General features: G+C 39.4%; 4 protein-coding genes and 2 long non-coding RNA genes across 14 annotated transcripts; 1 reads left to right on the plus strand and 5 right to left on the minus strand.

The window, feature by feature from the left end:
• The first annotated feature begins 4,904 nt into the window (after window positions 1-4,904).
• On the plus strand, window positions 4,905-71,981 carry TSHR (thyroid stimulating hormone receptor). Of its 3 annotated transcripts, XM_032691418.1 has the most exons (11): window positions 4,905-4,929; window positions 5,510-5,634; window positions 27,210-27,281; window positions 32,144-32,218; window positions 41,324-41,398; window positions 42,532-42,606; window positions 45,375-45,452; window positions 46,421-46,489; window positions 56,503-56,580; window positions 68,875-69,063; window positions 69,890-71,981. In XM_032691418.1, exons 2-11 carry the CDS (start codon window positions 5,606-5,608, stop codon window positions 71,313-71,315), a joined length of 2,166 nt encoding a protein of 721 aa, XP_032547309.1. In that variant the 5' UTR covers window positions 4,905-4,929; window positions 5,510-5,605; the 3' UTR covers window positions 71,316-71,981. The 3 variants fall into 3 exon arrangements, with proteins under 3 accessions (XP_032547309.1, XP_032547308.1, XP_032547310.1); XM_032691417.1 differs by lacking the exons at window positions 4,905-4,929; window positions 5,510-5,634 and adding an exon at window positions 5,246-5,443; XM_032691419.1 differs by lacking the exon at window positions 4,905-4,929 and having other exon boundaries at window positions 5,463-5,634.
• LOC116788518 lies at window positions 35,761-47,663 on the minus strand. 2 transcript variants are annotated; one of them, XR_004357661.1, is made up of 3 exons: window positions 46,876-47,663; window positions 36,457-43,303; window positions 35,761-36,372 (listed from the first exon to the last, which is right to left on the minus strand). It is a non-coding gene; the product is annotated as an uncharacterized LOC116788518 (long non-coding RNA). The 2 variants fall into 2 exon arrangements; XR_004357660.1 differs by having other exon boundaries at window positions 35,761-43,303.
• Window positions 58,385-80,267, minus strand: LOC116788519. Of its 2 annotated transcripts, XR_004357663.1 has the most exons (4): window positions 80,209-80,264; window positions 78,418-78,666; window positions 60,215-60,286; window positions 58,385-58,670 (listed from the first exon to the last, which is right to left on the minus strand). It is a non-coding gene; the product is annotated as an uncharacterized LOC116788519 (long non-coding RNA). The 2 variants fall into 2 exon arrangements; XR_004357662.1 differs by having other exon boundaries at window positions 78,418-80,267.
• Window positions 80,268-83,154: 2,887 nt separating this feature from the next.
• On the minus strand, window positions 83,155-109,830 carry GTF2A1 (general transcription factor IIA subunit 1). Its single transcript, XM_032691420.1, has 9 exons — window positions 109,571-109,830; window positions 102,370-102,471; window positions 100,462-100,669; window positions 98,389-98,453; window positions 96,195-96,270; window positions 95,071-95,204; window positions 93,857-94,177; window positions 91,726-91,815; window positions 83,155-87,677 (listed from the first exon to the last, which is right to left on the minus strand). Exons 1-9 carry the CDS (start codon window positions 109,598-109,600, stop codon window positions 87,570-87,572), a joined length of 1,134 nt encoding a protein of 377 aa, XP_032547311.1. The 5' UTR covers window positions 109,601-109,830; the 3' UTR covers window positions 83,155-87,569.
• Window positions 109,831-122,948: 13,118 nt separating this feature from the next.
• Window positions 122,949-195,772, minus strand: STON2 (stonin 2). Of its 4 annotated transcripts, none has more exons than XM_032691415.1 (7): window positions 195,754-195,772; window positions 179,688-179,896; window positions 179,002-179,256; window positions 173,239-173,436; window positions 134,633-136,468; window positions 128,677-128,879; window positions 122,949-127,398 (listed from the first exon to the last, which is right to left on the minus strand). In XM_032691415.1, exons 2-7 carry the CDS (start codon window positions 179,773-179,775, stop codon window positions 127,315-127,317), a joined length of 2,664 nt encoding a protein of 887 aa, XP_032547306.1. In that variant the 5' UTR covers window positions 179,776-179,896; window positions 195,754-195,772; the 3' UTR covers window positions 122,949-127,314. The 4 variants fall into 4 exon arrangements, 3 of the variants coding, with proteins under 3 accessions (XP_032547306.1, XP_032547304.1, XP_032547305.1); XM_032691413.1 differs by lacking the exon at window positions 195,754-195,772 and adding an exon at window positions 195,573-195,614; XM_032691414.1 differs by lacking the exon at window positions 195,754-195,772 and adding an exon at window positions 194,966-194,999.
• A 7,799-nt stretch (window positions 195,773-203,571) lies between these two features.
• Window positions 203,572-239,451, minus strand: SEL1L (SEL1L adaptor subunit of ERAD E3 ubiquitin ligase). Of its 2 annotated transcripts, none has more exons than XM_032690664.1 (21): window positions 239,213-239,451; window positions 232,454-232,491; window positions 231,884-232,106; window positions 228,905-229,072; window positions 228,181-228,286; window positions 226,344-226,506; window positions 224,284-224,337; window positions 224,144-224,203; window positions 223,457-223,538; window positions 222,984-223,138; window positions 222,176-222,232; window positions 221,105-221,173; window positions 218,729-218,806; window positions 217,552-217,614; window positions 216,690-216,777; window positions 216,314-216,462; window positions 215,594-215,759; window positions 214,015-214,086; window positions 212,257-212,429; window positions 208,756-208,884; window positions 203,572-207,562 (listed from the first exon to the last, which is right to left on the minus strand). In XM_032690664.1, the coding sequence occupies exons 1-21, from the start codon at window positions 239,286-239,288 to the stop codon at window positions 207,359-207,361; spliced, it is 2,373 nt and encodes a 790-aa protein (XP_032546555.1). In that variant the 5' UTR covers window positions 239,289-239,451; the 3' UTR covers window positions 203,572-207,358. The 2 variants fall into 2 exon arrangements, with proteins under 2 accessions (XP_032546555.1, XP_032546554.1); XM_032690663.1 differs by having other exon boundaries at window positions 214,015-214,089.
• Window positions 239,452-288,358: the final 48,907 nt, after the last annotated feature.

Here is a 288,358-nt window from a genome sequence, read left to right on the forward strand (position 1 = left end):
GGATGAACAGTACCACAATTATTTTTTGATTGTTTACTTTTGTCGTAAGGATGTTAAATATAAGTGCATAAAATTGCTACAGAACATCTCTTCAGTTTGGAATGAGTATGCCTGAGAAATTATTTAACTGTGCATAACAAACTACTATACTAGACAGATTTATAAAGAAGTTTTTTAATTTTACAAGAACAGAAAACTCTCTTTTTATTATATGAATTCAAAAACATGTAAATGCCAGTGTTCTGTTATCTGAAGTGCTGTGTTGAGACAGTAACTTGACAGTGCTTGCATTTAGAGAGACCAGCATGGTTTTACTACTTAAGATTAGTACTGCTTGATTAATGCTGTTGTGCCCCTTGACTAATACAAGTCTAGATCTTGACTAAGACCTTTTCTTTAAAAAAAAAAAGGAAAGATCATTATGAGCCATTACGTTACTGCATATATTTAAATAAATGTGTAGTGAGTCTGAGAACACAAGCGTTAAAGGTGGAAAATCCGAAAGTACTATAACTTTTTCTAAAACAATTTCATTGTTCTAGGCTTAAATTTAAATGTTTTAATTCTTTTATTTGTTACTAGTGGTATCTTTTCATGCTACGCTACTTTTTATCCATGACAAGTCATTATTCATGTAGCTTTCAGGAGATTGTTTAGCTATTTCTTTCACAAGACTTACAGATTCATCATTTAGTGGGCTCAGAAAATGAGTTCTTTTATGAACAGGTATCATAGACGCACAAAAGGAGAAGCACTGTGTGATAGATGAATTGTCACCTAAGTCAGTGAGCTTGAAATCCAGTTTTGATTTATGATTGTTGTAGTAAACAGTCAAACTCTTCTATTAAACGTGCTGTTCTCCATATCAAAGCAGGTATGTGCCATGACCCAAGTCAAAAAAAGTGCAAGATTAGTCTGAAGTCTGAATTATAAGGGCAAATAAATTTTTGATGGAAGTAATTTCTGAGCATGGATGCCTAGGCAGAGCAGAATGAAGTCAAAGATGACTAGAAACCTGACTTTAGATGAAGAAGCACAGGCAATATAAGCCTGAAGGAAAAAAAAATAGAGATATAAGTCCGTAGGCTCTGGTGCGTTTGCACCCACAGATGCTGAGGTAGCTACTAATATGCTGAGGGCCACTAAGATAATTAAAAGCTTTATCTCCCATGAGAAAAAGCTGAGACAGCTGGGGCCATCTAGCCTGGAGAAGAGAAGGCTTGAAGGATCTCATCAATGTCTATAAATACCTGAAGGGAGGGTTTAAATAAAATGATATCCAGTGACAAAGCAAGTGGCAGCAAGCACAAATTGAACAGTAATTTCCATCTGAATGTCAGGAAACACTTTTCAATTGTGAGGGTGACCAAACAATGGCACAGGTTGCACAAAGAGGTTGTGAAATCTACATCCTTGGAAATAGTGAAAAGTTGTCTGGACACTGTTCTGGGCCACCAGCTCCAGATGACCCTGCTAGAGCAGGGGCTTGGGCCAGCTGACCTTCAGGGGCCCTTCCAAGCTCAGTGATTCTGTGACTCTGTGACTTTGTGATTCTGCAGACAAATATACCTTCCTGAAAACAACTGTCATAGTTCTTACCTTAACTAATTGCTTAAGAGAGTTTCATCTTGCTCTTCTCTCTGGGCACTCTTACAATTGACAACCTCAGGCTTTATAAGGCTTTACACAGCAGTACCTCCTATTTAGCCTTCAGCCAACTGAGTATTCCAATTTTTGCAGTTTTTCATGGCTTTTTCATGAAATAAAGGAAAAGGAAAAGCACAAGAATTCCTCAATATCCCACAACCATAAAACTCCGTAACTACCTGTTTTTCACATTGAAGACAATTTTTTTATATTCTTGAAGACATGAATCTTCAAGAACCTAGAATAAAATTCTTTCCTATAGCTATTCAAACACTTGATCTGATGAATGATGCTGTGTCAAAGCAGTGTGTCTAATGTATTTTTTTCTGACAGGTCAGAAATTATTTGAGATACTGAAATAGAAAGAGGTAGGCGTGGGCATATCTTGCAAGTGTCTAGAATGGCAAAACATGTTGATTAATCAGAAAAAAAAAAACCACCAAGTCTTTTATTCTATTCTTTACTGATTTATTTTCCCACTTTGAACATTTTTTCATGCAGATATTATAAGATGTAGCTGTTGATATCTGGTAATCTATGTGGAACACCAATTAGAGTTAATTGCTTCTTTGTTAGAACCTGTTGTGTTTTATCTGATTTGTGTATAAACCATATAAACAGTGCAAAGATAACCAAGATACCTTATCAAATCTGGCAGATGATAATAAAGTTACTTTTTCAGAAAGCACCAGAAAAACAATGGAATTCTGAACCTTGCAGTGCTTAAGATGATAGGTATTAAATGAGCAACCATGGCTGTCACTAGAGGGAGTGTCTGTAACAGTGGAAAAAGATGCTTGTCGATTTTCACCGTGTTTAAATTACTAGTAACCTGCAGGGGTCTTTGAAAAAGCACCAGGAAAAATAAATCTGCAATGTACTGCTTATGTAAGAGTCATGGTTTTTTTCCTACTTGTTTATTAGAATCAGAGCATAAGGCATTTTAATGGATTAAAACTGCTTAATTTCTCTAGCTTCAGGGCATACAGGATTTTGAATGTCTGTTCTTAGGTTTATGTTTATAATTGTGGATGTACACGTCGGTGATACTTTTAATACATTAACTGGTTTTAGTATGTGAAAAAGCAACATTCATTAATTATCTCCAGGGGGTGATACATAAAAAAGTTACACTGAAGCTGAAATAAAAGTGGGGGAGAGAGGGATTTGAAGAGAGTACACACAAGACATCACAACAAATCACCCCAGCGGTACTGTCATTAGAGAGGGGATACACATCCCTACTCTCTTCCTGCAAACTAGGTCGTGTCATGAAAAGTAAAGACTCCTTTGTTGTGTTCCTAGTCATACTAGGTCATCAAGATTGATTGTGAGAAGAGAGAGATTAAACTGGAAGAGAGGGGAAAAAAAGAAGGCAAGTTCTGCAGATCCTGGCAAAAGCCTCCTTGCAGCATGGGTGGGCATTGAGGTATTGTTTCCAGATCTGGGAAGGATCAGTGGGACTGAATGGAGCACACAGTAAGGAACCCTGAGTTTGCACCACAACCCCGTTCTTGTGACTTGCCCTCAGATATCAGTAAGAATGTGTATCTTGTCTATGGTCCCCAAAACAAGAAGACAGACCATACTTCATAAATGCCAGGTAATATTAACCTGGGTGTGTTGGACAACAATGAGGGGGTAGGCTACTGAGTAGGTTGTTTTGTGGCTTTTGGCAACTGTGGTAATGTTGCACTTGCTGTCTCCAAGTTACTGTGCCAAACAGGATATGGTGTGTCTCGTTTCCACAAGAGGGCAGGATGGGATGGGACAGGACAGGATGGAATTGCAGCCCAGAAGTAGGTGTGCTTCCACGCTCAGAACCTGTACTGCTTTGTGGCTTTCTTCTTCATGAAATTTACCATTAGCCCTTGGCTGGGAAAGAATATGATCCCACTGCTGAAACACTGAACACATTGCAGCTTCCAGCAGCTTGGTCTATCTTACACTGTACCAGAGTCTCCCTTAGCACTGACCAAAGTAGGGAACAGTTACAGAGCTCCATATCTGACTTGGCAAGACAGAGTCACATCTTTTCTCTCATCTATGCCTCAGTGGAGTGTGTAGCTCTCTTGTTCATTTGCCTTGAAATTCAGTCATCTGCCTATGGCTTCACTGTTATTTAGTCGAGTTGATAGGGACACCAAAAAATGGTGGTGGGTGGTGGCTCTTAGGGCTGCAGGTGAGTTACAGATATGGGCAGTGTGCCAGAAGGACATGACTGAGCAGGGCATGAGACAGCCAGCATTCCCAAAGGAATTCCATGCAATGCAGATTGAAGTTGTCTGCACTCTGTTGTGTGTGCTTCAGCTTGTCCCCTCACTGGATACCCGATCCGAAACAGGATAAATATATCTGATGGATTCCTCACTTACATAAGATCTAAGTGCTAATATATGCCCATATGATCAGGATTTATATTGTATTTCTTTGTGGGCATAATATCGGTTTCTCACCCTAAAAAGGTGTGTTGAGGGAATTAATTACATCTAGGAAACACATACTGATGAACTGAAATTAAAGACTTACATCAAAATAATATCTGATCTGTTGTACTCAAAATGTTTGAGTAGCTAATCTAGCTGGAGGAGAAGTATTTATCCAAGAAGATTGTGGTCTAATTTTTTACTATGCATAGGTTACATTTTCAAGTTTCCTTCTCCCAAGGCTACAAACATTTATGCTGACATTTTTCTTGTTGTGCACCTACTTCAGGTGACAATAATTCCACCTTGCTTCTCTCAGGGTTAGATTTATTTGTTTTTCTTTTTTTCCTTTGGTGAATGTATTTTATCTTTTCTGATCATGTGGAAAATGCTAGTCTCTCCTTTTCATTTTGATCTGTCGTGTGAATTTCAAAATCTCTTCCGAATTTTCAGTGCTTTTTTTACTGCTTTACGTTTACTGCGTGTCTAACTTGCAGACAGTGAATTTTTGCTCGGTGTAAAGACTTGTCGTAACTTCACTGCTTTCACAGGTGACTTAGCATGGCTCTTACTCAGCCCCTTCCCTCCTCCCTTCTGCAAAGATGCCGGGAGAGACGTTCGGGGCCAGGCGTCGCTCCGCTACCTTTGAGAACGGCTCTGCGGCTTGTCTCCCTGCCGGCGCGGAGCCGGGGCCCGTGTGGCCTCAGCAGGGCTGTGTTGGGCAGGGCAGGGCGCCCGCTCGCCCCCCGCAGTCCCGGCCGCTCGCATCAGGTGGCCCCGGCGCTTCGGGGCTGCGCTGGACTCGCCGGCGGCGGGCGGAGCGCGGGGAGCGGCGGGTCCGGGCGGCGCGGCCCCCGTGAGAGCCGGGGCACGGGCGCTGCCGGGGGACGGGCCTCGCGGGAGGGGTACAGAGGAGCGCGGGGGTCAGGCCGGTGTGGGGCAGCAGCGACAGGGACGGATGGCCGGCGGAATGGGCTCAGGGCCGGGGAGGGGAAAGGGAGCGTGCCCCATGGCGAGGGCGCGAAGAGTTCCCTGAAACCTCTCCTGACCCGCTTAGGGAGGAGGCGGCGTTGTCCTGCGAAGGTGCCGCCTTTCACCAGCAGCTTTTCGCGGCGGGGCAGCGTTGTCTGCCCCTGCAGCTCTGGGGTCTCCTCGTCTCCTCGGAGAAGCGAGGGGCAGAGCGGGAGCGGGCGGCGGAAGATGCTGTGCCTCCCGATAGCCTTCCAGTTGCTGCTGGTGCTGGTGCTGTGCAGCCAGGGCACAGAGAGGTGCCCTTCAGCCTTCTGCGAGTGCTCTGACTGGGAGGACTATAAAATCACTTGCAGGGACATCCACTTTATTCCCAGCCTTCCGGAGGACACCCAGACCCTGTGAGTACCTTGGGATGGTTTAAGGGAGGCACTACCCAGTTTTGAGTATTCTTACTTTGCCGGCAGGAGAAGCTCTGAGCTAATGCCCTGCGAGATGAGGAAGCTGTGAGCGGGGAAGTGCCGCAATTTACTTGAGCACTACAGCATAGCGGGAGCGGCAGTATGCGGACTCTTGTGTGTGACAGGAGGAGGTAGGAAACTCAACCTTATAGAGCTGTGAAGAGATGACTGTCCACTGGGTCTTAAGAGTTCTGTGTAAAATGTGGGAAAATTAGTAACTGGGCTTTTTATAGGCAAACTGAGTGGAAGGCTGGATTCTGTGTGGGAAGTGCCTAGAGGGTGAGGTGAAGGAGGGGTAGATCAAGCACAGTTTTGTAATTAAAAAAAATAATAGGAATTGGATATACCACCTCACAAAGAGTTCCACAAATTCTTCTATGCATTTTCAGCTTCTTTGTCAAAGCCAGAAAAAAAAAAAGAATCCATGGGAATTGAGAATCCTAATACACCGTCTGGGAGATGAAGTACTTCTGATAAACAAAAGTGTGGAGTGAGGGATAAAGCAGCAAATTTGGAGCTTGCCAAAGTCATAAAATAACTCAGGTACCTAAGCCTAAGTGGTACTATAACAGGCACAGTAAAAAATTTTGTCTGGGTTCCTGCTGCCAGTCCAGATGGGCAGCTTGTGTCTTATCTGTCAGATAAATACTGTAGGGAAACTGAAATGGCACCAGTCAGCTAAAACTAAGATGAATCGCTCCTGGATTTTACTTTGCCTCATGAAGTACAAACTGTTTCTAGTCTCCAAGGGAAGGTTCAGCTGTATATATAGATTACTTTCTGATAAAGTAAACAAACTCAAACTCAGTTGATTTAGTTGCAAGATGAAACAATAACAGGTTGATTGGTTTATGTTTTGATAATGATTCTCAGGACTTTATTTGAAAATGTGAACCATTAAGTAATTTGAACTTCTCAAGATTCTTTAACACCTGAAAGTAAAGGTTTAGCAAATTAATCACTAACCTGAAAAGACAGAAAAAATTATTGATGTTATTTCCATTATTTTTATATGCCTTTAATTTTTTGGATGATTAGACTGCAATATTTCAGTTAATAGGGTTTTAAACTATACAGGTTTTCATTTGGTTATTATACTTTTATATACGCACCTTATTTAAGTTGAAATTGCTGTGACATTACCATATGTACCAAGTAGTATGTTCTTTGAAATCTACCATGACAAGTTAGAAAATAAAGCAGTTTCAGTTCATAGGAGAAATATGCCTTTGTACGGGCATTTAAAATAGTTAATAGAAACAATGAGATCACATAATGAAAATGGATACTTTCCTTGAAAAAATGCTGGTATGATGGCTGAGAAGTACCTCTCTACATACAGCTTCACAAATAAGCACTTCAGCCACTGGAGTTCTAGTGTTTTAAACACTTGTAGTAATGAGGGCTTTAAGATCATAAACCACTGTTTTTAAAAGATTAAAAACAATCAATGACGATCTTATTTCCATGGGAAAATAATTAAGAAAAACAACTGAGAAATATTTTTCTGTTTATATTGGGTGGAATTTAATCATCTGTACCAACTACAGTGACCATTGGAAACTTCTCAACACAGGTACTCCCTCCCATAGACAAGAAAATATTCCAGGTAATGACAATTGTGATTTTATAGCGTATGGTTGAAAAGGTAGAACATGCGCTGTATAGTCTTTTATTTGAAAATACGTGGGAAAATTATTTGGGGAAATAAGGAAAACAGAGCTCTTTGCACAGACAAACACCCCCCCCCCCCCCCAGTGAACAACCAACCAACCAACCAACCACAACCCAAACAAACAGCAACAAAAACAAACCAAACAAAAAAAAAATATCCCACAACATTTTTTTACTTCAGTTTGCAGTTTTCTCTCTGGATAAAGTGTGTATATTTTCCTTCTGTATTATTACTTGAGTTGCTGAAGTCCGAGAGACTATATCTGATTCTGTAGTCCCTCAGCAAATGACCTAATCTTTCTTTCGCTCCATATGTTAAATGGGAGTCATAACAGTTACTTATATGTGTCTGTTATTGAGAGTGCTTTCGGGTGCTTCAGACGGGATTACTTGCACGTTGCAGATAACACACAGAGTTTTCCAAAGAGATTGTAAAGATATGCCCCTGATTCTGTCATGCTTTGCATCCTTCTGCCTTACAAGTGGCAACAGTTCTGAATTAAAGACAAAAGAGTCAGAAGTAAGTTTCTGCTAACCTTAGAATGAATGAACGCTTCTTTGAGGTGAAGTATGTAGCTGTACATGTCTGCACATTGTATGTTGAAACTCTACAATTTTCCCCAAATCCAGCAACTTTGTTACATTAGGCAAAGTAATTCTGCTTGGTGGTGGTAATGTGTGAATCTCAAGATTGCCAATTTTAAAACTTTCTTATGTGGCTATTCAGTTTTGTAGGGTTGTAGAACTAAGAGGCTGGTGAGACTAAGAACACTTTGCCAGCTTTTGGAGATGATGAGCTCTTTTCAGTCCACAGGATCTTGAAACTCCAATTAAAATTTCATTCTGATGAACAGTCGGGACTGTTCTCATTTCTTTACCCTACTTTAAGAGAATGGGCTAAGCCTTTATTTTAACAAGCCATGCTTATAAGAAATTTCAATAAATGTTTATTTACAACTCTTTTCGTGGAAAAGTGACATGAACTTAAGCCAGGAAAGTGTGCTTGTTTTAAACTGTTTATGATGTGTTTATCCAAATGTAGTTAATGCAGGTGATTATCCAGAGTGCCTGAATGCACAGATATTGATCTTGGAGATGTCCTTTTTTCAATACAAGTTTGGGGTTTTTTTACTTCCTTTCCTGGGGAATAAACAAAATAAGTAGAAAGAAAAAAGTTTTGTGTATCATAGGTAATTCTTATCTTATTGCCTGAAGTTAAGGGTTATATGATCCCTATATAATATATTGATACCATACTATGGCAGGAAAGCAGTTCTAAGTGGTATTGAAATATATTACTAAAAAAATATGAAATTATATATCAATAATTTTGTTGCATCTATGGTATATTTTATACCTCTCTCTGCGCAGCTGACACCTTGACTTCATCTGTTGCTATTTTACCCCTGCAAGGTCCTCCTTTGCTTCTACCTTTGCCTATCCTTGACTCCAGCACTCCTTCATGCTGTGGCAGGGGCACTACTTGCAATGGTACTGAGATCTCTGTCCCAACCCCTTGGCTGACAGTGCTTTTCTTTGTCACCAGCAAAGTGCTGGAGCAGGGCAGCAATTGGTGCTCTAACCTCTTCTATGTTTGGTGGAATATACCAGGAGAGATCCTGGTCTTTCAGTTCAAGCAGATCCACTAGGAAGGGAGGGTTAATGACTGTGAAAAATTACTTACACTTACAGATCGCCAAAACCTCACTGAACATCTGTCCAAAGCTACAATCATCATAATGCTTGAATTATTGTAATACCCTTTTTGGCATCATTATGATGACATATTCAGATGGTATCACTATCCCAAATTCATCTCAGTGGAGTTCCCAATGCTTTTCATTTTATGAGCCTATTATTAGTCGGTTTTAATTACTTTTCTTTTGGCAATAAAACTAATGAAGTTTTGCTTCTTGTTCATTTGTGCACTACATCTCCTGCATTCACTTACTAAAATAACTTCTACTCTTTTCCCTTTCCCTTTCCCTCTCCCTTTACTTTTCAGAAGGGATGCTAGTAAGGTTTCTATCCTGTACCCAGGTGCTCTTTTCACATCAACTTAATCAAATTTGATTGAAATTGAAAAAGAGGGAATTTGGAGGGGACAGTGGAACTGGCATATAAATAGATACAAAACCAGTACAGTCTTTAAGAATATGCTCTTTACATTAGGTATTAATTTACAGTTCTGTATCTGCTCCAGGATATTTGCCATAGGTAGGATACTGATTTTTGAGCTCAGCCTTCAGGCTGACAAATGAGATGTTTACTATGCTGGTAGGGGTGAGCACGTGGTGGATACTCTCATAACAAGATGTAGTGAAACAGCTGGCCTGTTTAGTTCCACCTATTGTTGTCAGCTTTTGATAAAGGACATATGGAAACTTTGTAATATCTTTTACATATTTGCAATGTGATATTTAGAAGTAGCAATTATATGTCAAATATTCATAAATACTTACTGATTTTTTTTTTTTAACTGCAGAGCAAAATACTTAGGGACTTTACTGTTTTATCTGTAATAACTGGTATCCACATTTTTTGTATGCATGATGAGGAATTTAAAGCATTTTAATTCACAGAAGCGATAAGTAGAACTGAAGGAGAGATAGTGTCTCTAATTTATATTCAAAATAATTGTGCTAATTTAAAATATTTCCCCCCCAAACCTAGGTCCTAGGAATTTTCTGAAATTCAGAGGTATTCTGACTTCAGGTAGTTCTAATGATTATCTTTTTTTAGACTTCATTGCTTCAGAATTAAGTGTAGAGCCTCATAAATACATCTTCATAAACAACCTTGCAACATAAGCACATAAGTATTATCCCTATTTTAATGACAAAGTACTGAGAGTCTAAAAGAACAGGAAAAATACTGACATGGTTAGAAAACTGAAGGAAGCTAATAGAGCATCCTTCAGAAAATGGAAGTCATGCCCAGAAATGGAAATTTTTGGAAACTTGAAGTAATGCAGTAAAAAAATATTTTGAAGAGAAACTTGTAATATCATGAAAAGTCAGTGTAATCTTTAAAACACATCAAATGGTAAGCCTGAAAAACTTTGACCAAATTAAAGCATCAGTATGAAGTTTATTTGAAACAAACTGAAAAACTGAATAGGTTCAAGTAGCCTGAGCCAGATAATACTTGTGTAAGAGTTCCAAAGGCAAAAAATTGCTGCATTGCCTACTGTAGTATGTAACTTACCATTTAAATCAGCCATGGTGACAAAAGAATGGAAGGTCACAGGTATAGTATAATTCTTTTTTAAAAGTGCTTTAGAAAATACCTTGGGAACTAAATGCTTGTAGGTCTCTCTTCTTTGGAAGACTCTGAAAAATAGGAAGGAATCCATCTGGTTGGATGAGGTGTACTGTTTGCTGCGTCAGTGATGGTCAAATGATTGGGTGGCTGGGCCCAGAGAGTGATGGTGAATGAAGGTAAATCCAGCTGGCAGCTGGTCACAAGTAACGTTCCCCAGGTCTCAGTGTTGGGGCCCATCCTGTTTAATGTCTTTACTGATGATCTGGATGAGGGGATTGAATGCACTCTCAGCAAGTTCACAGATGACAGCAAGCTGGATGGGAGTGTTGATCTGCTAAAGGGTATGTAGGCTCTGCAGAAGGATCTCAACAGAGCTGATGACAAGCCCATGCAGAGCTACAGGCCAGAAGAAGAGTGACTGGAAAGCTGCCTGGATGAAAAGGATCATATATTCTATATATTCTGGAAGTAATATAAAATGGCTACATTTTATGAAATAATGTTTTAGTTGCAACTAGTTCATTTTCCAAACAATATTCAGTTGTTTTCATTTATAGAAGTATTTAACTGTTTCTAAAGAAAAAATCAGGTTTGAGCTTTCTTAAAAGTATTAATTTTTTTTTTGTTTTCCAAACACCATTATACTTACCAAATCCAAGAAATCATTTTATCAATTGTCTTTCAGGTAGTGATTTAAATAATTCTATGTGTATGCTGCAACATAAAATGTTTCCTAAATACTGCATTTTACAAAAACCTATGCTTTCTTGCCAAATCCAATATATCTTATTATATTTACCTACACATTTCACTTGGAAAAACATAATATTACTTCTATAATCCTACTGTTGACATACAAAAGTCCTACATGTTGACATACAGTAGGTCCAATACACTAAGTCTAAAAAATTAGTATATATTATCCTCTCAGTTAAAGTGAAATGTTAAAGTGAAAGAATTTGTTCATAATCACAATGGTAAGTTGAAAAAACTGTTCTAAGGGTTCTTGAAGTTACTTACAAACTGTGCACTGCTTTACTGTACACACACCCCAAATCAAAGAAGTGAGCAGATAAGGAACAGGAATGAGGGGTAGTAGGGGACCAGAGAAACTACTGAAAATCAAAAGAATATTTTTTGAACGTTGAATAGAGTATTTTTTTCATTTCTTATCAGTCATTGTATCAGTAACATTGTATCAGTAGCATTTGGAACATTGAAATTTCCTGTGTCATGAGGCAGATACCCATCAAATGCTGGGAACTGTACAAGTACAAACAAAAAAGCCATTCCCATTCCTAGTAGAATGAGCATTTCTTCAGCATGCTTTAACTACACATATAGCTTGCTCAACAGAAGAGCAGAAGTACTGCAAATAGTTTTTTTGTAGATGCTATGTAGAGGTTAATCTCAATAAGAATATCCACATTTTTACAAGAGACACTGGTGATATGGCAGTAGAAACTCATTTTCATTTTTTCCTTGTCTGTGAAGATGATGAGTTTTGATCAACTTGATAACAAAAAAATGTTTTACACAAGGGTTAAACTCTGTTTTTGGAGATTATTTCAACAGTAGTTTAACAGACTGATTCTGTAAGTGTTACACTCCACTGAATCTTGAATTGCTACAGCAGTCAGTTTTCATTACATTGTTTTCTTTAGACATTGAATTTCCAACCTGTTACACTTCAGAAGCACACAACAGCCTTCTCTTGAATTGAGAAACAGAGCATATTGATATACTTGTAAAACAAAAGAAAAAGCTTAAATTTTACAAAAAAACCCTCTGTAACTACTAAGCAATAGTTTACAGAGTGTATTGCAAAAAGCTAATAATACTATGTTTTCTGTTAGTATCAGTTAAGAGGGCAACCTTACACGAATATGACTCATACAGACTGTTTATATATTTGCAAAATCAATTGATATTTTCCATGTCTTGAGTTTACAGAACGTCAAAACAGTCTAAGAAAAGGGGATTATATTTTGAAAACTGGACCATCTCAGGAGGTGTTTTTAAAAAGTCTAAATTATCTGCCTTCATCACAAACTGTGATTGAACCTTCCCACATGCAGTTTAGATGCTGATCTGCTAAAACAGGAATGAGAAAAATGAGGTACAGTCTCAGTTTTTAAAAAACTCAATTTCAAACATGTGCTTTTGTGTTCTGCTGGACTCAGCTCTTACATATCTTTATGTTCACAGGATACACATTAAAGAGTCTCAAAAAACCTAACAATTTATGTTGTGAAGCTACTAATAGCCTAGCAGCTTGTTAACCACCCTTAGGTGTCTTCTAAGTGGTAGCCAAAATTTAGAGAGTAGAAAATGTAGTTTGCTTTACTCACTTCATTGAGAAGTGACCCATTCCCAAAAAGGCCATTTTATGTCAACAGTTTCTATTCTGTTCAAAATTGTTCAATCCAGCCAGTGCCCTGATACCTTACCCAATTCACTGTGAAACAATGATACTCAGAATTTTGCAAAATACGATGCTATAGACTCAAGTAGAAGCAATCATAGCACCTATAGTAGATTTGTTGCAATTTAAACTTCAACATAGACAATGAGCTGCTGACACTTGCCAAAGTAAGACTAGTTCTCTTTTGATCTCAAATCTGTGAGTGTGATCTGCCTGGATGTAAAGAAACCGGCATTTTAAATGGCAGTCTTTATGAAGGCAGATTGAGTCACATAACACAAAAAGTTTGACCTATTTTTTTCTCACAAATGAGGAGATACTTAAGTATAGAGGTTGAAGAGCCAGTAAAGGTAATTGAAATGAAACCTAATACTGTAACAGCATAGAATCATAGAATAGTTTGGGTTGGAAGGAACCTTTAAAGGTCATCTAGTCCAACCACCTCTGCAATGAGCAGGGACATCTTTAACTAGATCGGGTTGGTCAGCATAGCATGCAGTCTGACCTTGAATGTTTCCAGGAATAGGATACTTACTACCTCTATGGACAACCTGTGCCCATGTTTCACCATGCTCATTGTGAAAATGTTTTCCTTATATCAAGTGTGAATCTACCATGTTTTAGTTTAAAATCCTAGCTCCTTACCCTATTGCAACAGGCCCTGCTAAAGTGTTTGCCCCCATCTTTTTTATAAATCCTCTTTAAGTACTGAAAGGCTGCAATAAGGTCCACCTGGAGCCTTCTCTTCTGCAGGCTGAACAAGTCCAGCTTTCTCAACCTTTTCCCATAGAGAAGTGCTCCAGCCCTCTGATCATCTATGTGCCCCTCCTTCACGGTCCAACTTTTCATCCCTGAGCACTTCTCAGCACGGCTGCTCCTGATCTATTCCTCCTACAGCCTGGATTAATACTGGGAGTTGCCCTGACCCAGGTGCAGCACCTTGCACTTGGTCTTGTCAAACCTCATGAGATTCCCATGGGCCCACTTTCTGAGCTCGTCCAGGTCTCTCTGTATGGCATCCTGTCCTTCAGGTGTGTCAAGCTTGGTGTCATCTGCAAACTTGCTGAAGGTGCACTTGATCCAACTGTTCATCTCATTGATGAACATACTAATCAGTACCTGACATAATACGGACCCCTGAGGGACACCACTAGTCACTGATGTCCATCGGGACTCTGAGTCATTGACCACTAGTCTCTGGATGCAACCATCCAACCAAATCCTTATCCACCCATGGAATCGATCTCTGTCCAATTTAAAGAGAAGGATGCTGTGAGGGACCGTGTCCGAGGCTTTACAGAAGCCCAGATAAATGACATCTGTAACCCTTCCCTTGTGCACTGACGTAGTCACTCCACCACTGGATTGGTCAGGCAAGACCTTGGTGAGGCCATGCTGGCTGTCTCAGATCACCTCCCTGTCCTCCATGTACCTTAGCAGAGCTTCTGGGAGGATCTCCCCAGGTACAGAGGTGAGGCTGACAGGTCAGTAATTCCCAGGGTCCTCCTTTATACCCTTTTAAACAATACATACAATATTTCCCTTTTTCCAGTTACCTGGGACTTCACTTAATTGCCATATTCAAACATTACAGCTTCATATATTTCCTTCTATTGTGATCACAGACATACCTATTTCATGACTTTTGAACTAAGATTTTGACCTAAAACTGATATTGTTACAATTTTAACCTGAACTTTAAACTTTTATGATGGCCAACAATAAAATACAATAGAGAAGACCCATGTTTCTGAAATATTGAGCTAAGAGTCTATAAATGGCTGCAAAGACAGTTCAAAGGGGACCATGAAATTTTAGAAAAGAGCAGTCTGAAGAGGTTCACTTCCTACACAGAGAGCAAGAACAGGCTGTAATTGCTTGCTACTATTGTGTCTAATCAGAGGACCACTAAGTGCCTGTAATTGCTGCCAGCTGCTCAGCAGAGGTCAAAAAATAAAACCGAATGTTAGTAACTATTAAGATAGAAATATAGATGAAAATAAAGAAATTTATCTTTCCACTGATTGTGTACATAGTACATGCAAAAGGACATTCAGAGGTACACAATTAATTACATACAAAAACCAACTACATAGCAGCCACTAGCATGTGTTTCCCCACATCCTCCATTTTACCTCACTGGAAGACGTGCATGATGCTTGTGTTCTTCAGACATAATCTCCCTTGAACACAATGGTCCTTCAAAGATGATAGAGTGGCCTCAAAATGGCATCAAACTAGCTCCCCATTGCCCTCAGGTGCAGCCTATCAGGTCCCATGAATTGCTGTACACCCAGTGCACTTCACTGCTTCTTTAGCCTGTCTTCTGCTTCAGGTAATGCTCCATTTCCTCAGGCTGTGCTGCCAGTGAGGGACTTGGGAGGCCTGGGAGCAGATTAAAAAAAAAGGTGCAAAAGTGTGCTGGTTTTGACTGAGATAATTTTCTTCATAGTACCTAGTATGGCGGTATGTTTTGGATTTGTGCTGGAAACAACAGTTGGTAATTCAGGGGGAGATGTATTAGTTATTACTGGGCAGTGCTTAGAGAGCAAAGGCATTTTCTGCTTCTCACACCACCCCACCAGGCTGAGAGTGCATGAGGAGCTGGGAAGGGACACAGCCAGCACAGCTGACCCCAGTTGTCCAGAGGGATATCCCATACCATATGATGTCATGCTCAGCATATTAAACTGGGGGGAGGAGGAAGGGGGTACTTTCAGAATGAAAGCATTTGTCTTCCCAAGTCACAGTTGATGGAGCTCTGCTTTCCTGGGCATGGCTGAACACGTACCTGCTAATGGAAAGCATTGAATTAATTCCTGGTTTTGCTCTGCTAATATGTGGCTTTTGCTTTACCTATTAAACCATCTTTATTTCAACCCACAAGTTTTTTCACTTTTACTCCTGTTTCTCTCCCCCATCCCACTGTGGACGGAGTGAGTGAGCAGCTTGTGTGAGTCTTAGTTGCCAGCTGGGGTTAAACTACACCAAGAAGGCATTGAGGCCTTTTCTGTGTCCTTTGTCAGTAAGTCCCTTGTGCCCTTGAGCAGCGAGCCCCCAATTTCCCTGTTTTCTTTTTGCTGACCATGCACATTTACAGAAGTCCCTCTTGTTACCCTACACATACATTGCTAGTTTCAGCTCCAGCAGAGCTTTTGCTCTCCTAATGTGATCCATTCATATAAGATTATTTATACCTGTGCCCTGGGTAACTTTTTTTGGTCAATGTTCAGGACATGATCTTGGGTAATTTGGAGCTTGCTTTGTGAGCCAGTAAGATAATTTTTGAGTTTCTGTGCTCCAGGACACTCCCAAAATTTAGTACACACACTTGTCTCTCAGTAACTAACAAAGTAAGGTGCTTTGAAGTCAGATGAATTAGTCAGAAAGGAAATGCCCACCAAAACAGTTTAAAAGACTCCATGGTAAAACAGTGCAGTTTTCTCCTTACCCATTAAATTAGAGAGCTTCCACAAATAGTAGTATAAACTAGGAATTTATGAAATATCATTTTCCTGCAGAATCTCTCTGAGAGGTAAAATTCCTCTCCCTATAAGGGAGAGTCCACAGGGACTGATGCAAGTTGGGAAAAGGGGAAATCTCTGTCACAAGAGAGTGAGCAAAGGTTAAAAGCCTATATATTAACATAGCTATGAGAAAAATAATTTTGTTCCTTTTGGTGGGTAAATTCAGTTACAAAGGAAAAAATTAGCTGACTTTTTCAGACGCTATCTCCACTACAATATTCTGTCATGCCTGACCATGACCCACACGCATTCAGCTGAGCCTGAGACAGTCCTGATGTCAATTTTGAAATTTGTGTAGCCCAGAATAAAAGGTTTCCTTATGATATAATTCTGAAAATGTGTATCTATCCTGGTTGCAAAATCCCAACTCTGAGCAACAGCATTATCTTTTTTTCTGGCTGTCAGGAAGAAAAATTGTTACCATAGATCCACAAGAGAAGAATCTTCACCCTTTTCACCAAAATGATATCTTCTTTTTCTCCTTAACATTTCTTTCTTGCCATTTGCATATTATTACTTTTTTTTCCAATTTTTTTGTTAATTTTCTTGATTTTTGAATGAGTCAGGCATATGGATTAAACAGCTGTTGCAGTACAGAAGCCACTCTCCCAGACTGTGGAAATGTTTCAGTAGGTCCTATTTACACTACAGACCACTTTGAACAATATCCCTTTAAAAAAAAATTTTATGTTTAATTGAGAATAAGGAAGGAATTTGATTGGAACCTGACTAGCTGAGCAGGGATTATAGAACAGTATGCTTTAGTTAACAATTTTCTTTAAATTTCAAATGTAAATTAAGAAATTTCCTGCTATTCCTCTTGAACAAAAAAAGCAACAACTTGTTTTGTGAGACAAAGAAAGTCTGAGATCATATGTGACAAAGAAATAGGCTTTAAAAACCTCAGATTCCTTTATGAACAGTTAGAGATACTATAAAATGCAGAAAGACCTCTAAGACCTAATTTTTTGTACATTAAAAGTACATAAAGAAGGAACACAGGAAGTTACTTCAAACCTGCTTGAATTTCTACTGAAAACACACAGAAACAGTAAGTCTGGTTTCACATTCACTTTGCTTAAATAACTTTCATTGATGAATTACAGCAGAGCTTTGCCTTAGGGAAAAGAAAACAACCCTATTCCAGAAATGTGTGTATATTATATATGTAAATATACAGCTTTCTACTGCCTTACAGATGCTCATGTTTGTCTATATATGCAGTCCTAGATTACGTTTGGAGGCAAGAACTATCTGTGTCCTGTCCTCACACAGTGCCTACAGTTACAAGGTTTTGGTTCACAAATGATAGAAATAGAGACAATGAATGAAATAATGAATGTAATTGGCTTGATTTTTTCCTATTTGAGGAATGTAATGAATGATCTAGAGTTGACTTGTGGTTATGACAAAGCAAGTTAAATATAGGCAAGTATGAGAAGTGCATCTGATATGCAAACGGACATCCAACATGTAACTTCTTTTAAAAGGTTCCAGACCAATGCCAAAAATCCAGTGGTAGCCTAAGGTAACAAAGTTCACTCGTTCTAAGTTATTAAGGCAGTAGTGCTAAGAGCTGACTGTGAAGAATTTCAAAAGGCTCTTACAGGACTGAGTGGGTGGCAAATGAAATGGTAAACGAAATTTGGTGTTAATAGAGGAAATGATACCCAGTGGGAAAACCATACAAAGATACATATATTAAAAATTACAAGTTCTGAGCTCATAATTTCATCAGGAGGAGATCTTGGCATTGTGTTAGATCTTGGCATTAGTTCTGTAAAACATGGATTCAGTGCTCAGAAAGAGTAAAAAAGAACCTACAAAAAAACCCCAAACCCTACCAAACCAAGACCAAACCAAAAAAAAAAGCCAACTAACTAACCAAAAGCCAAAAAAAAACCCAAATCAACCAAACAACCAAAAAAACCAAAAAAAACCCAAACCCAACCCCAAAAAAACCCCTCAAAACAACTTAATCAAATATTAGAAAATACTGGAAAAGGAACAGATAACATACTTTTGCCACTGTACAAATAAGAGTTTACCTGTACCTTGAATACCTTGTAGAGCACTGATATTATCACTTGGAGTAGGATATTTATTTAGAAATTGAAGAAATACAGAGAAAGCAGGAAGGATAACCAAAAGTGTGGAATGGTTTCCACAGAAGATACTGGGTAGCCTGTGACCCTTCACTCAGGCTGAAGAATTGCTGAATGGAGGCATAATAGAGGTCTACACATCCGGAAGGGTGGGGAGAAAATGGGATTGACTTTTTACTCCTGCTTCAAGAACAAAATGTCATATATATGAAGCTAGAGGTAGACAAGTTTGGAAGGTTAACAAAAAAACCAAAAAAACCCATCAAACCAAACCAACCAACCAACTAACCCAAAAACCAAACAGAAAACCCCAAACAACTCACCAGAACTGAAAGGGAAGTGTTTCTTCATGCAACAGGAAGCAGGTCTTTGGAATTCCTTGTAAAAAGACATGCAAGAAGCTGATAAAATCTCAAGGCAAAATTGGGTGTGCAACTGAAAGAGAGATCCACTGAGAATTAGAAATAGGCAAAAAATACATTAATGAACAGACTCAGAAAATTCCTTCAACAGAAAAAGGTGTGAAGCTGGGAAAATATTAAGGGAGTATTACATGTGCCTGGCCTATATTTACCCTTTCAGTCTATCTGTAGGTAAAAATTTGACCTGTCTTTGTTAATGCTAAAAAAAAAAAAAGAAGAAGAAGAAGACTTGACAAATTGGGTCCTTCATGTCAATCAACACAGCTATTTGCATGTTTTCAATGTCACTGCTGTACCCTAATGTAATAATTGTTTCTTATTTAGATGAAAAGTCACTTCACTTCTACACCTCAATTAAATCTGTTGAACTGAGTGGTGGAATTTTTGCTAATTCCATTCTACAACAGCTAGAAATGGTTTGGGTCTTTTTAGGAAAAAAAAAAAATCTCTTCCTGACCTCCCCACATACGTCATTTTATATCTAGGAACACCAAATCTACTTCTAGTACCTAATCAGCACTGATATTGGTGCAGTTTGAAACAGCACTTCTCAGGAAAATTGTGGATTAATTGGAAACAATCCAAAGAAAAGCATCAGGAAGAGAGTGAAGCAGAAAAGACTACTTGAGAAGACACCATTGCTGAAAGCTTTCATAAACAAGACAGTTCTAAGAAACAACAAGAAAATAGTTGTTTCTGCATAGGAACAAGAACATCTAGCTCCTTAACACCCTTACTGTGAAAGGTTAGGAGAATATTAGTGGGAAGTATAATATTTGCTTCTCCTTTTCTTATACTCTTCTCTCAGCATCTGCCAATGGACTCTACCAGAAACAAGATAGTGGACTAGGTGCACCTTTGGTCTCATCAAGTACAGCCATTCCTCTACTCTTAAAAGGATTTCCTTTTGAGGTATTTTTTGATAATATTTGTCCCTGGCTCCAAGATGTCATAGGCTACTTCTAAAATAATTCCATTACAAGAAGAAGGTAGACCAAGAAATGAGAAAATCTGTGGAGGAAAAAAAAAGGAAAATTGCTGTACCGTGATCAACTCTTACATGCCTTTCATTGACAATGTCATTATACCAATCTTCTGTTTTTGCCGTAAAGGCAATAATTACCTTTGAGAGCTGAAAAAAGTACTCCAAAGATAAGCAGATTTGAAAGTTTCAGCAAACTTTGTCCTTCATTGATTATTAGAACTTTTTGCTAAAAGGTTCTGCTTTAAAAGAAACATTCTGATGTTAAGTCCAGAGTTGGTTCTTAAATATTAACATCATCTTATTTTTATCAAGTTGATAAGAAAAATCTTTCAGCTGAGGAATTATTTGCACTCCAACAGTCTGAGAGAGAAGAAAGGTAAGGGGTATAAATTGCCTTTGATCCCTACATGAACAAGAAATATTGCAAGATTCAACAAAAGAAGGAAAGCAGACTTTCTGATGAGGAGACTGACAAAGGTGCTGAATTACATCCCAGAGAATAAATTCTGTGAAAATTGTAAATAATGAAGAGGACAAGTCACTGATAAACAAAGCCAGAACATTTAGTAAACCAAGTAAAGCACACAATGTGCATTGAAATAAACAGGCAGGGAAAACAGTGTTTGTAAGAAGAGTAGACTACAATTTTTTTCCTCCAGGTTAGGCAGACACTATTCTTAAAACCAAAGACTTTGAAAATGACGTATTGGTTATGCTCAGTGGATAACTACCTGGAGCTCTATGCCAAAAAATGTTTAATAGAGAATATGGGTGGTTTAATTCTACTGCTCCCAGTTTAAGAAGTAGAAATGCTGGAGTTAGTTCAGAAAGGAATTACAGGTTTAAAGAAAGTATTGAAAAAGATACCTTACAGGATGCAGTTCTGTGCAATGTGCTCTTGGACACCCCTGCTTGAGCAGGGGGGTTGAACCAGATGACCTGCTATGGTCCTTTCCAACCTTACCCATTCTGTGATTCTGTGATCATAGCTGTTCAACTTATCAAAACAAAAAAGGAGCAATTTGATCATGTTAACTGTGAGAATGTGAGCCTCTTTCATTTAACAGGTAAAGACTGCACAAAATCTAGTGGCATAAAGATACAGTTGAACAGATTTCATCTTGGGAGAGAAAGGATTTATCCAAGCCATTTACTCGAGGATAATTCTGGCACTTTTCTTTAATGCAGTTCAGAGGATCAAAATCTGAAGCCTGAATTTCTTGGAGTCAATGCAGAGAACGACAATTCACTCCAGAGTGCCGATTCAAAGCGCATAAAATCAACGCCTAAATACACTTCCCAACTTTGTACTGCACACCAGCAGCGACAAACACAGACAAAAAGCAAGAATGATTGAGCACTTGAACAAATGATTAATTGTTGTATGGGATTCTTTTTAATATTATTTTTAAACCAACAATATATGACCTTCCTACCCCCAAAAAAATCAAAAAGGAGAAGCAGTACTGTACCTATTGGGAAATGTTATGCTTTTTATTATCCAGAATGTCAGACTAGATGTTCCCATGAGCCTTCTTAGCCTTAAAATCTATGCCTCTACAACTTATTAAGAAGGTAAAACAAAGGAAATTCCTAAATGAGCACCTAGCATTTTTTATAACATATTTGTCATGTGGCTGTTTACAGATAGTTTTACTTAAACAGTTGTCAGAAAGCAAGCATGCTCTTTTTGCTACAATTAAATGGCAGTAGATCAGAAGCCATTCCCCACCCAAATATTTTTTTACAATGTAATTAAGTTTACATGTTACTGAAACCTTATGAGGCCAGTTTCTAAAAGACGTGGGCAAAAAGTTGCATTATCATTCTTTATGAAACTAAACAAGTAAACAGTAGGTTTTAGTCTCCCTACAGTGAATCTGCGTAATTCCTGCTCTCTCTAAGGGCAATTAGGCTCACTCAAAGGGAACAGAAATATTTTTGTCTTTTCAGCTAACTCGATAATAGCTGGTGAGAGTCTATTGAGGAAAAATAGCAGGATATAAAAATGGCATATATTGATGGCAGCTGACTCATCAAGATCACAACATATCTATGTGCAGCTTAGTACGACACCCATACTAAAAGAAAATACGAAGAGCCTGAACAGGGAGCCAACACTGTTCAGTGTCATAGTTCTAAGTAAATATCCATTAATTAATTCCCTATATGCTGAAAATTCAGAGTTCACTACCTCCTTTTTTTTTTTGTCCTTGCTTGAACCTGCTGTCAATTCAGAAACCAGCTTTTTTTACTATGTCTAACAGCCAATTTGTCTCAAATCTCTCCTGAGGTCCTTTCTGATTTGTTTTGAAAATATGGGTTCAAAAATCAATCATCACTTGTTTCTGATTCCTTCAAAGAACTTGTGTATATGTGAGGCTAGCTGTGTCTTATTGAGAACCATAGCATTATGGAATCATAGAATCATTTAGATTGGAAAAGACCTTTAAGTTTGAGTAAAACTCTAAACCTAGTACTGCCAAGTCTACTAAACTATGTCCCTTAATCACCATGTCTACAGTTCTTTTACTTATCTCCAGGGTATTATGTTCAATGAGGAGACCTTTTAAGATATAATGCCTACAGTGGAGACACACTATCAGTTTCAGGCACTGTAAATGATAAAATTATAGAATCATAGTATCATTTAGGATTACAAATATATTTACGATTATCAAGTCCAACTGTAAACCTAACACTGCCAAGTCCACCACTAAGCCACGTCCTTAAATGCTACATCTACACATCTGTTAAATCCCTCCAGAGCTGATGACTCAACCACTTCCCTGAGCAGTCTCTTCCAAAGCCTGACCACTTATCTTTCCCTGAAGACATTTTTCATAATATCCAGTCTAAATCTGTCCTGGTGCTACTTGCACCTATCATTAGACTACTTACTTGTCCTATCACTTGTTACCTGGGAAAACCTTTCAGCAAGCTCCTTTCGGGTAGTTGTAGAGAGCAATAAGGTCTCCCCTGAGCCTCCTTGTCTTGAGGATAACAACCCCAGCTCCCTCAGCTGCTCCTCATAAGTCTTGTGCTCCAGACCCTTCACCAGGTTTGTTGCCCCAGTCTGGACATGCTCCAGCACCTCAAATGTGTTTCTTGTAGCGAGGGACCCAGAGCTTGACACAGGATTTGAGGTGCAGCCTCACCAGTGCTGAGTACAGAGGGGGGATCCTTCCCTAGTCCTGCTGGCCACACTATTTCTGATACGAGCCAGGCTGTCACCTTGGCTATCTGGGCACACTGCTGGCTCATGTTCAGCTGCTGTTGACCAGCAGCCCCAGGTCCTTTTCCACTGGGCCACTTTCCAGAAACTCTGCCCCAAGCCTGTAGCACTGCCTGGGGTTGTTGTGCCCCATGTGCAGGACTCAACACTTCATCTTGTTGAACCTTGGACAACTGGCCTTGGTCTATCAATCCAACCTGTCCAGATCCCTCTACAGAGCCTTCTGACTCTCCAGCAGATCAACACTCCCACTCAACTTAGTGTCATCTGCAAGCTGATTGATGGTGCATGCCATCCCCTGGTCTACATCATCACCAAAGATGCTAAAGAGGACAAGCCCCAATACTGACCATTGGGGAACCCCACTAGTGACCAGCTACCAAGTGGATATAACTCCATTCACCACCACTCCCTGGGCCCAGCCATCCAGTCAGGTTTTAACCCAGTGAAGAACATACCTGTTAAAGCCATGGCCTGCCAGCTTTTCCAGGATAATGCTGTAAGAGACAGTGTGGAAGGCTTTACTGAAGTCCAGATAGACTATATCCACAGCCTTTCCCTCATCCACTGGGCAGACCACAACACTAGCAGCCTACTGTTTTGCTGGTAAATGGAAAGTAACATTCAGTATGGTCATTGCTTCCTGTAAAGTCTTTTTTTTTTTTTTTTTAACTCAAATCCAGTCAGAAGCAGTGAGTGATCACAAACTGAGCAAGGTTAAGCTCCAAAATTCTTGTTTGGTATTTTCTGTTTGCTATAAATTAGCAAACTTCTGTTTTGCTATAAATTAGCCCTGACAATCTGACAGTGTCCATATGTACCTCCGTTTGTAGGAAGAGGATACATAAGCACTAAGAACTTACTTTCAATACAGAATTGTACCAAACACTGACCCACACACTTTCATTTTGTACAGATCTAGCATTTCTTTAATTTCTTAGAGCTGGACCAGTTTTGATGTATATTTTATGTTATTCTGTTGGACTGCTGGTTAATTGTAGGAAAGAAGCCATTTAGTATTCTAGCATATTCAGAAGTGATTCCTTACTTTCAGAGTTACTTTGCTATGTAAGTCTTTCATTCCTACCACATTGGTAGTACTAGCATTGGACACTAGGTGGTAATCATCTTCTGGTAAGCTCAGGATGCATTTCACTATGTAAAATGCCTTTTTATAGCTATTTTTGCATCACTGAAAGATGACAACACATTTATTTGGGAATAATTTTAAAAAAATATTTTAGTTTGTTTAGTAGTGTTGGATATATTTGAATGTAAAACCACAGAAACTAATGTGTCCATATCTGTTTGCCTAGCCATTAGCTTAGCTGTCATGGTTATTTCTCCTCTGTAAAATCTGGAAGGTCATTGTCTGCTATAATTTTCTCCGAAAAAATGAAATTAGCATGTAGAATTTCTTTTATGGTCTGCATAATCACTGACACTTTGAATTCAGCGATCTGTTAAGACAGTACGTAGTGGGGGAATGACAACTCTAATAAACACCAATATGTCAATATGTGCTACATGCTACTGTTTAGTGGTTGTTTATGTAGTAGGTGTGTTACATGAACTTGGAGCCTTTTGGGTTTGCTGACAATCTCTGATACTGCTTCCCCCCACAACTAAGTTTTTGTCATATAACCGGCTATTTCTTCTCTTCTCCTGCCTCTACTTTATTGTCTCTCTTTATTCTTTTTAAGTGTGTTCATAAACACATCCTGTAACCCATATTTTTTTTGTTATATTTGCAGAATGCAGAAAATATCTTTAAACCATAACAGATAGATAGGAAGAAATACGATACTCCCACTTTCAGTTCATATATTAAATTTACCAGCCATTCAATCAAAATATAACCTTGAAGGGTATGTTTCTTTATCATTTCATAATACAAATAATTTTATATAATTGATTAATAAATATTATCCAGAATTTTCAGGCTTTCCTGATAGGAAGTATAAATTTCAAGTATAAAAGGTTAATGTGAGCTCATTTAATGCAGTTCATGAATGATGGACCTGACTCCATTCATTCATGGAGTGGTATGAATGTCTGACATAAGAGCAGGAGGTCAAGAAGAGACTTAGGAGGGTGTTTAAATTCTTGCTTTTCTAGAAAATTGAATTATTTGTAAGTGATAGGTTAAGTACTAGCATCTGTAATAGTTGCGAATGGGGATTAATTATGTGTGAGTCAGCATTTTGTAGGTGAACAGAGGACCAGAAAGGATAAGAGAGGTTAACAGTGAGCTTGGATAGTCAGAAATGACTTAAACTATACTTTTCTTGGGTTTTTAGTTCGAACAGTCTCAGGTGGAAGCCTTAGAACTGCCTTCTCCTCCTAATGCACCCGGGATACCATTAGACTTATTTGCAGCAAGGGTATGTTGCTGACACCAGGACCCCAGGTTCTTTTCATCAAAGCTGCTTTCCAGACAGTTGGCCTCCAGCATGTGCTGGGCCCTGGGGTTGATCCTCTCCAGGTGGAGGACTTTACACTTTCTACTTGCTGAACTGTGTAAGGTTCCGATTGGCCCGTTTCTCCAACCTGTCAAGGTCTTCATTGTCGCTGTTCTACTTTAAGACTTGTTAAAATATGTCTAAAACCAGAACTTCCACAGTCATCACTGTCAGCTTCCTCAAAGGCCTGGAAATACAGACAGATTTTGAAACAGAACAGTAAGATCAGCAGGCTGGACAAAGCAGCTGTTTTCTACAATTTTTTTGTCTAGGATTGTGATAATAGAAGGAAGCAATAGTATGAAATGGAGGATGGAGAAGGATGGGAGAGCACTGGTGTGAGTGTCACAGTGCTATGAGTGCAGGGGAATAAGCAACTGACAATTGACATTCCCCTGATCAGGGGCTTGGTTTGAGCCAGGTGTATTGAGGTCAGAAGAAACATCAACATACTGTTAGAAAAGTAGAAGTCTACATTCTCCTTACTCATTCTTGTAATGAGTATATGAAGTAGGGGAGGTATACTTGGGAAGTAGAGACTTCCCTTGGGATTATAGGAAGGTACATTCTCTTAATTTATATTTTTATTCAAGATGAAAGTTTTAAGAATTTCTACAGATAATTTTATTTCTTGTATGCAAATTCCAGAAGCTTGATAAATCTTAAGATGATAATATTTTTGTCTCTTTAAATCAAATATAATTATAGTAATCAGATACTTCACATTATGAAACAGGAAACAGAATTAGGGAATAATTCTGATTTGTTTATTTCCTTTCTCTTGACCTGCTGTTAAACAGCCACTATGGGAAAAGTTTATCATTTGTTCTTGATTGTTCTTCAGACTATTCATTGACTAGAAATTATGTAAGTGTATTCCCAAACTGTACTGGAAAACCAAAGATTACCTAATCCAATCATGACAGGTAGTAACTGTAAATTCAGTAGATATCATAGGCTGATTTTCTAAAGCATTTTGTCCTTGTTTTTTTAGAGTAGTCAGTCTGCTGGAGATTCATTCTGTTAAGAACTTGGCTGTTGATAAATATCTCCCTTAAATATTGCCTGCTTTTCTGAAATCCCCTGCAGATGGGTAAGGTACATGCCACTCCCACACCAGCAGTTTAGGGAGGAAAAATGTTGCATTTATGACAAAGAAAATGGAGAATTCTGTGGAGGTAGTATGCAATTGCTCCAATTCAGTTTTGGGTGATATACCTGAATTTTTTGCTCAGAATGAGGGGTGGGATATCTTTGTGGAGCCTGAAATGATCAAAAAAAATGTTTCTTGTCTCATTGCCTTCAATGTGCAAATATATTTGCTGGTCATACTCTGGAGTTTTGGGAGGTCCATTTGAGTGGATCACCACTGACTGCTGAGCTCCTAGCAGAGAGAATGCAGAAGGTTGTAATTCAGATTGAGGGAGTGCACCAAACAAAGCAAGCCACATAATGGAATAGGAATAGAAATGAGGCAAAAAAGGCAACACTGGGAAAAGGAAAGATAAGAATAAAAGTATTGTAGCAGAGCTGAAGTTGTGTAGGACTTTTTAATGTTAAATTGTACTTCCCAAAGGATATTAACTGACAAACTTTTATTCCTCTAGGAGGTTTATGGAGACTCACCTAAGAACAATTCCAAGTGACGCTTTTTCCAATCTCCCCAACATCTCTAGGATGTAAGTTCTCTTTCTGATATTTTTTTAGCTATTTTATTAAAAATCAATCTCCTCCAAAATTCTGTCTTACAAAAACTTGTGAAATGAAAATATTCTTACACCTTTGTTACCTCACCACTTACATTTTAGAACTGCGGGTAATAATCCTTTTAATAACCTGAACCAGCTATAGGAAAGCATTCTAGGCATTTATGGATAAGACCACCACTTTATTGAAGACAATGTGATAAATAAGGCTATAAAACTTTTTTCAGTCTGCAAATTATGGGGATTTTTTTTACTCATAAAAAATTAACATATTCAGTTCCTGGTCCTGGCTAAAAATTTGTTTCCAGCTGCCAGCATGATTTGTAACTCATCTCATTGGAGACCATGAGCATTTCTAGACTAGAGGTGAACTTTCATCAAAATATTAGTATTTGTGTGATGTGAGAGGGATCTCCATTGTGTCACTGCCTTTGTGTGCAAACATATGCAATGGATACAGTCCACAAAAGCAGAACCAGCAGCCTCTACCTATTTACCTCACATCAACATCTGTCTCATTGAAGGTGGCTATGTTAAAGAAACTTCCCTGTCCTACCATCCAAGAGCCACTCTGGTAGTCACTCGCACACTACCTGGAGCTAGGCTTGAGATCCCTTGGAGCTACACACCCTGCACTCACACAGTCAGGCTGGGTTTCCTTACCGACAGGACCCCAGATTTCCCATAACAGTGTCAGATGTCCAAATCTTTCAAATAGTTTAATCTTGGTCAATAACTTAACAACAAAATAACAGCTTGTATTGGGTGGCTCCAAGGAGGGACCCCAAACAAAGAAATCCCTGAGCTTTTATGCCCTCACTGTCTGGGGTCCTCGGGTCTTGCTGTGTCTCTGCTGTGCCTCTGCTGTGCCAGGTTCCCTGGCTGGCACCAGAAGTCCCCATGCTCTTTGTTGTGCAAAGGGTTGGCACTCCATGGCCCCTTGCCTCAGGATCCCACCACTCAGAGCTCAATCTGCAGCTGGCACTGCAGCTGCACACTGAGCTACCTGCACTGAACGTTTTCCTCAATAGCCACCCTTGCACTGCACTGTTCATTGGTGTCAGCAGTCTTGAGAAAAGGTTGTCCCACATTTGTTTGTTCTTGGTGGCTGGCCCATAATCTGTGACCCTGTCCATGACTATTTGATGCAGGGAATTTCTCTGCCATTTCCCAGTTCACTCCCTAGAATCAGAACCATGTGATTTAGAAGGGACTTCAGGAGGCCTCTAGTCCATGCTCAAAATTGGGCCAACTTTGAGATCCAACCAGAACGCTCAGGTTTTTATCAGTCTGCTGCTCAGCTTTATCTGTGGCCAATGTTAAGTAAATAAACCATCTCACTGAGCAAGAGGCCCACTTTTTTCTTGTTCAGCCTTTTATTACTAATGTAGCAATAGGAATTCTTCTTCTTGCCCTTGATGTTCCTTGCAAGTCTCAAATCTATATGAGCTTTGATTGAATAGCTACCATTTAAGAATTCATGAAAAAAGACTTTGGGGGAATGTGGTCTGCCTCATTATATTTTATAGTTTCATTCAGATGTTTTGAAGTAATGACTTTCTAAAATCCTTATAAGTAATTGTTCTTGAATATCTACAGCCTCATTTACCATCTCACTTTAATCAGATGGTAAATGGTGTATTGTTTTGTTGGGGGTTTTTGGGGTGGGGGAAGGAGGAAGGGAATATCTCTCATATATCATATATAAACATGATAAACTTTGTTTAGAACAGATTTTGATTCAATGTAAAAGGATGTCAACTCTTCTTCATCTTTCAGTGACACCTAACACATTGCCTAGAGGCTTTTCAGATTTTAAATCTTTAAAATTGTAATATTTATGAACTTATAAAAGAACAGGTGTTCGTCTGAAAAATTTAGGGAACCTTTCTCTAAAGATGCCTCCAAAACCTCCAAACCCAGCAGTTTACATCTGAATAGTGTCAATGCCTGGACACTTCTTATGGCATTACTACTACCACAAAACATTATCTCTCACCTTCTTGATATAAACTTCAGGTTAAGGAACCAGTGCCTATATTTTAACTACAGCTCTTATGTATATGTCTTGGCCTCTAAGGTACCATTTCTCATTTGCTTCTCCTAGCCCATAATTTCCATCAGCAATGAAAATTACCAGACCATTCCTGGTTTTGTAAATACATCTAGAAAATGTTCTGAAGTTTCAATAGGGTGATATAGATTGTGTTTACTGTTCCAATCACAGCACTTCATTTTACTATATGGTTTCTACTATATGATTTCCACAAATAAACACTTTTTTCCTCTGTACTGAATAGAAAATATAGTTGTCCTCTTTATGAACCTTGCTCAAACAGAAATTTTAGAGCTACAGTTTCTCATAAATGAATACATATATATGTACTCTTGATAACCAGAAGTAGAGACTGTTTCCCTGTGCTTCTTTTCCACAGGAATGAAAGAAAAAGCAGTTTAATTACATGCTCAACTGCAAAGCTAACTCCTGTCAAAAAGGCATCACTGAATACAAAATGGTTTCATAGGATATTCAAATGCAAGAGACATTTCTGGTTTACATCCTTAAAGATGCAAATACATTAAATCTTGGTAGAAGGGCTTCACCCAGTGTTTCGTACTGACTTAAGGACACACTGAACTCAGTATTTTTAAAGGCAGGGGTAAGGAACATTTTTCCTGGGCTTAGGGTGGTGCTTTGGGGTCACATTCATAAGTACGTCACAGACACCTGACCTGTAGCTCCCCAAAGTGTTTTTTCCACAGCCTCTCCACACAAAGTTGCATCCCACAGTGCTCTCTGCCAGCAGCTCCATGCAAAGCACATTTTCCCCCATGCACAATTTTCCTGCAACACAGGGGATGCTAAGGCTGGAAAAAAGCAAAAAAGGTGGAGAGAGGGAGAAGGAAGAAAATAAGGGCTGGGAGGGGGCCTTGTGGCTGCTTAATCTGACAAATCCTGTGCTCTCAGGCTCTTTCTGAATGGGCAATGATGATTAAAGTGTTGTCTGGAAATAGACGTCCTCTGAAACCGTGCATTTGGTGTTTAAGCTATCAATGCAGTCATGATGGGTGTTGAAGGCATTTTGAAATCCTGCAATTTAAACACAGCTGGTAGGCAGAGGAAGTGCTGAATAGGAACATGCATTCAAAATGGGAATTTAAACATGCTTTCCCTGTTATTCTGATGCAACTCCTTCCAGTTCTGATTACTATGATTTTTATTGCTTACATTTAATATGTGATATTATGTGTTCAACAGGCAGAGCCCACAGATATTTGGAGGCACTCTGAACACTTAGAAGTAAATGTTTATGTGCCATTAACACAAGTTTCTGTTTGACATCCCCATCTCAGAGGAGATTTTGAGTGTGTTTGCGTGGGGTTTGGGTATCTATCTACATGACCCTAAAGCAAATAAAACTACTCATTTCCCTGCCATCAGTGATGCTGTAGTTTAATTAATTTACTTAAATATATATGTTTATGAAGCAGAAGAGCAGAGGTCAACACATGAAGAAAACAAGCTATTTCCTTCCCACTGCATCCTACAGTCGAAAAATACAAAACTATACTTCAATCAGGCCCAAGTCAGGCAGTATATAGTAAAAATGTGACATGAATCATAGTGGGAAGGCACATGATGGCTGTAGGGGTGAGGGAGGGGAGAGGGAATCCTCTTCTCTGCCTCTTATCATCCGTGAGAGAAAAGCACCTGCCTGCCTGACGTGAGGTGACTCATTTTGACTACAGAGCACAAAAAAAGTACTCTCCTACTTTCTAGCCCTGACATGAGGCTGCAATCTCTGTTCATTATCTGGTTTTAATTTCATTTTCTGTCAAACTGACTTACATATCTCTGTTTGTTACATATAACAACTTTATGTTGTATAATATGTCATTAACATAACCTATCTTTTGGTATGTTAAAATGTAGGGTCTGTTGGAATCGAATAATTAATTTTCTTTCAAGACTGAACCCCCAATTTCCCAGGCAACAGACGTTCTTACTTACAGGAGAACAAAATTAAAACATCTCACATAAACATCTAACTCTGCAACACTCAATCACAGAGGTACAGACTGGAATACTTTTTTATTGTATTCCTCTTTTATTATTTTCCCACCTTTTGGAAGAGGCAAATAGCTTTGGAAAAACAATATTACTCTAGAAAGCGAATCTGATAGTTATGCAAATAAATGTGTGCAAATAAATATTTCTTAAGCTTGCTGTCTGGCTTGCTTTCTGAGCCACATTACTCTTTATATCCTCTATGACACTCACTATACGGCTAGAGTTTCTCTCTAAATTCATGCTTTAGCACATTTTTTTACTCAGCAATCAAAGCGCCAGTTGCCCTGATGACCTGTCTCTCTCTACAGAAATTGCAACAGTTGTTGCAGTGGTGGCCCAAGGATCATTTCTTCTTCTTTCCTTCCTTTTTTTAGTTCTTTGATATGGAAAAATATGCCAATTTACCTGAGGCCTAGATTCCCCCTGGAGATATCCAAGGTGATCTTAAGTGAGGAAAAAGGAAAGAAATATGATGCCGAACTGTGAAATACTAGTGTCTGCTTTTGCTGCTACTTTGCACTGTTGTGTGTTATTTTGGTTTCACTGTATTCTGCAGTATAATGTGCATCTACAGCATCAGTCAAAATAAAAATCCTTAAAAGGATTTTAAAAGTGTGTCCCTCAGATACTGTCCAGGTGTCTGGCAGTGTAATGATAGGTGAATGAGAAAAATAATGAGGGAAAAATGAAGTGGTATGATGGGTGCTAGCAGTGGCTTCCCAATGTCTGAGACCTGTTTATTTTTCTGTTTGTTGGTGTTTAGCTACATCTCTATAGATGAAACACTTCAGAGTCTGGAGGCCCATTCCTTCAACAGTTTAAGTAAAGTCACTCACATGTAAGTACTGTAATTAAATAAGTGAATACAGCAATGAGATAAATTTGAGATGCATGGAAATAACATACATGATGATGTTTGAGTTGTCATTCCTGTCTCCTTTATAACTAAATATTCCTTTTCTCATTTCCTTTCTCCATAACGTGGAATGAGTAAGTCTTTTTTGAACTAATTTTGTTATGCTTTCTTTCCGTACATCTTTTTTGTTTCCTTGCTCTTCTGTATCCTCCCATAGAAATGTAGGTAAATATAATGAAAAATATGTGGGGCTACATCCCGAGATGGATGGTAAGTTGAAATAAAATGGCAGTTAAGAATCACTTCTTTCAAATTGCTGCAGGTAAGTGTAAAACGGTAATATAAGCACCAGAAATAAAATCAGAAGGGCCAAAGCACAGAGCAAAATGGCACTAGCTGGAGACATGAAGAATAATAAGTAATCATTCTGAAAATGCACTAGTACAATGAAGAGGGTTTATATGGTTATTATATAGAACGGGAATAATATGGAAAAAGGCTTCTGGGAAGTGTTTTTATACCTCTTTGTTCTGATGGTCCTCACCAAATGCTGCACTAGGATAGTTACAGAAATGGTAGGAGACCTGCATCCTGAGAGTTCCTGTCATTCATCAGGACCCTGTTAAAATGAGAACGTAATGTACTGAATAGAGAGCTTCATAGGATCCATCCTGTATCTGGTGCTCTTCCATGTTTCCATTATTGATCCAGAGGAGAGAATGGAAAGTATGCCACTGTTGTAAAGCTCATCAGGATGAGCTACAGTTTGTCAGATGAGCTACTTCAGAGAAGATTTTTGTTTGCAGATGTTCCATGGGAGAGCACTGTTGGTCATCATGGATCCTGAAAACATTGTCAGAGAGGAAAGGCTTCTGTGTCCAGAAAGAAAGCATGCCAGAGGCAGATATATCCTTTAAGGTTGTTGCAAGGGGTGAAACCTACCACCCATTTTCCACACTGATGTTTGACAAAGTAATAATAAAGTTAAATTAGATTATATGAAATTAATGTTAGACTGTAGGAAGTGTTTTAGTATGGCTGGCATAAGTAAACACTAGAATTGTTTTCCCTATCACTGCAGGCCTTCAAGGCTGTGTGATCAGAAACTTCATAAATCTATTTAATCTTCACTCAGAGAAAGAAATTGAATTAAATGATCAACTTAACACTGCTCTGTTTTCTATGATTTTTTTTCCTTTTACTTCACACAGTGTGAGAAAGAAAGACTAATAAAGTTACAGGAGAAAATATCATTACTGTTACTGAAAATAGAGAGAAACTAATGCTGGAAAGTGTAAGTGACTCCTCTAAGAGAACCTGACAGACATAGCTAGAAGCACAGTGCAGGATTCTGAGATCTAGTTCAGTCCAATAACATGCTCCATTAGTATTCCTGAAAGAGTTTCACTGGAAGACTTTGGTGTAATATCACTACTTTTCTTTGGTTATAATACCATTCCTTCTTCTGTAGCTCTTTTTCCCAGATCTGTTGTGTTCGTGTTCTCTTTCACAGTTGTTGTGTCTTTAGAATTTCTTGTTTAATACAAATGAACATTTAATGAAACATTTACTGGCAGCACATTTTATCAGCGATGAATAAAGCATTTGCCACTATGTGCTACAAATTCCTCATCTGGTACTTCTTTTGTAGTTCACTTTATTAGAAGTTAAAGATGAAATGCTCTTGGGCCATCGCATTTAATTGTAGGATTCTTCCATGCAATATGCAGTGTAGTTGCTTGTTGTTTTTATCTTATATGGATGCAAAGGCTTCTTGAGGACAGATTAGGGAAAAAGGAGACAGCTGGCTAGATAGCTGTTTTCCATTGTTTCTGTATTAGAGTCCAAGTGGAGACCGAATTCATAACACAAAATTAATTTCCTTCAAAGAGTAATATAAAGTAAGCCTTTGAGTATAAAGAACTCTTCCACAAAATGCACACTTTTTAATGTGTCACCAGTTTGACAGAGTGGTGGATGGAGCTCTGGTGTTGCCAGTGCCTCCCAAGGCACTCATTCTTGTGATATACTCTGTAACACTGCCTAATTTGCACTAATTTCTGCTATCTAAAGGGTGATGAGGAATACGAGTAGAAGCCTTTTCTCTCATCCTCTTCCAATCTCTAACCGCCTCCAAAGCACGTTTAGATGCCTGCCTGGGAGGACAGCCAGTGCCCCTTGCCATAAGCAGGCCTCTGCCATGGCTCCCATGAAGGGAGGGCACACCAGAAGGTTCCAAAATCACTGCATTACCACACCCTTCCAGACCCCAGGCCTGGATGTGCTGTCCATGACCGGGAAGCTGCAGGCCTGGGCAGGAGTCAGCAGAGTTCACAGGCACCTACACTCACATCACCTATAGCACAGGCTGTGGGAAGGACACGGTGAGAATGCTTCCTGATCTGCTATAACAAGGGGTATAGTAATGTGGACCCCTCATATATCTCACAAGGCACTACCGAAAAAGCAACTGTACACAGACATACAAGATATAAGTTTTATTTTTTATTCTGCACAAGAGTCAAAAATACTACCCAGAACTACATCAGAATTCACAAAAGTCATAGGCAAACCCCCAGGATTTGCAGGTAGCCCACGAAGAAGGGCTCTACCACTCAAAAGTGCTTACCAGGTTTTTAAAATATGTTTTGGAAAACATTTATCATTTATTCAGGGAATATCCAGGCATCTGGTAACTTAGATGGTTGCATATAAGATGCGATAGAAAACAATTTATAAATATGATCATTTTTATGAATTGCTTCCATAACTCCTGATTTGTTAACACTTATCACTGTTGGATTTACTTTCCAAACAACAGAACTATATGGGGCTAAATTTATATGTTGTGCTATGCATTTGATTAATGTTCTCCATTTACATAGTATTTTCAAAGTATTATTGCTGAAATAATACTGGGTTATCAAGGTATTTTAAAGGAGATTGAGGTTATCCTAACAGTTTTGAAAAGTCATTTCACAGAGTTCTATTTTTACAGCTTGTTTTTCATTGAACTTTCCTAAAGTGCAATTTTATGTAAATAAAAATAATCTTTTAACCCTAATTTAAACTTATACACAGGTTTCATTTTAAAAACATTTGTTTTTAAATATAAGAACTTCTTAGGAGAAAATTTAGTGTTTGTGGAAGGGAGGAACTAATTGCTTTGGCTTGAGTCAAGTGTTATGTGAATAGGCAACCTGTGTTCGTCATGATCCCTGTCTGCCAAGTTTAGTAGTGTGCTTCTGTCTTGATCTTCAGCAATTCATTTTCTTGGTCCTTATTTGGTTCATGTGCCTCTGTCCTGATTTTCTTTTCCTTCCAGAGTTCAGCTCTCTTTAAGTATAGGTCATATTTTTATGAATCTATGCCTTTCAAGTACTGAGCAACTTCTGCAAACTAAGGATACTGATCACATGCTGTATTTTAATGATCCAGATCTTATTTCAGTTGTAAGTAGTGGCAAAAGTCCCACACTATGAAGATGTAAATAAGGGACAAGATTTCGATGTTTTGGTTTTTTCCCCAGTTGTGTTAAATTGGTCTCACAATGGTTTCTTGTTTCTTAAGTATGTCTGTAAGTCAGACTTAACCTGCTTACAAATTCAGAACTGTCCCACACAATTACATAAGTATTTATTTTTTCTAGATGTAATTGTGAAAGTGTCTGATTAGGAGTCAATATTTCTATGTGGCTGTTTTACTAGTAGAGCTGCAGCTTGGTAGCATCACACTAAATAAAAACGTTTTGTAATTAGGTCTTTATTTCTCAGGGAAACATTCCTGTGAAAGGAACCCCAGAAAAATTCACTCTTTCTTTTCCTGTCTTCTCTGTATCTCTGCTCACTCTTCTCTGATCTCTCCTTACTCTCTTCTCCTCACTTGGAAAGTATTCTCCTCTTATACAACCACATAAAAAGCTCTCTCAGCATTTGGGAAGAGGCACAAAGGTTATGGTTCAAGTGGTTTGCCCTCACGTATATGACGTCATTTGGAGAGCTGGTGGGGGACGACTCTCTAGCTCTGCAGTGAGCTGCACTGAGATGGAGCCAAGGGCCAGGGCAGCCCCACCATCCTCCGGGCCAGGGTTGCACTTCCCTTGGACTGCTTGTGATGCCAGGCCGTGGGATACAGCTCTGCAGAAAGAAAGAGTGATAATAAATATATAACAAGCAACTGGTGAGGAAAACTGAAGAGATTTGTGGGGGACTGCTGTATACCTGCAGTGAATTTCAGGGCACAGAGATAAGTGTTGTGCAGAAAAATCTTGTTAAAATCCACAGTCTGGAGGCTGGGAATAGACTGTTGGAATAGCCTATGCCCGTTTTCTGGTGCCAGTGGTGCAAAGGCTGGACAGGTGCATGCAGATGAAATAACATAAATAGTTTGTCTGTAGGGGGAGAATAAAACATGGAAGTAGATGTAGAAGTGAGAGAAGCCAAGGAAGCTATAGGCAAAATAAATCTAAGATGGTAGAGAAGGGCCCCAAGTTATTACAAGAGAGAAAAAACCCAGCTTATTTAAAACACTTCCGAATTTCTGACCTGGATATCCTTAGTCTTTCCAGGTATCTCAGCATAACATGATTATATTGCTACTCTATGGCCAGATTTTACCATCCAAGGAGTCTTTCTGCTGTGCCTTTTGCAAACGGTCTTGTCTATCTTGCATTGGCCTCTTTAGCGACCAGCGCGTTTGTAGCAAACGTGGGTAGAGCCCTTCCCAAATCTTTGTTCGCAAAGCCCAGCCATGATGGCCAGATTTGTAATTTCTGAATACTGGGCTTAAACAAACTCAAGGATGAGTCAATATCGCAAGGCAGATATGAAAAACAGATCTGGTAAATGAAATTTGGAATCCACTTAAATATATAAATATTTGTGCTTTTTTAAATAGAGAATGTTAAGTAGCATATTAATCTTTCTAGAAGTTACCTGGCAAACATATGTCTCAATTAATTAATTAGACTAATATTTGAATAGTTATTATTAGTTTCATTTTTAGATTCTTCTGGATTTAGAACTAAACAGTTATATCTCTGTAACTGAACATCAGTTCATAATTATTTGTAAGTCTTGACATATGTCTTTATATCATTAAGTGACTTTCTCTGCATATCTGTTCTTGACATGATAAAGTTTTTTGTGTATTTTCTTTAAAAAGCAAAACTGAGTTGCTGTTCATGGACAGTCACATGGTGATTTGATTGTGAACTTAGTACATTTTTAATTCCTAGTCTGAATGCCAGAACATCAACTGTAAAACATCAATTGTCTTTAAAGGACAAATAGGCCAGTTTTAAATGGTTTATGCACTTCTAAAAATAGAGTAGAAGTTGAATAGTTTGTAAAGTAACTTTGAACAATTTTGTAAATATTCTACAATAATTCTGTTATCTTGTGGGTAGGTAGCAGCCTCTTTCTTTCTTATGAGCATCTCTAAATAATTTTGGTTAGGACTGCAAAGTGCAATGTTTGTTCAGGGCACCTTTTGCCTTCTTGCATCAATGGTGAACAAAGATGCCTACTAACTGTCTCAGATTTTTTTTATATCTATCTTAAAAGCACTTAATTCCCAGAAGGACTCAGAATTGTTACATTGCTGTATGCTATGATTAAGGTGTGTTTGTAGAGTGTGTCAAAGTTGCATTTCAAAAGTCATTTAAAATCAGTTCTCATAGACATTTAGATATCTGGGAACTAACTTACTAGACATTTTTAAGTATACTCTTTGGCTTTATCTGCATTTTAGGCAGCTAAGTCTACTAACAGTTTTCCTAGAGCTGCTTTTCAAAGAACCTTAACTTTTTAATTTAGTGAGTTTCATTCTTTTCAACTCACTAATCCATAAAAGCTAAATGATAAAGTGCAAACCCTGCTTAATGAATTTACTGATAATCAGCTTGCTCTTCTTAGCTTTATGGATCCTTTGGGATTAATCTTTACACCACAGGAGTCTTTTGCTTACAGTTTGAAAATTAGTATCATATAACATTTATGCACCTTTGAGTATATTACTCATGATGGATTACTGTAAAAGAAATTGTGAAATTCAGTTTGTGTATCAGTATGCTGTTAACTGATGAGCTCAGAACTATTAAAATATCTTTCCTCCTTATCAGCTTAACTTCATAGGCTCCTTTATCAGTGGAGCACTAGATATCCTTTAAATCTGTGATTTTACAGGGGAATTCCTTCCAGTACTCTAAGAGTAACAATATTTAAATGTTTAATACAAGGGCAGAAGTACAGTTCATTAATGGAACTGAAGATCTTTCTCTTTTTCATGCAGATGAGATGAGAGGCCACATATTCAGGCCAGTTAAATGCAGGAGGCACATTTGACTGGACTAGAAGTAGGGATAATTGGATTTTCCTCCTCATTTTTTTCTTTAAGCATAACATTCACTTTTGTCAAATCACCTTTTACCTTTTTATACTTCTCTTATCCTCTATCTCATTTATTTTGACTGGAGACTTCTACGCAACTGTCTATCTGCTCCACAATGGGCCCTTTTCTTCCTTTTGGGCTTTATGAAGTGTAGGATGAAATGCAAGTATAAAAACAGTATATATTAAAGCATACTTCTTTTCTAATCCTAGCATTACCAATTCAAGTAAATTGAACAGCAGGGACATAAACCTTTCCCCAGTGTTCAGTTGAATCATATTGATTCCTTTGCTCACGTGGTTTAAGCTTTTCTCTCATTGTTGTGCTGTCTCATCTGGCAGTTTAAAATATTTTATTCCCAGATTAATTAGGTTTTCATTTGCCTTTTTTAAACAGCACATGTCCTCTCATGGCCCAGTTATTTAATAAACCAAAATTGTATCTCATTACATTATTTTGCTCTTTCAATTTTAGTACCACCTGCAGATTTCAAATTCTTACTTCCAGTACTCTCATCCGAATAATTTATGCAGAATACTATGAATAGCAACAAACCAAAACCTCATGACTCTGTGATACTCCAATGCATTATCCATTTCCAGACTGAAGGCTGATCTAAAGACTGTCTTTCCCTGGAAAATGTTTGGTCCACAACAGAGCAGTATCAGGCCAGGAAGCTCATGAGTCCAACATTTTGAAGGCAGTCAGTGATGGAAAAACCACGTCAGTTAAAGTTTATTGAGCAAGTTCCACTGCTGGTAGTGTGATAGCTACATAACTAATAAAATAATTTGAAAGAGACAAGAAACTGACACTGAGAGGGTTTATTTTAAATACAGAAACACATCTACAGTTCAAGGTAGCTAACAGACATGAAGAATATTTGAATGCAGCACTATAGTAGCAGTACTATAGCTATTAATGATATCAATTTAACATGCAAGTAAAAGGTAAATCCTCATTTCCCTGCAGTGTTGTAGTAAACAGAATACAAACTGAAGACTTGAAGGTGGAGCAGGACTGTTTTGTCAGTACAACAGTATACAGAGAGGCTGAAGTCTTCGTACCAGCATCTACATAGTGTTTTATCTACTGTCTTCTGTCTCTTTTCCCACTTTTATTTCTTAGACAACTTGTCTGAGTTGATTTTATCCTGTAAAAATAATTCCAGTGGTAGAGTTAGCCTTAAACTTCTTATATTGTGTAGACTACTTGGCACTGTTAGGCCATGGCAAAATAAATACTACTAGTTTCTGCCCACTGAGTTTCTGTCCAGTGGTAGCACTTCTTGGACTGACTTAAGACCAGAACATCATCCACATAAACTGCACCACTATGCCATCTTTACCTGTCATCTTCATCAAATTTCTCTATATATGTAGGCAGAAGTGCTTTCTTCAGCCTATTGCTCCACTGCTAGCATCAGGAAGAAGACTGGCACCATTCTTTCTATATGGTTTCTATATTAAGAAAGGCTGAGTGTTGTTCCAGCAGTGTTATGAGACCAGTGTCCAGAGCTGGCTTAAGGTAAAGAAATAATAAAAAAAAAATGTGCATAAATGTCCATAATCTTCTGGAGACAGTAAAGAGGCCAGGAAATTAAAAGTCTGCATGTGATGGGGGAGGGTATGTGTGACTTTTTTAATAAAAGATGAAAATCCAGTAGCTCTACTGAGTCTAGACAGGGAATTTTGGCACAGTCTGATTGGTGCAGGCAGACTGCTAACTGTCATTGCAGATAGAAAAGAAAGAAATCTGCTACAAAATAGAGGAATTAGAATGATTGAGGGAAATTACATTAAGGGAAGAGACAAACATTTCAGGGAAATGGGGAAGAGTCATGACTCCAGGCAATGATCATGATGGCTGGAGGGGCAGCAGCCCCATCAAAACACCTGCAGAAAGCACCCATCATGGCCATAGCTGTGACTAGTGTCAGGCTGGTTTTTCAACATGTGCAGACTAAAAAGCTACTTGTACACCAAGCTGTTGCCTGGGTAGAAGTATTTAAAGACATAACCATGGGCAGAACATGTAAGGAATGAAGCCCATGTTATGTTTTGTGTCATTATATAGCAGAGGTACACTATCCTCTAAACTGCTGGACATGGCTATACAGCGAATAGTGTGTGCATTTCAAGTCTCAGAACAAAGTTAATTTAAGTGACCTGAGCCATCTTTTGATGAGTTCTGAAAAAGAAACAGGAAATACAATACAAAATACTGTTAGACACATGGAGAAAGTAACCAGAAAAGTAGAACATAAAATTATAAGCTATACAGGTCATTGTAATTTGATAGGATTATTATACATAAATACTGAAAATTTTACTTAATTTTTCTTTTTATTCAACTTTGCAGTCACAAAACACTCACCGTGTTCAAAGTAATAGCCATTAACACAGGGTACTTGTTTTGATTTTAGGACCATGCAGACAAAGGATCCATAATCAAATCTCAGGTGCTTCTTACCCCCTTGCTTCAAGTAGCCAGTCTCCAGGATGGCATCTATCCAGATGATAATGCATCACTGTAAGATTGCTCAGAATACATAATGGTCTTGGGCTAGCATTGGCTAGTACAAAAATAAAATCTTGTTGCAGGAGTTAAGTCCCTGAAAATTCATTTTAACATTTCTGATTTCTGTTGGGATAAGTAATTAAATATTAATTATTAATGTTCCTCTTCTTTTTACAGTGAAATTCGAAATCTTAGAAACTTGGATTACATAGATCCAGACGCGTTTAAGAACCTCCCAGTTCTGAAATACCTGTAAGTATTTAGCAACTGTAACAAGTTGGCACTTAAATTTCACAGATGACTCCTTACATTATAGCAGTTTTATTTCTTTAAGTTTCATTTTGGAACTGATCGCCATGTTTTTCCCTGTTGCTTTATTTTAATGACAGAAAGCCAGATAGGGTATGGATTGGAATTTTTACTACTTTTGTAAGAAAGGAAAACATTCACAAATTCATCAGTAATTTTTCCATTTGTTTTATTGATTAAATATCTAGAACACACTAATGTTCCTTGGTAAAATTCCACAGCAACTTTCTTCTTATGATAAGTGCTGTCATACTCTATTTTTGTAGGGAATAGTGGGAAGAAGGGACACAACAGATATATACTTATCTTTTTGCTAGATATTTACACAGGATTTTAAAGCAAACCTGTCAGTCAAATGTGAAAAGCCCACCTATATACACTTGATTTCATACAACATCTATGGCAGAAAGAAACTGTGAAAAATTCCAATGAATTTCTAAAAAAACTTCTCTGATTTTGAGTAATGTTTGGAAGACACTAGGAAGGATTCCCTCGGGGGGGGGGGGGCTGGGGCAAGGAGGAAAGGTTTTTTCAGGTTTCTCCTATAGATATTAAAGTAATAAAAAAAGAAAGTAGTCAAGAAATTTCATTTCAGGAAAATAATTTTAAAGATAGAGAACTATACTTTCTTAAGTTATTTCCACTATACAGGAGTTGAGAAAGAAGGAGCATTAAGCATATCCACATTTTAAGATGGTTTCCCTTTTTAGAGCTATATGATCAGCTCTTAACCACAATGAAAGATAGAGGATTTGGGGCTCCAGACTATTAGCAGAAGCAGCCTTAAACTCTCAAGCGAAACCTCACAAGCTACTTTCCTCTGCAGATCTGCTTAGCTGTCTTATTAGTCCATATTCCCATTTTTTAGATGCTATAATTTATCATAAATCTGTTATTTTGAATTTTTTCAATTGTTCTTGCATTCTTTTATTTTGGACAGTTGATTATAAATGAATCGATTGACAATAGAGAGGATGAAATAACCATCCCACATTGTCAAACACTTTAAATACATTTTTTATTGTTGTTCAGAGATCCAGTACACATAATTTTTTTCTGTTTCTCCTTTCTTTTAGTGGTATTTTCAATACTGGACTCAAAGTATTTCCAGACCTCAAAAAAATCTACTCATTTGATGTGAATTTTTTACTGTAAGTATCCGTCCTCACAGCTGGTTAGAATAACTGCCATCCTCAGATCCCAAGAAACCTACAATGAAGGATTTTGATTTTAAGAAAAATATCAAGTCTGATAAAGAAGTTTTCCTGATGAAGAAGCTTTATTTAAATGATCATTAGTACCAAATGCGGGAAATGCCAGGTCACCTAGCACAATACATTTGATCTGGATTAGAGACATGGACACACAAGAGCATTCATGATACACAACTTCTACAGGCCTTTTGCTTTTATTTTGGTTTTGGTTTTGTAATGGCTGTGCAATTCCTGAATTAATGTGAAGTCAGAACAATGTGACACACAGGACCTGAGCTAGCATACATCCTGTTAACATGAAGTTGTCATGCTATTGACATTTATGCTGGCATGGTGAAGCAAATTGCGGAACAATTTCTTTAAGAAAGAGAATGGGAATACCAATGGGGAAGAGGAGGTCTCCCACTGTTATACTTAAAGGTGTTTCAGAAACACAGAGTTCTGCTTTGAACTCTGAAAAAAAAAAAGCAGGTGTTTCTTGGTATTCAAAAAGCAAAGACAACATCCATCTTTGTGCACTAACCTGCAATTTAAGTTCAAATTCTGGGTCGTAATCAAGACAAGGAAGAAGAGCAGCTCAGATGAAGACCTGCAGGCTGACACAAGATAAAAGTGTCTTAGTCACTTCTCGGTCCTAGAGAAGAGTTAGAAATCTTGTATTGTAGCAGTTTTCAGATGGAAGAGGATTGAATGCTGTCTGTGCTAGGCAAAAGGCTATTAAAAATAAGCAGTATTATGCGAGAAGGTGACTTGCAAAGACATAATTGATGATCTATCCCAGGCATTGTCTCAGTGCTCCTAAGGGGTGTTCTTGGTCAAGAATGGTCAGTTCCTACTGTGTTCACGGTCTGTCATTGGCAAGACGAAGCTGAGAGCAATGTAGAAATGCTGCTTGTTCTGCTAAAAAGTCTAGACCTCTAGTAAGCCATGAGATCTTCTCTCCCAAGGATCTTCCAAAACTAGAGGTAGGCCTTGTTCTAACTCACACTCCATAACCTGCAGCTGTTATGCTCACCTTGGCTGTAGGCCCCCAATCTTCAGAACTCTGAGATACACCTACATCTTAAGAACTATTAGGGAGTTTCTCAAAAGGGCTTTAGCTTAGATTAAGCTCTACTAGATTGTAAATTAGATACTACACTTACTAAGTAGAGAGAATCAAGAATTTAATAGGCTAGATGAAACAGAAGCAATTTATACAACCATTTGTGTTCTTACTTCCAACTAACTTAGTGCCTTTCTAAGTGGCAGAAAGCAAAACATTATTTTACTTCTACCTTGAATTTTTTTTGATAGAGATCACTAATAAAAGATAAATATAGGTCCTATATGCTACAGACTTTTTAAAGAGTAAACCTGTACTTTTTCAAGGGAGATATTTCTATGTTGTATATTTCTAAACATTGCAATTCAAAGAAAGGTAGCCTTTTTGTTTCTTTAATCAAGAAAAAAATGCTCTTGAAAAATAATAGGTCTCTAAATGATGAATAAGGTGTAATGCGGGAAAAAGCATTCATTATATTACTGTTTGTCTTTGAGGTCAAGCAACTTACAAGTAAATATTTATTTAGAAAAGTGAACCAATCTGAAAAACATCAAACCAATATATCTTCTGGTGAAAACCACCTATCAGTGAAAATTACTTGGAATTAAAATGGCTGTAGTACTTCTCAGTGTTAGCATATATGTATGCAGATATGTAGCACAGAAAAAAAATAAAATTGTTCCTGGCACATGGGCAATTGTTAGGACTTCTCAGCCTACAGACCTTAGGGATTCGCCTTATTAGACCACATCTAATCCACAAGCTGAAGAAAAATTTGCAAAATATTTTGGTTTCCAGACTATAATATGATTCAGGAAAAATCAGAAGAAGGACAATAAGACACTTTGCTCTGCCCTTTGTTTCTACCAGCTTTTTCCTCTCTCCTTTTTCCAGTTTAGTCGTAGTAGATCTCTTCAGTTCTTCTTTCTATCTTTTGTTATCAACAGAGTTTTGGTCTGAAAATACATAGTATTTGTTAAGACCGCAGAGTATGAGTAAAAAAGTATTTAAGAAATGACAGATAATGAAATAGTCATTTGGACAAGAGAAGAATCATTAGATTAGATCCCACAGTAAGTTATTTCACTTGTGCTAGATGCAGTTCTGTAAAGTGCAATGCCTCTGTCCTGAATAATGTATTATCTGATGTCTCATCTGACCTTAGAGAGCAGGATTTCAGCTCTAAAGCCTTTTGGGTTGTTCAATTCACCCTACAGCATTATTCAGTCTGCTAATTCTCTGGCTTATGAGACCAGGGACCTGTCTGTGACATTAGCCACTATAATCACACAGGCTGGTACACCTCAACAGGACAACAAAACCCATCTACCTCACAAACTTTCTTCCTGGATGCTGGAACATGCTCAGTTCTTCATTCCACATGTATATTCTGGCCTTAGATATAACTAAACAGGTTATTATTTTAAAATGTTTATTTAAATAAATTTAAATTTATAATATATAATAAACATTATTTTTATTAATTTTAATATTATTAATTATAATAATATATATATAATAAATTTATTTATTTAAATAAATGAAGTTTTATTTTAAACTTTCATTTATTTTCAAGGCAGAGAAAAATTAATAACAAAGATGTTTTGGAGAAGCTCTGTTGGGCAGATGTTTCATTGTGATATTTTGTCTCCTTTTTCAGTGAAATTGCAGATAATCCTTATATGACTTCAGTGCCTGCAAATGCTTTCCATGGGCTTTGTAACGAATCTCTAACCCTGTAAGTTCTTCCAGTTTAAGTCACAAAGCAATGACCTCTCTGACAATGCATATGGTAAAATGTTTAAAAGAAATTATCCCTGTCCTATTCTTTGGTAGTTTGTAACAGAGAAACACCATAGACAGGCAGCATCCATAATTTAGTTTGCATAAAGCCTGTACTTTGACAGCTATTTGAACCAGTCCTGCTGCTTTTATTAAACTGTCTTGATTAAAGTGGTTTTGGTTTTGTATGACCCTAATGCCAGTGAATGATTATATTGGAGAAAATCAAATGAAAAAGTTTGCAAAGTTTTCCCCCTGTAAAGCTACAGCATGGTTAGAACTGTGTCTAACTCTTTTTGCAACCTAAATAACTCATACCATGAAAACTAATGGATGGCAAACATTAGAAGAGTCATATTTGAAAGAAAATTGTTAAATAAAGTTCAATTATGCAAGTCATAGTCACAAGAAAGGGAGTGAAAATTACTGTAATGAGTTATGACCTGAACTGGGGGGGGAAGAGCACTAGAATGCAAATTAATGACTTCTAAAGAAATTCTAAAAAAACCCCATTTTGCTCTAAGGGAGAAAAAGAATGAACTCTAAAAATTCAGGCACGCCTGATAGTAAAATCTGTTTTGCTAGTTGTTAGTTCCTTTAGCCTTCCTTAATCAATCGTACAAGGATTTTGTTTCCTTGCTTTTAGTTTGATGGTGGGAAAGTTATAGCACAGTCTCATTCTATCATTGCTGTAAAAAGAGGTAAAACATGGCACACCTGCCACATGGTATCCTTGAATCAGGTATATTCAAGAATGCTTCTGGGCATTTGGGTTGACCTTGCACTATAACTACTTCTTCAAGAGATTAAAATTAACCCATCCATAAATGAGCTGTTGCCAAAAAAAATGATACATAAGATGTTAGGTATTCAGATATTGAAGCAACACAAAACAGACTAATTTAGTATTTTTTTTCCTTGCAGCAAACTCTACAATAACGGTTTTACCAGTATTCAAGGCCACGCTTTTAATGGGACAAATCTGGATGCTATGTAAGTAGCAGATCATTCTCTTCTTTCAGAAGAAAAAAAACAACCTTTGATGCTCATTCAAGGTTCTGAAACACATATCTTACTCTAATTACTTTTAAGGAGTAAAAAGAGGATGTTAATTTCAGACAGCAACAAAAATATTGTCGCTTAATGTCTTTTCCAGTGTGTTTTCATTTGGTATGTATATTTATAGCTCAGAAATAAAATCATGGTAGGTAATTCAGTGTAAGTTTTGTGCTGGCTTGAAGCTACAATAAAATTTTGTTTGATCAGTAACTGTTCTAAGACAATTTGGAAGATAATTATGCTGTTGTTCTTACATGACTGTTTATTTTGGTCATTACATCACTGATAATTTTAGCAGCTCTTTCACAGAAATCTCTTACCTGCATAGTAAGCTGCTGGGAGCAATTCAGAGGAACCAGTCACTTGTATCAGAAATGAGAGACACACATCTCAAAAGCGTGAATCAACCATTCCATATTTCCCTTCACCTTCTTATTGTACTTTCTGGAAAATTAATACTTAGTGAGTGAATATCCTTTTTACACCATACCCCAAATCATCTGCTTCAATCATTAACACAGAATAAATCTCAGTTCCAGAGGCTCCATTCATTTTGGCAGAGCTTACTCTGGTCCTATAGGGGCTTTCCTGAAGAGTCTGGCTGTCAATCTCATGAGTAAAGAGATTTCTTCATCATGAGCTCTTAAATTAACCAGAGAGACATGGCGATAGATATGCTTATTTTCAGTACTTTATTTCAAATTGGGCTTAAATTCTGTAAGAATATCAATAGAGTATCCTTCATGTGGTCTTAATTTTTTCAAACTTCCTTTTTTACCTTAACAGCTATCTAGGCTTAAAGTTTGAACGGTTTGAGTTAAACTAAAGATCTGAAACAGACCTTATTTTACTCACATTAGTTCAGTTACTTTGAACTTTCACATGAGAAAGGGAGTTTCCCATGACAACACACTGTTTGTACTAGTGCCTGCAGAAATCGCAAGATATAAAATATGGCAAAATGAATCCAGTGTCTTGACTGAATCCCTCTAAGCTGAACATAGCAATACTTAAAACCTTTCTAAGCCAATATATGAACTGCGTTGGCTCTTCCATTTCTTACATTTTGATGAAACACAGGTTGAAAACTATTTTGGAGCAATTTTTCTTTATGCTTCTCTGATAGTGTGCAAGTGCCACTGTTTCTGGCCTCTTTGGAATTCTCATTATTATTAAAGAATCAAGTGAAAATGTAGTTTTAGAAGATCTGGAGTTCTAAACATCTGTTATTGGACTGAGAACTAGAGAAGCAGACAACACGTACTATTTTTGTAGATACTACTTGCTTGCTTTCTTGTAGAAAAAAGTTTGTAATTAGTATTCTTTAAGGATATTTAAGTATTCTTTAAGGCTTTGAGAGTAGGGGGCAGAGAGATCTGGATAGACTCGAGAGCTGGGCAACCACCAACTACAATTAGTTTAACAAGAGCAGTTGCTCGATTCTCCATCTGGCACAGTGTAATCCTGGTTATACATACGAAGTGTGGAACAAGAGGCTGGAGAGCAGCCTTGCAGAGGGAGATTGGGAGTTGCAAGATGAACATGAGTCAGCAGTGCCCTGGCAGCCAGGAGGGCCAACCATGTCCTGGGGGGCGTCAGGCAAAGCATTGCCAGCTGGTCGAGAGAGGGGATTGTCCTGCTCTGCTCTGCACTGGTGCAGCCTCACCTCTAGTGTTGCGTGCAGTTTTGGGCACCACAATATGAGTGGGACAACAAATCATTAGTGTGTGTTCACAGGAGAACAGTCAGGATGGTGAAAGGCCTTAAGGGCAAGAACTTGAGGTCTTTGCTTGTTCAGCCTGGTGGGGAGAAGCCAACAACTTCCTCGAGAGAGGCAGTGGAGGGGCAGTGGAGGGGGAGGTGCTGATCTTTCTCTGGTGACCAGCAATAGGACCCAGGAAAATAGAATGAACCTGCATCAGGAGAAGTTCAGATCTGACATAAGGAGAAGGTTCTTCACTGAGAGGGTGGTCAGATCACTCTCATGGGGAGTGGTCACAGCACCAAGACTGTCAAAGAGCATCTGGATGATGGTCATAGTCATATGATTTTGGTTTTGGTCATTCTGCAAGGAACAGGGAGTTGGACTCCATGATACTTATGGGGGCCTTCTAACTGGTTATATGGATATGTTCTACGATTCTATGATCCTAAGTGAATCTTTCCAGAGACTGGCTATGATGCCCTAGTTAATCAAATTTAAAAAAAGAAAAAAAAAAAAAAGGAAAACTACCAACAAAACAACAAAATAACTAGAACTAGACTTACGTTCATAGCTTTATCTACCAGCAGTAAAAATGGTTTATTACAATAAACACTTTTCTAATTAAATCATTTGACATTTACTTGGAGCAAAGCACTACTCCAGATTTGCAAGGCAAGCTAGGGAGCTGAACATCAGTGGTAAAGATTTTATCTGTTTGATAAACTACACTGAAATTTCTAAATTAATTTTCTGAATTAGTTTGGTTACCATACAACAAGGTAAGGTATAATTTTGCTAAGTGCAAGCTTGGAGATTTGTTGTTTCTAGCAGCAGCATAAAGCTAATGCAAAAGGCAAATATTTCATTTTCTCTATTCTGATATTTCTAATTTGAACTTCTCTTTACCTACCATTGTACAGTTAAGGAAGTACCTGTTTTTCTCTGTGTCTGATTCAAGGGCCTTTGAACTCAACAGAAATAGGAACAAAAAGAAACTAACAGAAAAAGGGTGACGGAAATTTGAATGGGTTTGGAATGATGATCTCAAGGAGAAAAATAAGTAAAAAAGGAAAACAATAAAAAATAATAATAAATTTTTAACAAATTATTCAAAGACTCCATGTTCCATCCATAAATCAGAAGACATTTTGGGAATCTCTGAGGCTATCTTCTCCTATGCACTGTGCCTTTCTACCACTCTTGCAATATTAAAATGTCTATGAAATTCAAGGTCCAAAAAATCAATGCAGATATAGGCGTGAAAGCATGCATAAATGGTTTCCATTATCATCCTGAGCAATGGCACTACCTGATTATCTCATCCAACAAGGATGTGTGTTTGATAACAAACCACAGTACTAGTGTACAAGATTTATAGAGGCGGAGAAGTAAGAAACCAGGAATGAAGGGCAGAGAGACACTTTTACTGAAAAGCATTCATCTGAAACTTGAATCCATCATTCTAACCCATCATTAAGGTCCATAAACTGCATCACTCCTGCAGACTTCTGCAAGTGGTGCTGCTCCACCAGTGTTTATTTCTGTAAGGAAACTGGTGAGGAAAAAAGAGATTTGAAAACATATTTCCAGTGAATGGCAAAATATATTTGTGATGAGCTTTTACAGAGCTGTCTAAATTACTGAAATGGAAAGTGTGCAATCTCAAAATCTAATTATAAAAATAAACTCTAAAAGAATATATTTACTTCAGTATACACTTTCAGGGTTCACTTGGCTCAGCTCAGAGTCAAGATAAACAATTGTGTGGAAAAATTATATGATGAATCTTTAGCACTGCTTACTTACCAGTGCATTTCTTTTGCCTGTTCTCCCTTTCTTTAACCTTAATTTCATAATCCAACTGGATGCATAGATACATTAACGTGTTACATGTCCAGAGCCCATTTAATGCTGTAGTGGTGATACTTAAATATATGGCCAACACATTTATCTTCTCCTTGTTTCTTAAGCTCTGCTGCCTTATTTTAAAACTAGAAGCTGAAAGCAGGCAAGCAGACAATAATAATTCCATCAGCCAGTGAGGTGTTCCAAGTAGGAACTTTGGTAAATTTACTTCTTTTTTAACTAAGTGACCCTTTGGAAGAAAATTTTGCAAAATCTCCCCTTTTCCCTAATCTATCTGTTCATTCTTATTCCGTCATACCCCGTGAAGATAAAATTGGTTGTGCGACTGCAGTAAAACCTTATTGGTGAAATAATCCAGCTTTAAAAAAAAAAAAAACCACTAAGGAAGGTGTGTCCAGCTGCAACACAGGGCATGACATGAATGACCTTGGACTATGAAACAAGAGAAACAGAATCTTTCACACTTAAAGAAAGGTACGTGGCACTCACTATATGCTCTATAGTTGAATGGTCAGAATTTTTCATTCATATCTTTTAACCCCAGAATAAAGTACACTTTTGGTAAAAATAAAATACTTTGTAAAATTATCTTCAGATTTTTCAGTATTTTTCACTTTTTCATCTCAGTTGAAGCTTTTGAATATTTTGAATATTCAGGATCTTGTTTTTATTTTGGCACCTCTTGCTTTTCACGTTTGCTCTGCATATCCAAAATAGTATCCTTAAAGATCTCCCAGAATGCTCTCAATGATGTAATTTTTGTACTTTTGCTTTTTTTAAAGGAAGTTTTCTCATATATATTTATTTCTAGCTTTTGGAGACTATAGCTGCCTCTTCAGCTTTTTTGGTCATAGGGAGTTGCTGACTATCAATACCTGGTGGTTGCTCTTCTAAAAGAGACTTGAGGCACTAACATTTTGAAACAGTGTGCATGCCACTCAAGTTGAAATCAAAGGCTGCTTTTCCTCACGTGGACTCTCTAACCTGTTGCTTTATGAAGCATGCACAGGTAATGTCTGAATACTCAGTATCTCTGTCATGCCCTGACATGACATTGTCTGGTTTTACAAAACACTTGAAATGTCCTGTTAGTGTTTCATGCCCTCAGAATGTCCTGCTCAGCACACTGCAGTCATGTTGTTTTCTGGTGGGAGAAAACAGTTCTGTATTAGTCACTGGTATGGTTACCTTACTGATCTGACTGGATTTAAAAAAGGGGGAAAAAGCCTTCATTTACTTACAGCACCATGAAACCATCAGCATTTCCTACTCCAGATTCAGCAGGCACTACTACAGATTTCTGGCATACTTTGCTCTGTGGTATTCATGTCTATCTGACTGCCATCTACGAACGCTCCAAAATGACTATTATTCTAGTGTCCCCACTGAGGCTAGATATTACACATCAACTATGTGATTTCTAAGACTTCAAACATTTGTTTAGACATGTGGATACCACTGTTGTGGTTTTCTCTTCTGCACTGTATTTAAGTGACATTCTATATCATTTAGCTATCACTAATGGCAGGATTAAAGGCAGTCTCAGAAGGAACTATACTGGCTCTACATAAGCTTTCTTTCTCAAACTAATATCTACCAAAGTCTTATTCTTTCCATTTAAAAGCGGTACCTATCAAAATAAAAGAGCTTAAACAACTGAAATCAATTAGCATCAGGAAATTGTACATTCTGATGGGCCTGACTCATCGATGTGAAAACTGGCAGCTAACATTGCAGCCCCTCCTTAGTAACACATGGTTATGAACTTCCCAAAGTCTCTAGTTGTTTCTATTTGTAAGTTTGAAGGTTTATTACTTACTATGGTGCTCAAATATCAGGGGAAAATATTTCAAAATTGGACAAGCAATTATCTGGTTGTATAATAGTGTCTAGTTACTAGAGCAGATAGGTTTTGTTAGGTCAAGCAGGTTTTTGTGTCTTTCAAAACTACAACCTAGATGTTGAAATCTTGGATTAATTCTTAACTCTTGCTCTGGTTTTAATTTTTGTATTTGTTTTACAGATAAAATCATTAGGAAATTTGTACACTGAAGGAAATGTTCACAACAATAGTGTGCCATTTACAGAATACGAAAGTCAGTTTCAGAAAACACAAACACCAAGTGATACTAGAGTGCCATACATTTCTAAAGAATAAAAGCTTCTTTCAAACAATAGCAGAAGGTGACATAAGCTATTTTCCTTTGTAAGAAACAAGGCTTAAGTCATGGGCAATGTCCAGTGAATAACATGCCAGAAGCATTATTCTGGTTTGGCTCCCTCAGACTTTCTATTGTGTAATGCAGATGAAGTGCATTTACTTCTCATTTCTCACTATGGTGATCAATATAAGCTTATATTCAGTGAATGTTATGAAAAATTTGCCAATTACTTCAACCAGGACAGATTAGAATCTTTACTTGATTTTTTCCACACCTTGGCTTGCCAGCTGGTCAAGGCAGGAGACTGTCCTGCTCTGCTGTGGCCTCATCCTGAGTACCGTGTGCAATTTTGGGCAACAAAACAGAAGAAAGATATAAAGCTATTAGAGAGCCACAGAGGGCTATAAAGATAGTGAGGTTATCTAGAGGGGAAGCCTCTAGAGGAGCACCTGAGGTCACTTGGTCTGTTCAGCCTGGAGAAGACTGAGGAGGGACCTCATTGCAGTTACAACTTCCTCGTGGGGGGAGGAGGAGGGGTAGGCACTGATCTCTTCTCTGTGGTGACCAGTGACAGGACCCAAGGGAATGGCCTGAAGTTGTGTCAGGAGAGGTTTAGGTTGGATATTAGAAAGAGATTCTTCATCCAGAAGGTGGTTGGGCACTGGAACAGGCTCCCCAGGGAAGCGGTCATGGCACCAAACCTGACATAGTTCAAGAAGTGTTTGGAGAATACTCTGAGGCACATGGTGTGACTCTTGGGGCTGTCCTGTGCATGGCCAGGAGTTGGACTTTGATGATCCTTGTGGGTCCCTTCCAACTCAGAATATTCTGTGATTCTGTGAACTTTACGGACAACCTCTGAAATTTGTTGTGACCATCTTTCTATTGCACTTTTTGCCTTCTTAGTTACATCACAAGCTCATTTGTAAATGCTTATAATAGAATACCAAACATCCCTCCCTGCTTGAGGCATTACTACCTGCAGAGATAGAATCTAATTCTTTCTCCTTTTATTTTACTTAATTTCTTTAATAGGTTTGGTCATCTTATCATTTCTGCGCCAACTGCACTCTGAAATTTTATGAAATTACTCCATCCTGTGAAAAATTACCTCCATAATGTAGCCCATCTGCAATTCTTGCAAAGTTTCTGTCCTTTAGTCAGACTGAGGACCACATTGTTTTCTCTTGAACAATGTTTTATGGTCATCATCTGCAGTCATCTTTTTATTCATTCTTGCCTTACAAAGCCTCCGCCAGCCCTGTGTCCTTGCTGGTAAAATGTCAAGTAATCCTGAAGCTTGTGGTTATTGGGTCTGGGTCATCCATTGCTGCCATACTTTTGTCTCTATGAGTTTCTCCTCCTGCTTCTCCTGGACCTGAGCTACCTGTAATATTGCAGTCTGTGGGCCTTGCTGCTCTCTCAAACTTCAGCCACATGCTTTCATCTGCAGTTTGCTACTGGGGCAATTACACTTTACCCTTTCTCCTATGCAGAAAATTGATAAAATTTATAAATGGAATAGTCAAAAGTGCTACAAGTTTCTCCTGCCTAAGCACCTTAGTCCTTCAGAGCCTTTACAGGATTGATTATTTTGCCATTACTTCATCAAGGGAAACAGACATGTTCCTCTAAAGCCTTCCTTGACAACTTTCTGTGTTCTCCTCCTTAATGGGTTGAGTGCATTTCTGCCCCAAAGGGTGGTCCTGCAACTGTACCACCCCTTTTGCTGCCTTTTTTCAACTTTCTCTCAGAGGTCCTTTCTCATCATAGTACAGAAACAAAACACTTGGACTGTTTTGTCTTCTTGCTTCTTGTCTTCATTCCCATCAGCCAAAGGAGCTAGATGCTCCTCCATCCTCCTCCAGGGACTACTGTATATGGCAAATCATTCTTAATCTCATCACAAGATTTCAAATTCCATCTAAATTAAGTTAAAAGGCATGACTAGGTTTGATGTCTGCAAGTTGTTTCTCTTGTAAACATTGTGACAGAAGTTGATTGAATTAAGTAAAAACATCACCCAGAGTTCAATTGCTGTCTTAGGGAAAGAATTATCACAGTAGTATCCATGTGTACATGTATAAACAGACACATATGTATGTATTATGTATACATTGCAACCCAATCTTCGGTCTCTTTTCTTTGCTCAGCTAATTCAGCATATTCCTGTCTATGTGTTTAGGAGATCTAGCTGCACGTAACTGCAATCCTTCTCACTCCTAGATAACCAGGAGGAATCACCTCATCAAGGAAATTAACATTCCTATTGTGTTTTGTGAAGTACATTTTAGCTGGACAGTTTTTCCAAACCCACATTTTTAATGTGTCAAATATACCCAACTAATACATATTTGTATATTTATCCTCATTTCAGCGGGAATAGAATTAATTTTCTTCCTAGCAGCTGGTACAATGCTGTGTTTTGGACATAGTAGGGGATTGTTCTCATGTTGATAACACGCTGGTGGTTTCAGTTGTTGCTGTGCAGTGTTCACCCTAAGTCAAGGACTTTTCAGTTTCCTGGTCTCCGCCAGTGCAGGTGCACAAGAAGCTGTGAGGGAGCACATCCAGGAGGGCTGATCTGAACTGGGCAAAGGGATATTCCACACAACAGAACATCATGCCCAGCATATCAACTGGGAGCACTTGGCTGGGAGGGCCCAAGCGCTGCTGGGGGCCTGACTGGGCATCAGTCAGCGGGTGGCGAGCAATGGTATTGTGAAACACTTGAGGCTTTCAGGGTTTTATTTCTGTCTCTCTTTTTGCTGTCTCCCTTTCCAGTACAATTTTTTTCCCAATTATGAAATTGATCTTGTCTCAACACAGGGGTTTTTCCTTCTTTCCAACTCTACTCCCCATCCAGTGGGAGGTGGGGGGGTGTGCGAGCAGCTGAGTGGTTCTTAGTTGTCAGCTGGGGTTAAAACACAACACTGTGCTTCTGCTGCTCCTTGCAGCAGGGGTTTTCGTACACCTACAATTGTGGAACTAGTGAAGCCAATTATTTCTCCCAAGTCTTTTCACAAAAACTATAAATTCTCCTAGGCTGTTGGGAACAAAAGTCTCAGACAGAAATCCATAGCCTCTCGGAAGCAATTTGGAACTTTACTGAATTATCTGCAATAATAATCCATGTATCTATAAGTTTTTCAAATGACAGTTTCAGACCATGGTAAACAAGAATCCAGCTTAAAAAAAAATAAAATCAAGATTCATTTTAGATCAGTCACTTTTAAATCTAAAACCCCATAAATTAATTTAACATTGACTGTGCCATTTGGGTTTTGTTAATTTTTTGAGTGTTCAGTAGCCTTGCATTACCTGTCTTTAATCATGCACCTTTAATTCAAGTCTAAATTCCCTACTCCTGAATCCATACTTTCCTATACATCAGTTTACAGAGTGATGGAAATTAATGTTGGCCTTTGCTTACCCCAATCATGTAATGATAGGAGAAATTTGCAGCTTTACATATGTCAGGAAAGTGGGGAGTGGATACTCAGGAAATTGTTTGTGGTTTTCTCAAGACTCTAGAATTATTTTTTTACTTTGAAGTTCCTCTCCTTACTCCCACTGTTGCTCTTCTTATAACACAACTTCAGTCTTAACTTTTGACCTGTTAAGAAAACCTACACTTCACTATGGGGATTTTAAAGCATTTAAAACTTTTATCAAACTCAAAACACAGAGGAAATTATTTTTCTGTTTGTTCATGATTTGCTAGCTTGGTTGGTTAAAGCATGATACTAATAATGCCAAGGTTGTGGGTTCAATCTCTGTATGGGCCTTTCACTTAAGAGCTGGACTCGATGATGCTTGTGGGTCTCTTTCAACTCAGAATATTTTGCTATTCTGTAACAATGTAATTCCCCATACCTCATTCTGATAAAAGAAATCAAAACTATTTCACCTCAGCATCACACATATGTACCTGAAGATACAGTGTGCATTCATGTGTCCTTATTATATGTATGACAATGACAAAAAATATATTAAATAAATTAGGAACTTTATTAATTTCAAAATGGAAAACCTGTTTTTGTTTCTTGGGTACATAGAAAATGAACTAACTGATTATGCTTAAATATGCTAGTGGGGTAGGATGACCCTTATATATACTGGTTTTGTAAATCTGTTCAGTTAAGTGAACTGGAGATCTCCTGTAACCTATGGATAACTATTTCCACATCACTGTGTTTTGTTTGTTTCTGCAGCTATCTGCACAAGAACAAATACCTGGAAGTTATCAATGATGATGCATTTCTGGGAGTGCACAGTGGACCAACTCTACTGTAAGTAGAAGAAAATGAAGTAGAGAAATCTTTACAAATAGTACTATTTTAGGTTGCACTTTCTTTCCAGCCATAAGGAGCAGAGCAGCAGGGATGGGAATAGCATGTTTACAAAAATAATACCAGCAACAGAAGCTGTGCTTTAGGAAACTGATTTATAAAATGCTTGTATCTTACAGTACATACACTGTTCCTACTAATTTTTCTTTTGAAAGATTCTGTACTACAATCTGTTTTACAACTGTACAATTGTAATATAAAATAAGGACCCTAGTAGCACACATGTAAAGGAAACTGAAAGAGATGAAAAAATAATTTTAGACAGAAAAATACTTACTTTTGGTGCTGTCTTTTCTTCTTTCTCATGTAATTTGCTTCCAGTCTGATTTTATAGTTCTCTAAAGAACTTTTCACTAAAATTAGGAATCATAATTCAGAATGAAAATAAAAGCTTTAAAGAAGTTAAGAACTTCTTGAAGAATCATGTTCCCTGGCTCAAATCATGTAGCATGTAATGTAGAGCATACGACTGATCACAAGGAGAACTGAAATACTGAAAGAGGGATTTCCTCCTCCACTGCAAAACCAGATGGTGCTGGCAGTGCTCAGTCCATATAAGAATAACTTTTACTTTCTGCTCTTCAGGAAAATAGCATATTCATGGCAGAATAACAGTGCATTGTTCACAGAAGGATCCTAGCAGCTAGCTATAATAAAAGGTGCAGAAGATATTATTTTTCTCCCAGAATATTTCCAACTCTAGAAAATCAGGCTGGCTACCAGCAACATAGGAAACTACAGCAGAAGTTGTACTGATCATAATCAATTTATGCTAAGAAGAATTGTGTCTATGCTGTGCAAAATTGCAACAGATCTTTGATGGCAAGGTCATCATCACACCTCTGGTTCTCTCTGTTCCCCATATCTCAAGTTAGATGCATTCCAAGGTCTGTGTGTGAATGGTAGCCTGTCTTCTGCTTCAGTCACCTAAATTACATTGTCTTCTGGGTCAAGAGGAAGATCTGGCTGCAAGCCCACCTTTTAGGACCACATCCTTCCTCAACGCCTTTACCACAAGGTCCACTGAAGTTATTAGCAGAGTCCTTGGAAACAGGACATGAGACCAGTTCTGGGAAATACCAGGTTTTCCTTTCACTGGTGTGAGGGGAGAGAGAGTCATATGTCTGAAGCAGATACCTTAAATAATTGGACATTAGAGGGGCAGTCCATAATAATCATAGAATCATAAAATCTTCAAGGTTAAATGAGACCTTTAAGATCATCTAGTCCAACCATCAACGCAGCACTACCACTGTAACCCCCAAACCACTAGGGAAGGGGGTCCAGAGGGAGGGAGGGAACTAGTCCAGACCTCTTCATTTGGAGCTGCAAAATCCTTGGGATGCAGATGTGTTATGAGAAGAATAGGTAAAGGCATGTGTCATGAGTGGTCAGATCCAGAGACAGCAGAGAGATGGTAGTATTTTCTGGCCATGTCTTAAAAGTCAGACATTTTGTATAAGAAAAGCACAGTCAAAGCCCTAGTTCAACATCAGGAGAAGAACTGGCCATCTAGGCAGAGCAAAAGAGTGTGTTCAGGAAGCAGAAGGCAACAAATCAAGAGGGAAAGCTGAGAAAGCTCACAAAGGGGCTGTTCAACTGCCTGTCTGTGGTGGCTGTTGCTCCTCTTCCTCCCTGCTAGTTGCATCACCTTCATTTCCACTGCTTCTGCTTTCAGAAGGGGTCAGGCTACCTACCCCTGAACTAGAATGGCCAAGGTCAGAGAACTGTGATAGAAGCTGGGTTGGTGACATGGTAGCCTTTTCTTTATTAGTATTTGGATAATAAGGCATTTTTCTGAATATTGCAGATGGCACCTTTCTCATTTTGTTCCTGGCCAGAAAAACATTTTTCAGTTGACAGAACTTTACCTGGATTTCCATTACGATATTACATGGTCACAATAAATACAGTCTCCAAGCAAGGTGCACTCTTCTGTTATATTTGGGGTGTCGTACAGCTCCCAAACATAGCACTGCACATCTTCCCTCTGAGGCTACAGGTGGCACAGTGGGTTGAAAAGCTGCTTCCTAGGGATGGGAGAAGACAAAATACTGAGGATCTTAAGTCAAAGGGAGCTGAGAGCTTGACTCCAACTTTGGTTACTGTGGGTATTTAAAGTACCAGTGTTGTTACTGTTATGCTAGACACATGAACAAGTTAAAATGCTGCTAAGAGTTGTGGGTTAATCATATGCAATAATAACACTGCCAGGTAAGCTCCCTGTATTATCAACACAATTCGCACTCACAAATCAAAAACATAGCCTCATACTAGCTGCTGTGAAGAAATTTAACTCTATGCCAGCCAAACCCAAAACTGAGTGGAAATCTAATATTTATTGTTGTGTCACATCAATGGTCACTAACATCTCCCACAGGAAACAGAAATGTTCTTGGAATTAGTGCCTTAGTATACACCCTGCACTATATCATCATGATCAATATTAATGAGTCATTTACAGAGAGACTAGAGATTTGTTAACTTGCATAACAAGTCTGACCAATACAGCCTGTCCATATTCCTTGGGCAGCGTAAACAGCTTGGCTTATTATAAGAAATAATTTGTTAAGTCATTTTTGCTTCAGGCACTTAGCTGTTGTTAGCTGGCCATCGGATATTCCTCAAAAAGAAAGTTCTACTTTCAAAACTGTTTTGCCTTGAAAATTAACTCTATGGAAAATTATTACGAGAATATTACTTTTTTATTGGAGCAATGAATGGCACTGCTTATAGTGGGATCAGTCTGCAGAAAAAAAACTAAAAAAAAAAAGAAAAAAAGGAACATTTACGGATCTCAAAAGAGAAACTCTGTCTTGCCTCCCCTAGCAAGCTGGAAGAACTAATTGTCTGGAATTCCCTTTATGCACTCTTGAATTGAGATAAGAATTTATGGTTGATGGAACATCTGCCCCACAGATGGTGCTTTTTTCTGATCAGAATTTCAGCAGCAACAGCAACCTAAAGGCTGAAATACAGACCATGGATCCACCCTAATGGGGTAATATTCCATTTGACCTTAAAGAAAACCAATGAGAAAGATTTAACTACAAAGAATTGTGCCTGTTTATATCTTTGTTGTGTTAGTTTGGCCATGCTTTCAGACCCCCTAATTAGATGTTTTATTTAAGTAGATATTGAAAAGTTAGGTAATTTTTTTTTTCAAATTTTCAGTTTTTCCCTGCAAAGGAAGCAGGGAGTCAGTAATTCTGGTTCCTTTGTCACTGATGTATACCCAGATGTATACAGCATCTGCATAGATGTATACACAGATTGCTCCCTTTAGAAAACTATTTTAACAGGATAATAACAGTACATTGCTCTTCATCTGAAAATGAAATCTTGGCAAGGATGCAGCAATTCAGCAGACCTGATTTACTAAATGCCCAGAGCAAAAGTTCAACAGAGTACAACAAAAATACAATCAGGCTCATTAGTCAATTAGCTTTTACAAAACACACGGTCCAAACTCAAAACATTACAGTCACACAAGATATATATGATTAGTTAATTCTCTACAGAATGCAGAATTGCTCTTTAAAGCATCATTTCCCAATCTAAGAATGGGTCCTACCTCAGGAGATTCTGTTGTTCCTGCCACTGGGCACAAGCAAGTCTTCAAGCAACAGGAGCACTCTGCATTCTGCTAATTAAACAGTGCAAATTTGTAGATTTAAAAAAATCTTTCAGTAGAGAATAAAATAATATCTATAGTCTAAGCCCATCTATTATATATTTATTATATATTTTATGCTTTTTTAACTATTGCAATACTCAGAAATTGGTATGATTAGGTAAAAATTCTCAATTGTACTATGATGCAATCAGTCTCTTTTTCTTAATTATCTGTCTTTTAAATAATCAATACTACTTGATTTCATACTACAACTGCACGCTTACAGCAATGAAAAGGATTGTTGGCAAAAGCTATTATCTGTTATATCTCCTCTGACTTCATAAAGTCAACAAAGAATTAGACCAAAAAATAATAACTTGGGAAAAAAGAAATAAAATTTGAGCAACTAAATATCTGTTTAACACTTCTATAATATACAGCTGGTTCAGAAAACAACATCTCTGAAATCATAAGCTGTATTTTATTCCCATGTTTATCTGACGCTCTCTAAAGTCTCTTTAACATTTAATCTAATGTGTAAATTTCATATAAGATAAGGAACAGCCTAGAAGTGTTACATGAGATTTATAAGAAAACATGTGAGGACAAAACAAACCAGCTATCAAGCCAACATTAAAAGTGGTTGAGAGCACTTTGGTTACTGTTACGCCTCACAGTGTAGAGCTCTACGCTGCTGCAGACAGACCACTTCCAGCACCTGAGTGAGCTCTAGACCATGGCTATTTAAAAGCTAAAGTCTGGTCTGGATCTAGGCTAGAAGTGAATGTTGCTTGCCTCCACCATAATCCTGAACATTTGACATCTTCCACAAGGAGTGTGGTTGTCCAGTTTCCGTATCAGCCTTGTGGGCATTTGTCAAAGGCCCTGTAGAAGTCCCAGGAGACTGAGCAGATCTTAGGCACAACACTCAGAGCAGTTTGCAAGGCAGGACTTATTTTTACAAAAGTCCTTTACATGCTGACTTTTCCCAGGTATGTGATATTAGCTGGTGGGTCATTTGCTGCCTTTCTGCAGGGGAGCTAAGTTGGAGGTTGCACAAGAGAACGGGCAAGAGGTCTGATGGACTTGTCAAGAGGATTTGTCTCAAACTGAAGTGACTATAAAAGAGGCTAGGCAGGAAATTGTGATAATGAATGATAATGAGTTACAAGGACTGGATGGTTTTCACCAGAAAAGTTCTGAAGCAGTTGAAGGAGGAAGTAGTTGAATTACAGGATCACAGAATTGTTAGGGTTGGAAGGGATGTCTGGAGATCATCAAGTCCAACCTCTTCACAATATAACTCTTCTGTGCAATGTAAGCATTGCTGTGTTTAAACAACATCTTAGTTATCAATATTATTAGGTATTAATGAGACTGACCTAACTGCAACCAGTTCCCATTTTCCTGAGCAGACCAAAATCTGGACTGATCATCTTTGACTGACTGGGACTGACCATACTTGACTGATCAGGACTTGGTAATCAGTGAAAGGATGAGAGGAAATGGCCTCAAGTTGCTCCAGGGGAGGTTTAGATTGGATATTAGGAAAAAAAAATTCACAGAAAGAGTTGGAAGTGTTCAAAAAACATGTGCATGTGGCAGCTGATGGCATGGTTTAATGGTGAACATGGTAGTGGTGCTAGATTGATGGTTGGACTTGATCATCTTAAAGGTCTTTTAGAACCTTAATGATTCTATGATTCTATACAATGGCACACTACAAAGAAATCTTCTAGGAAAATGTGTCTTCTATATCAATGCAGACACAGATACTATAGCACTGGCAAACTCCAGCTACTTGGATTCACATAGCTCTGAAGATGGTTAATTTATAAACCTTATCAATCCCATGCTTTCCAGTTTGAAGACATCTGCTGTGCTGCTTGAAGTAGATTGTGAATCTCAATAGAAAATCATCAAGACTAGATTTGTAAGGTAAAAAAATCCCTGACAATCCCACACTTTCCTCTTGGCCGGTTGACACACACTTCATCACTAACTGAGTGTGGGCCTAGGTAGAGTAACATTATAAGAAGTTATCTTCCACTGGTAGACAAATTATCACCAGACTCCCAGGAGGCTTTTCGATTTGCTATAGCAGTGGTACAGAGAGGTCACAAGACTTTTTGGTGGCAGCCACCATATCAGCAGTTTAGAGATTCCTAAACTAGGAATTCTGGAAACTTCCAAACTTCTGAGCCATTGTGCTTAATATAGTCCATGGATGGGACCAACTATCTATTGTTAGCCCTGCAGTAGGATTAATCCTAAATCAACAAGAACTTCAGCACAGCTGTGCCTGTAACTTTTACCCAAGCTCCCCAGTATAAAACAGAGTGCTTGACAACACCACCTGCAATACCTAACTGCTTAAATACAAACCCTATGCACATAAACAAAAGACTTCAAAGGGCTCAGTAAGATAGAACAGAAATTACATAATCTTATTACTAATTCTTCCAAACCCTTTCTTCTCACTGAACAGATCTTTCTTGACAACACACTGAGTTGCCACAGGCTTTGTATGTTCACCTCTGCTCCCTGGGAAATTGCTTCCATCTCAGCCCTGGGCTGGCTGCTCCCTTCTGCTCGCAGCTCTCTAGAAGCTGCAGTTCCCTTCCCTGCGCATTCAGGGCCCCGGAGAAGCTCCTCTCAGCAGCTGTTTCCAAGGCAAGAGCCCTTGTCCCCTAGGGTGTTCCTCCTGACCCAGCCATTTCTGATGGGAACATTACACAACAAAACAAAAATGTATATATATTGTTCTTCTCATTACTTTGGTTTTTTGACCTGCACAATGAACCATGGCAATGACTTTCACAATAGAATGATGCAGTTTTGTGAAAAGATTACACCTTTTCTTTTTTTAAGTCTCATATTCTTAGGTCTCCCAAAGCTCATCTCACAAGAGTGAATAATCATTACCAATATGCATGGCACTGTAGTCCACTACTGCTTCCAGTCATAGCTCTTTCCAAGAGAAAAGTCCTTATCTGCTCCTTATTACTTCATATATAAACAATTTGCTACTTTTATCATCCTAGCTGTAGCTTTTCATGCTCTAATTGTAAGTGCATATAGTATTTTTAGAACTGCATATAATATTTGTTACAGTCATATTAGATTTTCAAAGTGAAATTTTTCTGTTCTATTTTCTAGTTCTCTCCCAAAACTTCTTAGCATTCCATTTATCTTTAATGTTACTAAAAGCACTGACCTGACATTTGCAGAGGACTCAAAGATCTTTCCAGAGTGCTAGCCAAATTTAACCTCATTGTCATCCTTGTACAGTTAAAATTTCTTGATCCTAAATGCACTTTACATTCATCAATATTGAATCATATAAATTATTTTACTGCTCAGTCACACAGTATTGCAGGAGCCTTCTATCTCTTTAGACAATCACCTTTAGCTTTCACTACCCTGTATGACTTTGTGTCAGAAACAAGCTTTGTTGCAGCTATTCTCATTTTCTTTCCAGACAGTTCATGAGTATTTCAGTATTACCAGTGCTAGCCTAGACTCTGTAGACCCTGCTGCAATGACTTGTACATTCAGATACCAATTAATTTTCCATTCTTCCTCTAGTATGAAAAATTGTCACCTGTTCTCAGACTTTTCCCCCACTCTTTTATCTTTTAATTAATTCAGGAGAGCCATTCCCTTTGACACATAACAGATTAGTTACCTCAACAGCCCCTGATATCTGATTTTGTAAAGGCTTTTCAGAAATCTCAATTCATTGCACAAATGGAATCACCTTTCTCCATAGCTTGTGCCAGTACATCTTCAAAGAACTCCCAAGAGTTTGTGAGGTATCACTTTGTTTCCAAAGAGTCTCAACATCTCCCATCACACAGCATTTAACCATGTTACCTGCTTGCAGATAGCTGCCACCACCATGATGGACACCTGTGAGAGTTGCTGAAAGGCCAGTCTTGTCTTGGTAAGATCTATTCCAAGATCTAGTTTACCAAGATATTTTGCTCTAGAAGGAGAGTTCTATAAAATGTTTCAAAAGAGAAAAAGGATCTTAGCTCAGAAGTTAGCAGGAGTCATCGTGGGAGCTTTAAATTACATTTGAAAGGCAACAGGGACATAGCCAAGCTCAACAGAGATAAGGCATGGGGAGAGTTATAGCAACCACCCAAGGAGCAAAGGGAGACTTAAGAGGGAATACAAGCATCCAAAGATATAACCTTAAGACAGGACTACGGGGCATCCCTTTGCACCCCTCCTGGGATATTGACACAATCAAATACTTCTATAAAGTGCCTGTGTATCAACACACGCAGTGGAACAAACAGGAGGAACCAGAGGTCTGTGTACTGTCACAGGGCTTTGATCTCCTGATTACAGAGACATGGTGGGACAGCTCGCATGACTGGAATGCTGTCATGAAGGTTACATGCTATTTAGGAGAGGCAGATCAGGAAGGCGTGGTGGTGGAGTTGCCCTCTATGTGAGGCAACACTTGGAACATATCAAGCTCTGTCTTGGACACACAATGGGGAAGTTGAGAGCTTATAGGTTAGGATAAAAGGATGACATAATAAGGCTAACACTGTTGTGGGTGTTTGCTACAGGCCACCTGATCAGGAGGTGAAAGTGGATGAGGCCTTCTACAGGCAGCAGAAGAAGCAGCCTCAGGGTCACAGGCGCTGGTTCTTGTGGGGAACTTTAACTACCCTGACATCTGCTGGAGAAGTAATACAGCAAAGCACAAATAGTCCAGGAGGTTCCTGGAAAGTGTTGATGAGAACTTCCTGTCAGGTAGTGGAGGATCTCACAAGAAATGATGTGCTGCTCAACCTTATACTAAAAAACAGGGAAGGCCTTATTGGAGATGTAAAGGTTGGGTGCTGGCTTGGCTGCAGTGACCATGAGATTGTGGAATTCAGTATCAGGTGAGGAGGGAACATGGCAGCAAGTAAGATTACAACTGTGGACTTCACGAGAGCCCTGGGAAGAAGAATCCCATGGAAGCAGGTTCTGCGGGGAATAGGGGTCCAAGAGAGTTGGTTAATATTCAAGGGTCACCTTCTCTAGGCTCAAGAATGATGTATCACAATCAGCAAGAAACTGGGCAAAGTGGGCAAGATACCTCTGTGGGTGAACTCCTGCCATTACTCAAGCACAAGCTGGATCACACCACTTGGATGAACATAGAGAGGTTATCAGAGTAAGTAGAAATGAGACAAGGAAGGCCAAGGCCCATCTGGAATTAAATCTGGCCTGGGATGTCAAGGACAAGAAGGGCTTCTTCAAATACATCAATAACAAAAGGAAAACTAAGGGTAGCATGGGCCTGTTACTAAATAGGGAGGAGGCCCCTGGTAGCAGAGGACATAGAGAAGGCAGAATTAATGAATGCCTTCTTTGCATCAGTCTTCACTGACAAGACCAACCCTCAGGAATCTTTGACCCGGGAGACCAGGATAAAGCAATGTTGGATCAGAAAACACACAGACTTGACATCCACAACTCCATGGGCCCTTACAGGATGCATCCATGAGTTCGGAGAGAGCTGGAAGACAGCATAGCAAGGCAGCTCATGATCATCCTTGAAAGGTCATGGAGATCAGGAGAGGTGCCTGAGGACTGGAAGAAAGCAAACATCAGCCCTGTCTTCAGAAAGGGAAAGAATGAGGGCCCAAGGAACTACCAGCCAGTCAGCCTCACCTCAATACCTAGAAAGGTGCTGGAGTGCCTCATTCTGCAGGCCATCTCTATCCACATGGATGACAAGAAGATGATCAGACTAGTCAGGAGAGATTCACTAAAGGTAAATCATGCTTTACCAACCTGATTGCCTTCTACAATGAAACAACTAATCTGGCTGAATGAGGGGAAAGCAGTGGATATTGTCTACTTCAATTTCAGCAAGGCTTTTGACACTGTCTCTCACAATACTCTCATACACAAACTCAGGAAGTGTGGACTGGGTGAGTGGACAGGGAGGTGGATTCAGATCTGGCTGAACAGCAAAGTTTGGAGGGTTATAGTCAGTGGCAGAGGGTCCAGTTGGAGGCCCGTCACTAGTGATGTCCCCCAAGGTTCAATACTGGGCACAGTATTGTTTAACCTATTCATCACTAACTTGGATAGAGGAGAAGACACCTCCTCGGCAAGTTTGCTGACAACACCAAGCTGGGAGGAGTGGCTGACACCCCAGAGGGCTGTGCAGCCCTTCAGAAGGACCTTGACAGGTTGGAGAGATGGGCAGAGAAGAACTGCCTGAAATTCAAAGGCAAATGCAGGGTCCTCATCTGGGGAAGAATAACCCCAGGCACCAGCACAGCTGCTGGAAAGCAACTCTGTGGAGAAGGACCTGGAGGTGCTGGTGGACAATAAGTTGTCCATGAGCCAGCAGTGTGCCTTTGTGGTCAAGAAGGCCAATGGTATCCTAGGGTGCACTAGGAATAGCACTGGCAGCAGGTCATGGGAGGTGATCCTGCCCCTCTACTCAGCCTTAGCGAGACTGTATCTGGAGTGCAGTGTCCAGTTCTGTGCTCCTTACTACAAAGGAGATATGGTGCTCCTGGAACAGGTCCGGTGAAGGGCTACAAAGACGATTAAGGGACTGGAGCATCTCTCATACACAGAAAGGCTGAGGGAGCTGGGCCTGTTCAGCCTTGAGAAGAGGCAACTACGAGGGGAGCTCATCAATGTCTTTAAGCACCTGAAGGGAAGGCATCAAGAGGATGGAGCAAGGCTTTTCTTGGTAGTGCCAAGCAATAGGACAAGAGGCAATGGGCAGAAACCAATGGACAGGAAGTTCCACCTGAAAACAAGGAAGAACTTCTTTACTGTGCAGGTGACTGGACCAAATTGCCCACAGAGGTTGTGGAGTCTCCCACTGAAGATGCAATCTTGTGCAATGTGCTTCAGGATGACGCTGCTTGAGCGGGGAGGTTGGACCAGATGACCCACTGTGGTCTCTTCCAACCTTGCCCATTCGGTAATTCTGTGGAAATGAGGACATTACTGAAAAACAAAAAGGAAAAGACCACTAAGTTGAGTAAGAGACTGGAGCATCTGTCATAGCAGGATAGGCTGAGAGAGCTGGAAATGCTTTGTCTGGAGAGGAGTCAAGGAAACCTTATCAATGTGTATAAATACTTGAAGGGTGGATGAGGTACTGGGAAGACAGAGTCAGGGTCTCAGTGGTGTTCAGTGACGGGACAAGACGCAATAAGTGCAAACTGAAATAGAAAAAAGTCCATTTCAACATAAAAAATAATTTCTTTACTGTGAGAGTGGTCAAATGATGTAACACACTGCTAGAGAGGCTGCGGAGTCTCCAGTCCTGGAGACAGTCCTCTGAGCTCAACTTGACCCTGTTTTGAGCAAGGAGGTCAAACTGGATGATCTGGAAACTCAATTACTCAGTGATTCTTTAGAAGCTAAAATGATAGAAGGAAGTATTCAGAGTCTTCTAAGAGCCACTTCAGGAACTTGTTAGAAACATATCAAAAAGGACTCCAGAAAAACAAAAAAGAATTTTATGCAGTTGAAACCAACTAGTTGTGACATAGTCAAATACGTATGATAGCAAAGAAGCTTTTAGAAGTAAAAAAGCCCTCCTACAAAAAGCAGAAGCAATTTCTAACTCAATTTAAAAACAAATACAAGCAAATCAAAAGGAGGGAAAAAACCCAAAACAAACCCAAGTGTTTTAGGCATTTAGAAGTTGTTTAAAGCATAAAATTAGCACTAGTTTTCTTTTAGGTGCAAGAAACTAGTCAGTGGGCAAGACTTCTAGAGGGATAAGAACAGTACCCTTAAAAATCAATGCATAGAAAAAAGCTGAATTATTTATTACTTATTATTAGGGTGTTCATGATAAAAGTGCTCAATGTTTCTACACTAGAACCCTTTTTACAGGTTTATTTCTTCACAGAGTGTAACTCGTGAGAACATCTTGACCTCAAGAGTCAGTAGAAGAGGTTTTGGGACAAAAAAAAAAAAAACTGAGCAGAAAACACTATCAGGACTAGATAACATTCACTTGGCTGTTCTAAAGGAAAGCCACCTCCCCTATCAATTGTCTGCTGAGGTGGTACTGAGTCCACCTCAGCAGGCAAGTAGAAAGCAACAAACATAATACTCAATTTTCTGAGATATTCAGGATGGAGTAAGAAGATTTTAATTTCCGTATATAAAGAATATTCTTTTACTAACTGCAATACTTTCTATTGAAGTGTGCTAATAGATTAAAATGAGTCTAAAGAAGTCTAAGGGCATATAGCTCTTCCAGTGGAAGATGTGACTTCTTTAAAGAATTTTTAAAGCTTTGTGTTTGCATATGCATCTGTATCTGGTTGGCTTTGAATGTATAATTTTAAAAGTCATGATATTTCTTTATAATTCATATTCTGCTCTATGAAACATTAAAGACAAGAGCTTTAAAAGATAAAAAAATCACAGAGAAATCATAACTTACTTGAATTTGAATGGCATCTGAACTTAGCAAGGCAATATGCAACCTCCACCTACTCTGGATTTGATTTTTTCTGTAGAGTTCTGTGAAACTCCTGAAGTACTGTAAGAATCTGAAAAAATTCTGATCCATTCAGTGAATATTCTGACATTTGTCTTTTTCTTCCTTTACCTAGGGATGTCTCCAGAACAGCTATCTCTAACCTTCCAGCCAAAGGAATGGAAAGCCTAAAAGAACTAATGGCCAAAAATACATGGACTTTAAAGAAATTACCAGCTGTAAAGATATTTCTTCAGATAATGCGAGCTGACCTATCATACCCAAGTCACTGTTGTGCTTTCAAGAGCTGGAAAAAAAAAAGCGGGTGAGTTTCACTGTCATTCTTTTTTAAGTTTGAAAGTGAAGACAACATTTTATTATTAATATAAAATTACATCTATTGCCACTTCTGTTACAATTTTTTCAAGGTATAGATGATGCTCTTTGAAACAGAGATTACAATTGCAAACTGGCAGAAAAAGGAATGTTTTGTAGGACCTTTTCCAGAAGTTCCTCCTCTTGTTGAGTTCAGAATTAAAGGGAAAGAAAAAAGAAAAGGATACAGTGCTGTAGCAAGACCTGGAGAAAAGTGTGGGAGGGATTATAGCCTCAAGTCTCATACGTTTTTAAACTGAAAAGCTTTTGACTACTGAAAAATTTTTCACTAGAAATACAGCTGCATCACACAATGAAGTACAGTGATCCAAATCACCGCACTGCTAGTTAGCTGTAAACAACCTACAGAACAGATATTAAACTGATGGAAGTTCTGAGAGAAACTGATTTGTGAGCAACAGTGAAAAAAGAAATGCTGTGTGTATTATCTAAGAAGTTATAAACAGTAGATGAATGTCTTGTTACCTACTAAGAATGTAGATCCCAAAAAGAAAGAGGAATTATGGATACTAAACAAGTCAAATTACTACCAGAGACAGCTGGTAGCAACACAGAAAGTAAAAATATAGTTGAAAAGAAAAAAGCCCAGAAGTGCTCAAGCTTATTGTACACTATATGTTCTGTTAACAGAAATATATCCAATCACATGTTTATAGGTATGTTTTCATTTGTGATGATTTGAAGTGTTCCCTTTGATTACTGTGCTCCACTCCGACTATAAATGCCAGAAATTATTTTCCCTGCTACTCTTTCAGGATCCTAGAGTACCTGACTTGCAACCAGAGCGGCAGCCACAGCTTTCATAAGAGATCAGTCAAAGCTCTCAGAGGTCCATTTTACAGAGATTACGCAGAAGAATACACAGATCACACCGATCCTGTGTATGACACCGATCCTGTGTATGACACAAACACCAAGTTCACGAATTTTCACGAAAATCCCCATTATTACATTTTCTTGGAAGAACATGGAGACGGAAATCTTGGCTTTGGCAAAGAGCTCAAAAACCCTCAAATGGAAGATATGCAGACCTTTGACAGTCATTATGACTATCCTGTCTGTGGAGGCAATGAAGATGTAATATGCACACCAGAGCCTGATGAGTTTAATCCCTGTGAGGATATAATGGGATATCAATTTCTGAGGATTGTGGTGTGGTTTGTGAACCTGCTTGCCATCCTAGGTAACATTTTTGTCCTTTTCATCCTTCTCACCAGCCATTATAAACTGACTGTACCACGCTTTTTGATGTGTAACTTGGCCTTTGCTGACTTTTGCATGGGGTTATATCTCCTCCTGATCGCCTCAGTAGATCTCTACACCAGGTCAGAGTACTATAACCATGCCATAGAGTGGCAGACTGGGCCCGGTTGCAACACAGCTGGCTTTTTCACAGTCTTTGCTAGTGAACTTTCTGTGTACACACTGACTGTGATCACCCTGGAGCGCTGGTACGCCATCACATTCGCCATGCGCCCAGATCGGAAGATTCGCCTCCGGCACGCCTTGGTTATCATGCTGGGAGGGTGGCTCTCATGCATTCTGCTTGCCTTATTACCACTGTTTGGGGTCAGCAGCTACAGCAAAGTCAGCATCTGCTTGCCTATGGACACTGAAACACCTGTGGCTGAAGCCTATGTTGTCTTTGTTCTAATATGTAACATTATTGCTTTTGTCATCATTTGTGCCTGCTACATAAAAATCTATGTAACTGTGCGAAACCCTCAGTACAAGTCAGGGGACAAAGACACCAAAATTGCCAAGCGGATGGCCGTGTTGATTTTCACGGACTTTCTGTGCATGGCTCCCATCTCTTTCCATGCTTTATCTGCCATTATGAACAAACCATTGATAACTGTCACCAATTCCAAGATTTTGCTCGTCCTTTTCTACCCCCTCAATTCTTGTGCCAACCCCTTTCTTTATGCAATTTTCACCAAAGCTTTTCGTAGAGATGTGTTTATCCTGCTAAGCAAGTTTGGTATATGTGAGCAGCAGGCTCAAATCTACAGAGGTCAGACTATCTCAGCCAAAAACAGTAGTGGGTCATACGGGCAGAGGATCAGCCGAGGGATAGGTCAGATTCTCACAAGCATTCAAGACCCAGTCAATGATTACCTTCCTGCTGTAACAGCGCAGAACCAAATTCTCACGGAAGAATGCAAACAAACTGAGCTATAATATCTTAAAGTATCACAGCCAAAATCTGGTCAAGAGGTGATTGTGCATACAGTGAATCAAGTGAGAAGATAACATTCTCCATATCCTTTTTCCATAGGACATCCCTTGCTATGTCTGAAAGTACCTTCAGAGTGGTCTTCTTCTGGACAAACCACTCATTTGAACCTCTTGTCTCACACTTTTATCAGTGCAGGTCAAAAGCTGCTGTTCTGATGATAATTCTCGAAGTAGATGTGAATACTTTTTCTAACTAGGAAAATTTATATATAAAAACTAAACAAATATAAAGTATACCCTAATCTAAAAAAAATTAAGGTAGCAGGAAACTAACAATACGACTTGGGGGTACTTACATGACTAAAAAAAGAACAAAATTTTATAATTAAAATGAGATTAAAAAAAAAAGTTGAAGTTCTCAAATGCCTATGTATCAAAAGGTTCAGTTTGTTTTCTAATAGCAAATTCCTAAAACTTTCACTAGGCCTAAAATGGAACGGATTTCTTCTGCTTCTGTCATCCTGACCTAAAACAAATCTAGCCTTTTGCTTGCCATTCTTGGTTTAGCTGGGTGAGGTGGAAAAAGAAGCTTCTTCATATGGCTATATAGTGGTGTATTTGTTTTGAAGATTCCGCTACCTAGTCAAGTTAATAATGTTTGTATTTTTATTTTTTTACCATACTCCAGTGCTGTTTAATCTGAGCATGTTTATTGCTCTGAACACCCTGTAACTCCAGCTTTCTCACCACTACTGCTATCCCTGCTTACTTCGCTCTTACAGGGCTAGAATGACTTTCCCTTTAGCACTTAGATCACAGGAGTGGATCACCCCTTTGGGTTACTTCACTCCATACAGTTGCTGAATTGAAGGCTGACCTCCAGCTCCTTCAACATGTTTTAAGAACATCTATCTTGTAGTGAGATCTGTTATCTGACTTTTGTACTGTCTGCAGTACAACTACACAAATCACATGGTTTGCTTCTGGTTGGCCACAGCCTGTCTGTAGCTTAGGCACATACTTTCCACACTGTACTTAAGGAAATCCAAGCTCAGATACAAGGAACAACTCATTTGCTCTGGTCTTTTTCTCCAGTGAAGCACTAAAGCATCCTTCTGCCATACCTGCTGCTAAATGGGGCCAGACCAAGATAAAGCTTGGCTGTGCTCAGTTCATTCATACACCACAAACAAATGAACTTGGGCCTGCCTCTCTATACCTGCAGACATCAGGACTCAGGGTAGGAGCTGCTCCGCCCAGCTGGCTTGTTAACAATTGTGTGTCCTGAGTGCCAGCAGGATCAGATCTGTTCACAGCCAACTGCACAGACTAGCTCTGTAGACTGCTACCAAGATTACCATTGGTCATTTCACTCAGCTATCTGAAAGCCTTGCCATAAGAATGGAGAACACTGCAGGAATATTTGCCTTCAGGTAGGTATTGTAAAATTCATTTTTTAACATCTATACTGGTTTCAATGGAATTATAGTCTTTGAGGAACTATAATTAAAGTGAATAGACAATTGTCATATCTTTTATAATGTAAGCTAGTAGTATCCAAAAAACCATAATGGTCTAGCCCTTCAAACTGCTAGCTCCTACAGCTGGAAACTGAATGATTGCAAATGCCATGCACATGCTCCAATTCAAACTCAGTTTGATTCCTTATTTCTGGTTATAAACGAAAGCTGCCTCAGTGAGCAGAAACAAGTGCCTAGATTCACCAATTCCATGAGATGGTCTTAAAGAAAATAATTAATCCATCACTGTTAATGCCATAAAAAATATCTACAATATTGCATTATAGATGAATTTAGCTGCTGGTTCTGGGGAGGAGCACACTTCCATTTTTTTTGTTCATTTTCAGCAAACTTTGAAATCAATAATGATTTATGACCTCCCTTTCTGTAATCTGGACTCACGCAGTATCAAAAAAGAAACATAGCTTCTTAAGTGTGAAGATCAGCAAAGATCCCTATTTTTGAAACAGTTGCATCTGTGATGCTCTGGCTGTGCTGGAGAGTCCCACAGCAGTACTATGTTGAAGTGCAACCCCACCCCCAGGTTCTGCCACCCTCCAATACTGGAATAACCATTAAAGGGAGAAAAAGTTTCCTGAGTGCCTTTAGTATCTCAGCAGCAGCTAAGACAATCAAGTTCTAATGGACGTTTATGCTACAGACTTCACAGATACCAGTGTACCAGCAGAAAAGAACATCCAAGCTTGAATCATATTCTTTTTCAGAGAGAGAGGAAAGACTAAATCAACACTTACATTAAAAATGCTTTTAAAAGTAACAAGGATCATTTATTTCAAACCTCTTTTTACAATAAACCAGAATATTTGTTCCATGGACTGACGCAGGTTGCTTTTGAATTAATACAGCTTTTTGCTGTTACTAATGGAGGACAGATATATTTACACATTATTGAGCTTTTCTATCTCTCATGATTGCATAGATATTATTGCCTATTAAAAGAATTATGCAATGTTGCCTTTATCAATGAAGTTTGATATTTCCAGTTTGTCTTGCTTATTATTCTTCCTTGTGTTTAATTTGGTGAAAAATATTTTAAAAGCTATTGGAAAGGTCCAGGCAATAGACTTTAAATAATTCATTTGTCAGACTTTTTCTTGTAAATGTTTGCATCCTACAGATATTCTCTTCCATTTCTGCCCTCATCAATCCCTTCAGCCAATTTTGGTTTTGCGCACACCTCTATGTAATACTTGCTATTTTAAATCTGTCTGAGTAAGATGTATTATTTCTGGCATTCGGTAAGTATTTTCTCTAGAATACTTTAGAAATAATGCAGAGCATTGGAATAAAATGTTTTGTTCAAAAGAGACTCAGCAAGTTTTTTCCGAAGGTTTTATAATATTTTTTCTATGGAAGAAGTTAATACTATTTCTTTTGCACTCAACTTTGTCATTCTCCTTGGTTGACCTACAGCTAAAAAGATTGACTGCACAACACACTGTCCGACATAGGTTTGGGTTTTTTCCCCTCCATCTTTAGCTGTGAGAGGGATGTCCTAAGTGGTCATGTCAGACAGTTCAGCAGGGATAGAAAGGAACGGTAGTAGTACTGCTGAGCTCTGTGATTCCAAAACCATAATTAATTACATCCAGGACAGTCAGAATAATCACCTAACAGCCATGAGGTCCTCTTCAAAAAACTAAATCTGGAATCTAATCTTTTCATTCTCCTTTAAACTTAATGTCTATGGTCTGCCACAGGGACTAAGGATTGAATACTTCATGAGAAAACACTTACATACAATAAAGATTGTGTGGTGGACTCTACTGCAGGAATTCTCAGAATAACTAACCGAATCTGGCCATATGCAACATGAAATAAGATCTCTCCCTCCCACTAGGTCTTCCCTCAGAGCAAATATCCCTAGCCTCATATTTGTCAAAATTTATGCTGCCAAATTTTATGTTCCATAATTCTTATCAGTAGAGAGAAAAAAAAAAAAGATTACTATCTTTGCTATATGGATCCTTGCATTAGCTGAAAAAAAACAACACCAAAACTCCCAAACATGTGAGGGACAACTTCCACTGCTGAAAACTGTCAATGTGATCAAATATTGGCTATCTTCACGTACCCTCCCTGTCCCACAAAAAGACACCTGACTTTCACTATCTGTGCACCTTGCCAATTACACCTGTGTCTCAGTCTGAGGAGACTGGGATATTTGCTAAAGAGGATGAGTTATAAGGTAGATCGAACTCCTCTCTCTCAGCAATTGTAAATTCAAAATTAAGGGGCTTTAATCGAGGAAGTGTGGAAAAAACCAGAATAAATAACAACCCTTTATTAAAAGATATATGTATGTTGGCAAAAAACAATAACAGAACACAAAAAACTAGACAATAGTCCTAGAAAAAATGAAAAAAGGTCTGAATGAATACTTCTCTGTCCTTTAGTGCAGTCCTAACCATGGCCAGCAGGGGGCGCTGTTGGGCTCTGGCGGTCACCGCACGGGGAGAGGGGTCGGGGGGGAGGAGGCAGTCCCGGACCGCGGGAGAAACCGAGAAGGAAATGGGGAACCCTTCCCTCAGTGGGAGGAAAAAGGGAAGGCAAGCAGTCCACTCCCACGGGACTCACCGCTGTCCCAGGTGACGGCATCTCAAAACTCCTCCCTTCTCTCCCGCGGGCACACAACTCTCCGATGAAACACAGCAGATCCGGGGAGCGGGACAGCCAGGTAAGTCGAAGCCAGCAGTCCGAGCTGACCAGGATGAGAAACCAAAAATCAGATCCCCAGTCCCTCTCCCCAAATGCCTGCACACAGACACCTGTCTCCCTCCGAGCCAACTCCACCATCTCCTTCTCCCCTCTCCGAGCAGAGCCAGCCACCCCCCAGCCTCTGATGGGCCACAAGGAATGTAGCTCGGCTGGCTACATCCTTTGTAAAGGTAATGACCTCCCTTCCCCACGCTCACTCTGTTTCTCCTTGGAGTGGAGCAGGGGAAGAAAAATTCTCCTGAATTTCTAACCTACAACAACCTGTAATTGTGCTTCCTGCTACATGAAGCTTTAGGGTGCAAGGAAAGCTTTTTCTCAGTTGCAGATGCCAAGCTAGGGCAATTTAGCTTATAGGCTACAATAAAATCCAATGGGCCAACAAGTGACAAGGAGTAAATAGTTCCAGGAGGCCTAGGAAGTTCAGTATGTGCATAAGGGACCTGGAAAAAGGACTGAACAGTAAGATAACAAAGATTGCTATAATATCGAGATATTCAGAGGAATAAGAAAAACAGATGGCTATGAAGAACTGTAGGAAGACTTCTTAAGACTGAACAAAGAGGAATTCAATGTAGATAAAGTGACACACTTGATTAAAAAAAACACAAATTGATATCTTAAATTACATGCTCTGAGTTGACAACCCCAATTCAGGGACAGGATCAGTAGACAAGTTCATGAAAATACCATCTTATGCTTCCTGAAGATTAAAAAAGAAAATCAAATTATACTATTGGGAAAAGAGTAGAACAATAGAAAACTAATATAATGGAATTAGAAAAGTTTTAGATTAGGGTAGCAAGAAAAATGAAAGGCTTGGAATTACAGCTAAGGAATCACTAAGTAAAGCAGGAGACCTCAGACTAGATGGGAAATGACAAAGCTCAGTGAAATCAGGAGTAGCAGCTAAGTTGCTGAACTTCCTCTCAAAGGTTGCTGTGGGTCATAATGTTTACATGGGTTTACAAAGAAACTGAAAATTCATGGAAGAGAAAGCTGAGGAAACATACTAAACCTCCAAAAACTGTAAGACTGGGGATGCTCCTGAACTGCAAATATTTGGCAAATGAGAGGCAGTACTTGGGGAGTGCATCATGTGTGCTTGCTTATTCTTTTATTTTTGGCCAACCACACACCATTAGCAGCTATCAGAGTCAGGATTCTGGCACAGAAGGACCTTTGGTCTGTTCCACGGCAGCCACTTTTCTTATGTTCAACCAGTTCCCCTATTCAGATTGAAAAGGCAGCTTCAATTTCATCTTCCTTCAGTAGGCCTGACTTCAGAGCCCACGTAGATAAAAAAATCCAGCTGAGTGAAAAATAGCATACTCCCTGTTCACAGTGCTGCCTCAATGGATTTGACCTCATAGCTCAAGTGCTTTCACATGAGGGCAGAGGCTTGTCTCAGAACTCTGCATAGAAATGGGAAGAGACAATAACACCATTCTTTAGGCCTTCAGATAGCTCTGAGATTTCAGACTGGAGGACAGAAAATCCTCTTTCAGGGTGGCAGAGAATGCCATTATTTTCTCTACATAAAGTTCTATGATTATATTTGCTTTATGTGGTGGTAATACGCTACTGAAGATTTCTTCATTCACAGATACTATAGAAAAAAGCTGTGAAGTTGAGCTGGAGCCCTAGTTATAAGGACTTGGAACATTCTCTGACCTTTGCTAGCCAGATGTGGGGTTTTTTATTGAGAAGGTATCGGTTCTAGATGACACCATCTACAACAGGTCAGCTATAATCAAAGTACAGCACACCTTGCTATGGTATTTGGATTTTGAAAATAGCACAGGCAATTAAAGACAAGTTTCACATCACTACCATAACATTTTGGTTTATTAACATAAATGAGATGCAGTTTTGTTTCTTTTCTTGTGGAATAATTAAAGTATTAATGCTCATAGCACTTAGGTCTTTGGAAAACCTGTACCAAAAAAATATCCTTCAAAAGTGAAGCTTGATTTGAGTAGAAGCCCTATGCTTGTGTATTAAAATAACCCAAAACCTCCCTTCCAGGTTTTTGGGTAGGCCGATGAGTAACAGCAATATAATCTGTATTGTTTCTCTAACAGATGCCAGGTGTCTGCAGTCTAAAACCACTCAATAATCAAACGGTTTCTGGGTTGCTGTTAAAACTGGACAGAGTGAGGCACAAAATTAGTTGGATATCATGCCTTTCCATTATGCCCTCGCCTCCTCCTTGGCAAGGATTCTGAAAATACATGATATTATAGTGCATTTAGATGTAGGCTTTGTGGGCTAAGGCACAAGATGTTGAAGGGCCCATCATCATGCCCTGGAACAGAAGATAGTTAAGAGGTCTTAGTGATGCACACTGAGAGATTCTGAGAGCAGCATCAACCTAGAATTCACACTGATTCAATAACACATCTGCATAAAGCTGAAACACTTCTCATCTGTTTAGGTCCTTCCTAAACTTATTTTTGTGTGACTGGAAATCACGACGTGAAAGTGAACAAATGAAGGCTCTATGAGGTCAATACACAGTATTTCATCAGCAGAACCATCAGTTTTAACTTCCTATCCCATCCCACACCTGCCTCCCCTCTCCCCCCACATACACACATTGGTATGGATTTCCACAATACCTCAAAACACCAGGTTCTCAGCTTAGAAAGGATACCAGTCCTGTGGAGTTTTGTAACAGCCTATCCTTATTTTCCACCCTGAAAATATTGGATAACTATTCCAAAACATGGAAAAGTCTTATCAATTGTAGCACAGCACTTGGACCTCATTGGGGCCATCCTGAACTTACTCCTTTCAAGAGCTTAACTTTTGTAGGATTAATATAATCAACTTGAATCTTATCCTACCTTTTTGGGAGGACTTCTCTGTGCCATCCAGTTTATATGCAATGACAGGGCTTGTCTGCGTGGCCATCTGACATCACATCCTTACTGCTGCAAACCTTCAACAGTTCCACTGAAGCTTGTGAAGCTTTGTTAATGAATTCGAGGAGAAGGAGCATATTCATTTTTGGTTCTCAGCTATTCAAAATGCAGCTGTGATGAGGAGACTCCTTTGGGTTCTCTATTTTTCTTCTCTCTTTTAAGGAATGAAATCTGTTGTGAACACCGATTTCATTAACAACCCATATCTAAGAGCTCTCTAAACAGTCATTACAAAGTGACTGAAATAGTTGGATTGTTATTTGCATACATACTGTGATATTTTTATAAGACCTGCTTTGCTGCCAAGAAGAGACTCCCTGCTTCAAACATTCAGACTGACAACTGGTTGGACTGCCAAACCCATGCTGGTTTCAGATGAAATTACAGTGGCTTTTCTTTGAAAAGTGAAGAAAAGTTACAGTACTCCATGTCTTCTGTGAAATCAAAGCTGTAACAAATCAAACCTAAGAAGTAATATGAGTTTTGACAAAAAACTTCTTACTGCAAATTCTGAGGTGTTATCTGGAGGTTTCTTTTCTCCCTGGTTTGCTGCTGACACACACTCAACAGCACTGAAATACAAAGCAGCACCAAGGCTGTATTTGTGCTGCATGTACAATGCTGCTTTCAGTTTGACTTGTAGTAAGAATTCCCTCAATCATGTGTGGATTACTGTTGCTGCCTAGAGGGAGCTGTGGAAACAACAGATCAATTCTTTTTTAGCCAGCTATAAATTTCCAATTAAGCCCTGCAATGACATGTCAGTATAAAGCAGCAAGAAGTATATTTTCATTTAAAACCAATTAGGAGGATTGCTGATACACTGGCACATGCACTGTCTCATGAAAATTCAGGGGGGGAAAAAAGTTTGTGGTTTTTTTTTTTTTTTGTATTTCATACATAGACTTCTTTTTTGACAAGAAAGAACATTTGCAGTCTCTCCTTGATTTTTTTTTTCAAAGGTTGGCTGCACTATTTTACCTTTTCCTCTGTACTCTTCATTTCCTCTTTCCAGTTTCTCTTTACAGCTCCTTTTGCTACCATGGAAGAAACCCTATACTCTGAATGAAGAATTACATTTCCCACCTACTATCTAAAGTGATTTAGGCTAAATGGCAACACAGCAACCTCAGGGAGAAAGTTGTTTCAGGATATGAAAATCATTCAGGACAGAAAACGAGCGCTAAAAGACACTCTAAATAAAGGTTAACAGCAATTTGATCTGCTAAAATTAAGAACTGCTCCCCTTTTCCTCTGCCCCTTCCTAAACCTAGCTTAAGTGATACATGCAAAAGTGTCTGTGATGTGAATGTACTTCTCATTTACCTAACTCATTTATAATACTAGTACCATCATCACACTTATCAAGCCATTTGTCAACTCTCTAAACATACACGAAATTTCATTAGATGCCGCTTTATTGTTTTAAGACTGAAGCTACTTATGAAAATCAGACAAATCCAGCCTACAAAAACCAGTATGTCAAAAATATTATTCCCAGCACTAATGCCTTTTCTTTGTTAAAAGCTCGAACAAGGTGAGCTCAGGAGGAAACAGCTTCCATTCTGCAACAATTTGAATTTTCTGAAACAAAAGGCGACCCTGTGCCAAAACAAAACCTACAAGCAGTATTTCCACAAGGTGAATTCTGCAATAAATCCTTTCTAAAAATGCTGTACTTCCCAGAATGCTACGTTTTCCAGAATCCATTACCTGTTGGAACCAGACAGCCCACCTCCAGTCAGCCAGTTCTTCCTGAGGTAAAAGGTGCAGCAGGACACATGAGGAGCCCTATCTGCAGGGACTTGCAGCAGGATTCCTAGGAGAAATTGGAAAAATCAGGCAGCTAGGAGCCTTGGCAGGTAAGACTACCTTCCTTATTTTGCTAGTCAAAATGGTTTTCCCCATCACCAGCAAGAAAGGGTTTTTCTTAACCTTGGCACTAAATCCTGACAGCTCCGGCACTTGTAAAGCAGCATCCCAGCTCTCTTGGGATTCAAACGTTGTCCTCTGTTCAGACACTTAGAGGAATTTTTCCGCAGCGCAGTTCTCCTTCATTTGATTCCTCTAGCGAAGGAAAAGCATTTCTACCTTGACAGAATCACATGTCCACACATAACATTTTTTGCTGTTTCAAGATTTTTGTAAAATTATTTTTACAGTTCAATGGTAGTCTTTGTTTTGGATTTGCTACTGAAATATACTTACCCAAATTAAACACCATGTTTTCAGTTCAGTAACTTTTTATTTCCAAAACTGAATTAAAAACGGAAACAAAGCTACATACATAGTTATCATTAAAAAGCATTTTAAAATAGCAGTTCACCAACATCCATCTTCAGAGAGCAGTTTTTGACCTATGGGGTAAATGGGCAACTCAGTATCATTTGTAATGTAAAGTACTATTTAATTTATTTTCTCTCCATATTCTTTATTTCAGATAACCTTCTTTCAGGTCACATAAGGGCATCCACATTTATACTGTCTCAAAGGATGCAAGTGCACAGGCACTTCACACAAAAATAATTAGGAAAGATTTCACTCCAAAGCAAAACATATATATAAAAAACAATTTTCTGAATGTTATATATCCACACTGAAGGTCAAATGTGGTTCAACTGCAGTTCATCTGACTGTACTACAGATGTCATTACATCTAAAAGGATTAGAGTTTAGCATAATCCCATTAGTGGTAAAAACAGTTTGAAAAAAGACTGCTGGGATCTGCTCTGAAAACAAGGTGCAAGTCTTTAACAGAGTATTTCACAAACAAAAGTCTGAGTTAGAAAAAAAAACCCACAAACTCAAAAGCTGATACAGTTGAAGACGAATTGTAAGGAAGGATGTGTAGTTGAAACTAAATGGGGATATACTGAAAGCTATGCTAATATCCCAGGATTCTTATCCTTTCATACCTCTGCAAAGGCAAGAAACAAGCTAAAAAAAAAAAAAAAAAAAAAAAAAATCAGAAAAAAAAATTCATGTGTTTTTAAATATACTTGATTTGGAAAAAAAAAAATCCTTGAAATACTTTGCTCCAATACAGCTGGGAGAGTGCAATTAACATTTAGTTATAACATTCTCATCTTTCCTTACAGGAATTAAATCCAACTTTTTTTATGTGTTTATGTGTTTTAACTTGAGTATGCTACTAATCTGTCATCATTCTGGTTTGCCTCCTCTTTTTAGGGTCCTTTTGAAAACATTTTGGCCAATATAACAGGCCATTCTTCTGACCTGTTTTTCTTACGTAGTACACACAAGCTCAGAGACTGATGATCTCTTTTGATAAAACATCATAATTTCTGATATTTATCCAGAATCAACTCCAAATCCTTTTCAAGTAAGGTAAACATTATGGAAAAAGCAGTACTGTGTTTTTTCAGACTTGTCCAAGTGTTGGAAGGCAAAGAGAAGTATTAAAATGGGGGAGAGAAGAAAAGAACCCTTGAGTACCAGGGAAAAAACCTGGACACATCACTCCTTATGAATCTTCATTTGCTATACCTTGACACCACTATAGCTAAAAGATTATGTCAAAATCCCACATTACAAAATACAACCACCATCAAGGCAGTTTAGCTTATAGCTTACTTTCTTTCTAATTATATTAGAATTTCAAGTTCAAAACTTAGGTTTAAAAATAAATCACAAGTCATGTCTCAAGGTACTGCTTTTAGACAAGAACTAAAAATATGTCCGCTGCTTATACTAGAAAGCAATTCTGTCAGATTAGATTAATTGATAAAGATGAAACCTTTTTGATCAGCCAGCTATCATTCAAGAACCCTGCATTTTACTTCTTGATATTGTCTTGCACTTCCACTTACTGGACTGGCACTGGGAAGTCACACAGAATGTCACAGGTGGGTTTTGAATGTCCCCAGAGAGAGAGATTCCATAACCTCCCTGGGCAGCCTCTTCCAGTCCTCTGTCACTCAGTGTAAAGAAGCTCCTCCTCATGTTGAGGTGGAATTTCTTGTGGTTTAGTTTATGTCCATTACTCCTTGTTCCTGTCACTGGGCACCACCTAGAAGAGTCTGGCACCATCCTCCTGGCACCAGCTTTTGAGATATTTGTATGTATTAATGTGACACCTTTTTCCGTTTTCTCCTCTCTGGACTGAACAGGTCCCACTCCCTCAAGTCTCTTCTCAAAAGAGAGATGATCCAGACGCTGAATCATCTTTGTGGCCTCCACTGGATCCTCTCCAGTAGCTCTTTGTCTTTCTTGAACTGTGGAGACCAGAACTGAACACAATACTGCAGATGTGGCCTCACTAGGGCCACGCAGAAGGGGAGGATCACATCCCTGGACCTGCTGACCACACTCCTCCCGATGCACCCCAGGATACCATCGGCCCTAACACCACGTTGTTCAATCAGTCTCATCTCAATACCTAAGACTCAAGTTACCACAGGGAGAAAATACTGAAACAAATACACAAGTCTGGCCTCAAGATTAAACTGTGAATTTTTTTCTATAACATTGTGATGACGTTAAATGGAAAGTCTGCAAGGTAAATTCAAGAAGTAGGTGACAGTGAAATTACCTGCGTGAGATGAAAATCAATTCAGAACCTTCAGTGTTATTATGTAGTAGTCGTAAGCCTTATATACGAAAGAAATGCATATGCAAGATAGTAAATGAAGTGGCAAACATTTTTAAATAACATCTTTAATTAAAGTTTTTGCAAAGGCAAAATATTAAACTTAAAATAGGTCTTAGTACATCAAAATACTAAGTTCTCTAATCGTATTCCAAGCATGGCCTTTGAAACATAATATCCTGTATATCACAGAGGAGCAACCTTGATCTGCAATTGTACAGAATGAATTTTACAAACATAATAAATATATTTACCCCCTTACACATAACAGTATATGTACAACAGCAGTTGACAATAGTAGCTCAGAACAGCAAAAAAGGATAGTCCCCCTCTCCATAATCTACTGGTACCCTATGCACTCTGGAACATGTCTCATTGGATGACTGTACATACAGCTAACCCAAGGTAGTTCTTCCTGTTTAAAAAAGCTCCTTTTGTTCCACAACGTCTAATCCACCAAATAATAATTAAAAAACACACTGCATGAACTGCCTGAAAAAAAGTAGACAACATGGAAACCAATGTACTGGTTTTTACATATTTCCCAACCAATCACAGCAATGGGAAAAACGAGACTTTAAATGCCAGACACCAATACAGAACAATATGCAAGTTTCTTCATCTTGTATAGTCACTGATCTCAAAGTCTGAGAAGAACTCTGATCTCAGTCAGGGGGGTGTGGGTGGGGTGGGATGGCACACAGTAAATTCCACAATGCTGTGTAAGGCAGCCCAGTATCAATCCAGTGTGTGTTACCGTAAAACCATTGTTCACTTCCTGGACATCTTATTGCATTCTATTAGGAAGCTTTTGCATTGGGGGAAATTTTGAGGGGCTTTATTGTTTTTAAAGGAGCTTTTACAAATTGAAGAGATTGAATCAATATGAACTTTAGTTAACAAGGTCTCTAACTCCTTCACTGAAATTAAGAAACTTTACTCTGGTAGTGTTATGTGGTGACATAATTACTGCTAACTGTCAAGTGGTGGAATTATTTTCACAGACTAAATGAAGTTTAACACTCCTAATTGTGCAGCAGAGAGATAAGAAAACATTTATAAAAAATCTGTTACATGACACAACATGTTTTTTGCTCTCTTCTAGAAAATGTGCTTCAGAATCACGTATCGTTCTTGGAAATAAATTCGGACCACAATTATCACTTTAAACAGTGTTTTGGAAACTTAATGATGTTCAAATGCAACTTGTGAGTACAATGCAGGAAACAAGGAGTATGAAGCCTCAAAGAAATCTTGTCACTATCCAGCAACTGAGGGGGAATAAAAACATATTTTATTTAAATAGTCCAATATAAAGTTCCTTATGTGACTAAATTCTCTATTATCTTCTTAAAAGAAAACATATTTCAATTTGTCTTCCACTTAGATGTTTTTAAATAATTGCACACACTAAAACCCAACAGAACTAGAGCAAAAAAGTTGCTTTTCTGATTGAAGCACTGCAGGAAATTTACTCTCTCAAGAATCAAAAAAAGTATTGTCATACTGGCAAAACAGGTATTCTGCAAACTGAAAAGGCACAAGACTCAATTTTGCCCAGTTGCTCTACAAGTTTCCACCAGCCATCATGGTTATAATTATGAAATTATCTTTCCCCATTTTTTCTATCATAAAAAGGTGCTCCATTATCTGTGCAAATTTTAACATAAGCCCTCTTGAAACCATTAATTGTTTCCATTAATACTGAACTATTTAAATTGAAAAAAACCCAACAACAACAACAAAAAAAGCTATTTCTAAAAGGGGGAAAAATTCATTTAATAACTATGAACATGAGAATCCCTTGCCCTCTGAAAGGAATGGTCTCTTTTGAACCTAATGAAATGGTCTGTTCAGTTATATTGTTAAAACCATGATTAAAAATTCAAGTACAATAATAAAATTAAGCAAACTACATTCTTACAGCAAGCTGCTACAATAAAATGAAATTAAACATGCTTTTTGATTTAAAAAAAGGAACACTTGATGTAGCGATAAGAGCACAGATTGGTATGTGCATGGTCTGACTGGCTTTCCCAAAACTTCACAGATATTTGTATTTGAAGACAAAACTTATCTGAAAAGCATACCATACAATTAGCTTGCAAGAGACTGTGCGAGTTCAGAAAGCTTCTAACATCCTTCAGAACAGACTAAGCTTAATTACCTTTAAAGTTCAGCTACCCCTTAAAAATAAATAGAAAGGCGATGCAGTTTCTAGCATACGTATGTGGGTGAAAAATATAATTAAAACGTATGAAAACAAAGTGTTGTACAATTGATCTGGGTTCCAGTAGTACAAAAAGGAATCTATAACTAAAAGGATATTTTTTTCCTTTGATTGGTTTGGCTGTGCAGCATTATGGGAATTTTTCTGAAGTCCGCTACTTAAGACTTACTGGTAACAGACATGGAAAAGGTGAGGGAAGGAATTCGTTGGTATATTATTGATTTCCTTGCAGTTGTACATAGAAGTGTCAACAGTGGTAAAAAAAATAAAATATCTGCTTTGTTCAGAAGAAAGCAAACACTGATCAGTTTGAGATACCTTGAAGCCTCAAGCTAAAAATGCACTCTAAATGATGATTCCACTAATAAAGAATTAATTAAAAAGAATCATCAATTAACTTGTCATAAAGCTTAGGAACGTAGATGACTTTGTAATAACCACATGGCTCCAGACATAGCCTACAGGCAGTTTTAGTCTGTATCAATAAGAACACAGATGTACAAAATCACAGCAAAAGAACCTCTTTACAATTTGTTGTGATTTTTCTATGTACTATTGAGACTACAAATGCACTTGGAGGCAAATAAATAAGAGTGAATAAAAGTTACATACTGCTAAAATATGCTTGTGATTTCGTTAAATGATTCAGAAGTTTCATTCTCAAGCAAAAATCAGAATTCATGTCTGCTTCTCAAAGTCTTCCCTAATTTACTCAAAATTATCTTTGCAATGTTCTTTTTTCATAATCTTTCCAAGCACCCAATGAAACACAAAATTGTTTTTGAAATGGTGAGTTTCTGAAGTATAATGCCCATTCCCTCTCCTTTTTCAAAAGTAACTGCATTTGCAAAAGCAGAGTTTGCAAGAATGACCTATGCACAAAGACGAGTTGTTCACCTTCTGAGGAGAGGAAGGGAAGGAGGGGAGGAACAACTTCATTGCTTTTCACAAATTTAAAAACAACCAAACAAAACGAAACCAAAACAACCAACCAAACAATAACAAAAAATGCAAGTGAAAAAGTGACTACACAAGGTTTAGTGCATCCGACCGCTTGATTTTCTGTTACCAAGACAGTCTAAAGATACTCTAACAAAATTTGTGTTCTCAAAGTTGTGCAGCTCTCTTCATGAAATTACATGCCATCTGGAAACTTTAGAGAGATTAACTGCGGCAGGTAACTTTTGGCTATACTTTTTAGTAAAGCAGATCCTTGATTAAGAGTTGCAGCCAGGAAGTTAGAATTTTTATACAATTTTCTATATCAAAAATTTAGTCATTCCTGTGGTCTGTTGAATTATTTGTGGATGTGTGGACTAGACACATAGTAAGCAGATAAAGGAATGCATCTATTATGGCATTACCTACACTTGATTCAAAAGGTCTCCAAACCCTAAGAAAAAAAATAATTTAAAAAAAGAATCAATGGAAACTGTTATTTGCTTCAGTTCAGTGATGCTGAACCACCACGAAACAGCAAGAATATAATCAACAAGTTAAGCAATCTTTCATCAGGGAGGACCTACAGGTGCCTAGAAACTGAAAAATGAAGCCCTAAAAATCTATTGCAATTAAAATTAAAATAATTTTGAAATATAAGTGATCATTTTACCATTTTGTAACTGCTAGGAACAACAGCCTGTTTATGGGGAACTGCATTGAAAACAACAAATAGATATAATAATTAATGAGCATATCAGAATTAAAAATATTTTCCTTATACAAGTTATTTAAAATTTAACACCTTAAGTCTTACCCTTCTGTACAAAGCTTGCACGCAGTTTAAGTAACATTCTGACCATCCTCACTACCAAAAGGAAGTGTTCAAAGCAAAGATTTGTACACACAATAAGCATTTTCAGATTAATAATCTATTAAAGGGAATAGTTCCTTCAATCAGTGGAAGAAGTATTTTAAAATCTGAAATCAAGGGGGAGGGGGACAAAGCCTTACATGCTAAATACCAGCTGTAGGTACCTGTATGTAGAATTGATAATTAAGGTATTCCTAACACACAAAACCAGCTCCCAGACAATGCTATAGCTGCTACAGTCCATGGCTTGCTCATCTGAAGTAGTGTCTTTGTTGCCACATTTTACCTTTGTTCCAATACTTTTGTTTATTTCTGATGTGTAGACACACATTTTGATTGGAGTATACATCCAAGTCTCAGCCTTTCCTGCTTTTGATTTTTTTCCTTTTACAGGGAGTTCTTTTGTTTTGTCTTTTAAAACTTCACCATTCTGCATCCCCAATGGCTTTGGAAAATACATAATCTCTTCCATTAAGATTCATGATGCCATCTTTGAGATGAAATTTCCATTTGTTTTTACTTCTGTGAATCTAAAAACAGATGGAAAAAGTTGAACTATTACTCTGCATCAGAAATGGGTAATAATGTATAATTATAAGGGTGGGAAAAGATGGAATAACTACTATACATACATTACTAAGTTACTATAAATATGTTGAAAATCAATTGTGCATTGTTTTTGGTTTTTTTTTAATCAATGGCAGCAACTGTCACAAAACCATGCAAGCACAGAGACACTTCAAAATCCAAAGCATAAAGCACATTTTTACAGGTTGCTGGAAAAGAAGAATAAAGATATATCCACCTCTGATGTTTTAATTTGATTATCCTTGATTACAACAGCCATCAAACTCTACTTGAAAGCTAGAAATCCTTATTTCAACCACTGTAACAAAAAGACTGATGTTTTAAAACAGCCCTGAAAGGCTAAAACACTAAGTTTTGTTATTTGTACCTCTTATCTAACTTCTATTCTGCATGAAAACTAGTTTAGGTTATGTATATATAGATGGCAGGCCTACTTAAACATTCCACTTCTAATCTGAAGCGTTGACTCTGGATTTCTGAAAGTTAAGTTTTGGTTAAAAGGCAAGTGGATCATTTATAAGGTTTTTAGTCTGAAAATCTCTATGGTACAAAACACACAAGCGAGGTGAGGGTCTCTTCCCCCACGTAACAAGTGATAGGTCAAGAGAAAATGGCCTCAAGTTGCTTCAGGGGAGGTTTAGATTGGATATTAGGAAAAACTCCACAAAAACCATTGTCAAACATTGGAACATGAAACATTGCCCCAGGAAATGGTTAAGTCACTATTCCTGGAGGGATTTAAAAGACATGTAAATATGGCACTTAGGGACATGCTTCAGTGGTGGACTTGGTAGTGCTGGGTTAACAGTTGGACTTTATGACCTTAGAGGTCTTTTCCAACCTAAGCAATTCTATGATTCTATACATAGTAATGTTATATTGTAAAATTACTCTTTAACAGCAAGTCTGTTCCATGATTTACATTTCAATTCTCATTGTAAAGAATCAATGAGAAAAGTAGTATCTCCAGTATTGGGAATGAGGCCTGAAGCTTCAACTTTAAGCTATAGTCTTTCCAGTTAAAATACTGGCCCCTTTAAAGTTTTGTTTAAAACAAGTTTGTAAGATTAAGCTGGGAGATGACTTCAACTAATTGCAACAGCCCAAGAAATACTAGGACAGAAACCAAAAAAAACCCATTCCAATGTTTACCAACCCCTCCTGTGAAGAAATTCCTCCTGATGTCCAACCTATAGGTTTAATTTAAAACTAAAGGAAGTTGAACAAAATTCAGTCTAAAGTTCAAGGAGTAAACTTCTGGGGAAAAAAAATTTAAAAACCCCAACAAAACAAACAAACCATCACATACTGTAAGAGTAGAGCAGACAAATACTTGTCATCTACCAAAAACGTCATCAGAAAGAGCAAAAGATCACTAGTACAATTAAGTAGCAGTACAAGATACTCAAAGAACTTTAACAAAGCTGAAATGCTGTCCAAAAGAGGAAAGATTACAATAAACTTTCACAGACAAAACAAAAATGCAATTAAGCCTGTCTAGAAAAAGTTAAGAAAATTTCACAAAAGGTATAAAACCAGAAAATCCTTCTGCAATTTTCATTAAGCATAAGAAGTCTCCCCATCTACTCTTAGCGTTGTAGGAACAATAAAGTAGTACTAGCACAGATATGACCATATCACTCAATTAATTATTAGTAATACTGCTTGGTCTGTTCTCACTTTAAGCTAAAAAAAGTAAAAAAAAAGAAGTCAGTGGCAAAAGTCAGCAAATAAATGAACAAGGAAAGGTCTGGCTTATATATGCTATTTGCTCTACCAAATGGCATTCAACAAAAAACCCTCACCAGAAGCATTTTAGATGCCATGAGGTAAGAAGGAAGATCCTCAGATGGATAAGTAACTGAATAAAAATGGGAAAACAAGGGTAAGAACATTGTTTTTACAGTGAAATGAGATCATTTCAGCAAAAGTTTGTGCTGGCTGGAGTCTGCAGTTTAAGAACTCACTAAGCATCTGGAAAATGACAAAACGTCATTGATGATACAAAAGAACAGTCACTGAAGAGCTGCAGAACAATGTTACTGTCCTTACTGGTGTAATAAAACAGTGGTGGCATTCAATGTACATGAAGGCAGTAACAAGGGAAAAAAATTATTTCAATTTACATGGACAATAAAAATGATGGGTTTGAGTTAACAATTAAGTCAGGTACGAGATCCCAATGTTCTAAGACTTTTCCATGAGAATATCAGCTGTGTTCAGCAGGGTCAAAAGCATACATGAATTATTGCAGAACATTGCAAATAAATGGAAAGTTCACCTGCGTTATTAATAGTTCTGATCATCCCTCAACCTTATCTACCCTTACCAAATAATATACAGAAAAATAAAACATCTGGAGAATGAAAGTAAGAACAATAAAGTGTTTGGACACCTGTACAAATAACAAAGCAAAGTGTAGTTCTGATTTCAAAGAGATGACTGAGGAGCATTACGATGGTCTGCAATACCATAAACGACACCAAGAAAACAAAAAGGCAACACTGTTTAGAACTAAGAGGTATTATATGAAACTAACAGGCTTAAAAACTATGTGATTCTCCACACATCACACAATGCATGTATGAAACTTCTTGTCATAAGAGGGTTTTCAAGGATTCAAACATAATCAAAATAATTTCTGACAAATAAAGGAAAAAATTCTCTGCTGGTCATTGATAAGAAGCCACTATCTCTTCCTCAAGAGACAGTTTACAGAAGGATGGTAAAATGCTCTCTACATGAGCATTGCTACCTCTCTGCTCTTATCTCATAGTTCCAGAGGCATCCACTATCAGCTGATTCAGGATGCTGGGAAGGAGCGATCTCTGCTCAGATCTGAGCTGATCTTGTGTAGTTTAGAGACAAACAAATCAATGACTGCTTGATAAGAGATGAAGTCCTTTCAGAGCATGTGGCACTGGAGGTTAATGATGGACACTATCCCCTACTGAGTTCCTATTCTTTTAAGAGGGTGAGTATTTCAGGGTAGTTCCTGTCACTCAGCTTCAGCAGCTGCCAACAAGCTTTCCTGACTGCTATTCTGAGATCCCTCACTATCCTTACAAATTGCCTCAAACCAAACAGTTTTGGATTACAGTCTGGAGGAGACAGATGGCTGGGATGTAGATACTGATACCACTTTTCTCTGTCTTCAATTCTCAGTTGGATCCGATGGCAAGTCTAAGCAGAATCTGGGCATAACTGAAGATTTTCTAAGACAGTCATTCTTTAAAACATAAGAGTTTTTATTCAACAACCTTATGGCTTTTTTTCTGCTTTAAAAAGGATCCTTATTTATCATAGTCCCATTAATCTAGCACAGGAAAAGAAAGAAAATCCACACTGAATAATCTTTCTGCATACTACCTCAGCCAAAACGTGTCTGATCCTCTAGACACACTTTAACAAATTCCAGGCACAGATGAATCCTTGTATATTCCAGGGAAAACATGCAAGAATTTACTAATTCCAGAGGAGGTAAGACAGTTCAGCAGAATTCAAAGCAAAACAAACACAAACATTCTGTATTGCCATTTTGTATAGCACAATGCATAACACAGAAAGAACATTCTCCTCTGGTAACTACTCTATCATCTAGAAGAGGCATTTTTGGTGATCAAGGAACAGTCTTCCAGAAGTCTAAATCCTAATGCTACTTTTTCTATTCATAGCCACAATAAATGTACAAAGTTGTAACAGTTCATCTCTCCTGAGCCCAGAGGCCTTTCCTTTTCATTAAAGGGTACAAAAAGACATGATGAAGAAAAATAAAATGCAGCCAAGTTTTTCTAAGCTTTACTCATTACCAAGTTTAGTACAAACATGCCACATAAACTTGTTTTAAAAACAATAATTCTTTCCAATCGTATTGTAATCTTTACAGATCTACCTGTACTTAACAGTCACAAAGATATTACTTTAAAAATTATTACTTGATAGGAAGAACAGAGAAAGTAGAACTCTTGGATTCTGTTTTGTAAAGATTACCTTATCGTACTGGCACACAACAACATTTTCTGTATCAAACAGTTCTTGTCCATCCTCATCACTCACATCATCTTCACTGTTCAGAGGCTCCTGAAACAAACACATGCAAAAAGTTAGGATGTTTAGCAAGATTAGAGCTCCTACTTTGATTACAGAGCTACTAGATGATTACTTACATGAGGCTACAGTCAAGTCTATGAACTACAGGACCTAATATGCACCTGAGGTTGGGAATATTAGGCTTTCCAGTAGAGTGCTGAGGTACATACATTTCCTTCCTACCCTTATTCCTAAGAAGATTACCAGTTTTAGTCTGAGACTCCAGTGTCCAGGCCAGATTCTGAGCACTGCAGCCTTCTGTCACAATAATTCTTGCTCCTGATGTTTGCAAAATTTCTTCACAAAAGTATGCAGATTTTTATTTTCCTAAAGCATCTAAGCAGCGGAAAGGTGATGTTAGTCACATCACTCCCTACATGCCCTTAAAAATAAAAACTCCATGGCTTATTCACATTTGTGTACCACAAATGAAAACAGACTTCAACATACACAGGAAATTTTTACAAGGGGGGGAATGCTTTAATATGATCTTGCATAGACACACACAAAAATAACTTCTCCACACCTTCTAGAATGTATTTTCACGTCCTTAAAAATTAATTTTATTTTTTTCTTTCTGCTAACACACTGTTCCAGCAGAAATTTAGCAAGATTTTTTCATCCCATGTCAATAACACCTCAAAAGCTAAAACAACCTCTACTAAATGCAGAGCAGTAAGTCTGCTGTACAATCCTCATCTTCCCCACCTACTCCCAAGTACATAAGCTAAACAGAGGAGATGCTAGTGAGAGAAAGTGTACTAGAGGTCCTAATTCCTTTCAAAGTAATGCTATGCTTAACTGACTTCAAAAGCTTTAAGTAACCAGTCCACACAAAGTAGCTGCTGATGAGTAAAGGAAGCAAAAATAACAGATCTCTGGCATGCTGATAATGAAGTCTTGGCATATAAAAAAAATTTCCTCAAGAATGCTAGCATTAAGTGTTAAAGAACATCTATTATTTAAACATGATGACCTATAAAGCAACTGTTAAAACATTCAAACTGACATCAATGCTGATCAATATAATGGAAAAATGATGTGAACCCAACAGTGTTAAGACACCACCGTAAATATACTACAGAAAACCTGATTTAATTCCTCAATAAATTTACAAGTTTGACCTGAATATCCTGCATGGGTTACTGTGAAATACTGCTCATATTGGCATTTTAAATGGAATCTAAAAATAATTGGAAAAGTTGTAGAAAACTCTGGAAGAAATCTGACAGTTCAAAATGCATTTTAGAGACAGATTTAGGGAGTGCCAGGCTTCCTGTCAGAGATTAAATATCAGTACTTTTAACTTACTGGTACCTGTCTGCCCCCTACCCCTTTTTTTAAGATTTCTTATTCTTGTGGAGCTTTTTGGTGCAACACACTTTCTAAGAACCACTGGCTCAAGTCCATAATCAAGCAAATTCGAAGTCTAAATTAAGCATATATTAAGAATGCAACAATTCATTCCTTTTCCTATCTACTGATTTTATTAAATCAAGGTCAGATGTGTTTCTAGTAAATGCTTTATAATCAAATTTGAGTTGTCAAGCTTGTTCTAGTGCAACAGAATGCAATGGAATAGCCAGTGAGATGCAGGTCAGACCATATTTGTTGGTCCCCTCAGTGAACTAAATATATGCTCTCTTTTTTGTCAATCTTCTTAACACCTTGATTTTATATGCACTCAGTCTCAAGTGGAGTTGACTATTTCTGTTTGCTCATGCAGGTTTCACACTTCCATGACTGACCTCTCCATGAAATGAAAAAATATTACTGATAAAGTTTTTAAAATGGCCTCCATGACAGCTCACAGTCCCCCTTGCCTTCCTCAGCTGCATTTCAAGGTGCTTTACTAATACACACCACTTCCACAACTTCAACATAGGAAATAATGAACCTTAAGTACAAGGATAAAAGTTATATTCTCAAAAGTATTGAAATATAGTATTATTTGAAACATTTTTCTTTAAAATATTGACAAAAAAATTTAAATGAAACAACTGTGCTCCAGTCTTCTGAAATAACAGTTTACCTCTTCAACTTGGCCATCTTCACCTCCATCTTTTTCTTTGTCTTCCTCTTCATCATCATCGTAGTCTTCTTCCTCATCTTCTTCTTCTTCAGATGATGTGTCCCCTGCTCCATCAACTTGGAGAACAAGTGGTGCTTGTGGTTGTGCCTGTTGTTGCTGTGGTTGCTGCTGACCAGCTGCAGGTATCTGTGCTTGAGCTGGTGTAGGAGCAGCCACTGTTGTAGGTATGACTTGTGTTTTATTTCCTGTAAACAGGATCTGCTGAGGCTGAATAATCACTCCTGTCTGCTGGGAAATCCCTCCAGGGAGAGGAGCCAAAACCTGATGAAATATCATTGCAAGTACTGTGGCTGCTAACATGACAGACGACCACATCACTTACTCAAACAATCAAGGCACATCAATTTGATTTGCACTAACTAGAAAAAAGTTACAAATATTCCACCTATATCAGATACATAGTTTAAATTATAATCACATACCTTTTTTCACTAGTAGGTATTTGTTTCCTACATTTTGCATTGCTAAATTTGAGAAAACCTACTGTCTATCCATTGTAAAACGCTAGCACTACTACCAGAGATTCCCAAGCACAGTAGAGGAACATCTTTATTCAGGTGAAAGATCATTTTAAAAAACATTCTTTATAAAAAAAATATAACTTGAAATTCTCTACAAATTGTTATCCATGCTGAAACTGCAGAACTGTGACACTATGCTAAATTCAATGCTTTTACAGTCTGGACACACAGTTGTCCTTGTAACTGAACAAAAATCCTTGTAAAACACACTGTATTCACTACTAAAATAACCAAGGGGCATGAAGGTGCGAATTTAGGTATTTTCTTCTGTGTGTTATGGGACTTGAAATAATTTTAACCAATGATCACATTTTTACATATAGTACATAGACTAGGATTATGCACACAATATAATTATTGTCATCAGAAGATGACCAAGAGAAATTTTAAACTGCAGCCAGTCAGTATATGGCAAGAATAAAAGTGACATTGAAAACAACATTTCAAAATGAGTCAGTTAAAAACAAACAACCAAACACAGAGAAACTCCACACCACACTTTTATATTTTTTTTAGATATACCATTTCTGACTGTGTTCTATTTCAATTTACTCATAAAAATGCAAGCCTTTTTAGTAATTACTACTATGGTTTTTATCTTTCAACTGTACCTATTCAAAAATTTTCCTTTACCTGCTGAATAACAGGTGCTTGTACTCCCCCAGGCTGCATTTGTGGTATGACCTGCTGCTGTAGAACAACCGGCTGCTGTGGTTGAATTATATACTGAGCTCCATTTGCAGTTCTAACTACTTGGAGGATCTGACCTGTAGTAAAATATCAAATTAATCAAATGTACAAGTTCACTTTTTAAATGATCTTAGTCTAGAAGCTTGTTTCCTGGAAGAATACCAATGACAATTAAAAGAGAAACATTAAAATGCTTCGCTTTCATCAGTGAAAAGATACTATGCTATAGTAACTGTGCCAGAAACAAAGAATAGGGTTGTTTACCATGTAAATATGATCATGGGGTATGCAATCCAAAAATGCATTTACTTTTGCAAGTCACAGCCTAATCCTTTAACATAGCATTTTTAAAGCTCCCACCTGTATACACACCTGATGTTTCAAAAGACAGATTTTACAGCGAGAAAGACAAATCAAACAAAAATAGGAATACACAGGTATTCACAATGCAAAAATTCTCTATCCACTGCTAACACCAAGATATTTCCAGGGTCCTGTAAGATGATGTCCTTTCCTCAGAATTTTTTCCTTCCAATTACATTTCAAAAAATTACTCTGTGTATAACTTTCTTTGCAGTATTAATGTGCACTTGCTTTTTGGGGAAAAAAAAAAAAATCTATCCTTACACTTCTTGTCCACTTCTCCTTTCTGTTCCCATAATACCTGTACTTGATTTCCTTTCATTATCCTTTAGCTTTATTACCCTTCATCACTTCACAAAATACGTCCAAGACGTATAGCCTGCAATTCTGAAAAGCAAGAGCTAAGATACATTCCAACATTAGTTTTTCATATTTCTAATGAGAAAGGTGGAATAAGAAAGGAAATTAAATTACATAATCTTGAACATTATACATTTCCCTCAGAGACAGATTTCCTGTTCTCCCTCCAGAGCAAAATGTCAAGCCCCATTTACTGAAATAGTTAAATATATCTGAAAGATGGGACTACCACTACTGTAAGGGTGGATTACTCGATTCTACTTTTTAACAGTAAAAAACAAAGTAAATCCCAGATTTTCTCCCTCCCAAGCACCCTCTAAACTATTCTTTGTTCTCAATCTTACCTGAATTTGTAAGTATCTGCTGAACTGGAGTAACACCAGCAGGGAGAGCCAACGTAGCTGCAGTAGCTGCAGCACTCTGAAATAGCAGAAAAGCTTTTTAACCACAAACATTATTGCCAATGTTTCATCTCACAACTTACTGCCTGTACCTTTTTATTGCTGTTTACAATCTTTGCCTGCCAGTTTCTGGCATACATTATACTAATTATAAAAATTATTTTCCTTCTTTGTTAATAGGAGGAAGGCTGAAAAAAAAATCACTAAGTATCACACCCTAACCCTAACTCCATGGGGTTTCGGGGTTTATCTGCAAGCTCAGCAGATTTTTTTTTTTATTCTCCTCTGCCTTCTCTACTAATACAGTACAACACTGTGTGGCTCATGTGGCAATTTTAGTTACACTTTTTCAGTGCAGCCAAGGATATGGGCCTAAAAATCTGAAGAAATGTAAGATACTGAAGCAATGATTACTGAAGCAATGATTACGTTCGCCTGTTGCATTTTCACAGGGAGTAGTAATCAGGTTTGCACTTTTCTTCATTCTGTAAGTGATTTGCATTTCAAGTCCACATAACATAGCTCTTTTGAGTGAATACACACATACTGTGTATTGGCTGTTCACAGAACGACTAATTTTTCTCTCAAGACAGCTGATTCAAAGAGAAAGTGAAAGACTTTCAATGGGTAATGATTTGAACCTGCAAGGATACTGAATTCAAACGCAATTATGGGAGCTCCAAACACAACAATCTGCTTTAAGTCCTTAACTCCCAGAGGGCAATGGACTTCTCCAGAGGCCTCTCCATTTCAAGAGTCTAACTTCAGCTGCCTGTGGAAAAGCCTCCCTTTATAAGAGAACCAGGGCTGATTACACTTAGCTACTGAATGGATTTAAACTTTATTACTGGGCAGAGTGCATACTTCCTGTTTATAAGAAACAGGATCTTCCCATACTGGCCGGTCAATATAATAGTTACAACTGCCAAAATTAGAGATCACCAAGCAAAACTGAAGTGTGCTTCTATGGATCCTCCATCCCAGACAAAGACAGATAAGTAAACTCTCATTCTCTGCCTTCCAAGGTGTTCACAGTCTGTCAGATCCACTGTTTTATATCAACTTAAGTGTTTCTAATAAACACAAATAATATTTCAAAATTTATTGTGACCATTTGCTGAACAGAAGTCCCCTGTGGTCTACAATTCATCCACATTTTGACAGCAGCAGAGTTAAAAAAGCTTGGCATACTTATTTTTGCAATACCCCTCAACAACATCTAATTGAGACAGGAAAAAAAGTATTTTACTGTTGGACTTGAAAAGTTACAAATCCCATTGTAATGGTTGTAAAACAGAAAAGAAAAACACGAATGTTTATGTGCTCTCAACCTCTGGATACATCAGGCTATTCAAATAACAAAGTTCAGGTTCTTTTCTGTAGCAAGATCAGCAGATAATGAAGAAGTGAATGCTAAGCAAGCCGTTGTACTTGAAAACTTATTGCATTGTGAAATTTTGTTCCATGGGCTTCCAGTACAGAACTGGTAAGAATGGAATTAATTCCAGTCTTAATACACATATTTAACTTATATTAGCTGTTCTTCTTATGGCTTGCAAACAATTTATTTTTCTTTTCATTAAGCCAGGGAAATTAAAGCAAGAGAAGATAATTAAAATTAACCTCTAGAGATATAAACTGCAAGAAAAGGGTAAATGACCAGACTCAGCTTTATATACTGTCACAAAATTAGTGAATCAAATTAATGTGACCAGCAAAGATCTATGTGAAATGCTAAATCATATCTCACTTGAGATAAACTTCAGTTTCAGAGTAGTCAATGGTATTTCCTGCACCTAGCACATACAGTATGCTTGCATCAGTTAGTGGTGGTGTGTTGTTATAAGAGCATATCATCATGCATACCAACAGTACTCCAATTTCTGATTTAAAAAAAAAAGTTTCGGTTAAAGCAGAGGATCAAGGTAAGTCCTAGATTTGTTATCAGAACTGACATCATGGACTACTACTGATCCCAGACTGTAAGTGCAGCCACAAAACTCAAAGATGGCAGAAAGCTTTGGCAGTGTGTCTTAAATTACTTTTAAGCATCTGATGACCAATACCAGTTTATTATTTACTCAAAAAAACTTGCAAAATGACAGTGCATGCCTGTATAAACTTCTGCTTCTCTTACCATGCCTGATGCATTCATGTGTGGTATCAGCTTGGAATCTGGCACAATAACCTGTTGCTGAGGTGCTGGAAACAAAAAACAGCATTTAATGAAAAATACACAGTCTGCCCAAAATAACAGCCAAGCCAGAGTAACTTAGAAAGAACATCACCCAAACATCCATCACAAAAACAACTACTAAGCAATCTCTGATCTTATTTTTACTCTCAAGACAATATACAACAGCAGGTCTGAGAAGTGATATGACTACTTTGCCTTTACAGATCTTATTTCAAGGGCTTCAGTTACCTACTCTGAATCTAAGTAAAGCAAGATTTAAAATGTATTTCTGAAATTAAAGGTATTAGTGAAATGTTGAGAAACTTGATGATGTCCAATATCACAGTTCTTCAAAAACACCAACTGAAAATAGTTAACTCTTAAAACAGACTTAAGCGAGGACTGTTGCAAGATGAAGAGTAACAGGATGCTGCAGCTAGCTTGAGTTACAAGCAGTTAGCATAGCTGTTAGCTCATGATTTTCACTGTCTTCGTGTAGCAGAAGCAGATGAAATGCAATCAACTACCTGTCCCACACAACAAAGCAGTTTTGGTGTGCTAAGGGAAGCAGACAGCTAAGCTACACAAACAATCAGTTGATCATCCAGAAAAACAAGTGCCTAAGCCTATGGAACAAGCAAGCTGCTGCTGCTATTAGCTGTGACAGTAAAGTAAAAAATGGCAGAGTAATTTGAATGAATTAATCATTGACAAGCTATTCTCCATCCAAACCCCTAACAAAGGACACTTAAGAATACTAGGGGTAACAGAGTTTCTGGAAAAGATTCTGGGATTGAAAGCCCTGCAACCCTGCACCAAGATCTGAGGGAACCTCTCCAAGTTTCAGGGAATCCAAGGAGGGCAAAAGAGCTTAACAAAATCTCATGAACCTGTGCCAGGACCACACAAAGCACAGCAGGATCACTCTGATCTCTCCCTGTGACTGCAGCAGGTCATGAGAGGAACTACCATTTCCACCATGGAACAGGGAAGTCAAGTAATTCATAAAACTGCATGTCTGTGATTAAAGTGCTCTGATATCCTAATTTCATTTAGCCTCCACACTGTCACTTGGTCGTAAGCCACAACTCTTGGCAACAATAAATTGGCTTTAAGTGTGTTACTATAGGTAGGATCTTACTGTACCTTAAGAAAAACCCCAAGAGCATGGGGGCCTCCTGGTCAGTGGAGGGAACCTAGGTTGGCAAAGTCGCGGCTCCTCCGCGAAGGGGCCACCAGAGGGAGCGGTGAGCAGCTGCCTCAGGCTCTGCCACTGTCCTCTCTCGGCAGACACTCCCAGAGCCCTCGGAACCGCAGGTTTAGAGGTCTTAATCTCAAAATTAATTTTATCCCAACATTAAAAACTGTGTAGCCAAAACACAAAGTACTATAAGAAGAAAACAAGCTATCAACCCCCTTTCCCCCAAAAAACTAAAAAAGTGCCCAAAACCAACCACAAAAAAACCCCACACAACGGTAAAAAAATGCCACAATAACCGGTTCTAGTCACATTAGTTGTATTCTGTGTGAATATATGGTGGTTGGGTTTTGGTTGGTTTTTGGAGGGGCAGGGTGAGAAATCAACTCATATATATATATATATATACACACACACACACACATAGACTATTATACAAGCATTTTTCATGTCCTAGTATTGAGTTACGCTTGACAATGGTTTTTTTTTTTAAATAATTTGCTCCTAATTACTTTTTTACTTCATGACTAAACTGCCAACTGCACAAGTATATTGGCTTGAACTTAGAGTTGATAATGGAATTTTGAAAGTCATGTGTTCTCAAAATATGTTATGTTGTAGGAGACCAAGAAAATTCAGCTTTTCCAAAATCTTCTAAAGAATATTACTTAAAACAAATACCAAAATACTTTTTACCAAGACAGCTTCCTTGACCCATTAAATAGAGCCAAGTAGAAAGACTGAAAGGTTTCCATCCTGTCCTAGATTTAGAATATGGTAAGGAGTTGGACTAACTTCAAAGTCTTTTGCCAGAGAGTTTAGAGATTAAGTCTGACCTTGCTGAGATGCTGGAATAAGGACCTGTTGTGGCTGAGATTGCTGCTGCACAGTTTGCTGTGGCTGAGGTTGTGTGTGATGGTGGTGGTGATGATGCTGCTGTTGCTGCTGCTGCTGTTGCTGCTGTTGCACCTGCAATAAAAGCTGCTGCTCTTCTGAATGGAAGCCATCTACAGCCTTGGACTGCATCAGCTTGTTCTCCCACAGCTAGTTTGGAAAAGGAAAGAGAACTATCTGTGTACAATTTTTACTCAATAGGATTTGTAACAACATAATGACAGCAATCCAAAATTGATTTTGTTTTCACTGTTTATTTTGTGCAGTCTACTTAGTTCAAAAAGCCTTTAGGCAAATATAGACCGGAGAGATAACTCCATAGAGGTAATGTTTTAAGAAAAGGAGTTAAATATCCCCTCTCAGTCCAAGCTCAAGCTTTTATATTCTTTATTTTTTCCATGTGTGGAAGATTCATAACAACTCTAATAGAAGCATGAATAGAGATAAACTGGTAACTTTAAATAAGCCTTCAAGTTTTCCACTTCCCTATATTCTTTCTTTCTTTCTTACCTCTATAATCACAAAAATAATTCCTTTATTACAGTTTTCCTCAAGACATTTCTTCTTGGAACTCCTCAATAAAAGCTGCTTAAAAACTACTGCCTTGTAACACATTTCAACAGAAACTACCAGCATACCTAAGATACTGCTTCTCTACAAGCATTTACACAGTTTCTACCACAGTATCAAATTCAGCTTCTCCAGCCCTACAGTTCTTTATGTCAGCTGATGTGTCTCCAAAGGACAGTCACAGATGCAAAAAAGCACTTCTTGCAAAAAGACAGCAATGCAAGTATTTCTAATACATCAGAGTCAAAAAGACTACAGGCACCTGGGACTCATGACTTCCAAGTCTGCTTAGGGTTCCCTTCCCCTTTAATACTTCATTTTCCTTCTTGTCTCTTTCCTCAGTCTTTTCTGACATCATTTGCTGAACACAGATGTGTCACAAAAAACCAAAGTGCTTTTTTTATAGTGCTCACTGCACTTCCACCAAGAGAGGTCATGGTCTCATGGAAAAAAAAGTCTTTACCTGTTTCTGTCTAGTCAAATTCAAAATTTGTTTCCTTTTCCATCCATTTTTTAATACTTCAAAAATACTGTGAGTGTGGGACACTACACTCTCTGAAGAAGCTGAGACAAACAGGATCTACTTTTCCAGTTTGCTTTATTTCTTTTGGTTGGCTGGTTTTGTTTTGGCTTTCCCCCTGTGTTTTCTCTTCCCCTTCGAATGGCTTCTTTCACTCAAAAAGAATTTGAAGAAAGCCATAGAAGACCCATTAGCTCAGGTTTAACATCCTGCCTTTATTTTGGACTCTTGAAAACAGCTCAACCTCACTCTGTGTAAAAATTCTGAATCCAAGAGCTTGACAAAAGTGTGATGAATACAATGTGATTTATTATGTACCACCTGCCAAAAGACAAGATTTCTGTAAACCACAAACCATACATCCAAAAATCTGACAATGCATCCAACAATGCAACTCTTCTTCTTCAGAAAGACAAAAACATCAAGCAGAGCAGACTTTTTTTTTCCCTGCAGAGAAACATTAAGAGCTGTCTGTCTCTAAAACAAACATCTTCCCCTTTTTTAAAGATACAATGTTTTGGGGACCAAAATAACACTAAATTCAGATGCCTGCTGTTTTCAGATTAGGGAAAGTAAACAAGGTGAGCAAACCTCTCTATACAGCAGTGTAATTCAAATGATAAGGGACTACAGATATGCAGATTAATACAATGCTTAATTAACTAAATTATTTCTAGTATTTCTACTGTGTACAGTAACCAGATTTGGAAACTAACTGCTGTATTAGTGTATTAAAAAGAACTTTAAAGTTGCAACTTACAGTTTTGAGTTCCATAAGAACCTGTTCATCCACTCCTTCATCCAGAAAAACTTCTCTGACATCATTGATGACATCTTCAATAACAGACCTGTACAATTTAGGCTTTAAAAAAACCAACAACTAGTCAGCACTGTTTTGAAAGAAATTTATGACTTTAAAATAAGATTTCCTCACATAAAAAAAATTCTGAAAACTGCATTACAGAATACACTGCATCTTTCCAAGTGACTAAAATATCCAAAGAGGTATAAATAAGCAAGAACAGCTCAAACAAGGTGAAAATGGAAGGGACTACTCGTGACCTCTTGTGATATAACTACAGCACAAGTGTTATCAAGCCATGAGGAATATAATTCAAAACAGAGAAGACTGTTTTCCATTCAGTCAATTTGTTTTCTGCTTGCAAATGTAGATACTGAATATGCAAAAATACTTGCATGTGTGCAAAATACATCAAAGAACATTAAGAATTCAAAAACATATTAGGCAAATACAGACAAAAAACTTGTTAGTGCTTGCTAGTTTAACAGGTACCAAATATGGCTCAGAATGATCTTGAGCTGAAAACCACTGAAGGCCCAAAAAACTGGAAGCATTCACGTGCATATCCTGTTCTTCCTTACACATCTGTTTACAAAAACTCTTGCAGACAGGATATTAGGCTAGACAGATTTCTGTTTTCAATCAGTAGTTATGCTTTTATATTACAAGGTTTTCATGGGAAAGCATTACAAATACGTTATTATTCTATTACACTGATTTCATGCCTAAACTATCAAAGATAAAGTGAATTATCAGTTCACTGTAAGTTGCCAAAAGAAGTTCTGGAGCCTCCATTCCTGGATACACTCAAAAGCCACCTGGACATTGTTCTGGGTAACTGGCTCTAGGAGGCCCTGCTTGTGCAGGGAGGTTGCAAGAAGGCCTCCAAATGTCCCTTCCAACTTCAGCCATTTTGTGAATTTTAAAATGAAGGTACCATTTAAAACAGAGAATGTAAACACTTAAACTTATCAACTAAAGCTCAAAATTTAATTCATAGGACCATACAAAATTGTATTGTGCATGTGCTGTACCTTTTAAACAGTACAGGTAGATGTCTCTTCCTATGTAAGAACCTCAACGGGATTTTGGGTGGGTTTAAATATCTGTGCTATGTAATTGCAAGGTAGCACTATGAGCTCTAAATTAGGGTTGATCAATCTGTAGCCTGTGAACCATATACATGTCACTGACAAAGGCTGCTCCTTGGGCTGGGCATACACCAATTTTAAAATGATCTGAAAGTAGCTACAACTTTCTCCTCATCCCTCACCTCCTCAACCCCATTCCCTAACTTCCTTAATGACGCTTCCTTAAATCCCTAATGATGCCACACACATCAGATACATTGTATACATGCAAAACAATCATCCTGTACTGGTGCAGTGGGTTTGGCACCCCAAGAAAGCTGTGCCTCCAATGCACACACGGGAAACCTGCATCAAGCAGTTAGTGCAGAGGTGCTGGAACTACACAAATTTACTGCATGCACTTGAAACATTTATTTTGTGCATGTATAGTTGCTTAATGCATTCCAGAAGTGTTGAATTTGTTGCAGACATGCCCAAGATTATACTGCACACATTACAGAGATGCTATGCCTAAGTTACAATGCAAGGAGAAGAGCAGCACATGATCTACTAGTCCACAAAAAAGTTGAGTGGCCAATAAGCACAAAAAAAGAAGTTGAATCTCTTTGCTTTAAAATGTGTGAAAGAAACCAAAAACAAAATCAAAAAACTTTAAAGAAATGCATTGAGATTACAAGGGGGTAAAAAAACCTATTTGAAACCTGGAACTAAGCAGTCTGATGGCTGCTTAGTGCATTATGTCCTTACTGTTTAAAACAAACTCTTCATAGGGGCACGCTCAAGTGATTTTTCTTACAAACCATCATCCCAAAATAACACCACAGAAAAAGAAAAAAACTCAACAAAACTCAACATACCACTCTATGCTACTGATCACTTTGAAGCTTTAAAACATGCTGCTGCAAATCAAGTAACTGAAATGCTAGAATTCATCCTTCTGTTACTTGTCACTCAAAAAAAAATTCAGGCTTCAAATAACAGTGTAAGTTTGCCATCCTTTACAATTACTTTTCTACATTTAAAGCACCTATGTCCAAAACTCAACTGCTCCAAAAGAGACAAAACATGCCACACTGTATGCTTACTTATCCAGGCTTCAAATACTGCATTAAATGTGCTTACAGACATTGAAACAGACTTCCAAAGCCAGACTACTCTTGAGTGCTAGTATTTCAAATCTGTGTAGTAAGTAACTTAGAAATACCAAGCACCATTAACAGGATTATTTTTCCACTTAGATTTAATTCATAACAGATGCAAAAAGACGTTCTACTTAATAACATTAAGTCCTATTATTTCTATAATTAAACAAATTGCATAAAGCTTATGAGATTCAACTAGCACAGAAATACTACTTAACCTATTCCATATATTGCTCCTTATTATATTAAAAGCATCTGTTCCTTAATGCCAAAACCACACTCTGCAAATAAACATGCTTAACCTCAGGCACATGAGTTACTTTACTTAAGTCAAGAGAAATACCTGTATGCCTGAAATCACAATAAAAATTCCTGCAGGATGCAGACCACATTTTCTCCTTTAATTCTTCTCTCCTTAAACCACCTATTAGGTCCACTTTTCTAACAAAACAGATTTTACACAAACAGGCCCTAATAATTTCCACCAGTAGATACCTCCTCCTATTCTTCACAGTCAGGCATTTTTGTAAGGTTTATTCACAAACCTCCTGAGTCTGTAAAGCCTCATAAGAAAGATATCAGCATTCAGATACAACAAATTGACTCTACAGTCCAACAGTCTGTTTGGGAATTTCTTTTATTCCCTGTGTAATAAGAGAAAAAACAAATTCAAGCAGATAGGAGTTTCTAGTGTTCAGTGTTAGCTTAGCAAGACAGCAGAGAGGCAGGTTAAGAGCACAGGTGTTCACTCTGCCATTGTTGACACAGCATCCTTCTCCACTACTTCCAGCAGCCAAAGCAAGCAGGTAAACAAAACAGGACAGTCCTGCAGGGTGCAGTGAGTCAAGAGCCATGCATGTTAACAAGCCCGCAAGCAGTTTGTACATGCATGTACTTCTCTGCATTAGCCACACAGGGCACTGGATCTAAACATGGTTCAGAATTTTCAGATGCTGCTCTGATCACATGATACACTCATGGCTACATGATTAGAAGGAAAGGAAGGGAGAAGAAAGTATCTGCACACTTATAATGAAACAGTGTCTGATTTTATCTTTACACATTCACATAACACCAGGAAAAATCCTGTCTGGTTGAAAACATTCTCTTCTGTACACTCCAACTGAGCATCCAGCCCAGGTGGATGCAACATCTTCCACAGCAGGAGCAGTAATGCCTTAAAGAGACATTCACAGTGGAATTTTGAAGAGTATCACAGAATGCTCTTTTCCTACCTCAATAGGCATACCCAGTAAAATTACAAAACAGCCTTAAGCTCCAGTCTTTAAAAGGAAGCACACTGTATTGTTTTAGATATACACTAAGTGTTGGCTTTAAGCATTATTTATATGATGCTCAAGCTGTTTATATAAGCCATCTAAGACTCTGGAGTTGGATGACAAAATTATTTTCATACACTGTTTACTCAAAAAATAAACATGGTAATACAATTACTGAATAAGTCTAAAGATGGGATAGCAGGTGAGCTTTCCAATAAATTCCCGCATTCACTCAGAGAAAGCAGTGAGAACAAATGGAGACTTTAAAGATTGCTATTAAAATAATCATGTTTTCATCTGGTTTATATTAAAGTGTCTCCCTTGTAAAGAGTACATTGCTGTAAACTTCAAGCTCTTTTAAGAGTAGAATACTCAAATCACTCTTCAATAAACACTATTCCAAACACTTACTACAGATAAAAGACAACAATTAAAATTCCTGATTTATTAGATACAACCACAAACACATAGAAGAGATTTGAAATCTAGTATTTCCCCCTCTGGGAACATAAGGAAATGATTATATTTCACTTTCCTTGTGCATCTTGTAAAGAAAACCCTGAGTATGGTGAGACTGCTACACATGCACACACACTCCAAACTGAGGAGCAAGCTATTTTAAGAAACACCACATGCCTTTGGGGGCTTACACTTCCTACATTCCTTCCATTTCAAGGGTACAAAAACTGCAATTCTTTGTAATTATTATCACAACACTTGGGATTTCAGCAGTTTGGGTTTCCAATCATGTTATGGAGAGATATGCCACAGCATGCTTTGTGCATTTGACAGCAGTTTGCTCCCGGTTGCTTCTGTAGCTCTCTGAAACACTGCTAATCTTTCTCCCAGCCATGTAGTTACTGCTGTAAGCTGGCCATATGCAGCTAGAAGAGCACACTGTAAAGGTAACTTGTCACAATTACATCAAAGATGTGCACAGAAAGAAGTAACATGTATATATCTACAATGCAAGCACTACAATCTGAGCTTTTTTTTACGTTGTCGTGGACTTTTACAAAAAAATTTCTTTTGCCACCCTCAAAATCTGATACTGCATATAACTGTTTACATTTATACTTGTCCTTTATTAGGGAGAACAGATTTCTAGCAGTTCAAATTTGACAGGATGCTTATGCAATGCTACTGACATATTAGGCTCCAAGTCCAGCTTCCTAAAGCCACCTGGCTGCAGCATTTCAAAATGTTCCCATTCATCTTTGGCAACCCTCGGGTAAGCAGTGTGATCTTTGCTACTGAACGAGACCTGAATTTGACAAAGCTGACCAAGCACCATTGCAAGGTTTTAGAAATTAACTGAAAATTAGCCTAAAGTATACCTAATTGAAGCAGGCTCATTTTAAGCTTGGCTTTTGCTAATCCAAACACAATGTTCAAACACTGACACCTTTCAAGAGAACTTTACAGAACTTAGGACGGTACAGAAATACAGCCAAGAGAAAGCAAGTCTTAGTAAACTGTTGAGTGAAAGACATTTACAAGTACTCTGGAGATTATGCAACATATATATTTTTTGCTGTTGAGTACTAACTTGATCAAGAGAGAGAAGCAAACCCTCTAATTTACTACACAGAACTAGATCGCTTTCTTGCAATAAAAAAAAATGAAGCCAGAAGCTTATAAACAGAAGGACAAATAACAGATTCAGATCACACACATTCAGTATGCATCTTACACATCATCTGTGTAACAGATGACTACTTTCCTAAAATTTTCTGATACAAAAGCTGACAAAATATCAAAGCAAAGATGTTTCTTTGCAGTTGCATGACCCTAACTCACAGGTAAGTCTGTAAAATTTCAGCTTTGGAAATTAGGATGCTTTGCATTTTCTTTTGTATAATATTCTGCAGTATACCAAATATTGTAATGAAACAAAGTGTTAGTGAAAATTCTAAAACCTCTACTCTGCCTGGACTGTAATAAAATATTAGTACATCTTAGTCACCAGAAACGCACATAAATCATTGAGTAACAGGAACCCATGATCCATACACAAAACTAATATTAACATCACTTTTAGGATGACAGCTGTAGTCAGACCTTGGCAAAGTGCCATAAAGTAAGTACTACATCTCTCCTGGATATACTGGGTAAGAACCGTTTAAACACTACTTTCCCCACACAGCAGAAAAGCTACTTCGAAGACCTTACAGGAGCACAAGAACGTGTGCAAGCTGCGTGCTACTGACAAAAAAAATAATCACAAAAATCAAAAAAACCACTAAAACTCAAAGACGAACAAAGAAGAAAACGAAAAAAAAAAAAAAAAGGTAAACATATTCAAATGCAGGAGGGGATGAAAACTGTCTTTGTACAATGCGTAAAAGCAAAGGAAAGCCCATTTACACCGGCTGGGATACACCCCCGCCCGCGCCGGAGCCGGCAGAAAGCACCACCGCCCCGCAGGCCGGTAACGACGGGCTCGAGCGGCGCGGAGGGAAAAGAAAGCGGTGGAAAAGGCCGTTTGGGATCCGAGGGACAAGCCGCCCGTCTCACAGCCTCCGCCGCGGACGCATGCACCTCCCAGCCCGCGCTCCGCGGCTCGCTCCCTATTTAAAGGCTGATGTGGTGTTTAAATGGAGAGGCGGTGACGTGGGGCTGGAAAGCACCTTCCCATCCTAGCAGAGTCTATATTAGAGAGCGGCAATAGCTCTATATAAACAGGGCAGCCACAGGGAGGAGGAACACAAGGAGCAGGGAGGCAGAAAGGCAGGGGGAAGCCATGATGGATCTGAGAGCCACAAACAAGGGGGCCGAGCCCGCCGCCGGGACGCCGGGTTTGTCTCCTCCAGCGCTTCGGGGCGGGGGTCGCGGCCGGGGGCGCGCCGGGGAGCGGAGCGGCGGCCGGGGGGTCTCGGTGGCAGCGCAGGGCTGTGGGACTGCTTGTTGCAAACCTCTGTGAGTACAAGTGCAGCAGCGAGCCACCCGCCAAGGTGCAGAAAGCACGAGAAGGGAACGGGGGGGGGGGGGGACAGATCTGGGGCTTTTTTTTTTTTTTTTCTCTCTTTTTAAAATAAATACTGCCTCGCTCGCCAAAGGGGAGTTGAGGGCTTTTCGCCCGGCTTAGCCGATCCGGCCGGGCTGGGATAAGTGCTTTTCAACCATCGTCTCCTTCGTACAAAGCAACATAAAATGGCTCCAGCGGAGCCCGGGCGGGCTTCCCCGCCACCGACACCGCAAAACCGAAACCTGGCTCGGGCGCCCCTTCCCCTCGCCTTGGGGCGGGCGGCAGCGCCCGCGCTCCTCCGGCTCTCGTCCCTTCGCCGGGCGGCTCCCGCCGGCGGCGCCCCCCGCCCGCCGGCCCTTCCCTTCCTTCCCTTCCCCTGCCCGCCGGACCCCCGGCCTCCCCGCGGGGCCGTCCCCGGGCCTCCGCCCCGCGCCCCCGCTCCCACCGCCCCGCTCCCGCCGCCGCTCTCTGCCCGCCGCCGGGCGCCACAAGTTGGCTCCGCCGCGGGGGCGAGGCTGCCCCGCGCCCCCCGCCGCCCCTGCCCGCCGGGGGCCGGGACCGCCCGAGGCGGGCGGCGGGAGGGGAAGGGAGCGCAGGGGAGGGGGGCGGCGGGCCCCGCAGGCCCCCTCCGCCCGCGCTGCCCCCGGGGCCCCCCTCGCCCCCCGACCCGGTCCTTACCACGGGGTTTGTGTTAGTCGAGCTCGCCATGTCCCGAGCCCCCCGGGACGCCCCCAACTGCGGGGGGGAGTCACCCCTAAAACAATAAACCTGCCCGGCTGCGTCCCCCCAACGCCCGCGCGTCCCGCCCCGGCTGAGGGGCGGCCCCGCGGCCTGTGCCGGGCTCGCTCGCGGCCCCGGGGCTGCAGCCGCCGCGCTGCCGCCTCGCCCCTTTATATAGCGCGAGCCGAGCGCTGCGCGAACGGCCGGCGAGCGGGGGAGCGCGCGGGGGGGGGGGTAGGGGAGGTGCGAGGCACCGCGAGAGCTGCCGCGAGACCGCGCCGGGCCCGGCGGCGTCACGTGGGGTGCCCGCCCCCGCCGCCATGACACCTACCGAGGCGGAAGTGCCCGCACGGGACTCGCACCGGCCGGGCCCTACCGAGGCGGAAGTGTCTCCCCGGAGCACCGCCCCCCGTGACGTAACGGGGTGCGCGGCGGGGGCGCTGAGGGCAGGGCGGTCCCGGGGTCGCCGCGGGACAGAAACGCGGAATCGCGTGGGTTGTAAAAGACTTGAGACTGTCGAGTCCAGCCTACGATCGAACACGCTGTCATTTAGACCGTGGCACTACCTGCCACGTCCAGTCTTTCCTTAAACACCTCCAGAGACAGTGACTCCACCACCTCCCTGGGCAGCCCATTCCAATATCTAGTCACCCTTTCCGTGAAAAAATTACTCCTCATGTCCAACCTGGCACCACTTAACATTATGTCCTCTTGTCCTATCACTTGTTGCCTCTGAGAAGAGACCGGCTCCCCACCTGGCTACAAACTCCTGTCAAGTAGCTGTAGAGAGCGATAAGATCCCCCTGAGCCTTCTCCAGGCTCCCTCAGCCACTACTCATGGGGCTTCTGCTCCAGATTCTTCAGCAGCTTCATTACGCTTTTCTCTGGACTCGATCCAGCACCTCAATGCCCTTCCTGAATTGACGGGCCCAGAACTGGACACAGAACTCGAGGTGCAGCCTCACCAGTACAGAGGACAATCACTTCCCTAGTCCCAGTGGCCACACTATTTCTGATACAGGCCAGGGTGCCATTGGCCTTCTTGGTCCCCTGGGCACACTGTTGGCTCATGTTCAGCCATGCCAGGGATGGAGCACTGGGACAGGGCCAGCAGCCCTTGGGGGGAACATGGCTGAGGCTGAGCCCCCTGTGCTGCCACCAGCACCAGGCTCCATACAAAAGCCTCACCTCAGCCCCGGGAGCTGCCTGCTCCATGACCATCAAAGACTGCAGGTGACCACTACAAGGCTCTTATCCTGACCCCTGCCCACTGTGGTGAGACCGGTGCCTTCCCTCACAAGCAGTTGAGAACAAGCTACCCCGGATGAGAGGCTACTGCCGTAGGCTGTGTGCCACCACCTGGACTGGTAACTGAGGCTGGTGCTGACCAGGAGGATGGAGTCAAAGCAATCTAAGAATTTACAGATGTCCTCCCTGAGGGTCTCAGCATGGCCAACAGGTGCTCACTGATCTGCAACACTGCCGCTTTTACCAGTTCCTCACAGAATCAGTGGCAATAGGATCTCCCAGCTGTGCAAGAGGTTGTCAGGGCCCTGCCAGCTGGCTTAACTTCCATTTTCCCCTCTTTATTGCCTTCTCTTCCATTCACTCTTTATCCCCTTTCTCTATAGCAACCTGTGAGAGGCATGTAATATGGGAAAATCTTCTCAACTATAAGTATATTGTTCCATCCAAGTTAACCACTGCCACCTTCGCTCAGTCCTTAGCACAGTTTCTGAACTCCACTCATCCCTTCGACCTCCACGAGTAACTCACCTGTGTAAGGTCCACTCAAGCATAAGTGAAAAATAACATTGTCTTGGCATACACAAGGCATAGCAGGTTCCATCTGTTCAATAGTTATGGTGGTGTAAACTATATTTGTTATGTTACCTTCAGCCTGAAGTCCTCTCTATTAACTATCCTAATCAACAAGTTCAGGAACTCCTGTCTGGTATCTTTTGATAGGGAGGAGTTTGGTAGTGGGTGTAGTAGGTACGGGAGGTCTTCCCTTCCCATTCCTTCAAACTTTTCATTTCTACAGTAACAAACACCTCCTTACCTGCTGGAGTACAGACTTTTTATGGGTCAGCTGATTAAGTCACTATTCACAGTGCATATTGCTGGAGCCCCAGGCAAAAAAATAGCATAGTTTATCCAGTTCTACCATTCTCACCTTTTTGCTGTAGTTTTCCACCTGCATAGCACAGCCAACAGGACTGAAGAGGATCTGCCCTATCGGAGGCCCTAATTCATGGTCTGATGAATGAATTACAGGGATCAGTTGAGGTGCTGGTGTTACTTGGCTTCCAGAGCCTCTGATAGGAAGGTAGTAATCTCTCACAGCAAGTCGGTACTTCATTGTGAAATGAAACTGCTGAAATGACTGGCATGTTACCAGGAAGGAATCAGATTGCCATTCATACCCTTCTTTCCAAAACAAGGCACTGCATGGCTACAGTTTCCTTCCTTGGAACCCCCTCCCAGTTTTTCAGGTTTTTTACTGAATGGTTAAAAAATTTAACCCATGGGCACATTAGCACTACTGTCTCAATCTGGTGTCATGCTATTTTCCACTGCCTTCTCAGAAGGTAAGACCTGTGTGCACAGCCCTCTCATAGTTTCTCAGGCACTAATATCCAGTTGTGGTGCAGCACTGCAAACCTCGAGTGCCTCTGAAGAACATTGTTGTGAACAAAATCAAGCCCTCACGAGAAATGCCCCATTGAGTCAGACTAATGGTCCATCTAATTCATGGCAATTCAGCTGCTGCCTGGGGAGACAAGGGAGTTAGCTGCTTCCTGAAATCTGTTCACCTTGGCTTTGCCCAGCATCATAGCTGCCTGCTGGATCGGTGTTAGGGGATTCTACTTCATTTAGCATTTTGTTAGGCTGGAGTAATGTACATGCTTATGTAGAGTACAGGAGCAAGGCTGCTGGTTGTGGTAGTATCAGAAGGCATAAGCTGCATAACAACATTACTTTTATAGTTAGCTGTCTTTATCTGCTGGCATTCTCCTTTGTTTGCTGGGCAAGCATGAATCTTACTAAGTTTGTGTATTAACCTGTCTGTCATCTTTCTCCCTGAGGTTTCTACAGCTCAGGGTGGCTTCACCAGGTTTATTAATAATGTCATCTTTACTGGTGGGTGGACACTTCTATTTTAGCTATTGTGCTGTCTAGACTTGAACCCCATAGTGATGATGGATATTACATCAAGAGCAAAGATGATGACATTTGGGTAAACTTTCCTTCGCTGCAAAAATTGTGCCAAGTATGAGATAGTGTAAGGAAAAGCAGATTTGTGCAAAAAATCAAAAACTGATCCTTGGTGTGTTAGAGGAGGAAATAAAATAGAAATGTTCCCACTCAATCCTAGACACAATCATATTTCTTTTTCTACCAGGTGTTTGAGACAAAGACAAATCACCTTTTACAGCTGACATTTTGCACTCAGAGACACAGCCTACGTTGAGTGCCATGAATGATTCCTGTCCTGTTCAGAAGCATCCTTTGCTTCTTCTCAGCAGAGCAAATGACTTACCACTGCAACAGTGACTAAATTAATATAAAGGGTCTAGTATATGGGGATATTTGTAGTTCATCTTTTTTGTGGTCCAGTAGGGAACTACACCTTTTAAAAGAGAGAATTTTGAAATTTTTTTCATTTTTGATATTTTGAAGTTTTTTGGTTCATCTGAAAATTATAAAAAAAAGAGAAATAAATCTGAAACTACTCTTCTGCCTCCTAGGAGCAGACTATGAGTATGCCTGATCTACACCCAGAGAAATCACTGCCAGATAATTTCTGATCATACATCAAAGAAGAGGTTAGCTAGTATGAGGTGTTGCTGAGACAGTGGTTTATGATTTCTCAGTTCTTGAAACAACAGAAAGCTCATTTTGTTGCTCACACTTGTGTAGCGTGATCATGTGGACTGGTTCCCCTTGTGCCCAGGGTGGGGAGGTGGTTGAGCAAACAAAACAAAAATTGGTTTTAACTATATTACTGGAGTGCAAATCTTAACATAGAGGGCAGAATGAGGCTCACCGTCAGCACACCTTCCAGAGTTGTCATCAATGTCTTGTCCATGTTACCAATCTGCTGTTGTAGTTGTGCTGGCAATGTCTCCCACTTCAGGAATGAAGACAACATACAATTTTCACCCAGTGTATTACACTCTTTCCTTAAAAACTAGCTAAGCTGCTGAACACTTTTGAGAAGGCTCTGGTAACATAATAGTCAAGGAAGTAAACTTTCTGACCCAATCTCTGAAATGACAGTTTTCCAGAAGAATGAGATACGCATTTAACTTTAAATTGTAGTAGTGTGTATTAAAGGGTAAAACAGGAACATACACAGAACCATGTCAGTCTAAAAAATGTTAATAGAGGAAAATGCTTCTTGAAGTTACGCTCACACATTGTGAGATTAGATCTTATTTTCACCTCTAAGTCTCTCACTGCTTCCATTCACTGTACAAAAGACAGAGTAAATAAAATTAAATAAAATTTGAGAAACTTTGTTTGTTTGTGCGTGCGTGGGTGGGGTTTTTGTTCTTTTTGTTTGGTTGGTTTTTTTAACTGTCCAACAGAGGTAAAAAAAAATAAAAATGGTGGCCCAAGCCACAATCCAAAATGTTGGGCAGAGGAAGAACTTAACAACAGATACATCATACTAAAGTTTTTCTGGATACAATCAGCCTTCAAGAGTCAAAAGAGATGCTGACACATAACGAAACTTATGTGATATGAGTTTCAAACAAACAGTGTTCAGGTATTGTATAAAAATTCCTTATTTAAATGATATAAAGTATATATTGAGTGACATTCTCCTAACAATCTACTCATCATGATCTAGTAGCTGGGAAAAACAGCCAGCAAACATGTTCCTCTTGCCTTCAGCATTAGGTTTTCCAAAAAAGTTCTTTTAACAAGGCAGAAATTGAATGAAGTAGCTCACATCACCCTTATTGGAAAGCATCTCTATTGGTCTAGTTGAATTTGCTCTCATATTTAGAATTTGAAGCACAGCAATATGCTTTACCAAAGCACACTAACACCAGATTTAAGGGTCTAATATATACACCATTCAACAGCCCTCCTCACAGCCCACAGAGAGACAAATCTTGTCATCCTATAGCAATGTATTTTGTCTCTTGTGACCTTGTGGAGGGCAGAAAATGTTTCAGCAAAGTCTCATCTTGAAGTGCTAGAGCAGCAAGACCTTCAAGAAAATCTTGCTACACATTAAGCTTTTATTTCATGATTAGAGTTTTAGAGTCTCAGACTTACTCTGCTCTTACCAAGTGCTTACTTGAGCAAAGTAGGAAATACAAACAATTTTTCTCTAGTATAGGCAGTTTACTGTCAGAATATGTATAGTTTGAAAACAACTTGTATATACACCTGTCTCATTAGAGCATGTTTAAACTGGGCAATAAGACTCTGTGCTTAGTTATACAGTCAGAGCCACTTAGCTACCAAGGTTAGAAAGTCATTTTCTCTCCCCCAAACAAAATACCCAACTTGCATCTTCAAGGAAGACCACATTAGCAGGTCACTGTAACCCCTTCTGTCCCCATCATCCCCTTCATCCCCTTCAACAGACCTCTCAGGCCTTCAAACACTGAAGAATAGCACCACAAAACCTAGAGGACTGATCAGAGACTTTCTTCTAAAGTTGACACTAACTGCTGGACTCTCTCCCCTCAACACTAGGATTTTTCCTCTAGCAGAATCCTAGTTCCCTCTCTGATTTATACACAAACTCCATGTCAGATTTTGCAAAACTATTCCTTTTATAGTACCACTTGTGCCTCCTCTGCTTGGGGAATTGACTTTCCTTAATCTCCTGCAAAAAAATAATTTCACACTTGTGCACCATGGTCTTTATAACAGCTGTTTCTAGTAAATGATCAGCTACAGCTGGAGGAGGCAAGTTGGTCTTTTCCAGGCTGTTACCATGTGCTGCACTTGTTTACACCTTAGCAGAGGTTTTTGCCATCATGGATTTGTGGATCAGATATTGGTTTTTTCATGTTTCTGGTTGACAAAACTCTACTTAATTGGTAAAGGCAAAACTTAATTGAGACACTGGCCCCGTCTTTCCCACGACCCCAAGCATTCAGTGATAATGAGGATTTCAGGCATTCGTACTTCCTTCCCATACCACTGTGTGCTCGTTCTGTCCCTGTGTCACCGCGCTCTGCTTTTGCAGTTGTGCCAGTTCCTTGCTGTGCTTTTTTTTTTTTTTCCCTATGCTGGCTAATTTTTAACCTGGATCAGTTTCCTATCTGGCTCATAGGGCAGCCCTACAAAAGACGCGTTAGTGCGACTGAAAGAGCTGACAGGAGTAGAAATAAGTGATCAGAGGAGGAAATGCTTCAAAACAACATTGTTGCCAAATGCTTTGTCATGTAGAAAAGTCTCCAGGCTTCCTTTTATTGAAGAAGAATTGGCCATTACTAAAATGCACACCCCGCTTGCTCTAAGAAAGCTCTAATGCTTGTAGGAGGAAGATTACTGGTCTTAGGGCACGGACCACCCCTTCATTTTTCTCATGTATATACATGTTTGACCTAATGCTTAACTCTCCGCAAACTGAATGATTCATAATTTGGATACAGAGTAGCCATTCTTAAATAGCTAAAAAAAGTCCCTAAAATTCTGAAGGTTAGAGCTTCTCTGAAAGGGTGTGAGCTAAAGGAGTGCCATAGAGTTACACATTCTACATTATTACCTTGGCGAAGTGCTTTTTAAGTAGTAACATTAATCACTGAGACTGTGACTATTATGAATGAAAGCTACTCAACTGTTATGAGGTTCTGACAACAGCCAAAATATTACTGGCTCTGATCCATAAAGCCAAGCATCGAAGAAGTTAGATAACAAAAAACCCCAGACTTAAAATACCAATTAATCTCCTTACAGGCAATGTCTTACTTTAGTGAGCCAAAGCAGAGCCTTACCTAGCATGCTGATAAATGTTTTTACTGACTACTGCCACATATTCCAGGCAGCAGCTATGATGTGCAAAGATCCACAACAGAAATTAATTAACTTCAGCAAAGTTTTTCCTGATATATACAAGCATCAGTGAGTGAAATATTCATAGAGAAAATTTTTCAGAGTGATCTATATAGTGTGCCTTCAGAAGCCTTACATACATCAGGCTCCATGTGGTGACTTAGGACAAAGTAATTCCTCTGGGGTATGCCAGAATACAAATATGCAGTGTATAACTATGGCATGGTGCTGGCCTGTGTGCATGATAACCCTGTGATTCCTTTGGGAGCATGTGTTTCCCTGGCCTCAGCTTCCCTGTCACAGCTGGCAGAATGGGAGACAGCACAGAGGCTGCCACCGCCAAGATGTGCTGTCGTGTATTTTACTCAGCGGTTTGTCCCTCAACCCCATGCTCACATGTCCGCTAAAAGTGGTTTTGTGCAAGGTAGGTTTGCTCCACCTTAGATACTCCCTGCCTCCCACTTAATAAGTCTGTTCCTTTGTGCCCGAGTGAGTGGCCTTGCAAACCACACAAGCTTCTGAATTGTTGAGAATCTCATAGACCTGATTTAAGGGCCCAGAGTCTACAGCTTTCATGAAAAAAACATGGGTGTGTCCTACATTTTGCTGCCCATTCAGAGGTGATCATATGTCATATGTCCCTTCTGGGACCCAGCATGAGAGGCATCAGGCAGAGATGACATTTTTCCTTTTTTTTTTTTCTTTTTTTTTTTTCCCCTTGATGAGTCCTAGGGTTGTTTTTCAAGGACTGGGTGGAATTTGCAGAAAACCACTCCAGTTCAGTTTTGGCCGAGTTCAGTGTTCCCAGTGAGGAACAGTGAACATGAACTCAGCCGGAGACAACCTATGGCTTATGAGCAGTTAACGTGGAGTTCACAATCTGTGGCTAATTACCTAACTGCAGAGCTGCACTAGTGTGAGAATTGCTGGGCAGCTGGAGCCCCTGGCTTTGAGAGAAAGGAAAACAGCAGGAATAAGCCAGCCCAACTCATCCTGTAACGGAGCAAAGCATTTATTGCCATTCCTAACCTGTGACCCATTTCCAGAGCTCCTCTCTGCTCCAGTCTTCATGGTAACTGATGTATAACTCGGATTCTCTGCCATACCAAGATTTTGACATCTGCAAATGTGTAAAAAAAATGGGAAGCTGCCCTTATAGACTGGAGCTCACATTTTCCCTCAGCTGCTTGCTCCTACTCCCTTGTCTTGCTGCTTTGGATGAAAGATAGTTATTCCATCTTAAGTATCATCTTCCACTACAAATCTTCCTAGACCTGCAATACAGCCTACTGTCATCAGCTGTCTCATTTCTCTTACAAGGACTCCTGGCAGATTAGGAGTCAGCATAGCTGTGTCTCTCTTGAAAAGAACTATTTCTAACGAGGCATCCCATCACATCCACTATACCTGCAATTTTGTTTGCCCTGTTTTATGGTATGGGCAGAGCACCCGCTGAGCAGAAAACAGAACTTCCAGTTTATAGAATTTTCAGGCAGCTGCATTTGTGCTGGAAGGACTGCTCCATGCTCTGACCCAACTGTTCAGATGCAGACACACTGTTAACAGTTGTAGGATGAGGACCCAAGGCTGCCTTTGTTGGATGTGTTCTGTACGCACCAGCGATGATTTTTCCCAAGAAATTATAGCTGTCACTGCAGCCAGCCCCTGGTAGAGTCTGTACTCTGACCTCAGCTGAGCTCAGCTCCCATGAATGTGGCCAGCTGTCAAGGAGGTGCTGATGGATATGATCAAATGGGAAGCAGATGAGAGTACCTTCAAAGCCAAAGTGATGATATCTCTATCCACATCACTCTAAATGTATCAGTGGTCAAAGCAAGTTCCTTGCCCTGCTGCCAAAGCTAGATGAAACTGGAGATGAAACTGGAGGATGGAACCAAGTAACAGTGGTATAGAACTACAGAGTCACTTTCTTTTAGACCTGACAAAGCAAGATGACCAGCAATTGTGTTTAAGCTGTGCAGCTTATTCTCTCTCCATTACCGTAGAATTCTGCTGCAAATTTCCATGTCCCTCCTGCCTAGTTTCCAGTAATGGCTTTCAAGACACAATTCATATTTCTTTCCGAATGTTGTGTCAGTAAATGGGCTATATTGATATCAGTGTAAATTGCAAAGGAATAAAGAAGGGCACAGAGTAGGTGCATTCAAGTTAAATCACCCTACAAATGCTGTAAGTCTGCTAAGGACCCTGAAGGAAGAAGATGTTCTGGTTTAGGGAAACAGTGGAGGAACATTAGATCTGCGTTGAGCTGGGGCTCTATCATTCCAAGGCATTGATTTAATGATAACTTGGTTTTCTTATCATGAGAGGAACAGTGCTTTATTTGATTTACCTCTTCAGATAGCTTGATTTCCTAATGTTTGAAAAGGATCATGTGATATTCAAATGGAAGGTGATAGGAAAGAACAAAGTGATATCCTAAAATGTATAGGCCATGAGATTTTGCTCTACTTGAAAATACCAAATCCCCTGGGGTATATCTTAGTAACTCCTAGGTGGAGCTCATACATTTGGATGACTTGAATGCTAACATTCAGACTCAATTATAAAATGTAACCAGCATGAATTACTACAGATTTTATCAAACATGTTCAGTTGTTCCCATATGAATGTGAAAAAGAATTTCGTCCTTAGGTAGACATTTTTTTTGATGGGAGATTCCTGACATAATGGGTTTTTTTTGTTAAACTTGAGGAGGAGACATCAGGAAGTTAACTATCAGGAAGGTAACCAGCATGAACTCTGATTGTGGCTGCACTGGTAACCAGCATGAACTCTGATTGTGGCTGCACTGTAAATGTTTCTTTTCCAAGACAAAAGTAAAAGATGTAGCCACAAGAGGGAGGCAGAACTCCTATGCCAGTATAGTAAACCCAGTAGAAAACAAATCAGAGAAATGTGTTCTAAAATTTTCCCACTTTGAGCTACAATTGTCCAGCAGCTCTCACATTGAGAGCAATGACCATTGGCTGTAACGTCTATAAAAATGGGCTCACAATACATAGCAATCATTAAATTAACATAGGCTGAAAATTAGTCTATAATACATAATTTTCTTAAACCTAAAAATTAGGTTAGAAACTACTTCAGGAGAGATTTTTTTCATGTGTTTTTTTGTAGATAGGAAGGAAAACTGTCCCTATTCTTCAAAGGCATATAGTTGTATTCTTGCCAGGCTTTAATATAGAAGGATCATTTTGTTTCAGGAAGGAGAGTTTTTATAACAATTTGCTTCTTAGTAAATACAGCACAAGGATGTATTTAAACACTTCCATAGAACCTCAGCAAACAGATAAGGCACTATCCTCAAATGGTGTTATTACTTATCCTATTAAATACTTTCACTGGACAACAGGCCTTCTAGATTCAGTGAGCTCAGCAGAAAAAGCAATTTGTATGGAGAGGGTAGGTCTGGTGTCTAGTGCATGCTCCAAGGACTATTTCCATAATATACTCAATAGAATTTCGGAAACTGTACTCAAGGATGAACAAACCCAGTCAGTACCCTAAGTGCTCAAAGCCTTCAGTTCTTTTCAGTCTTGAATTGTCTCTACCTCTGTACTTACCCTCTAGGTAGTTTCAAACAAGGAGGAGAAAGGGACCCCAAACCCATTTGCTTCCCAGCACTGCAGTGTTCTGACCAGTGCACAGGTTTATAGAATAAATAAATACTCATTCTGAGCATAGCAGCAGGTTGGAATCCTCAAGAGGGGGAGAGTAGGAAAATGCCTGGCTTGGAAACCCAAGCTGGACTAGGCTGTATAGAATTGTGGTAGTTTGAGGCACACACAGGAACAGTAGGTGCCTGCAGACATCTTTCATACAAATTTATGAGAGCTTCTGGGAATTTTGGTACTCCCAGAATAAAGCAGTTGCATGGGGGTTGACCAGATGGGAGTAGTGGGCTTGGCTGCCCAGACTTGGACTGAGCCCCAGTGGCATATCACGGGACAGTGGGGGGGGGCTGTCTTTTAAAATAGCAGCCAGAAAATAAAAAGATCAAACTTTTTTGTCAACTTGTTCTTCCCATCATACAATGCATAACTGTATAAGTCTATGCGTGCCTATACAACATACACATATGCTTTGTTTTTTAATAGACAATAGTTAAATGTTAAATCCTTTTACAGGATTTTCTGCTGGAGGTATTTAAAGAGCTTTATGGATGTAAATTTAAACTGAATATGTGCATGACTGTGCATACAAGTAAGGACTACTTAGGTGAAAAAGATTAGTCAACACAACTGAAAAATTAATTTCTCTCTTGTCCTTTTCTCAGCTAAACATGGAATCAGCGGAGGTAGTCAACTCTTAAACCCGATTTTGAGATTTAACTGGTTTCCAGTGTGTTAACAACAGGCAAAATTCTGCATGGGGTTCACAGGCCTGAAAATCAGTGAGACTTGTGATTCATCGAGGCTGCTCAATGCAGTGGGTCAGTGGTCCAGGCAAAAACCTGGCAGTGATCACTAGGCAGCAACCATCCCTTTGCTCCTGTTAACCCAGGGAGCGTGACCATGGAGCTAAATGCCTTACTGTTCCAATCCATGGTTCATTTCTCCAGGTAGGACCCACACCACAAACCCCAGCTTACCCAGCAGAAATGTCATAGTCAACTCACATTCATCATGCTATGTCCGTTGGTCCTGTACAATTTGAAAGCTGATTCTGACAATGTGGTTCAGTTCCAAATCCACTTCTGTTTGTTCACAAACCTTCCAATCTTTCATAACATTCATACGGATTTTTACACTATTTTTTCCCAGGGTCAGTCTTTGTAGACTGGGACTCCCCAAGTCACATTTTTTTGCATAGTTCCTCATTTGTCACAAGTCATGATGTATTAGCACACATTTTTCTCTGTTGAGACTGTAACTTCAGCGTATCTTATTTTGCCACCCGCACTCCCCTGGGTGTTCCTCTCACACCAACTGTCACTTCCTGACTGCCAGGGCAAAGGGTACCTGTAACAGCTTGGGGGAAAAAAAAAAGCCTGCTAACTGATACATTGAGAAGCAAGATTTTGATCAAAAGGAGATGGAGACAGGGGGTGCCATAGCGGTCAAACTCCCTTAATCTCAGCTGAAAACTGTCTGGACTAGATGGTGAGGGCAATCATGGCAATAAAGAGCAGTGAGAGAAAATTCTGGTGTTTTTTCTCTGCAAATGGTGCTATCTCACTCTAGGGTACACATTTGTTTGGGTAGACATTGCAGTGGCACTCTGACTTCTCCATCTCTTGTGGGGTGTTATTTTGGCTTATCTCTAAGAACTGCACTATTGCCAAGGAACTCTGAGCTCTCTGGTTTCAAACTCTCATTTTTGTCTTTAATTTTCATTTAAAAACATTTTGTATATTAGCAAACTATCATGTTTAATATAGTCCTACCCTCCCAATTTTATAGGATCATTTCCAAATGTCACTGAATATCTGAATTACAGTAAATAAACTGCTATTACTAACAGACCCTGAATCTTTTTAAACTTTTCTTTTTTCTTCTGGCTGACCTGATTTAATCTTGAATAATGAACATGAGGCATCATTCCCTGTGTACATCCATTTTCTAATACTGTAAAATGGTTGATTTACTGTCAGTTGTACTGAGGCTTCCTACAGAGAATGTGCTGATCTCAAAGCAATAATCTAAACACCACTTGCGGTGGGTATCTGATTTTCTTTGGTCAAGAGTGCCCAGCTCTTCAGTCTCATATAGGGAATGCTTTTGATAAAGACAGCAGACTGAAGGGGTCTCAGTGACTGTGAGAGAAGTGGAAGGATGTATGAAATGATACATGGCTTACTCTACTTTGAAAGAACACAGGGGATCATAGCAGAGAAATCCGTAAGTACTTCAGACCATATCCTTATACTTGCTTTGCAAACAGATGTTCTGATCACAGGAAGACACCACCCTTTCAGGTACTCCTGGCTTTAGTGGTCAAAGAACAGAAGAGACCACTGAGCAGAAGCTTCAGTCCTCAATTACTTTGTTTCAGGATGGTTTTGTTCATATGTTGGAACATCTTCCATATTATGTCAGTACTGTTCCACACACCTGTTACATGGCTCAGGCTCTAGGCCTGCTCCATTTCCTTTGTAGTCTGTCTTTTAATCTGGAGATCAAATTAAATAATCTCTTCACTGTATGCAGTCCCGTTACTTCTAATTTATATTGTTCTTTATGTCATTCAAAACATCACCTTTTCCTCTTCTGAATTCAAGGCCTCTGATTTATCAGAATGTACAGCACATATAACTTTCAATTTCACAGTGAAAATGAGGATATGCTGTTTCATCTTAACATTTATTTAAGTTTTCACATAGTTTAAACAAAACAACATCCCATTTCAACTGATAAAATAAAAAGACCAAAAAAAATAAACCACTTCTACAAAGTTAGCCAGTGTATAGACTTACTTATTTTACAAAACAAAAAGGAAGGAACATGTTACAAAATAATAATCAAGCCAATCATCAATGTCAATAGTGCAAAGAATGAATTGCAGTATGAGAGAGAGAGAGAGGGAGGGACGGTAGGACGGATGGGAGGATGAATGGATGGATGTGTGAGTGGCTAGCTGGCTAAATAAAACAGGAAGATTAGGAACAGTTGTGCCTGTTACACACAGAATTTTGTGTCTCAGACATGTCATGATGTAGATTTAACTTTAGTGGCAGAAGATGGTAAGTACTTGATCCATAAGTGATCTCTTGTGTGCTGCAAATTCTTGCCCTGGCCAGTTCTGGAGATGAATATAGCTATAAACACCAACCGCTAAGAGTCACTGAAAGGAATTTTTCACTATCTGGAACAAAGGTGACTTATCAAGGGCTTGATTACTGCACTCAAGGGCCAAGGAATTACTGAAAATTTTATGCAAGCAACGGAGTAAGTACCTCCAGGCTGAACTTTGTACATCTTTTCCTTTGCTCTTTTACATGCAATTGCTCTCTATCCTGGAAGGTCAATGTTCAAGAGGGACTTTTAGCAGCTACTAAATAATGTGGACAGAGAGACCAACAGGTCTTATTGATTAAATATGTCAGCCAGTAACCCACCAGAAAAGGAAAATTATTTATGCAATGTTTCTGATGATACAGTTATATCTGTCTCCTTCATGGATAACTAAATTCGAGTCTAAATAAAAACTAGAACAAAAATAACAGAAGTCAGTTATAGTATTTATCATCTGAATTTACACATTTTCCTTTTCTAGCAGAGTGTCCATAGTTAATAAATGCAAGAGGCATTAACTAAAATACACTCAGCTGCCTGGAGATGTTGTTCATCTTTACCTCTTGTGATCAAAGACACTTTATTTTTCTAGGCAAAATTCCATACAATAGCTCAAGTCTTACCACAGTACAAAAATTAAACAAAACAATAATGAGAAATAGAAAGAGGGCTGAAAGTAAGAATACCTTCAGGGAGTAAATGTAGGCTTACCTTGAAGGCACATTTCCTGCATGGAGTGTCTGAGTACTACAAAGCTTTCAAATAAACCAAAGGACAGTGATTGCATTTTTCTCAAAAGAAGTATTAATCTGAAACTAGTCAGAGATTTTTCTGCAAGATTTAAAAAAAAAAAAAAAAAGAAAAATCATCCCCACTTAGCTTATCTCTAAATAATTTCAGCTACTCTCAAAACTCACATAGCTCAGATCTTGTCCCTCACTCCCATCAACAGTCTGTTCAGATTAATACTATACTCCTATGGATGAAGAGTACATGGTTCATGTACATAAAGTTCATGCATGACAGTGTCTAACACTGAAAAATTGGCACAGTTTAATCAATAAAGAACAGTGGAAGCCTCATTAAGGGCACTTAGGATCCCAGTGTTCAAATGCTCAGTGCTCATAATGGTGCTGAACTGGTGACACCAACGCTAGATTTTCTAAAGGTTTTGGTTGTGAGCATTTTTTTGAAAAATCAAACAACTGACTCCTGTCTTTTAACAGGAAATAAGGTCTTTTGAAACTCTGTCTGTGGTATTCATGCTAAACTCTTGAAAACTCAATGGGAGAAACATCCAAAAAACTCTCTTTGGAGATCAGAATGGATTAAAATGACTTTCATATAAACCAGAACACTTTTCCAGTTTTGCCTGCTTAGCTCCATGAGGATTGGAAGAGATACTTCAGTGTACAACTAACTACAAAAGAAAGATTAAATTCAGGTCCATACTCTTTCTTTCATTCATTGATTCTGAATTTAAAAAAAAAAATCAATGATAAACTGGTAGAAAAATGAAGTAAATCCAGAAACCTCCAATATGTTTATCTTTCAGTTTCTGGGGCATGAAGTATTCTGTGGCTTAAATATGATAGAGGCTGAATGGCTTAAGAATTCAACAGAGGTAGAAAATGATATTCCTTTTATTTTCTTCCCTCCTTAAGGAGTACAACATAAATTTATTTGTCTTACCTATCTGTGTGTCCATGGGTTGGGGGGCAATAGGCAAAAATTAAGACTCTGAGCCTACAGGTCAGAGTAGGAAATCTCCCACCATTTCTTTCACAAAACATTCTCACACTTCTTCAGTAACATCTCAGCACTCCTTCAGCTTGGTTTTCTTGGATTTCTTTACAGCTCCTTGTACACTAGGAGCTGTAGTGGAAAACAGGAAAAATACCCAGAAGTTCTTTGACTGCCTTTGAACAGAAGAATGAATTTTTTAGAGAGGAGTTGCCATGCAACTTATCACAGCCAGCCGGTAACAGAGCTGACAATCAGTCACAAATTCAGCCCTTGGGGCTGAATCATTTAATAATATCAGTAATTTTAATCCACTGATCTCAAAATTCCTCATAAAAATTAATAGCATTCTTCCATTTACAGAAGGATGTTGCAAATGCTTAGTACTTACTGGTGTGCTCTGAGGAGCTTGAGTAGGGCTACCTGCAACAGAGTATCACATGTTTATTAAGAAGACCTAGAAGGACTGAGACTTTACATATTTACAGTGGTGTACCTGTGTTAAGTATGTATCACCAGGATGATATAGGCTTGAAATTTAGGTTCATATAAAAAGGCATTTATAAGTTCCCTATAATTTGTTTTAAATTCTACAACTACCAGTTTCAGACTCAATGTAATTAATCTCATGTTTTATCTGGGATTTTAACATTGTAGTAATTTTCATAGTAGTCATGGTGAAAGTATTAAATCAAGAGTGTATTAATTTTCTGTTATACTCACTGTAAAATAAAATAAATTTATAAAAAAAGCTTTCATTTTAATTCACTATGATTTTAAATTACATTGCCAAGGCTTTCCAAATATGTATTTTAAAGTCAGTAGTAACCTTTCAAAAGACAAATGATTTAATAAATTATTTTTTTACATTTAAAATTACAAGACAAAATATTACACAAGCCATAGAAACAACTAAAAATGGGTACTTTTAACACTGTTTTCTCTGAAAATATATGTGAGTGATTTATGTCTTCTGCATTTTTATTTAGAAAGAAGTTTTAAGACTTGCTGTTACTTCCAGCCAAAGTGGAGATTAAAAAAATCTCCGTAATAGAAGCATGTTGTTATTTTTTGGAAAAGATTTTGGGGCCCAGTTAATGGGAGTATTATGAAGATATAAGTTACTTATATTGTAGGTTCAAGAAAGAACATGAAAATAATATTGCGCTGCATGGACTTCCAAGGATTTTCAGAAGAGCAAACAACATTGTCTCTTAAAGTAATTGTGTTATGACATTTTCAATAACCACCCACCTCACCCATCCAAGAAAATATATAAACCCCCTCAAACCCAAAACTAACCCCCCATGTTTTTCCCTTAAATATCTTTCTAGGCAGGAATGATCTAATCTTAGCAAAGTCTCTCCTGTATCTCCTCTGTTATAACACACATTCCCTGTTGCTAGCAGCCATAACCACGTTCAGTCAAGATATCAGAACAGCTCAGAATAAAAAAATAAAAATTTCAAGAAATTGCAGAGGCTTTCTTGTAACTTGTGCAGACCCCACGAAAATGTGCACAGTGACGTCATTTTGAGGGAGGAGACAGGAAGGGGTGAACAGAAGAACAGCTATGTAATTGTCTGTCCTGTCTGTAGTTCGTCAGCTTAAACACAGAGATCATTCTCTATGTTTATGTTGCAGAGTGTGTTGATTCTCCAGAATGATGCTCAGGGTTTTCACTCTGTTGACCACTCTGAAAAGGAGATTTTATATAATTTTTCACTTGATGTTACCTGGATTTTATTTTGGCAGTTCAGAAGGAAGTGATTCAGTCAATGACCAAACCAAAAGGCATATAAATAAAATGCTTAATGTAGGAGGGCGAGATTGTAAGTGAGATAAAGGCTGCTTTCTGGTGTGGCTGTGATGGTTGCCAGACCATACTTCAGTGCAGAACCTAGATGGTGAAGAGGCAGAAAAGGCAGGCTTGACTCTACAACTGTACTTGTATCCTTCCAGAAAAAGCCCAAGGGTCTGCTCCAAACAAACCGCTGATGAGCTTCTTCTCAAAGTATGGATCATCACACAGCAAAAATTAATACTCTTCAGAGTATTATTTTAAAAGTAGTACTCTATAATTTAACAGAAAAATACCCAAACCCTGCAAGTCCTTTCTTTCAGGTCTGTTAGTTTGACCACCCCTCTTGGGACTTGCAGACTGATCTTCCTTCACTGCGTAGCACATTCATTGACATTTGCTGTATTTTCTCCCTTCAGATCCTCATTCAAGCTTTTTTTCTGCTCTATTTCAACCTGACAGAAGAAAAAGAGGGAGAACATTTGTAATGAGAAAGGAAAACAAAAGAGTCAAAAATCTTCCTCAGTGGCGGTTTGTGTCCTGCTCAGGTGAACTGAGAGGGTTGTGAAGAAAAATAGACTGAAAATCAAGGAAAGTTGGATTTTATTTACTATAAATATTTTAAGTCTAATCCAAGCAGTTCTACAATTCAACAGTGTCATGAAATCATTTCCAGAAGAGATAATGCATGCAGAGAACTGGTATCACATGATTTTTTATTCATTATCGTTCCCAGATGTACTCTGAATCCAAACCCAGAACCAAATCTGCAGATGATAAGTGGCCTCCTAAGTGACAGCAGAAAACCAGCCTAAATTTTAAACTCTGCAAAGACTGATGTATAAAGCAAAGAGATTAATTTTCTAGAAGATCTTGAGTTGGAAGGGACCCATAAGGATCATCAAATGCTCCTTGAGGCACTGCCTAACACCAACCCAAACATCAGCACCCTCCCTGCTGTCCTCAGGTTCAGAGGTGCTTTGGCTTAGAGATACCAATTTGTATTGATACAGGGCCAAGGGTATCTATATTTGGGTCTTAAATTTCTACATCTCTGAAAACTCAGGAATAATCCACTGTTTAATTCTTAAAAGGGATACTTAGGAAGATCAAATACCATCTCCAGGGAATTTAAGAGACTATTAAAAATGTAATTACAATTACCAGTAAAAATATTTGCCATGAGGATCTTTTCAGACTCTCTCATCATTGCTCTTAAAGAAGGCAGGTAGGATTCCCATTTCTCTTCCAAGTATTCAGCTAACACGCAAATTTACTGAGATTCTTGGCAGGTATATACATAGTGTACTTTCCCATCTGCTCCTCTCCTTAGGGCAGGCAGGAGGAAGAAATATTTAAGCAGAGAAATAATGTGATCCTTTTGTCTGCTGTAGGACTCCCACTGTAGCACTCTCACTGGAGGTGCTATGAAGAGCAGCAAAACTCCCTGTTCACACTTGTACCATATCAGCTAATCCCAGCAGCTGGCTGTGTGCATGCTTTTACACAGGCAACTGCAAGCAAATTTATTTCATCTTTGCTGAAGGATAATCCTGCCTGTTTGCCATGAATCAGTAGCACATGGGTGACACATGGGTAGCTACTGCAGACAGCCTGGCATGTGCCAAATTCCCACCTCATTTGGCTGTGGTATTTTATTTGTCTGCTCACACTTTTCAAGACAATGAAAGTATGCAGTGTAACCATGGTGATTGCCACATGCTCAGTTTTACCTTGTAACTGTAGTGTGCTGAATAGTTGACCCACTTCCTCACATCGGTCTTGTCCTCAACAGAGATGGACCGAACAGCAGCTTTGGATGCAGAAGTAGTGGGCATGTCAAATTCCACATCTACATAGCGGACAAAACTGGAAGGCACTTCCCGGTCAGAGCCAAGCTCTAAGTGACAGAAGAAGCAGTGAGGATGGCCAGAAGCTGGAAAAAGAGAGCAAACAGTAACGCAAGTAGCTTTGGATGAATGAGAAAACAACACCTAGGAGAAAGCAGCATCATTAAGCTGCAGGGAACCAAGAATCTCCCCAGGTGAACTAGTTCACAGCAAGTGACAATATCTTACCTGTTTCAATGCTGTTGAATTTACCAAAGTAATTAAACAAAATGCAAAAAGGACTGCCAATTAATCTAGTTTGCTTTCAGTGGGTGAAAATACAAGAAGTAAATTGAGCACAGTAGGGCAAAGATATTTGTCCTCTTCTGGTTCCTTCATTGTCTGTAACATTGGGGCACCCCTTCTGAGATGTTATGAAATTATAGCAAGGGAAAGAGGGATTTGGAGATATTGCACATGCATTTGAAATTTTCATCTCAATTTTTAGTAAAAGAAAATGTACTGGATAAGCTTAAATAACTTTCCTGGGTTCAAAAAGCAAATTTGTGCAAAGCTACAGAATAACTGTTTGTTCCTCACTCTCACCTGTGACATGGTGGCTAATTATTAAAGGTGGCAAGGTGATGTGTTTAGCTCTGTCATCTGTCAAAGATAACCTTTGTTATTATTTTTCTTCTTTGGTTTGCTGGACAGCAGTTATGTTTAAAAACTAAAGTAGGGAATTCTAGTCAAGCTAGGTTGGTTTTGTTTCTGACTGCTGCCATCCCTAAGCTCTTGAGCAAGTAATTTAATGCACGTGCCTCAGTGTCTCTGTTTGCAAAATGAAGATGAAAGCCTTCAAAGCCACAAAGGGCTTTCTGATTGAAGAGATTCTATTACCTATGTATGTGTAAATGAATGTATAAATAAATGAACAGAATCCTTGTCTGCCACTATTATAGGCTTCAGGATTTCAGGTTACTTGTTTACTGGAAAAGTTCTTCTCCATACAGATCAGCAAGATGTACAGGACAGAGACAAGAAAGGAGAAAGGTAGGCAGAGTAAAGAGAACTGTGTGTGGAAAGCCCAGAAACTTGCCCTGGGAAGAGCAAGAATACACCTGCTTCGCCCAAAAGTCAGCCTTGTTAAGCTGTAGCTTCAAAAGCAAGATGTGGGATTTTGAGGTGTTACTTGTCCCAACAGGATGAAATTGAACAGTCTTTAGAGGACTTAGGCATTGCAACATCCCACTTGACCTCTGAAATAAAACCAGAAGAAAAACTTCGCTCAATGTAAGTCGAGGCAAGAATTTCATCTAGTCAGCCTCATATTTCAAAACAGTCTAGACAGAGCTTCCTCACCACTAGAAGGTGCTCTCTGGTACTGCATTATGAAGATGCCTAAAAATGGGTCATTCCTGATTCAAAAAATCTGTATTCAGCACTCAGTACTGGCAACCAATTCCCAGTCTCAGGATCTCCATCCATTCATATCTCTTTCCTCACCCTGTGCCACTCTGAGCAGAGCCCTCATTGTAACCCTTTCTGCTCATCTGCTTTGCCATGCTTTCCCTCTCCCTTAGTTTGCCAGGGGTTGCTTCCTCCTTCAGACTGGAGACCCAGCAGCCCAGGAGAAGCAGCTCTGTGCTCCAGCACAAGCCCCATCCACAGCTACAAAATGTTAGGCTTGTGCCGCTACACTCCCCAATCTGGTATGTGTTCAGATGCTTTTGGGGTGGGTACGTGTGAAGGTAACGCTGGGAAGTGTTATACTGGGCTTAAGCACACTGCATGACAGGTGCTTTGGAGATCTGAGCTTTTAAAGTCTTCATAATTTCAACTGGACACATGGAATCAGTGACCTATTTTAACATACCTAGTGTGGATATCCATAGGCTCAAAACAAGGGGGAGAATAAGGAGGGGAAAACAAAGAGGGAAAAAAGGTAACCCCCCCCCAAATGCAATTAACAAGGTAATTTTTCAATAATTTAATTTCTTCTAGAAGGAGAGCCCATTAACAGAAAAGACCATGCACAGCAGTCAAAAAATACGGAAATTATTAATTTAAACCAGCTCAGCATGGTAGACAACAAGGTGAATGGATTAAGAAAGCAACTCCTCCACTGAAGCTATTGCAAAATTACTTAGCACATCAGTGTTCTTTAGTGTCCTGGTTGTGAGGCCCACAAGGCACAACCCCTACAGACTTTGTTCAACAGGCTCATTCAGAGTTATTTTTCTAATGGACAGGTACACTTTTCAGTAAAATCAGGAGGAAATCAACACACAGCTTTTGTATGCCCATCTTGTTTCCTTGAGCTTCTAACATTTTGTTCTGACAGTCAAGGATCTGATAATATAATTCATATATATGCATGTTTTATTGTGATTGGGCGGAATCTTTTCTGAATAACTCAAATGTCCCAACATGTTTGGATTAAAGGATTTAATTTATTTCAGAAAGTATCCCAGGCAGCATGTCTGGGATACACAGCCAAACTAGAGAAAAGTTCAAATCCAGATTCCAAGGCTCTGCATAGACGATACATCTCTGCTTTGCTGAAAGAGCGTTTTCCCACGATTGAAGACTGTTTAGATGTTTCCCTAGTATTCTACTGGTGGATTAAAAAAACTCAACATGTGAAACCCAGCCAGCAGCAACTGGAGCTCTGCAAAGTCTGTAAATAGGCTTTCTTTATCAACTCTTTTGATCATATTAATTTTGAATATGAAAAGGGCAATGATGTTTAACAAGCCATTTTGGACAGGACTTCAGCAATGTGCTCAGTAGAATCCAGTCCATAGCTTTTCCTTAGGTCAAATCACAGTCAGAGTATGCACTGTCCTTCATTGGTCATATGCTTTTCAATGTTCAGTCATAAGCAGATGCTTTGGCTACAAAATAATACAGACAGTGCTGATAACACTGTCACCTAGAGTGAGAGTGCAAAGGGCCCCATCCCTTTAGAAAGCACAAAAAGAAAACATTTGGATAAGACAGTAAAGCTGCTGAAATAATTCTTAACAATTTGGGTGCTTAGGATTCCATAACCTGAATACAAGTAGTGAACTTCAGGAGGGACCAGCTCTCCTCCTCAGCGGGGCTGTGGATGGCAGGGTGGATGGTGTCACGGGCCTCACGTCTGCACAGAGCCTGCATCAGTCCTCATTTGGGGAATGGAGGGAAGGAAGAGTTCCAGTTGGCTACCTGGAGACCTCTGGAGTTCCTGGGACTGTGTTTGCAAGCAATGTGTCAGAGCACAAACCGTGGATGAACAAAAGGTCCCTTAATGTGTGCCTACATATGTGCTCCTTTGAGCATGACTGGCAGACAGGCATGTATGCTGGAGGCAATCATGCAGTGCATGTGCCCCAAGTGGTGTGGACAGGTTGTGTGGGCTCTGCTGGCAGGGTGGAGGTACAGACTGTGGCCACCTACAGCATTTCCCCCAGCTGCAGTGTGATGCCACTACCTCCCTCCGGCTCTGGAGTCCCAGGCACCAGAGCAGTTCATTAGCAGACCAGACATTTACAGAAGAACCAGAGTGTTCTTAGAGATGAGTGGCAGGTGTCACAGTAAGAGAGTATCAAGTGTGAGTCAAGGGAGTAGTTTTATATTTAGTGCTTGAGAACTGCATCATTTATAAGGACTTTGAAAATAAGTGGAGGTGGGTTATTATATGACTTATGGGTACGGCTGGATACAGACAAAGTTGCCCAAGGCTGGGAGTTAAACCCCACACCAGTATCACATGGTCAGAAGTGTGTGTGGTCCATCAGGCAAATCTAAGAAGGAGTGGGAATCAATGCTTTTGAGTACCACTTATAGATACCCCTTTGTTTGCCACATACTTTGAGAAAGGAAACCCATGGGATGAAGTACGATCAATAAATAGAAATAGTTCGCGAAGGGCAAGGTCAAATTTAAACTATACTTAGCCTGTCCTGTCATCACTTTGGGATTCCCTCCCTATCACATACCTCATGTGTCTTGGCCAAGACAGTGCATCCAGGGCCCTTCCTTTCCCTGAAATTTCATCTGATCTGACCGGAGGGGTGAGGACACTTTCTTCCTCTGAGGATGTAAACAAATACTAAAATACTGTCCTGCGTTCTGCACGGTGACACTGATGGATAGATGCTCTGTGGCAGAGGTCCAACAGCAGCAACAAATCTGTAATGCATTTCCCCCTGTCACAGTGTATATACAATAAAGCCTCACACTGGGAGAGATGGGATCAGGGCAACAAGAGGCACTCCCTCAGAGTAACAATGGGTAAGGAGCATTACCTTGCAGAAGGCAGTAGAGACAGGAGTTTTGCCTCTTCTCCTGCTATGTTACTGCTACTGGCATGTTCTGTGATTGTGTTAAAGTCTGGGGGCTTTAGTTTCCCCAGCTGTAATATCTATATGGTATACTGAGATCTTTGGAGAGAAGATGCCACAGAAGGCCCAATTTCACAGCATCTCATTCCCAGAGCTCCTGCAGATGGCACAGTGAGATTTTTAACAAGTATGTTATTGCTCATAAACAGTCTGAGGTTAATTTTTCATTGCTATATTTTTCTTGAGTTTCCAAGCTCTGTCTTCTTATGTCCCACACTACAGGAAATATGGAGCCTTCCTTTTTGTCAGCGATATCCCTCCAAATTTGTAACCTACGGTGTAAACTAGTGTCCTTGGGCTGAGATGTCATCCAAAAGATTAGGAGACTTGGATCACTGCTTTGCTGACACTATAACTCAAACTCAGGAAAAACATATGTCCTTAGAGAGAGCCAAATCTGGTACGACACTGAATTTTCCTCCAGGGAACACTGAATACAGAAACCCTCCTAGTCACCCAGGTGCATTAGTACAGCATACTAAAAAGTGCATCTCATTTGTAAAAAGTTATTCGAGATCAGAGAAGCCAAGAAGTAGAATTCACTACAAATAAAAATAAACCTGAGTTGTCCACCTTTATTGTGCACCATGGATGAAAGGCAGGAAGTAGAATGACTGGCAGCAATGGCCAAAGGGAAAAGTAGCTTGCCTACATTATTTGAATGTTTAATTATGAACATGTTACTAGAAATATAAAGATTTGTGGATTTCATACTGGTATTCTCTCTCCAGGTTCAAGTTGTAATTGCATGTCTGCACTGATTACAGAAGCATAGCCACAAACTGGTGTTTGGAAATTTCTATTTTTTTAAATGGTTGAGCAATATCTTCTGTTCTCTTACAATCCCCATTCCCAATACTTTATAGGCAGTAATTGTGGCATATGCATTGAAATATATAGCATTGTCCCAGTATGCTTGGCAATGCATGGAAGAAATCACATATGCTGGATGGAATTACAGCAATTTATCTGGCCTTGTCATTCAGCTCCATAGCATAGGATCTTGCCTTTGCAAGTTACCCAAAAAAACCCTGCTTCCAATAGCAGTACTGAGCATACAGTGACATTTGATGCCTAAGTCTCATAATCATAGAGTCAAAGAACCATTTAGGTTGGAAAATACCTTTAAGATCATCAAGTCCAACCATTAACCTAGCATGAACTTAGTCTACCACTAAACCATGTCCCTAAATGCCACATCTACACCTCTTTTAAATACCTCCAAGTAGAGACAGAACATGTATTTTTGCATCTGGAAAACCCAAACCTGTTTTTATCATTACTTATATTTGTAGGATACATAAAACTATTGTGATGAAGGGTCACATAAAAGCTTCAAGCAACTAATTTATGTCCTTTAGTATATTACAGAGGATGCTTTCTCTCTCACCATTTAAACTCACTATTCCCTATCTTCCAAAATACATAGCTCCTTTTAGTTTACTCCTGCAGAAATGGTATGCACCACTCACCTGAGTTTTTGTCAGGCAGTCGGTTTATCCTCCATACAATGGAATGAAAGGCGTGCTCATATTTGGCAGTTCCCAAAGTTACTCTCATTACTGGCTCAGAACCAGACAGACCAGTTGATCCGAAAGTGGCTCCCTTGTTCACCTTGGCTTTCAAAGATTTCTCCCCCAGGACACTCTCCCTGCGGAAGTTCTTCACCCACTCATTTGGCACTGGGTAGCGGATCATCACGTTTTCACAAGGGACCTGAGTTAAAGGGTCATGATTGGAAGAGAATCCAGTGGACATCATCAGCCAGCTCTGCACCTCCACCTCAGCACCATTGATGCTGGCAGCTGTCCTCAGAGTAAAAGGCAAAGTTTTCTCAGCAAAGACAGTTCTGAATCGCATCAGTTCAAACCGGCAGGCATCCAAAGGGTTGAACAGGATAATACGGGAGTTATTAAACATATCCTCATCCACACATGAATGGAACTGACAGCTGTATAATTTAATCCACTTAGTGGTAGTAGTGGGCATAATATCCTGCCTTGCAACTATTTCATTCCCTTTGATCAGGATATCATTAAGGCCCAGCCTGCACTCTGCCAGGCCAGAAAGGAAGCTGAGAACATAGATATGGGTCAGCACACAGTGCTGGAGAATCGCACTGTCTCCCTTGGCCAGTATGCCATGAAACTCATCCCTGACATCAACAGTGATTTCTTCTTCTTGATAGTTCAGTCCCACTGTGCTCAGATCTGTTGATGAAGCTGGCAAGTTCATCAGCGTGTCTTGCACAGCAGTGATGAAGCTAAGGAAGTCTTCATAATCTGTAGTCCCAAGCTTGATAATTTGCTCTCTCTCTGCTGTATGTGCAATGGCTGGTTTAGGCTGATACTTCTTTTTCTCCTTGTACGTTGTGCGATCCAACCGCACACTGTGTATCCTTCCATTCTCGTCGTAGTTCTGGAGTTTGCGCTCTGAAATCTCATGATTGATTTCCAGTTTGAGTTCTCGGAAAGGTTTCTCTAGCCCCTTCTCATAAAAAAGCTGTATACATCCACTGTTGGTCAGCTTGACATATATTGGTCCCCAGTGCCTGGATGACATAATATTCTTCTTCTCTGGGATCCTGAGCATCATTGGCCATCCATCCTTTGGCTGAGCTGGTGCCAGGTTAAATAAAGCTGCATCCAGATCATATGGCATCATGGGGTCATCATCAGGCAAAGTAGAACTGCTCACATGATCTGGGTCTCCAATCTGGAGTTGTTTGAGCTGCTCTACAGCATCTGTGTGGGTTAGACTTTTGTTTGCCTCATGGAAACTGATGGTATCAGGCTCTTGATGGAGAATAATGAGAGAGTCTCTTTGGCTTTTGCCTGGAGCACTGGAGACAGAGGAGCTTTTAGAACGCCTCTCTCGCTCCTCAAAGAAGGAGCTGAATGGATTGATGGGTGAGGGTTGGACATCTCGCAGAGATTCATCCAGAAAGGGATTAGTAGCACTCCATGGTGGTGTTTCAACAGAAGGCAACTTGGTTAGGGAGGAGAGATCTAGTTTTTGAATTTTAGAGAGGTCCCCCAATGTGCTTTTAGGACGTTCTCTTTTCTTCAAGGATGTAGTGAGGTTAAAGTTAACATCTGGAGCCTGTGTTTCTGCAGACGGGGTATTTGTTTTCAAGGGAGAAAGGTTCTGAGGTGAAAAACTGACTTCATTGTCATCAAAAGTCACCCAGCTGGGAAAGCGGACTGTGGTTGGGGTAGACGAATGCCCATTCACAGAGGTGTTGTTCAGCTGCCAGTTGACAGCCTCCATATCTATCTCTTCATCTTCCTGGAGAGACGAGGAATTGTCTTTAAAAAAAGAGGGGAGGGGAGGAAATTTCAGCTAATTATTCTGAAGTTACCTACTTCTCTCCGCAAAAAGAAAACCACAGTCTGCACAAGTCTGCCTGCATGCTCATGGAAGGCCTATTCATCTGCTGGGCACTAATAAGATAGTCAAAAGACTTGGCTAAAATGCTGAAGAGTCTGACAAGAAGTAATGAAGAAATAGATAGTTGAACACAGAAAAGGAATCCAGGAAGAAATGCGAAAGGAATGACAGCAATGATTGTATCGATCTCATCCCAACGTAACAACCTAAAGGAGAAAATTAGTCCATATGTTGTGGTGGTTTTTTAAAACTTCCCTCTCTAAATTTTCAGGATGAATTTCTTCTCTACAGTTATATTCTGCTATTTGCCTGTAGTGTTCCCTCACTTTTGTCATAATTTTTTCCCTTTTCTGACCCTATACCCTTTGCTCTATAGAAGAATCCTGTAGGAAGAGGAATGAACATTGAGGAAAAGCACTTCTCCAATCTGCCCCCACATACCTGTCTGTGCATTTGATGTTACCACAAAAGCACACAGGGATATAGTGAAGGCACCACAAAAGGTGCCTAGCTGGGATTTTTGCCCAGATTTTGTTCCGTAAGGAAACTCTTTCGCCTACCCAGGGAAAAAGAGTCTGACAGTCCTTAGATGTCTCTGAAACATCTCTCGGAGAAGTGTGATCTATGGATGTACGTTAGGATAAGGAAAAACTTAATTTTGACTTGTGGAAGCTCTCCTCATCCTCTGTCAGAACATGGCACCTTTGACTGCTATGTTCATAGTCTCAGACTCTGCCAAGACACTTTGTAAAAGCCCGCATCATGCTGTGCTATTTCAGTCCCAGCTCTTCTGCAGAAAATTGCTGTAGTGGTAATAAAGTGTTTTCCAATATGAGCACAAATTCTCAGAGTTCAGAAATTAAATGATTTTCTTCCCATTTTCTTCCCACTGGCCAATGAATCAGAGTACTGCTAAAAATGAGCAGCCAGCATGAAATTATACTCTGTAGCTGCACCACAGGTTTGCACTACATGATACAGCAGTGTCCTTTTTCCTTCTCCTAGGCATAGAGATTCCATGTTTTACATAAGTCACTGTTCTTCAGTACAAGCAAAACAGTAAGTGTAAAATACAGCACTTTGGTATGGCTGTAAACCTGTGATTTGAGCATATTTTACAATATCAAAAACAACAACAAAACAAAACTATTTAAGTCATTATTTAAATTGCCACCAGGACCCAAAAGGATGAGTTTGATTTCCATTCTGCCTCAATCATAATAATAATTACTTGCCATTTAAATTACCATTTAGACTATGAAACAGGGAATATTCATGCCAGCCAAAGTTCTGCCATAAACTCATTATAGTGTCTTGGGTAACTTGGCATTCTGGGCCTCTGATTTCAGCTATATGTAACTTTACCCAACCTTTTGATCTAAGGACAAAACACAGCATGCAAGTTCGAAGGGTTATTACATTTGAGAATTATATATGACGCAGAATGATACCAATTTGTTTTTCAAGCCACAATAACACAAAGCAGTAACAAGAATAGATAGCTTTTACAGACTACCCAGGCATTGCAAAGTGTATTTGAAAAGAAGTGCTCTATCTCAGTTTCTCAGATTTTCTTCTCTACCCTGCCATCTCACCCCCAGCTTTGCACAGTGCCTGTTTGTAGCCCCTGCTACTGGTCACACCACCAGGTACAGTGGGGAATTCTTTAAGTCTTGCCACAAGGTTATAAATAGATTTGTGAGGCAAAAAACCCTAAGCCAACAGACTATTATCCACAACCACACCCTGAGGGAGAAAGTAATAAAAAACCCACCAAGAATAATCTGATGTTCTGATCCTCAGTCCACACCAATACCTTCTATGTTGTCTCATGCCTTTCCAGGACTTTGGTCACCAAGCAAGTAGTCCTTTAAGCAAAGCAAAGGCAATGAAAATATGTGTGTCTCTGGTTTTATAGTATTTCTGTGAAAACACTCCCATTTCTTTTAGGACTTCTAAAACTCCTGTGTTTATAAGATCAGGGTTGCTTAAGGGCGGACCATCTCTTCTCTGCCTACAATTATAATTTTCCCCTTTCCTGTATCTTAACTTCTGAACTGCAGAAGTACATTCTTCTGCTGCCAAAGAACTACATGATTGGGTTTACAAATGTTTGAAGAATACAGAGGTGGTTCTAGAAAATACAGGTTTTTAGCTTTCTCTATAAGAGAATGACTAAGCAGGGATGATAAAAATACCAATATGCTAATGCAGCTAAGCATCCAAAGAAAGTTACTGAGAACTAAATGAAATAGTGTGTGTATCTCAAGAGAAATATTGGCACCTCTCCTGCAAAGGCAAATACAGCATGGTTAAAAATCTTGATATTGTTAGAGGATGGCTTAGACAACAACTTCAGTTTTTTCCCTTCTTGACTTTTGATGTGTTCCTGAACATGGGTGATAAAAGTTTAAAATACACAAGTCCTTCAATTTGGCAGCATCCCAGAGGCTCTGGGAGAGGACACTTAAGGAAGTGATTCCCTAGGTGAATTCTTGCTTTCACACCTGTTTTCAAAATTCCTTTATATAAAAAAATCAAAATATGTAGATGTGGCACTTAAGGTCATGGTTTAGAGGATGACTTGGCAGTGTTAGATTAGTGGTTGGAATTGATGATCTTAGAGGTCTTTTCCAACCTCAACAATCCTGTTATTCTAAGAGGATAACTAGCTGATGGAGTGTGGACAGTCTTCAACCCAGAGTGACTCCTGATTGATAAAGACTAGGCCTGCATAATGGCGTAAAGGATCAAAAGAAAGCATTTGTTTTTTCCTTCTTGACTGACTTTGCTTTCATAAGGAAATCACTTTGATACGTGTTTACTTTGCAAAAATAAAATCTTTTAATTGTCTGACCTTGCCAGATTCCAACCTGACAGTTAGCTCCAGTCAACAAAACACAGGAGCAGATTTACCAAGGAGGTGAGGGGCACAGTAGCTCGGACTCCTTTTCCAGTGACACCAGCAATGTGAACTCTGGGGTGAGCAGCTTCAGGCTGCCCACACAACTATGCATCTCTGCATTTGTCCTCCCATGTAAGTGGTGCTGCAGTCAGCACTGGCTGTACCTTACTGCATACACTGAACTGCATTACCAGGCCATTACATAATTTGGACACTTAGGTCCCCAGTCAACAATAAAATGCCAATCAGCTTCGTAAGTTTATTTTTCATCCACAGACCTCTTAAAGTTTTGTTGGCTTCTCAAGTGTTCAAAAATGGTTAATCATTTCAGTATGGTAAACTGGAAAACAGAATTGTTATAATGGATGCAGAAAACCTCACTGTGATTGTCCTCTTGTGACTCACACTACAAGAAAGGAAAGCTTTGGTTCTCTTCATTGTGTCATCTTTTCATTTTTCTATTCTGTTAAACCATGACAACTACTTTGGCCAAAACCACCAGGTAGTATCATGTTACTTATGCCTGGGGGAAAGGCAGCCATCCAACTGCTAAAGGACATTGCTATCACAAACTATTTGTGATCAAAAATGTGCCATGGAAGTAGGAAGAAGATTTGAGAGTGTTACATACCTTTCAAAAAGAAAGGCAGGTAACAACTTTCAGAAATAGATCTGAGAAAATGACTGGATTTTCAAGTTTCTGAGTACTCATGTATTTTGCCTCTTGAGAGAAATCAGCTCAGAGATTCCTGGCATGACTGTTTCTGTTACCTGAATATATTAATTTACATTTAATTCAGATAGCTCTACTTTAAATTTTAGTCTGTAGTACAGGCATATCGTTAACATGGTTACATCTTCCAGTGGGGTGGTCACTTCCCTGATGTAGCCTACACTAGTCCCTCACACAAAGTAAGCACTGCGAGATTTCTGTTGGCATAGCTGGATCTCTTCTAGGGTTCTTGGTGGGAAATTAATCTACATAAAGTTCATCAGACACTGGTATACAGGCTTGGCCTTTGAAGATCAGCCAGGGTAAGAGGATGCCAGCTACAAAACCTGTAGCATCTCTGTATAAGCAATGATAGAAAACCAGAAAGTGCAGATATACAGAATCTGGGAGAAATCAAGGACTAGGCTGTTGTGCAGTTATCTCTCTAGGACAAAGGTTATGCTTTCACATAGTCTCTGTAACATCCATATCTGGTAATTTTCTGACTTTTTTTTTTCCATATCCAAGTCAATACAACTGTGTCTGTACACTTTTTGAGGGGTGGTCTGTCATGTTTCTGATCCTTCCAAGAAAGATGGCATAATTTAAAAGTTATTTAAGGTGAGTGGGCCATCTCTCTGAAGTGATACAACTGGACTCCTATCTCTAGCCTTGCCACCAACCTGCTATGTAGCTCTGGGAAAATGCTTCATCACTATTGCATCACATTGCAGCTTCTGGTTCTCTTTTCAATTCCTGTAATTCCTGACTGTAAGAGTGTTACATGCGGAACAGTGATTGTTCCTCTGTACTACAGTATCCAGCACGCTTCTGAAATTCACAGAACACAGTGTATGGAAATATCACAATATAAACTGATTCAATTAATAGGTCTGTTGCATCTATGCACTTAAAAAGAGTTTCAAGTTTAGTACCAGCTAGGAAGCCAGGCCTGTTTTTGTAAGCTTCCCTGTTTATCACAACTCTGTTAATGGTCAAAAGTCAAACCTGTTACTGCTGCAGACAGCAGCATAAACAGTACAGTAGAAAAGAGCCCTGGAAACCAGTTGCATGAATAGGCAACTCAAAGCATATAAGACTTCTTGTCAACAGGAAGTTACTTACCTGCTTATTTTGCACAGAAAAAATCCCTTTGAGGATAACAGTTATATACCTCCACATGCTTCCTGGGTATCTATGTTATCAATCAGTGTGTGATAACATTAAAGGAATACTTAGAAATGTCCTCTCCCAACCTTGCAGGACACTTTTTTCCCATGAGCTTCAGAACAGACTTTGGAGACAAAAAAAGAGGCAACCACCCTGCTTCCTTTCAAGAAGACTGTGGAGAGCCCCAAGCCCCATGACTACCAATACCCAACAGGCTGCAAGATAGATTTATAAGACACTTTTCAGTGTCTGTGTAAGATCTGACATATGGAAGAGATGACTGCTCACAGAGTCCATGGCCTCTACTCTTTCTGCTGAACACAACACATAAAAAATTTAACAGCACTAGTTCTCCAGCATGTTGAACTGTTAATAAAAAAGGTACATTTTAAACTTCATACTTTATGGCACAGCTAAGAGACATTTCAAAATCATCACAAACTAAGTCATGAGCAGGAGAAGGTGCAAGATGAAAGACTGAAGTCACTGATCTGATCTCTGTGGTTCCCTCTCTTATTCTTTCTCCTTCCACTTGACAGGCTTCTCAGATCACATCGAATGGATTCATCCTTAGATAACTTTTTAATTCATCATACTCTGCCATATCCTATCACTACATCTCTTTGAACTTGGTCGTCTAAATTTAGGCCATGTAAATCACTGGCCTGATTAAACCTAGTGTAGTTGTATCCCAAATCTGTACTACAATAGTACTACCTAGGCTGTTCCCAGCAGGGGGTTAGTGACTACTTAAATATGATGCCTGTTCCTTGGTTAACTATTGCAAATTCATCCCAAGTCCCAAAAGAACTTTAGTTGTCAAAAGAAGTTAAATCATCTGAAGTTGCAAAGAAGTTACATTACAGAGCTTAAAACATAATGAATTTCATCTGGGTTCAATTAATTTATCCCCATTAGTTTCTATAAGAACTGCTATATTTCATTTTAAATGTAAACCATCGTGCAAATACTAAACTGAAGATGAAATACAAGAAAATTATTACTCAGCCCCTCACAGCCAGGTTGCAGCCACCCTCGTACTGCAAGAACATTGTTGAACAGCGCTGTCCTCCATGTACTATCTTAAAGCATCGCCAAAGTTTCTGTGGACTTCTTTCATTGCTGTTTTGATATTTTCTTATTATTCTCTATCTACACAAAAGTATGTGTTTATGGAAGGTAGGACCAGTGTATTTCAGGCATTTGCACTTCATTGCCCTGAATTATTTGTCTTGTGTCTTCTCCACTTGTGCCACCTCTTGATGTTTGGAGAGGGAAAGGAACATCTTCCCAGTAACCGAGCCTGACCTAACCACTAAGAAACTGGTATCAGATACACATAAGAACAGCAGTAGTTGCAGCTGTAAGTCTCATTGCAACCAGCTATGTATGAAGCTATTCAAGTGCCTTTGTTTGTCTCATGCATTTTCCTCTCCTTTGTTTATCTTTATTCATCTGGAGAAACTAATTATACAAAGACTGAAATTCAATCAGAGCCCTTTCATTATTCCTTGAGTAAAGCAAATGTTCAAGATAACAAGATTAGTTTGCAACTTAGAACTTTTCTGTGTGATTTAATTTAAAAATACTCAATGTTTTTATTGTGTTATGCTTATTGAGTAGTTAAAACTCTGGTTCTTGAAAATAAACCATTTCAGATCTGGTATGGAATAACTGAAACAATATTTCAGCAATTCATTGTCTATGCATAGTTAATTCACCTTTTCCTTGTACAGATCTCAGCTACACTGTCTGCTCTTGGTTGTAATTACAGTTTTGTAAAAGTTTCTTGCATGTTGTGCAGTCTGTACTGTGCGGTGGACTGAGCAATCAGAATGGATCAGGCTAGTCTTAAGAAAAACCCAAGCACTTGTAATACATGTTGTGAAAGAAACTAGTAAATTAAGTTTACTTAATTACGTTAAATTATGGATACAGCAGATATCCATATTCAGAAAATGTACTTTCCAAATATACTGCTTAGTTTTAAGTCTGTAAACACTTAGAATACTCTTAGACAGAATTACACTCAAGAACAAACACACAACCTATCCAAAAATCACCAGAACATAGCTGCAAGTATAGATAAATAGCTTTGAAATGTAAGTGACTGTGTGCCTTGGTCTCCAATTAGTACCAATTTATCATTTGAACAGTAGACTCCAAATTATATATAGTTAATGCAAGTCATGGACAAAGTTGTTAGCGTCTTGAAGAGATTGTCAGATCTTCACATCAGGTAGGAATTACGTGGCAATAAGTTAGAGGCAATAACTTTTACAAGGAATAAAACACTCTTAGTGATAGCTAGAAAACATTAGGTACTTTAAGAAAAAGCACTGCTTATCACTTAAACACAGCTTGCTTTGTTTGCCTTCTTTCAGTAAAGAAGGCTACTCTAAAAAGAAATTGAAGTAAACATTTTTTGTCCTCTTAACATATTAAAAGAAGTCATATTCTCTTATGTGTAAAACAATGGCAGTGAATGGGCCCCAGAACTCTTATAGAAAAGAAGGTTTTTTGATTTAAACCCATTTGAGAGTCACAAATCTAGAAAGCTTGTGCTCTTCCTGAAGATCAGTTCATGTGCTTCCATTAGCTGGCCAGAAGGTGGTACATTAAGACTGATATAATTAGAAGAAGTCTTCAAGATTTTTACAAGATTTAGACAAGACTATGCAAGATTTAGACAAGACTATGCCTGTTTAAAGAATTCACAATATACACGTGACATAATACTATTGTATTTGAAAAATTTGAACCAAGATGTGAACAGAGCTCACATAAGTGGTGAAGAAAGGATTAAAACCTGCTAGTTTTACCTGACGACTTATCACAGAATCATACACTGAGTTGGAAGCAACCCAGCAGGATCATCAAGTCCAACTTCCGGCCTTGCACAGGACACCCCAACAATCAGAACAAGGACCTGGGAGCATTGTCCAAATGCTTCTTGAACTCTGACAGGCTTGGTGCTGTGATCACTTCCCTGGGGAGCCTGTTCCAGTGCTCAACCACCCTCTGGGTGGAAAAGTTTTTCCTGATATCCAACCTAAATCTCCCTGACTCAGCTTCATGCTGTTTTCTTGAGTCCTGTCACTGGTCACGAGAGTGAAGAGATCAGTACTTGCCTCTCCTTTTCCCCTCATGAGGATGTTGAAGACATGAGGTCTCCCCTCAGTCTCCTTTCTCTAGGCTGAACAAGCCTACTTCTATTAAACAAACATGATAATTCATAAAGTAAATGTCTTAGCAAATAAGCATACCTACATGACTCATTACAAAGCAACTTTGTTTCCATCCCTGAAGACATGGTAGAGATATGACTGACATATTTTTACCATTAGGTTATCTAACTTTGTTCTCAGCAAGGTGTGCTCAGCCCAGAGGTTACCAAGACAGTGACTACACCCTAGCCTTTGTCATTAATACTACCATGGGAGTACTTACACTCCCAGTTTGGTTAGGCATGACAAAGTCTGTGTGTGAAGGGACAGAGAGAGTAGAGCTGGGAAACACAAAGATGAACCTGTCTCAGCAGAGGGATCAATAAGAGAATGAGCAATTCTCTGCAGAAGAATGAATCATCCTGCTTCTTTCATCCAAAAGGAGAACAAAGAGCAAAAGAGAAAAATGAACACACACACACACGGTATTTTTCAAAAGCAGTTACTTTCCAAATACTTTGACAAAGATAAATGAACTCTTCCTACTGTACTTTGGACTTTGCTTCTATCCACAAAGGTCTGCCTCCTTCTTTGACTTTAATCTGCAGTACATACACCATATCCTTCAATAGTGAAATTGCCACTGAGATGAGACCATGGACCTCATGAAAAAATATTCTGAGAGTGAATAAGGAAAGAGAAGTGCTCCTGCTAGCTCAGGAAGCTTCAGGAAGTTGATGTTCAGCAAGTGGAATAAATCTCTAGCCAACCCTATAAGTTCAAACACAATCCCACTCCACCTTGGAGGAGCTGATTGAACAAGCTCCACATCCATTGAACATCCACTGAACAAGCTCTGTTTTGCAAAAGCAGTTACATAAATCTCTCATACTCAGACTATACATTACTTCATTATGCCATAATTTTTCAAGCAATATATGATGGACTGGTAACAAAACACAAAAGTTTGCAGACCCCTTTAGTTTTGTCTTCAGTGCTTGAGGTAAAATCATGTGGAACAAGCCTGACACTTGCAGTGCCAGACTGCAGGTGGAAATGTGCCAGCTACTGGATCCTTTTAGAGTCTGGGGTCCCACTGAGCAGCATAACCTTTGACTACAAAGCAGCACACTATGGTCTCATGTGAGTTATTGAATCAAACGGCAGCTGCAGTACTACATAAGTGTGGGGCCTGGGTCTGTCGAATAAATGCGAGAAATCTTCCCATAGCCATAGAAATCCAAGATAGGAGACTGTCATGTGCGTTAGATGCCTGGAACACCCCGGGTTTGCTATTGCCAGTCCATCAGCTCAGAAACTGTACTGGTAAAAATCACAAGTGGTAACGTCAGCTGATGAAAACTTAGTAGTTAGCACAAAATAACTGGTTGATCTCTAATTCCTAAGTGGGCAGTTCCTGCAAGACTGAGGCCAGTATCACTCCATCTGCTCAGTCTTGTGCTGATTCTGTAGCGAAAAAAGACAAGTCAGTAAACAGGGATGTTGAATAAGACTGCACTAGTGCTCAATCCACTGCTTCCAAAAATAAACACTGCACATCATCTAGAAAGAGGATATTTAACGTCTTCAAAATGCACTATTGCAAACATTTCTGACTCCCCACAACATTTAAAAATAGTAGCGCTAACTTCCTCATTCCTGCACCCAAGGCATTTCCCAGGATCAAGTTTTATATCGTATCAAATCAGCAGCTCACATCCTGTCTGCCAGATATGTCTGTGTATCTCAGGTCATCCAGTCAAAAGGCAATCTCATATTTATACACTACCTTTATCCTGAGCAAAACAAAAATGATTTACAACTTACGTCACTGCTGATGTTTACAAAGATCCCAAAGACTCATTTAGCAATTTCTACTGTAAGATTCTGTGGAAACTTCAATTTCAGCTATGTATTTTAATAATTTAGTTACCTTATGAAGTGTAAAGACAAATGTGTTCCATAGACAACATAGCTGATACATACCTATAAATTATGGAAGTTAACAGTGCTCAACTTTTATCTAAAGCTTGTGCTAATATTTTTACCCCTTGTAGCTTGTTATGCACACACTTTCTGTTTAAAGTGCAAAGAAGACCATGTAACTACAGTCTGGTCATTTCTTCTTGACTCAAAGCATTTGTGAGCTCCAGGCAATAGTGAGCTAACAGGTGAGGTGCTCAATGCAAAGGTGAGAGGAGCTCTAACAAAGCCATGTGTAGGTGACTTGGTTTTTTTTTTTTTAATTCTTGGAGGGATTTTGGACACATAACACAAAGGACTGAAGGTGACTGGCTGGAAATACTGTGAGAAAACAGAAAGGACAGCCTAATCTGTGTTTAATGCCTGACCCACAGAGATATCACTGAGGATGCACAAGCCAACACAACACCTTCACCCTCAACAAAAAATGTTGATTACCGGTGCCTGAAAAGCAGGATGATGCAAAGGATATGACACAGGAATGGGCTGCAAAAGGCTTAGGTGCTAATCTGAACCATGTGATAGTCTAAGTGACCTTCAGCCTAGCAATTTATGCCCTCTACTCTGCAAGTTTTCTCTCCGTAGCAAAGCAAAAATACTGATGTAATGGGAAGTGTTAATGGCTGTTGTCAAGTGTGTTTGACAAATAAACTACCATAAGTCATGTGAAAGCTTGTGGGCTTTCTAGGAACCATGCAGGATAAATGGAATAAGCAAGGAAGCTTCTGTAGGAAATAAAATAATTGGAGACAGTAGAAGCCTGTGGCCCTTAGTTGAGCAAAACAACTCATAAGTGCCAAGATATTTCCTTGTGCACTGGCTTTTACAAGTAGGTGTATCTGGATGAGAACAAATAGAAAGGTGGAGAAACTGCAGCTGAGACTCAATGCTTACATACTGGACTGGCTGTGAACTGCAAGGAGAAATGCTGGGCTTTCACTTCTTACTGTTTGTTCCTCTCATAGCCCAGTGAAATGCTGGGCTTTCACTTCTTACTGTTCCTCTCATAGGCTGAGAAACAGGGTATTGTTCACATTATTTACAGACAAGAAGGATTCCACCAAAAATATTGGATGTAAGTAAAAAATGCTTATGAAAACCTTGGAAAGCAAACTCTTGCAGCAACAGATACTGAAACAGGCTTGTTATAGTGAGATAGGCATCACTTTATTCTGTTATTATTCTGTTGTTTTCAAAATCCATATTGTGCTGTTGCTAAGGTGGTTGCAGGGTTGAGTCAGGATGCTGCATTGCTGATTTTCACCTCTTGAGGCCTTTAAAGATGTGTTTTGGATAAATGCTGAGTAAGACAATTTAGAGAGACAGGACATAGTAAGAAGAAATATTCCCACTATGGTAACCTAACTTCAGCCTCCTTTACAGTGACACTCTTCTCAGTTTTTGCCCATCCAAGAAAATTACAATGATATTACAGGGGTTGGCTTAGAGAGTGTTTGTAAAAGCATGGCTTACTGGCAGAGTTCACACCTGCCCTGCCAGTCTGACTAGCATAACCATACTATCAAGAACTTCAGCAAACTTTGGAAATTAAAGGAACCGACCCAGCTCACCCATCGTGTACCTATAAAGAAAGGACTCCCAAGGATGGTGGAAGACAGAAAACTTGTCAGCATGTGCATCCAAATACATTTTAATTTATGCTCCTGTTATACATCTCTCTGTAAAGTCTGAGAGTCTTTTTATCATTCCAAGGTGATATCAGCATCTCATCTCCAGCTTCAGGGCAGCTGTCGACCAGCCTGGGAGGCTGTTATGTCGGAATGGCTTGTTTTACAACATATTGCTCTGATTGATGAGGCCATTCCCCCCTTTCCACACTCATCTGTTCCAGGCCTGGGACTCCCTTAGCACAGCCTTTCCTTCAGTCCAGGCTCCCACCATAAAATCCCAGCTGTTGTGCAGATATTCACAATGGCAGGAAATCAACAGAATCAAATAGTGGGCTGTTGTCTGTCATTTGGAGTTTTGTTTTTCCTTTTTGTATGTGTGTGTAGCCACCACGGTACATGGGATTATTCAGGGTCACTCCATAGAAGCAGCCAAACAGAAATGATCCAACAAGCAATTTCTTCCTCTTCCTTGGACTATGCTGGTGTGATTACAGTGAACAGAGAGGCCCAGGCCCCTGTTAAATGCGAGAGTGTGACCAAAAGAGACCCATGCATGAAGAATGGAAAGAAGCAACTCATTATGTTATCACAGCACTCTGGTGAGAAGTGAAAAGGAAACCTGTACTTCCTTCCTCTGCACAGATTGTAAGTTCCCACCTTTCCATGTCTAATAGGCATCTTCCCTCCAAGCTACAATTCTGACTGGGGACAAAATACAGGGTATACAAGGCCCAAATTGCTATATGTTAGTCCTGCATAACTTCTCAGACAGGTTGATTTCTTTTCTTATTTATTAGTTTTAGCAACCCCCATCACCAATTTGTCTTAGCTGTGTCTCCTCTTTCATCCCCAGATGATGCTCCCCATTCCTTTGATGGGAATGCAGAGTAGGGAGGAACAAGGAATCCCAAAAATTTCTGTCCTGGGGTACCAGAACTAAAATTAGGCAAGGTACAAGGGTTGGATGCAGTGGGGCTCTAATAGTGTCAGGGAAATCCCTGGACAAAATACACCACAGAAAGCTAAGTGGAAATAAACTTCTGCATTCTTGAAATGTGGAAGAGACCTAGCAGGTCTCTTCAGGGTACAGGACAAGATTAGAGGGAAAAGAAAACGATGGACAGTGTGATTGAAAACCTTACTGCCTCCATCCCCAAACTGTGTTGCTGGTTTGGTGGCAGCAGAGAGACAAGAGCTGAGCACAGAATGTGATCAGTGTAAAGGAAAACAACAGGGCCCCCACAGCTGCTGTACCCTGTAAACAAAGCTCAGCTTTCTGAAGGGCCATGTGAGATTTTGCAGAAGAGTCCTGAAAGAACTGATGTTTGCCTAAAGGAAACAACAGGGATTAGACTAATGAGGAACGTGGGATAATAAGATAATGGGAGGACTTTACTGAGCTTAAACAAAAGGTACCCAGACAACAAAATATAATTATTAACGTGTTCCTATAAATAGATCAAATGAACATTCAAGAAATGAATGGGCAACAAACATTTAACAAGCAATTAAAATATTCTAAAGCAATATCTTACATAGTGCACTGACGGAGGAAATTTGACAGGAGTTACCTTAGAAGAACAACATTGCTATAGACAAGAATGACTGCTCAGGTCACTAGTGAGCATTCTGTTCCAACATTTAAAGAAGTAAGCTGATCACATCCTACGAAAAGAGATTTTTTTTCTTCATGAGATAATGCTGCAAAATTATTTCAGTTGTTATGAAAATGGGGGGTGGGTGGAAGTTTTTTGGCCACTGGCTTATTTGGGTATGGATGATAAAATACTTAGATAAAGTGTCAGAAATAGATGTCAGATGAAAAAGTACCACCAGTGGACTTCCATTAGGTTAAAAAGTTTAGAAGAAATATCTAAAGGGATTTAGGAAGGTAATGTAAACTGATCTTTTGCATTGCATCTCCTCAGTTTGCAGGTTTGTACCGCTCATCTAGGTCCCATCAAGGTCAAATGGTGGAAACAAAAAAGCCAGTCATGTGGACTAGGATATGCACCCTATGGAAAGATTTGAATTTAACATCTCATGGGAAATGGCATTTCTTGTAGGATTTCTTCAGGAACACATATATGAGCACTTAAAGTCATGAAGGAGCATTCTGCCCTCATATTGGCTTAATGAAAGCATGTTTCTGCTTGAGACACGGGGAGAGAATGTACTGGAAGGGAGTGTGTTTATTTGAACCAGAATTTAATGCTCTAGAAATGCTGACAGCTCGCAAGATTAAACCCTGTATTTACTAACTCAGCAGTATCCTCCTCCTTAAACTTCCCCATCATCACTACACCACAACATAAGGGGGCAACCCTAGAAAACAAGATACCTATTGACATGTTGCAAATCTGTGCTTGAGCTCTCTGAGCTGGATCTGAACAAAACTGTTTCTTGGCGTCAACTCTGCTGATGATTTTGGATATGAAAATTGGTTCACCCATAAAGCAAATTGAAACTCAACTCTTTCATTATAGGATCTGAATAGTTGTCTGATGGCAGCAGCCTGACTGTACTGGGGTAAAAACTGTGCCACGGTCCTGTGGGCGAGCCAGTCTCCTTGTGAATAGTTTCATGAGGCATCAGGAAGCAATTACCGAGTCCCAGTAAAACCTAATTATGACCCCTCTCCTCCTTCACCAACTATCACTTAAGAGAAGCCAGAATCATTTTTCTCCTCTCTCCTCTACAGCTAAAACATAAATGAAGGGGATTTTTTTCCCCTTAAAAACTTTTAGCGCTGTTTAGTCTCTTTGTGCTGAGCCTTTTGTCTTCGGGAAGAGGCTGCTTTGCTGGAAGTCGATGGAAAGTCAACTGTCCGGCAGACAATGGAGCTGTCTGCAGAGCGGGCGCTTCGGAGCGGAGACCGGGATGGCCGAGCCAGAGGCATTCCCGGCCTGTTGCCATAGCAGCGGGGTGAGCGGGAGGGACCGCCGGGCCGCCGGCGGGGCTGCCCCCCTACGTGGGGGCTGCCTACCCCTCATGGAGGCTGCTCTCCCAGTGGGACTGCTCCCTCCCCGGACACCGGCTCTGCTCAGCCATTCCTGCCCAGGGAGCTCCGTGAACCCCCGTGCCCGCCGGCAGCACGGCCCGGGGCTGGGGGCCATGATGTGCCCTGGAGCCGGGGAGGGCGGCGGGTGCAGGCTGCTTTTTGGGAAAGGCTCTCCTCCGGAGTACTGGCTTGCACAGACAAGCCTGGGCGCTAATTACAGAATTTGAACCAGAACAAAATAACGTGCACCAAACAGATTAAAAGTGTAGCGTGCCTGGAACTGGCATCCTTCTGGGTCCACCAGAAATAAAGGGGAAAACACGGGTTGTCCCTGGCTGTAGTCATTTCACAGGAAGCTCTGCCTGATCAAGGATGCTGAGTAGCGGGTTTGCAACTTTAACTAACATACGGCAAGAACTAATCCTACATGTTTTACCTCTTTCTCCGGCACAGCATGCTACAGTGTGAACCATTAGCAAGTCATTCAATGGAAGTGACAACACTTCTCCAGCAAAAAGAATAAATATAGATAGCATTATCTTCTGTAAATACAGAGTAGCGTTTATCAGGAGGGCATCCTACTGGAATCCTGTGTGCTTTCACTAACTTCTGACTCTCAGCATCGAGTCTCTGTAGGTACATGTCGCTCTAGAGTATGCAGATTTTTACAATCCATATCTAAGTCTCACGGTCCAAACTGAAAAATTCTGGTTGCTTTTGTGATAGGCGAGACTTTTTTTCTTAATGATCTTTGAAGGAAAAAAAAAGAGAGAAAAGAAAAAGGATCAATTGTTATCCTCTTATTTCCCTTCTTATTCACTGTAATGCTTGGGTACACAAATTGAGGAAACAATGTCAAGCAGTCAAAGCAATTCCCTTTTCCATCAAGAGCAGCCTTACATTTGATTCAGTTAGAAGAACAAGGATCCTGCCTGCAGCAGCTGTCCAATCCAATGGTTTGTAAACTGTAAATTTATATAAGTACACCAAAGTCTGAGTGTTTCTTCATTGCCTTTTTGGCCTGAAAAGCAGATTGAAAATCTCTTGAGAACACGAGCTCTCATGAGAGTATGTGAACTTCAGGTCAGGACAGAGAGTCTCCTGGATCAGCATTCCTGACAACATTTCAGTGATTCTCTGTTGGTCCCAGCTGGAACCTGTACATGCTGAGGCAGCTGCAAAACAGACAATAAGCTAAGCTCAACTGAACAGCTTCCAGCTTTGGTAAAGCTCTGGAGTTCAGCTCAAATTTTGGAAGGAGAAAGTTCAGGTTGATTCTTTTCATTTGCATTGCTTCATTCATTTCCTAGCAAAGGACCGCCTGGAGAGGGTGTCTGCCCGTGGATGGCCAAATGCCAAGTAGATTTCACTACTCAGTGAAGATATTCCTCGGCTGGTTAGGCTGTCTGCACTCTCACGATGCAGCAGATAAAAGATACGTAAAGCTGAACTCCTGTATCCTGTGAGCAGTATTTTTGCTGAACTGGCAAAAGGGAGCCTCTCTTCCTACACTGAGCCAATAGGAACCACTTTTAAAAGGAAACAATTGTGCACACCTCACTTACTGTTGTCTGTAAAGGTGTTTTATGGTGAATGGTGTGTTCAGAAGTATGTACTTAAGGATAACATGCATGGATTTCAGTCAGGTAATGAGGATCAGAGGGAAGGAGGGAGGGCATCTTTAGAAGCAGTGATTCTGGAAAAGATATGTATGATTGTCACCTCTGGTACAATCTTGAGACTAAAAGAACTGATATAATATTTGGATATAGGAAGATAGAAACATGAAGCAGGGGGTAAATAATTTCATTTGTGTACGTAGTATGGCCTGGTTCCCAGCAGGCCACTGTGACCTGATCTTCTGTCCAGAATTCCCAGAATTCAGGGACGTAGGAAAACTGAGGAGGGTTCAGAAAAGATTTGTGACAACTGTAAAAGAATAAAAACTCTACCACACAGCAAAAGACAAAACCTCAATCTATTTAATCTGTTCCACAGGAGACTCAGGAACAATCAGTCTGTAAGCACCTACACAGAAAATTATAAAAGTAATAAGTGATATGTGAGAGTTGGAAGGCAACATGGAGAAACTGAGATTAAAAATCAAGCAGAGTTTTAATACCAAGAGCAATTAACCACTGAACTGATTTACCAAAAACCCTGCTCAGTGAAATTATGGGAGTGTTTTACGCAGATTAAATTATTCTAGTTCTCACAGGAACTAAGTCAGGGATGTGCTACAGTTTGTGATATACAGAAGCTCCAGCTACATGATTGCTTTAAAGCTTTTTGACCTTTTAATCTGCATGGGAAAAAAATACAGTAATGGTAATTTAAGTACCTCCATCTCACTCCCCTATTGTGTGATGAATTTTTAAATAGTTGAATGAATTTTAGTGCTGCTCCCTCACAGAAAAACATTAATATGACTAAATTAAGTATGGAGAATTGATGCTGAATTGAGCATTTTGGAACTGGCTGTAAGGAATGGAAAGTTAAAGAAAGTCAGGCCAATATTCAGGAGGCCAAATATAATCTTATCTGTGAGGATGTCCTCACACAACCTGAATTCAAATTGCTCAGACATACCCGATCCTACACATAATGATACTGCAGTACAAAGTGACGTTGAAAATAACAGAGGGAGAAAAATATTTTGCATCAAATTATCCTTTCTTATAGATCACAACTTAGCTGAATTTTGCTTTTTTGCACTTCAAAACTCGGTTCCCAAGGCACACTTTTGTGTAAATCCAGCTGCTTATTCCTGCGTAAATAAGGGCAATGCACTGCTTGTGCTTTCAACAAATACCAAGTCCCCCAACAATGCAGCACTTGACTAATCTGAATTGCTCACTCACCCACTGAAATTCTATACGGAGCAGCTCAGAGCTGTTAACCTCACAGCAAAACCTGGTTCCAAACCTTCCCTATCTTGAACACCTCAGTGGGCACAGACACAGATTTCCATTATCCTTTCACCAATATCTGGAGAAAATTAATATAGCTCTTTTCGTATGTTTCATTTTATCTTCTTCGACTACAGAGAAACTTTTATGAACAGGGAAACAGCCGTCTGATCAGAAAAGAAATAACCTCCCACGAAAGTTCACGAACCAAATCGCTCCTCCCCCACATCCTCCTCGGCTTTACAACGCGGTGCGTTCGTACCAGTGCAGCAGGCGCTATGAACAAGGCACAGGACATGCCGATTTAATTGCATGCCGATTCCCTTTTTAATCACTAGTTCTCGGAGGACCAAACGTCAACCCCCTGCCTTATTCTACCAGTAGCGCTCAAAACATCAAACTCTGCCTCTAAACAAAACTTTCCTAAGTAAGTGGTATCGCGTTGGAGGATCCCTAGGATTTCACGGGCTGAGACGTTTCTCCCAGTTTCTCCTCTCTCTGTAGTATCAGCCATCCCTCCGCCTGCCCTGTCGCGCATCGGTCCCTCCGCTGCAGTACCTTGCTTCTGAAAGAAGTTTAAGCGCTCCTTCTCCTCCTCCCACCGATACAAAAAACTAAACCCAGACCGCCGAAATGAACGGATTCTTTCCTCGCTGCACCTACCCGGGGCTCAGGTCCCTTCCGCTCTGCGGTCAGCTGGGTTGGCTGTGTCCCCGGGCCCGTGTCCCTGGTCGTCCGTGGCTACAGGCACCCCGGCAGGAAAGGCGTCCACGCCCGCGCCCCGCTCGCCGGAGCAGCAGCCCCGCTCCCGCGCCAGCCAGCCCGCCCCTCTCGGCTGGGCAGGGCGGGGATATGGGGAAATGTGCAGGTTGTGGGCAGATCTGGCACACCCAGAAAAGTAGGAGGTGGGAGACAGATATACAGGGAGCAGCTGGCGAAATGGGTGCCGAACTTCACGTTAAACCCCGTCGAACAAAACCCCAAAGTTTTGGAGATCCTCCTCCGTATAAAAGCTGCAGTTTTGGGGGTGAAACTAAACCAAACTCCCAAACATTTCAGCTGATCACCTTGCAGAAATGCAGCAGGCTGCTCCCCGTGTCAGCAGCTGAATCACCGTGTCCAGTTAACTCTTCAGACACCAGCTGGCTTTAGGACTGGGATTTCCTTTTGTCCTCTCAGGCGAACTGTTTTGGATTTACTTCAGGATGGGTAAATACAGAGATAACTTTTAAGTGCAAAGTACATGTCACATTTTAAAGAACTCAGTCAGATAGCCAGTCATTTTTAATCTCCTTGGAAACATTTTCCTATGTTTCTCATAGTCACAGACATGAGTCTCTCTGATACTAAAGGATTGAAATTAGGGGGCGGTTTCTGATCGTTGGAAGGACATGAGATTCTAGTGAAGTCTTAGAGATGGAAAATAAAGGGCATAAACCCCCAGTTTTTAAACACCAAGTAAGACAAATTTATGACAGCGATAACAGGATACGTCCATTTGTGATAGCAGGGGATTAGACTTGATCCAGGAAGTTCTTGGCAATTCTTCCCCAAAAAAGCCACATGAGAGAAGGAGACCGAAGCTACCCACCAAACAGCCAGGTCCACCAACACAGAGTATTCCATCTGTCAAATACATCTCTAGGTCTTCCCAATTGTCCTGGTTCAGCCTACATTTTTTCTTTCCCTGCCTCACCTCTGCCCCAAGCAGTTCAGCTGTAAGACTGCAAACCACAAGGACAATCTGTCGGCGCCTCTGAGAAACAGCCAACACACTTCTGCTCTGTTGTGACATTTTTAGGGTTATTTGAGTTTTTCTCATCTCCCCTTAGTGATTACTATGTAAAAACAAAATATATGTGGGATTTTGACACACTGAAGAAAACAGATAGATTGTTTGAAGGCAAGGTTATCTGGATAATTGGGAAATCATGCCAGAAAGTATCTGGCTTACAGATAAATTATTGATTTAAATAATTACCTATTAAATTAAATCAGTAGACAAATAAATCTAAGCACACTGAATTAACCACAGAAGGTAAATGGATCTTTGGTTTGAATGGTGGAGTGTGACAGGGTGCAGAAGCTACGACTTCTAGGTGTTGGTACAATGGTGACTGAGAATTAAATGATGGGGGGGGAGGGGTGGCACCTAGATAATAGAATGAATGACTACCTGATCAGGGACTGTAGGGACAACTGTGTGAGTCTGACGGGAAAGGTGCTGAACAGCATGCAGCAAAGCTGGTGCCTGCCAGCCTGCAGAAGAGACATGACTGCCTTAGTAAAGGGATACATTTGTGTTGGCAGGCAAGGGGTCAGAATCAGTGGTTAGATGCCTTTCTTCAGAAAAAAACCCCAAACAAACATATTAGGAGTGACCATGTACTGTCCCTGCTTGTGCCAGCCTCTGTCTAGGTCTTTGAAAATTTGAGCCTATACTACTCATATGAAATCGGATAATTAATGGAAAGGCAGGAACACTTGTTTTCTAATATCCCCGAGTCTGCCAACCATGAAGCTATCCCTTATGTAACACTGTCACGGCTCACTTCCTCCTACACCTTGTTGTAACAACTTCATGTAGCAGGCAGGGCGTTCTCTATCAATGTAAGATAAAGCACTTTTTGTTTCACAGAGGCTAAAAATTCCCAGGCTTACAGCAAGTTGAGGCTAAAGCAGAATGAGTTGGAGAAATTAGCCCAAGGACAAACTGCTTGAACAAAAACTTTTAAAGGTGTGGGGTTTAAACAAACATACTGGCTGAGAAAGATGAAAACTCAGACCTGTTTTTGTAACTTTCCAGGTGAAAAATGTTCCTTTTCTCATTTTATCCTTCTCCTCAGCCAAGGGAAACCTTTATGTAGATGATTTTGTCTGCTGTTCTGCCTGTTGCCTTGATCTTTTTTTGTGAAACAGCCATGTAAGATGAGCAGGGAGATGAAGTCATCTTTCCCTAGACTCCCTCTTTTGTTTCTTGTTCCCAATTAGGGTCCATAATTAATCTGGCCACCACCACAGAGCACTGCATGGGGTGCTGGGATGTCATGGACATACTGAAGCAAGCTTGTTTCTCAGGAAATAGGCTTTTTTTCTCATGGGGCGTTAGTCTCTTGACCCTTTGTCTAATATTAAAAAAACTTTTGAAATGTGCACAGTAATTAACTCAAATTGGGGATAGAATCAGATTTGTGGGAAGAAAAAAAATCTGCTTTCCAAAAAATACATGCACTATAATGCTGTTGTTATCTCTAAGCTGAGAGACTCTCAGCAGTCTTTCAGCAACTCTCAACAGCCATTGTGAAAAATGCAAAGCATAAACTCACTCCAAAATGCTTGTTAGGGTGGTAACTCAGGCTCTGCTTGGCTGTTGGAAACCTAAGTTCAACTCTCTTTTTCTTTACACAAGAGCTCCACCTGAGCTTCACGTCTCTAATCCTAGAGAAGGATCCTACCCACCCTGCTTTTGCCAGTTTTGGTCCAGTCTGTCAAAATCCCACCTTGTACCTTGATGGAAGGTCTGTCAACATCCAGTATGGCCGCAATACTTTTCCAACAACCCCTACAGGAAAACTAAAAACAGCTGATAAATATTAGGTGTCTAGTTCATCTCTTCTAAGACTGTCCTTCTGATGTTTGACACTTCTCTGGCAGATGGTGTTGTAGATAGTCAACCAGTGGAGCTTTTAGTGCTGGGGCCTGTTTGGCAGCCTAATGGATCTTGTTGTAGAACAACTCGCTGAAGAGTCCTAAGTTCTCCCAGCTACTCATGAGAAAGTCTACTTTCCATCACACTTCATATTCATAATTCTTTTATTCATATTCACCCTTACAAAATATGAAAGCTGGATGAAAGTTCTGTTTCAACTCTGTTTCCTCAGGCCTTTCAAGCACAGATAACAGATAAGGACTTGCTCTTTAAGACTATCTTGTCACTGCTGGCCTGTGTTCATCCCGAAGCAGTTGAGAAAGAGAGAAGGAACCAAGCCCAGCCTGTACAACTCAGCTGAACACTGTTCATGGTCAGCAGCATTTGGCTTGTGTTTAAAATTTATCTTGTGACAAGACTTCTGAACAGTTGCCATTTCAGGATGCTTTTCTTGGGAGAAAAAGATGGCAAAATTAAAGCTCAGTTGTCCAAAATTGGTTTCTGGAGCATCATTCTGGTAGGATAAGATGGTTTAGGCTGGGATATAACCAAGGCAAAAAAAAGCCACATAGGGAATGGAAATCAAAATACATTAGGAGAAAGATTAACTGAAAGCCAGATAATCCTGAGCTATGTAACGCATGGCACAATCCAGGCACTAGTCAGAGCTAAATACAGCTTCTCATAACTGAAAATATGAATAGCCAAATCCACTGATACCTGGGAGATCTTTGAGACATAGTCTCTGATGGGTTTCTGCTTGTTGCATATTTCCACATGCCTGAAGCAGCATTTTGCTGGTAAGTATTTAAGGTCTGTGAGAAAAAAAATGTGTAGAGAAGTTCCCAGGTCACAGACCACCATCCAGTTGGTCCAGTTCTCATGCTGGGAACTCTCAGAGAGGCCTCCTTCATTCCTAAGGGTGTCCTAATCACGCCTGCCATTTAAATCATCAAAACCTTGCTGTGGTTAGAAATGGATCCCTTCAGATGCATCTCCTTCCACAAGTGACCAAGCCCTTCTCTGACTCTGAGCTGCAGGTAGGAGCTCTGTCCCCCTCTGATGAGGCTGGGTCAGAAGAGTCTGAGAACGTTATTTTCCTCACATACTGGTTGGATTCCACCTGACAGAAAATGTTTCTCCTGATACTGTGAAGCAATCTGTGCTGTGGGCTGAGGAGACCAGGATCTGTGTGCAAAGGGAGGGAAGGGGTGGGCAAAAAAGCCATAAGTGGAACTGTTAAGACCTGTCTGATTGAAGACCCACTCAGTTGGGTTGGTTTGATGCTTGCCCATCCCTTCCAACAAAAAATGCAATTAAGATTTTTGTTTGATGTCCTGCAAGAATCTACAAATAAGAGCATGTACACATGCACACACACACACATATATAGAAATACAGATAATTATATGCATAGACACACGGAAAAGAGAGCACACTGACTCATCTGCTGCTTGCTTCCACTGCCTTTTGACTTTAAAACACAGAAGAGAGAAAGGCTTCAACCAGTGCATGGGGCAAGAAATTTGAAATCTTAATTCCTGGCAGTAATGAATGGAAATCAGATCACTCCCTCTAGTTCAGTAACACTGAATGGAACAGAGACCTAATCTGAAGAAGCAGTAAAACCAGTGCCTAAGTAAATGCATCATCCTCAGGATTTATGAGTAAGAAATACAATTTAAAACTCTTGCCTTTCATCTTTCATTCTTCTGGAGCAAAGCAAACTCCGACTCAAGGAAGTTGGAGTATGCTCACGGAATTACGTATTTGTGAAACAGCTCCTAAGGCTTTAATGACTATTATAAAAAGCTGTCTGCTTTATTTGGTATTATTTGTAATAACTTTATCTTCAAGTGAAAGGTGATTTTTAATGAAAGACTCATATGTAGTCTGCCATGTTACACAGAAGTCACATCTATTATAACTTGCTCCTGGTAGGAAAAAGAGCTGGTAAACATATGGACCACAGTGTTTGGAAGTTGAGAAAAGCCTCAGTCACCTTAATGACAGACACATTGCATAATTGAGTTTCTTTATACCAATTTAGAGGAAATTTTGTCCTATTACATTTCCTATTAGGTTGCCAGCACACAGCACAGATAATGCAGAATGACTATGATAACTGGGTGTGACCAGCTTTATCCCCATCTGCCACTCATTTCCATGGGATTGGGAGTTACACGGCTAAAAACACATTCTACTGAATCACTTAAGGAATCCTCCAAGTGACTTACCCCAAGAACAGTAATTATAGCAAGGGACAGCGTGACTCTACCTTGGCCAAAGAGATGAGCTCCAGAGCTACTAATTGTGTTAAGAACGTGAGAAGCCAAACAAAGGCTTTTCACATCTGAGGCATCACGGTTGATTTGTCTAGGTCATGGTCTGAGTGGCTGATGGAGACAAATTCTCCAGCCCAGCAACACAAAGTTTAATAAAGACTTGTTCAGTTAGCCTTATTAGCAAGGAATTCTGCAGTGCCTAAGGAGGAGGGGTTGCTCTGCTTTCAATAGGACACAAAGGGTGCTAATTTCTAATCTCTGCTCCATTCTTTAAAATTCTAGCCAAATTATAAAGTATGAGAAGCTGAGAGGAAAAAACCATGCAGTTGATAAAGGCAGCCTTTGTATTCAAACTTCTGCAGAAGAAAACACAGAGTAGAAAATTACGTTGGAGGATTTTCACTGTTTGCACCATCTTACCTCATCACAGGAATTAAAAATTACTTTATCCTTAAAGTTCTCAACAGCCTTGCCATTCACCACAGAGGACAGAGAGATAGCACGAAACATACTGTGGCCATAGTTCATTGTTTCAGTGATTCTAGCAGTTATTTTTCAACAGAATTTGTATTTTCACCATTTTCACCACTTGTTCACTGTTTTGTACAAGTGTTGTCTTGAAATTTACTTTAAAATCAACTGTACTGGTAGATTCAGCATACAACTTGGGACCATTTCTGTATTTTCACTGTAGTGTTTTCCTCTTTTTAAATATCTTCCCTTTCGATTGTATGTAGTCAGCATGGAAACTGACTTTAAACACATTGCAACGCCAGCTCCACTTACATGAAAAAATACAGAATATAGCATTTTCCAAAAAGAGCTGTGATATTTTGTGTTGAAGACTTTCAAAACAAAAAACTAAAGGAATATATAGGGAGTGTAAAGTTCTTGCATTTTTCAGAAAAATAGAGAGGAATATTTACCTCCTGATGATTACTAGGCAATTAGACTAAAAATGGCAAAAGAATTTGCTTTACATATTCATTTTGGTTAGATGACAGGCTTGGTGCAAGCCTGGCAAATCTGGCTGTACCATGTGGCTCTCTGGCCTGTTGCATGGTTACACTGTTAAGCATAGTGACCAGTTGCCTCCAAAACTTGTTCATTGACTTGAGTGGCATTTTCCCAATTTATGCTAATTTAAGTGGGACTAAAGTCATAGTGTTTGAGTATAGAAAATAAAGATTTATTTTTCTGGGGGGTGGCAGAATGATTTAATAAAATTTGAAAAATGAAAATATCCAGAAAATTTTCATCCATAAAACTGAGTTTTAAAGATAACACACTTTTTTCATGCAATAGTAGAAATCCAGATACAAGAGTCAAAGTTCTAGAGCACCATACAAAAGAGAAAATGGCTAGGGAAAAATTGCAGATTCCTGTAAGGTGTAAAAATTATCATCACTAATGAAATCTAAATGACACTGCAAGGCACTTCAGTGTAGCATTAGCTATTGCTAGAATTGATATATATTTTCTCAAAGAGTACCATTACTTCATTACTTTGCAACAGGGCTACTGCAATTATCCAGTCAACGAAGAGAAATTTAAGTTCTGAAGTAGAATATGAAGAAATTTTTCTGCATGCAGAGGGGCCTTCTGCCAAGGAAAGGGGAGTGACAGTCCCTTTACCCATTTTACCTTCCCTGCCAGATGGCAAGATGCAGCAGGTCACCCACTAGAAACAAGTTGAAGCCACTGTCATCACAGTTCTTAAGCATTTAAGTTATTTAAAATTGCAAAGGAATAGAAGTAGAGCAGCACTCAGAAGAGGAAAATATACAGGAAGAGAGAAAATCCTAAGGTGAAGGAAGGGAAAAGGGACCCTGTGGGTTAAAGAGCTTTCAGAGTGCTGGAAGCCAGGAGGCTCAAGAGCCTCCTTGAAACTTTTCTGTAAGGCAGAAGATGGGCTGGAGCATAGGGATTAAAGCTGTTCACTATTTAACATACTAAGAAATAATTCAAACACAGAAAAAGTATAGCCTAGCCATCTGTCCTTATATTTTCTTTCTTTTCAGTTCTTTCCTGGGAAAAGAAATCAAATCAAGAGGCACATGAGCTGGTTTTCCAGGTGCAGCAGGAGAAGCCTGATGGGACCTGGTCCCATGGTGTTTGACTTGAGAATGATCCAGGAATCAAGAGGTTAATCTTTGCTCACTGAAGAACTCCTCCTCTCCCTGCCATCTAATGAGGAATGTGTTGATTTCTACTGACCTGCTTTTCCTTTTATCCAGCAGACAAGGAGCTAGTGGCTCTGGCAAAATCCTTTTCCCTTCACACCTGTTTGCTCCATTAGTTCAGGTTTGGGTTGTTCAGACATGCGAGACAAACTGGTTTTATTCTGTGGATGCAGCTGGACTGTCAATCTCAGTAGAGCACAGCTCACCCTTTAGCCCTAGCAGTCCCCCAGCCTCTGCCAGATCTGGAGTAGCTTGGCAGGGGGACAGAGGGCAGAGCTGAAGCCTCAGTGGCAGGTGGCAGTCAGCTCCTCACAGGTACAGGGTGGCCTTGAAGGGTGAAAGCACAGCTCTGAGTGTGCCAAAGCTCTGCATTACAGCTCTAGAAACCAGCCGTGCCCAGTATCCTTTACTACAAAATTCCTGCAAAAAACACACTGCCTTAATGTGAGCACACAGAAGAAACTGCATGGCTCTTCAGCATGCAATTCTCTTGGTAATTGAATCACCTGGTGCAAGTAGATCACATTCAAGACAACTTCTCTGCATTTCCTTAACTCCCTTGCCCTCTCCATAGCCCCCCATCAGCATCCACTGTGCATGAGTGTATCCACACTGATGCACTCACATGCCTTGCCTCTGACTGCTCTGTTATTGAGAAGCCATCTGGTGTTGATGTCTTAACTAGTGGAGCACTGACCTCTCCTAGCTAACCTGCCTTGACCTTTATGGGAGATCAGTTCATCTGATGCTGTCCATTTCTGGACACATATGTGACTAATCAAGAAATCAACTGCTCTTCATGATGTTTCAACTATGCTATGACACATAGGCTAGTCCCTGTAATCCTGGGACACAGAAAAGCCAAAGGAGCTGAAGCTGAGTCATGTAATTTCAAACTGAGCAGAGATCGAAAGCATACTTTGCAGGGTTTGATCACATCATGAGGAAGCTCTCACAATGCTTGTTACATCTGAAGAATTTGCGGTGGCATAGATTTTAGCAGAGACGTGTGGTCTTAGCAGAGCCCTGAGAACACACCCATATTTTTAATCCATGTCACTGTGTCTTCACTGCTTTTGTAGCCATGCTAATTTAAACAGAAAACTGCTCATGAGTGACACAGTCTGTATTTTCCTTAAAGCCAGATTTACCCCGAAAGCCTGAGGTCTACCATCAGCAAGGACTGATCTGTGTGTACAACAATAACAAGTACACAGCTCTGCTGAAACCTCTTCAGCTAAGCAAGTTTTCAAATACAGCCTTTAAAGCAGTGCAGTTTGGTGGCTTTACCAAGAAAAGTATAATTTACTGATTGAGATGAAGATGCAAGATGAAGGCTGTGCAGTCCAGTCACAGCATTGCTGAAGAGACACACCAACATTCAAAGAAAGGGAACAGTGTATATGCAACTGCGTCAACAGAGTGAAATGCCTTTGTGTCTCTCCCTTCTTGGAGACGAAGAACTCAAAAGATTTGTAGGGAATCCTGCAGGTCTCCCAGGATACACCATAGTTCACACTAATAATGTGTTGCTGGAGGCAACCAAACCTGAACAAACAAATCCGGGGGAGGAGGAGTGGTGGGTTCATGAAAGCAAAGCCTCCAGTAAAGCCCCCCTACTTCTTTTATGTAAACTTTCCCACCCAGATCCTAATTCTGGCTGGCTGGTGAAGGGCCTGCTGCAGAGGAGGCTCAGCGAGGCACCCTGGGCTAACCTCGTGTCCCACTTCCTGAGCCAAGTGACTGCACTGGAGGCAGCGCTGTGCAGCCCTGAGGCACAGCAGAGCGAGGAAGCTGGCACACTGGCTGGCACACTGGCTGGCGTGACAAACACACTAACATCCCCCAGTTGTCTGCTCTGCCGACCAGACCATATGTCTCTGTACACTGTGTGCTGTCATGTGCTCCCTTTCCATCTCAAACTCTCCTGAAGACTCATGCCTACCACAAAGCATACAAATGCATGTGTAGCGGAGCCAGAATATTGCAAGCAAAAACACATAGAAATCCTTGTGCTTCCTGCACTGAATGAACATTTCCGTTGGGCTTCTCAGGAGGAGATCCAAGTTTTGGCGAAGAGAATCAAGAATATTTTCGGTGCTTATGCAAGAACACTAATTTCTTTCACTTCATTAAAAACTGACACTTTTCTTACCACACATTTGCTGTAAGAATATGTATATCTCCCCACCACACTCACCATTATCCAACCACATAAAAATTGTTTCAGAAAAAGAGGATTACTTTTAAATTCTAGACTTTTCTGCATGTGGATAATGGCCTAAAGCTTGGCAGCTGCCTGTGCTAGATACCTATTCTTTGTGTAGAAAAAGAATTGTACAGATTTTTTTAGCTACTATCAGATGTCTGCACTTAATGACAGTATGGGATATATCCCATCTTTTCTAAAGACTCGCAGATCCACCAGATCAGTCTGAACACAGACTCAGAGCTACCCTGTTCCCTCTGGCCATGTCAGTGTTGCTGTGGAGAGTCATTCTCTTCATCTCACCAGAAAACAAAGAGTTTTAAAGATCCATTTTAACATAACCTGAAACCTGTGAAAGTGGCAAGTCTAAGCTTACACATTATCTGCATTTCAGATAACAATCAAAACAGCTACTTGCTGAAACACCCACTTCAACGTGTTCATTTTATATTATGAATTACCCTTTGTTAGTAACCACTGATCTTCTCTTGTTCTACACTGCTCACTTTTCGTATGGAGCACTGAAGACACCTAAGTGTTATCTGTCTGTGCTGCTCATACATTAAATTATTCCATTTCTCCAAAATCTGCCTTAAGATGTTTCATGAAACAATGCATTTTTTAACTACTATGTTTTTGAAAACAAGCAAAAAACCCTAGGCTCTGAGCCAAAAGGTGTCTATTACAGGCACCTATCCTCTCAAATGTATTCACACTGAGATTTCAACCAGTGAGGAAATTCCTACAGGCAGTTGGACCTCACAATCTCAGTCTACACTCAGCAAATTTATGCCTCTTCTGAGTGCCACTGTGTATGTTTAAGTCTGAATATATAAAGGCAGCTAAAAGTAAAAACAAAAAGGTAGCCAATGGTACCTGACAGCCAGTGTGGCAGATTCCTGGCTGCCCTGAACCAGGGATGGAGATTGCTTGCTCTGCCTCCAATAGCTGAATCTTACCTACCACAGCCTTCTGGTCCTTAGACCTGTCCTGCCAAGGGTTCTCCTGCAAACAGCAGTTCCCACACCCCTAACAGTTGAAGGATCAGAAAGCCTCTGGATCCTGCTTTTCTCAATTTTCTTCGTCTTGCTTCTTCCCTGCAGCAGAAACAGGCCTCGGCCCCAACTCCTCTCCTTTTCCCACTCTCCACTATGAGGAGCCAAGCACGGGATGCTGTGGAGGCAGGTACTGTATCCTCAGTGTGGTGAAGTAGAAGGAAGTAAGGAAGGGAAAAGAAGTGCAGAAAGAGTGAAAAGGAACTACTGACCACATCCACAGCTCCTTGGCACATCAGACCCCTCATCCCCATGGAGACCCTCTTCCCACCATTGGATGCCCCTGCCCAGCTCCTCTCCTCACCTTCCTCACTTGAGCAGAGCACACAATATGTGGAAATATGGTTGTGCCACTGCACTAATGTAAGTGTTGAAGATTTATTTTTTCCCTTCACTCCCAGATATTAGTTTAGTTATCACGCAGGCACTAATCAACACGTAAATCTGACAGGAAAGGACCTTGCCCTAATCTTTGAATTTTCGAAGGAATTTTAGCTTCATCCCTTGTCTAACATTTAAGCCACCAAAATGAGAGATATTTTTGTTTGTGACAGAGATTTCTTATTTTGTCAGTCTCACTGTTTAATTCTGCCCTACAACTAGAAGTCTTATTTAAGATAAAAGCCCAATAAAGCCAACACAGGACTAGTCGACCTGGAAAGCTGGGTCTCAATGGGTCCTACCATTCTCAGAAATAATCTTCAGTGGTAATGTTACATCCTGGTGCAAAAGCAAACCACATATATGCATATAAAGAGCAGGGAAGTGGGGCTGCGGTGATAAAGAAATATTAGTGCATTTAGATATTGTGCCAAAGCTAATGAATATTTTGCCCCTTCTCTTTAAGAATGATGATGCAGAGCACAGCGATAAGGGTGCAGGAGGAAGGCTAGATAACCAAAAGAAGGGTGTGGAAATGGAAATTAACATTAATGAGGTAAGAAAATATTTTGGAGAGGTTACTGTGCTCAGACCAGGAGGTCTGATAAACTCCCTCCCTAAACTCTGAAAGAACTGACAGATGTAGTTACAGCTTTCATTAGGAGGATTTTAAAGGAATTGGTTCAGATGGGATTGGTACCATACCACTGGAGAGGAGCATATATAGTAACCATATTTTTAAGGGGTAAAAATTGCTCTGGAATATAAAAGGCTGACTGCAGTAGTATGCAAGATTTTGGAAGGAACACTTGAAAAGCAGAAGATAATAAAGAGGATGGAAGCTAGCTTTAAAAGAGATAGTTTGTTTCAGTCAAACCTGAGATTTCATTGACAACAAATTTTCTAGATAAAAAATAGATGTGTCTGTACTAGAAAAAACATTTAATGTGGTCCTAACTGGGAAGGACTTAAAATGGAGATTGATACCAATATTAAGACAGAAGTAAAAACCAAGCTAAGACAGCCATTGAATTTTAAGAGACAGGTTAGAGGAACTACAATTAAAATTTCTTTATTAACTTTATATGATTAAGACTATGTTTATCTATTTTTTAAATAATTATCATGGCACAGAAAGGAACATGCTAAGGGTATTTGCTGAATACACACAATTAGGAGGAACTGGGTATATAAAAAAATTTTGAATATCATACTGAAAGGCGTGATTCATCTTAAGTACTGGGGTCACAGAAATGAGATGAAATGAAATAAGCAATATACAGTTCATTATCAGACATTTAAGGTCAGATATATTTGTTATAAGGAAGGAACTCATTAATTACTTACGAGAGAAAGTGATCTAGTATATAGACAGTCAATTTTAATATAGTGAAAGGATACTTCCCTGATGCACTGGCACAAAAGGAAATAAGATCCCGGGATGTACCAAGGAGAGAATCCCTGAAGACGGTGACACTAATATCTTGATATCACACTATGGTGAGACCTCAGTCTGTGCACAGTTTGAGTCACCACATACCCAAAAGACTAATTCAAACAGCAACATGAGCTAAGAAAAGCTTTCTAGGGTGAGGAGGAGAATGGAGAACCAGCATACTAAAGAGGTTGTCTCATTCAGTTTAGCAAATGAAAACAGAGAGAGAGAGATAATTACACTGTATAAATATATTAAAGGGCTTACACTGGAGAGGGCAAAAAGCTATTTGAAAGACAATATTGGCACAGGAACACATGGATAGGAAATGGTCAGGAATATGTAAGTGAATCAAGCTCACTAAAATGTCTACATGAGAAAATATATCAACTCAATAAATTGTTGACCAAAGTCTGCACGTAAACAGCATAATTTCTACAAAGCCTGTAAGGTGCATGAGGACACAGAGCTACAGGACATATGTTGACAGGATCTCTAATCTCCTTTTAGGCACTAAACTAAATGGCTAGATTTGGAGAAGAGCACATTGAGCTGCAGCTATTTGAAAATTTTGTCAGGCTGTTACGGGAATAGTTGGGACACAAGAATCTTGGAAATAGTTTGAGGTGCTAAGCCCAGATCTGGAATTCTTCACCAAAAGTACTGAGCTCTTCTAATAGTTTTAAAAAATTGAGTTCTAAGTGATTACTTCACATCAGTCTCCATGAGATTTACTGCAGTACCACTAGGGTACTGGTATCTACGTCACAAAACCCAGGATCACAGTTCTCACTCTTGCTAACCAAGATTAGAATGAAGAAACAGTGTGATATCTCCTCTTCCTCTTGTGTAATGTGCATAGTCATAATGCAAATACCAACTTATATATGTTCTAAGATTAGGCAGAGTATTCTGGTTGCACATGTCAAACATAAGGACAATTAAGGCTAAATTGCTTCTAATAAGAGATGAACATGGTCATTAAGTAAGGTTCATGTCATATCTGTACTCCAGCATTATTTCGTTTGATCAAGGCTAGATAAGCTAAAAACCAGAGATGCTGAAGTAAAGACATAAAGCAGCAATTTACCTGCAGTACTATCATTCAACTCTGCTCATTTCCGGCTTGAAAGAGCAGAAAATGTTACACTTTTCCCCTAACACCAGACTGAATAAAGGAGGCAGAAGTTCTGATAAAAATGGACCTTTATCACAAGTTTCTAAGTGGGCACAGGAAAATAAATTATCGACACAGAAGCTGAACGTTTTGTTTAAATGATTCTGTACATTGTTCTTCTTTTGATAAACCTGCTTCCCATTCTATCCCACACTGTTCTTTGAGATGATGACTCTATAACTGATCCCCTATAGGCATCCATCATGACTTTTCCAATTCCTGTGCTGCACAGTCCAGTGATTGCTTGAGCCTTTCTTAGGTTTCAGATGATATCACAGTAAGAGAGAAACAAGCAAATCTATGCATTTGGGCATCATGAAATTTCTCATTCTTACTGCTGCCAGCCTTTTCACTGGCTGTTTAAACTGCCAGTTCCATTCAGCCCCTTCATATTCAGACAGGAAATTCCACATGAAACTGGGATCTCTAATCAAGAGCACATGCAATAATTTACAGCTCCTGTTAATTAGTGCTACTGCTGAAGCCTTGCTTGCTTCTCTGCCACGTAGAATTGACAGCGGAAAATGCCAGTTCTCAGGTGGGTAACTTCACCCAGTGGTGAATCCTGCTGCTGTTCAAGAGCTGCAGAATGGGGCTCCCTGGGGTGCAACCAGCTCTGTGGGGCACCGGCTATGTTGCTGAGCAGTATGAAGCTGGGGCAGTGCTGCACCATTGCTACTATATGGTTACAGTGCCATTTCTGCCTCTGCCTGCCACACGGCAGTTAGGGGTCACACATGTAACCTGCTATCTCCAGACATGCAGGTGTTCTCAGAAAACAATAACTTAGTGACTTCCTCGGTATCCCAGTAGTCCTAGAGATTCAGGAGAATGCCAAAGAGAACAACTGGTCAGCAAAATGAATGGTTAACATCAAACATGGTGTAGCTGCAACTTTCCCAAGCTACAAATCACAACAGCAACAACGGAACTAGCAACAACACACCTAAAATTGCTACCAGGAAACTTATGCCTATACATAGACATACACAAACATAGTTTTATTATATAATAGATAGACTCTATCATATATTCCATTAAATTTATAATAGATTATACTGTTTACGAGCTACGTGTATATATATATATATATTTCTTATATACATATTGACCATATATAATTATTTTTATTTTATACACAAGTCAATATTTACTTTTAATTTATATAAATAAAATCATTTTAGAGAAGAATGGTGAAATGCAGAAATCCAAATCAAGTTGTGAGGTATTTCTGCACAACCTCAGAGCAGATCTCAATGCTTCCAGATCTATAATCACAGTTACAAGAAGACCTCCCCCTTGCTCCTCTGACTTGTAGATATTTGGCCTTTTTAGAAAGTTGAGACAGGCATCTGCAACAGAATGAACAAATACTTGTATTGTATCAGTAACAGAGATGTCCTGTGTTACTTATCTTGCAGAGCACAGCACAAAGGCCAAAAGTTCCTCCTTCCTTTCATGGTTATTGATCTAAGCTGAGCGACATGGCGAGGCATGTAAGAAGCTGAGGCAAGGGGCCACTTCATCAGCACCAAATACAGCTTCACACACTGTGAAACCCTAGATGTTGCAAAGTGCTTGCTGTTATAACCATGTAAACATGCCCACATTTATTGGCTAGATGCTGCAGGCTGAATAGCCCCTCGTGTGTCAAAGATGAGGATAATATCAAAGGCTTCTTGGTGCCAGAGTTCAAACTAGCATAGGCAATAAAGTGCAGCATCTTCTAGCTGTACTTTGATAGAAAACTAAATGTTTTTCAGCTCTGCTCATGCAACATTTACTTTCACCGCTATGAACTCTGCTGCCTTTACAGGACATTGTGCTTATCCCAACTCCATCAGTCGCGAGGTTTTCTGCAGTCCCCTGCAAGGGTAAACTTTCAGTTTGGGATCATTTGGGACTCTCTCATCTTTCTCAGATATCTTCCTAGGCCATATCTTGCATAAACACATGCACTAGATAAAGCTCAAGCCCATGAGACTGTTTTACACTCAAATCTTATGCCAGTTGTGAGAAAGTTAATTCCCAGCCAATTTTACCTCCTTGGAGCCTGCCAGCCCTGGACACCAAGACGTGCATTCTAATTGCTGTGAATTGTCCCTGGATATGCCTGCAGTTAGACCTACCTCAGGCTCTCATCTGCTCCCACACAAAACCCTGTGCCCTGAACTCTCACAGGCAGTTGATGTTTAAGCATTTTGCATGCAGGATAGATTCAAGGCAAGTGGTGAAATTATGGAACAGAGTATCTTGGATTCTTTTTTTGCTGTTCAGGCAACAAAAATTCACTATGGTTAAAACAGTTATTTTAACTCAGCATCTGACTGCTTAGTAGAAGTTTTCATGCTTTTCTCATCACCAAGTTTTTCTTGCTTGAAAGAGTATTAGACCCAAGCTACTTTATAGACCTGCTTCTTCACCATCACTAAGTAGATCAAACATTGATTACTTATTTTCATAGGGTTTTTCAGCAGTGAAATTAGTCTGAATTTTTTTTCTTTTCATCAAGTTTGACCTTGGAGTCAACATACTGGCTAGCAGCCAATGTGACTTTATCATCAAATAGAGTATGAGGATTCCACTCTTTTCCTTCATGTTAAAAATACATGCCACTTCATTGCCTCGAGGAAGCCTTCAAACTCCACTACAGACTGAGGCAGCCAGTCCTTTGAGAAGAGAAATAAAAATCAAATGCTTGAATCAAGTCAGGTTTGAAGAACTGAATTTCTGGAGAGAGGTGGAGAGGAAGGAGAGAAGAAAGTGGTCATTCATTTTTTTGTCCACTTATGCACTGTGAGGGTGGGATGAGGGTAGAGTGAACAACAGAAAAGCAGCCACAACTGTACAACAGTTCCATGGCCACTAGGTTCTCAGCCCCCTCACCTCCATAAACCTTCCTGATGCCAGCAGCTGCCTCAGGGGTGGGCTCTGAGGCATACCAGGAACAGGACAAACAGATGCACTTTGTTCATGCTGCCCTTTTGTAAACTCCACATCTGGTGGTGGGAAGACTCAATATATTTCATACTTCAAGTTGGAGTACCATTAAGGTAGTGTACCTTATGTTTTAACTAATTACATAGCCTCGCCAATATTACCTACTTTTTTAGTTTTAAAAATTTATAGGTGACTGGAACCAGTTTTTGTATCTGTCTTGGTAATAAATATGTCAATTTGTGACTGACTGAGAAAGAAACAGTAAGAAGGTTGCACAAAAAGCTTTTACTGAAGTATCAACTTCACTTTCGGCCATATATAGGACATAACGCCATATGCATGCCAGGCATATACAGCCGCACTTTTGCCTTTGACTTTTCTATATGATGCAAAGTTATATATGGACTGGGAATCCTTCATTCCCCTTGCTCAGATGGAGACAGCCCCAATGACAACAGTGATCCTTTGGCAACCTATACGAAATCAGCAGAACAGCAATAGCCAGCACATACTGCAGATGAAAAGTACTACACTTCATCCTAATAGACATGAGCTCATCAGAACAGAACTGATGCTCATGTTGGCACACCATGCCACCTTGCCTACTCTACCTTTCTACCAGTGGTTTCCAAACTCAGAGGTACAGATGAGCAGATTATTCTAAAATAAAAATAGTCAGACAGATTGTTGGTAACTATTATTTGAAGAAAGAAATGCCTCTACTTATCCAAAGTTATTACTACTTCTCCACAAATCCTTTGTATTAAGCACTAAGTCAGTACCTACTATGCTGCTGTTTATAAACCTGCCTTGATGTCCAACCCAGCTTCACTGAACCATTAAATAATACTCCTTGTAGGTGATGTATGTATATGTTTCTTATGAAAGGGACATATGACCTCAGCTAGGCTTAGGAATCCATTCTCCCAAAACATATCTTATTTCACATGTATTGTCACATTCACCACCTGAGAGAAAACACATTAAATATCTCACATGCCTGAGCTATGGTGACACCAAAGAATCAATTTTCATCACCAAACTGGGTAGCTACTAACCTTCCTCAACTTGGGTTGAACAGCTTCCAACATACTGCAGGTGCTTCCTCCTAGAGCTATGTATTTTTTTTTTTCATTTTTATGTCCTGACATGTCAGCTTTTTTTATGTGCTGTGAAAGTCAACTTTGTCATTCAGGAGTTCCCATCATCCCAATTCTGCATGACACAAGTGGCACCACTCTGCTTTATTTCTCCTGCTTCAGAGATTACCTAGAGTACCGCTGAGGAGCAATGAGCTACAATGCCATGTAGCACATTTTCCCATCTGAATGTAGCCCTACATGGTCAGATATAGGACCCTTAAACGGTTGAAATCTGCTACTGAACCACCCTCTGCCATCTCCTACACCCTCTCTGCATTACTGTACAGTAACAGTGCAAAGCACAGTACAAAGAATGCATCCAGTAAACAATCTGTGTCTTGGCACTCACTGAAACAGCAAGGGGCATGAAGAGCTGGACCTTCCTCACCTGAATACACCGTCAAGTTAAGAAAATTTCTCCATGGAAATTCAGGAAAGGCATCCAGCTTCCCCCACAATATACTGAAAACTAGCTCCTAGATCAGGTTAAGCTGATGTGATATGTGAAAACCAGAAATGCTCCAAGTCCACCACCAGGTACATAGTTGCATTTGGCTCTTACTTCAGGAGCCTGCATGTATCAGAGGTGTGTAAAATCCAAGTGTGATTTTTTGGAAAGTGGAGTAGAACAAAACGTTAGCCTAATTCTTGAGTTTGTTCTGCTTTTGATCCATTCTCTGTGGCTCAATTCTGAGCAGTGAGTTTGAGTAGCATTAAAAAGATAGAGATGGAAGCTTGAACACTTCCCTCTTACCAGCTGAATCTGCTGCAGATGTTCTACCACTGGTCAAGTCCTCAGTATTAATTGACTGCAGATCTGTGTAGGAGGGAGCAATGCTTGGGCTGCTGGTGTCCTCTGAGTTGGTTGTCCAGCTGCTCTCTGAAGCATGGGCTTGCCTCTCAGAAGAGTTGGAAGAGGGGGAGGTCCAGCTGGGTACTTTTGATGCAGACACTGGTTGTAGAAAACAGGTATCAGTTAGAGACATACAGAGTGATCTTCCAGAAGATCATGATTATTCCAAAGACATGCTAGATCAGACCCTACTGAGGTTCTGTAAATATAAATTCCAACATCCACAGCAACAAAATTATTTTATAACAAACATCCAGCAATTTAACTACGGCCTGGTACTCTTACTTTCTAGCACTACTCAGCTGTCTGCCTTAGATCCCATACTGCTGGCAAATGTATGCTTTCCTATTGTTCTAGTATTGGAGAAGCTGTGACTTTTCAGAACAAGATTTCAAGTTTCTAGCACTGCTGACAAGATCTGAATGTGTGTGTTGTGCAACACAGTGGAGTTTTTATAGTACCACAGATTTTTTTGAAGTGGTTCTATTATATTTAATTAAGCCTTACTTATCTGTGACACCCACTCAAATGCAGTCATCATCTCAGGAATTCTCCAAGTGGGAGGAGGAGTATAAAAATAAGCTGAAATTGACCTACTGATGTGCACTGGAATGGTTTTTGTTTCTGAACAGGTGGAGTGTCCCAGTCTGAATATATCGCATAACATTTCTGCTCAGTGTAGACCAAAAGTCCTGTTCTACTCATTTGCCAGACTTGCATGTCAAACAGTTAAGTCCTGCCTAATCATCATCCAGAGTTCAGAAACGAAGCTTATACATCCACTGCTATGAATTTGTATTGTATACTCTCTGTATTGTATACTCTTTGCCCACAACGTCACTTGATACTTTGGAAGAAAATGGTAAATTAAAGAGGATTCATCTCTCTCTACTCCATCCAAGTGATGTGATGGGACACCTCTTTGTTATTGAAACATTGCTGTGTGCATAGAGGGAATATCCAAGCAGTGTTCCCTTGCTTGCTTTTTGAGATGTGTTAATTTATTTTACATATCTGCACTGTTAGCCTAAGTAAGCAGGCACTGATAAATTTATGTGTACAGCTATGAGCCTTTGTACTGAGCAGCTTCTGAATAGTTATCCCTAAAGATATGGAGCTGAAAGTTAGAGCTGTCTCCTTATTGCAGAGGGTGACAGTTGCTGTGTTAGAGACACGACCAAAACCCCACACTTCTCCCTCCAGTAACCGCACACTGTACTGTGCTTGGTGCCTGTAGAGAAAGGATGATGAGTGTATGATTATAAACCGTCAGTCCCTCTCTCAGTCCTTTTGTTAAACATGGCATGAGGCACCTGAAAAGCCATGCTTAAAGCTTCACCTGAAATTGCTTTGACAGACAGAGCACTTTATTTGGACAAGCTGAAAAGCTGAGCTCTGTATGTGAATCACTAACAAGAGCCAAGTTTTTTTTCTCAGTGTGCTTTATATCTTGAATTCTAGAAACTGCGGAATTATTTTATAAAAAAAAGATCTTAGATTTGCAGTATTTCTTTTTTTTTTGTTTAAAGTCAGCAACATGAACAAACATAAGCTAATTTAGAAACACATATGATAAAATAATTCATATACTGCCAACTAGTTTTGTGCTTTCCCAAATGAATTTTTGTCTAAGAGGGGGACCAACTGGACTAGTGTTGCCAAATACTTCTATAAAGGAGCAAATTCTATTTTGAAATAAGGGAATTGTTTGGGTTTTTTTCTAAAGAAAGTCTTGTCATTGGAAAACCGTAACCATAGACAGCTTTTTCTGCAACAGATGTTCTTTGAAATCTTATTACAGTGAACTTCCACCTGTGACTGTTCTAGGTTCCCCAACACTAACCCTTGGAACTAGTAAAAGTGCATTTTCCCCTATGCTGAGGCAAAAGACCATCTGTCTCAAAAGGCATGACAAGCCAAAGTCAACATCTACATGTTTAAGGTCCCTCTTCAGATTCCTTGGACATGCTGCAGCCAAATTCTAAATGAAGTACGGTTTTTTTGCAGAAATTTTGAATTTGGTCTCTAATGCCAATAGATGGAGAGTTCCAGCCTTTCTGCTGCAAGAATTTCTCAGAAATCTCTTTATGTTGAAAGACCACTGCCAGAACTATTCCTAAAATGAAATTCTGTAGCGCACTTTGGATACTGAAAATCAATATGTTGTTTCCCAAACTGAAAAATCTTTCCTTTCACATGTATTTTACTTTTCTTGACATGTTTGTTCTTAATACAATTGATTGGCCTTTAATATGCAGGTTTATCTTAAAACTTTGAGGACCCGTTCCTTGACCCCTACACTGTATTACAATGAACCTTGTCAGCAGCATTTCCCTTCCTATCATATAGGACTTCAGATTTTTCTGATTTTAGGACACCATCACCGTTGGTCTAGTTTCCAGCTGCTAATCCTGTGTTGCATGTATTGCCTATTTGCAGACAGAACAGCCCAAAATAGTTAAGCTGAGATTTGCCTTACTGTTGGACAGCCTCTCAAGGGACATGGTAGGAGTCCAAGTTACTTGAGCCATTTAAAACCAGACAAAGCTCTTGGGAAGAAGTGAGGGTGGCTCTGTGTGTGTGTGTGTGGAGGATGGATGATGTAACAGATCTTGCCTTATTCTAATTTTGGTGCTTTGCTGAATACCTCCTTGAACTGAAGAGTGCAGATAACACCTATAGAATATGAGATTATGAGCTGGAGGCCCACTGTGTAACAAATGCAAATGTTATGTCACCCACTGGCTGTGATCATTTACAGATTATGTAACATTTGTGATAGGAACATTCATGTGAGCCTAAAAATCTCATTTTTCACTTTTGCAGTATCAGTTTGACAAGTTTGACTAGCCTGATAATAACATAAATTTCTTCTCTTCCCAGTAAAAGGAAAACAGGGAAGAGGGCACCACAACACATAATTTCTGTGACTAAATATTTCTGTGGCCTCGCTCAACAGCTTTTGCTTCTTGGGGAAAAATATACATGATTTGGCAGCTGTGAGTTAACTATGTATAAATCCAAAATGTAGAAATATTTTGAAACAAACATTTTGCTTAGCCTGAACCTGGTAGAATGAAGATTTACAAGAACATCCTAAATAAAGATAATTTTTACTGTGAGGCTCACTTATGGGTGTTTTTCATTTTTACACCTCGGGTTTTGACCTTTCTTCTCGTCTTCCAAATTCTTTGCCTGTTTGTTCAGCCCTGTTTCTTGCTATCAGTTCCCCTGATTCCTCCTACGTCAATAATGTCTTCACTTTTCCCAGGACAGCAAGGGTCCAGCATTAGCCTCGGGTTTCTTTTAAACACAGTTCCCATAGGATAACCACTTCATTCCAGTTGTCTTTATATTGCCTTTTTTTTTTTAGACTGTGAGCACATCTGGACAAGTATTTGCTTTTGGGGTAACCAATGCAAATATACTATAGCTCTAAAGTCGGAGTAAGACAAAATCTCTCTCTCCTAGGACACATCCTCTTTGCTCTCACGGCACTCTGGAAATCCCCCTTTGCAAGCCCTTTTCAAAATGTGTTTCCAGGCAGCCTGGCCATCAACCTGGGTAATATCGAGTCAGCTGAGCAGTTGCTTGAGTGCAGACAGACAGACAGACGATTTCCTGTCAGTGCTGGACCCCTGACAAGAACGGTACCAGGGGTGCTGAGCCTTCAGGACATTGCTCTTCACAGCTGTCTGCACAGGAAACAGATTTTAAATATCTCCATCCTTCTCACACCACTCCTTCTGTTCAGACTTGGCCTTTATACTCTTCTCCTCCCCAGTGTGGGTATCTGCTATTGTTCTTATGCAGTCTGTTTGCTACTGGAAATGAATAATTGCTGTCACCACAGGCTTTCCACTGAGTGTGTTAGCATAGCAAGGTTGTAACACAAAGTCTCCAGCTTTGCTGCCACCCATAGAAAAAAGACGTGATCTGCAGATTAATTGAGAACAACTAGGCTGAAGTTTATCCTACCTCTTGCTGTCAAATGTCCCTCAGAGTAGAGGGTCAGAAACAAAGAGCTGTCATCTCTTCTGTCCCACGACCTTCCCTTTAGAGGCTGTCAGCTACACTGCTCTGGCCATTTATAAATACAGAATAGGAGTGGGACCAGCTCATAAATAAGGATTTTAAAATATCCTTAGGAAACCTCTTTAGGGTTCCTATATAGATCAAAGAATAATAGCCATGCAAGAATTACATGGAGCACATCCTGATCTGACTGCTAGGGGAATCACCCTCCTCCATGAAACTCAGCCAGATGCTGAAAGTTAGTGTGTAAATATCCTCCCTTGATGACACAGATCACATACTACAAGCTTCTACAAGGGTACAAATGACTGTCTTCTTCAAAACTGCACTGCTTTTGGAAAGTCTTTTCTAATTTCCTCATCTGGATATCCTAGACCTCTGCCTAAAGCCTAGTATCCCCTGTGACTAAAAACACAAACCAAGAGACAGTCCTTTTGCTAAGCACATATCTTAAGACTAGGTCACATCCCTTTAAGGATGGGAAGTCAAGTAATACATCATAAAATTAGTTTTATGGAAGTCTCCTTCTTATGACTAGCTTTATTTATGTTGAGTAAAGATTTTGGGGTTTTTTTTCATTTAAGAAGAAGGTGCATTTATGAGTTTTTCAGTTAACAAAGACATAAGAGCACTGGGAAGGAATATGGCCTCATTTGAAAAAGTATGTGCCTGCAGGAGTAAGCATAAGGCTCACTTAACCATGAAACTACAGAGAGAGGTAGAGCACCTCAGTTTTACAGATTTACACTCCTGGTGTAAATGCTCTTCCTTCTCTCCACATCACTAGGATGAGTAAATATTTACATCTAAGAATAAGAACCATTAAATAAAGATAAAAAGGTCAGGGAAACTTAGTTTTGCCAGAAGATTCACACACTTCTCCTGCACAAAGGTCCATAACCTCCTATATGGAAGAATTCTGTTCATACATAAAAAATAGAAGCTCATATAGCCACATCAGTTAGCATAAGCTGATGAGGCAAACCAGAGGCTTTGCATGCATGTTTAAAGTCTGTCAGAAAAAACTGTCACATTTGAAGAAAATGCATGCAGTAATGGAATTAGGGTAAACTTCTGTTGTCTTTGTAGTTCTCCAGCTGCTAAATCATAGCATCAAAAGACAGCAGAAAGTACTAATGGGCACTGGAACACTGTTGGTCTCAACTGGCAAAAACCATATGGGGACTATGAGCAGGTAAAGACTGTGACCACAGAGGACAATGATCACCATTTTTTCAGTCCCAGATTACAGAGACAAACACGGATCAGACCTCTTAGATGGCTGATGAACCTCCTAGATGGTTCATACCTCTACATATGAAATGTCACTACTGAAAACACCTTCATGCTATTTCCCCATTAATGCACTTTGGCAGTTTCCAAAACTTAGTCAAGACACAGGTGGAGTGAATCACAGATGGCTTTCATTTTCTTTATAAAAAGAAAATATTGCTAGTGCAACCTGGAGCAATAGTATGAGAGCCCTTTTTGAAACTGATGACATTAGTTGTGTTAAAATACAGTACAAACTAGTCAAAGGTCAACCTTTGAGAAACTAAAGAGCAAGGAAAAATTCTGTAAGCTCTTATTGTATTACTGGAACGGACCTTTTCTTTGCTTTTGCCTCACCTGTTTGTGGGTGGGTTGATGAAGCAATAGTCCATGAAGCATCTTCAAACTGAACCCAAGCACTGACGGATGATGACAGATCAGTACTAGGACACACACGGTTACCAAGCACAGCAGAATCCACCTTGGTTTGGTCAGCTGCCTCTTCCAACTCTGTGCAGAAAAGGTCTTTAAATTCTCCATCTGCATTTTGGTTCTCTTCTGGAGAGGTGTCTGAGGAATTAAAACATTTCTCCAGAGGCTCCTCAGTGCTACCTAAAATAGAGATGACACAGAAAGATTGGCAGGACTCACCATTACTTCACCGTTTTTTATTGAAATATCAAAAATTTGCCATTAACTGTAGAAAGTTCTCCTTTATCTAATGTAGCTTTTAGATTAACACTGCACATAGTTTTGCACTTGATTATAATGGGTGACATTTCCTCCATGGTCAGTTAGATGCTGCCTTGAATTTCGAAGGACAGATCCAAAACCTGTTATAGATCTACATTAGATCACATTAGGAGAGTAATTTACCTTTTTGACCCAAATTCTCCTATTACATAGGGGTAGCAGGAGATAACTTAACCTCTGCACATACTGCTTCCACTTAGAAGCCAAGCTCTATGATGCTAGATATATGATAGTAGTTGGTCTAATTCAAACAAAGTCTCACTGGTTTCAAAGAAAATCAGACAGCTTACCTCGTGGGCTAACAGGGAGGATCAGCTCATCATTGAAGGACACCCACTCAGACTGGTGGGAGGCAATGACACTAGTCACAGACGTCATATTCGCAGCAGGTTCCTCATCTTCACTTGGCGATTATAAGGAGGAGGAAGCAGAATGGGAGAGGTACAGTGACGATGAGCCAATGGAGGGAAATACCTCCTTTGCACTTTCTTTTCAAGTGCTGTTAAGGTAAGAAAGAAGTAAGTTACCTCTTCTAGAAAATTAAATGTGAGAAACTAGTGTCACCATTTTTTATAATACAGAATGCTAAACTAATTATGTACCACAGGCACAGTACCGTCAAAGTACTACCACATTTGAGACAAAAATGTCATCTGTGTGCCTAGAGGAGGGCTACACTTGAGCAACTCCTTGATTTAAAGCATCTGAGAGTCTTCAAACATCCTCATGTTAAAGCAGCCCACCACTAAAACCAATGCTTTACTTCTTACTCAAAGAGCCACGCCTCTCATAACCCCAGCAAGAGCAGTAATGAGGAGATTCTCTCAGGTTTAGCAAATTTTGATTATGATGTAACTTAACCCCCACTTCAAGATGTCAAGATGCCAACATGTCCTTACTCATCTTGATACTTACAATATCTGTTCCCTTTCAAGAGCAAGAAATAAGCTTCATGTTTCATTATCAGTAACATGTATGTAGCTGGCTCTGGAATCAGGATGAGTTGCCAATGACTGTTATCATGGTCTTCTTATAGAGAGATGCCCTCTCAGCTAGCTGCACTTTCAACTCTGCTGCTTGACTGGAACTTCACATTTTAAGTTCTTGTCTGGAGTTAAGTATGATTTTGCTGTAGCCCAGCAAATGTTTTCACAGATGTGGCAACTTAATTTAGTATGCCTTACAATGGTATGTACCCCACACAGATGTGGGAATCTGCAAGATGGAAGGGAACATTGCAAGGAGCTCTGGTTGTTGGCTAGTAACTGGGAGAGTCAGGTCCAGGGAAAAAAATTCTCTCTGACAAGCACCCATGACCACCTCAGATTTGCAAACCACTTCAAAACTCTCAGAGGACGCCTCCTAGGAAAGTATTCAAATTCTGTCCCCAATTAACTCAAGCATGGAAGCTCTTGTTGCCATGGTATTCAAGTACTTGAAAATAGGGAAACTCAGCCTCGGCTATTTTAAAGAGCCTTAAAGCAGCATCTCTTGTCCTGCTGTCTTTCTCCTAACTAAAGGGTTTTTCAGGGTGAAACTTCATGTTAGTGTACAAGAACAGATACTTCACTAACACTTCTCTTTACCCTACATTAATAACATTTAGGTCCAAAAAGCAGACTGATATTTAAATGCATTCAATCTTTAAGCATTTTCTGAAGGAAGCAGATCATTAAATGGCTTCCAGTATGATTATTCTCCTCAGGGTCACGGTCATTTGTCTGCCGAAGGCAGGTCAGCAGTCAAGAATGAGCTGAAAACTTCAAAAGTTTGGAAGTCATAAACCTGCCTGACACCTAGAAAGAATTCATCAATCCATGTTCATTGTCTGAAGATGAATCTTTTCAAGCAGAATTGAACACAAAATGTAGTTTCCTGCAACCACAAAAAAGGATTCCTAGAAACAATCCTGATGGTTAAGTGCAATTTGCCATAAGACTGATCCCCTCACGATAGACTTTCCTATGGCCCCCTCACCAGCCACCCTGCATATTTTTCCCTTGTTACACAACCAGTTCCCCTCTGTGGCAGGAACAGTGGCACTTGAGCCCCAACCCTGTTTCCTCCACTCCTATGGCAGGACACCTGTCCTCAAGCATTGTGGGCAGGTACATTTGCCTGCCTCGCACAATATCCATTTTGAGTGCTGTTAATAGAAACTACAGAGCTAAACATAGAGGTGAGCTAAGAGAAAAAAATAATCAGATGTTTAGGGTTACTTGGACACCACATGAGGGAAGGAGAGGATGACCTCGGCATCTTGTTTGCCTTGTGTGACCAACTAAACTGTTTGTTTTGGGGTTTGTTTAAATATCTGTAACTAAATCTTCCCAGACAACTGGATACAGACCTCTCCTTTCTCCTGGAAAAGTCCTGAAAGAAGAATGAAGTGGCAGGAAATGAAAAAAGGAAACAGTTTGTCTTGTCCTTGATGCACAGAGACTGCAGTAGAACTCTTTTTTCAAGGGGAAAAAAGCTATGAAAGAAGGCAAGAAAATGGTCTGTTTCAGCTGTGCACGTATGGAGGAGAATTATGCCACTATTTTAAGATGGATTTCCTTGAGTACCCTACCATCCTGTGACTAGAGCAGTTCTTAAAATCCACTTAATACCAGACAGGAAAATTAGCACTTTAAAATGGATAGTGAGCACTATGAGCCCAGAAAAGCATGAGAATACTGTGCATTGCAGGCTATACAACTTTGCCATGACTGGAATTTTCTACAGACTTCTCAGATTGGTAAATAAAAGAGGTTGTGTTGACTTATCAGGGTTGTTGTACCCTTTAGACAAGCCACCTGAAAGAAAGAAAAGGCAGTCTGAGTAGCTAATAGCTTCAAAGATATTCAGAATAGAGGCATTTTGAGGATGCTATGTTAGGATTAAAAAAATATGAAAAAAATACAATTTTGCATTCTCTCAACATAAACAAAAAAAACCCCAATCCCACCCCTTAAACTTAATGCCTGTACAGAATTATGAATCATGTACAGATAACTCCTGTGCACAACTTCGTCCACAAATTATTTTTCACACCTCTTCACTCTCCAAAATCCTCCCTTAGAGAAAGACTTAAGCCAACCCCACAGTGAACTAAGGAGCCTTTTAGCTGGCACAATACCACTGTCACCGTGCTTTCAGTTAACACAATGATGTTGCAGTTTGCAGAACTACTACAAAAGTCCATGTCTCCAGAGGAACCATTTGACACTGTAGATAAACCTGAATCCTCTCTGTAGCAAAGCAATCAGCATCCACTATTTAAACACTGCAGTGCATACTCTCCAAGTGAATTTTGGAGTGTTTCTTCCTGTCTTTCAGATTTCTCAAAGATCTATGAGATGTTTGTAGAGAAATGAATTTTATTTGTAAAGAAATGAATTTTGGAGCCTACAAGGATTAACAGAACAAATAAATCCTTTAAACTTCAAGTGAGCTACAGTTAAAGCAAAAGTTTATTCTGCACAGCCCAAAAAAAAGCAGATGGAAACACATCTCCCAGAACAAGATATTACCAGGCCAGGCCAGCATTATTTCTCTCTACATGAATGGGATTTGTATGAGACTGTTATTTCCAGATTTGTGTTATTATGTGCATGAAGCTTTTGGTGCTGAACTGGTTAAAAAAAAAAAGGAAACTAATTAATCAGATTTTTGGCAAAAAAATTGCAAATTAGAAGTCTGTTACTATTACACAGTAAATACAAGGTAAAGCAGATGTTATACCTCTTGACCCCAATGATTCTTACCATCAATTCCAATGCAGTGATTTGACCATGAGGCAAAAAAATTCTCTAAGTGGCTGAAATTTCTGCTTCAGGTGTCCCTTTTTGATATTACAGTTTCACAGTGGTACACAGAAATCTGACTGACAAGTAGGTGACAGTTATTTCCAGTTCTCCAAAGGGTAGAGATCATAGAGCTGGAACAAAACTCCTTGCCTCTCTAGTCCTTCTAGTCTTTTGATCAACCACATTTCATAATCCCTTTTTAAAACTGATGAAGGTTCATTCTAAAATGGCAAAACTACTTCGATAACTCATTTCAAAACTATGTAAATTCAGTTTATTTTCATTCCTTCTTGTGACGTGATTAACCATTTGTCCTTTTGTACAACTCTACTCTAGCAACAGAATCCTTCCCTTTTTAACTTTTTAAGTCAAAAACATCTTTTTGAGAAAGACATAATTATCCTGTGTCAGAAGTCTTACATGCAGCATCTTGTACAATGAGCCCTCACTTTAAGTGGCACCTTTACACACTACCTGAGTACAAACACCAACAGCAGTAATGGTTCGTGGCACTACTGAGGTGTAGAAGTATCAGAAGTATTTGTAATGGAATTTAGAAATATTTGTAATTGAGTGGTGGTTTTGTAAACATATCATTTAAAGTATTTAATTCCTCATGTGTTTGGACAGCAAACTCAAACATTGTTTCTCAGCAGATTTCAACTCTGCTTAAAAGAAACAGCTTACCACAGTTAATAATTTTAAGTACTAAGGATCATTTTTCCAATTGCTCCAAGTTTCATCCATATGATGCACACTGCAGCAGGCTTTCTAACCACCATCCAGAGATACTAGGTTACAGTTACATGGAAAAACAGAAGGAGAAAAAAATTATAATAAAAAAATTGATGATTAAATCCACTTGTTGATTTGTTTGGGTTTTTTTCCAAATGTAGTATCAATAGCGAGCTTGTGCTAAATGTATAGACTCCCTAAATATATTGCCTAAAACGGCAGCACCACTGAAAAAAATCCTGTAATCCATACAGTGATACTGTTTTTCTTGCTCATATTTTCCTTTACAGTTTCAGGAACTGAAACATTAACTGGTTACTGTAATTTGGTTGTTGTAGGAGACCATGGAAGGGAAAACAACTAGACAAGTTGTCAAATTCCACATAGCAGAAAAGGAAACTAATGCCAAAGGGACATTAAAAAAGGAAAGACTCTGACCATGGTTTTTGTTGTAACAATCAAGCTTCACTACCATCAGGAAAGCCTCAAGGAAAAATAAGTAATTTTATCTTGACCACATGTTTGGCAAACCTGTATAGACAAAACAATTCTGGTAGCATGAACTGAGGAATGATTGCTGCATTGGGCAAATTTCCAAGTGAGAGAGAGCTCATGGCTCTTCCTCTCAACTTGGCCTGCAACAAGCACTGACCATCAGCACATCGTGATCTGAATAACAAACAAACTCCAAATTGGAACTAAGTTTTTAAGCTTCAAAAGAAAGTCTCAAGTACTTAAAGGTGCCACAGCATAAACAAAACTCAGAGATAAACAACAAGAAAAAACCCAAACAACTAAACTTGAGAAACCCAATGAAGTAAAGGAACTGGATTTGGATGTTTTTTTTACTGAAATAAACCACTGTACCAACCTCTGCCTAAATGCCTGAGGTAAGATTACCTTATGAATAACCTAGATGATGACAGGAACAAAGTCATATTTGGTTGATTATTGTATTCCTAATATTAGCAATATTTTCTCCATGAATACAGCTCCTGAGAAAATCTCTGGTAAAACTCAGTTTTAGATCTTACACTAGTTTTGCTTACTCTGATTCATATATGTCATTGCATAAGCTCCATGACTTCAGATGTAGCTTAAGAATCTCAGTCACTACCTGGTGCATGTAACACTTACATGAAAACTTTCAATATAAAATGAAGAACCAGGGCTCAAAGGGAGCTAAATGGACATGCCTTGTGAAACCCCTGCAGCCTTTCTGGAGGAAAGGATAGCTTTGCCCATTATGGATGACATCTAAGTGAATGGTGACAAGAACCTTGACAGTACTCTGTCCACACAGCCTGGGCAAATCCACTTTGTGCCATACAAGGCAGGTCATTACTACCGTCTCCTGGCCATTTTAGACAGAGATGGAGTGAGACAGAGTGTGGTACTGAAGATGACTAGAGCCATCTGGCACATGGAATGACAGAAAAGCAGACTGGGGGCCTCCCTGAGCACAGGACCCAGTGCAGACACACTAATTAATGACCATACTCAATTATTCCAAGAGATACAAAAGGATCTGCCTAAATCCACACTGCAAGTCAGTGGCAGAAGCAGTGACCTACAATGCCCTTATTTTCTCCAGGCCACAAGAATACAACCACCACACATAAAACCATAACCCACAGATACACATCCCAGCTTTGCTGGAAGCTCACATTTCAGTGATAGTAAGAGAAGAGAGTCTGTAGGAGATGCACTGGTAAGCAAGTCATAAGCATCTCCCTCAGGAATATCTGCGTCAAGGCTAATAGCTGAAAGGTCAACAGCTGCTGTTTTCTCTACACCAAAATTTATCTGCCACAGAAGCTCCTCTGTTTTCCATCAGAAAAAGCACTTCAGATGCTCTCCTGCAGGCAATACCAGCATATTTAGGCAGTTCAGGAGGCACCTTCTGCCAAGGCCATGCCTTAGAAATATTTCATGAGTTCTGGATGGCTCATAAGGAGAGACAGAGATTCAAAACCTGATACTGTACTGTAGAAAACTGTACAATCTCCTTCTCTATTACTTGTACTCCTAAAAACTTGAGAAATATAAGAAGACACTGTAGCAATACAAAAAGAATAGGATTTATTTTTATTTTTATTTTTTTTTTACAATTAGAAGTAGCATATAGCAGGCAGAAAACAAGGAAGAATTCCCGTTGAAATGCTGGAAAAGCTGTTCTACATTTCAGGACTTTCAATACAGCTCCCTGTGGGTACATGATGCATTCAAAGTGTAATTGAAGCCTCCAGTCATGTAATTGCATGGAAACTTGAAGGATAACTTCCCAAACTGCCAGCCTTTCAACTCAAACTAGAATCTGAGGTAAAAATCAGTCAAATGCTTCTGTTACCATAAAGAGCAATAATGTGTTAAAAGTAGACTGGGACAAGATCACAGGGAAGAGCCAATGTGCCAACTTGTTTAGCAGAACATTTTCATCTCTAAAATCTGGGATTTTTTTTCCCCAGTCAGTATCATACAAAAAGGAGAAAACCCACTAATTTAAGGGGTTTCTTCCCAAAGGCTAGACTAATTCAGATCAGATATTACTTTGTTCAACAATATTCTGTTGGTAATAACAGTAGGAAACAAAAAATGTAAATGCAGTAAGGGAGAAGAGGTTGGTAACATTCCCTCAGAAGAGGGCAGGTACATGGTCCTTACCACTCTTCCTTGTTTTCTCAAGGCCTTCACAGGGCAGAACTCCAAAGCAGCACCCCGATCCCAGACTTCCACATCTGCCCATTATATGTGTGACAGATTTTTCTTTGCTTCAGGACAGTGAATTTGCAGTAGTCACAACTATTGCACAACGCAGTGCTAGAACAACTCCCGTTCCAATTCACAGTACGTGGAGGGAACTGGGTTTAAAAACTGATTTCTTCTTTCAAACCTGAAAAAGTGCATCATACAAGGAACATGTTTTTCAAAGAAAATTCCCACCGAGCAACCTGGTTTGCACATCTTGATATTAATGCTTTCATATATTCTTGTTTAAGTTGTGCACAGACAAGCTAGCCAGATGTATTCCATTTACCAAACCCTCCAAAAGCTACTGTACTTTACTTGCCATTGTGATGATTATCAAAGTGTGCTTTTTAAGTTATCTCACTTATGCAAAAAGCATAATGTTCTACAATTAATCACCCTTGAACCAACTATGTCATTGCGGCCTGACATCACTGAAGACAGCCATCAAGTGAACACAAACCAAAAAATCCTATCTACCTGTCCTTCTCCTAAAGTGGGACTAATGACAAAAGAAACAGGGAAGCAAGTAAGTGATCATAAGTTTACTGGAATATTGTGCTGGATGATAAACAGTCTTCTAGCAAACACACATTGTGAGTTGTACAAAGTGCCATCCTGTTCTGACACATAGTAGCATTCCATCACTGCCTATATGCATTGCAACAAATTTACTGCTTTTCAAGTATTCACTGTACAACCCCAAAACTGATCCTGCTTCCATTTAGTAAAAGGAGAGCCTGCAGAATTCTTCCTGTGCCTCAGGTTTCAATTGCACAAACAAAATCAGGGCTTTATTTTCCGAATTACAACTAAGTTAATGCTAGAAGCTGGGTGAAAACATCTTCACTGAAAACGGTGGGTATAATTATTTGCCATCAATCAGTATCAGTTAAACTCTGATTTTACTAAGAAAGCTAGGGAAAGAATGAAAGCAAGCTGGGGAAAGCAAGCAAGCAAGCAAGAAGTCAAGCCCTCAAACACTAGCCATATTCAAGACAAGCAACAAACTGAATCCTGCAGACAGAGATGTTCACTGTAGACTGTATGCCTACAGAGAGGATGACCATTGATCCAGCTGAGCTGTGAGTATGCACAGAACAGGAGAACAGACTCAGAGCAAGAGAAAAACACAGAATTCAACTGTGAAAGCATCAAGAAGACAAGGACTATTGAGGAAGTGATGCAGCCCTGAATGAAAACAGAGTTTGCTTGTGCTGAATTTTGGCTGGAAAGGGAGATTATGAACACTGAGCAAGGAAGTCATCTTCTATTCAAGCCTTCTGTGTATTTCCATATAGCTAACACCTATTTATGTATAAATAACTTCTATATAACTGTACTTCTATATAACATATTTTATAACTTCTAATCTGTATCAGCAGAACCGTTCCAATGAGGAGAGTTTAAAAAGGGATTTTCATCATAAAGGAGATCCTTTTTGATTGTTACAGATAAAGGCAACATTAAAACAAGAAGCTGTCTTCCACTTTAAGGAAGACCTGATTGATTATTAAATGCCAGATAAAAATCAGTACTCTGGAAGAGGTATCACAGGGAACAAGCTTCCTCTGGCAGAAAATTCTTTTGATGATCCAACTGGTCTTTCCTCATTTCCAGTGTCTGAAGAGTCAGTTGAAATTACGCAACTTAGTGTGATGCCAGGACACTGCAACCCTTCAGGGCAACCCACAAATATCACATTTGTTGTCACTCTCTATTTTAGACACCCTAAATATAGGTCCATTAGACTTGATGGTGCTATTCCTTTAGCATGGCTATTGCTGTTTCGAGAGAATGAAAAACAACTGTAGAAAAAAAAAAAAAAAGCTTGTGCAAAGAGTGAATTTAAAGGTACCGAGTATTTTATATAATATTACCAAAAATATATCTGAAGTAGAAACAAACTTCATGACAAGTCAAATTCATACACAGTATAAAATAGTACGTTTGCAATGGTATTGTCTAATGCATTTGTGTCATTTGTGCCTAATTGTATTTGTTTAATTATCAAAACATAAGAATGCATGATACACTACCATGATGTGGAACAGAGGGTATGAGAAAACGCTTCATTTTTTGGTGCTCGATTTTGGTTTTATTGAGGTTTTGGTTTGGTTCATTTTTACTAACAGACACTAATAAGTGGTACTCTATGGTACTACCCTATGCCAGTGCCTGTGAGGCAGTAGGCAACCATATACATTCCAGAAAAGAAATTCCAGGATGCTTTGCCATCCATCTAGATGAGGTCATGCGAGTGATGCAGAGGTATGTGGTGAGAGGCGGCCCTCTGTTGCATATGGAGGCAGCAAATCACTCTTATTTTATTACACTGGGTATTTCACTGAGGAAGCTACAAAGGGAAGCCACTGCAAGTCTGATATTAACAGCAGGAAGAAGGACCAGTTGCATCTCATGCTCAAGGGCATAAAATAATTAATACCAACATTATTGCATGGCTTCCACGAGATGCTAATATTTTAGTCTGACACAAATGCCCAGTTACAAAGCATTCAGGGTGTTAAAAAATGTGTAGTATTATACATTAAAATTCATATGAACCAGCTCCCACAGAGCGGGACAATGGCTAAATCACTCAATGAATGGAAGTAATGCAGTCGAGTCACCCCATCTCCCCACCCAGCAGTAAGTAACCATGGTTACTCTGCTGCTCAGCCCACAATATGTCTCAGTAGCACAGCATTATGGCATGTGGGAATACCAGTTCAGGGCAATGCTAATGCAGTCTCACAGCTCTCTTGCCAGCTCTGGGGAAGCTGAATCCAGGTAACCTTTTGTAAAGTCTGCCATCCCCAATGGACAAACTTTGGAAGTGGCATGCAGACAAGCAGATTTTTAAATATCTGAGGTATTTAGTTCCCTCTTTCACAAAGACACAGGCCCACAAAGGGATTGGGACTCTCTGGTACCAAGACTCACTGTGTCAGCGTTGTAAATTTGACACCAGCATAATTCACACAGACACAAACAAAAGTATGTTACAAACTACCAAAAATTAGCAGAATTAGAAGAACTTCAGTATTTTCCAAGACAAACTTCCTGAAAAGAAGGAATTACCACTTGAAAGCTAGTGCCTGTTTCAGTGTCACTGAAGACCTAAAGCAGCTGTTTGGAGCTGCAGCTCCCAAAAGTCTGTGGCCACCCTCAACCAGCCTTAGCTCCAAGCACAGTCACATCAATAGCCTGGATTGAATACAGGGAGACTTTGCAATTTTTCCAGGGAAAAAAATCAATGTTGGTGCCAAACTTGTGAGTCCACATGTAGTGTGGTAAACTAACACAGCTGCCTTCATTCAGAGAGACTTGGGCAATTCAATTGCAGAGGTCAGAAATGTGCTATTTAGGAGAGGAAAACCCAGATCTGCCCAATCTATTCTACCTCAGTTTTACCCCCTTCAGTGACATTTGAGATTCTGGCAGTGAATATCCCCCAAAAAAATCTATGCACCTATTAGCCTAGACCTTATTCCTCATGCTAAACCTTATAATTTAGGATGAATTTAGGAACATGCACCTGATGTTTCTACCATGTATAATTTTTATATATAGGATATAATTTTTATCCAGGCAAATATTTGAACTGTGGTGAACTGGAAACAACACAGCAAGGATCAGAGAGAAAGGAGCATTTCTGTTGGCAGGTTTCTGTCCTCAGGAGCAGCTAGCAATTAAACACCAACTAATCATTAAACTTCATAGGCCAAATTCTTCCCTAACAGCTATTCCACTGAAACTGTTTATTAGAAAATAAACTGGCCTTGTGCTGTGGAGCTTGACCAGCTCTAGTTTCAGTTATGCAGCTACTTTTTCTCTTCAAAAATGCTCAGTAGAGTTTTTTCCCATGCATTTCCATCACCCACACAACCACAAAACCACCATGAAGTTCTGCAAATGGTACCTTCTGTTCAAAAGAGGCCCCTGATTCAGATAGCAAAATTACTGTATCATATACCCACCCTCATTTTCAAGAGTAAATTAAAAGATAATTCTTTAATTTCATTTCACAGCTGGCAAACCCAAGAGCCCACAGAGACAATTAGTTTCTATAAATACTCATGTCTATAAATGCCAACTAAAACTTGGCCTGAAAGAGCATAATTAATCAAGAAACACAGCTCAGCAAGAAGACATCCTTATTGTCCAGCTCACCAGTCAGGTCTGCTGCCCTTGGACCAGGAGCTCCACTTTGAATCTCAGCTCTGGAGCACACTGCCTGCTCTTTTAATATTAGGACAGTTTTGTACTACTAGAACACCTTTGTAGGATGCTGAAGCATACCAGTCAGTTCTGTCCTCTGTTTCAAGCCGAAGAATTGTGTAGAGACATTTAGTTCAGTTACCTCAGTAAAGCAAGATGAATCACGCCTCCCTTAACTCCAGACACCCAGTCAGACATCTGAGAGAGTCACCTGATGCTCTGTTTATAGTCAACAGAAGGAACACAGCACCTCCAGAGGATCCTTCACCTGATCTATTTTCGAATGAGGTGAATCCCCCCTAATAAGACTGTGGCGACTAGCTTAGACTTGCAAGTCTTTTTCACATATAAGGGTATAAACTTCAAGAAAATCTTACACATATTTCTAGACATTTCACTGCAGGGGACTCATTGACCTTAATATATCACTGCTGAGAAAATACTGTCAACATTTTAGGAAACGTGTCCTGTCAAAAAAGTATCTATTGAAGGATTTTTGGGATGGATGAGGGCCAAAAGCTCTGTAATTTTATTGTTCCCTTTCAGAAATTGTCTCTATAGAACTGATTTCTAAGAAACCTATACACTTCAGTAACCTCCTTCCTTTGAGAGTATTTTTTATTAAATAAAAGACTATTTGTTTCTATCGTTACCTAATGGACACATGCTCCTGGCATTGATGTCTTCTCTTAACTTTTTTATCATTATGCTATGATGTTTATTCTTTCCCTTGTATTTTTTTTCTGTCCATATATACTAAGAATTATATTACATAAAATTGGTTGACAAGGTGGTCAACAGGCTATATCCTAAGTTTACACTAATAAACAGAGTAAAACCTTACCAGTAGGAGCAGAGTAGTAGAGTGAAATACTTGGCATTAAGGGCACAGCTTTCACACTGCTTTTTTGTGGCTTTTACTTCCAATTATCTCCAAATCCTGTAGACTGAATCTGCATTAGCACTTGGAGTACATTAAACGAGCTCCTCAAGAACTTCTGACTCAGTTTTATCCCAAACAAAATCAGTTTATAGGCTCTGAGATGCAAACTGAAGTGCAGGAAATGCAGGTGATCAAGATATTAATTTAAAAAGTGCATTCCTGCTCTAAGTAATGCATTCATTTATTTACATCCAAAGTTTTTTCAGAAAGGAAGAGCATCTTGGAACCCTGATGCGTGTCCCCTGGTATTTCCATAGGACTGTGTTTTTTCAATCTCAGTCTCTGAAATTTTACCCCCCTTTAAGCTTTGAAAAAAAAAAAAAAAAGCTACATTCCACACTGTTTGCCTTATCTGCACATCTAAAAGACAGCGAAAATTGATCACAGAAGTCAATAGGGGACACATAATCCCTAGCTGGGAAGCAATCTTACCCATACAGACACCTTTAGATGGATTTCTGGCTCTGTTTAAGGCGTTGGCAAAATTTTCACCACCTACTAGGAGCAAAAATTTAATCCCTAAAGTTTCCAGATGTATGAGCTGTGCTGTAAGGCTTCTAGTTTCCTAGGACTCAAGTTCATGTGGCCGTAATTACAGTCATAGTCCCGAAGACAACACATGCTCATACCCAACACATACAAAGACAGGCATTCCTTCCTTGAGGTTAACCACTTGTGAAGTTATTACTTCCATTAGCAGAACTCACAGTCCTTTAAGAAAACATGCAGCATGTTAGACTGCAAAGAAAATGTATTAAGAAATCTGAGGACAAAATAATTTGGCTTTGCCATTGAGTATTTCATCAATTTTTTTTTTTTTTTGGTAATACAACTAACAGTTCAGACAAATTGCCCAAGAATTGCCTGCTAAAGGTTCTCCTTTCCCAGCTGACTGCAGATTGATCTTAAGTGATTATCTTAGATAAACCCAATTTTTGGACGGCCAAGATTATGTCAGATTATGCACCACCCCATGCATCCTTATAGCTCTATAGCTCATTTCCTCATGCTCTTTTTAGTTTTCCAGCTTTCAAAGAGAAGGCTAACATTGTTGCAAAGACAGCCTTTAATAGGACTTTTCAATAACTCAAAACTGATCTTATTAGTTTATTAATAAAGATCCCAACAGGTGTTTTGCAAAAAGCCTCAGTTCAATACGTGGGTTAAAAGCTGCAAGAAGAAAGGCTACTACCACGAGCCAAGTGTCAGAGCAGGGGAATCCACGACTTTATCACTGATGCCACCTTGGAAACCATCTCACTGACTGGAAAAGTCACCGCTTTTACAATAGGGGCAACAGAAACCCTGCACAGCAAAACATCTTGAGAGGTTTATAACACATACAGATACCATTTCTCATCTTCATTTGCTGATGCCAGACTTGAGAGAGCCGAAAATGAAGAACTCTACAAACATGATGTATTTAGCCCACTCAAAATATGGTTTTAACCCCCGCATAGTCTGGGTTTCTCAAGCAGGGAATGGTACCAGCTGCTAGTTCTTAACAAGATAGCTGGCAAGGCAGCACAAACAAGGACTCCAGATGGGGGGTTGGCCACTACTAAGATGTAGCTGTTATCTTTTTACCTTGTGTCCCTTGGACTGTAATCTAAACCAACCACACCACACCACACCAAGTATTAATTATGCCACTGATGTAGTGATGGATTCAAGGAACTTGAGTTAAGGAAAGATCTGCAGTTAGAGACAAAGGTATGCTCTTAAGTTCTTAATGATAATTAAGGACACAAATCATAAGAGAGTACAGCTAATCAGAACTGATGTACAGTGCTACATGTGAGAGAAAAAAAATCTGACCCCTTTCTTTTACTGGAAAGTTTAATGCTTATGCTCCCGATGGCACTGTTATTTTAAAAATAATTTAAAAGCCACAACTATAAAAGAGCAGAGATCACTAAATTTGCCAGCTATATTCCTATATCTAAAGAAAACTGTATGTTAGATCTGCTAGGGAGTTACTGCTACTTGCTTTGTACTTGAGAGCTCTACAGGAATATAATAAAAAGCTTTTAATGGTATACAGAAAAGGTCAAAGATTTACCTGACAAAAGCACGATACAGCAAATTAAACGTAATTTCATAGCAAACACTGCTTTATGTTATAATCAATCAAATCTGAAAATTCTTGGAGAAGAGAGAACCTAGCCATTAGGAAACTAAGTATTTAGGAAAGTCAGATATGTTGAATAATCCTGCATAATACATCTCACAGAGATGGGGGAAACTGCTCTTCAGGCTTTTTTGCCATAACACAAACTTGATTAACATAAACCTGTTTATCTGGACGATGTTAAGGCAAAGTCCAGATCTCGCTTGTCTGTGTAACACAAAGTATGTTTCTGGCATCTTGGTAGAGAAAAGAGAAAACGAAATCAGTCACATGCCAGAATTGGCAAACACGAACATTTTGCAAGCAACCTGTAGTTTGAAATTTACTTGCCCAGACTAGTGAGTTTGCAAAATGCACGTTTCACAGAAGACAAGAATGATCCATTGCCAATTCACAAGTAAAAAAATGTCAACGCTTGCCAATTTTTTTGCCTTGACAATTCCAAAAGTGCCCTAAAACCAATACTATGAAGTTATCCTAAGGATATTTCCCAGCGAAAGGCACAACTAAAGTATGAGAAGACATGAGCTGCAAAGCATTGCCTCATCTAGTTAAGCAGTAGGGCATTTTTTTAACCTTTTTCTCTCTGACAAACTGAAGTCTCAGAAAGGAGTAAGCCATGAGGAAAAAAAATCAGAGAAGTGGATTCTGATTACAGCCAATTAATCAACAACATAATTAACAAAAACCAACAGAAAAAAAAAGTGGAGCTGCAGTAGAGAAAAAACATTTAACACATGAATTACACAAAAGTGCAGGGAAGGGGCTGTCTGGTCCCACATCAACACAAAAACTCACTTAGCGTGGAAATATGTAATTTGAGCTTTTTCAGCGGGTCATTTACATAGTGTATTCAAACGTGACAACAGAAAAATGAGCGAGCGATTTTTCTCTGCCTTGCAATATCTTAACCGCATGAAAAAAACATTTCAATAGCAGCACAATTTAGTACAATTTAGTAGACCCAAGCAAAGAAAAATCCAAAACATGAGTAATTACACAGAGCAGCTGAGGGGTAGGTGGATACAAGCAGCTTCCCCAGGCTGCCGCTAACGATCGTTAACCCTCCCGCGGCCGAGGAGCAGCGACCCGCTCGCACCGGCACAGCCGCCCACCACCGAGAGGAGCCCTCGCCGGGGGCTGCAAGGCTGCGCGGCACCGACAGCCTGCGCGGTGACCTGCCCTGAGGGAGGGACGGTGTGAGGACCGAGGGGAACAGGTTGAAACTCGGTCCCGACGGTCGCGGCTGGAAGCGGCGCCACGAGCCCCCGCCGGGGAAGGGACTGGGGTGCCTCGGAGATCCACGGTTCCCTTAGGGTGCACGGCCGAGGGCGGCCCCGCTCCGCGACCGTGGGATCGAGGGGGAGGCAGCAGCGGCCCCAGCTCCGCCAGCAGAGGCGGGCCACCTGCCTTCGCTTTAGGTCTCATCGGCTCCCGTTTCTGACGTCCCCCGCTGGCCCCTCCGCCGGCGCTGCCCACCAGCCCCGAGCCGCACTGCCCCTGCCCCTGCCGTCAGAAGGCACCGCACAAGGCGCGTCTCCCCCTCCCCGCGGGGCCGGACGGGTCGCCCCGGGCTCGCAGCTCCCCCCGATCCCCGCGCACCTACCGGCGGGTGCGGCGCTCCCACAGCGCGCTCGGCGGCGGCGGCGCAGCCCCGGCCCGGCCCGGCCCGGCCCGCCCCGCGGGGCAGCGCGGCCGCCGCCATTGGACGCTCCCCGGGGCCGCGGCGACGCATTGGCCGGGCCGCCCCCCCCGGAGCCGCCCCCGCCCCCCGGCCCGGCCCTCACACAGGTGGCGGCCGAGCGCCGGCACGGGCGGGTGTTCCCGCATTCGATCCCTTCGGTTATTCTCAGGGCCCCGTTTTATATACGATTCAAAGTCAACGGACTTTGCCGTCTCCTCCAGGAGACGGGCAGAAAAATATCAATGTGCAAATAAAAAAAATATAATGCAAATAAATCCTTCTGCTCCTGGGTCATTCAACGGGCGTGCTTAAATACAGCACTATTTGTTTGTAACTGGTGATTTTGTGCACCCACTTCTAATACAAACTAATAGGTACCTCAGTTCTTTTGTTGGACCCACCCTGATGAATTTCACGGATCAGCAAATATCCCCCTCTTAACTTTATTAGTCCTGACTAATACAGAATACAATGTCTATGAACCAAATTGTTTCTAAGCTGTTAAGCTGTATTAGTATTACAAGCCTAATAATATAACTAGGATATTAATATTAATCTTATTTCTGCCTTTAAAGATTTCAGAGAGCAATTTGCATATGGAAATGTCTTTATGGAGGCATTAACTTCTAACGCCAGTACAATTTCAAGGCTCCAGCTGAAAGGAAAATTATGCAAAATGAACATGTGCATCATCAGTACAAACGTGAGCACAGATGTGTACATTAACATCCATTAGCAGATTCTGGAGAGCTGAGGGAGAAGGAAGTCACCAAAGAGCTTCCTAGAAAATTGTACCTTGCCAGCTGAGAAATGTTAATGGCCTTAACATTTGCATTAAACATTATAATAACAGCCTTAATGAGTAATGGGGACTGACTGTACAAATGGTTAGTTCACCTGGAGAAGAATTACACTTGCGCAATTTTTTTTTTTTTAAGTGTAAAACACTGGGAAAATCTCAAATGTGAAGTGCAAGATAACCACGCAATTACAACTGATGTTATGCTCGGCCGCTTAGCGTGTCTTGTTGACCTGATTGTTTTGAAGTGGCTTTCAAAGAGGGTCGAAGGTTTACTACTGGTGCGTAGCAATGTGGCGATACACATTACCAAGTACATAGTCACTCGAACAAAACCCCAAAGCCCCTGTAGCACAAGCCGGGGACAGCCTGTGTCCCAAAGCGCCGACACGAGTGCCAACTAGAGGTGGCTGGGAGGAAATAACACACCACTCGCACGTTCCCAAACAGGATTTGCAGATCGTGTCTTATCCAGCAGTGCAAAATGTTGATTGCCCAGACAAAGCCAGTCACACAGAAGATGTTTAGTTGCATACACTGCCCATGGGCCCAAACGGGTTTAGGCTGGGAGCCATACTCATTTACATATGTACAGGGTAACTACAACAAGGACATGGGATAGTTCTGCTCTAGTATAACTGGCATCTGTGTTCCTTCTCAGGATTGTTTTATGAGCGAAAAGAACTACAGGTTAGTTTTCCAGTTGTTTCACTTTATATTCCCCATCTTTAATAAATCCAGGATCCAGAATAACATCATTGACCTCTGATGTACTGTACTGTGAGAGATCCTGGCTAGAAGACTTTAAGGTTGTCAATCCTTTCCTGGTTTTGGTCAAGCCTTGAACCCCATTTCTTCTTTTGTTTTTTTTCCTTGTTTGTTTTCTGAATAAAAGCAGGAGCCATTACAGAGTAACTTCACAACAATACTACAAACCTGTAGTCACAAAGGTAGCTACAAATGCTGTCGCGAACAGTCCAACAGTGGCAGTGGTTGCTATATCTTGTATTGCCATAGCACACAGCATGAAATGTCATCAATCAGGTTGTAATTAAGACTCAGCACCAGAAATATGCTTTCCATCTTTTCTGCCCTTTTCACCCCAAATGCAGCTTTACTGATAGCCTTTAGATGGTTTAAAGGCTGAGGAAAGGGATGTTTCCTCATTTAAAAAAATCATTTAAGAAAAAAGGCTTGCATATAGTATATTATTTTTTAGCACTTTTTCCTCTTTTATCCAGATTATCGGGCTTAAGCTGGCTCTAGCATCAATTACTTTTTCTGATATTGAGTACATTGAATTCCCTTTATTCAACATACTCTTACAATGGGGGGGGGGTAGGGGAGCAGGGGCAGAGAGCAATAAGATGTTTTAGAACATTTGATTGTCTTAAATTATTGATTCCATCAAAGTTACTACATCATTACCACAATATCAGACATCTGTGTTTAGTAGCAGTATTCTGTTTGGACTTGCAAGAAATTTTTACTTTATGTTTCTGAAATTCGTTTACTAGTCAGACCTAGAATGAAGTGATTAGCAGGTAACATACCTGTTACATGCTCTTATATTTTTGTGAGTCTTCTCAGAATCAAACCCACAGAAAACACTTTTCTACAGCCCTGCAGTGGTCAGACAGTTGAACTTGATGGTCATTATAGGTCCTTCCCAGTGAAATATTCTTTTACATCAGAGAATCAAAACTAAAATAATTCCATATAAATAATTATACATTCAATATATGGTTGAACACTGCTGTTATTACAATAGAAAAAGAAGTTAGAATATACTTGAATATTTATCCCCCCTCAAAGTAAGGACAGAGGGGGGGGGGGAATCAAACACACTCCAGACAGCCTGATTTGCCTACCTCAATTAGTTTGGGTTTGAAGAACAAAGATTATATCCTTCCATTTTCCAGAATATGACAATGCTACATATTAACCATAAAAAGACAGCATTCTATTGTTGGTATTCTGACTGATGTTGAAAACGTATGAATGATGAGGCTCTTAGAACATGTGAAAACATAACTATAGACACATGTACTGAGTAACTAAAGGTTAGAATGATCCCAATTCTAATTTATTTTGAAAATATGCATTGCCTGACTTTTTGTTCTTTCAACTTGACAGTTAACTAGGGTTTTTAGTGTGCATATTTCATTATAAAGACATCAATAATTCATTATATCTTGGGAAATTATGCTATTTTATTCCAATATAAAACAATAATTCTCATGCAAGCTTTACTGCAGATTTAATTGAATTCATCAGTTAACAGTATTCAATATGTTTCATGATATTAAATGAAGTGAGGAGATGTAATTTAACTCTTAGTGGTATGGCAGCAGAGGCTTAATTCAGAAGTCTACAGAAGCACTTCGAGAATTTTTTACCTATCTGGACCCATGTCCACAATTAAGTCTGTACTTCACGTATTTCTTTATACTGTATCACAAAGTACAGTCTCACAGGAGTGTTGTCATTCATGCTCCTCAGCCCATGAGCTGATATTGACTCGACATAAAGAACAGTAAGAGAAAATAAATGGGTTGTGCCAAAAGATTGTTTACTTAGCTCCCTTACCTTGTGCCATGTGCACGTGAGTAGTCTTTGCTTCAGCCGACACAGCCAAGCCTGGAAGACCATATACTTTATGGAGATATTTATGTAACTGTATGTTTCCATTATGGCACGATCAGTTTAAAACCAACAGCGCTGGGACAAAGGCACTGTTTCCAGCATGGCAGGCCATCATCTTCATTTCCTGTTCATAGACTGGGCATTTTCCCCAAGGAAAGAAATTGCTAAAATGTCCAGGAACTCTTGCTTTTCCAAGTAAGAGCAAACCAAATTAATCAGTAGCTGCAGAGCATGTTCTGCCTGCAATTCGAGCAAGTGAAGAGTTCACAGAATAGCAGTGTCAGGAGTGTTATGGCTAGTGGAGGACTTCAGGAGCACCTATTACTTAATATAAGCAGGACCAGGAGAGCTAAAGACTTACTAAACATACTCATTTTATGTAGTTTGAAAGCTTCCTTTTCTGTGGCTGCAAAAAAGTCTTTATGATTTGGCATTTAGAAATCCCAAGGAGAGAGTGGATATGAATATTTTATTTGTTGTGTTTAAATAAGGAATAGTATTTTAAACTGACACAGACTATTGTTTGTTCTAGCACCTCTCACAGTATCAAGTGGGATTAATGAGACATTAGATTTTGAAATCTTAAGAAGGGGATTTATTTTTAGTTTATTTTTCCTATTCATTTTCAGTATTTACCATAGAGTTTTTCACTTTTCAGCCAAAGGATTATTTGCAAACTGTTTACTCTGAGAGCTGTGCTTTATGATGCTGACCTAGTATCACTAGAAACATTTAAAAGTATTTCATATCAATCTATCTTTTGGAGCTGAACTAAGAATGACAAATGTAGTGAAGAGTAGACTTCTGGGGGCTTGTAAACTCAAACATAATAATTAGGCCCCAAAATCAAAAAGAAAAAGATTTTACATGTGCAAAAAAAGTAAATATTTTTTTGTTTTTATAGAGCTATTCAGTGAATACGCAAGATACCAGAGTAGGCAAACAATTAAAAAACATTCAGTTTGTCAGATGAGAGGTTACATCAGTGAAGAAACCCTTCTTTCTTGCTCTGCTCTGAGAAGCTCCTACCTACTTGCAACCCGTTGCCTTCCACAAAGATCAGACTCCTAGTAAGGAACTCAGTGAGGCTGTTTGTTTAGCAAAGGGGCAGAAAAAGCCAACACAGCTGCGTGCAGTGAGATCACATTTATCTCACTGGGTCTGAATTCTCTTACTGGAGTCACCTCCCTTGTGTGCAATGTTTCCCAGATTTCAACAACCAAGTCAAACACAAAATTATTTGTAAAAAAATACGAAATCCTTTAGTTATCCAATTACAGCTGAACATTTAACACAACACTGGGTTCCACAATAAAATGTATACATATTTTGGTGTGGCTATTCTTCCTAATGGACTGTTCAGTCCTCTAATCAATGTGATAAAAACCAGAGATGAAACTTAATACAAACTGAAAAGAATTTACTCAATTCCTCCTGATATCACAGCATCAGTAATGAAGGTAACCAGAACAGTTTGGAAAACTCTCCAACACGTAGGTTGTCAGGCCTTCAGCCTTTGAATTCAAAGTTGGATGATTCTTTAAGAAGTATCCTTTTTATAATGCAAAGTTGTAAACCTTAAACTGGAACATGCCACGTATTTCTTCAGTAGTTTTAACATCAGCTATAATAATGACTTTATGAAGTGTTTGACTTTTTTTATCACGTATCCATTTTTAATACTAGTAATGCAAATAAGCTTTTCCTTTAAAATTGCTGTTGAATAGATACGGGAAACTTTCCAAATAATAATAATTAAAAAATTATTTAGAAGTACCTAAAACGCCATTAATTAATGGAATTTCATTATATAGTGAAGTCCAGAGCCTACTAAACATTAAAGTAAGATTGGAAAGGAATAAATACTGTAAAATATTTTAAATTACAGTTTTCAAGCTATTAGGATAGCTCAGATAATTCACCAGATGGTCTCAGTGAAAAAGTGATTTAAAAAAATTCTTCATCACCTGTTGCTAAATGTTTTTCCCTCTAGTGGGAAAGATTTTATACTCCAAGAAAATATGGATTTAACTTTGCAAAAGAGGCCACTGTTCTGCAAGCTGTGCCCAACTAATCCACATTTTCTCAGTACATATAATATTCCAAAAGATGTTGGAAGACAGACTAGCACAATGGTTAACAGATTTACATACTAAAAAAGTTTTAACAGTCCAGGGACAGTAGTCTTTACCAGGTCTTTCTAGAAGCTACCTTGATTTTTAATTTTGAACTTTTGCTCTAAAAATATGAGAGCAATAAGAGTACTGAATTAATTCATTTCATTAAATAAGTTTCTGAAGCTCCTGCAACCAACAACTTTTTATCTTTCTCTTTCTTTATATATATATATAAAATATATATATATATATATATATATATATATATAAACACAGGTACTCCTTGATATACACACACATGTATTGCCATGATATCGCAATGACTGAAAGTGTGGAAGTTACTCCCTTCCCAATCTTTGACACCTCAAGTATTTAACAACTCTGAGTCACCGTTTAGTGTCTAATACCCCCTTGTGGCTGCAAACACACACATCAGATACAACTTTTTTTTTTTCCCCAGCAAAAGCTATTAATTAGAAGGAATAAAAAAAAATTAGTATGAATCCTGAACAGAAATGGAGCCCCGTTCATAAATAACAGATGGGAAGTGGAACAACTAATCTTAAAGTACAGCCTGTGTTTAGGAGAAAGGATGAAGAAAAACAAACATACCAAAAAAAAAAAAAAAAGGAAGTACAGAAAGTGACTGACAGCAGAATTGGAGAACTAGAATTTCATTGTTTTGCAACATGAAAATTAATATTCTTCACAAGTTATTTTCAAAAATCTGGAATTGCAACCTGTGTTATATGGAAAGCCCAAAAAGTTGGATACCAAAAAATAAAAATGTGAGCAACCTATCTCTCTGAAGTGGAGGACTCCCTGAAGTGCTGCTGCCCTCAGAAAAGCTTACCAGAATAAGTGGCAGCAGCACTGGCACCTCTTGGGTTAAAACATTTTGTCTGAGGCTCACTACTGAGGATTTGGGTGCTGTGCTGTGGAAGTAGAAATCACATTTATCTCTTCCTACCTGAAATGCAACTACAATGGTGCTCCATCTCCACTTTTCTTTTTGAAAATGAAATTTAAGACTAGATGTTAAAGTTTTCATTACCTGGATGGATAATACATTGCCCTCCCTCAGCTCAGCTTTGGAAGAAGTTGATTATGGTCATCTGACTATTTTTGACAACAAGTAGGCTAGAGTGACTCTTTTCCTCATTAATTCTCAAGGAATAAAATAATTGAATTTAAAAATGCCATTAAGATCATGACAATTTAGAGAAGAGGAAGAACATTTTGGCATTATACCAAATAACACATTCTAATGAAATGGGTGTTGTAGGTTTACAAACTATACTTTCTAGTAATATTTTAATTTTAATTGAAGTGTTTTTAGTTTTAAGACTTAAGAAGAATATAGCAACATAAAAACCCAAACAAAATCAGGAAACCAAACCAAACATACTAGTTTTTGATGAATTCTGTGGCTCTTTAAAACAAAAAGCCCCAACACCTCTCCCACCCCATCATACACCTGGTACTCAACTCCCACCACAGAAAACAACTCCATATTGACTACAGGCTACAAGTGAAATAAAGTATATATACTTCTGACCCCACCTCACCTGAGTACATCATCAATCATATTTCAAAACATGGGGTTTTTAGAAGGTGATGAGTGACCTCACCAAGCCCGAGCTTCATCAGTTCAACTCAAGTTGGTTTTAGTACCTGTTTTTACCTGCAACAAGTGCTACTGGCAGCAGCAGCAAACATGAGAAGACTGAATACCTCAGAGAACTATGTAACTTGGGTTGATGCCTGAGACAATTTACCCACTGATGCCTTTCCTAGCCATTTTCATTGCTACTCCACTGTCCTTTCCTTCTCCCCAGCTCACAAGCACACTGGAAAGTAAACCAACATAATGCATTTACAAGGGAGGACTCAGTCTCAACAGCTGGAGTCTGGAGGGATGAATGGGTCAAAAAAGGCCTAAAAAGCAAGAAAACTTGTCAGCTTGCAGTAGTGCCTCCCCCAGTATCCATTTCTAGTCACTGAGTTACCTCTCTATTAGTACTGAAAATTTAGTACTAATGCTAAAGTTACTGGTCACTATTCTTGAATCACACAGCAGTTCCATGTCTGCCAGACATGGTACAAATAGTGTATATGCTGTCACACACATACACACACAGAGGGCAAATTCCCAGCACAACGGAAGATAACATGCATAATTTCCCATTCCCCCTTTTTATGCCATCCCTAAATTAACAGATTAATTTTTTTGAAGAAGAATTCAAGTGAAATAAGTGTGAGAATACTTACAGGAAGGGGTGCATTTAACAGTGGCACATACTGGTGCACATGACTAACAATTCACATCCTCTGTTATAACCACTGTGAACACTGAGGGTAACCACACAGGTGGTATCTTTATTTCACAAGATTAAAGATACAGTACAAAATGAATCTGTACATCTTTCTATTAACAGAATTTGTTTACACAATTATATTACATTTGACCAGCCTTTATACTGATTTTAAATACAAAATAAATTTACAAAACTCCTACAAGACCCTTTAAAGAACTGCAGCTGATAAAAACAAAGGGTTCCCCCAATAGTCCCTATTTGCCATATGTATTTGCAGTAGTTCAAATCAAACTAAATCTTTTCAATTTAATATTCTCTGAAACAAAAATAGAATTTCAGTTTATTGTTGCCTATGTAAAAAGAAAGCAACTTGCAAAGGTGAATGTGATCCCCCTTTATAGGCCAAAACTAGCATATAATAGGTGGAAATTAGATAATGCATAGTCTTAAAAAGTCCTTTCAAAAAGCCACATTTTAATGTTCTTCTCCAAAAGAATAACATTTGATAGATTCTGTGTTGGTTTGCCTTTTTTTTTTTCTAAGAGCAGCTGACTTATGGAAGATGACTAAAAAGTGAGTAAAACTGTCTCATAAGAGTTTCATGAGGATGTTTGTATCAAAGGCTTTACCTTCTATTACATTGTCCCATTACATTTATATTGTGATGGACCATATAAAGCAAGGAAAGTTATTTCAACAGACAGCTCTGGGGCAAGTTTCAACAGAGTGATGTACTAGAATCCTGTTTTCTCAGCAATTCAGCATTTCTTTCAACCAGCAAGAACAGATAGTGTCTTTGATTAATAATTTGAGACGCAGAATAATGTGTCCCTCCATATTTTCCCACAGTTTTCCTACATATAGAAATCCCACCAACACTTATGGCTCCGTAGTTCCATTCTCTGAGCATGGAAAGAAGAGCATGTGTCTGGGAAGGTCAAATAGGCAGGCTCTGGCCTATGTTACTACACACAAAGAATACAACTTTTCCATTCAAACCATGCTGCACACCCAGAAAGGCTTCTCTTAAATCAAGTTTCCATTCTAAAATACTCCTGCATATAAACTGTAAGACAACCTGTGTGCTACCAAAAGGGAAAAGTACTTCACTGCAGTAAACTGAGCAATCCAGCTCCTTCAGGAAATAGATGCTTGATTAACTGAGTGCACAAGATATATATTGCTAGTAAGAGTTAAATATACCTCCCTCAGAATGCAAGTTTCAGAGCAGAGTAGCAAGGGATTGTCACAAAAACTTAAGTCGTGGTGTAGATAACCGATTTAGAAAGCTTATTCATTTCTTTAATCCCTGAGTTGACTCACCATTACTTATGGTAAGTACCTTTTTTCTTCTACCACTGCATCCAAATGAATGTCATCTGAAAAAGTCAGTGGTAGTAATTTGGTAGAAGGGAAAAAAGCAGGAGAAAGACTTCCTTATTGCTCCTTCAAAAAGCAGTTCTTTAAAGTGAAGTAACTCGTTGATCTTCAATCATTTTCTTCTGCTGATTTCTTGGGATGTAAAAATGTATCAAATTCAGTGAAAGTCATCTATAAGACTGTCACATAGCAGCAGTGATGAGAGGTTCTCATGCAAATAGGATAGAGTTTCTAGAATTTAGTTCTAATAGATCAAACAATCAAAACATTTTAATTATGCAGTAATAAAATTGTTAAACATCCTAAGAGACCAATACCAATCAACCAATGGTATTTAACTGAAAAACATTTTCCATATAATCCTTAATTTATTCATGCCAAGCTAAAAAGAGCTATTAAGTGACAGAGGCAAAAATACTTCAGAAGGAGTGTTCAGAAGTCATGGATGTCTTAGAAATGCAGCTGGAGTGCTGTACATTTTAGACATGACATATAAGTTCAATACTGTCCCATCTGCTAATTATGATTAAGACTGAACAAGACATTCCTCTACTACATGCTGCAAACCTCCACACTAACACAAAAGATTTGTCTTCACATAACCAGCTTAAGCATTTTGAAGTACTGAGTTCTACTTAGTACCTTTAATACTAATTATCCATGACATTTCCATTCACAAAAGGATGGATTGCTTATCTTCTATCCCAAACTACAGATCTACTGTGCAGCAGTCTCCTTACAAATGTATCAAGTATGAAACCATACCAAAATCTCAATTAGAAATAAAATGTATTGATATGTTGTTGCCAATCCGTTGGAAAAATATTTGCATGAAAGGAAGTCTAACCTTTCAACACAACAGCTTTTGTCAGAAAGCAGCTAAAGCCTCCTCACTTGTATTTCATTCAGCTTTGAGACTACTTCTCAGAGGGTTTAATGCTAGTATAGAAGCAAATATTTAACTGCTATTGGTAAATAAGAACAGACACTTCTGCATTTTGTGCTTCTAAACTGCTCAGCCACTGCTTCCCACCCCCAATCCCGGAAATTACAGTTCAGCGAAAATTGTTACTAAATGAAGATTCCTCTTGCAATCTTAAATCATCAGTTCACAGGTCATATTCTTTAGACAAATTAAAAGGCCTTTACACTGACCTGGTAAGAAGCTATAAACCTAGTCTTCTTTCTCTTTGGATTTTCTTGGTACAAGGGATCCTCAAGATGGCCCAGCCAGAGACATTATTGTGACTTTCTCATGTATATCAGGTATAAAAGAGATTGGCAACAGCCAGAGAATGCTGTAGCTTTGGAGTAGCATCACTGGCATAAAGCCCATGCCCTTTTGTAGAGAGTATGCATTTTTGTGGCCTTTTTTTGTAGATGCATTAAGCAGATGCATGCATGAGATACACATATATCTTTCCTGCAGTGCAAATCACTAACAGGATTGTTGAAAATTAAATACAGAACTTCTAACTCTAAAAACAAACAAAAAAGTCAGCTAACTCACTGAGATTTCTTGTTCTGTCCTTTCTTCAGTGTCTGTAATAATACTGGTACTTTCTGTAATCTAGACTCAGCCTTCTTGTAAGGGCAAATTTACATAACTTAGGAACACTACTAATTTGGTTTTATGTGGTAAAATATTGCAAAATACACAGGCTCCTGAAGTTTTAGAAGTATGTGAGATATGGGCACTGTGGGGACAGTTTTCAGCTGATGAGCTTTACAGATTCCAATCTGCCCCAATCCGCCTCATGGGCTACATACTGTCTGCTGAGAACTGTCTAGTCTAAGGGGAAAGAGGAAAATACTCAAAACAAAAAAGCACAAATGGAGAGTGGCATGTTTGCTGGCTGAGATCATTGATAAACTCTGTAACTATGTTAAACTATCCAAGACAGCATAAAAGACCAAAGTGTAAGAAATATGACAAAGTAATGAAATAAGGACTATAGAAATACTTGGGATGCAGATCAGAATATAAGTTCATGACAGCTCCAGTCTTTTTAGAGTTTGACTATAGTTCAGCTTCTTGGACTTAAATTGGCCATAAAATTATTTATTATTACTTTTATAAAGGACAACTGCTATCAAGCAGGCGAAAATCTTCCATTGCTAGCTCTCTGTCTCTTAGGAGATGAAAAGGACTCTGAATAAAGAGGAACTAGATACAGCAGGCAACATTTTTGTAGTAGCACTCTTGTGTTTCCACGAAAAAAGCAATAGTGTTATTCCATTGGCACTGAAATAACATTCAAATCAGTTTCAAAATAATTTTCTTATCCCTGAAAAAAGGCATCACTCTAAGCAGCTTTCAAACATTTGTTTTTTTTTTAAACTTTTTTGCGCCTCTTTTGGGGGAGGGACTGTTGATCCAAAGTCCTAAATCACAATGAAAATTGTTCCTTTTGGAAAAATCCAGTTCTTTCACTGAGGCTTTTGTTGCTATTGTGGTGGTTGATGCTCTGGTGGTGGTTCTTGTTGAGGCACAGCTGGCCGCAGTCCTGCTGGTCTGGGAATCGCTTGGTGCTGCCTTTGTCTGTAAGCTATAATTGTTCCCAGAAGCAAGGCGATGATAGTCATAAGGTAGAGGTCCCACTCAGGCCCCAGTAGCTGGTCCATATCAATATGTGAGAATACCTCCCTCATCTAAGAAAGAAGAAGTCCACATCATCATGTCAAAGAACATGAATGGGAAGCAATTAAATTTGACTTGTAACATTTTTCAGGTACAAGTACCAGTTTTAAAACTTCAATAGCTCTTTTCCTCTCTGAAAACATAGTATCACGTCAGTGACATTCTTAACTTCCAGGAACTCAAACACCAATAAGACTAAGAGCCATGCTATATAGGATGAGCTATTCTATTTTGTGTTCTAGAGATGAAAGCTTTCAATATGTAGCTTTGTGGCTTTGACGTGAATGACACACCATTAAGCCTCAGGACACCCGGGTGGTACAACGCTGAGGTGAGGTACAGGGAAATTAAAGTGACTTACTGCTAGTTTTGACTGAAGTGCCTCTTTATCAGACCCCATTTGCATAAGCATTAGCCAACATACACTTTATGCTTCACTACTATATTTGATGATACCACAAAGTCACTACCAATTTAAATCTGCATCAGCAGACTTAAAACTTGGAAAAGCTGTGTTCTGCATACTAGCTTTTGTGAGAGCTACATGGGTCTCAAGACTGCATTTTGTCAAACTTAGCTGAATTGCCTGAAACTTCCATAATGTCTGAATTTATTAAGTAATCCAAAAAGGCAGTAAGATGTCAGACTACGGAGAAATATTTCAGACACTACATGGAAAGAATTCACCTTCTCCAAGCAAATATTTTTTTCCAGGGCTATCACTTAAGTAGAAACTCTGCACACCAGCTAAACTATCTAATACAAATAACATTTTTTCCCTCATAGAGATCAAACAGAACTCTGGTGAGGTCATTACAGCTGAATATAAAATAGCATGAAAACGAGGGGTACAAAAAATATTTCTCTTTTCCTGAACAGCAATTATGTCAGTTAAATCCGCTTAACTTTGACAGCAGATGGTCATGGATAAGAACAGTCAAACAGGTTTGGGAAATTCTCTTCAAGGAGAGAGCAGCACAGAAGAAAACTGGCCGTGCATGTTTCAATTTCACACAGTTACATAAATAAGAATTAGGAATATCAGCTTCAGTTACATTCTTAATATCCAACAACAAAAAACACATCTCTCCGAAGTTTACAGAAGGCTCGAGTAAGACTTCTACTTAAGTAAGATTACAGCTCAAGCTTTCTTCTAAAAATGGAAAACACATTTGCTGTTTTCTTCTAATTCTGCATTACTTACATTGATTTCTCGTACATACTGCAAGGAATAAATCACTCCAAGCTTGCAAAGTGCTAGGAAGACTGGAACCTGAGCATCTGGGCTTGCTTCAGCTGCCATGTCATAAAATCGCTTTGCAAGATGAATATCCTAAAGTTAAGAAAATTCAAAGCTCAGTTTTGAAGAACTTGAAAAATTAACCTTTTTTTTTTTTTAATAAGGGATGTTTACCTTTGAACAGACAAGTAAAAGGAAGTTTAAATGTGAGATGAAGCTATTGTAACTCATACCAGAATTGAAGCTCAGAGATTAGTAATAATGTATTCAATCTATTCACTGTAAACAAGGGCAAATATTTAAGTAACCCTACTACACTCTAACATCTACAACACCACACCAGACATGAAAGACTGAAAAAACCCAAGTCCCAGAGCAGTATGCAGCAGCATTTCCTCTCAGTTATACTACAGTATGTCTGCTGCATAGTGCAGCCTCTAACCATTTCTGCACATACACACAAATTAGATTTTACTCCTTATCCAAAACGCACACAACTTGCATTAGTGAGGGCAGCAAAAGCATGAGCACAAACAGAGAGCAACTTCAGGAAGAGCTTAAATTAGTGTTCTCTTCTGTGGCAGTTGAAACAAGGTGGTGACTGTAACAGGAACAGAGGATACATGTAACTGAATAGTTTAACTTTTTGTGTTTGGTGTTCTTTTGGCTCTGCTTCAGACACATACATAGGATACTGGATACAAACTGTCTATGTTCACCCACTACTGTGAAGGACAGGACTGTGGAAGACCTACCTCTGAAAGTTTTCTAAGTTGGACACATAAAGTAAGAGAAATCTCCAGGACTTGATGCCACATGTTCATTTTATAATTTTATCCCGATTGTGATTACCATAAAGATTTTCTGCTCATTGGTACAGCAAAGCTAATTCCATAACACACTTGTGGAAATCACAGTATGAAAATTCACACATAATGTGAATGTGATGTAGTAATTCTATTTTAATTCAATAGAACAACTCATTGGGCCTGGAGAGTCTATCTTACGTATAACTACTTAAAAGAGCTTCCTTATCTCCTTTATACTGTGGTAGTAGTGGTGGTGTAAAAGCAGATACTAAATTATGGCTCATTTTAATTTCTAATCACTTCATTCTGCTTATGCACTTAGTTATTCACTTCTACTTGACAGAAAAGTGACAACTGTAGAAGCCTGAGCTATAAGCACACAAATAGCACTGAAACACCATGCCAAATCTTAAGAGAAGACTGTAAGAAAATTAACTCATTTTTGAGCAGTATATGGAATCAGTCTTCATTTTGACATGTAGCCTCAGGCATCGGACAACATTAAATCTACGAAGAGTGTCTAAGTGTACATGTGTGAGATTTCTGAACAGGCTTAATATTTGGCATTGAACCTGGTACAAGTTTGAAAACCATCTATGTACAGGAAGCGTAGCATTAAATCCTATATGTAAGAAAGACTAGTTTTTCAATAAGAGAGAATAAGGCAAAAGCTGTTTGGTGAAAAAACACAACTCAAAACTACATTAAGAAACACCATATTTCTATAGGATCATCCAGAACTAACAGTGGCCTGAATTCAAGTTGTGCAGGCCACCTTACTGCAACATCCTCCCTAACTCTGGAGTGTTTGCAATCTTAATGACATGGATATGGGTGAGGGGAGATTTAAAGTACACATCCCTTTCTTCAAAACACTAAATCCCCAATTTTGTTAGATACAATTGTGCTAAAATGTTTATATGTTCCTTCCAGAGGCCTCTAATGGAAGAAGACTTCAGTGGCAGACATCCTGCTACATCAGGAAACACGATTTTAACTCTCAGTCATTACAGCTGTGCTCAAAATTCAGCCATTTCCATTCTGGGAAAGGAAAGTCAAATATTCTTCTGCTTCATGCAAAATTCAGTCTTAGCCTTTTTCAGAATATCCTAGCCCAGTCCTAGCCTTATCTAGTCATTCCATTCTCTCACCTTACAGTTGTAAAGTTTTAGAACACAGCAAACAAAGACACTGCATATCCAAAACTATTAAGACTGGTTTTATACATGTAATTTCCTTGCTTAGACATTCTCAGTGCTCCTTTCCCATACTCATACTAACTATCCCTACTTCCCTTGCAGTTCAACTCTTCATTCCACAGCGGATCTGTAGGAGAGAAAACTATTATTCCTCTGCATAAAGCAAGGCTATATATGCTCATCACAAGCCCCTGTGCATTCATTTCAGCTCTGTGTGTAGCCATCTTCGCTTCAGGTTTGAGAATACTCTGTGCAAATGACAGCATTAGGACTCATTTTTCTCATTATGCTGAACATGAGGTAATAACATTTTCAAAGTTTTTATTACTTGCCCTAAATTGGGTTGCATTCAAGGCAGAAGTAAAATACAAAACTCCATGTCTGAAAAGATTTTTTTAAAAGACAACCTCCAACTTTAGCACAGTTGCTTTTAGTTGCTGGCTAATTTTCAGAAGTTAACTTTACTTTTGAGGGCTCAGTTAAAAAGAGGAAACAGTCCTAAAATAAAATTTGAAAATAAACTTCAGGAAGAATGTAGTATATTGTATTGCCACTTCTACATCTAGATTATTAAGCATTTTTCAAATGTTGATTGCTTGCTGCTGCCAAACGATATTGACCTAAGACTTGCTCTTCATTGTTCTGACTTTTGCCAAGAATTTAGGGGAAAAGAAGCAAAAACTGGTCTTTTAATAGACCAACAGAATAATTAAAAGGTGCATACCTAGACAAAAGCCAAAGGTTGAAGCTTACTGAAAATAAGGAAAATTAAGCCATTTCTTACACTTTCAGGTCAAATTACTACTAAATTTGTACGTTAATTGCATGAATTCATCATACCTTAAGTAAAGTAGGCTGCTCAAAATTAGTTTGCAATTGCTAATTACATTATTGTGACACATACAGAAACATGTTGCTCTGGATTCCGTAAATTAACTCATATAACACACCACAGGCTTCCCAGGAGAACAGATACACTCTTTTCTTTGGGCAATGTAGCTGCCTGACTTGAAAAACCACAGCTAAAAATCACATCGTTGGTGCTGCTTATGGTTTGTTACCTTGTTTTCAAAATGTCATGATACAGGAAACAATTTACCCAGTGTTTCAGGGGATGAGAACAATCCCGTGCTAAAATACTTTTAGGTTGGAGTTGATTTGCATTCATTTCACTACATTTCAAAGTCTTGAAAGCATTACTCAGGCATATGGCACTCTTTTTGCCAATATTTACAATTTTAGGCTAGTGTTTTTCCCCGTCTACATACCATTTCTTCACATAGTTAAGTGTGAAGTGGATATACTCATCCATTTCCCATTGGTGAATGTATTGGGAGACATACTAATTCCCACTAAGTGGTTATATAGTAACCAAAGCCCAGTAGTGGTTAGGGACTTAATCTAATATTAGTAAATGTACCCTAATGAAGCAGACTATCAGGGTACATCTTACTCACCTGCTTGATGCCCAGTCCCTTCTCATGCATGTAGCCCAGATTAAACATTGCTTGAGCACTGTGCTGCTGTTCTGATGCCAGCCGATAGTGAATAAATGCAGTTTCATAGTCAACATCAGTACCAAACCCATAAAAATGGTAATCTCCAAGTTTAATTCTTGCAACAGTATATCCTATAAATCAAGAAACAACAAAAAAAGATAAAATAGCTAGGCAAAGAAACACTTTTGGTTTCCTATGAAGATGCAATAGGGGCTTTAGTATTATTTTCCACAGTTTGCATAAACTGTTTATCTTTTCCCCTTCTCACATAAACAGCTCTTTTTTTTTTAATTAGGTTTAGCTAAACAAAATACAACCAATTTTTATTTGCAGATAACACCTTTTCCTAGTAATCCTACCAACATTTTTATTGCCATTAAGTGGTATCAGCTGAAAAGCCATAATGTTGTTCAGTTATAGTCACTTATTACAGAAAAACTTTTTGTTTGCTACATGACCATTAGAGGCTTCAACTTTGTTTTTAAAACAGAATCACTGAAAACTTTAAACACAGTGCCTCATCATCATTTGATAACTGAATACTTAACTATTCCATCCTCTCAACTTCTTAACTTTCTGCTAAAACCCATGAAACTCTGAAAATTAGGCTCCATTTCCATGATACGCTTAATCTCTGACATGAAAAACTAGTAGACAGACAACAGTGCAACAGATGCACTCACATGAAAACTAGAGACCTCAAAATATTTAATCATTTAGTTCAGTTTTGCTTATTTTAGGATAGGATCACAAGCACCACAGTTTAAACTTGTGTTGCTTGGACATCAAGACTGCATTCATTACGAAACTTTGCTTACTTTAAATAGGAAACTGTGTTTCTTAGAAATGATGACAAGTAACAAAGTACTCTTTAGGATTTTGCATCTCTTTTTCTTTCCAAGCAGGTATTTTTAGAAAAGTCAGCGTAAACATTCTTAATGCTGTTTAACACTGCTCTGTAATTCCATATGGAATGGCAAAAGAAACATATATTTGTGTTTTAGTGCTTTTAATCTTCAGAATCACAGAAAGGCTCCAACCTGCAATCATATTGCAATGACACTAAAGCTGACCATGGAGCAAAAACACCAGCTACACTATGCGGAATACAACTTTTGTTGAAACAGAGGAGGTAAGCTTTCCTCCTTCCATGTTTTCATAAAAAAACATGAAATCAGACATCAATGACTCTACTAAACTTTCCTGTCTCACCATTTGGGAGGCACTCTGGCCATCGCACTCCCCCCACCACAGATTGTTAGGGCCGGGACCGTAGCCCTGCCTGACTCCCTATTCATGCCACTCTCCCACAGTCAGACAAGCTTTCCTTACTGGCTCGACTCCAGGTTTCCCAGAACAGAGTCTCAGATGCCTGAATCCTTTAAACAATTTAATAAGGGCACAGTAACACAAAAAGCAGCTCTGGTGCCTCCAGAAGGAACCCTGAATAAAGGAATCCCTGAGCTTTTATACCCTCACAGTCTGGGATCGTGTCTCCTGCTGTGTCTCTGCTGTGTCAGGTCCCCTGTCTGGTGCCACAGGTACCCGTGCCCTTTGTTGTGCAAAGGGTTGGCAGTTCATGGTCCCTTGCCTCAGGCTCCCACCACCCGGAGCTCAATTTGCAGCTTGAACTGCACCTGTACACTGAGCTACCTGCACAGAATGTATTCCTCAACATAAAAATAAACTGATTGGAATTGTGAGGTACAGACATACCTTGAGAAGCTGCTCTATTCCAGTGAAGCAAAGCTCGAGGATAGGTTTCATTTTCTCCTACTATGCTAGCTTCTTCTAGAGAAAAAATAATTCAGTTAAATAGGATCATGGTATATGAACACACAACCACAAAATAACCCTCATGCTTATAATTCAGTCTGCTGAAATAAATTAAAACCTTGAAATAATCTGTGTTAGAGCATAAACAAGATTAATCTGAAATTTATAAAAATGCCTTTCATTCATATGGCCTTTCCATTTATCTGCCCACACAAGAGCTAGGAACAAACGATATAATTTCATCTATGGCTTACCACGTGCCTCTCCCATTCCTGCTGATACATACTTGAGGAATGACAGAAGATGCAAGTCTCAAGAGCACATAATTTGCACTTTGAAAAAGCTGCACTCAAATACAAGACTAAAGTATAATCTATTTTAGTTTGGCCATCTAAAACCCAGGACTAGTCAGTAAAACAAAGGCTTAAACTCACTACCCAGCCACAGACTACATGTTTTACACAGCAGTGTTTCTGCTACTTCAGAAGTTGTCCATGTCCTAATTTGAGCTGTCCTGAACTATCAGAGTTCAGACAGTTCAAAGGATTTAGAACGTTAACTTCTACTGTAATTATGGTTTCAGCTGTACTATCTCACAGTTGACACACAGATTTTCTGTATAAAGTGTAGTAAATAATTTTAAATCAATCTCCAGTTGAGATGCAGATATATCTGAGTAATGACAATCAGAGTTTTAACCCAGGGAAAAATGCTATTTCTTTGCAGGAATGCACTCCCAGCCAAGACTGTCATTACTGTAGATGATTCCCTCAGGCACCTTTGAAAAACATTACCTGAAAATGAAGCTGTTAGGTTAGTGTATCAGCCACCAATAGCTTTCTATATAAGATGTAAAGCTGGTAATGATACCTAGATTTGATATTGAGAAAGTTTAAAATACTGGGTCTTTTAGTTTCTAGAAAGAATTGTCACTTGTACTTCCACTGTTTCTCTATGACTTCAAACTTTAATAAAACCAAGTTCTAGACATCTAGTTCCAGTAAGAGACATGGGACAAGTTTTTTTCAAATCTAACAGAACCAACTGTCCAGCTCTTTATCCCTGCTACATGGGCAGTATGAGTAAAGTTACAAAAAAAGAAAGTGCTGAAAAAGATTTAAGAGAAAGAACAAAGAACACTGAGACTTTTATGCATAGTGCAGGCCAAAGGTAAATCTAATGTAATTCCTACTTTTAAGGATGTGTTTAGGAAGTCCAGGGAAGAGAATATTCAGCACTGTGCAAGTTTCTAAAGATTCTCTCCCTATGCCATTTTAAAATCCCTAAGTCAGAAATTAAGTGTATTCTAATTTTTAGGCCAGAAAGTCATCCTTAGAGTTGAAAATGAAAACTGACTGCTTTCCAGTGTGAAGAGCGGGAAAGAAGACAAGAGTTTCACTGAAGTTCTAACTGAACAAGAGCTACGTAATTGTATCTTCAAGCATTCTAGTGTTCTACTAAATGGGTTACTGCAGACCAACTCCAAAAAAACTTTTACAGTACAAATTCAGATCCTTACTCTGATCAAGTATGAAAGCAGCATTGCTTTGAGCAACTTCGTAGCCTTGTTCTGCCAGAAGGAGATACTGAACCACCGCAGAATTTGAATCACCATCTTTATAGCTGTTGTAGGCAGTCATCAGTCTTTCAGACCAACGCCCCCGTTCACATACATTCTTAAACAACTGCGGAGGAAAAAGGAAGGGGGAAGATACTGGTTGTCAGGAATTTCAGAAATTTAGGTTTTGCAAAAAGTAAAGCTTTAACATTCTGATGCCTGTTCAAAATATTTATATTTCACAGGAAAAACGTGATAGACAAACTCAACTGCTTCAGACAGGTTTACTTTAAGGTACAAGTTACTAACAAATACATGTCAGGATTCAAATGCTTACTCAGAATTATTCTTTAATACGTTAGCTTTTTTGTTACATTTAAATTCAGGTCTAAATGAAGAATCTGGTACTTATAAAATACTGATGCTTGCTTTGTATTACATTCTTTTGATTTTCTCTGAAGTTAATAAAGCAAATACAAACCTGACACATCAACACAAATAAAGACTTTTCTCATGAAATACAAAGGAGTCTGTTAATGTATCACTTTGCTTTTTGATAGTCTTAACTCTACAGTCACTGGTGGAATTTACCTAAGAAAAATGTCCTATATAAACTGATGTGGTTATAGCCAATCTTTTGCGAATCAGTATTATTTGACCTTTACAAATGGATGACCTTACCTCAACAGCAGTATGGCAGGATCGCATCACTCCAGTGCCAGTAGCATGCATCTGAGCCAGGTTATAAAAAGCCAGAATGTGGCCACCCTGGGAGGCCAAGTTAAAATATTTCAAAGCTTGTTTATAGTCTTTCTTGACTCCAATGCCATCTAAGAGAAAGAATATGTCATTGCTATTTTTATCTCTTGAAAAGCAGAGTTGTATGAAATACTCAAGAAAAGCATTGTGAAAGTGTCAGGAAAAGGCAGAAGAAATACAAATTCAATGCAGTAAGCCCATTCTACATGCAGTATGTGCACACTTGTAATGCCACCTAGTGAACAGTGACTGAAAAGGCAGGTGCTTAGACCTGGTAAATCGTTTTGATACCACTTACTGTAATACATGGAACCTAGCTGAAGTTGTCCATCAACCCATCCCTGTTCTGCAGCCTTCTGGAAATACTTCAGTGCTAGCTCATAGTTCTGCAGGAAGATATGGTCCAGTCATTAAAGCCTGGCAATACATCACAGTTTAAGAGAGAAAATATGCATGTGTACATGTGTAGGGATTGATCTACATTACAGAAAAATTACAGCAAGATGTTCTAGTGAAAATATTCACCTGGTCGAAATTTGGAAACAAAAAATGAAACAGACTACAATGATATAAACATGTCTTAAGTCTGTAGCTATCTCAAAGCTGGCATCCACATACAGCATTGCTACGAACAGTTACGCTTCACAGAACAGAAGCTCTGCTCTGTTTCTAGAACAATTATTTCATTCATTTCCTCAACTTTGGGCCAATTCAACTGTTGACTATCTGTATGCATAGCTAAATATAAAACATTTGACAAGAAACCTTGTGGGAAATGCAATAAAGCAAATGAACTAATTAAAAGCTTCAAAGTGTTCCTCCACTCCCACAAGAGACACAAAATGGGGACAGTTAGTATTTATTTCACATGAAAATTAGAGACAAGTTCAAATCTCCTGCCAAAATGTACACCGTTATGCATTTCTAATAACTTAAGCAACATTTTCAAACTTACGAGAGGGAACTTAGCCATGCTTCGTAGCTGCTAATTCCATAGTGTAGTTTTTTTTTATATTACAGATTTCCTCAAGGAGTTTTCAGTGTAACAGAAATCTTCACAATTAAGCCTTCTACAGCATTTCCCTCCAGAGAAAAAGTTTGTTGACAACAAAAAGTCACACAATCACCTATGATCAGAAAGATGAGTGTCAAAAGCTTACCACTGGAACACCTCTTCCATAGAGGTAAGCCATTCCTAGTCCACTCTGTCCAACTGGATTACCCTGAAAACACAGAAAAACACTTCTGCAAAGAAAGGCAAAACCTACAGCTGACATCTTTCAAAACTGGTATGTTTTAAACATCACTAAAACATATAAGCACTCAAGATAGATTTGTCTTGTATCTTTGCTCCTAGTAACAGTTATTTAGGAAGGAAATAGCATCTATGGTAAACTTTATTCAATAACTACAGATGATTGACAGGTAAAAAAAATTCAGTACTACTTATGAAAGTCTACTGTGCTTTTACAGTGTCACACAAGATGCAGAACTCACCCATAGAAAGATGGGCCATTAATAGCTTAGTCATCTTTAGTTTTTTCAAGTTTCAAGTTTTGGATGCTATGGAAGCTCCCAAAACAACTCTAGGAACTCCAAGAATCTGCCTTAAGGGCAGATTGTTGGCTGTCCTGTGGGCTGCATTACTAACCACTGCCCCTGCAAAAGAATGCACCATGGTATTCCTTCAGAACCAAGACAGGCAATGGGGCACATCAGAAACCTCCAGTGAATGTAGGAAATGAGCACAGTGAGAGATCCTTACTTTAGGAGAGAGATGTGGAACAACATTCTAATTGTGAAATATAAGAACCACGAAGGCAATTATCTTGCAACAGTCCCTTCAAAACTTAATATACTCTTTCATGTGCTAAACATTTATTTTAATATTAATAAACATCACTATTAATAATTATTAATAGTCAGAATCAAATATATCATAATTAATTATAATTAAGTAGTGTATAATTAATTATAATAATAACATATTAATAAATATTATCTGTTTACAAAAAATAAGCAAAGTATCAGTGCACTGTAAATTTCTGCAACAACTTCAGATTAACAGAAACCAGAATTTCCCAGAATTTCAGACTATTTAGATGACAATATTTTATACTGATGTAGTAGACTCTACTCATAAAAGTTAGACTCCTTATACCGAACATAGCTTCATGAAGCACTATGGCCAGAACTGGAGGTGGTTTTTGACTTATGGGCTAATCTGGGAGTAGGTGTGCACACATGGAAGGGCACATAAAGAAGCATTTGCAGCATTTTGAAGCTAATCAACTTCTTAGTGTGCATGCTGCATTTCTAGCTTACAGATAATCATACCATATCAGCAGCTTTCTTGAAATACTGAAGAGCTGTTTCATTGCTCTGAGGTACAACATCACTTCCTTCTGAGTACATCTGAAATAGAAAAGCATTATTGAAGAACAGCTGAAGAAATCAATTTAGCATGAAGATCATGAAGCATCTTCACCTTGCATATGAGAGGGAGTCTATTGTACTTACAATATTCTAACTACTGCATTACTGAATCATCATTAAAGAACTTGGCCAGAAGCAGAAAATACATCTCTCTGCTATAAAATTTAGATTCAGAGGATTTAACTTTCTAATGGAGAATGAACTGCCCATAAAATTAAACAGTTTTCATGGCAATATCCCTCATTTTCAATTTCTACTAATATGCAGTGAAGAACACAATCAGGCAAAAATCTCGAGAGCAGTGGAAGTCTAACGATATTGGCAGCCAAAATACTTTGTGAAAACGAAGTAAAAATTAGTTACTAAACAGTTCATTTCATTAGACACAAAACACTCAAGCAGTAGAAAAAGCAGGAACTGCATTTTCCTCTGTCAGCTGCCTTGAACAGCACATTATACTATTTTTTGCAGGCTCTAAGGACATGAATTTTGCATTATCTCTACTGCAGGGACAGCCTGAAAAAGATGAGGTAGAGCTAGTGCTTACTGCAGCCTAACCTTAGAGAGTATTCAAATGGAGTAATAAGGATTTAGCTCCTCACAGGCTGAAGGTAGTCTGCAACCCAGATCTCAGACCAGTGACCTAAATACTTTTCTAAGCAGTAACACATTACCATCAGCACAGGCAGCTAGCCAATCACGTTTTAGATTACAAATCATATAATGGCCTGGGTTAAAGATCGTCTAGTTCCAACTTCCATGCCACGGGATGTTAGTCACTAGATCAGGTTGCTCAGGGCCCCATCCAACCTGGCCTTGAACACTTCCAGGGATGGGACATACACAACTTCTCTGCGCAACCCATTCCAGTGCCTCATCATTCCTTGAATAAAGAACTGCCTAATATCTAATGCAAACCTCTCCTCATTTACTTTAAAACCATTCCCCCTTGTCCTATCACAATCTGTCTTGCAAAACGTCACTCTCCCTCTTTTTTGTAAGCCCCCTTTAAGGCACTGGAAGACGGCACTGAGATCTCCCTGGAGCCCTCTCTTCTCCAGGCTGAACAAGCCCAGCTCTTTCAGCCTGCCTTCATAGGAGAGGTGCTCCATCCCTCTGATCATCTTGATGGTCCTCCTCTGGACTCACTCCAATGGGTCCATGTCTTCCCTGTGCCTCCCTTTACTTGCTGCGACGCTGCTTTTGATGCAGCCCAGGATGCTGTTTGCCTTCTGGGCTGCAAGTGCACGCTGTTGGCTTGTGTCCAGCTTTTCACCCATGAGAACCTCCAAGTCCTTCTCTGCAGGGCTGCTCTCAATGACTTTTCCTAGTCTGTGCTCATGTCTGGGATTGCCCTGACACAGGTGCAGCACCTTGCACTTGGATTTGTCAAACTTCATGGGATTCTCACAGGCCCACTTTTCCAGCTTGTTCAGGTCCCTCTGGATGGCATCCCATCCTTCTGTTGTGTCAACTGCACAGCTCAGCTTGGTGTCATCTGCAAACAACCCTCTGGCTGCACCCAACCAGCCAATTCCTTATTCACTAAATATTCCACCCTTCAAATCCATGTCTCATCCAATAAGGATGTTGTGTGGGACCATGTGAAAGGCCTTACAAAAGTGTAGGTAGATGACATCAGTCACTCTTCCCTTGTCAACCATTGTTGTCATTCCATCACAGAGGTAACCAAATTGGTCAGGTATGATTTGCCCTCAGAAAAAAAGTCCTTAAATCTGAGAAAACTGAAATAATGGCCCACCTTGCAGACAGATTCAGGCTTTAGTCAGAGTAAGTGCAGACCTATTGGCAATTCTGACTCAGATGCCTCAGTTCTCTCCACAGTGTAATAATGTCCTTTTTTTTTTTTTTTTTCTCCTTTGTCAGCTTAGTATTTCCTACTGGGCAAAATTTTGAGATACCTAGCTTTTTCCCCACATACTGTTTGGAAAAGAATAGGAGCCTATTCAAAGGCACACTCCTCCACAGAAAAAGGACATTTAGGTACTTAATTATTTGATTTTTAAAAACCACTCTAGTTCAAGCACTATTTAGAAAAAATGAAAGTTCCTGAAGTGAAGGAAAATTTATTCTAGACATGTAGTCTGCTATAACGCTCAAATCTTGCAGGAAAACTCAAAACAGTAGCAAAATAGAAATACTTAGATTCCAGCATTCAAGTTTTAGACTGCCTGATATCAGAAAGTGGGAGAGATTTGCTTTTTTTTCATTGAAAGGCAGTCAATTGTTTTACTTTTGAGAGCATTTATATCTTACCTTCCCTAGAAAAGCCATAGCATGTGAATTGCCAGCATTAGCTGCTTGATTGAAGTACTCAAATGCTCGCTGTAGAGAAGAAAACAAGTATTTTAGCCACCATGACTATGATTTGAGAATCTTTTCTCACAAATGGAGGAGAGGCAGGTAGGTTGTTTGCCAACTTACCAAGTTCTTCTGGGGATTAAAGTTATCAATTCCACCTAGTTTAATAAATGTAACAGGGTTCCCCACTTATACAATCGGAATATTGAGCAGCAATCCTTCTCAACAGCGTATTCCAAAAAGCAGAAGAAAAAAAATCCCCAAAGTACAACTGCTACTATGCACAAGCTACATAGGTAAATCTTTCTTTTTGTACCTCCAAGCTATGTTTAGAATAGGAGAGATTTGCCAGTTCCTATTCCACTTTTACACAGAATTTGGTTTTACTCATTTTGACCACTCGCTTTCATCTCTGAACCCTTCTGAAGCAGTCATTTTGAGGTATTTTAAATGTGATGACCATTAAATCATTTCTGTTAAATAATTACTGTATTGGATGAAATAATCCTCAGGACTGCACATCCTCAGCTCTCCATTTTTTCAACACCTACTCAAGAAGAGGTTAGCTATTTTAACTTCTATAAGCAATAGCTAGGTTGGCTTATGTCAGCAGAAGTTCTATTTTCTATGCATACTTGATATCTTCAGTACTGAAAGCTGCATGGTTTCACCTACAGAAGAAAAGCCACATAAACTAGACTATCATCACTAATGCATGCCCAGCACATCATGAAGATTCTATCCCATGTACAAAAGTTCAGCCAGTTCCCAGTACTACTTGATGAAAACACAGTTTTTGGTTTTGACTTTCTCATTTCTAAGGTGATTAGTCTTAAACTAATTATGTAAGAAAATCAGTTTCATCTACTAGTTTCATTAAAATTAAGTTTTATTGAACAAGGCTATTGAAATCATTATATATACCTTACAGTGGTACTTATACACTTTTGCCTCACTGTTGTCTCAGTTATACTTTCTCACCCTCTGCCAAGTGTCATATGCATCAGAGATATACAGAAAAGGTACCTGATGGTTTTGCTCTACTCCTCTTCCTCCATGCAAGTGCAACTGGCCAAGGCCAACCTAAAAATAAATTTTACACTGCAAGTTAGTCACTTTTCCCTAGAGACTTTCTTTTTCTAGTATTACAGATACCAGTAAGCTAATAACATGCACAAAGGCAGACCATATCAGAGTTAAAGATGCCACAAAGTTTGAAGGAACAGATTTGCTTCAATAACTACAGTACCTATTTTTTCACATTAGCCTAACTGGAAATTTATCCTAGATAGAAGTGACATGACTGTCCTTGATGTAAAATAACAACTGTTCATTTGAATCCTGTCTACCTAAGTTTAAAATCATATATGACCAAGTTGGATTGTGACACTCGGACTATATTAGCATCCTCCCCTCCCACACTATGTGTAGAAGAGGTTCAGCCTGCAGCATGCAGAACTCATGTAAGAGCAGAAGCAGTGAGAAACTGAGATCCACAGACAGGACTAGTTTTTTGATAAATCCTTCTTCCACAACAGTTAAAGCTATTCTTGAAAAAGTCTGGCTGGTTGCTAGCGAAAGCCAAGACCTCTTTCCTAAGATATTAAAGTTGTAACTTTGGGCTTATTTTGCGAGAAAATTTGCATTTTCTGTCCAAGTTCTACCTTAAACACACTAAAATATGTCTCTTCACATAAAAGCTAATTGGAAAAGAGCAAAGAGGTTGATTTAGGGGGAAGAGAACACTAAAGCTCCAATGTTTTTCTGTATTTCATAAAGCTCTTCCTGTAATTCTTGAAAATGTCTGCATGCCATCAGGTGAACTTAATCTTACCTGAGCTTGTACATCTCCTTTCTCTGCTAAAAACTGGTAATACTGGATCAAGTCTTCTTCTAGCATGCCACTTGCCATTCCTGGATTTTCTACTTCATCTGCTAAGCGAATTCGCTGAACCACTGTGCCACCAGTCAAAGAAATGTCACTAGCAACTGGAAAACAGATAAGTTTTCAGACAGTTTTGTTCCATACAGAAATTACACCACAAGTTAGTAAAACCAGATCTCTACAGAGTTTCAATTTGTTACTCAGAGAGAATGAATTACTTTGACATCCTCTAATAATTAAAGACATTTTAACAGAGATAAAAATAGCATATCGTGATTCAGAGCCAAATGGATAACTTGTTTAATAGCAGGAATTCTCTAAGTTTATACTATTAATGTTGACAGTACTTCTAGTATCTTCTAGTTGAGTAATGCAGAAATACATACAAAGTCAAGAATGTTATCCTAGTAGAAGGTTTTTACCGTGATTAGCTACAAGTCGGTAGTGAGTGAGAGCAGATTCACAACTCTGAAGGACTCCTATCCCAGCCCAGTACCGGTAACCCTGGAAAGGAAAATATACAACTATGGGACTATCAGTTACTTGAGAACATACTGCTTGTCAGGTTACAAATATTTTTCACATTACTTGAGCAAGATTTGACAAGATAACAGGCAGGACAAAGGCCACAAGTCCATTGTATTTGCATTAAAAGCAACTGACTTGACACCATTAAAGGTTAAGTGTAGCCAATACACTTACTCAAGAAAAAGTAAACAAGCAGAATGATACTTAAGGGTGAACACCTAAAGCCTTTTACTTAAACATGTCGCACATATTTGTCTTAAATCTCACAATACTGATTAAAACAGCACCTTCTGTAAAGATCTTTCATAGCTCTCATTAGACTACAAATGTTAGAAGTCTGATACTTCTGCTTTAAGTCAAGAGATGTAAACATGGTTCATCTAAATTCATAGTGGTATACAGCTTACAGTGAGCAGACTTATCCTTACATTAAAAAGGAATAATGGGAAGATACTACTGCCCACCCAATGCACGCAAAGTGGTCTAATATTTGGACAGTGTATTCACGTGAAATGAAATCTTACAATAAAAGAGTACAAAAACACTCTTGCATCTGTAAAGTTATTAACAATCTTACTTACCAAAATCATATGAGCAATCAAATTTCCTCCTAAAGCTCCAAAAGTGTAATACACCAGGGCCTTAAAACAAAATAATTTGTTATTTAACATCTGCCTCTAATATAAAACACAAGAACACACACCGAAAATTTCTAAATTACCTTAGCTTGACTAGAATTGACTCCTAGACCAGATGCATACAGAAATCCAAGAGCCTAGAAATGAAATAAAATTTGTCAGCACGCTCTTCGAAAAATCAAGGATCAATTTTCCTGGAATATATATGCATAAAGAAGTCAAACAATAAATCAAAGCTGCAAAGAATATGCCAAGCTCTACCTTCAGTTTGGTACCTGTTATATCTATGCTCCTCCCTGCCCCTTTTAAAGTATGAAGTTTCTAAATTATTCAGTTGCTTAGGATACTAGCATAAATTACTGTTACACCAGAATTCAGTTGAGTGGATCAAACGCAAGGAACAAACCACTTCCCTGAATGTCAAATGTAGATCCAGAGGTCCCTAACAAAGTATCCCAGTTTAAAGACCCTGAAGTGAAGCTCAGTAGTACGTGTCAGGTTATTCATGTACCCCATGTCTCATACATCAGTGCAAACATATGAGAATCATGGCCTTCTCTGGAAGACCTGTACTGTTTGAGTCACTGTCTAACAGATCCTCTGAACTCATTATTTTGCATTTGTTCTGCCATGGGCTAGTTGCAACTGTGACTATAAATGTAAGCGGTTAAAATGCACAGAGCTGTTTGGCTGAGGTTTTTTCAGAAGTTATTTTTGTTCTTAAGATTTACATAGTTACTGCACTATCTGTAACACCTGTTACACCTCTGTGGCTCAAGAGTAATTAGTAGCACAGAAGATTGTGAAATACAGACACCTTTATATATACACTACGTTCTAACACTATTCTAGGCAATCTGAAAGCACACACAAAAATCATCTCATACAAATGGTATTGAATTCTAGACCAATAAAAGCCAAGGTCTTCCTTGAGATATAAAGTCTCTAGAGAAAACATGCTCCTGCTTTCTATGGTAAACCAGCACCTCTACTATTAAACGGGGAGCAGCAGAAAACTTGGTAGCCAAAGAGTTAAGAGAAAATGGGTAATTGCTTAAGCTGACACTTCCAAGAGAACTAAACAGTACGTATATGCAGATACTGAGTCATTACAATTAATAACACCCATATTTTATGACACTTCATAACAGTAAGTATGAAAAATGCTATAATGTTCAAAGGCTTGTGGACAAAGCAAGTCTCATTTCACTAAACAACTTTTAAGACTCCTAGGAGTTTATAATTGCTAGATTATAAACTTGTGTGTATATCTACCTATCTAAGATAAAACTGCAAATGAAAAGCCACAACATCCCACACAAACCACAAGAAAAACATAATACAGTTTCAGAAAAGGTTTGTTGGCTGGAGTCACCTGTATCTACCTGTTTTTTGACTTATACATCCAATCTAGTCAGTCATACAACAGATAAGAAATTAAAAGACCACCACTGTACTCTATTACTGGTAATTAAATAATGTTTTTTTAAACTCAAAGAAAAAGCCTCTCAGGCGCCAAACTGATGCCTAAAAACTGGGAGAAAAACCTCACCAGGCAATATTAGTACAGACAAGATAGAGAGCAGCTCTTAATGAAGGCCTTCTGGCTTACAGAGTACAAATCTGCGCATGCACGTACAGAACTTACACTTTTATATCTTCTATTAATTATCATATCTAGTGGGGACATCCAATCCTAAGACCCTTTTTGCCCCTGGTAGCACCCTCAGAACTACCCCACTGGAGTCCCTCCAAGGGTCTTGAGACTTCTATCTTGCTTTATCTACCATATCTCTTGTTATTCCAGTCCAGGTGCACGTCCCAATGCAATGTTCTTGCTAAAAAACTATTGCTTTGAAAAGACGGTTAAAAGATGGTTAAACCGAAGCTACGGTAACGTGACACAAACTGTGAGAAAGTAACAGTCTAAAGTGAAAGAAAACTACAGCTACATTAAAATCTACAAAAAGCTAGAAATCTTAAAAATTCTAAGGCATCAGTGTTTACCTTGAGGGTGCAGGTGCCATCTATAAAAGCATACTAAAATAGCATACAAAAGCATATTTACTTACAGAATAAGTAAAATCTATAAACCGATTTATAAACCTATAAAAAGATCTGTAGAATTTAAGGACAGACATACCATTTGGCCTTTTGGAGAACCTTCTTCTGTCAGTTTTTCCAACAGTTCTTTTGATGACTGGATGTTCTGCTTCAGGTAATCCCCAAACAACAAAGCATATGACACTTTCTCCATGGCCTTGGTATGATTCATGTCAGCTGCTTTCAGAAGATATTGATATGCTCTTAAGAGAAAACAATTTCTTAGTCAACTTGAGGCAAAGAAGATTCCGTTCATAAACCTGAAGATTCTAGAGAAGTGTTTTATTTCTCTGTTTTAGTCTCTATTTTCTACAAATGCATCTACCTATAGTCATTTGTTCCAGCTACTAATCAACCATATATGTAACAACTTATGATTTAAATAATAGACAAGCTATTTTAATGTTCACTCTGCTCCAAAAGCAAAGCACTACGCATTTCCTGTTCGGTGAGATAGACAAGAAGGTCAAATGATTACGCTTTTGCAGCAGAAAAATTTTAAGTCCTGTACAAGGTATCTAGTAGAACCACACCTGTGACAGCCTGAAAAAGACTATGGAGTTTCACTTGTTTGAGGACAAAGCTATTCCAGTGAAAATACCAAGCACTGGGCCCAAGAAAACTGCATACATGACCAATTAGGTGATGAAACAGTCAAGCTAACAATGAGAAGGATCTCTGGAAATTCCCCTTTCTATTTCAGTCTCAGAACTTAGGGCAGTCCTTCAAAGTAATTTCACAGCAGTTGGTTTCACAGCAATTATAACCCCCATAACCTTAAAAATGGTAACAGTATTGTCAAGCATGATTCAGCTTGGTCTCTCAGGGACCTTTGATAGTGCTCCAAGATTTTTCTTTACCTCTCTTCCTTTCTATTCTCAGACTTGCTTTCTTTCTTTAGGACATACCAAGGCACACCTGGTTACTCATATAATTTCATCTTCTAAGAAGGTTTAAGATGTGCAAGAGAACGAATATCTAATATTGTTTTACAATTCTTACACTATTTTATACCAAAAAATGCTACTCAGAATCCAACAGATATTGTCTCCCTTTGTCTTTACCAACAACCTTATCTCCACAAACAGATTTAAAATAGTAATAATGCTCACATAATAATCAGCAGGAAGTCACAACTTACTTACGAAGTTGTCAACATGAGTAACAGGGAGCTCTAAATTAACACAGCCATTCTTAATTATAGTGAAAAGCTGACAACTATTTAATCACTAATTGGATATATACAGAATAGAGAGCAAAGAGACCAGAATGAACAGAACACTAATTTCTTTCTTATTCTTTGATTTTGTCTACAGGCATTACCCTATTTTCTATACAACATTACCCTATACAACACTGGTTATTAGAATTTTAACAATTTGTTGAGCTTAAGTTTAATACTATTTTTATGGTGACCAAAACCATCAGAAAGCAAGAAAAAAAACCAGAGCAGGACAAGAAATGCCAATTTTTCCCACTTAATCTTTGAAGCAGAATGAGAATGAGACTGTAAGAAACAACAGAAAAAGGACAATTATCTTGTATCATGTTATTTTTCTCCTGGGCAGTTACCACATATAAATTGGGGCTAGACAACTGCAGCACCATCTTGCATTAAGTCAATGTTTTGATGACACCCACTTTTCAGAAATTCATCTCACACAATTTTTATTGCATTCAAAGGAATGCAGGTGTAGATCTGTTTTTCTAAATACCCTGAAATTACTATTTATTTTCAGTACTACCACTGCATAGTTTGTTTTTAAATCCAATAAAGCTCAAAATCCTGGGGAAACTCATTTAAGTTCATTTTGATTTAAGCAAGAGTGACCACACATGTCATCGTTCTCCTGTGGGAGCGGATAAGGTAAACTCACACTTTCTTCTGAGCCTTTTTACTGCTTTCATTAAGGATTTTCATTCCAATCTGATAAACGTCCTCAGCTTCTTGCATCTGCCTTCTCTTATTAGACTGCTCTTCAGCTTAAAAAAGAGAAAAAAAAAAAAAGGACATTAAGAGATCCAATTATACAGCTCAACACTGTTCCCTCAGAATTCCTATTACTTCTAAAAAAAAAATACAGTCAGAAATATGTTTCTGGACACCAATAAACCCAAGTGAATACAAAAAGCTGTCTAAAGGAGGTGCTGAATATCTTAGGAGATGGTTCCTTCTTATGTGATGTCTCTGACATATGAGTTTGCTGAAAAAAATATTACTTTCATTGCTCAGAAGCAAACTGTGTAGTAAGAAAGGTTCCTCCTTCAGGACATTCCCTAGAGAAGGGTTGCCTTTGTGCAACAAATCAACAAGTATAATGGGAAATACTGCCAAACCCCTATATTACAGCCTCAAAACTTAAGTGTTTTATAGATGCCTCCACTGCAAGATTTCCTGATTAGCTCTGCAAAGTGGAATTTGCATTAAAACTTTTTCCATCATGAAAACTTTGCCTTTGTAACTACTTGTTTATCACAGCATAAAGTGACCATTAATATGACAGGTACTTCTAGATCCAGAAATAAAGGGCATTAAGAGGACTGAAAACACTAGCTTAAAAAAGCATTCATTGGACAAGAACAAGACATCAGGTTACTTACATTCACAGAAGCCCCACTTTTGATCTTTCTTGTAATCATAGGTTGTTGCACACCAAAGCCTGCCATCTTCCCTCCCATCTGCAGTGCACTCTGCATATTCCTTCTCCATAAACAAAAAGGGGAAGTGGCAAGGTTCACCATCTGCAGTACCCCCAATAGCTGTCAACACTGAAAATGCATACCCAGGAATTAGACCACTCTCCTTTATTCCAAAATGATTTATCATTTCTGACACACTAACACTTCAAAGGTTACTGATTTCAGTACTGCAGTATTTTAAAATAATATCAATCGCCTACGGAGACTAAGAATTATCTTTGTTTTTTGAAGATGGAATTATTTCAATTAGACTTTAAAAAAAGTTTTCCTTTTTCACTACGCTAAATCCAACACTTGGGTTCAGCTTCATTTGAAGATGTTCGCAAAGTTGTGCAATCGACAATGTCTATTATATGTTTTTTTCAAGTTAAGTTTGCAATTTTTGTGGTTATAGAGAAAGGTAGTTCTTTTTTCTAGAGTCCACAATTGGAAGGCTTAAAGACCATACTAATATTAATATTTCATGTTTATTTTTTGAAGCAAAAGTAAGTCTTCAGGTGTAGTTAGCCTTTTCAAATTGCTCTTCATAACTGAATTCCTTGGCAGAAATTCCACCACACCACTCCAAGTTAATTATATCACAAGGAGAAGTGTTATTTTCAGTAACTGCATTCAAAAATAATGTGTCCACATGCAATTAGCCTGGAATAATTTCACACATCTGTTAACTACAGAGTAATGTAAAAACTCAAGCTAAGCGTTCATATAACTACAACTAACTGATGGGACCTCGTATCACTGTCATTTGAACAAACTCCAGGATATAAACACTACTTGAGAATTCAAAGTTTTACTTGCTTTGTTTAGTACCTTGCCCCTTGCATCGAAAGCAATTTTACACAGTGCTCTGCATGAGAGTTAGCTGCACACTAAAGCTATGAAATTCTCCACAGTTCTCTTCTATTTTTGCTCCCAGACAGTAACAAACAGTAACCCCTAAAGCAACACAGCAATGCAATCACAGGTTAAACTGCACACCACAGTTGTTTTACTACATACTTAGAGAATGATAAATACAAAGTGAAGCAAACAATCTACCCAGAGGATAAATTAGCTTTTGTGAAATTGAGTGTGCAAGTAGCAATCTACCTCTTTTACTATGTCTGAATAAAGTATATGGTATTTAATTTTATTTTGTCCTTACTTACACCTCATTTCAGACTTTATGCTGCAGGAACTACTCATAGATTACTTATAAGTATTGATTACATTACTGTAAGATTCTTCTAGATAGGAAAATAAATGCAACAGTAATTGCCAGCTCTGTATAAACTTGGGGGCAGTTTTCAGCAAAAACTGTTAGTATGGAACTTCAGTGTTACAAAACACTACAACACAAAATAACAATAACTAATAAAGGATCATTTTCTTTGCATATAAAACCTCCTCACTCATCACAAGAGAGCAAGACAAGTTCTTTCTTAGAAGGTTAAAAGCTTTAATAGCACTAATTCTAAATTATTAATTTTTTTTTAATGTTCAATATCCTGCAAAATACGTGTGGAAACTTGCAGAACATAATTTTTTCCCATGCAATCTCATGACTATACATGGTAGCTAAACTGTATTTAGGAATCTTTAATGTCCCGTAATGCAATCCTCTCATCAATAGCTCATTTGGCAGATGTAACATCTGTACCTGAGATATGCTCACTTAAAGAGTTTGCCAGAAGACTGATAAAGGACAGTTTATTCTCCTGACAGAATACAAGTACTTTTCTTTCAAAATTGCTTTTTATATAAAGCCAGTAATCCTTCCATCCACATTGCTTATTTATTTCATTAGATGTTCCAAAAACTGTGCAAGACTTAAACTTATGGTTTTTGAAAGTCACTTGCCATACTCTGATAGCTGTAGTTAAAAACCTTAGTTGCCAAGGAGCAAGTCATCTGGCTACATTTTTCTGACATGAGATTAAAAGTACCTTAAAGTTTACTTTTGAAATAGGCTTCACTGACTAAATATGGTGCTTAGCTCACTCTTTTGTGGCAGAAAGATATTTAGTGAATTACATACCTTTTACCCGTACAACACAGCACCTATCAACAACAATAATTAATCCTATTACTGAGTTTCCACAAACTGTATACCAGTTCTGCACTAATGAGGAAGGCTTATTAAAAAACACTCAGAGTTAGTATATTACAGAGCTCATCTCAAAACTCCTGCTTTTTTTTGACATTTGAATGAGTTGAGAAGACAAATACCCTTAGTATCATATAACTAGATTTTTTTCAGTAATATTGAAGATTTACTTTTTAAGAACAAATGAAAAGTCTGGTGCATAGGCTAAGGTACTCAATCATGCCATCTAGTTATCTGCTAGAAACTGCAGTCAAAAAGTCATATCAACACTAGAATTTTCTGGGAATTCAGGCACAAGTACACAAGGTTTTACCTATATTTAAAAACTTACTGAAGTTTACATGCAATTTAGATGTTGCCCTAAGGCACTCAATGCTGTTCTAGGAAACTTGTCTTTACATCACTATTTGTTCCCTTTCTGTCAACTGACTCGCTGGGCAAACAGCCAGGGGGCTGAAAAACACTGATGCAATTTCTCACTCTATGGCACACAGGATTGTACTTGAGTCCCACTGAAGCAATCAGGGCCTTCTCCATTTAACAGTTAAAGCTTTCCAGCAAGATGGAAACAATAGAATAATGGAAAACTCTTTCAAATGCATCTCAAAACCACTCAATCTCAATAAATTTCAGAACTTTTTGATGTTACTTGCTAATGGAAAAGGCAGCATTTAACATTCCATTATAGAGAAGTTAAAACACAAGATATTTCATATTATTATTTGTGTTCATCCAAATGCTGAAGTTCAGATGCATCTTTCTTGTCCCTTGTTCAAATGTCTGTGAACAGTTACCTGGACTCTGCATTTCTGCTTCTTCCAAATCCTTATTTAATAGATTTGACATTTCTAGAGAGTTCAACTCTTCCAGTGAATTCTCTTTTTCCTCTTCTTGACTATGAAAGTTCTCTTCATCCTCTGATTGAGAGTCCGATTTCCCCGATTCAAGGAAGATCTGACCTGCTACTACTCGAGTTCCTGTGGAATGGTCCTTTACCTGGTCCTCTGCAGATAAAGCCTGAAGGAAAGCAGCCACATAATTTAGAAGATTAGAAACCAAAGAGCAGCAGTGGGCTAAACCCCCATTACTTTTTAAAGATATGATTAATTAACATATTAAACAGTAGTATCAAAAGTGGTGACCTACCTCTATCAGCTCTCATTGGCTCTACCCCTTTCAGTTCTTGAAAAAAAAGTTAATTTTTTCAAATTTACAAAACAATGTTAATCCTTTTGATGCACAGAAATTGAGACAGCAAGAGCTACAGAACATTTTAAAACAGAAATCAAATCACAGTTCTGAATTTCAGACCTTTGCTCTCACTCCAGAAGAAAAACAGAATGACTAGAAACTTATCTCCTCACCTTTGAATCCAGTGATTCATCTTGATTTCCCTCTTCATCTAGAAGAGATGTTATAAGTCAGTAAAATTGGTTTCCATGAATAATTATCTCAAAAATAAAAATAAGTTTAGTTATATTATTGTATCACGGTTCTGAAATATTCTAGAGTACTAAGTTGACCAATGCACTTCAGGGAGACCTTATTAGTGTTCTCAGGAGGAATCAAATGTTTCACAGAAGATCCTATTCGTTAAATTATGCCAACGCAACTGTGTTTTCAATAGTAAAAAAAGTGTGGGGTTTTTTTTTAAACTCAAATCACAGTCTGAATTGTTCCAGTCTACCTAAACTACTTAAAAAGGTGTGCATCAAGTAAAAAAGGCCTATGGAACCTAAGGTTTAGTATGAACAACATCAGTAGAGACCAGAAAGTTACATTATTATCCTCACACTCATAATTAACATTGTCCTTTGTAGAATGCAAATTCATTTTGCTTGACCAGCATATTAAAACCTTTATAGAGAGGTGTCTCTTCCGAACAGTGAGAAATTAGTTTGTCTTTAGGACAAGTGAAAAAGAGAAGATAACCAGAAAAGCTTATTTATGACAGTTTTATCATTGTTTTGCAGAATTATTTCTGCAACAATATTTTTGTTCCTGTAACTTAAATGGGCTACTCACTGTGCTTAAAACAACTGTGCTATCATTTTGATGGAAAGCCTCCAAAAGTAACACCACTGAAATATGACAGTCATCAGTATCTGACACCACCTCATTTAGGTAAACAAAACCCCACTACATTTGAAAGAAGATGCTATAGACCTCCGTCTCTCTGGTACACAACTCACTTAGACCAAAATAAAAGCTCAAAATATAAAAAGTTCACTAAGCAAAGCTGCCACTAACTCCTCCTACATTTAGAAATCCCCCCTTCTGAGGTTCTGGGGTGTCCAATGTCCTGTAGCAGTGGTAAGGCATTGACAGTCTGGAGACCTGCACTATGACTAGAAAAGCAGTCAGTGCCCCATGAGTCACAACATTGGGTGTGTTTCAGTTGGCTATGAAAGGTATCTGCACAAATACCCAATGCCAACAAAACTCTCCAAAAGTTTATAGAAATCTGCTGACTTCCTGGAAGCATTTGACAAACAAAACTTGCATGCTTTTCATTCACATGCAAGTGAAATGTGTTACCAGAGAGAAATCACCTCTGAAGCGACAAATTACAAACATGACACTTGACCGACACATGTTTTGAAGTCTATGACTACAACAGAGCAACTGTGGGCATTTGCAATGAAAAGATTAATCTTGGAAATGGCTTTCTGAAGTTCAGCTTCCATATTGTTATTTGAAGTATAACCTTTGACTGGAACAAGTAAAAAGACGAGGGAGAATCAACTGTAAGCTGTAACAGCAGAATAAAAACAAAGAAAAAATGCAAAGGCTTAAAAGTGAAGCTGCGAAACGGTGACAAGAAGTTTGAGAGCGCAACTGAAACAAATGACAGCCCGTTCAGGATGGTGAAGAGGATGTAAAGCTCAAATAGTTTGACTGCCAGCAGACATGGAATTAAAAAGGATCTAGAACAGTCAATATGGATAAGCAGCTGTACTCTACATGTCAAAACCCGAAAGTGTGTAGAGCACTTCAGAAGAACTTGTGGAGACGGCAAAGAGCACTCCAGATAAAACAGACCCTGCAAGAAGCAACCAAGACAGCATGAGAACAAACATCAATTTAGAAAAAAACATCATGAGGCCCAAGGAAAAAACAAGGCTAGCTGCATTTTTGGCAGAGACCACACTGCTTTATCATCCTGAGGAACGTAACAGATAAGGGTGACTGTGGTAAGTCATAAAAAGTTCTACCACTGAACTTTCAGATCACCATATAACAACTGTTTTTTAAATACAGTAAAAGTACATATACATTTAGGATACTTGCTGGCATTTCTATTTCAAAACTATAAAACAAAATTGAACTTACCATATTTCCCACAAACTACTTTCTATTATCCTAAATAATTTTGATCTAAGAGCAAATGCCACCTTTAAACTCCAGAGCTTGTTGAGACATTTAGATGTGCTTATGGAGAAGGGGAAAACTGAGACAGGATAACTTACCCAGTAGCTTGTATACTCCTTTTAATATATATAAAGTACTTGTGAGTAACTGTTATTGCAGTAAGAAACATCATGCTTGGTTTTTTTTAACCACTACACCAGCCAGGGTGATTGTTTTTGTCTGCTGAAAACTAGTGTATACGCCTGATAGCACTAGAGCTTTCTAGTGTTTTGGTAAAGGCTTGACTAACTGATTTCCATTTGTAGAAGGTTGACTTTACAACAAAAGACCACACAGTGGCAAATATAAATAGGTTATATACTCTCTATGCACACATATCAAACAACATTTTTATTGTAACTTCATATGCAAGGCAAGAGGCACCCGAGCAAGGCAGAGCTCATTAAGTGTTTGGTCTTCTTCCTTGAAAATAAATAAATCTATTTCCTTTGTATTGCATCATTTAAAATCCCTCTGAAGGAACCAGCTTCCTTATTAAGAAGTTGTATTTCAAGAATTGCTTTCAAACAGTGGTTTCAAAACAGTGCTAAAGCAAACCCAGAAATATTAATTTAACTTCTCTTAACTCTGAGACTTCCTTCTAAGGTAGGCAGATGAGGCTGCAGTGATGACAGATAATGTGACTAGAGGAGGGATCACTTGCAGCCTTGTTGTTTCACAGAACTGCTGACTAATATGCACCAGCTACTCATAGAAGTGTGTTTACCTCTATGAAACTGTTAAAAAAACTATTCTGAAAGTGTTAATAAAAGGTCTACGGAAAGTCACTGTTGGACCTAAGAACAGTTTATTAGTCAAGGCTCAGCTAGTGAACAAAGTCACAGATGTTACGTTTGTGCACCTGCTTCAGAGATTAAAGCTGATAGTTTAGTTTGTTTTTCCACACTTCAACTAAAAAAAAGTAATTGACTTTTTTTAAAAATTTGGACCTGTTACCAGAGCTGCCTAATTCTATAAACCTCTTCTGAAAAGGCCAAGTGGAAATTAATCTTAGCATTTGTTAAACATATTAGGGACATGCAACGATATATTAAAAGGAGAAGGCAGGCAAAAATACTTGTGGTTGAAGTGGGCAGCTGACAACACTGTACAGAAAGCTTCACTTACAAACAGTGCTGAGCTGTGTAGACACTGCCGGGTGCTCTCATGCTCTAGAGCTAAAAATCTTGTTTCAACTATCCACACTTCATGTATAATTAAAATCTGCTTTAACAAGTATTCATTTTTCCTCAATTAGAAAGACCAGCATTCAACCAGTCTATGTAAATACAGCAAAAGTACTTTGGCAGCCTATGTGAGAGAAGAAGATTCTACCATATGCTGGATAAAGATCCTACCATTTTCAAGAGAGCGCTAAAGAGAGGAGGGTAGAAACAAGAAGAGTTATGCACTGTGATTCAGCAAGAAAGTCCTTAGCTCAAGGGAGTTCAGCAGTTCCAAACTTCTGCTGTGTCAGAAGAACAAATCAACTGCCATCAGATAAAGCTAAGGGACTGCTACTACCAGACAAGAAATACTACTACTACTTTCAATGTTACAGTGGTCACTCAGGTTCAGGAAACAGCCAAAATTCAATGAGCGCAAGCAGCTGGCAACCTCCCAGAGCTCTGATGAATGCCCCAACTGATCACTGCAGTCAGTTTCCTTCTAGTTTTTGCCAAGCTCTTCAAGCCTCGAACACTATCACAACAAAGCAACTAGTAAGAGTCTGCCTAGAGCAGCGATCTTCTAAGTGGAGTGTGTGCATCTCAGGGGGGTGTGCTAGCCAACACACCGGGGCTACAAGAAGAAAATACTTTTTGTACTGTTACCTTTTCTTAATACAGTGTTCATTCCACCTTTATTTCATTCTTTTCTCATCTGTGTTTTTGCACGTGTTTTATGATGTACATAATATGTTAGGATAATAGTACATCAATGTCTAACATTAAAAATACACGTAAGAAGCATGCTCAAAAATCTTTCTGTCTAGAGGGGTGCATGAACAGACACAGCCTGGCAAAAAGTGTTTTACAGCACAGAGATTTTCTGTAGTATTTTAGTAATTTCTTTCAATGCTTTTGTGCCAGTGACCAGACCTTGAAAGGGAATGCAAACTCTCTTTATCCAATTCTTGCAGGAAAAAAGGAAATCTTAAGAAAAAAATTACCTCAGACTGCTTCTCATCAAAGTTTCAACTGTTATATTCAGCACAGAAACAGATTTGATAGCATAGATGCTACTCCCATTACACAAACCTTTAAAACACGCAGTGAGTTAAGAAAAATCCATAAGTAGCATCTATTCAGCAAGAATAGTTCTAAAGTATCCTTGGCAGCAAGTAAATTGTTCCAAGCTACAATCTGTGCGGTGTATTCATTTTAGTCCAACTAGAAGATTGAGATATAGGTCAACCGTCACCCTGAATAAAAATCTTTTTTCCAGTCTCCTTGCAATTGCTGGCTGACTGGTTACAGAGCAGACTCTCCAGCAGCTCCTCTGTAAGAATTGAGATTCCCTGTCAGGCAGCAACGCAACAAGTCTAGGGACTGTTTTTCAGTTATGTAAGCAAAATCAGACAGGTCAGGGAAAGCCATTGAGCTGTGTCTTATGAAAGAACAGGTACTTAAGTTCCCTACAGGTGTACCACTCTGCTCATTTGTCCTACCAGTTAACGGGACAGTATGAAAATGCCTGCCTATGGCTGAAGTTAGCCATAGAAGGTGTAGAAAACTCAGAGGAAGAATCAATTCCTCTCTTCAGGCAGAATGAGAACATTTCTACCTCTTCGTCTGTGAACAAGAGGAAACAAGCCCAAGAATCATTGGCAATCAGAAAAAAAGAAAAAGGAATTTTGTCAATGTTCTTAATGAGTGACCAACAGAAGGAGGCTGTTGTTGCTGTAATAAGCAGAAGAAAGTCAGCTTTATCTAGAAAACACACATATGCTTAGCATTTTTTAGCTGCTTTTGCCAATTCCCCGTGGACTTCTTAATATTCTTTTCCCAGTCCCAGTTTTAAACTCCTTCATAATTTGTATAACTATCATACGATTAAAAGAGTAGTGCCCATTTCTTTAGGCCAGAGTTTTCTTGCATTCACCTGCAGTTTTCAATAAATTGATTTAAACAAAAGTTAATATTTAAAGCTATAGTTAAAATACTTCCTACAAAAAACCACAAAACAATCCATCATTAAAATCTACTCCTAAAGTCAGGAAATTTAATACTTGAACCCTTTTCACTCATCCTTCTTAAAACCCCTCCCTTCAACATACTCATACCCCAGACGACTCTTTCCAGACCAGACATTAAGAACAAACAAGTATTCAAGGAAGCATTTAACACACAGTTGTAAGGCATATACCAGAAAGTGATACTGCTACTGTGGGAAATCAAAATATGAAGTAATGACAATTTTCTTTCAGAACGATTCTTGCAAAAAATTGGAGCAAGAAAGGTATTCCTCTTATAGTCTGCTGACAAACGATAGACTCTGAACTATATGGGTCACAAAGGCTGAATTAAACTACCAGAACTTCATACTCACAAACACATCTTTGTGATAGTGGACAGATAGTCAAGACAGCAGAGTTGTATGCTAGTACAGGCACTGATGCACACTTGACCAGCCCTTAATTTTGTCACCTAATTTCCATGTACATAACAGCTGGTTCGTCCGACATTCACAGGCTCATCTTGCCTTAGCTTTTTTTCTTTATATACATTATAAATGAGAGCACACAATTCAAAGTGGTTACATGTCCCTGGCTTCCCAGAACTTGTCTGTATCTTTTCTATAACCTGGGAAGTGCTCTGCTGGCTTACAGAGTGACGTACAAAGCTCGAATAACCTGAACTCCAGTAACAGAACTTCAAATTTCAACTTTCTACAGCATAAAGGAAAATGAGCCCCAAACCACTGAACTTACTTTCCTGAAATAGTGTAAAAGCACATCCCCGGTAGTACTGGATAAGGCTGTCTGCTAAAGTACTGGCTTCTGGCTTCAGAAGCACTATATAAATAAATGCATTGCACATCCCCCTCACCAGCCCCTGGTGGAAATAAGGGTGTGGGAGGTAGAAATCTTAGGAAAGGAAGTAGACGACAACACATGAGAAGAACACGAAACCTGAGCTGCATAACAACAAAATAAGCACGAAAAAAGTATGATGGGGACACACACAACGCAGGACGTGGAAACGCTCTCTCTCTATATCTGGGTGAGAAAACTGCTGTGACAATGCCGAAATCAGCATTATCAGCGCCTCGGCGAGAAAATGCGTGCTAGGGAGGACAAAACGCCTCACTCGGCCCCACAAAGTGGGCTCCCAACGAGCTGCTCAAAGGCGGGCACCGCACTGAGCAACGCGGCCACCCCCGCCAGGCCTAAGGAGCACCCCGGGGAGGCGAAGCGCCGGCTCGGGGGTAGCTACGGCCCCGCCGCCCCCCGCACTGACAGGAGCCCCGCTCCTGTTCCCCCGCTCCTCCCCAGAGGTCGGCGTTGCCCCCGCGCACACCAAAGCCCCGCCGAGAGCACCAGGTCCCCTCCCTGTTGCTGCCACCCCCGCGCCCCGCCGCGGGTGCCAGGACCCCCTCACAGACACCGCGGCAGAGCCCGGCGCCCCCTCCCCCGCCGCACACCCGGGGGGCGAGGCCGCCGCAGTGCTGGGGCCCAGCGGGGCGCGAGGGGGCGGCGCCCCGGTACTTACCGGCCGCGGGCAGCGCTCTGGCGCAGAGCAGCACCAGACTCAGACCCAGCGCCAGGACCAGCGCCCGCCGCCCCATCCCTCCCGCCGGCTCTGCGGGGCCGCCCGAGCGCCCCCGACCCCGCGCCCTGGCCCCGCCCCCCGCACCGCCCCCGCCAATCGGCTACGGCGTTCGCGGACGAGTACGGGCCGCTGGCGGCCGTAGACGGGCAACGGCTGGGTGTACATGGCCCTCTCCCATTGGCTCGGCGTGCCCGTCCGTCGCCGGTCACGCCCTCCCGTCAGCCAATGGTGTCGCCCGTGTCTCAGCGAGTGCCAGCTGCGCGAGTGCTGGCTTCCGAAACGGCGCCTTCCATTGGCTCGAGTGCCGCTCCTACAACACCCATAGTGCCTTGCGCCGGCGGACGTGCGCCCGCAGGGATCCGCAGACGGGGACTACATCACCCAGAACCCCCCGCGCCGGACTGCGCTGGGAGGAGCGCGGCGCCGCCGCCTGCAGGCCGGACCGGGAGGCAGCGGGATTGCCGGGAACGGAACACACGTCCTTACTTGGGAGTATGGGGAGCAGGCGTGAATTGAGTATCTGTCTAGACCGGCACAGATGGAGTATGTGAAACGTAAAGAGTGTAGTTAGTTGAGCTTCATCTTCCGAAAGGCATCGGTTCTGGGAAGGGGCTGAGCAGTGTGGGACACAACTCTTCGGTTCTCATAAGAATTGTCTCTTTCTGTAGGTCAATTCAAAAGGAAACAAGGAAGGGCAACTAGCAATGCGACCTTTAATGGACTGAAACATGTCTAGGTAGTAAATATTACTGCCTCACAGGACTGTAACAGTACGCAATGCTGTGCTGGGTTATGAACTGCATTTGTCCCGCTGCCCAAATACTGATAGGCCATCTCATCCTCACAGTGCTACATTTGGGGTCTCTGTAGGGTGAGAACAGCCACCAGTGGCTGTAGTTCTCCCCTAGGAGACAAGAGCAGAAGCTGTGAAACGTTCTGTCCCCCCCAGGGCTGGCTGAGGGATTTTCTGCCTGCCAGGATAGGGTCCGTGGGCAGCAAAATGCTGGCACTGCTTCAGCCAGGAGGAGCCTCAGTAGCATGTAAGTGCCTTGAATAGAGCTAATGAATAGGTCTGATTCTAATTAGGAGAATACTGAAGTACCAGTCAATTTTTTTCTATTTGCGGTACTGAACAATGCACATCGGCTTTCGGAAAGCCAAGCAGCGCCTGTGGCGCGGGAGCATCATCTTGGTGCAGGGCACTTCCCTGCACTTGGATCAGGCCTAAGCTTAACCTGTGTTGCGGTCAATGGAACAGTGTTAAATGAACCTGTCTGTGTATGTCACTCCTTGGAGTGGAGCATCTCGCAGGAGCCAGGGCACCTGGACCAAGGTGGTGTGAGAGGAGGGGAACCCCCCCAATGTGGGGAGTGGCGCGAGCCCGTCACACGTGGCAGTGACTGTTCACATGGGTGGGACAGGCCAAGCCTGGGAGGCAGCACGAGGGGCGCTGACATGAAGACTTGACCCCAGCACAGGAGATGGTTCCTGTTTGCCCAACTGTGGAACTAAGGCAGGGGTCAGTGGTGTAGGTTTGGGTACTGGGCAGGGGGGACCTACAAGTGTGGCTCCTGTGAGAAGCTGCCAGAAGCTTCCCCTATGTCTGATAGGGCCAATGCCAGCCAGCCCCAGGACAAAGCTGCTGCTGGCCAAGGCCAAGCCAATCACAGATGGCAGTAACACCTCTGGGGAAGGGGATAAAGTTACTGTGCAATGGCTGCGGGAGAGAAGAGTGAGAATATGTGAAACAACTCTGCAGACACCAAGGTCAATAAAAAAAGGAGGGGAAGGAGATGCTACAGGTGCCAAAACAGAGGTTCCCCTGCAGCCTGCGGTGAAGACTATGGTGAGACAGGCTGTCCTCCTGCAGCCCATGGAGGTTCATGGTGGAGCAGAGATCCACCTGCAGCCCATGGAGGACCCCATGCCATAGCAGATGGATGCCCAAAGGACCCTGTGGGAAGCCCATCCTGGAGCAGGCTCCTGGCAGAACCTGTGACCCTGAGGAGAGAGGAGCCCACTCTGGAGCAGGTTTAGTGATAGGACTTGTGACCCTATGGGGGACCCATGCTGGAGCAACCTGTTCTTGAAGGACTACACCCCGTGGAAGCGACCCAGGCTGGGGTAGTTTGTGAGGAATTGCAGCCCATGGGAACGACTCACATTGAAGAAGTTCATGGAGGACTGTCTCCTGTGTGAAGGACCCCATGCTAGAACAGAGCAAGAGTGTGAAGAGTCCTCCCCCTGAGGAGGAAGGAGCAGCAGACACAACAACTGATCAACTGACTGTAACCCCCATTCCCTGTCCCCCTGTGCCACTAGGGGCAAGAGGCAGGGAATTTGGGAGTAAAGCTGGGGAGGAAGAGTGGGGAGAGGGGAAAGGTGTCTTTAAGATTTGTTTTTATTTCTCATTACCCTACTCTGATTTGATTCATGATAAACTAATTTTCCCAAGTCTCTTTTGCCCATGACAGTACTTGGTGAGTGATCTCTCCCTGCCCTTATCTTGACCTACAACCCTTTCCTTATATTTTCTTTCCCTGTCCAGCTGAGGAGGGGAGTAATAGAGTGGCTTTGGTGGCCACCATGTGACTGGCCAGGGTCAACTCACCAGAGCTGCCCAGAGCCCTTGTGGTACTCCTAGCTCCTGAGGTGTTCAAGACTTCAGGGAACAAACCTCTCCTCAGCCTGACCCAATCAGCCCTCCTGCAAGCAGGTCTTGGGCTAGGTGACCTCTGGAGGTCACTTCTAAACAAATTCATTCCACTTCTAAAGCTGTGTGTGTAGGGCTAAGTGAACTGGAGGAACAAGAGGAAAAATATAATAGGGGAAGCAGATATTTTTTTCTGAATTAATTAATCACCTTCCAAATAAAAAACATTAGATAAAATTGCAGACTGAGTTAGTTCCGATTAATTTAGTATTTGCTGTACTCTAAAAGTGTGGTAAATTTATTGCTGCCATTCCATTTACATGTGCAGCAGCCATAAAATTCCCATTACTTCTCTTAATCAGTTTTACATTTTCTTCTCTGAAGCTTTGAATGGAAGCTTAAGTATTTTTGCAGTGTTTTTTCTCTCTATTCTATTCCAAAATGTGGTGGTATCTTTTATGCAACAGTCCAAGTGACCAGATGAATAGTAAAGGCTCAGATTTCGTTCTCTGTGTTTTAGGTATGTTTTCTCGAAGTGTTATCTAATCTAAATTTTCAAGAGGTTTTTGAATTGGACCTTTAAGAATACTGCCTAGCACTTGTCTGACATGATGTAATACTAGACATTCTCTAAGTAGGAGAATGGAAGTGTGTGAGTTAAGTTTTGAGGAGTTTAGTGATATGCATTAGAACTTTATGAGTATTTCTCATACTCTTTTGCTTGCCTTCTGTTGCTATAGTTTGATCATACAACTTTCTGTGTTGTAGCAACACTGCTTTTTACTTTGATTGTGGAAACTTTCTTGTAAAACTCCAGAAGTGGGAGAAGTATGAAGCTTGGTAGATTTTGAAGAACAATTTCCCAAGAACCATCCTTGTAGAATGTTCTCATGAAGTTTGTTCAGCTCGCTTTTACAAAATTAAAAGGAACAAGCTTCAGTCACCTCTCAGGGAAGGTTTCGGTCCCAAAATACGCTGGCTTTGTGATAGGTTTTTCTGATAGAAAGGACAAATCTTTTAGTCTTTTAAGTTAGTGTACAAAAGATAGTTTTACACAGACTAATTTTCATATGTTTTTAATGATTTTTTTGTACTTTATTTTACAATGTGTTTTTAAAGCTTTTGGACACTTACTTCTGAGAAAACAACTACAAGGAGAGTAGTGGTCCTAAATCTCCAGTGTTCATGGCTGTAGGAGGGTTATGATTCTATCAACGCCAATATGCAGAGTAAGAGACACAATACAGTTATTAATTAAGCAACCTGTGGTAATAAAGGTGAAAATTGCTAAGATTAATATCACCTGGTCTGTGAAATCAAGTTCCCAATCACACTTTGAGAGAGAAACAGTGATGGAAAGAGGAAAGAATATTCTTATATTTTATGTTAGAAAAAGAGTTGTTGGCATGGCTTTTATGAGGATTCCAGTCAAGAAGAACCAGAATGATGTAGCTCTAAGAGCTGTCAGCCAGTCTGGACCAGTAATGAATTGTAGAGATTATTTAGACAACATTATGAACTACCAGCATTCACATAAACAGAAATGCAGATAGCCCAGGCCTGTTTCTGCTCTCCAGCTGGTGAGGGTTAAACCTCATTAGTGAAAACATCAGCCCTTGCTTTCTAGCTCCCCGAATACATCAGCATTCACAGATCTAATACCAGTGTGGGCTCTGATATCCATGCCTAGACTGGTGGCCCTTACTCATTATGCAGGCCCTCCCCTACTTACCAGGTAGTCTGGCTTGATCTTCAGTAGCGAAAACAGATGCACGCACTTGTGCACCATTCTCACAAGCACCCTTTGCTCATGCATCCCTCAAATATTACATCTCCCACAGGGTCCATGCACAGACCCTGTGTCCCTGACCTGGTTACTGATTCTGACCTGGAGTCTTTCCAAGTACAGGACTTCAAGCTTAAGGTTCACCAGCAAAGTATGCTTATGTGTACACGTGAATGTACGCACATATGTATGCACAGTTAAATTCTCTAGGCAATTATAAACAGTGTGGTGTCTTCAACTGCTGGCACTTAGACTTACAGGCTCTGTAAGCCACAGTCCCTACTCCAGTTGCTGGCATTTAGACCCCAGCAGCACACACCCCATTCCCAGTGGGGGTATTATCCCTTCCCCAGTTGCTGGCACCCAGATCTCAGTTGTATTCTGGTCTCTCTGTTGTCACCTGGATCTACAAACCTGGGGACCCATGGTCTGTTCTCCAGCTGATGGCAACTGCACGTTGTAGCACTCCCATAGGATAGACTGAGATTACAAAGGCAAGTCAATAGCAGGATTTATTAAGAACAGGTGTAGGGCTCAGACAAGTATCCTATGTTTATTCCTCTGGTATCCACCCTTATCTCTCACTTTCCTTGCCTTTGTCACTTCCCACAAAAATCCTATAATTTTTACCTAACCCCCACAAGTTCTTTCTGTTATTCTATGGTTTTTTTTGGTATATTCTCAGAAAGCCTCTCAAACATCCCATCATACCCATGAAAGTTTTGATTTCTTCTCTGTTCCCTCCTCCCACACCCCTCCGTGCCTCTGCCTATGCCTGTATAGTTCATTTTAACAGCCCATCAATCAGTGGCTGAAGAGTTCTGGTTGTTGTCTATCTTATTACCTTCTCATTGATATTTGTGTATCTGTTTGTTTTATTGCTTTATCACTTTCCTTGTTACTTGTTACTATTACACTGAATAGCCCTTAACTGGGTAGCTTAATGAACCTTAATGTACATTCTATGTAGTCTTACCGTGGGATAGAGGAAAATGCTCTTGTTTGTTTAAGGTCCTGGGATCATGCTGCCTTTTTTATTGGTTCTGATTTTCCCTCTGTTATTGAATTACTGCTATCACTTGCCTTTTTTTTGTTGTTCATTTTCTCAGGGGAAGAGCTCCAGTTATCTTCAATGAGATTTCCTATAGGATTTAATGAAACCGGAGTGTTACATGCTTACTACAGTTGTAGTGTTACAGTCCCAGAGGCATGAGTGAGTTGCTTGTATAGATTTCTTCTGCCTCTGAACTGTGCTGAGAGCTTCAGCTCTCTGCCTAGTGTGAACCTTCCAGCAAGGACTGTTGGTGTGCTTGCACTAAAAATAAGGTTATCCAGTTGGCTATGTGCTCCAGGTCCTGTCTTTAGATGACAATGAATAGCAAACACAGATGAGTTTGCAGGTGCTACAGCATAACAAATTCCAGCCTACTCTAGAGATAAAGGGTAGTGACATCAGGTTGACCTGGGTACAAGTCTGGTGAAACCATAACATTTATAATTAGAAACCATTTTCATTATTGATTAAATGCTGTGTAAAATCAGTAGAATTCTATTCTAGTCCCTAATTTTCAGAAGCTGGACAAAATCAGGAAAAATACTTTTATTTAGAAGCAACAGAATCTAACCATTAAGGGTCTATAATTGGAAATAGGAAGTGATGGTCTGTTCCCTTTTCATACTGCTGCACAGAATCACCTCCTTCTACCTGCAGGCCACCCTTTTCCCAAAGCACCCCAGGATAGCTTTGGCCCTCCTGGCCTCAAGGGCACACTGCTGGCTCATGGTCAACTTGTCATTGATCAAGACTCCCAAGTCTTTCTCAGCAGAGCTCCTCTCTAGTAGGCCAGCCCCTAGCCTCTACTGGTACTTGGAATTATTCCTCTACAGCTGCAGGACCCCACACTTGCCCTTATTGAACTTTGTTAGGTTTCTCTCCACACAACTCGCCAGCCTATCAAGGTCTTGCTGAAAGGCAGCACAGCCTTCAGGTGCATCAACCACTCCCCCTAGTTTTGTATCACCATCAAACTTGCTGAGGGTACCTTCTATCCCTTTGTTCAGAGCGTTGACAAACAAGTGGAAGCATGCACATACATGTGAATTTAGGTATACTGAGGGGTTTGGACATGATTTGCAGAGAGGCGTCTCATGAGTTGCAGTGGAAATTAGAACTAACGCTGCCTGCAAGCTAAAATTTTCATATATGTTGTACCTTACTTGCACTTATGGATGTATCAGTGTCAGTTATTTTAGTGGCAATTTCTAGGATATCCTGAATTACTTAGAAGTAAAAAAACCTCAAAGGAACTGAAAGCTTTCAAGGAAAAATAGGACAAGATAACTAGTACAGCATGGAAATGGGTTCAAGGGTGAGACCTGGTTGTGATGTTTTTCTTTCCAGCTTGTGAGCCCTTTTCTTGAAACTTTCTGTGCTGACTGTAGGCTCAGGACTAAAGCCAGAGCTGTGCTCAGTGATCAGGCAAGTAACAGGATATTTATTATAGGAATAGAGCTGGGTAGTAACTGGGAAACATCCCCAGCGTTGTAATTCTGGGAGGTACACAACACCAGATGAAGAAAAGTGCATCTTTGAGAACATCATATTTTGCTATATTGACTGTCCCCATGTCTTCTGTGAACTCTCACATATCTAATTTTTGTTTACATTGTGACAACACTGTTGTTTCTGCAGCTTTTTTCACAGTTTGCTCTTAAATATGGCTAGTTATTATTCCTAATGGTTTGCTTAGAAAATTTGAGTCATTCAGCTGGAAAAACAGAAAAGAATCATAAGATTTAAACTATCATTCATAAATAAACAGTCTTGACACTCATGCAGAATGTAATTTATTTGGAAAGATGGTTCAACAAGTGCTTGCAAACAATGAACATGCTTGGGGGAATAATTTCTTTTTTTAGGTTATTTGGGAATAGGGAATGGTAAAAACTGGTTACCTGTATATATTTAGAAATATGTATGTAGAAATAATTTACATCTAAAAGAACCTAATACTTGATAGTGTAAGAGATCAATATTAAGGATAGATGTCAGCCCACCCAAGATTCTCTTAAGCACATCATCAGAGAACTAACTTGGGGTGTAAAAGATGGAACTAGTAGAAAGCCAGGGCTGAGGTGTGTGAGTTGATCTCTGTTCCTCAGGAGTGGAGCAGAAGCACAAATTTTACCAAGGCATATTCTTGAGTTTTGAGGAGGACTTCCCCATTGTGGGATGGGGCTGTTTTCAGGCCTTGGTTCTGTAGCTGCCGCAAGTGAGGTGGTGTAGTCAGTAGTGTGCTTATAGGGCACCAAATGATATTGTCACATTGATTCACACGAAGTTCCCCCTGCCATCAGTTTCATTTTCTTTGTCATGAAACAGCTTTGATGAAAAAGCTGTTTTCTCTAATGATTTAGCTGCTCCTGTTTAGGTTTAACTGTAGTTAAAAGTGTAAGCTGCAGAGTGAGAGGGTCTTGCATGCAGTATGTGAATGAATGGTAGTTGAGTTTATACCGAATTTGACGTTCATGAATTCATATAATCTAATACAGGTCTAAGTGGCTTCATTTTCACTGCAAGCTGTTCATATGCTTGAGAGTCAATTTTACATACTTAACAAAAAAGTCTCATGGGAGAGAAACAAAAGGCTCAAGGAGAAGAGAGAAATCAGTAATGGAACAGGGAGGTGAATAAAGGAAACAGCAAGGAAAATGGGAATAAGAAAATGCAGTTGAGGAATGATTACAAGAGCTGGAAAAATGTGGACGGAAATTGCTGTAAAAAGCTCTCATAGGAGAGACTGCCCAGATGTTCCCATGTGCAGACTTGTAGTGTTGGTGGGGAAGACAGAATTTATAGAAGCTTTAGCTTTCCATTGCTTGGCAAGTGTGCCACAAACTCCTGTGTTTCATGGCTTGACTGTAGCCCTACAACAGTCTTTGAATTTTCTTTGATGGTTCTCTGAATGTGTCAGTTTTGTGGTCAGCAATGCTAAAGCAGGTTGAACATTCTGAATTTCTAGGAAAATAGAATAAAAAAGGGAGTTCTGTTCACTGTATCTTAAAAAGGACATAATGGGAGTTAATAGAAGGTATACATGGAGACACTGAGGGTGTTCAGAAAGATGGATCGCCTTCAAAGTTAGAGGAAACTAAATGGACTGGATCTGTTTTTCTTGGGAAAGAGGCAGTTGAAAAAAAACTTACTAAATGTTTATAAAATCACAAGTAGTATGAGGAAGACAGGAGAGAATTACCATTTCATAGAATCATAGAATCAAAGAATGACTTCTGTTGGAAGGGACCTTAAAGATCATCTAGTTGCAACTCCTCTGCCATCGACAGGGATGTCATTCAGTAGACCAGGTTCCTCAGAGCCCCTTCCAACCTGGCCTTGAACTCTTCCAGGGATGGGGCATCCACAACTTCTCTGGGCAACCTGTTTCAGTGCCTCACCACCCTCACAGTAAGATGTTTTCCCTAATATTTAATCTAAATCTACACTCTTTGAGTTTGAAGCCATTTTCCCTTTTCTGTTACTACATGACCTTGTAAAAAGTCCTTCTCCATCTTTCTTGTATTCTCCCTTCGGGTACTGGAAAGCCACAATTAAGTCACTCTGAAGCCTTTTCCAGACTGAACAATCCCAATTCTTTTAGCCTTTCCTCATAACAGTGGTGTTTCATCCTTCTAATCAACTTGGTGACTCTCCTCTAGACTTACTCCCCCCACTACCCCCGAGTCCTTCTTGGCAAGGCTGCTCTTGATCTGTTCATCCCCCAGCCTGTATTGATACCAGGGGTTGCCCTGACTAGGTGCAGCATCTTGCACTTGGTCTTGTTAAACATCACGAGTTTCCTTTGGGCCCACTTCTTGAGCTTGTCCAGGTCCCTCTGGATGGCATCCCATCCTTCATGTGTGTCAACTGCACCACTCAGCTTGGTGCCATTTTGTTTCCATTTATTGGACTTCCATTGGTGGCTGAATAAGGGAAATAATACACAAATGCATTTGTCTGTTACAGAATCACAACTGTATCATCTACCAAGCAAATGAGTGGTAACATCAATGTTTCTAGCCCATTTTAATGGGCCGTAATTTCTGCAAAATTATGTTACTTTTGACCAAGGCAGAGAATTATGGCAGTGAAATCAGGCTCATTTTGTGTATTCAACATGTTCTGAGGAGACAAATTAAAACCAACTGAGATCTGGATGACATGTAACTGTACCATTAAAACACTCTGTTCAGCTTCATAAGCATGACCTTTAGTAAGGTCATTCTAATGTGGTTACACAGCTCTTTGCTCCTAAGTGGCTCATATTTCTGTTTTTCAGAAACAGAGTTACATGCTACATCTGTAAGAGACAGATGAGAAATAAATTGGAATTAATTTTTCTTATTACTGTGTGTCTCATAAAATTTTGTGCCTTGTTAAAGTATACACAGGTGTCACAAATAGCTTTAGAATTATGGCACTCAGGTTAAGGTATTGCCAGTCAGAGGTGATTTAAAATGGATTATTTGTCTGTTGCTCCAGGAATCTGAGCTTTCCAATGGATTAATTAGAGCAAGCATTCATCAGTTCACACTGTGGATTCTCACAGTGGGAAGGAGTACAAACTGCACTTCAGATTTTTTTCTCTCTGGTGTGATTGTGAGTTCTAAATGTTTTAAATATTGGTCTTTTTTGACTCCACAGCATTCTCTCAGGACAGTTGCATTGGTGATTGGCTTACTTCTGTTGTGATCTTGGGTTTTGTCTGCTTAGCTGCTCTGTAGCCCACAGCACACAAACAGTTTTGGTGGAGCCCAATGTTCATGTTGCAAACTTCAGTACCCTTGGCTATAAACTGACTAGACTAGAGATCCAACTATCCATTTGTTGTGCAGGAGGAGTTCAGGCTTAAGAACAATTTTCACTTCAGCAGAAAACTCTCTGTACTGCTGCTGCCGCTGCCACACTTGTCAGTTTTGGATTAGCGATTGGCTGTTGTTCCTCAGCAGTGCATGGAAGTAAAATCTTAACAATTTGAAAAACACACTTGGGGTGTAAATTATATTTTTGCTGAATTGTATGGGCATCCTCTCTATTGAAGAGTTTCCTGCTGGGTACTAAGCTAAAATATCCAATTCCAGATACCTCAAAGCTTACGAAAGCTGTGGCAGTCGGACACTGCAAACAGGATTTTAAGGTTGTCGTCATATTATATAGATATACTAGATATATACGTATCTCTGTGTCATACAGATATGTATGTCTGTACTACACGTGTTAGATTTATCTGTAGACGGGGAGGCCCGTCTGCCCCTCCCGCGGCCGCCAGGTGTCACTGCAGGGACAGTTCACAGCGTGAACCGGGGAACCGCTGAGCAGAGAAGAACGTTCTGCAGTTAATCTCGGATAAATACCGAAAATCCAGCGTCTTCTGAGGGTTTTCCACTGTCGGTTGCACTTACCAAGTGAGTCTCCTTTCGAGTGTGTTAAAACCACCTGGAACGCTGCTGCCGTTAAAAGTGGCAGAGCGCTGTGGCGAGGGAACTGCTACTTTCTGTCCCAAGAAACGTGGTACCCAGCGACAGAGCAAGGGACAATAAGCACGAACTGTAACACAGGAAGCTCCGTCTCAACATGAGGAAAAACTCCTTTACTGTGAGGGTGACTGAGCGCTGGAACAGACTGCCCAGAGAGACTGTGGAATCTCGTTCTCTGGAGATTTTCAAAAACCTCCTGAGTGCAATCCGGTGCTGCTTGCTCAAGGTGAACATGCTTTCAAAGAGGGGTTGGACAACATGATCTCCAAAGATCCCATTCAACCCCATTCTGTCATTCTGTAAAAATAACAGGCAAAGCTCTTCTGATTCAGAGTCCACTTTTCTTTGAAAAGTCTTGCCTTAATCTCTCAAGACTTTCATAGCTCAGCTGTGAAATAACATTAGTAATGCATCCCTTCTCTACTGAACAGGAACTTGTGGAGTGATATTTGGCTATTTTAAAAATAAAGCTATTTAAATCTCCAGGTAAACACCATAAAGAAAGCAAACACAGGGCAAAATTTACTTCAGTACAGTGAACAACGTGTAGCATCATTGTGCATAATCTGGCTCACCAAGCTGTAGTTTCATCATAATGGAAACAAGTGTCATTCAGAGATACAGACACTTCAATCTCTAAACATGTTTGAAGTATTTGTATCAAAGACATGAGGAACAGTTTATGTTTCTACGCTTTTTCTTTACTTTGACTTTTACTTTGGGCTTTTTTTTTTTTTTTTCTTTTTTCAGTTTGTTGTTGTTTTATCCAAATGGGACTGACTTCCTTAGGTAACTTTGTATTCACTTTTGAATTCTGAGCAATTTATAATTAAAAACAATTTAATTTTGAAAATGCATACTTTTCTGACTTGAGATTGAAAGATGTATGTGTAATTTTTATATAACACATTCCAGATTAACTGTTGCTATGGCTTGCTCTCTGGTTTAAAACTGGTCTTTCAGTATTGCTGGAGATGTAGCTGAAGCTTGATGGTACAAATTCACCCAATTCAAGTTTTGTAATGATTAGTGTTTGTTTTTATCCCAAATTTTATCTCTTTCTCCCTCTTTTTTTATTGACTGTTGAAGTGAACCAGCATATTGTGGTGGCAGAAATGGATCAGCATCTGACATATACTGTACTTGTGAAGAAAAGTTGCTAGTTTTCCATCTTTAAAAGAAGCTCTTTATGCTGAAAGGCCTGTATATGCAGTTCTTTTGCATGTGGGAAACGTATTATGGAGCTTCAAATTAAGTGAACTGTATGAACACTTATTGGCTATTTTTTCCCCCACAGCTCTAGTACGTGTTTAATTTGGATGCTGCAAAGAACTGATTCTACATCTAACACTACCGGTTGCAGCAGTGTCTGTTTTCAGCTTGAGTGCCATGCTTGGAGTGGAGTTTTGGATTGATGAGATTTTACTGATAAGTGTTTTAGAGGAAAGACTGAGGAGGGGAAGAAAACCCTGTATAATTTAGGTGATCAGGTGCTCCTCTGAGTTTCTTGCACCAGTAAGTGGATGGATGAGCAATGAAACATACAATCGGTTATTATGTGTAACTATATAACTCTTTACTACTTCAGCATGCAAATATTCTAAATTGTATGAATAGAAAGGGAGAGAATAAGACAAAATGTTACAGTTTTAGAGACTTTCATTAGATGTAATATAAATTATGCATATACTTGTGAACAGTTGTATATGTGAATGTTTTATGTTTTTATTCTTTCTCTATAAAAAGAAGGTTGGCAAAAGATATTGAGATTTTAAGAGAATAAATAAAACCTAGTATCAAGATAGCAGTTATTTTATATGTACTTTCTAGGATATTTTATTCTGTGGAACAATAAGGTAGAGAATACTGATGTCTTCTCTTCAGAGTTAATGACTTGGGAGGAGGAACAGTTCAAATGTTGCAGTTTCTTTGGGCATGAATATCACATTAATACATTTTAAATAAAGCAAAATGGGATTGGAAACAGCCCTAAATATTTAAGGCTGTATAATTAAATGGCTGTAACTGCTGCTTTGCAAACATGTCCTGCACTTTTCTTGTAATGGACTAGAGTCACTTGAGTTTTTTTCCTCTACCATGCTGAAGTTTGTAGCCTGATGATTTCCTGATTTAAACTCAAATTTCCCCAGTGTTCATAGAGAAACAATTAGGCTCCAGAATCTGCTAATGAACTGAGCCTTGACTTCATGCTTGAACTGAGAGTGGCTTTTATTCTATGGTCTGACTAGCTACCTGTATGCACAACAGCTATATTCCAAGGCTCAGTAGTATGAGCTAATGGCTCATACTTCTCTAGATCAGAAGCCTCTAGACCTCCTTTCAGTCTGTCCTGCTGCCCATAAAGCTGTTATCTTCATAATCAGACACTGGTCAAGCTACTGAACAGATACCCATCACTTCCTAATGATATTCATGGTCTAGTCATATAGACCACAGATCCCAAAAGTGAACTCCTGTAATTCTTAGCTTAGCCACTGCATAATTTCCTAAAAAATTGTCTTGACATTCAAAGATCCTACATTCGTTTGGTTCTCTATGTGAATATAGTCATTTGACTATAGGAGACCTAATTTAAAAATGTCAGTTATGTCAGTTACCCCATCTGTAAAATTAGAAATATTAATTAGGTTAAGATTAATACATTTGAAAGACACTTGTGATCCTTGAGTAACCTCATGGAAATATAATTACTATAAAACATCCCATGCATTAAAAAATCTCTTTATAGCTTTAGAAAAGTAGGTGTTACTGTCAAACAATTTTCTTCTATGCTAATGTGTTTATTTGTACTTTTGACTAAGAAAGAAATAAATAACAGACATTTGACTTTGTAAAATAGAGTACTGTTTATGCAAATTGCAAGTAACCATCTAATTTCTATTAGGACTTGTAAAAATCTTAGTTTGAGATGAAATTAGTGAGAGGTTTTCCAGGACAGAAAGCATCAAGTTAGAAAGCACTGTGATGATTAGCGTTGTGCCAATGAAATCATGTGCCTTAGAGGTTCAGTAATGGGCTTAATCCTACAAGAATTTAATTATTTTTATCTTCTGAGGCAAACTTTGAACTCTGTGAATTCTTATACCATGTGAATAGTCTTTTAGAAATGCATGCCATCACTTGTACCTAAAAACAAAGTGCTATGAATGCTTTACTGGGTCAGATTTTATGAAAAAAAACCCGTTATGAGGAAAATTTTTATTAGATCAGAAGCAAATACAGAGTACAGAGCTCTCTGATTTTTTTCCCTGGTCAGGGAATCCATGGTGTCTAATAACTGATAACCTTATCCTTCTGAGATAGCACAATCCTTCTTGAACTCTTCCAGATATTTTCTTTTAATCTTATACTACTTGATGGACCTTTTACCTCATCTATTCTCCAGTGCCAAATTGCAGCAAACCTTTTTTTTTCTGTTTTAGCATCTAGGATTTGAACAATGTTTAAACCTTGTTTTTTACTTTGTATCTTTAGTTTTATGTGTTTTACAGAAAGCAGAGAAGTATATTATGAAACAATGCCCAGTTTTATTAAGGAATGTTGTATCTAAAATTGATATTTAATATATGCAGAGTTGTATTATCCCAGAGAATCGTAGTCTTCATGGAAAATGGAGGTATTTCCATTGAGACTCACTGTGGGAAAAAAATCCCATTTCTTTTCCATCAGTTTCCTAAAATCCCAGAGCATAAACCCCAATGGTTTTATTTTTTTGAAACATAAGTACTTCAACAGCTGCAGCTTAATATGAATAAGCAGAGCATGCACGTGAACTACATTGAACATACATCAAATTACCTGCCTGATACATGATATCACCATGCCATAATCCTGGGAGCTGTACGAGATCTGTAATCAAGTTACATTTAGAGAAGTAGCTATACAATTCCCTTGCACTTATACCTGCCTTCTGAAAAGATAAATCTCAGATTTACAGAAGAAGTGTTTTATGTATATTCTGGTTAAGCTTTTATGAGATGTGATCTCAGGAAACAAGAAATTGAATTTCAAAGGGTAGAGGAAAGGGACAAAGCAGATATAACAAAAAGGACTAATTCTACCTGTCTTGTCTCTCAGGCTGTCTACTAAATTCTCTTTTTCTCTTTGTGCTTTAAAGCAGAACTGCAGAAATGAGTGAAAAATTGACTAACCTTACAATAAAGTCCTATGGTGATGTGTTCTTCACATCAGTTGTGAAGTGTACAGAAAGAGCAGAGGGTTTTACGCTGAGTTTTGGGGACAAATAACCCCAGGCCTGTAGATGCTGAGGTGGAACTTTCAGAAGTTTTAGTTCTGCATAAAGGAATTTAGCTTATGCAGCTAAGCAGAAACAATACAAATGCTGCCAGCTGACTTGCCTGAGCAGATACAGTGCTATCATTGTGAATGCTGAATCCTTATGCCAGCACTTGCACTAATGTGGACTAGAAGGAAATACTTGTCTGGTTAAGTACAAACATCAAACATCTATAAAAATGGCATGGTCTTTGTGGACAGTTTGAATAATAAAAGAGCTACATTTAGAGACTAAATTGTTTATTGTGAACTGCTCTCCCAGTTTCTGTAGTAAGTGATCTCATATATCAGTGTTTAGTGCTTTCTCAAGTAAAACAAACTAGTGTGGTGCTGTTCCTAGATTGCCTCAGTTCCATTGACATGCTATTATGTTTACCACCAGCATGCATCTTTCTCTCCTCAGAAAATATACAAATGGGCAATGCTTGACATTCTTTCTCTTTTTTGTTTCCCTCTTCTTCTCTTAGTTTGAGTCAAACTACCCACACAACACAGAGATAATACATTTTTTCTTTTTAATATAATTGAAAAATGTCAGTTGCAGCCTTTCTTGGGAAAGTTGCATCAAGAAAATTACTTTTTCTACCCTCATTTTTTTTTCCTCTTTAGTAATCCCAGTTATGGCAGGAGTTTGTTTTGTTCTTGCTTTTTATCTGAAAAGTCAATTTCACAGAATAATCACAAGACTGTGAATAGGAATTTCTGAAAATATAAGTGTGACTATAGTGTGATGGGTACTTTACATGGTAAAGAAGGATGCACACTCTTCTGAGGTGGTAATCAAAGAGGGTTTATTTCAAATTTGGCACTTCCCTTTATACCCTGATATCATGTGACCTTCTAACCAACAGGGTTATCCATTTAGATGCATGCTCCTTTGGGCTTCTCTGCCCTGGCACGTCCCCCGTGCCTTGGACACGCCTCCTACATGTGACATTGCTGAGGTCTCCTGAAGCAATCACTCTGCACTAATGTTGTCAAACCATGGGGTTATCATGATTTTGCACAGATGAACAGTTGATAAGTCAGAAGAAAAGGGCTGTTCACGGATTGCCATCATACCATAGATCTAATATCCAGCCAAAGATTGTGATCATATCATAGATCCAACAGAGCCATAGTGCTCATGGGCTGCAGGGGAATAAGGGATTATGTAGATAACAATGATTAGAAGAACACTTACACTCATCAATTTGAACAATTGATTACAAACATGTAAAACTTGCATCAATTCATGTAATCTGCACAGTCTAGTCATCAGTACATGTCTGAGTGGTTTGGGCAGATAGGGCTTATACGAGGTTGAAATAGTTCAGTGTGTCCATCATGTGTAATAATCTTGTCTGTGTAATAATCTTGTCTGTGTAATAATTTGAATGGAAAACAAAGCATTATTTATTCCATTGGGGCTTTATGGCATACAGTTGGGGAAGAATGTGCTTGTAAGTGCTTTGCTGAGTCAGGGCCAATGGGAAATGCTTCTAAGGATTAAGTAGCAATTGAAGACAATAAAAATAGTTCTTTTAATTTAAATCTTTTCATATATGCCTATTATGCTGTGTTTCAAAATGGTAACAAACACAGTACTGAAAGTCTCAGAAATTAAGTAGTTAACTTCTCAGAGGAGGATACAGGAAATTCATTAAGGTTACTGTAGACTGTAATTTGTCTGGAGAATTACATACTTTTTCCTTGATCTGTACTGAATTTTTGATCTGTGGAGTACTGAATCCGGAATGGATGGTGAAATGTATTAGACTAGGGAATAGCCTCCCAAAGAAGGCAGGAGAAGCTTTGTCCATTGGGGAATTTACAACTGCACAGTGAAAATGTTGGGGAGCCAAGCTTATTATTGTTCTTAAAGGATGGATTATTCTGTAATCCATATGCAATCTGACCCAAGGGGTTCGCAGAAGGAGATGGAGGGGAAATAATTAAAATTTTATTTGAAAATAAATTGTTTATTTTGTTGAGTCAATTAAAAAAGCCTCCCCATTCTTCTTTTAAAGCACACCCTTGCTTGCTGAAGACTGGACTTTGTTGAGGCAATCTAATTTCATTTTAAGTCAGGATATTTGACCACCTGGAGAAGGGAATAAATAAAGAGATCTCTAGTGTGAGTTGTTTGCATGCTTATCAGAAACACTACGTGGGAGAAGCCTGGAGTGTTCATATCACCAGCTAGGGAACAGGAATGTTCTACCATTAGTTGAGGGGAAGAAGATTCTCGAAGTGAAATACCAGTTTCCAAATCTGAGACACTAGAAGAGCAATTCTTCTGGGTTCTCTTGGGTCTTATTTTGTGAAGTATTTTCATGAGGGATCAAAAAGTGTGCTGGTCTTTCCCTTCTAATTTGTGAGTATGTAAAAGTTTTAGGGTGATTCAGATGTTGAGCTCAGCTACAGCAGATCATGGTACTTGGTGAAAGTGTCCAGCTTTTATAACAAGAACTAAACTAAAAAATAGAAATTAAGTCAGTTTTGTGTGTTCTTCCCATTTTGTGCTCACTAACTGGAAGCTAATCACCTTTGGTGCTTTGACTTTCCAGTTTTGTCATGTGGTTTGATATAGGGTATTGATATTGTGCAACACCATTTTCTGCTCCTATCCTGTCATTACTGGACTTTCTGGTGTGTCCTCTACAAAGGCAAAAAGGAATAATTTCTATCACGATTATTTTGTCCATCATCTTGATGGATGTGCCCAAACACTGGAAGCCCCGTGGGGAAGAGATTGTCAAATGCACAAACCCAAAGTGGTAATTAACTGTCTGGAAAACAGGTAGAGTTTGTAAACAGCCCACAGGATTAAATACTGTTCACCATTTGAATAACTTGGGAAGTCCTTACAATGCCAAGATGTAAGATTAATTTACAGTGGATTTCCAGATAGCTGCTTGCTTTCTTGCTTTTTTATAAGCTGCGTGTGTCTTCCTCTTTACCTGCTGGCATACCAGGCCTGCACAAATATATTACCTGATGTATTCATGCTTAGCTCCTTGGAGTAATGCCACATGGGGAAGAGTGCTTGCCTTTGAAGATTGATTCCCGTCTGTGACTTCTCGGTCCAAAAAACCAAACCAGCATAACTACTTTAGGAAGATTTATGTCTTCTTTTGGCACCTAGTAGTCAGTTTGCAGTCAATCTATCAGCTAGGTGCAGACTTAATTTGAGAGAGTAGTAAAGTCCTATTTTCTAGTTGTTGGATGTGAAAAGCTGCACATCTTCTCTAAAGGTGCTTAGTGGGATTTCCGTTGAGGTGAATAACTCTCTATCAACCAGGGAGAGAGGATTTTCAGATACAAAGCAGTTAACCAGTCCCCCAAAAGATTTTTATGGCAGAATGTATTGAAGACATCTGCTAAATGGGACACTGCCAGCCCCCGGGCCATATGCTTCATGTCCCTGGCATATGCACAACTAAGCACAACAGCACTGAACATATTGGGAGAGGTATGGATGCCTCTCCACCATCTCCTCCCACTCCTCAGAGAAACAGAATGGAACAAACTTTTGCTGCATAAAAAGCTGTATTAGAAATTCACTATCCCTTAGTCAAGGATCTAATCAAGAGGTGGAGTCAGAACACCTCTGTGTCTGTCCAGCTCTGCTGGTCACTGATGTCCTTTTTAACAAACTACAGCTCAGAATCTACCTTTGGTTTCTGTTTGTGTTGGGAAAGGTTAGGATTGTAGAGTTTTCTGTCTCTCGACTCCCTGTACACCTCTTCAAAACCAAGAAATGGAGAGTGTTAGGGGCATTGGTGTCTAAGATGAAGTATTTTCTGATTCTCTTAAAAGTGATTTCTTTCTGTGTTTCTCACAGGCAACAGTTCTATTTTTACACTGTAAAACATTTAAGAATCTACTAGGTTTATATATTTCCCTATATCTTGTAAAAATAATAAAATGTAATTACCAAAATTCAAAATCAAGTGAAAAACATTGAAGTAGCTGTTTTCTAAATTTTGCTTACAGTTTCATTTGATTTTTTTCAGTAAAGTATGTTTTCTTCTGTGCACATTGTTCCTGAGACTATCTTATTGTACTGATTTTTTCCTAGTTCTTTTGTGTTAAAACTATTATGAGGTCATTTTTGTATAACTTAATTTATATTTTATCCCTATGTTAGAGCAAGCTATGGAGTGGAAAGTGCATGCCAAAATGTATTAAAATTAAAAGTAGTAAGATGGCATTTTTAAGATGTATTATGAACAATACCTCTCCAGTTGATTGACATAAATTGGGTCAAGTTATCTGTTGCTAAACTGAAAGTAAAATTATAAATAGTGATGCAGAACAGCTATAAATATTCAGGAGCTTCCCCTGCTCTGTTTTTTAACCCTTCTATGATATTATGGATAGTATATATTTATTCATTATAGTCAAAGTGCAATGTGGGGAGCACCGGCTAGAAATAAGTATGTTATAACCAGCAGTTCTGGAATTCTAATAGATAAATAAATCTAGCATTTTAATTCTGAGTCATTAATTAAATATTATGGAGTGTTGGAGACTGGTGAAGTTCTGTAACAATGCAGAAGTGCCATCATAATACAAATATTTAAAAGTATTATAAGGGACTATTCAACACTCAAGAGAATAGCTACTTTTGCATAAGTCTTGGCAACAGAGTAGAACAGTTTGGATGCCATCAACAAAAGGTTAGAGACAAAGAGCATATTATTGTCAGTCAAGATGGTTTTATGGAAATGTGTTTTGTCAAACAAAACTGTCATCACTTGACAAGATCACAGATCTGGCTGATAAAGAGAGCAGAATGAATATAGTGTACTTGAATTTCTCAAAGGCATTTGTTCTTATCACTCTAACATCTTGATGGGGGGAACCAATGAAACTTGGCTCTAAGAGGTTATATATTAGATGGATTAAAATCTGGCTTCATAACAGATTTAAAAGATGCTGTTGGGAAGAAAGCATGGTGTCTGTTTCCTGACAAGGTACCTCAAGAATCTGTTTGCTTTATATTATTCAACATTTTAGCAGCGTTCTGAAATGTTATTTAAATGATTTACCAGCAAATAATATTGTGATTATACTACTGCATTATTACACAATACTCTGAATTATCCAAGTCATCACATTTGAACATTTTCTACAGATAAATATTAACATAGTATGTGTAGGAGTAGAGAATATTGCCTATACCTATTCCAAGAAACTCCTGAAAATGAATAACTTAGAGCAGGAATTATGAAAGTGAGTACCTATTTTGATACAGGTTTTTACTGAAGTGATGTGCAAAAAGTTTCTGCTATGAACACAGGGACTCTGCTAAAAATGGGAATAGCAGGTAAACATGCAGATGTAGTTTTACCTCTGTATGCAACACTGGTAAGAGTGCTATATTACTATGTCCAGCTTTGGGCTTTCTACTCCAGAATCAACATGACAACATTGGAGAAACTTCAGAGAAGGGCATAAAAATGATCCTTAGCTGGAAATGGATTTGAAGACATTGATATATTCCACTTATTTCTCAGTAGTCTAAAAGTTGACTTAATATATACACATAACTCTAGATTAGAACATGATGCCCTGGTAGGGGAAATTTTCAACCTTCTTTGCAATAACACAATGAAATAGGCAAGTTTACTCTAAGAAAGATGCAGTATTTAAGTGAAGGTATTTTCAGACAGTTTACTAAAGAATGCGGTGTACTTGCCCTCACTTCTGATGTTTTGACATTTTAAAATTATCTTACTAAAAAGCATACTAAAAATTAATTTCTATAAAGCTGTGTTAAAATTGAAAGAGATCATGCTAAATGAAGCCTGCAGGCATTAAAACGTGAAAAGACCTGGGGAAGCATGCTGGTTTCACTGAGTTTGTTATCAAGCCTTTGCCTAATGGCAACATCCTAAATATGTTGAAGGAGAGTGTAAGGCAAAATGTAAAGCCATGATTTGGAGGGAGGAAGAGAAACTGAACTAATAAGGAGAGAGGTATTAGTGAGATAAGAGGAAAAAAAACCCAAACTGTTCAAAATGTCTGGAGAAAAGGCTAAGAAGAAAAGAGATGTTAGAGAATGAATCACTCCAAACAGATGCCCCAGTTTTGGCTTTTTTTTTTTTTTTTTTTTTTTTGAGATTCTCTGTAAGCTTTCATGGCCATAACTTCACCAGCTAATTGAAACTATGCTTATCCTGCAGAGCAAATCACACCAGTGACTACAAAACAGCTTGAGATGCAAGTGTGTTTACTGGCCTATGCATGCTTTTGTGTGTGTGCACACAATTTTCAAAACGGTGCTCTGTATCAGTGGGGATGAAGGGTGCAACCAGGCACTCCTTGAAGAAAGGTTTGTCAGTTTGTATATTTCATTTATTGTGAGTAGCTATTCCTTCCACCTTTTTTCCCTAGCAAATCTTTGTAACAGTAAAGTTGAAAGACAAGCTGAAAATCACATTCATATGCATGAAAGGCTTTTGAAGCAGAAAATTTTTTTCAAACTTAAACCATGAGGACTGTAATAGAAAAAGAAGAAAGCACTTTTCATCTACTGAACTCACCTTGATATGCTAAGGTTCTTTGTGCATTTGTAACCAGCTACATGCCAAAGCCAGATGTTCTGCAGGGAACTGAAGTGTGCCAGACTTTCCCTCTAATTTGAACATGTGGAACATCTTCATATCTCAGCAAAGGCATGTCTGATAGGCAAAACAGTGTGTCTCAAGGAAAAGACTAAAGGAAGTGGTGGCTGGTATGCTTCAATCTCTCATCAAAAATATTTTCTGATAGGTGTAAGGCAATGCCATAATAAGCCTCTGGAGAAAAACAGCTGCTGCTGAAAGTATCTGCACAAGATCTTCTGTGAGTCTTTAGCTTGGAGTTGTCCAGGTGTATGACCTTACTGCCATATCAGGGACTGTTGCAACCATTTCCTGATGCAGTTAGCTTTTTGCTTGGTTTCCATCTTCCCCCAAGATCACAGAATCTTAGGAAAGATTAGAAGGGTTAGAAGGGGTCTCTAAGCATATTCTCACCCAATATCCCACTGAGAGTAGGATTGCTGGTACAGATAGCCAGGTCAGCTATCAGTGGTTTTATTTAGATGCAGCTTGGAGATTCCCCCATCCTTCTGGGTTATATTTTCCAATGCTACACTACTCTCCTGGTGAAGAAACTTTTCCTCATGTTTGCTATGATCTTCCCAAGATGCTAAAAGCTGTGGCTTTTGTTCCTTGCTAAAGTTCTGAAGTTAATAAAATGTGCTACTTGCTGTTTTTTCTGGAGCAAAATTTCCTTCCAGTGCACTGCCAGGGCTTCACCTTCTAAGATGACTCTTTATGAGCATTAATGGGCAGTTTAAGTCTCTGTGGTCCATTCTTTGTGCTGGCAAGTCTTCTGAGAATGCAGCAATATGGCCCCTTTCCATTGTTAAATGATTCTATAATATCTATGGGCATCAATTTGACAGGAGATTACTGTTAAAAGAAACGGCTGTAATACTCCTCATAATCAGAGCCATTGCACCTCCACTGTTAATTTAGCTCACTTTGCATTAGATATTCACTGAACTGGTTAAGATAACTTCAGACATTTAATCACTGCGGTGTTATTAAATAGTTGCATAGTAATGTGTTCAGATGACTTGTAAACCTCATGCAATCAGAGGCCAGTTGGGCAATCAAAGCGGGTTAAAAGGAAAAGGCAATTCTGTCTTGCTGGCTTTAGCTATTTTATGTTAAAGTAAATGAAGCATGTTTTAATCATGGTGGGGTGGTACTAGATTATCAGCTCTGAGACTGATGTCTTTGCTTTGGCCACAATATAAATGAACCCAAGTATGTTTCTGATGTGCTTTTCCTTTTTTTTTTTTTTTAAATCTATTTGTGGTGGAGGTTGTTTAACCCTAAAATTGTTACATGCAAGATGACAGGATATTCAAAGAGATAGCTTATATAGTATTTCCAAACTAGTGTTTCTGGTCTGGTGAGAACATAATGCTAATTTTACAAGAAAAACAGGATTAAATTTATTTTTAAGTTTTGTTTACCTTCAGTTGTATTTTTAAATCGACTTCATGATACTTCCTGAGCATAACACTTGATCTCTATTTGAGAAATACCACATGCTTGGTGGCATTCAGTGACAAGAGTGAATGGTAGGTGATGGAAAAGCTGAGCAGAAGGAGTTAGAAGTGTTTGTATGTGACATATCACAGGAGTTTCTTGTGTTAGTTTGGTATAGGACTAACTGTATTCCATCTTGCTTTGTACAGTGGAAGCCTTGGCTTATTGTGCATTTTAATAAAAAGGGACGAATGTGAAATACGCAGTCTCCTTCACTATTGCAATAAGCAGAATTGCTATAGGATAGATATTTATCTTTGGGTTGCACATTCTTGTCAAATCAGACTAATATTACATTATCAGTCAGATGTATCATCCATATGTCTGCCCATGCTTGCAAAGATGCAATGTGGAACAGAACTAGTGGGCTTCATCCTTCTCCTGATAAGTCCATTTCCAGGGCAAGAAGTGCCTGTGCATTTTTCAAAACTTTTTAAGAGCTGCTACTCCCGTATAGTGTTTGGTCTTTTCCCTTTCAATCACTGATAAACTACCTCCCCAGCTTGTTTTGGTGTGGTGGTGGTGGGGGAAAGGGAATGAAGTGCTGCCTTCTTTTTCCTTCTAACGAACAAAATTCTTGACCATTTCAGTTTATTAAATATTCAATGGCACTTTTCCAGGGAGTGGTTTGTAGCCCATGTGTTTTCTCCAAATGTCTTGTGAAACTTCCCTTGTGATTTCAAATTAATATGGCTTTTTTTTTGGTCATACTGAAATGTAATTTAATACTGTCTTTTACAGTTGTGCTCAGAGATGGCTGGACTTCAATATTAAGTGAACTGCACACTGGTGCTTGTATAAATTATAAAACATGCTGAGATCTCCAGGGAAAGAGGATCATTAAAAATAGGGACTATTGCTGCTATTACTGTTGTTACTAGGAGTAATTATTACCTTTTTATTTCTGGAAATTCTATACAGCATTTTTCCTATAGGAGCTCTCCCTGTCTTGAGGTTTTTCTAGTGGTCTTTAAACTTTAATCTGCAGCCTTAGAAAACCTTTTAGGTACAGACTGAGACAGATTTTGTTACCAAAGAAAGCCCTCCTGCTGCTGGAGCTCTGTGTTTAATTTTTGGCAGAGCTCAGGAAGCACTTGGCTTTGTTTGCCTGCTGTTGGTCTTTTTCACGTAGCCTTATGTGAGATCGTGATAATTCTGAATTGCAGCTCAAAGGAAAGAGAAGCACAGTGTATTACAAGAACACTGCAAATAAATTATTCTATTTGGTTTAAAAGCTTGCAAGAATTACACAGAATATTCTGAGCTGGGAGGGACTCACAAGGATCATCAGGTCCAGCTCTTAAATGTATTGCCCATATAGGGCTCAAAACCACAATCTTGGCATTATTAACACCATGCTCTAACTAACTGAGCTAGTCTCTTAGTTTGATAAGCTTTTTTAGACCTGTATAAATGATGCAGTTCCTTTTAGCAGCAGGACTAAAATGGTGATAATGTGGTCAGCTATTCAGTGAGGTTAGTGAGATGCACATCTACACTCTTAAAAATGCATTTTGGAAGAAATAAAGGAAGCATTACACCAAAAACTGTAGCACTGACATCTTTATTTTCCTTGCACTTGTGTGTTATAGTTTTTCATTACTTATTGAATACACTCTTATTGTGATTATGCCTGCCTCTTTTTAACAGGATCTGAATACAGCAGCAAATTAGTTTTGCTGTGGCTTATTGACAGTTTGAAAGTTAGAAAGATCCACTGATATAAGTGGATTTATACTAACTTATAGATATAAGGGTTTGCTCACTTCTTCTGTTTCTTTCAGTTCAGTGTGTCCTCCTGTACCCCATGCATTATAATCTTGCAAACGATTATTTGAATCAATCCTGTCTGTGTCAAATGCTGGACATCTATATGTGGACATTTATCTTAGGCTAGTTTCCCCAGGTTTCATAGTGGTAGCAATGGGTTCTTTCAGGATGCAGCTAAGGACAATGTCATTTAAGCTGTAGCTATAAATTGTGTTTTTAATGCTCGTATTGCTGTCTCTGAATGATATGAGGTGATTAACCTTCTAATTTAGGCACCCAAAATCACATGATATGAAACCTGCTTACTTTTGGCACCTCTCACCATACTCTGCAGTATCTGGATACATGTTGAATGTTAACGATCCCATGTGCTGCTACCCAGAGATGACTTGCCATTATGACAGAAACGTGCTGTTATCAAGCAATGATGACTCAGGAGCGTCCCTGTAAGATGTCACAGTGTTGCATGACAACATCAATTGTGGTCTTCTGGCAGTCACTAAGCAGGTTCTTGTGACATGATACAGCCACACTATCAGATGACCTTCTGTATCTCATGATAGGAGTGCAGCCGTGCAGCCACTGGCCGATGGCAATGTAGTTTGACACTAAAAGATGAAGCTTTTTGTATTGAGATGCTTGCTTATAATATTCCACTGTGTTGAATTTATTCACCTTGTGTGCCTTATGCAAAAAGACCACGATCCCAAATGAAGTCTGTGTAACAAGGAGTAAGAATGAAATACAGTACCCGTTATTTATATCTTCCTTTCATTTGAAGCAACTTAATTTCTGCACAGAAGCATTTAATAGACTACTAAAATAGCTCTGAATTTGTGAGATGAAAACATAAGCACAAAATCCAACTACAGCAAGCTCTCTGAAAATTATTTTAATTCCATTTTAAAAGCGCTGCTGATGCCCAGCTCAGTGGAAGAGGAACCTGGTATGTACAAACATGGTAGATTTGTGATAGGTGACAGCTTATAATGGGAAGTCCAAAAGATGTGTGCTATATCAAGTAGTGGGAAGAGAAGTGCTTTTTGCTTCTGTATGCATTATTGAGGCTAATAACCATCTGGTAGGTGGAGAATTGGAAGAAACTTTACTTAGTGACTCTTTTCTTTAATACCTTCTCTTTATAACAAATCTTTAAGTTGAAATATTTGAAGTTAATAAAAAGCTGGAAATTGTTTCAGCTTGGTTGTAAGTGCCCAGTTAATTTTACAGTGGAATCATGGATGGTTTGTTAGTCCTTTTTATCACTAGCATACCTTCTTGTATTAAAAGTGAGGATCAGAAGATTACCTGGTTATTACCTTTGGTTCCCGACTGAAGGATTTCAGAGTATGATGTCTGTCCGCAGAGCTAAGGTGGGATGCCCTGGTCAAAGAATCACAGACATCAGAGACTACAAGTAGCTTAGAGACAGGAGGCACTGAAGGTTTATCCATTTGTTAGTTCGTTCATTGTGCTGCAGAGACAGAAGAAGTTTTCATTGCACTGTTACAGCCTGGGGGCCAACCTGCTGGAAAGCAGCTCTGTGGAGAAAGATCTGGGGGCCCTCATGGACAACAAGCTGTACATGAGCCAGCAGTGCTCATGCTTGGCCCTGTTGGCCAAGAAGACCAATAGTACCCTGGGCTGTATCAGTAACTACATTGCCAGAAGGCTGAGGGAGGTGATCCTGCCCCTCTACTCAGCCCTAGGGAACTTGCATCTGGAGTGCTGTGTCCAGTTCTGGGCTCCTCAGTAAAGGGAGTCATGGAGCACCTGGAGTGGGTTCAGTGGAGGGGAACAAAGATGATTAAGGGACTGGAGCATCTCTCTTATGAGGAAAGACTGAGGGAGCTGGGCCTGTTCATCCTGGAGAAGAAATGACTGAGAGGGGGCTTAATTGATGTATATAAGTATCTGAAGGGAGGGTATCAAGAGGATGGAGCCAGGCTCTTCTCAGTTGGTGCCAAGCAATAGGACAAGAGGCAATGGGCAGAAACTGATGCACAGGAAATTCCATCTGAATATGAGGGAGAACTTCTTTACTGAGCACTGAAACAGGTTGCTCAGAGAGGTTGTGGAGTCTCCCCTACTGGAGATGTTCAAGAACTGTCTGGATGCAATCCTGTGCAATGTGCTCTAGGATGACCCTGCTTGAGTAGGGAGGCTGGACCAGGTGACCCACTGTGGTCCCTTTCAACCTGACCCATTCTGTGATTCTGTGATTCTGTGAATTCTACTCAATTGGAAATTCTTGGAATAAGAAGTGGTGTTTACAAGAGTATTTATTTGTCTATGCTTTAGATCCGGATTTTTGATTATTTGCTCCCTAAACACAAAGTTTTAAGGTTAGTTGGATTTAACCTGTTAAATGTAGAAGCTTACTGAAAAATTCAGAAGCAGGGTGATTTGGTACAAATCTGAATAGTAATACAAAGTCTGGGTCTTGATTCACACCTGAAATTTTTTCTCTGACCAGCTTCTGTTTCTGAAGCTATGAAGTTCCCAAGCAATGGACTATCACTGCTGTTTTGAGAGGGTTTGTTCCACTGTCATGTTTTCATTCCCATTGAGTAGTGGTGTCCTCCCTTTCCAAACTTCCCAAGCATTTCCATTTAAGAGGCAAGACTCTTCCTCACTTTTTTTTCAGCCAGTGTGACTGGGAGTACTTAAGCACCCATCACACTCCACACAGCGGAACTACAGGGTAAAGTTATCCATTGATCCATCTGCCTACCCTCCTGTCTGCAGGGGACTTTTTTATATAAGCTTTTATGGAGAAAATAGTATCACTAAGAAAACTAGATTTACTGATTTTTTTTTTTCTCTTTTGGGACCAGCAGTCTCCCCCAGTTGGAGATATGACATGCTTGACTTTAGAAAACTCATTCTTTCTGTCTGTCTCCCTCTAGTTTCTGAAGTACAGCTTCATATTTTGGTCGTTTCTGTCCCAGTGGTGCTTCTGCTTCCATTTTTGCTTCCACCGCTTTTATGATTCTTCCTGAAGTGTCTGTTGATGTGACATTGGCTCAGTTGCCTTTTTTGCTGTCCTAGATGTAGGCATTTTAGCTGTTTCTAATTAAAGACACAGGCAAACAGCAAAAGATTCCTACAATCCCAGCACTGTTATCTCCTCTTCACTGGTCTGTCCCTATACCTTCCTCTTACTCAGGCAGTTCTTACTGGCCTTTTCCTCAGCTTATGCATTGTTATCTGATTCATGCAGATAGACTGTATGCTGTTCCTAAGAAGTTAATTGCAGTTTTCTGAAAATTTCCCATTTCCCTTACCTACCCTGGTGTGACTTTTTGCCTATCAGCCACCTCTCCTGTTAAATGTAAAGGTGCTCTTCCAGGAGAATCTGTGGATTTCAGTGACCACAGACTCACATGTTTGAAAAAAAAGAGAAAAAAGAAAAAAAGCAGTTGGTCTCTGAGGTACCCAGGACCAAACTTATAACTGGATATAATTGATATAATTTATGGAACAAATAATGATAGCGACAAATGCTGACCATGCATATCAGTTCTCTAACTAATGTAGTAGAGATTAGCCAAGTTAGGTTGGGCCCTACTATTTCAAGTGCCTGATGATCTGTCAAAGGAAGGATGTTATTCAGAATTTGTTGCATATTCTTAGTTTTCTGTATAGTTTTCTCTGTATTAAGTACTGAGCCAGAGCGGGTCAACACTTTGTCCTCCAAACAGCAAAGGAGACGCGCAGCCTCTGGTCTATCACTTGTTAGTTTCCTGATGGTTTAGGATAAGACCTTACAGTAACTCAGTGTGTTCTTGTACTGAAAACAGGGTCATGGAGAGTGAATCAGTCACTTCCTCTTTGAAGTCTGTGGTCAAACCTGCCCATAACCTGCCTGGAGAACCACATATGAGTGGTTATTACCACGGAGGTAGATCCTATTCTCCTAATACCTGGATCTCAGCTTTGACATGAGCCTAGAGAGGAAGAATGCTTTGATTTTGGGAGCTCCGTATGTGCAAACCAAATAATGCCTTTTTACAATAACAAATTAGTAATTTTGAAAGCATTGACCTCTTAAACTCTACTGTGCCTCCCTAAGATGTGTATGCAAAGGATCAACCTTCGTCTTCCATATGGACTGTAAGAGTCAGAAGCTTACTATCCAGCCAGTTAGTGCCTGTTGCTGAGAAGGGCTGTCCTGAGCTGCATTTCTCTCATTTTCTGGTTTCATTGTCTACAACCTGCTGCCAAACGTGAACATGTTCCTGTGTGCCTGAGAGTTAATGGAAGCCCACTCAGCAACATACAAAGCACATTTAGACTCATAAAACATAAATAATACCATTTGGTGGTGACATGCTTTTTTTAATGGATGGATCAGTCATATTTCCATGCCATTATCTAAAGTCCCTGCCAGAAACTCATTGGCTAAAGGCAACTAATGAAATACATTTTATCTTAAAAACCCTTCAAAACCTCAGAAAACTTTCTAGTTGTCTTTGAAAGCTGGTTCTCACTGAAATGAAAGGACCTCTTTGTCTACCCAGAAATATCCCTTCTGCTGCCTCTTCAGAGCCAGCCACACACTATTGTTTGCGCTGTATGAGCAAGGGCGGGACATTTCAGGGAAAAGAACTCAGCAACACTTCCAGTTGATACTGTGACCCTTTTAAACAGGGACAGATGTTCCTCCCTCGACCCTACTGGACCCTACAAAGGGAAAATGGGGTAAATAGAACCCTTTTACAGGTTCTAGGTTAGAATGGGCACTGCATTCCCAAGGTAGTTAAAGCCAGTGGCACAAAGTAAAGCACTAATTTGTTTAGTTGAATACAACAGGCCAGAGTTCGCCCTTCAGTTAAGTGAATTTGACTGTAAAACTAGATCAACACAAAGAAGATTAGAAGGAATACATTCATAGAATTATATGAGCCTTTTGAGCACTATGCATTTCTGAGCAATTTTAATAATAGTTCACAGTTAGTTACTTAGTTGCTGAACTTAAATTTCTCTTTCCCCCAGAAAATGTTTCCGTGCATGTGGACCTTCAGATAATTCAGATTATGATGCCAGTATCTATTCATGTGGCTTAATTTGTGGTCTGGTCACAAGCATTTGGTGCCTGTGGCATCAGCCCAAGTCTCCTGATCTTGTTTCTTTATTGTGTAAAAATTATAGAGCAGTTATCTGCATGTTACTTTGAAATTGAATTCTAAAATGTGACTACTGCAATTGGGAACACAGAATTCCATTACTCTCACTGTAGTGCCTCTATTTGTACATCTTCATGACCATCTTTCTTCCTATATGTGTTCACCACTTGATGGCAGTACAACAACACTTATGGAAATAGTTCAGAAAAGCTTGGTTTGAACGCTTGCGGTAGTGATGAAAGTGCATAATTTATGGTAACTGCTTACTTAAACTACTATGTGCCCTGTTTAAGCTGGCTACATTTGTGTAGATTCTACCGAGAAGGCCCCAGCTGTGAGATTTTGGTAATGTGTATGTCCTACTTAACTCTATCTTCCACAAACGAACACTTTAGCTCCTTGTTTGTAGTAATATTACCTTTATACAATAGGCAAGAATTTTTAAAAATTAAGATGTTGTCCTAGTGTTCTCTAATTTGTGAAGGCAATGCATGTAAAACAGCACTTATATTTCATGAAAAGCTAGAACCTAATCTCCAAGAACAAAGTTGGAGAAAATGTAGCAATTAAGAGACTAGAGCCATACCAATGACCACAGTGGTTCACTTCTGGCTTGGTTTGGTGCATACCAAGTTGTCAATTCAGTGCACTGGGATCTGAGACACCTTGAAAACAATTTTGTTCTGTTTCTGATGCTTTGATCTCTTGTGCTTAATTGATGCTGACAAATGCTGGAGAATATCTGAGTGCAGTGACCTCTTTTTCCTGTTTAATTTTCTCATTTTAGTTTGAAACTGGCCCTATGCAGTATATAAATAGTGAGGCTATTTACATACTGTGTTCAGTTCCAGAGGATCACCAGGCAATTTTCAACTTCATACGCTTGGCATTACTAAAATAAAGCTTCTGGCATAGATGCTTTGGCTGTAGTTATAGACAGAAATACGGACCCTGTGAAAAAGTGCCATGGGGATCTTTTATGTATTAAGAAAGAAGATAAAACCTTTCTTCTGAAGCCTTTTTTCAGAAATGGTTCTTTCTGCAAATCATGTTGCATAGTACTGCCTACCACTGCCTTAGAAGGATGAAAGGTTGGGGCAGCCCTGTGAGCATTTGACATTGAGTCCGGGAGTCTAATTATGTCAAGCCTGATGATGAGACTCTTAAATCATACTTCTGGCCATTTAATTAAAGCAATCAGGCATAAGACTGGCTGCAGAACCACTTATGGAGAGCATTTCCATCCAAGGCTGAAAATTAAAGGAAAAATGGTACTGAGCATGAGTGAAACAACCTTAACTAGGTTGGGCTTTTGTGACTGTAAGGAGGTGGGTTGGGTGAGAACTGACATTAAAGTGAGGATTCTCAAGAAGTGGAAGTGTTAAACTCTAAGAGTAATCTGCGTGAATGAAATGTTGTCCTGCTTTTACTTCTTTCATTTTATGAAATCATCCTATCCATGTTTTGTAGTACTTACTCTGCAGATAAGTGTTTAAAAACAAAGATCTGTCTTTCTGCATTTTTTGTTAGTTATCCTACAGCCGTGGAAGGGTGCAGTAAAATGCACGAGGTGCAGTCCTAAAAGCAAGAATACCCAACTCTTTCTAGGCTGGAGTACACTAGATTGGGTTTATACACTGCCATTATATGTATGTATATATATATATTTGTACTGGTTCCAGTGAGGATGAAGTTATCAAGTTAACTTTCTTCACAGCAGCTCACGTGGTGCTGTGCTTTGTGTTTGTGGCTAAAACAGTGTTGGTAACACTGGTGTTTTGGCTGGTGCTGAATGCTGCTTGCACAGTGTCAAAGCTTCCCCCTATGAGTAGGCTAGCAGTGGGCAAGAGGTTGGGGGGACACAGCTGGGACAGTGACCGCCATTAACAAAATGGATATTCTATGTTCTATGATGCTGTGCTCAGTAATAAAAGCTCAGGAGAAAGAGGAAGGGGGGATGTTAGTGGTTATGGCATTTTTCTTCCAGAGCAACAAGTGGATCAACATCTACCTGCCTGCCAATGGAAAGGTGTAAATACCTCTATTTTGTTTTACTTACACACACAACACACGTAGCTTTTAGTTTTCTTATTAAACTGTCAATAGCTCTTTACCTTCGATTTTTTTATTTTATTTTAGTTCCTGTCCCATAGGACAGTTGAGTGAGCCAAGGAAGGGTGGGTGTTTGGCTACTGGCTAAGGTCAGTGCACCACACTATTAAATCCTTCTCCTCAGGATTTTTTGGGAATTGCACTCATGCTGCCTTTTTCCTTCACTTTGCCTAGCTTTTCCTCCACTCTTTAGACACCCACTATCCTCTACTCTTAGATAGGCCTGCCTGCAAAACAGGATCAGATGAAGTTGATGAATCTGTAAGTTGGAAACATAGTTTTTCTGAAAAAAGTTCCTTACGGACAGGATGATATAAAGGAGAATATTCAACTGTTTGAAGTGAGAAGGTGTGATGACACTCACTAATGTCTTCTAAAGATTCCTAAGTACGAGGTATGTATTCCTAAGAAGATAAGTTTTGAAAAGCACCTGGCTAAAAAGCATCAGGATCTAAAACCCTTTTGTGAATACTCTTATTTCTGCAGCAGGCTGCACTAAAATGCTGGGTCTGAGCATTAGGGAAAAAAGTGGATCTGAATTCTTACTTTACAGCTGATATTGTTATCACTTCCCACAACAGAATTTGGATTAAAAGATGACAGTGAAATTAGAGTAGGTTACAGAAGTTTGTTTATTGTTTCTGTTACATAAAACTTGATGGAATTTGCTTTACATTTTTGGATCAAGTCAAACCCAAACCTGCCTCAGAAGTTCAAGATAAGTGTTCAGATTCTCTTAAATGAAATGGGTAGTAAGGTCAAAAAATAGTGAAATTAGAGATTTTGATTTTTCTTGTTTCCAAACATCTAATGTAACTGCTCCAAAGTAATCTCCTGTGCTACCAGGACAAGAAGTCTGTCTTTAGAAATATGACATTTGAAATGTCCATCTTTCCATGGGAATCCATAATTTGCCAATCTTATTAAAAAAAAAACAAACCAAACCAAAAGGAAAGTAGGTAAAATAAGAAAGTAAAAGGATGAAAGTTAATATGTAAATATTAGACTCTTAGACCTGTACATACTGAGTAGCTGACCTTTGCCCAGGTGCATACTTGGACATTCCAAGGTTAACAGGGGCATTGGCACTGTGAGATTTCTTTTAGGGAATCTGTGCTTGTTTCTGTTACACAGACTCTGTCCCAAAGTACGTACACCAGTGTTTGAATTTCTAGCTTACTAATTTCACATGGTGTTTCATCTCAACAGAAAGAAGAAACTCTCAAACCACAAATAATGAATGAATTTCTGGTCTGGGAAGGTCATGCAGAAAGTGTTCTCAAGATTCAAAAGAGCAAACAGCACACAGTTTTCAGAGAGTCATAGAATTGATTGGGTTGGAGGGGACCTTAAAGATCATTTAGTCCCAACCCCCCTGCCATGGGCAGGGGACCTTCCACTAGGCCAGGTTACCAGGTTACTCAGAGCCCCACCCAGCCTGGCCTCCATACAAGTATACCTTCTTTGTGATATCTGATTCCTTTCTGTATGTATGCAGTCCTCTACCTGCTCAGTTACTGACCTCAAGCAGAATAGAGTAGGGGTTGTAGAAGAACTTTGCATTTCTTAGTCCTTATGACTGCACCCTGCACACAGAACAGATTCTTCATAATTTTAAGGAATTTACCTTGATAGTAGGATTTGTGAAGCTTAGTTTGTCTTCAAATCTCAAGCAAATATCTGTTAGTTGATATGAATTTTGCAGTTTCAGGATTAAGCAGTCTCAAATTGCCAAAGCAAAACATTCCAAATCCAAATTGTTTTGTTCCCTCAGCAAAGCAGTGTGAAGGCGCTGCCTTTGCATCATAATCTAGCTGCAGTTCTTTGGAAACTGGTTCCTGGCCTGTGACTCTCTTGATGAATGTGATCAGTGTTGAGTTTGAATAAAAAAAAACCTGAAGACATCAGTAAATTCCATGCAATTTAGTGTTTTGGAATATATTGCACATAGCATCCATGAAGCACGACAGTTAATTACTTCCAAGGAGCTATCTGAAGCAGATCTGCCAGTGCCTGTAAATTATAGCAGGTATTTCCCAGTCAACTGTGAATAGAGCTTTAGGTAAAATACATCTTGGCTGTTAGGCCTGAAACCTGATTAATCTACAAAACTAGTCAGGTTTTGGTAATGTTAAAACTTTAGGATCAGGAAAAGTGGCAACTTACCTAATGGAAGTTCACTGGCTGCAGAACATCACAAAAATTGTCCACCTCAGGCAATATTGAATTCTTAAAACTTACTATGAGTAGTGTGGGATGCCAGGAGAATGAGAGGTTTATACAGGTGTTTTCCCACTTGCCAAGTTAGTTTTAATTGCCATATGTGGAAGCCAACTTGTATTAAAGGGAAAAAGCAATCTGAGCCAAATTCAGAGGTGGCATAACTAGCGTATAATTTACAAACAGCTACAGCAGGGTACGTGCAGAGCAGTCTCATGTGAGCCATGCACTGGGGGGCACAATGGCCAGTCTGTAGGCTGTGGATTGTGCTGATAGCTGCTTCAGTCCAGTCCTTCCTTGTTTAGAGTTTGAAATCATCCAGTCCACAGCAATACACCTGACTAGTACATTTTCACTGGCAATTTGTCTTTAACTCTGAATTCTCTCTACCTTCTTTCAAGTAAATTTTTGTCACTTGTACAGTGTGGTCCAAGGGCTGGAGGACAGTGATGGAATCCCTTCCAAACTGCTGTGATCCAGCTGCATCTAGAGACTTGTTCTGTGATAGGGACCTCTTTCCTCTCTGCTGAGTAGCCTGTGTGATGGAAGAGACAGAGTATCTTTTCTCCCTTTAAAAAAGAGACCACCAGTTTTTTAGGTTGTATTCCATCTTTCACTTCAAGGCTTAATTTTCTAGAGCAGTGAAAATGCTTCAAATGAAAGGGAAGTTTCCTGTTGTGGGATAACTGACAAATACCTCAACATGAGGAAGAACTTCTTTATATTGAGGGTTGCAGAGCACTGGAACAGGCTGCCCACAGAGGTCAATGTCTCCCTCTCTGGAGACATTCAAAACCCACCTGGATGCCTTCCTGTGTAATCTGCTCCAAGTGACCCTGCCTTGGTAGGGGCGTTGGACTAGATGATCTCCAGAGGTCCCTTCCAACCCTAACAATTCTGTGATTCTGTAGTTCTATGATTTCTACTGTGCTATTTAATAGAGTATTTAATACCTACAGTATGCCAACTAATGGTGCCAACTGTCAAAGCTGTAACAGATGACTTCCCATCTTAAACTCTGTCTAGTGTTGAAAATACATCATGAAAGTTGCACATTTTTATTCACAGGCAGTTGAACAAACAGAGATTGATTATACAGAGATTGATATGTGTCCAGTTTTGTACTATCATTTATAAATGTTGAAATCATGGTAGTGCATCATCAAAACAGAATGTTTTGCTTATACTTTTCATAGTTTTTAATGTTTATTTCCCTTAGTTTAAATCTTGACATAAGTACAGTTAGGTTTCAACAGCAGCTCCCTAAAGATCTTAGTATATCATCTCTTTCTTGTATTAAAACAATGAGGTAATAGTTAATTGATTCCCGTGCTATCCCTGTAGGCCTAATACAACTGCAGAGCAGGGAGGTAGATATTCTGATACTATGTATACAAAAAACTGATCCTAGCTGACCATTTTGCTGGAAATACCTTTATTACTAGTGTGAAGAGATGAGAACAGTAGCTTGAATGGTCAAAATTGAGACAGTAAAAATTGAGTGACTTTTAATATTGACATATTTGAATTGGTATTGGAGTATTTAGAAGCCCCAAAATATTTTGACTGTTGCTTTCCTGAGAGGGGCCAGACTGAGTGCTGGCCTTGAGTATATTCTAGGTGCTGGCAGCAGGGACCTGGGTAGGGAAGAATAGAGGGAGGCTTCACTGAGGACTCATTTCCTACATGAATTAATGATGCTCCACTATTTTAACCATGGGGGTGAAAGGGGACTCTGTGTGTGTGTGTGTGTGTAACATGTCCTAAAATTTAAGACTGGGAATCTTTCTGTAACTGACAGTGGCACCTATGGGTGATCCCTTTGCTTTATATTTCCTCACCCAAAGCTATCTAAGTAGAAAATTGCCTGTAAAGCAGAAGCTTGCTCCTTGCTCCAGTCACAAGAGGGAATAGAGAAGGAAAGAAGAAGATACTGGGTCAAAACTGGTAGCTGGCAAATTACTGTAAAAGTCACCTTCCTTTGTGCCTGTTTTAAATCATTGACTCTTGGGTTCTCACAGAATCTGATAACATCTGGTTATAAGCAATGCCAAGGAAGAATTAGCAAATGTGTTGCTGAGGAAAAATGAGATGAAGAGCTCACTGTGTATCAGCAAGAGAAGTGGTATCACAGCCAGTTTTTGTGAGAAAGTATTGAGGTTTGAGGGTGGACAAGAGAAGGACGATGAAATTTTAGGAATAGGAGAACACTTTCCACAAGCTCTAAGTGTGTGTTAGTGCCAAAGACACAATCAGAATACCAAGAAGCTCAATAAATATGTACTGGCAGCTTGTTCCAAAGATTAAAAAACTCATCATAAAGAAGATTATCCCACTTCCTGAACAACAAAAGGAGATTTTGTCTTCCTTCCCTGACTAGTTAAAGAATGGGAGGGATGGGGACTGTTTCACAAAATAAAGAACAGAGAATCCTTTTATATTCACATTATTTTAAAAGCTGTAATTATTTTTAGCAAGAAAACCTTATTTTGGTCATCCCCAACAGGCGCTGGTGCATGGGGTTGTTCCCTCCTGTGCTGCAGGATATTGTGCTTGCCCTTGTTGAGCTTCATGATTTGTCAGCCCATCCTTGTCAACCCACGAACCTGTCAGCCTGCCTCCTGTCCCAGTTTGTGGTGTGGTTAATCAAGGAAGCAGTGCCCGCATCTTGTCTTGAAAAAATCTCATTTCTAAACTTACGTAGTTTCTGCCAACCTGTAATAAAATAGTAGGAAATTCCATCCACATTGAAAAAAGCTTGTGATGAGGATGATGGTTAAACAGTAGAGAGTATAAACATTTTTTTGGTTGGGGAGGTGAATGGGATTGGGAATTCTGTGATATGGGTATTACCAGAGGTATTTCTTAACTGCTGGAGCAATAAACAAATCCATATCCTCATTATGCAGAAAAATACCTAGAAGTTAGTCTCTTGACTTTGCATTTAATTTCAAGGGCTGGCTGCCTGGATTCAAATGTGCACCTGAGCAGGCACCAGAGATACACCAGATACCTGCAGGTGTCCCTGGCACAGGAATACTGCCAGAGCTGCTGAACCTGCTGCCAGCAACACTTCACACCAGCGCAGGCACTGTGGCTTCTCTGGCCATCAGAGCTGCATTGCCAGTTTAAATTTCTTTGCATTTCAGCAGGAATTTTGATGAGCACTTCTTTCTTCCTTTCATTTATCCTGACTCCTACTCTGGTTACATGAATGAGTTAATTTACTCACATCTGCAATGGGGATAGAATGCAATTTTCAACTGGTGCATTTTGATTTGTGAGTATGTGTGTATAGTACAAGCAGCATTACACTTACCTAACGGGACTAGGAAATGAAATAGGGCTAAGGCAATCAAATACTGTCACAAAAAAGGTAGATAGTGGGAATATGTGCTTTATAACTTGTCTCATAACAACAACAACAGAGTTCTTTCTGAAATCTAAGAATAAAGCTTGTCTTCTCTGTATGCAGAATTTTCTGAGCTTCTTACATAGTAATACCTACTCAGTCCTGAATAATTACTTTGAATTTGATCTTCATGCTGGTGTGCATCCTAGGGTTGTGAATGTCTTGGGAAGTGAAAAAGCATAAAGTTTTAGAAAAATACAGTTTAGTCCTGCATTAATAAACATCTTCAGGGCAATAAACTGGTTTTCATGCATGTGAAAGTGATCAGAAGAGGTGAATGTGAACCTATTTGTATTGTTAAATATCTAAAGTATGAAAAAAAATTACGTATTTGGGTAGAATGGGCTTTTAAAACTCTAAATAATTAGAGCTTTGCAAAAGCAAGTAGAGAATATTTTATTTTAACCTTCAGACTAATAATTGCTCCTTCAAGGAAAGAGACATACTTTTCTGAATATAAATACTTTTCTCTTTTAATCCCCTTCTAAATCAATAATTTTGAAGGAGCAGATGCATTAAATTTTGTCACAAAAATTTTTTGCCTGAATTTCACAATGCTTTCCTTTTTTCCAGACATATCCTTCTCTATATGTTGCCAGCTTCATTACTAGGTTTTTGAAGACCTTGTAACCTTGAGGCAAAGCCATTCCATGCCTAACAAGTAGAGCTGTCTTGTCTTGAAAAATACGAACACAGAGGAAACAACCTAGAAAGTGCTGGAGCCCCCCCCTCCTTTTCCTCTCATGAGTCTCAAGGGCTGCAGATAGTTCTGGTTACAAGCCACACAGTCATTTATCATAAAACAAGATGTAGGGATCTCTCCTATCTTTATAAGGAGCATGAAATAACTGCTGATAAATGCACGGGCTTTTCTATGATAAAGTCCACTTACATCAGGTTAGTCCTCTGATAATTTCCTTTATGTGTTTGCATCATGTTCTTCTCTGTCTCTTTGTGTCAGTACAAGTTGAAAAGATGAATTAAAATTAATGGTTGCTGGGATTATATTTTCCTCACTGTCAGTACCAGTGTCCTATGGAGACCAGTAACCCATCTTTTATCCTTACTTTGGTGTTTGTCACTTGTCAGGAACACAACTAGATCTTCTGATGCTGCCTGGAAGATTTGATTTTTGGTCCTTCCCTAGTGGTGAGAGATCACATAATACATACACCTGCCAATTAGGAGAAAAATGTGTTCACATGCATTGTTTCTTTCCCACTTTGCTTTGAGAGGTTTCTGGCTTTACTTCTTCTGTGACAAAGGTATAAGGAAGGCTTAAAAATCAAAGAAGTTACTCCTGATGAACCGTAAGGTAGAATTGTTTCTGCCTCGACTTTCTGTGCTTGAGCTGCCACATCAGATGTGAGATCTACATATGTAAGAGATACTGTCCTGGTGGCTTCTTCCAGTTTGGAAGCATGTTACCTACTGTGATTATATTTATGACTAAATGTCCTCAGCTAACTGTGCCTTCCTTGTCTTTTAAATTGAAACCTTATGCTTCCACCAATATCCAGAAAAATAAGAATGCATGAGAGATCATATAAAAGTTGCTTGTTTGTAGGGGACCAATTGTAATGTTTGGCTCTTGTTTCCTTGACTTGGAGAGAATGTATGGAGAGAGAGTGTAAACTGCATTTACAGTCAAGCAGAGGGTAAGCTGTTGAACTCCTCAGTCCCAAAACCCATTAGTGCTAAGCTGGCATGAAGTGGGGATCTGCACAACAGCTCCTTATGAGCTGTAAACTAGTCAGGTCACTTCTTTGCTCAATTCCATCTTTTCAGTGATAGTCCTTTGTTCCCAAGTGGTTGTTTCAGCTCCTACTCAGATTTGTGATTTTGTTCCAAACCTCACCCTGGCTGTCCTGTGTCCCGTCTGCTTTGCAGTCTGGTCTCTGTTTCCTTGCTTTGTCCTTTTGGACTTGTTACATGCAGATTAGCTGGAATCCAGATTGGGACTGAATGTTTGTGTTTTTCTAGTGTTTTGAAATGGTGCATTCCTGGCTTTGTCTGTTTCCCATCCATGGCTCTGTTGTCCTGTCCCCCAGACAACTTAGTTTCCAAGTGCTGGTAGGAGAATTCAAGTTTTCTAACAACAAATAACCATATCAGTCCATAAAACTTGTCAGACCTTGTCTGTGTTTATATGGTCTTTGTAGCTTAACTTTAGCTGTAGGTATAAAATTACTTAAACTGTGGCTAGTTCTGGAATCAGATGACTCCTGACTGGCCTGTCCCAACTGTAATAACACAATTTTACAGTGGTAAGGTGTCTTTTGCAAATCCTATTTTTTCGAGCTTGTTTTTTAGCTATGTTATTATCTGATTTACTTTAGGTTTTACTTCACTTTACTTACTTTCCCAAAAGATACATGCCACATTTTATTGTATTATACCTTATATAGAGAAGGGGTTGTGGCTGGACTAATGTTGAGAACCATTAGGAGAGGAAAAAATGTAACTTGTTGATGGAGTATAAACACATGGAAGTACTCATAGAAGGGACACAAGACTCAGAAAGGAAAAAGTCACCATCAGCACTATTCTTCTTCTAGTTTACAACTCACTACACTGAAAAGATGAGAACTTGACCTGGGAATAAAAGGGCAGACACTACATTTTAGGCATTTGTTGCATTACTGGTGATCCACAATAGGAACTGGATCATTTGAAATATGAGGAATATTTCTATTGTTTTCTTTAGTTTGTTAGAGCATTAGTTAAATTAATAATAAAATATTTTTTCTTGGATTTTCACACAACTTACGACCTTTTAGTTGACCACAAAGAGATTTTATATGTAATAGCTCTCACTTTTCTATTGGAGTCTTGCAATGACTTACCTATAATCCAACTTGATCTTAATGGTCTAGGTAGAATATAAATATTCTTGAGCAGAGCCAGTATTAAGTGTGAATATACTGCTGGTTGCTTGGGGTAACAGTGGGAGTGGTGGTAAAAGCATAGCGGTAAACCAAGAAAGGAAGCTCAGTCTCCTAACATGGGCCATGTCTGTGTTTGGCCTTCACTGGCTCAAGGATGTTAACTAAACAGCTGGAGGAACTTTCCTCTATAAGTGGTCCTAAGTGAAGAGAATGAGTATGTACTGTTTAATCTCTGAAATAAATGACAACATTTATTTATCCAGATGTTGTCTGCATCTTGGATCTGTCAAGGGAGACCATGCAAATATTGGGACCAGCAGGAAGAATGGTGATATGGTAAGAGGGAGGGCCTGAAGTCTTTCCATGCTCCCTGACTACTACTTCTTCCTGCTTGGCAGCTCTGCATTTTTTGTGTGTCACCAAGCAAGTGTTTGGAGGGTTAGCAGAAACACACTGCGGGCAGAACAGATGGTGTCCTGCCAGAGGTGGGGAACTTGACATTTGTCTTTGGGAGAGAAGCAGAAACTTTGCTGTGTAGCATCCTTATTGCTGTGCATATAGAATACAGTGAGGCGTTGCATTGGAATGGAGCAGAGACCTCGAAGCAGAATACAGACTACATTATCCTGCCCAGTGTATTTCCATGGAGAATAAGAGAACCCTATTAAAAAATGAAAGTTATCTCGTATTCTGTCTCAGTTTTCAGACAGAATTGGAACACAAACAAAATATCTGAAAGATTCTTACTACCCACTTCAGTGGCCTCAGTAATGTTGTATGTGAGATCAAGAATACAGAGCCCCTAGAGACAAACTGTTGCTGGAATCCCTAGTAGGGGTTAGAAGATTCTCTAATTCAAACGCTTCAGGAAGTCAGGAGTTGCTATGTGGAATCTTCTGGTGTATATAAAGTCTTCTGTCTCTTAAACTAAAAAAACATCCTTTTTACTTGAAGAGATGGAGCAGTTTCCTTGACCTCCTGCTTTGAACAGATATGTGCTGGTTGCTGTATGCTGCTTAGCAGCCAATGTGTTCTTCAAAAAAAGTGGCTGCACTCAAGTGCTCAGTGAAGGAAATTTCTGTTTTGGAAGAAGATGGTAAGATTTATGAAAATGTACCTGAAAAACTTTAACAGAATTCTGATGGTCACTGTAAGAACAGTTGTTTTATCCTGTTAGATTCAGGGCCAAAAATATATTTCTTGTTTTTGTGGTGTGGGTGTTTTTTTTCCTTTTTTTTCTTTTTTTCCCCCTGATATAGTTCTATTCAGCACATGGCTGCAAGAAGACTTTATTAAAGGAAGGATATCATAGTGCAGCCATTGAGCTTGTATGCCAAAATGTCTCCCGTCCATGCGCATTCTCTTAAAATCACATAAAGGAACTAGAGCTGTATTTGGTTGGATCATATTTCTGATGAGATATTTTTAGCAAGGCTGTTTCATCACCCACATTACAAAACAGCTGGGAGCCTAAGATGCGGTTCAGTGTCTTTTCATTAAAGCTTTCTTCCTCTGCAAGATCTTGGAACTAATAACTGTGACTAAAACAAATCTGCCCTCAGGCGAGGAATGCTGGACACAGAGACATTCATTCTCACTCAATTCCTTGTGGGAAGGTTGAGGCTTAACTAACTTGCTAGCAGAAAAGGATAAATTTGCTAACACTGTGAAATAGTAATTGGTTGACCTTGGACTGTGCCGAGAGGCTGGGTCATGGGCCAGGTTCCAGGCACAGCTCAGTCCCATGCCACTGTGGCTGAATTAGCAATAATAAGATGGCTATAGAGAAAGCAAATTCTACTGCAATTGTCATGCTGGAATTTAGGGTGAGGTAACTACAAGAACAAAACTGTAGCACACAGTGAGATCAAATCTGAAATGGATTTGCTAAGTGGATGAGTAGCATTTTCTGTTCAAATGTGTAGATGCTCGCTCATTCACTCTCCATGGAATACATCCTAGTCAGGATCACAGCCACAATCTGTACTGGGTATCATGGAGGTGGGGGAATGGAATGCTTATTCCAGCTGGCCAAGCATCTGAGTCCTCACTGGGACCCAATTGAAGGGTTAAGGCTGGCAGAAAGCTTAAGCTTCAGAAAGCTGGGCTACTGTGTTCCAGATAGATGCTGTTTGTCTCAGGGGAGACAAACACAATCAGAAAGTCAGATAATTAATGAAGAAAAATGTTGAGAACTATCTTTCTGATGATTCTCATAAGTGAGATACTTAAGATTCATTTTTTATCCCATTGAAATATTTCCTGATTTCTGGAGCTTGTGACCTAGCTTGAATTTCACACCTTTGAAGTTTAGTGTGACTGAATTCTGAGAATCTGAGCAGCTAAAGAGCACAGTGTCTTTATGATTGCACTTGAATAGCACAAAATTAAGAAAGTAACTGAGCAGAATACTTAGAGAAACAGGCCTGTCAGAAGTGTTTGCAAAGAATTAAAGGTCTTCTGTTCCTTGAATTGAAGGGCTGAGTGTCCAACAGTGTTTGTGATATGACAGAGTTCAGAGTCTAATGCAAATGGATGTGAAAAAAGAAGCATCTGTCCTGCTAAATTAGTGTGGTCCTAAGCAAGTCAATTCTCTGTTCTAGATCTCAGTTTTCCATGTTTGTGCATTCCACATCTGTTTCCTTAGAATTGCATGGGTCTGAACTTTTTATTTCCTTTTGAATGATGTGTGTTGTGGGATATTAATGGCGCTTCCAGTTATACATTTTTTCATTCACAATTTTGGTAGACTGGTAACAACTTAGAGAATAATTTTGCTTGTTGTCATCTGGAGATTTGGTCCGTACTCTATTACTTCTCTAACATAATGTCTCAGAGTGTTTCACAGTTTAAAAATTATTGCCCTATTTTTCAGGAGAGCAATCCTAGGCATCAAGAAAGCAGTATTTGACAAGGCACATGAAACCATTGTATAGCAGACCTTGGAGCAGAGTTCCCTCCTGCACAAGGACTTCTAATTAATGCATTCTGAATTATGTAATATATTAGTGGTCAGCAGCAAATTCCTGAATCAAACACTGCTTACTTTGGACAAAGTTTGGGTTTGGGTATGAGTCCTGGTCTGACAGTCTTACCAGACAGGATGTGTTTTCGAAACAACCAGAGCATTTTCTGCTAAGCCTGTGACATCCAATTGTAATCTTGTCAGACCTTGTGTCATGGCTGGTAGTAGAGCCAGAATCTTGTTTTGTCATCGAGTACTGTCTCTAAACTATTGCTGCACAGATTGATTCCTTCCTAGATATAGTTTGCCATATAGTTGAGGATTTGGAGAGGAAAGAAGGATATAGGTTGCATCTGTCAAGAGGTATCTTCCAGGTTTCTGACGTTACTGGGGAAAAGCTAATTTACACAGCTGTTCCTGCAGCTAAACAAATGTCTCACTTCAGTACACAGATCACAAACTTCCCATCTCTCTAATTTCTAAGTAGGACCTATATATATTAAAATATGAGATTAAGCAACTTTCATAATGGATTTTATGAGCTTTGAAATGGGTCCTACCTTGACTACTGAAAGTCAGCGGCAACTGAACTCACTTGGATTTAGCTCTTTAACCAACTGACTACTATAGCAGTAGTCTTTGTGGTGAACAATAATGATTCACATTTAGCAGATAAAACCTTGGAAGCCACACATATAATCTCAATTCTGTTGTACTTTTACATACTTTTAAAGCTTTTCATTATTCAGAGTACTGGATGGTTGAGGTATCCAAGAAAACAGAGAAGTTTAAATAAGCAGATGCCTAATAGAATGTGATGTGGAGTTTGATGCTTCTCATCATAAATAGGGCTTGAGACCCACTGCTGTCATTGCTATTGATTGTGGACCAGGTTTACTTGATTCAGAGTTGAGGTATTTCTTCATTATTTTCCTTGGTACATTGATTTCAGGTATAGCTCATCAGTCTCAACACAGTGATGCTGGTATGTGACAGCTTGGGCTCAAGAACACAATTCCTGGAAACTGGGAACAGAGAGTGGGTGAAATGTCTTTGTGGAGTCAAATCAGGTTAAAGCAAGGAAGTGTAGCTGGCTTTGGCTTGCTACATATGAAATCATCAGGACATCTGCATAGTCTGAATCGTAGAGCCAGTGTAATGCCAGATTAAGCCTAGCAGGGTTTATTAGTTTGAGTTCTGATCTGTTCTTCAGTGACTGTGCTATTACTGGAACCAAGATGATACTAAAAGCAATCTGAACATATTTGTCATTCTGTGCTTTAATTTATTATCCATCTGGACCTGAACTTTCTCTGCATCTATGACACAGACAGTTGGATAATCCACACAAAGACTAGACTAAGACAACTGTCACTTAACAGGTCAGGTGGAAGACCCTGCTCTGGCTTCTACTGTCCTTTCTTTAACCACAGGGTGTCTCTGCCTACAAGAAGGCAATTAGAGGGTTTTAAAGTCTGTCATCTTTGCCACAGGAATGTCCAGAATGGCTCAGTTTGGGTCTGTTCCAGTGAGTACTCTGCATTCCTGAAAGGCAAGACTGTCACAGATGTGCTTTTACTTAGAAAAGCAAATCACTTAACTTGTTTCTCCTATTGGGTTCTCCTGGGAGCGTAGGATCACAAATCAAATCAAGATCTAGGTCCATTTCATACTCTATTCTGTCTCAGTGTCTCCTGGTGGCTCAGAGGACATTACTGTCCCCTCTTGCAAGCACATATAATCTGTTCTTCCTATCAGACTTCCGTTCAGACTGACACTGATCTCTGGCTACTAGCTCTTCAGTCATCCTCATCAAATACTGAAACTGTTCCTGTGGTGTGCACCACAACCCTGTTAAAATGAGACTGTAATCCATTGGGTGCCAGGCCTCTGATATGCTTAGTACAGTGTTCCCTGCCTGCAAACCACAGGGAACAAATTTGCTTAAGTGAGTATGGAGTAAACTGTGAAGGACAAAAAAAACCAAAAATGGAGAAAAAAAAATATGCAATCCACAGCTTACAGAAGTCTAGTTCTCTCAAGGTGTATTGAAGTCTGCAGAGCAGTTGTCTTTCTGTGTCACTCATAGCAACCAGCAGTGTGTCCTCTAATAGCCATGGTGAGATTGAAGTTTTGGTGATTGTGGTCATGTTGTTGACTCTCATCTTCTTTTTCCAGAGCCTTTCAGTACTACCCCAGATCAGAGCTTTCCTTTCAGTAGATGGGGGAATGAGTGGCCTAAGAACTTTGAAGGAAATGCTTAATAAAAATTGATGGATAGAGCCCAAGAAGCTCCCCTTCCATTGTTCTTGCTGGGAGTAAAATTTTAAGCATTGAAAGAGTCATGTTATCTCCTGAAGTGTTTTGTGCCTGAGATACTCATGTTTGCCAGGTTTGAAAGGCAATGGAGAGGAGGTAGATAGAGGAAGGATGTTTGTTGAGGGAATTCAGAAATTAAATTAATTTGGTCTCTAATGGCATTTCAGGAAATACTAGCAAAGAGAAGTACCAGCACACTTTAGGGTCAGGGTGTCTCCTTTCCCCATAGATATAGCACATAAATTTCTGTCCTATCAGTTAAATATCCATCTTTGAGGCAGCTATCTTACTTGCACTGTTGTTTTCTAGATAGGATAGCAGGAAATATTTGTCTGAATGAGAAGGAAATTGCTCAGGCAAGAGATTATTTTTACTGTTTTATTCTGGTATTCTTTTATGTACAGATACCCCTGTCTGAGTGGTGGAGAGGCTGCAAGGTGCAGTACAGGCACCACGAGTCCTTTCCAAGGGGATATGTGTAGCTTAGATAAACAGACCTGGGGACAGATCTGAGGTTGACAGTAAACATGTCTCAGGGAGTTTGGCTCTCCAACAAATTTTCCTCCCCTTAGACCATGTCAGCCTCTCAGCTGGTCATTCACATCCATCCTCACAGTTTTCCTGTCACGATGAATGCAGGATTTAATGCAATTCTTCAGCAAGCAACATACTCAGAAATAATTGTGTTGTTCCCAAAATGACAACAGAGTCTGGTTTGTGTTAGCAATACTTCATAAGACCTAAATAAATATCAAAGCGAAGGGTCACAGTGTATGCTTAATGTGTGAAAAAGCTTCATCTTCGGGTTTGAACATCACTTCGTGTAATGTAAGTAAACCACCACACTTGGTCAGGCATAAAAGTATACATTTACCTTACAGAAAGTGAATAATTTGTAGCAGTTGTTAATAGTGCTGAGGTGCTCAGTAATTTCAGAAAAAAGAACAATATCTCTCCAAAGGAAATCTCTCAGCTGCCTGGCTAGGTAGAAGTTCAGACTCTTGCCAGCTGAGTAGTAGAACCTTCGAGCCTGTGCAGTGGATTTTCAAGGTGAGATGCAGCATGTGCGGAATGGACCCACCGTTTAATCATAAGGTTCATCTGCCAGGACCTAGTGAGCTTGGATGGTGGCAGTGAGGTCCTCAGGATGTAGGTTTAATTAGAGTATCCTTCTCTTAGATGGATGGCCTTACAGGGCTAAGTGAGCTCCATCTGCCTGAGTTTGGAATTAGAGTTGTCCTTCTCCTAGGATGACTGCCAGAAGGCTAATGAGTTCATCCTGTCCATGGACATATTTTACTACAGGACTTCTCTCGCACTTCCCACCCACAACCCTCCAAGCAAGACTGCCCTGTCCGCCCTCCCGCCCGTCCGGGCACCCCATGGCCCACCGTACTCCCTCCCACTCCCCCAGATTGAACTGGCAAACCTCTGTGTGCTCTGTAGTTCCTTCTCACCTCTCCTCTGGGGCTGCAGCCCCTGTGGCAGCCGGGAGAAGCCCCCTCGGGGTGGTGGGGTCGTCCGGAAGGGAGGGCAGGCAGCCCCCTTAGTGGCATGCAGCTGGGTAGTATACAGTGTAAAACAACAGTTATATAGGGGTGGGTAGAAACAAATGAGTCTCTTACTTTCTGCACTGTAACTTCTATATTTTTAAATTGTGTATTTGTATTTTGCAAGTAGATTAATTTTATTTTTAGCTCGGCTTGGGTTAAGTTTGGTTTCAGAACTGTCTTCTGGTTATTGTGGTTGCAAAGTAACAGCGAAGGATTACCTGATATTTCACTTTTGGCTAGACAAGTTTCGGGATTGCTGGCATGAATGTTAGCGAGAAAGATATGTTTTCTGATCAGTGCATGCAACTCAGTGGTTTCAGAACCCTATATTATTGTGTATGTATAATACCTATGTTTATAGGTATTATGCCCTATAAACACCCAGTTCCTTCAATGTTTTGTTAAGTGTTTGGCATCTTCAGCCTCCAATGAAAGTAAATTCTGCCATATGTCTAAATGTTGTATAAAAAATGATATCCTGTTGGCAGTTTTCAATTTCCACCTTTCATGGTTTGATTGCATATTTCCCTGTTATGGTATTATGCAACCAAAAACAGAAACTTCCCATCTCCCTTTCCCAGTATGGTTCCTTATTTGATGTACTTTTATCTTATCTCGTCCTTTATAGCCCCTTTCTAAGGCAAACAGTTGAAGCCATTTCAGTGTCTCTGTGTGATCTTTTTGAATCTCTTGACCATTTTTATCACCCTTCCCTGAACCTTTACTTCTGTGATATCATTCTTTGAGGTGGGAACAGCAGAGAAACCGTTTTTCCTTTTATAGATCACAGAATATTCTTAGTTGGAAGGGACCCATATCAAATCCAGCTCTTAAGTGAATGGACCGTAGAGGGGACTCACAGGGATCAAGTCCAACTCTTAAGTGAATGGCCCATACATTGAATGGATTGAACCCATAACCTTGGCATAATTAGAACTATGCTCTGACCGACTGAGCTAATCTCAGGGTTAATAATCAGAGGGCCTGCACAGCAACTGCATCAAACTGCCTGTTTGTTGTTAATATTTACCCAAAATGTCCCAGAATCACGTTTGGATCTTCAGTGTTCATGTCACATAAGTAACTCATAATTATGCTGAAATTAAATAGACGTAATAACTACTTCCTCCTTATTGGGTCTGAATTACTAATGTTTCTAAATAAGTTCAGTCCTGAGGCAGATCTTTGAGTAAATTTGATTTTCACTTCCATGGGACTTCCACTACCCTTTCAGGAAGACATATTTCCCATAAGACATCTGCTTACATTTCTGAAGCTAATTTTTACTTTCTTCAGTTCATCTTCTATTTTCCCTTGTCTCTGCATGTGGTC

This window comes from Chiroxiphia lanceolata, chromosome 6 (assembly GCF_009829145.1).
Source record: "Chiroxiphia lanceolata isolate bChiLan1 chromosome 6, bChiLan1.pri, whole genome shotgun sequence".
Classification (NCBI taxonomy): Eukaryota; Metazoa; Chordata; class Aves; order Passeriformes; family Pipridae; genus Chiroxiphia; species Chiroxiphia lanceolata.

Coding starts and splice junctions, on each gene's coding strand:
- TSHR (XM_032691417.1), top strand. CDS start 5,274: ATGCTGTGCCTCCCGATAGCCTTCCAGTTGCTGCTGGTGCTGGTGCTG. Junction 46,490..56,502: donor GGGACAAATCTGGATGCTAT/GTAAGTAGCAGA, acceptor TTGTTTCTGCAG/CTATCTGCACAAGAACAAAT. Junction 69,064..69,889: donor AGCTGGAAAAAAAAAAGCGG/GTGAGTTTCACT, acceptor CTACTCTTTCAG/GATCCTAGAGTACCTGACTT.
- GTF2A1 (XM_032691420.1), bottom strand. CDS start 109,600: ATGGCGAGCTCGACTAACACAAACCCCGTG. Junction 102,472..109,570: donor CGACTAACACAAACCCCGTG/GTAAGGACCGGG, acceptor GTTTTTTTAAAG/CCTAAATTGTACAGGTCTGT. Junction 95,205..96,194: donor GCAGATACTTACAAATTCAG/GTAAGATTGAGA, acceptor ATTTTACTACAG/GTCAGATCCTCCAAGTAGTT.
- STON2 (XM_032691415.1), bottom strand. CDS start 179,775: ATGACGTCTGTGACTAGTGTCATTGCCTCCCACCAGTCTGAGTGGGTG. Junction 136,469..173,238: donor ATCTGCAGCAGATTCAGCTG/GTAAGAGGGAAG, acceptor CTTTTTTTAAAG/ACAATTCCTCGTCTCTCCAG. Junction 128,880..134,632: donor ACTGCCTGACAAAAACTCAG/GTGAGTGGTGCA, acceptor CTCTTTTTCCAG/CTTCTGGCCATCCTCACTGC.
- SEL1L (XM_032690663.1), bottom strand. CDS start 239,288: ATGGGGCGGCGGGCGCTGGTCCTGGCGCTGGGTCTGAGTCTGGTGCTG. Junction 229,073..231,883: donor AGCAGAAATGCAGAGTCCAG/GTAACTGTTCAC, acceptor ATGCATTTTCAG/TGTTGACAGCTATTGGGGGT. Junction 207,563..208,755: donor AGTATGTACGAGAAATCAAT/GTAAGTAATGCA, acceptor CTTCTTTCTTAG/ATGAGGGAGGTATTCTCACA.